This window comes from Homalodisca vitripennis, chromosome 1, assembly GCF_021130785.1.
Source record: "Homalodisca vitripennis isolate AUS2020 chromosome 1, UT_GWSS_2.1, whole genome shotgun sequence".
NCBI lineage: Eukaryota > Metazoa > Arthropoda > Insecta > Hemiptera > Cicadellidae > Homalodisca > Homalodisca vitripennis.
Window position 1 is genome coordinate 39,557,887 of NC_060207.1, and position 288,358 is coordinate 39,846,244.

General features: G+C 32.5%; 5 protein-coding genes across 5 annotated transcripts; 3 read left to right on the plus strand and 2 right to left on the minus strand.

The window, feature by feature from the left end:
• Window positions 1–14,545: 14,545 nt before the first annotated feature.
• Window positions 14,546–22,585, plus strand: LOC124359050 (apolipophorins-like). The gene is made up of 5 exons (XM_046811487.1): window positions 14,546–14,693; window positions 18,518–18,547; window positions 19,458–19,648; window positions 20,199–20,279; window positions 22,469–22,585. Exons 1-5 carry the CDS (start codon window positions 14,627–14,629, stop codon window positions 22,583–22,585), a joined length of 486 nt encoding a protein of 161 aa, XP_046667443.1. The 5' UTR covers window positions 14,546–14,626.
• LOC124360148 (apolipophorins-like) lies at window positions 22,385–29,529 on the plus strand. Its single transcript, XM_046813508.1, has 5 exons — window positions 22,385–22,567; window positions 23,523–24,114; window positions 27,261–27,489; window positions 27,670–27,835; window positions 29,135–29,529. The coding sequence occupies exons 2-5, from the start codon at window positions 24,036–24,038 to the stop codon at window positions 29,333–29,335; spliced, it is 675 nt and encodes a 224-aa protein (XP_046669464.1). The 5' UTR covers window positions 22,385–22,567; window positions 23,523–24,035; the 3' UTR covers window positions 29,336–29,529.
• Window positions 29,530–30,239: 710 nt separating this feature from the next.
• On the minus strand, window positions 30,240–62,581 carry LOC124359115 (mitotic checkpoint serine/threonine-protein kinase BUB1-like). The gene is made up of 14 exons (XM_046811614.1): window positions 62,433–62,581; window positions 57,632–57,981; window positions 55,378–55,574; window positions 52,916–53,126; window positions 52,437–52,605; window positions 51,131–51,288; window positions 48,568–48,640; window positions 46,536–46,675; window positions 39,623–39,718; window positions 39,203–39,289; window positions 38,352–38,481; window positions 35,918–36,552; window positions 33,483–33,607; window positions 30,240–30,447 (listed from the first exon to the last, which is right to left on the minus strand). Coding segments are annotated over exons 1-14 (2,580 nt in total). The 5' UTR covers window positions 62,434–62,581.
• Window positions 62,582–65,705: 3,124 nt separating this feature from the next.
• Window positions 65,706–69,037, plus strand: LOC124359176. The gene is made up of 4 exons (XM_046811743.1): window positions 65,706–66,009; window positions 66,600–66,752; window positions 67,628–68,216; window positions 68,910–69,037. The coding sequence occupies exons 1-4, from the start codon at window positions 65,758–65,760 to the stop codon at window positions 69,035–69,037; spliced, it is 1,122 nt and encodes a 373-aa protein (XP_046667699.1). The 5' UTR covers window positions 65,706–65,757.
• A 23,100-nt stretch (window positions 69,038–92,137) lies between these two features.
• On the minus strand, window positions 92,138–231,291 carry LOC124360155 (apolipophorins-like). Its single transcript, XM_046813521.1, has 52 exons — window positions 231,198–231,291; window positions 223,927–224,117; window positions 210,611–210,793; window positions 210,106–210,261; window positions 209,674–209,869; window positions 208,071–208,299; window positions 207,717–207,882; window positions 204,058–204,243; window positions 196,085–196,237; window positions 194,030–194,177; window positions 193,316–193,599; window positions 191,503–191,691; window positions 187,947–188,120; window positions 184,731–184,918; window positions 183,964–184,221; window positions 182,741–182,934; window positions 182,460–182,612; window positions 181,953–182,189; window positions 163,710–164,002; window positions 163,414–163,543; window positions 160,416–160,579; window positions 156,417–156,622; window positions 152,622–152,853; window positions 152,209–152,351; window positions 151,433–151,820; window positions 148,923–149,204; window positions 147,545–147,850; window positions 146,670–147,067; window positions 145,531–145,654; window positions 144,880–145,039; window positions 143,635–143,820; window positions 139,898–140,121; window positions 138,663–138,839; window positions 135,702–135,854; window positions 132,931–133,108; window positions 127,612–127,781; window positions 126,928–127,148; window positions 124,724–125,022; window positions 118,532–118,659; window positions 114,454–114,582; window positions 113,815–113,967; window positions 112,034–112,193; window positions 109,448–109,650; window positions 105,416–105,652; window positions 103,384–103,687; window positions 100,590–100,773; window positions 99,162–99,355; window positions 97,639–97,754; window positions 97,117–97,246; window positions 95,818–95,939; window positions 94,134–94,340; window positions 92,138–93,670 (listed from the first exon to the last, which is right to left on the minus strand). The coding sequence occupies exons 2-52, from the start codon at window positions 224,056–224,058 to the stop codon at window positions 93,644–93,646; spliced, it is 9,954 nt and encodes a 3,317-aa protein (XP_046669477.1). The 5' UTR covers window positions 224,059–224,117; window positions 231,198–231,291; the 3' UTR covers window positions 92,138–93,643.
• Window positions 231,292–288,358: the final 57,067 nt, after the last annotated feature.

The following is a 288,358-nucleotide window of genomic DNA, read 5'->3' on the forward strand; positions in this document are numbered from 1 at the left end:
ATTTACAGCAAAAATTGATAAATAAATTTGAGAAAATCAATGTTTTAAATTGCGTTAGAGTGTGAAAAATAATATACATCCTCCATTGCAGAATTTTAAGTCATGTCTATTAATTAACAATCTGTTATTTTGCTTTAAATTTTTGTTAATCACTATTGAATTATCAGATGTGTCATTATACAGCAAGGTTAAGTGCCCTTTGGTCACTGTCAGATACTGAGGCAAAGTTACAAGTAATAACATTTTCATCAATAGTGAAACAGAATAAAAGTTTTTTTGTTATTTTTTTAATATATTTCATTCTTGTGTTCGTTTATGAATATTAGTTTTGGAATTATAACTAAAAATATTGGTAAATGAATTGACAAAGTGTTTTACATTATTGTATTATTTGTTTTTCTATAAAATTGTTCTATTGTACATGTATCCATGTTCTATTAGCCTTAATATGTGAGAAATTCCAGGATTCAGATGAAATCATAAATTTTGCTTTACTAAGTTATAAATTTTAGTCATATCAAAACAATTATACAATAACACAAATATTTAAAAAAAAAAAAAAAAAAAAAAACTGAAAAAGCCAACAGGTTTGTATGTGTTTAATGATTGTATTAAATTTTTTTACTGCTGTGGTCAATCCTTTTTTCCTGTTCTAATTGTAACAATTGATATTTATAAAACTAAAACAAAAAATAAACATATCATACACAAAACATTACATATTTCAATTTACAGATATCAATAAAATAACTAATACAAGTTTATTATATATTAATAATTAACTAACAACAATACATTCTACATACAAATAATAGGGTTACAAATAATATCAACTAAAACAAAAAAATTCATTACATTTAGAAAAACTAATAAATATTTGTAAAATCATAACAAAGTGTACATTCAATAAACACATCAAGCAAGCAAGAACTATATAAATATAGTCATTTTCAATACAGTACAGCCCAATAATACATTACATAACAAAAAACAAATGCTCTCCAGTTCACACATTTACATTATTTAACATTAAAAAATCATTTATTTTAGTTTTAATATTTTAATTAGTGTTATAGTTCTAATACAAACTATATTATTTATTTTTTTAAATATTTTCAGACAAATGGAGCAGTCTTCAGTTCATCTAACTTCATTAAAGGCAAACCCAATCTACGGAAGAACTTCCTTCATGTTCTGTCCAACAAGATTACAGACAGTTTAATGAGAGAAGAACAGGTCGCTGACTGTAGGTGTGATGTGGAGAGGGGAATGAATGTTATAACAAGGTGCAAAATTTCTGCCAGGCGAGAGAAGGAACCTCTTGCTGTAAGTATTTACCAAGATTTCTCCACTTGATTATTTCAGTGTGAGTCATGATTTTAAATTCTCAGTATTTTTCAAAACACAGTAGAACCCCTAATATCGACCTCGAGTCTGATGGTTTTTTTTCTGGTATCAGGTGGTAACATCAAGACTTGACTTCTTAAAATTAAGATGTAGTCTGGCACCCTACTATTCCAAATATATTTATAAAAAAATTAAAATGATTTGTTTTACTTTTTAATAATTTGGTTTACAACATTTTGACTTTTTTATTGGATATAATTGCTGAAAGTTTAACAAAAATCACTAGATTACAAAATGCTATTCTCTGGATTGAATACATTAAGTTTTTGGTAAAAGTATGATTTACTGGATTAAAATTAAATTTTTAAAATGTTAATTTCCATGAGCAAACATTTTTATGTATTTTTTTATTTTTATGGTAAAAATGTACAGATATTAAAATTTGAAATGGTGTTTATGAATCACACTCACACACTAAATTAATTTATGCATTTGCTTGATTGCATGCAACACTAATTAAAAACACATTATTGACCTATTAAAAAGTACTGCTTGTGTTGAAATTAGATCTTTCCACAATATTGTACCATTTGTGAGGGAGAAAGTATAAGTTAATGTTCATTCTGTTAACTAATCATATATACATTAAAAAATCAAGTCACTATATTTTAAGATAAATTATAATCATATAATCTCATCTTATGGAGTGGTTGTTGAAACACACCTTCTACACCTTGGAAGAATTTGTCAACTGGAAGAATAACCATACTAACCTCACTTGGTTTTGACTTTATATAACAATACAACTTTAATCAAGACAAATTATATTTGAGCATTTAATTTTAACCAATTATGTAAAACTATTGACACAATTACTGTTTTCAAAAATATGTAAATAAAGAAGTCTTTCTATTGTCTATACTGCTTATACAGTGCTTCATAAAAGTTTTTTCTTCATTTTTAAGAGCATTAATCTCTTGGTTCATATCTCATTACTTCTTTATCCTTTACTAAGTTAAATCGTATGTTGAACAGGAGACTGTGGGTTTATAAATTAATAGTTGTAGAGTGATAAGTAAATATATATCTGAATATAATCCTCAGTTGTATAGGCTATTTCTTTTACCAATTTATATAAATTATGTAATACTAGCGGGCCCGGCGCGCTTTGCTGCGCATTTCAATAATTTTTTGCAAAAGTTGCCCGCGGCTTCGCACGCAATTTCCCGTTGAAAACAGTACACTATATTCACTTATTCTTTTTCTATCACATTCTAAACATTGCCGAGATAATTGATAGTCGTTCCATCGTGAGCCTCTTGGGCGTATTATGAAGGTATGTACCATATTCCTGCCTCTATCTAGCTGTTACCCACGGCTTCGCACGCAAATCTTAAGAACCGAAGTCCTTATATTACTTAGTAAATTTTTTTTTTTTACTATAATAAATTTTAGATTAAATTAGTTATATCTCCGATGCCACGATTGAGCTTGCTTTGTTGTCTCGATCGGGAGAATATGTACACACGGAGTTTTGAGAACCATACTTCTGTCAAAAAAAACAACTAAGGTTGATTTTATAACATTCTTTATATTTGTAGCCAACGTAAGATAGTAATTATGATATCTGCATTACTCTTCTGATCAAGCATGAGCATGGTTTATATTAAATAAATATTGCAGTTAAAGGTGAATTTTTACGTCAAATTTGAATTGTATTATCTGGATAGTAAAGTCTATGTTTAACAGTGATTGCAAAAACAGTTTAAACAAAATTTGTCGTTTCTCTTAAGCTTACTCTATGCTTTAAAACTATAAGTGTAATATATGTTTACAAAGAACAGCTGATTAAAAATTTGAAAAGACGTTAACATATGTTTGCTGCAATGCATTTCTTATGGGTATTTCTGTAACCAGTGGGGCGGAATCCTGAATCGGGAAAGGGATGGGCATAGCTTATAAACCTTCTCCGTGGAAAAAATACATATACGTACAAATTTTCATCATGATTGGTCCAATAGTTCACGATTCCATAAAGGACAAACATACAAACATTCATTTTTATATATATAGATTCAGAAAGTGTTGTCATAGGATATGAAAATTGTTTAAATGGACCATTATAGGGGAAATTTCCAAGCATTATTTATTTACTTCTAGTCTCTACAAGTTTTGTTGTATTTTAAGGCATTATTAATCACACGTCAATATGTTTTGTTACAGAGAAACGTCAAGGGAGTGAAAGGGTAAATCCATTTCTCAGTCAAAGTATTGAATCTCTTAATCTTCACAAGTCATTAACAATTTTAAACTGGAATAGATTCACCTGAAAATGTGTGAACATCTGTATACAATTGGTATGGCACTTATGTAGTTTAAAGATTTGTTATTTAATATTTAAAAAGTCTGATATTTAAGTGTAGTTTCTGAATGACCCTTACTGTACAATTTATGTATATGTACAATTAGGATGAACTGTGATAAATAACTTTATAATGAAACATACAGACTGGACGAACTTAAATGTAGTCTGGGCTAATTGTATTTTCTAATTTCTCATTTTCTAAATATTTGAAACAACAAGAATCTAATAAAATATTGCTATCATAATGTGTAATATAAATTAATGAGTTTGTTTATTAACCCCTAGAGTTGTAAATGATATTGTTATGTGAATGTAGAAGTGATTGAGCTAACAATTTGTTCAAGGGATAGACGATGTTAGTGTCAATATTCTTTTAGCGTATATTACTTACATTATTAATTCTTACAGTTGCCATGTTGCGTGATTGTAAATCTGAATATGTAATTTAACTGTGCTGTGAACTTTGTTAATGGAACTCAGAGATAAACATATACTTTTTGCAGTTTTAAAATTTATTTCAATGTTACTAATTAAAAAATATTTCATAAATTTGATTCAAAACACAAGTAACGAACAGAAAACAAGCAATTGATTTGATTAGACCTATAAAACCAGTGTAACTTTTAAAAATATGGCACTGATTCTAAGCGTTTATAGGTCTGGTTAAATTAATTAGTATGTATGGACAGGTAGAAGTAATAACTCATAAACATTAATTCTTGCAATTTCTTAGTTATAAGCATTTATTCAAGTTTTTGTTGTTCATTTAATTTTTTAAATAATTTTGTTGAGATAACAGATATTTTAATGAAAATATATTGAAAAAGATCAAATCTGTATTTTGCTTCTTGACAAAAGAATGTTAACAGCTAACACAAAGACAGTTTTAGACAAAGTAATTTGACAATAAATAAATATTACAACACAAGTAACAAACAGAAAACAAGCTATTGATTTGATTAGACCTATAAAACCAGTGTAACTTCTAAAAATATGGCACTGATTCTAAGTGTTTATAGGTCTGGTTAAATTAATTAGTATGTGTGGACCAAGGACAGGTAGAAGTAATAACTCATAAACATTAATTCTTGTAATTACTTAGTTATTAACATTTATTCATGTTTTTGTTGTTCATTTAATTTTTTAAATAATTTTGTTGAGATAACAGATATTTTACTGAAAATATATTGAAAAAGATCAAATCTCCATGAATATTGGCCACTATTATCATCTATCCCATATATAAACAGTGTATAAAAATTTATGAGTATACGTAGTATCTTTATTTTTTAAGTTGTTATTTTAAAGGGTCCTTCAGAACTCAAAGATACATGACAATTAATTATATCCATTAGTATATACACATAACATTGTAAAATAACGACATTGTATAGTATGATGCTTTTCATGTTGTAAGTCTAGTTTATAGATTTATATAATTTAAAAGAACTGAGTATTTGTAAAATAAACCAATTTTATTCATATTAAATAGAGTTTATTTTCTCTTCCTTGTAATTACCCAATGATTAATCATTGAGTTTTTCTAGCACACTTCATTGTTAAAATAATATATTCCTCTCTTGTAATTTCTACTTGATTATAAGAATAGCAACATTTAATTTCCATGGGGAAGTCCCCAACATAAAAAAACTGTTCAAAATATCCTTGTGAGAGTAAGAGGCTATTAATTTTGATACTATGACTCTAATATTGATGTTGTATATTTATCATCATAAGATAAGCAGTAGTTTTGGTTCTTTTGCAGCTTCTTCCTAAACACTATTGTTATATTACTGATTATGGAGTTACAGCCATCAGAGTGTGGAAGAATAAGTGATTTAGTAAATATCAGCTTAATATGCTCTGATGAAAACTCTTCTAAGCATCAAGCATTATTTCTGTTTCATCAAGTCATCATCTATAATATAAAAATGAAACTGTTCGTGTGTAACAGCATCACTCACAAACGGCTGGACGGATTCGCCTAATTTTTTTTTTAATTTGTTCGTCTTGATCTGTAGAAGGTTATAGGCACAAAAAGTTTCAAGTAATTTGGTCCAATTTAAATAGTTTATTTAATTAATTTGTTAATTATAAATCGTTGTTGATGTTAGAGTGTTTTATATTGGATCCGACAGACTGCGCTACGACACATAATACAAAGCGAACTGATACTTAACAGCTGTTAATACTTTCAGCTGAAGTTCATCAAAGAGGCAGAAACATTTGTTTACATTTAAAATTTAGAAAATTTGTATTGTAAAGTGCTTGATCAGTAGTTTAATGCAGGTTGCATAGAAGACGTCATTGCCTAATTATTCAGATTGCACCAATGATCAATAATAATATATAAAAATGAATGTTTGTGTGTTTGTCCTTTATAGACTCAGAAACTATTGGACCGATCACTATGAAAATTTGTATTTATTTGTATTTTTCCATGTAGAAGGTTTATATGCAATGCCCATTGATGCAACTCACCACCAGGCTGTACTGCAAGATATAAAAGTTATCAAAGCGCCTGCACATTATAAACTGCACGACACAGTTACGTATATTATATAGCCAAACACTATTTGAAGCCAAAGAAATATACGGGCAAAGCTTAAGAGACGCGTGCGAAGCCGCGGGAAACAGCTAGTATTTAATAAAAGTAAGCTGGAAAAACGTTATCAAAAAACTAAATTGCAGCTTTCCTGTTTTCTCCATAAACTGTTAAACTGTTGATGGCATGACAGATTCAAATATTCATGTATGCATCTGTTGATATATGTAGATTTTTTTCAAAAATCCTTTAGCCTCTGCTCCGGGATAACCTTGTATTTTGCTCTAGTGTTGTCAGGGTGACTAGGTGTCTTAAAATTTAAGTTAATTTTTTATTTTTTTCACTGTAAGGATGGATTTAAAAATGTATTGACTATGAACAGTAAAATGTTTTAAACATTTAAAGTGTTCTTTAGCTGAATCATCATGATCAGTATTGCCTTTTTTTGTGGTTGTTATAAGATATTACCATGTTTATTTGTTGGGTTGAACCTTACACGGGACAACGTAAAAAGAAGCATGAGAATGAACATAAGTGAAATATAAATCTTTCAAACTTTTTAGGTCACAGTACTAACTCATTCTCCTTAGTGCATAGACATAAGAATTTATTATAATTAAGACCTTATGAACATGTTCGTCCCAATTTAGATATTGATATATTAACCTTAATAAATTTGTGCTGCTTTTCTGTCCAATATGGGAATCACAAACTATTGTTGGGTCCTTTAACAGTTATTCTGTTTTGGGGTGTTTTAAATGTTACAAAATCTGTCTTCTTTGTGTAAATTGTAAATAGTAAATTGAGGTTTTTCAAATAATTTCCAATTTTTTACAATTCGATAATTATATGAATTTCTAATTCTTCTAGAGATTTTGATAACATCACTAGTTTGGCATCATCTGCATAAAGGCGAAGCTCACTATTTGGCTTGTAGTGCCAGAGCCTTGTCCATGCTGCCCAGGTAACACAGGAACAACAATTGACCTAAGATAGACCCTTCTGGCACTCCAAACCTTAGAGCATTATAATTAGAAGAAAATTTAAGAATTGAATTATGTTTTGATAAATGGGTTATTTCTATATATTGAGATCTGTCAGAGAGGTAAGATTGAAACCAAATAAGGGTAATTTTTATTACTCCTAGGGCTTTTATTTTCTAATTATAATTATAATTAATTAATAAATATAATTTTCTATGGGCTTCAAGTGTTTTACACTATCAAAAGCTTCTGAGATATCCATAAATATTCCAATTGTGTATTTTCCTTATTTATCAACTGATTCAATAATTGTTTCGATAAATGACATGGCAGCACTCACAACTGACCTTCCGGGTCTAAATCCATGTTGGCCATTATATAATCAATTAAATGTTTCTAAAACTTTCTGTGAACTGAAAATATATTGCTTTTCTATAAATGTTAGATATTGTTGGTAGGACAGATATTGGTCGATGATTAAGAATATTCTTTTTATAATTTTCTTTTATGTATTAGTATTATTTTTCTAGCTTTAATTTCATTGGAAAAATACCAGAAACAAGAGGTTTTAATTAGATGTTTTATTCTTGAATGAGTCTATTATTTGTTCCACCTCTATTGGCCTGAATCTAAATGTTGGTTTTATAAATTAAACATCACTATAATTACGTTCCAAATCAATATTTATACACTGATCTTTATTTGTTTAATCTAAATCTTTTACTATATTAACATAACAGTCTTTGAAAACACTTGCCATTAATTTAGGATCAGAGACAATTTGAGATCCCTCTATCAATGAAATGTTGCTAAGAGTTTCCCTTTTTTTACCCCTACTTCCGAGTTTATCAATTTCCATACAGTGTTTTGGATGTTTTGGATATTAGCTATTATTGATTGGTTTTTGAAAATAGTTTGACTTGGATTGGATTAATTTAAACTTATAGTCTTTTTTTGTTCTGTTCAATATAGTTTTTAGTTCCAAATTTTTATTTTTTGATACTTTTAGTTTATTAAATGAGATTTACATGGTTAAATTTTCACTCTTCAGTAATCAAATTATTTTTTGGGTTTTTTTTTGTTATTAGTACTTTTAAAAAAGCCTGCTCAAAATAAAAAACTGAATGAATTGTCAAAATTATTATATTTTCTTCCAACTGAGGCAAATTATACATCATTCTATGTTTCTTCAGACAACAGCTGTGAAAAATATTTTAAATTTTCGAATGTGAACTTTCTTATTTCACAGACAGTCTCTGTTTATTCAAAGAAGTTTTTTTTATTTCCTGCAGTTAACCATCATGATCCGAAAAACTGGTTATCAAACCTTCAAGTCTAACAATACATAAATCTATATATTTTACTAAGAAATTACTTGAATTGCCTCTCTTCAATTAACCTTACAGTTAAAGTTTGGCACAGTTACCTGGCTCAACTCAAATCCTTCATCTGCCAATTTTGATTTGTTTTTTCTTGAAAAATGAGCCTTTACTGTATAGCTATTAATATTAATTTGTTCTATTTCTTTTTAATTTGTATAATGTTCTGTTAATATAATAACATTTATAATTTTATCTCATCTAAAATTATTTTTAATGCATTTATTCTGGAAGAGAGATGCTGTATATTTTGATGGAAAACTTTAACTATATTATCGGAGGGGATGTTTGAACCAGCAAACTTAAAGATGAATCGAGTGATTGGGCCGCACTTAGGTATTAACAGATGAATTAACTACTCCAATCACAGCTGCACTGCTCTGCTTTAGTGCCTCAAAATAACTGAGCTGAAGAAGAGTCTTTAGTTAAGTAAATTGTGGTGTTTTCTCCCTCCATGGTAGGTGTGGATTTCCCAGTAACTATGGCTTCTAGGCGTCCCCCACCATACCCTAGCACCAATCCCAAGATATTTTTATGAGTAATAAGATTTTTAAAATTGTTTAACAAAGTCTCCATAAGGTATTCCTTTTCTTAATACTTGAGATGACATTTGAGAGTATGTAACTATAGTGACTCTTGCTTTTGTACAATTTTGGAGTTGAATTATGCTATTGATAAAATGAGCCAAATCCACATTATCACGTACACAACCAATTGGTGAACATATTAAATGTCTAAGCCCCTTTTTCATGAAGTTCAGATTCTGGAAAGCTGTATCATAGTCAGAGTAAGTAGACTTCCATAATATCTAGGTTTGGTAATCAAGCTAAATACTGATGTACCGCTTTGATTATCTGGTATGTCTAGGTGGCTGGTCAGGCATTGAGAGAATCGGGGTTTCCCAAATTATTTTTTGAAGTCTACAGCCACTCTTGTTGTCATGTGGTAACTATCTTGGAAATCCCCAGAGATGCTATGTGCAAATCTTACTGATTTATTATTTTGGATAAGCCCAATAACATCTGCCACGTTTTGATCAATTACATGTATCTCTTTGTTAATATTTGTTTTTTTGTTGTGTTGCATATAGTAGTCATTACTGCATTCCTTTTTGGTAACTATTTCTTCATATATTTTGTCTACAAAATCATTGATGATAGAGGTAAGTTTCTTAAAAAAGAAAACTTAGATGCATCTCTTGCCATGTAAAATTATGTCTTTTGAAATGGTAAAAATCAATGAGGTGGATACCACCAATGCGAAAAACAAGTTCCCTAATGTAGTTGTTTGCTAGAGCTATGTTGTAGTGTATTTCATTATCGTGCTCCACATCATATCAGGGGGTTATCGTTGTTACATATATTGGTCTGGTTTTTCTTAAACTCTTTAGATCACCCTCCATCATATTGTAAATATCTTGAGGATATCCTTCTGACATGTTGTTAGTACCAGCCAGTAAGACAATGAATCTCTGTTTTGATTTTGCAGCTTGATTGTAGACGTATTGCAGACCAGCACCGGCTGTTACAAGTCCATTCACATGAACTTTTCCATTGCTGCACAAAGCGATCAACTCTGGAACACTTCTACCTTGGCTGTCAGCGTAAAGCTTTATAAGAAGTGTTTTCTGTTGGTAGTGTTTTCATTTTTTCACTTGTAGTATTTGTTTTATTTATACAAATTTGCAAGTCTTGTGCTGTCTGTTGTTCTTGTGTATTTTGAGATTCCTTGATGTTTGATAAAAGGGTAAATCTAAATGACGTCTGGATGTTAGTCTTTTTTATTTGTCCAGCTATAATTACCTCCATTCAACCTTTTGACCTCTTGCCATTGCTCTTTAACCAAGTTACTACTATGTTCATTTAGTTTTGTTACAGTCTGTAATCTGTATCATTGGAAGTTTCTTTGGCTGCTGCATCATTGATAATAATGTTATTTTAAAGGTGTAGTTGAGTATTACGGTTCATCGTTAGCAAGAACAATGTACTCATTAATGTCTGGGATTGAGTCTTCCCAAAATAGTTCTTTTTTACCATACAAAGGACTTGTACAATGGTCTCGACAAAAATTAGCAAATAAATTCCACAATCTGTACCATTATTTGCTGTGGAACTCTTACCACAGTACAATCAAAGGTTTTGTTTACTTCAAGTTTTTTATGAAAGGAGAGATGTTTAGCACTTGAGTAATTCTACCCAGGACTATGTCTAGTGGATATTATTTGGCCAAGTGCTCTTTTAATTTATACACTTATATGCGTATAATCCATAAAAAGCATAAATATGAGCCTTAAACCTTTAGTCAAATTCATATATCAAATTATATCTCAAACTAATAGAAAGATATTACTGCAATTGCAGTATGAACAGTAAATGCAATACATATTGTCCTCAAGATATTCACTTTTTTTTAAGGAGAGACCGATCCCCTTTTAAGCCTTATTCTGTCTGTCCTCATGGACCACTGGCCTGTGCGAGGATCTTATCAAACAGAATAAGGGGGAGAGTCGATACAGTACGAGGTTGATGGTACTGATAAAAAGTGCAACAGTCACAGACAAGATTTGAACCTGCGCTATCTCTAACTCAGACCCAAAATCCAACGATTTAGACCACTCGGCCATCGGCACCTTGTGCTTAGATAGCTAAAGTACCAGTATATATATACTGGATTTTTCAACTGATATTATTTTCATACGCATATATTTAAAATAATATTAATCAATTATAATATTATAATTATATATAATTGAATATTTTGTTACTCACACGTGTCTCTTTGTTCATTTTAATGATCTAAATAGATCTCAAATGGTGAGCCTTACAATAATATTGTATTTTGTAATTTTTTGTTGCAGACCATAAAATATTTTTTTTAACTAGACTGTATTCTTTGTTATTTCCTTACTGATAGTTATTTGTAACGCATTCCCATCTTTAAGCTTATGTTATGAAATCTGTTTCATTCAATTCTGATCTACAGATATTTGAAATTTCTCTAGACATGAATAAGCCCACCAATAAAGAGATAACAACTGACAATTCTGGGAGAGTAATCTTTCTTTTCTCAAAATAGATATGGTAGATAGAAAATGTATGAAATGATGTCTTTAGGCTCTGAGAATTTTACACCAATTTGGCTAAGCAGGCGAGCAACATGTAGGTCAATGACCGAATGGGTGTCTTGACTAAAAACCATAGTGCTGATGATAATTTGTCAGTTCTCAAGCACTGCTCCCCCAGTAATGTTCTGAGTTCTATTGGTGAAGCGGGTAAGAGAAGCTTCTACATGTAAAACACTTTAGTTGTTTTATTAATCATACAATAATTAATATGGAAAAAAGCGGAAAAAAAAAATGTTGTATGTGTTGTGTGTGAAGTGTATAATGTAAAATTGTATGTAAAATGCATTGCAAACAATTAAAAAAACTTTTCTCTACCAAAAATAGTAATATTGTTCATGAATTGAATGTACTGTAGTTAAGTTTTTCATCCAAAACTTAGTATTACAATAATGATATTGCATCAACTTATGTTAAACTAGCACATCTGCGGCTTCACTCGCAATTGTTATTAAATTCTGGGTATTTGATTAAATAGCTACCACGATATCAGTTACACTTGAACTATTTAATTCCAATCTAGAGGAAATCCAAAGTTGAAGTTCATAGCTTTTTTACTGGAAGCACTTGTGGTGTAAACTATAGCATCCCATAATAATTTTAAAACCGAATTATCAAATATCATGCATCCATTTTTCAGTGTTCATGACAAAATGAATGAGAGGTTAAGTAAAAATGTGAGTAATTCTTATTCCAGGTTTTGCACTTCTAGTTCAAATTAATTGTATTTCCATTGCAAAATTGGAGGTTGCTATATATTAGCTCCAAGAAAAAATATATATCTATAGACATATATGTATAATTTTGTAATGAGGTTGGATTGAAACAGTACAGTTTTCCTCATTGAATGGGTATAGATATTGTGTGGTATTGTAGTACATAGGTGATACAAAATGCAGTAAAGTACATTTTCTTGCTTCCCAATACATTTTCGCAATGTCATATAATTTCCTCAGTTCAGTCGAGGAATTATATCAACATGTACAGTTTCACTTGCTAAAATCACAGAGTAACTGCGCTTACTTATTTCCTGTAAAATTGTAGTAATGGAGCGAATGGTTTGTTGAATGAAACTAATAGCCAGTCCCTCCAGCTTTGTTTCTTCAGCTACTGTAAATATACCAACCCACAACGTCTAAGGAAACTAATTTAATTACCTTACATTTACACATTTCTAATTTAGTTTATTAGGTAAAGTCCAGAATATATTAATTGGTTTGACGTTGCACTATGTCAAATAAGAAGTATTAATAACGTTTGTTATGATTTACTCTATAACAATGTAAACAAATTGAAAATAGTGATTTAATTATTTGAAAATATAGTCAGGCTGTCATTATACAATGTTTACACAGAATTATTATATTCAACAGGCTCAATTAATAATACTCAACTTTAGAGACCAAGATGGGATGTTTTGCTGCTTTAGAGACCAGTAAGGTATAGCCCAGAGAGAGATTTTCGAATCAAGAATAAGCTTACAATTATCCCAGGAACCTTAAGAATGTCCATGTAAAATTTCAGTTTAGTCGGTTGAATAAGTAATGCATGAAAACAAAACACAAACAAAGGCACTCTTGCATTAAAAATATTATTAAAATCTTAAACATTGTTATTAACGTTCATATACTTCAAATAATAAATTAATACTAACTTATATTTTTGTATAATAAGAGTGTCTCATTGTTTACTATTATGTTGATTCAAACATTTAAATAAAATGTTTACTGGCTAAGTGTGGTGTGACTTTGTTTATATTTTTGTAATAATATTTTTCTGATATCAAATTTTTCTTAGGTTGAAAAATTTTAAACCAACCGTGAGTCATATAAAGAAATGTTTTAACAGTGTAAGCTATATACATATTTTAGTTGAAAAAGGCAACTTAGTCTCTTTATCTATGAGTCTGGTGGATTTAATTGTGTTAGGCCAAGATAATTGTGATCTGAGAAAAAAAAATTACCATTCAATATTTCAAACCCTGTTAGTACCTCCACTTCGACTTATACCACAAAAACTAATACAGTCAATAAGTGATTTATTTCTTAGCAGAAATTTATTTACCAACTTCAAGAATAGCCAGGTTATGTGTAAATACAATGCAAATAATTTTTCAGCTCCTAGACTATTATGTAAAAACATTGAATCTATTGTTAGTAATAGGCTAATAGAGAATAAAAAGTTGATGAGTCGTATTCTGTAAAAAAGTAAATAGATATATTTATAAAACTTTAGCAACAGCACTTTACTCATAGAAGCAAGTTTTATTTAAGAGTAAGAAACAAAATAATTGTATTATTACAATAAAGGTTTATTTAATGTGCAGAAATAGACTGTCATAAACAGACAATTCATCAAATACAATGAACCAACTCTGTGCATAATAAATTAAATGTACAACTGTAATCAACTTGATTTACCAATTTATCATTGAAATGTATCTGCAATTAATAACTAATAGTATCAAAGATCTAAAAATTTACTCAACAGCACAAAAATATTTAATTAAGCAGTAGGTATTTTCTGTCATGAATTTGAGTATTTCTTCTTTTGTCTTATTTTAAATTTTAAAAATTGTTCATAGTAAAACATGTTTGGAAGACTTTCTGTAATATCAAATTACTCTAAAAATGTTGAAAAAACTTGATAACTTAAAAAAAAATAATATTACGATAAATACTATGTTGTCTGATTCTAAATGGACAACTATGTAATCATTAGATCGTGCAGGGCCACTAAGGGTATGTACAGGAACCACTGGAGAGTAGAGTTTGCCATACTGTTCCTTCCTCTGCCAACAGATTCTGCTCAGTGATAGGCTGTGAGTGAGAGGTTATAAAGCTGCTAAGAGCTCAATTCTCAGTGTCAGTGTCCTGTGTCATCACGATGGAGGTGTCACAAGCGGCACTCTACTTGCTCTTGCTCTACTGCTTCTCTGTCTCTTCTTTTGCAGGTACATCTATTTATCTCATAATTATTTATCTTAAATTTTTATCTAACAACTCATGACAAATAATTTCAATTTATTACTTTTATAGTTTGGGACATAATTTTCTGATTATTTTATAGCAATTAATATTTTGTATAATTTAATTAAATAGTGCCATAGTGATGAAAACATAGAGAACAGAAGAAAGTCAAAATCCTGTAAACTAAAACTTATAATCTTTTTGCATGAACAAGAAAAATATATTAAATATATATATATATATATATATATATATATATATATATATATATATATATATATATATATATTTGTACTAAAATGAATAATACTTTACTGTACTACCAAATTATATTGATTCCAGTTTTGGATTTTATTTGCCTTAGAATGTATTGCTTTGTAGACCAGCACAAATATCACCTGAGTCTCATTTATAATTCATTGGTTTCAAAACTCATTGTGAAGAAGTTTAAAATTTGTTGTTCAACAATTAAAGAATATAGTTTTTTTTTTAATTTTCTACCACTTATACTTACCACTTATAAATAATAAATTACATTTAATATAACCTATTACTGTTGAAAAAAACCTACTTCTAATAGTTGTGTGCTACATGTACATAAGAATCATAGGTACTTTGGTATTATCCGGGGACGACTATTTTTAGTAAAGGTTTTTTTTTGCCAGAAACCTAAAAATCTACATTATTACAAAGAACAGATTTTATTGCACTTTCTGTGAAAATTACGTCATTATGACGATCAATTCTTGTTTTCTGCCTCCCAAAATGAAACGATGTTGACCGAGAAGGCCACTCTGTTAATAGTTTTTTAGGTCCTTAGTAATATTAAATTTTCCAAAAATAGTGGCTTCTGGATAGTACCAAAGTACCTAATAAATTCATTGGTGTACCGCATTGTTGCTAGGAGAAACTAATTTTATTTTAAAAGAGCAAACCAATGTTTGTTTTAATGTAAAAACATTGATTATTAAAAAAATCACTACTAGCAGTTACCCACGGATTGAAGCTATCAAAGATTCAAACATAAGTAGACATGTCTGGTACATTATTTTTCACTATCCATGGCTGAGAGATTCAAAACATAGATAAAAAATGCACTGGTTCTATTTTCGGTTTAGTTGTATGAATAAACATATAGGTACATATATAAGTCTCGAACACCTAATTTGGTCAAAAAGTGTCAACTTCCTTCTATTTAGATTAATTTTTTTATCTAAGATTTTTTGAGTGCCTAAGTGATAGTTTGTTTTGTTCTGATAAAGAAAATATAGGTATATAACTTACGCATGACAGAACTGCGGTCCAAAAGAGTCAGATTCAACCGATTAAATTAATTTTTGCTCTGATTTATTTACACTTCCACAGGTGAGTTTATGTTGTTGACCAAGAATAACCAAATGACCAATAATGGCCAATGACCAATGACCAAGAAAATAAACACATGTATGGGTTTTGGAATGCGCAAATCACAGGGTGGTGTTTCCTGGTAGTCTTATAGGATTAATACTCCAGGCTCGTAGTGACAACAAACTAACACAGTACATAACTCAGAGCTCAGAAACTCACTCACTAGTTACACTATTACGACAACTGATCATGTAAGGACTACAGTAACAGATACTTTGTTCCGTCCCCAAACCGAAAATTACTATATCAAACTCAGACAAGACTAACAAATAAAAGTGTTTAATTTACATATATTTATGGTGCCACTTCACTTACACATAACTTAGGTACATGGATAAATTCAAAACATGAGAATATCTTCTCTCCATTTATTGAAGGATCATAATCCTGTTCAAGTTTATATTTGAGTTTCATCTTCATGCAGCAAGTTCGTATCTTCATCTCATACAGTGGAAAGAAGACAGACAGTAAATGCAGTACCTGGGTCCTCGATTGCTTTGACCCATTTGAGTGTATATACGTTAGTGTTTAATAAAGTACACATATAAAATGAGGAGTTAATAATAGTGAGCTATCGTCACTTAACCCAAGGAATTTAGTTTGGTCAGTCATGTTGACTCCTGGCATAGAGTAACATCTTATAATGTAATAATGATATAATGCATTACTCTATGCTCCTGTTAAGTAAATAGTGTTATGTTCTTCCAATCAAAATCTTAATTAATTGGCTAGATATAGAGGAGTCATATCCAATTCCATTTTGAGAGAACTTCCTTGAGCTAAAATGGTACTTTTGAGTATCCGTAACAGGTGGTACTTGTACTCTTCAGTAACTGTTACCAATAACAGTTACAAAATACTTCCATTGCAGTAATCAGTTATGCAATACAGCTGATAAGCTATGTTAACAGCAATGAAAGAATCAGGCTTTGTAAAATCAAAGGTTCTAGATTGGCAGATGAGTGATTAACAAGAACTAGTTGTGTTAGCATAATTATGTCACAGACGTGTTAGTCGCGAAAGGCAGGACAACAGTTGTATGTTAGGCTTTGTAACGAAATGTTTAGGCTAAATATTTGACTAAGATAACATAAAAATACTATCCTTCTCTATATGAATCTAGTCCAATGTAATTTAATATGCTTAAAATTATATACATTTTTAGTATGGGTTTGTTCGTCTGTTATAACTTAGCAGCTAAAAAAAGGTGTTTATTTTTTAGCATTTAGTCAAACTGTAATGAAATCAAATTAATTTATTGTCTTTTTCGGAGAGATGTAGGCTAATACAATTCAATAATATGTGGCAACAAATTCATTGAGTAATGAAATAAACTCTATTGATATAATAGACTTTCGTGATTGCTTATCTCACTTCTCTGCTGTTCTGAGTTTAATAAATTGCCAATAATTGTATAGGATGTAATATATGAGATATCTTAGCAGAATAATGCTTATTTGTTCTATTGTAAAAAGTATTGATCATTCTTTTGTGTTGTCGGTTTTATTGTAACTTTTAAAATTCAAATGAGGTGGTGATTAATCATTTTATCATTCATAACTTTTTATAAACTTAATATTCTTTATTCCTAGCTGATTGCTACTGTTGACCTAATTATATTCTTAGTTTTTTATAATGTTTAGATAATGTGAAGTTATCGTTATAATGTGACATGAATCAACATAATTATGATCACATACCGGTACTACTAAAATCAATAATTTTAAATTATTTGCTGGATGTTTTTTATAATTTTGATATATCACTCATTCCTTCATCCTTTCTTTTTGAAAAATATGTCTACACCAGTGAACTAACTACTTAGAAGTACGACAAAAAATTTTAAACTTTTAGTTTGCAATTTAATGTTTTGTAATTTACTGGTGAAAGTAGATGTAAAAGTTCATTGTCATATCGGAAAATGTATCATAAACTTAGCTTTGATGGTCTACAGTAGCACAGCTTGTTCTCACCTACTTAATTATACTCATAACGTACTATATTTTAGGAAGCTTGCACAAAGTAAAATACTATAATAAAAAATAAAATTTCTCTTCCATTTCTATAGGTCTATTAGATATTGTTCTTTATGTTTTAAGACACTTTAATTTTTAAATTCTTTTATTTCTTTGCAATAAGAAGTTAAAAAATTATTTTAAGAAGAAATAAGTCATATGCAGAAGTCATGCAAGTTGACTTCTGCATAGCTAAAATCCTGAAACAAGTATTTCTCAACATAACAGATTTATTTAATTGAAACAGGTATAAAATAAAATTGTTGTCATATAAATTAGCACTACAATATTATGTAGCACTGGAAAACATGATAATTCTGTCAGTAGATTTTTAGTTTTGCGTGTCCTCAAAAATTTTTTTAAATTTTCTTCATTTCTATTTTCAGATACAACTTGTAAGCGTGAATGCAGAGGTGGTAAGTACTTCTTAAATTTTATTTTTAATTTAAGGGTTTTAAAAATTTGAAAAAAAGTTTAAAAAATAACCATATATAGTTGTGAAACCAGAACTATTCACACCAGAAGAATTTGAGTTCCACACATAATTTTGAGTTACTGAAAGTAAATAAAATATACATGTTTGAAAATTTTACAGAAAGAAATAGGATTGAAAAATGATTGTACCCATGTAAATATATGAAATAAGCAACCAGATTAATATATTATGTGGAATTACCAGAAACATCAGGATCAAGGTTTTAGCTCCTACATAAAGGTCTTGAGCATCAAGCTTAAGATGACAGAGACCTTAAATGAAAGTCTAAAATGGAGAGACGCTCTGTGTTGCGCATCCTTCATTATCCATTGTCTTTTTCATTTTAGAGGTCCTGATTCTCAAACGTGTTTAATTTTGTACTCTTTCATCCATACAGTAAAATCATGCATTTCATTTTCAGTTGTCAGTACATATCACTGTAATCATAATTTATTTTAAAACTGCTTATTTTTTTTTTTGATTATGAAGTGTTAATTTAATCACATATGTTAGTCTAAAATTTTCCAATTTGGAAAAATATATGCAAGACACGTGTAAACCAATCTATTTTAGTTCCTATATGACAATATACTGTTAGCTTAAGGCTTAATTTTGAAGGTGCAACACAATATTTTGCCATTTCTTTAACAGAGATGATTGATATGTAAACACATTTGGAATTAAATGCTAATCTAATAACTAATCTATGGCAATTGTTACCACCAATATCTTCCAAAAGTCAATTTCTCAATTTAACCATACTCTGACGATTCAGTAGTCATTATACGAATATAATCATGCACTGTAGCTAGTCTAACCATTTAAAATATTCATCTTTACTTGTACTTCAGCTGGAGGTCCATTCCTGCCTGGACAGGTTTACAAATACTACCTGGAAGGATCAACAGTAACCCAGCTCCCCGGCTCATATAATGAAATCACTTCACTTGGAATCTCTGCCACTGCTGAAGTCTTTGCCGAATCCAAGTGTCAGCATGTCCTCAAATTGTCTGATGTACAAGTGAAAGGATCTGATGGGACAGTAAGTAAAAATTGACATAGTTTTGCAATAACTTTTTCACTTTTTCAAATGCATTTAAGGCATTTCAGTTGACTATACTAAACATTTTTATGGGAAAACGGTCTAAACCCACTTCCAAATATTTATTGACTTACATGGAAATCAAATCTGTGACCTCTTGGTTAGAGAGCAGCAGCCTTACCCCTGTGCTACAGTGAAGGACTTTTGAATTTCTAATAATTTTTGAAAGTACTAGTATACATTTTTAAGCATTACAGTACATATTAAAAAAATGGATTATGACCTTTTGTATGATCTGTGATGGGCTAAAATACGTAGAAAATTGCAAATGGTCTGATTAATCTTATTATTGTTAAAACATCATTTTTAAAAGATCAGTTAACAGAAAACCTAATAAATTAACTGGTGAGCCTCTGACCCTTTTAGGTATGTATTCATTTCATAGTATTGACAATACCAGCTGTCAACTGTCATGCTGGTTGACCACAGCATTCTGAAGTACTGTAATTAAAGTATTCCTTATAATAATATTGTATCTTTTGTGTTTTAGCAATACAATGGGCTAAGTGCAGACTGTGCCAAGCCAATCAGGTTCTCGTACAGTGATGGAAAGCACGAGCTCCTCCCGTTTGTGTTTAATGGGGTGATCGTGACAGGCGGAGAGAAAAGTGGGGATTGAGGGGCCCCTCCTGCCAAACTAGAGATAGCCCGCGTATTAGAATAGTGGAATAAGCAGTCCGCGCGTTCTCGCTCTGTACTCCTCTGAATTTAATAGAGCCTGGTGGTGTAATATGTATATGTATGTATATGTATAAATGTAATATATATATTACATTTTCAAAGCTGGATGCTGCAGGATGCAGCGCAATTAAATTTATTTCATTGAACCGTGATTTTTACAACGTAATTAATGGCAGGCATTACTCTTGTCTACATACAAATAAAACCAATACAACGGAGAGTGAAGTATCGAAATACCAAAAAAGACGTAAGGAAGTTAATGTAACAAAGTAACTTCGTTACATTCAGTGGCGTAGCTATAAAACATTCGAGGGTGGATTAAACATCCAGGAGGATTAAAAAGAGCCCTACTTAGCATAGTAGTTAAAGAATTTATCTTCAGTGTCTCCAAACACAAAATCAACAATTATGTTGAGTTTTTTAATTGCATCTTTCGTATTAAAATGTAAAACCAATAAAATTGTTTCGTAACATTTATATTTGGTTCATTGCATTTTCCAACTGCCTTAATCAAATAAATATAATTTGTAGGTTACATTACTATTAGTTAGAAATTATTCGATAATTTCCATGTACTATAGATCAGATCAGCATTATAATCGCGTACGCCAGACGACACAAAATGACACTTATCAGGCTTGGTCGAAGTTGCATGCACAAATTTCAAGTCTATAGCTTATTTTTCATTCTCTATATATCCAACAAACAGACAGAGAAATATATTGCTATTGCTATAAGTTAAAACTTGATCGTAATAATTTGAGGTTATTAAAATATGAATACTTAACAAAGTGTTTCAAATACTAAAGTTCTCAAAAGAAAAATACGATAAGATATCAAAGGACATGCCATAGAAAGGAGATATGAGTCAACCAATACTGCAACCCTGCACCTGGCGTAGAAACGCTGGCTTGACTTATCACTAGTTTATCATATATATATATATATATATATATATTTAAACTAAATAATTTGAAGTGTTTCTCATTTAAATGTAATGTTAATCTACGGCCAATAACTTCCAAAGGTAAGTTGGAGAAATTGATTTTGTAATGGGTACTGTAAAGATGAAATTGCTTTCAGATTAAAACGTATAAAATACCAGAGTTTTAAATAACCACAGAGTAACCACTAGAGTTACAATAACAGGAACCACATTTTCATTTAGCTGGTTTATTTTGTAGTTTAGGCATATAGCTGGATGGACATATAGGCTTAAATGGCTATAGCCAATTTCAGCAAATTTCAGGGAGCGAAAACATTTTACAGAGAAATGTATATCATGTTTGTGGAATAGTTGATTTTAGTAAATTATGGAATGATATTAATAATCTATAGATAAATTTTGAATCTACAAAAATTACTAACAAAATTATCTTAAATTTAGTCCAAATAGAGGGGTGTTGGGGCTTGTAACACCCACAGTGGTAAAAAACATTCGGGGCAAATTTCAACTTGAATGTGTTAAGCTGAAATCATATTCGTTGTCGACGCAAGCTCTTAGTTTCAATTTCGTGTTTATTTGATTTTATATTTTATCTACAGCAGCTGACAGACAGACAACATAAAGCTTGCGCCTGGTATGAAGAGTCAATGCACAAACAAGTAAGGCTTGAGAATACAATAAAAGCCCTTTCGCACACTCCCCTTGCTTCGAGCCTCGTTTATAGATACTTCTTAATCAAGGCTTCGAGCGACAGAGGAACGGGCGAATAATGCCAAATTTAGTTTGCCGATTATACTATTAAAAAATATTTTGTTTCATTCGCTTTTATTGTACGTTCGGATATAAAAACGACTCATTAATTCGGATATAAAACGACTCATTAATTCGGATATAAAAACGACTCATTAATTCGGATATAAAACGACTCATTAATTCGTAAGATAATAGAAATCAGAAACCGTTCGAACTGAGGTCGCTATCAGCCGCATGTACAGGGTTTTGTCAGGGAATGTTCGGGATTTATCGGTACTGCTCGGCTCTGCCCCCACTCTTTCTCTCCGCCTGTCACGATCACCCCATTGAACACAAACGGGAGGAGCTCGTATGGAAAGCTGGATGAGTTGTGCGGTCAGGCTGATGATGAGGGAGTCAGTTTGAACATCAAGCGAGCTGTCATCTCTCTCTTGAGTTCAGTCAAGAACCAGGATGGAGGTAGTGGGTCTGCTAGTGAGGTCAGTGTTTATAATTAATGATTAATCATTTAAATGAAGTTCTCTTTAGATGAGATATTAAATTATTATCATTTATTATATATGTAGGAGGTAATCATTTAAGCATTATAGCCTACCTGTGTGATGAGAAAAAGAGATTTCTTGATGGTGTTGCCTTCCAAATTGAGTTGAATAATCACAGAAGGTGTTGTGAATACTCGTTTCGAGACTAGAATGTCATCATCAAGTAGTCAAATGAAAAAAATCATGTTTTTGATCTAAAATATAAAATAACAAAGAAAATGCAAAAACCTATAAAAATAAGTTTAATAAATAAATATATTTTTAAATACCAAAAACGTAAGACGAGATGTGACAGTGGCAGACATGTGGACACAGCAAGTGACATGTAACCTTTGATTAAATTAACACACATTATTTTTACTCAAGTGTTTAGTTTTAAAATGTAAATTTGTATGTTGTATCGTAATTAATTTAACATGCCCGTTACAATATTGTAATAGGAATGTTTTTATTTTATTTTCTTTATTTGTGTTTAGAGGTTAAGTAGAAAAGAGGACTTTTTAATCCTAACTTCGCCTCTCTAAATAAAGACAATTTTCATTTTGAATCTTATTTTGATGTTACAAATTCTCTGAATGAATTCTGTAAAAAAATTTTAAGAACATAGACTGTTACAAGCTGAAATAATGTTCAGCTCGTCACACCTAAATGTTTTTTTAAGATTTTCGTAAATTTTCATGTTCATAGAAAAATAAATGGAAAGATAATCATCTGAGAATATGTTTGAACCTTGTTAAAAAAATATAAAATTATTCTTTTTCAATTTTAGTTAAGGTATCATAAATAAACATATTTGTGTAAATATATATATATATATATATATATATATATATATATATATATGCATACAATCATAATATTATATATCCATTTCTTTTATCTTTCTGGACAGTATGACATATTTGGAATTTGCCCAACTGACTTCAGTATTTATCATCAAGGCTCAAAATTGATAATCAACAAATCCAAGAACTTGAAAAGATGTGCTCTACGAGAGAATTTAAACTTCCCATTTCCTACAACTCCATACCAGGCAGTCGAGAGTAGTGTAAGTATACCCAGATAAGGTAGGTATATTTGTAGAATTATTTCAAATCACGTAAATCTCATGCACTGTATACCAAAGAAATATTTAGTAAATATTAAATAGATCATCCTAGATCATACAATTTTCAGAAATTAAAAGTACCCAAGAACCAAAAGAAAAATATGCTTAAAATGATAAGATAAATAATTAATAAATAAATACTGTGGGTAAACTTTTGTTTAGATTATTATTTTTGTTTCGTTTGGAGGCTTTGAATCTTCACCTTTACTCGATTCTCGACTAGGGGTCTCCCAGATAATAGAGAATGGAGTTCTAGTGAGAGCTGATGGGACAGAAATATACAATTATAGACCTCTGATGAATCCTCAGGCGGGAGCAATAGTAAAGGTCTTCTACTCCCTCAACCTGGAAAGCTCAAGGCCCGGTACAATCCCAGGTATTTAAAAATTTAGTCTATTAAAATTAGGGTCAAACTGCCAAAAAGTTCTAATTTGTGTCAATTTGTTCTCCTCCTTAGTAATAATTGGTTTAAAATTACAAGACCTAGTTTCGGGTTTTTGTAGGAGTCTGTAAAAAAGGGGGTAAATTGGTACAGTAAACGGGATCAGCGAAAAACAAACACCGTGCAGCAAGTTAGATGCATAACGCACTCAGTTCTTTTCTAGACGTGGTAGCTAGTTCTCGGGAGTAGCAATATTAATATACCACAGAAATCAAATAATGGATCTTGCCCAAAGAAACAAAAATATTCAAGTAAATATTTAAAATTGAGTTTTCATTTACTGGACAAGAGTAAAATCCAAATCCCTTGTGTTGTATGTGGAGAAGTTTTATGCATTTGTAGCATGAAACCCTTCCTTACTTTTGCATAATCTTGAAACTAAACACTCCCATTAAAAAAAAGAAAAATTAACTATTTTGAAAGACTTTTAAAAAATTACAGAATAAATGCTAGTGTTTCATCTTACTTAGTGTCAAGTAACAAAGACTATGAAAATACAATGGAAGCCTCTTATAGAATTAGCTACCACATTGCAAAGAATGGTAAAAACCAACCCCACCATTGCTGAGGATTTGATACCTCCTTGTATAAAAGATGCGTGCAGTGTATGTTTGATCAAGACTATGTTAGTAAAATAAGTAAATCCCTCTATCAAGCTATACAGTTTTACGGCGAATTGAAGAACATTTTGAGGAAAGGGTAATTCAACAATTAAAAGACAGCCCATACTTCTCAATTCAAGTTGATGAAAGCACAAAAATTACTCATTAGTGATTTTACTTATTACCACACTAGTTATATTAATACCAATAATAAATTTGAAGAACATTTATTGCTTTCTTATGTAATTACTGAATGAACTGCAGGAGAAGACATATTCAATGTAATTTATGGTTACTTTTGTGAAAAAATATAGTTTTAGGAAAACTGTGTGGCATATGTACAGATAGAGGAAAATCCGTAAGTCGACCTACATGGACGTATGCAAGAAATTACTCCCCATGCACCATTGCACTGACAGAACCTAGCACCCAGAAAGTTGCCAAACTCATTAGAAGAAGTACTGTCAAAGTTGTAAACTTTGTAAAAACAAACTCAAGATTATTTATAGATTTATGAATTACAAGTATTTTTTGAAGAACACCCTTTTTATCTGACTTCAAAAAGTGTTATGGCATTGACTGCTTGAAAAGCTTGCTTACTTAAAAGACATTTTTTCTCAAATAAATAAACTCAACTTGAGACTACAGAACAGCTCAATTACAGTATTTTTGCAACTAAAATTGAGTCCATGTTGAAAAAAATTGATTTCTGGGAATTATGTATTGAAAACAATCAGGCTGAGGTTTTTTAAATAATACATTGCTTTTGAATAGAAAATGATACGATCCTATCTGCTGAGGTTAAACATGAAATTAAAAAAATGTCACATTTAACAAACCTTAAGGACTCTTTCAGGAAGTATTTTTTGAAATGAGGGGAGGGAGAAAACTAGATTTCAGATCTTTTTAGTGAAGAAGAAAACTTTCAGACTGTTGCACTGTCCATTCCAGAAAAAGAAAAACTCATTGAACTTTCAACAGATTCTATGTTGAAGTCAAATTTGAAGTTAAAATTTCTTTGAAATTTCGGGACAAGTATTAGTGATAAATATGGACCTTTGACTAAAAAAACACGTTAAGTTTTAGTACCTTTTACTAATACTGAACTAGTAGAGAAATCTTTATTTTCTTATGCTTTTATAAAGAACAAATCGTAAAAGAGTAAATGCTAGTGCTGACTACGTATATCTATCAACGATTGAACTTGATTTCAAAATACTAAGTGCGACAAAACAGGCTCAAGGATTACATTTAAAACAGCTTTTTCTTTAGTTCCCAGAATATAATATGTGCCTATCAATTTTATGTTTTTTTTTCTTTGAAATTTATAGTAACTATTATGACTGGGAAATACTATAATTTTATTCTTTAATTTATCATTATTACTACTAATAATATTATGATTTTACTTTAACATTTATACATACTACTATTGATTAGTTTCAATAAAGTACAAGTCAAAATGTTTGTCTTCAAATTATTTTCCTCAGTAAAATGATTTCATCGTTATTTGCACAAGTAAATACAAAGTAAAATTCAAGTTATTTAATTAATTGTTTTTTTGCATCTTGTTAAAAATGAATATATATATTTAAATATAAAAAATAATTTCAAAATAAAATATTATTCTCTGTGTGTGTGTTTGTAGCAATGACTATCCAAATCATCAGTGTCATGTTTTAATAAAAAAATTATATTCTTCAATTACATATACTGACAGGAAAACATCTGATCTCTCCTAAATACCATGCTGCTAGACCATTTGTTACTATATCAATATACACTGTAGCATATTATGTTTCTATGAGGGTATAGAACAAATTTCTACAAGATACGACTTTTATTAATATTGAGGTTTAGTCAAGTTTTGTTATAATTTTACTGTATTAATTGGGTTGTGTTTTATTATATTTCCACATTATATCATTATTTTAACATTATAGTAGTGATTCTTTGTATGACAATATGATATGGCTTTGCGTTGTGAATATTTTACGTTTTAAATTTATTTTTAACTAATACAATTTTGTTATTGTTATCTTTAGTTTAATATGTCATAGAATATTATCAAATAAATAAGTTTTGTATGTTGGAAAAAAATGCAAAATATTAGTTTTTGTTGTGCCATTGAATATTATGTTACAATATTATAGCTTTTTCCATTTACAACTTCTCAAACACTATTAATTATAAAGTGGGATTTTCCTCTAGTTGGACTAGTCTGGTGAAAAAAATGCAAAATGTGCTTCCAGTGAACTAGAAGAAGTGCACTAGAGCCAGTAACATGGATATCCTAGCTGGTATTATAAATATAGAATGTCCATCAGATTGTGCAGACACTGCTGGTCATTGTTGCTTGCATTAGATGATATATTATGAGATATTGTTCTTGGCCAATGCATTGAACATTTACACACGCAAATTGATCATTAGTTTGGGAAAAAGATTATAAATTTAACAATATTTTGATTTTTTCAGCGAATGTCAATAGCCCAAAAGGAATATTTTACAATGCTGCTCATGATCCTAATGGCACAAAAAATCAAGGTACTATTGCTGCTGCACTACAAAAGGCAGTAGATGCAATAGATCCTGTTGCCACTCCCGAAGCAGCCAAGGAGTTCGGCAAGCTTGTCCATGTTATTGAACAAGGCAAAAAAGGTGATATCTTGGCAGCTTATACTGCAGCTCAAGGCAAAACAGCTAAGTAAGTTTTACGTTCAAGAGCTTTAACTTTTAAGCTATTATAGATAGAAATTATTGGAACATATAATAGACATTATATTAAGTTATAGTTAAATTTTGCCTCTTTTGTTCATCAAAGTGCAATAAAGAATTAGTGTTGATCATTATATTACCTATTTATTTTGGGATATTATTATTTTAGAAACCTCTTCTTGGATGGTCTTTTATATGCTGGGAGTGCTGAATCTGTTGAGGCTGCAGCAGAGTTGTTTAGCACCAAAAGAATTCCTGAGGAATCAGCCCTTCTCTGGTATCTGGACCTCAACTTTGTCAAACATGTCTCAAGAGGATCCCTCACTTCCTTACTGGTAAGTTGATGAATTGAAGTATTACTTTGGTGGACTATGACAGTTTAGTGTAGAGAATCTTATAATTAATATTAATTTAGTATGTAAATGTAATTAAATATTAATGGGAAATTTTTTATGTGCTAGATATACTGTTACAAGAAAGTTAGCTGTGCTTAACTGTTGTAGTAACAAAGTCCGATTGATCAGATGTCAGTTGTACTGTTGAGAAATGCTGACATCTGTATGATCGAACATTCTGTGTTTCATAAGCATAAAATATTTTATATTTTTGAGTTCAAAGTATCTTTTAAATTTCATAAATTAAAATTTTTTACACAGTTATAAAATTTATGCAAAAATGGTTTCCTGATGTTCTTTTGTATGTAGTAGTACAAAAAAAAAAAAACAAACAAAAAGTTGAAGTTTTGCACTTGTATAAACTGAAAATGTACTTATGAAACTTAAACAAAACACTATAAAAGTTCAGTTTATTTTAATAGTTATAAAACATTTTACAACCATGCCTTTATATGTCATAAATTTTGTTATAGAATTTACATAATTAAAAATAATAATTTTAAAAATTCAGTCTTAAACATTTGTAAACAAAAATGCACTTTTTACACTTACAGAAACAAAGTACAGCTTATTTAAAATAATTAACATTTTTACAAGTCAAATATCCTAAAATTTAGCAGGAGTGAAAAGTTTCAGTAACCTATACATTACTAGCACAATTATTGTAATTGTCATCTGAAATTATATGACATCACCATTTCTAAATGTCACTTTTATTAAAAGGAATTCATTGGGTAATATTTGTCACATTAATTGAGTTATATATTAGGTATATTTCTCGTCAAATACTGTTATACCAGTATATTCAGAGGTAAATGTTTACACCAAAAACCATGGAATGAACAAAAGCACTCTCTTACAAAGAATAAAATCCCTCACCATTAAAGAAAATAGAATGTGTGAAAAATAGTTTCTTAACTGGAAGCTTAATATTTCAGAATTAGTTGTCTGGAATCTGATATTAGTTTATTAAACTGTAGTTATCATTCTAAAATACGATATTGTGTATCATACAATATTTTAATTCTCATATTTTAAAACTTGTGTCTGTGAAGCCCCTGCTCTCTAGTAACAAAGTACCATATCAAGCATACTTGGGAATTGGATCTGTTGCTGGAAAGTTCTGCATGCAGATTTAGTTGCCTCAGGTCCCATATAGGTTATAAAACTTCACTGATCATTTTACTTTTATAACTATTATTTAATGTTTAACTAACGCTGGTTGGTGTGTTTGTTAAGCCTCTGCTCTCTGGTAACACAGTACCATACCAAGCTTATTTGGGAATTGGATCTGTTGCTGGAAAGTTCTGCCTGCAGCACTCGCAGCTCTGTGAGACCTCACCAGAGTACAGGCAACTTCTGGACAGACTGGCTGCCCCCTTGACTAGAGGTTGCAAGGTCGACTCCCATGAAAAAGAAAACAATGTAAGTGGTTTTTGAACATTCATATTTTTATTTAATTATTTATATTAATAATGAGTATTGAGCAGTTATGGCTTCCCATTCGGCTCCGGGTTAGAATAGACCACAGTATACCTGCGGGTCAGCTTAGCCAGCAATGACCTGGTTGCCCTATCAGCCGGCAAAACTCCCTTTGGCTGTAGCAGTGCCAGTTAGCAATTGAAAAAGGGCAATGTTGTCCTTTGTTTAAAGGTTATTTATTGGTTGATTTATGTTTCACTGAACGATGGCAAATGTCCTGGAAAAATCCTGTTTCCTTCGGCAATGTTGTGACTTTTGGGGGAGCTCTGCCGAGGCCACTACTCATCAGAACTGCTTGTGTTTTGGGGGAAGTTAGGTGCAGATTAAGTTGTGTCTGCGGCTGACCGGTCTGGCTTTCACATTTGGGTACAGTAGAGGGGAAGAAACGCCTAGTTTTGGGGGCTAAGCCAGACATCATGGACGCTTTATTAATTAAAAAGGTTCATAAGGCGCAAGACCATCCTGGGGTTCCCTAACCCCAAACACTTCCTTATGGAAGGAGCTCTCAACTCCTCCTCCTCCCAGTCAAGATGGGAATGCTGAAGAGATTGTAAATCTTTTCGAATGCAGGTCCTGGTCGTTGAGATTGCCGGTCAACACCAACCGGAAGGCCAGTCTTGGCGAAACACTGCCCTCCTTGGTAACCGCACAATCTGCACCTTTAGCCCCCCAGGTATACTTGAAACCAGCCTTCACGTCCTCCAACTTAGGAAGTCGTAGCAGTCCTTTGAGGTGGTAGGCTATGCCGACTATGTTGCTGCTTTGATCGCAGCGATAAACGTTGAGCAAGCGACACTCAATCTCAGCTTGCTTTTGGCCAGAGTCAACGAGTGGATGCAGGCTCATGATGTGTCGCTAGCGATCAGCAAGTGCATAGATAATGCTCATTACTAAGACGAGAATTCCCACCGTATTCCTCCTGCAAATAGGCAACGTCCAACTGGAGACCAATCCTATGACCAAGTACTTTGGTGATGCTTGACAGCAAACTTTCCTTTGGCAAGCCGATATAGCTGCCAAGGCTGTTGCATCCCTGGGCATGCTCATGCACAATGTCGGAGGCCCGCTTCCTAGCAAACGCCACTTGTTGATGTCATCAGTTTAAACTGTCCTACTGTTCGGAGGTGAGGTCTGGACCCGTGTCATGGTGAAACATGTTGGCTCTCCGAAATTGGCTCTCCCAAGTTCAGCACTTATTCAATGAGCCTGCGGGAGTCCGAAAGTGTAGAGCAGGTGTTCTTGAGCTCTCTTCGGAGGTCCTATCATGTAAGTTTTTCAAGGTCCTGAGGCGATGAGTTATATTGCTTACAGTACATGTAAGAAGTTTTTTGACTTTCAGAATTGTGCGGTTCATGGAGGGTAACATTTGACCAATGTCTAGTGTTACAACTGTGAAGATAATTACTCTAGACTCGAAGATAAATATCAACAACTAAATCTCAGCGTCTTGAAAAATTCATTGCAACTATTCATAGGGGTCAGATTTTCAAGAGCTCTGATCTTAGAGCTTTATTCTGTAAGATTAACAGAATAGGTTAACTTCTGTGGTCCCAGACTGACATATATATCTGATATGTTTCTTCCTGTGCATAATAATAATAATAATTTGTTTATTGCATATTGATAATAAAACATTGCATGGCAAAAGTCAATTTGAGATTAGTTATAATCCCTAACTATCTACACACATTTATACTTACATTTAAACATAAATTTCTATGTCCCATTCATGGCAAACATGAGACTCGGAGCTCAAATTAATTAATTTTTATTCTTCTAGAAGCCAGCCATGAACTCTTCGTCAGAATAAAACGTATTTGACACCAGTTGGCGCTTCAGAGGGGCTTTAAACTGGTTTAAAATATCCAACTCTATAAAACCCTCAGGGAGCCAATTGAGAAATTTGACTCTAGCCTGTGATGGCAAGCGTTCAAAAGCCTCCATACTATACTGTTGAGCATGGTAACTCTCCCTCTCTCTAGTTTCATTGGAGTGAATGTCATTACCCTGAAAAAGAACGCATTTTGATTGCTAACTTCCAACAGGGCAACTTCCAATGTGTAGAGGCAGGGCAGAGTCAGCAATTCAAGCTTCTTGAAAGTATCACTACACGGCTCTGTGATGTTTAATTAGGAAATTATTCTGACAGCTTTTTTTGTTGTATAAATACTCTTACTATTTGTTGTTATAAAAATTGAATAATAGAATTTAAGATTTTCCTGGAAGTTAGAATGTTGCGAGTAATCCATGTATTCTGTTTGGTCTTCTGTTTTATCTACTGTTTTTCAAAGGAAATGATAAACTCAGATAAAAAATGAATCTATTGTTAAATGCATTAAACATGTCATTCAAGCAATATAATCATCTAGGAAATCCCAGGAATCCAGTGTTAGATGCGTGTTCAATTCATCAATATTATTCGGTCACATCCATCCTGCGGACAATCCCTGACAAGAACCTCCTGCACGAAATGGTCTGAGATGGCCACATTCAAAACAGAGGCAGAGACATTCGAGATATTGGTAATTACGTTGTTGATGGCTGTTCTTGTCAAAGCACCCCCAAGTCGGCGAGTTCACTGACCAATTAAGTCCAAAAGAATTTAGAATGTCCTGTAGGCGCTGGGTTAAAGGGTTGGTGTGGTCCAGTTTATATTTAAGTTTACATTTATATTAAAGTCGCCAATTAAAATGAATTTATAATTGTTTTAAAAATAAAAAATGTAAATAAATTCTAAACGCTGAAAAAGGAGTTAATGCAACCACTTAGTGAGCGATACAGCGATACAATATAATTTATATTGTTCCAATAGATTTGGTATTTATTTTTACTACATCCGCTTCTAAGTCTAGTTCAGACTTAAAATCAATATTATAACATGACTTTAAGTCAAGCAGTGTATAATTTATAGAGAATTTTCACAAAAATTGCTTCACCGCCCTCTTTATTACATGTCATACTGAAAATGTTTGCCAATTCATAATTTTCTAGTTTTAAAAATGTTTCTAGCTTATACTGTACTTATACTATACTGTACACCTTGATGTACTGGTTCTGAGATGACCAGTACATCAAATTCCAGCTCATTTAACCTATTTGAGGCAGTCTGTGAGTTCTGATGTACAATTTTGAATTTTGAACACTTCAAATTTGCATTATTTAAAATTTTGAATTTGTCTTCAATACCAGTGATATCAGCAGTGATATCTCCTATTGATTAATTTTTTTTTTTTTTGTATGTATGCTCATGAGATAACTTTTATATGGGACACCTATGAGGTTCGATCATGACAAATTATGTTATGTAATGCTAAGGAACTGTGATGTTTCACTTTTTGAGATGTTCATTATTTCAGGATTTTGTTGCTTTTTATTGAATTCTATTTGTACTGTTTTTGTACTTCACCACTATATTTTGTGAATTGTATTGGTATGTATAAGCTGTTGCTATTTTTCATCTTCATGTCTTTTGTCTGTATTGGTGCATTTCAGTAAAATAGTGCCATCAACCCCCCCCCCCCCCCACCCCCCCCCCCCCCCACCCCCCCCCCCCCCCACCCCCCCCCCCCCCCACCCCCCCCCCCCCCCACCCCCCCCCCCCCCCACCCAGTAATCATTCACCAACTTGTATGGTTCTGTATATAAACAGTGTGTATATAAAGATAACTTATGATGGATGAAACCCATTTGAGCAGAGATGTGATAATTTGTAAATATGGTGGGGTATTTTTAAAGTAGAATATCTTAAATATCCGACATAATTAGCAAAGCGTATTGGAACGTACATTGCACACTGTTGGGGACTAAACACCTGGAATTGAAACCATCTTGCAGCACTAGTTTTAAGCCCAGAATGTTCTGTTTACAACGATTTCAATTCTGGAACAATTGGCATCTTTTAAAGCGGAGAAAAGATTGAATTAGAACAAAACCTCGCTTCATTCCATCAATTACGCAAGCTAAATGTACTATGCATAACTCAGATATACTAGTAGAATCCACTAAATCAAAGACAGAAATTCTCAATAAGATGATAGTAATAAATGTCTGATTTGATGTCATAACATTATAACACATAAATATTACTAAACTAATGATTACAAACCCATTGATGTTTTGTTTTGAAGCCTGATGATTGTTTGCTGATTTCAAATGGCCAACCAGAGGTGTTGAAGATGGAAGTACAAAATCAAATGCCTTTGTGTTGCATGTCATGTCATCATATTTATCCTGGAACATTTCCAAAATGAAAAAAATCTGAGTGATCCAGGCTACGTGATTAAAGATCTACTACTAGTTTTAAAACAGCCACGACATATTATCATGATGACACAATTTTTCTCAATAGCATTCTGATTTTCTAACTCTTTAACATTAGACACACACCACTCTGTTAGAGGCTTGATTTAGAGCAAACAGCTTCTTAATAAATGAAAGTAAAACCCAAAAGTTTGTGTCTAGTTTTTGGGTTTCTACATATATTAAACACTTGGATACCTCAAATAACGTACATTTCTGTTAAACTGTTTTAAAGTAATATTTTTATTCATAAATAAAAAAGTGTTTATTTAGCATTCTTTCAAATCATAATTCTTGCATTATCTTGAGTCTGGGACCAATAATTTTCACATATGATGGGATCTAAGCCTTAAATTGATACATATATGATTTATATATATTATTACATGTTGTAACATTTATTTTCACCTGGTCAAAACATTAAAGTAAAACACCACATTGTAAAAGTACAAATATTCTGTAATTACAAAAACACCTACAACATAAAAAACACACAATATTTACATTATTGGCTATAAAATACACTCTTCTATTATTAAAATAGGTTAGTTTCATCCTAAAAAAACACATCGAAACAGTTTTTATTTGATAAAACAAAAACAACTACATACGAGTCACTGATCATTATCAAGTGGGTGCAGCCACAAGAGAACACAATTTGTTTTTATATGCGTAAGGTTTTACAAAAATACCACCGGTTTAGAAATAACTGCTCTTTTCAGTGTTGTACGTGTAAGTTTCATTAATGCAAGACAAAAATATTCTTCAATGTAATAATTGGAAGTTCGTATAATTTTTTTACCCTTTCACAACTTCAAAGGAAATGTTAATTTCACAACTTCATATTGAATGTTAACTACACAACTACTTTATAAGTAGCTAAAGTCAAGTTTTGATGTTTGTCAGAAATCTCAATACCTATTTTGGACAGTTTAGTTCACTGGGAATATGTAAATTTCATATTTGTTCTGGTTAAATATGTCACAGAAGCGAAGATGACGCAATTAGAAATGAGGCACGGTAGAGTAAACCTATAGGGACTCAAAATGAATTGCTGGGCAGTCCTAAGGTTAATGTTTGTATTAACCCTTTCGAAGCGAAGATGACGCAATTAGAAATGAGGCACGGTAGAGTAAACCTATAGGGACTCAAAATGAATAGCTGGGCAGTCCTGAGGTTAATGTTTGTATTAACCCTTTCGAAGCGAAGATGACGCAATTAGAAATGAGGCACGGTAAAGTAAACCTATAGGGACTCAAAATTAATAACTGGGCAGTCCTAAGGTTAATGTTTGTAATTATCCTTTCAATCATAGAAGTGTTTGTTAGGGTAGTCATACATATATATTTAATATAAAAAATAATTCCAAAAACAAGTTTTCCAAATTTATGGATTTTTATTTATTTGGGTTACAGTAGACCAAAACATTGTAGGTTTTAAACATAAACTGTTGTTATAAGTACATGTGTTTAAAAAAATAATCTAGATAAGAATAAACAGTAAAAAAAGTAAAGCAGAAAAATAGCCACGGTTTTCTTCTAAATCAGATGTAATTATAATGAATATAAAGTAACAAGTTATGATTATAAAACACTTCTGTATATAGGAGTAATTATTTTTTATATAATAGGAGTATTTGATTGTAATACAGTAGTACTAAAATAGATATATTTTAAACTTCATATCATAGAAATGTTGTAGTTTTAAGTAGATACCAAATATTTATGTAAACGGATGTTGGAAACAACATAATTAATTTTACGTGAAATCATTTTTAATTGGTTGTGTGATGATTCTGCCAGAACTCTTCCAACTTTCTGTGTTGAGTTGGAATATTAAAACTGCCACAAATGTGAATTGCACATGTTCTTTTGTCAAGGTAAGTAACCATTAATTCCCACTATAATATTCTGTTAAGAAATTAAATTAACTTCAATTGTATCATTTGTAGATTATTGGAACCTGATATTTATAGTTATTTAATCTCCTTGAAAATACATTTATTTTTAAACACACACGTATGAGGTATTCTACCTCATGCTGAGGGAATTGTTCAAACAAAAATTTCACAAATATTAAACATTTTGAACTTATTCAAATGTGGATGTAATTTCTCATAAATAAAAAATGCAGTGTCACAATGAAAATTTACTTTCAAGTGAAACTGTAAATGTTCAAATATGTTTAAAAATAAGAGACAGTACAATAATCATGCATTAATCTGATCTCGCAAGCAATTACCTCATCTTGAAATATTGGATGTGAAATCATGCCTTCCTCAAATGTTTTCTGATGTTTCTCAATAACCGGTGTTGGGGCTGTGACAGACACTGTGGGAATGTTGTTCGATCCCAACAATGGGTGCTGTGGTTTGAAATTTTCTGCTGTTTTTCTATTTGGCATCGGCATCTCATCACAAGAATCATCTGAATCGAAAGCCAACATCTTCAGAGTGGCAGCATCAGTGCCTGGTGGATGCACTCTTCCAAACTGTGACATAGGCTGTTTAGTCATGGGATGAAAAGGTGGGAGTGGCAAAGGAACGTTTTCAGCTTGGTTGAGGTTTTGAATATTTTCAGAATCCACAACATTCTCTTTTGTAGGTTGTGGTTCAGGTTCCATGTCATCAGAATATATCTGGAAAGGTTGTGATGAAGCAGGTGTCAAGGATGGGGCAGAGGCAGGGGCAGGAGCTGGTTCATCATCACAATAGATCGGGAAACATGGAGTCGGTAGCTTCGAGGCTCCAGCTGGATCTCCCTCATCAGCCCGACAAGGAGCAGGTGGAACAGGTGGCACTTTGAAAACTCCTGACTCGTCCAGTGCTACTGGAGACACTGGAAAAACTCTAGAAGATCTTGAATTTTTTCCAAATCCTAAAACAATTTACAAGTATAAATAAAAAAGTCTTTATTTAGTATGTATAAATATACAATAAATAGTGTCAAGTACATTATAACTACTACAGTCGACTCTCGATAACTCGAACCTCAATAAGTCGAATTCTTTGATAACTCGAATTTTTTTCCGTTCCCTTGAGAAAACCTGCCTAAGTCGAAAAAAACCATGCGTAACTTGAATTAATTTTGCACCCGAATTTTACCTCAATAACTCGAAGTGATAGAAAAATTACCTCTATAACTCGAAGTTCAGTAGATAAGTCGAAGTCTTTAAATACATTACCTCAACAAATCGAAATTTTCAGATCAACCCTCGCTAACTCGAAGCTGAACTAGAACTAACCCATGAACTAGAACCAAGACTTCCTAATGCTGAAGCTGAGTGGACCGTGATAAATAACGAGCTCCCGAATTTAGACTTTGATGATTTTGCAAATGTCGACGAGGGTGTTTCAGTATACGGATCATTATCGGACCAAGACATCATCGCAACTGTAACAAGTGAAGACGTCCTCTCTGATGATGACAATGACGACGGCATGGAGCAGCCATCGGACATCACAACCAAGGAAGCCAAGGCCGCAGTGAACACTTTACGTAGCTACTTAGAACAATCAAGTGACGTACCAGACAACGTGTTCTCTGCTGTTGTTGTTATTGAGACCATTATAGACTTAAATTTTGAAAAAAGCCTTAGGCAGACGAAGATTACGGATTATTTTCAAATTTGAATTGTAAGTACGTATGAATTGTAGACATACATTGCAGTGTGACAGTAAGTACAAATGCTGTATGTAGTTACAGTACATACATTAGTTTTGTAAAGGATGTAGGGAATAAAAAACATAGTTTATTTGTACCTCTATAACTCGAATTTTATTTTGTTTACCTCTGTAAGTCGAATTACCTCTTTAAGTCGAATTTAGTGAAATATTACCTCTATAACTCGAACTATTCTTAAGTCGAACTAGACGTAACTCGAAGAAAACAGCCGTTCCCTTGAAATTCGAGTTATCGAGAGTCGACTGTATTAACAATGTTTCTTCATACTGTAAAACCTTATATGATACAATAAAATAATTTAAAAAAAACCTTAAAACACTATTTTATGTTTTGTATTGTATGTGTGAGTTATACTGACTATCCTAATGAATATAATTCATCTAGTGAATAAAACGCATGCTGCAAAAGAGTCTTTTAGAAATAGTTTAAATTCATTTATTTCCTTTATTGCTTTGGGAATATAGTTTTAAAATTTTATTCCAGCATAGGTGGTGCCTATCTTAAATTTTTCTAGGTTATGATGAGGTAATACAATGGTGTTGTTGTTTCTGGTATTGTAAAAGTCATACCATTCGTTGTAGTGCACCATTTTTTAATTAAAAGTCTAAATGAAACATAAATTAGGAAGAGAGAGAGTTCACAATATTATCTTATGAGAGTTAAGTTAAAAAAAATTTAATAATAATTTTGTAACAGAAAATTAAATAGAATTGATTATCTCTTTTAAACTAGGTTCCTGTATGGATAGTATTGTATAATCAAATTATTGTAATATTAGTATTTTAAAAATTCTATATAAAAAAGTATAAATCCTAGAACAATAAAACTTTACAGGTCTACAGGGCAAAAGTATAAGCAAATGTGCAATGTTTCATGTGAATATAAAATAGTGGTTGACATGACCTGGGTGATTTGATATGGAATGACACTCAAGCTAATTCTTAATGTACAATTTTTTCAGGTGATATCACAAAATGTTTTATTAATGATACCTGGGGCAGGAGATGGACTGTTCCACATCTCCTGGACAACGTTCATCGCCTCTTTTGTGTTGACAGTGAATGATTGGCAATGGAACAAAGACGTGTTCGCCTCCAATGGTCCAGTCTTACACTCAAAACCCTATTTAATCAAACAAACAAATTAAGTCATATCATCACAAAAAAAGTCAATAACATACCATCATAAACATATGTAGTTAAATGTTTCACTGTTATCAGATGAGACTCAGCTCTAAGTTACAAATAAAAGCAAAATTTGACTTATGAGTACAGTACAGTCTAATTTGTTACAAGTAAACAAGCATCTATAATATCAAGTAATATCTATAGAAAAAATAATGAAATAAGTGAAGGAAATGATCACATTCACATGAACAGAACTGTATGAAATAAACATATAATACTTACAGGCTACAGTTACAAAATATGTAATAAGTGTGTCCATTAACAAATACACACTCTAAAAATGTACTATTTTAAACTCTAGGTCTGCAACATATTACTTTACCTGATTTAATATTTAAGTTGGTTATAATTTAGAAATATAAAACTGTGAAAAAACGTAAACTTTACGTGACTAAAAGGTTGACCTGTAATCAATAAATTGATTTTGGATCTTTAATGCGGCTTTTTACTATAAATTCAGATGAGCTCCGATTATATAAATGTGATTGATTATACTGTAATTAAACATAAAAACACAGTTAAGTGAATAAAACAAGGTATTGATGATGAATCAGTTTTTAAAGTTACTAATTGTAGGATTATAAGAGTAATATTTTAAATTATTTTATGTATTTTGTATAATAGCTGATTAAAAATAAAAGCATATTTTAACTCACCAGTTTATTAATATTTTGAACTTGAAAAGGAGATTTTAATTTGTCTTCAATACATATTTCAGAGTTAATACCAGTCTGTACAAGTACCTAAAGATACAAAATTTATAATTATAATCTTGATTAAATTCAATTCAATTTCAAGACGTAAACTTCACAATTTAATCTTTAATAAATAAGATAGATTGGGTTTGAATTTTACCTACATGTTATTAAGGTAGGGTAAGGTTGGAAAAGATCTTACTAAAGTTAAAATTGAGAATTTTTTATAGAATTAAATATATAAATGAAGTTAAAATCACTACATTTTTTCTTGTAAATATAATTTTTATACTTTTATGTGTTACTTGGCAAAAGCATGTCACACAGAAAATCTCTAACATTCTTTCAATAAATTTTTATTTCATTTCCAATTAAACTTACCTTGGATAAGGGAACTGGACTTTGCAAATGCTGTTCATATGTTGGCTCAGGTGTAACGGACTTCTGCATCTGTGTTTTCACTGGAGTTACGTTAGTCTATAACATTAGGAATTAATTCCACCATGGCCCGGAATTAAGTTTACACAATATTACGTTTAAATTAAAGTAAAAAACAGGGAAATAAAAAATTAAATCCAAAAGAACGGATTATTAATATTAAAGTGTAATTCCAGAATTAAGAACAATTATTTTTAAGTAGGTAATTTAACCTTTAGATATCGGTATTCATCTTATGTGATTATTCTCTCAGCTCGGGGAGCCACACTGAATAAGCCGTGGCAGTTATTTTTACATTAGATGAAGTATTTTAATGATATCCACTCCCTTAGCTCAGTGGGACACACTGAGTGGCTCTTCACTTTGGCAGTGCTGTGATCTTTTAGCCATAAAAGAAACTAAATTAATGTTATATTAATTGCAGCACATACCAAAGAAAACATTGTTTTGAGATTTTTAAAAATCCCAGTATCAGTGCTTCTGTAGTAGTATCCTATCAATTTATTGAAATACTAGTGCACATTATGGACCTAACATTATATATATATATATATATATATATATATATATATATATACTGTATGCAGAAAATAAATGCGCAGAGGCTTCTTTAAACAATAGAAGAAAAAGACTTAACATAAATCCTTTAATATTTCGACTATATTTTCGTTTTCAAAAAGTGTATATAATTCTTAGATTATATAATATATATATAATCTAAGAATATATACACATTAATATAAATAATGTTATATATAAACAAAATATATCTGTACCTGGGAGGTAAAGGGCACTATGTCCATTTTTTTCAAAATCGGGATATCAGCACCAAGTTTTTTCTACTTGTATGTTTCTTTTTTGGGGTAGAAAGCACTAAGTCCAATGTTTATTAATAAGGGAGATAAGCCAGTGGAAAAAGGGCATTATGTCACTGAGTAGTTGAGAGGTAAAAAGCACCAACTAGTAATAGTGCTTTATACCTCTTATTAAAATGTAAATCCGTAGAGGAAAAAGGCACCATTTGGACATAGTGCTGTTTACTTTTAAACTTTTATAAAAGACCTGGTATTAGGTACCATGTGTTTTTGACATGGTGCCACTGAGATGTTTACTGAAACATAACCTCAAATTCCATGATTTGCATTATGTTAATTAAAAAATGTATGAGATATACCTTGAGTTCTGTAAATCGAGTAACATCCCTGAAAGAAAATATTGGTAAAAAACTGGGTTGTATCGTGACGTGTTTAACAAAAGGTTCAATCTTTCTTCAAACCACCTGAAGTTGACCCATGCGATTCCTACCAAGCTAAAACTTAAAGGTAATTTGAGTCAGTTAGAAAGAGAGGCAATACAAGCCGAGTACAAGAATCACATATATGATCAAAGCGTTACGGTTTGAAAGCCGCAGACTCAAAAATTGCCAAGGAGGATCCTTCTTATAAAGTTTTGACTGTTGATTTACAGAAGTGTTTACCGACACCTTTAATTACAAGTGGGCTGAGCCTCTACAAAAGAAAACTGTGGACTCTTGACTTTACTATACATGATGCCTGTGACTCAACAGTTCACTGCTTGATGTGGGACGAAACAAAAGGAGCAAGAGGAGGGAATGAAATTACCCAGCTATCATGAAGTGGGCTGACAATGTGATTTCAGGTTCAGCTGTTCAAGATATCACTTTATGGACTGACAACTGTTATGGTCAACACAAAAACAAAATCTAATGATAAAAACCATTAATCAAAAGTTTTTTGCTCAGAGGTCATACGCATATGGAGGCTGATACTGTTCACGCTCTCATAGAGAGAAAAATAAAAGAAAGCTAACAGTATGAGCATATTGACACCTTGGGACTGGCAACAATTGGTTGCGGCAAACTTCTTCAAAATACTCCAGTATTTAACATGGAATTAGAGGATTTTAAAAACTTTGAGTCCTTGCTAAAAGGCAAAGATTCTCCGTTTGTGTCCAGGAAGTATGATATTGACAAAAACACTGTTCTCATGTCACATTTTGTACACATACAAGCCAGACAAGAAAACATGGGTCATCTCTTCTTCAAAACTTCATTTGACGGAGATTTTTCAGAAATGAGTTATGTTCGATCCCGTAGAGGACAAGAACTACCGTTCCCGGAAACTCATTCTATTAGTATCACACCAGAGACTACCAATAAATGTAGCAAAATACAATGATCTGATAGCACTACTGCCAATACTCCCAACTCTCCCAACTGTGTGCCATGACTACTTCAAAAATCTACCGAGAAGCAACAACACCTCCATGTACCCAGAAGAAGACTCTGATTAGTTGGCACTATTTTGGAAATACAGTGTTTATTTAATTTTTGAGTTGCTATGGTAACCAGTTAAGTACTATGAAGTATTAAAACTGTAAAAAATTCACAGAATTAAAACTCTATGTCCTTTTTATTTCTAACAACCCGCTACTTTCTCAGAGGTAAAAAGCACCAAGTCCAACAAGTTTTTTTAATAAAATATTTTAAAATAGGTAAATGACTGTTTTTTTTTGTTTTAAAACAGTTAGTTTTAAATAGACAATAAGTTAAAATATCAAATATAAAAAAATCAATTTAGTATTGAATATAAATGATAAGATATAACATTTTATATTGAAACATTTTTTTTCAAACTGTTCTCCTGAAAAGTAACAGTTTTGTGACATAGTGCCCTTTGCCTCCCAGGTACAGATATATACTGTTGATGTTAGAGAGCTACTTGAGACTAATTCTATTTTTATGATACAAATGAAAATTCAAATTACTTTTAAATCAAGAGGAATTATAGCCTAAGTTACATACTACATTAACAAGGAAAGAATAAATTATATATAAAAAAATGTTTAAAATTAAAGCTAATAAAATTATTGCATTTGAAAATTGCTTTTAAATCCCAGTTATTTTAAGGGTTAAAGCTCAAATACTGTCCTTTACAAAGAATATTATTTGTGTGTTGATTACACACTGAAAATCATTTAATTCACAAATACAAATACAGAAATACACAAATATTTTTTTTTTATTTATTCAGTCTTGATTATTTATAAGCTAAAAACTTAAGCAAAACACTAAAAATATACAATTTTATTAAAAATAAATATTAACTTTATGGTTCATAAGTAAAAATACAGAATTTAAGTTAAGCAGTTTCTTCACATTCCAAGTCCAAAATGGAATAACCTTACAAATCAATATCAATCAAAGCACTTTTAAACAGATTTCTTTTCTATGTTTAAAAAATATATAATCAATGCAAAAATGCGACACTGTCATCTATAGGTCAACCGCTATTAAAGAAACCTGTGCAGAAGCAAATTTCTGAGCAGTACACGCAGGAGGGGCCCCCCTCCGGCGGGGAGTTGGGGTGGGGAGTGGGACCAGCACCTTCTTGTATCTGTTTATCAGCTGTGTGGATTGTATCTCGCTCTCACAGTTTTGTTTACACTGCGGCTACTTTACCTGTTCTATAACTATATATTTTTTGTGTAGGCATATACAAGTATCGCAGTATAAGTGTAAAATATTAATTGAACAGATTAATGTAGCCATAGATGTATCCAGGAAGCTTGCATTTTGTTTTGAGGTTAGCCGTGCAGTGGCAGTGGCCATTAGAGATGTGTTGTTCAATTCGAACGAGTCAGTCAGGTGAACAAGTGATCTGGATCAGAGTGTTTCAAAAGACCTGTTCATTTTGAAAGTTTTGTTCAATTTTGCCCGGCAACTGAATAAATTTGATACTTTTTTCCAAATCAGGTATATGAAATGAAATGAAAATAGTTTATTTCCCCAAAAATAGTACAATAAAGTCATATACACATACACGTATTGCAACGAACGTATGCAAATATACAATGTCTGAAACCATGTATCAGAGTGTAACAATACAGTATTTAAATGTAGTTAATTATTTATTATGTAAACCTTGTAGTAATCATATTTAATTCAATTAAAATTTGAAAAAAAGAAGAGTAGTATAACTGGGAAGAGCCTACATGGGCCTAGGGCCTGTGCATAGGCTCTGGTCGTTAATATTGGATCTCAAAACTAATAATAGAACAAATGATATTATAAGTAAAAAATAGTACTTTTGTAACTTTTGAGATTATTAAATGGTTATGGTTTATTTTTAATCCGGCTGGATGGCAATGATAACAGTGACCACGCAGGCAATTAATGAGTCACATTGATAATGATACGTAACCGAGTATAAATCTACCCTATGGGAAGGCAACTGTAGAACCATAATTTTGCTGCATTGTCGTGTGAAGTATTAGTTATGGTAATTATAGTAAAGGACAGATCGAATAACAATAAAAAGTGAGGAAGGGTTAGAAGTTCAGCGATAACAAGGGATTCTATATACTTCTTCGCCATCTAACGATAGTAACCAATCCTTCACCCGTTTTTTAAACCAGTAAAGATTAGGTAATTGAAACACATAAGTTAAGTTGTAACTCAAACACACGTTACGGTACAAAACATGAGAGATATAATACAAATTTGTTACACTGATTTTTAAAAAATATAGAAACTGTAATGACGACATGTTGCAAGTATCGTATGTTATGAGTATAAGTTGGCAACGTAAAAAGAATATGAAAAATTAGTGTAAAAGTAAATAAGAATTGTTTTGATAAACAAATGTCTTATAGTCATTAGTTTTGCCTCGAAGAAAAGTAATTCTGAAGAATATGTTGTACTCTTTTAAAGAAAATTTTTTTTAGTATTGTTTTCTGTTCAATAATTAATGGCTCAAGAATAGTTTTGAAAGCAGCACTATAGACTATAATACCAAATGAAAGTTGGGATTGAACGATTGGCCACTTTAATTTCCTTATCTGTGAGTACTTCTCGTAATTGTCTGAAGGCAAAAATATACTTGCGAATTTTTTTTTTTAATTAATGTATTTTGACACATTTGCATAGTGATGTGAATTTTTAAAAATATAATTGCAGGTATTGAATTGTATCCAGGAGCGGAATTTCCTCTCAATCTTGATATGTAACGTATAACCTCTTGTAACAGTGCTTAAGTTAAAGGTCAAATTAAACCTATAAGATCAGTCTTCGAAAAAAATTGTTATATTTGAGCCATTAGAGTTCGCCAAGTTCTGACCCACATTAGTAAAGAATTCATTAAATTCGTTGGCTACTTCAAGCTTAATTTTGTCACTGAATAATTAAGTATTTGGCAAATATTTATTTAGCTGGAAAGAAACTTTGTTAACCTCTCTACCACTCAATTTATTTACAACCCCCAAAACATTTTTAAATCCCCATTAGCTCGGTCGAATTTATCACAAAAATAATATTTTTTAGTTGCTTTAAATTTATGCTTAAAATGTTCCTGTAATTTATATAGTGGGTTTTAAGCTCCAAATTAAATGGTTACTTTTTCACCAATTTACTTAATTTATCTCTTTCTCTTATAGCTTGGACTAAATCTGAAGTAATTCATGGTTTTAGCTTTTTGACCTAGTTTTAAATTTATTCGACTGGCTATTGAAATTGTAATAATATTCTGAAGTCGTAGTGCAAAAACATTATACATTAGTGCTGTTAAAAATTGATTGCCAATTAGTATTTAAAAGGTTATCATGTGGTAACACATGATCAATATAGGTGCGATGTGCAGGGTCGATCTGAGAGGAGGCATTCTGTGTAGTAGTGTGTGTAATATTATTTTAATGAATCGTTAAAACTTATAGTCAGCCTGTGTATTATGAAAAGTGATGGGAACTTAATTGGTTAAATGTATAAAACGTGTTATTTATAAAAATAAATTATTTTCAAACGAGTAATGTGTCTCTTTGATGTTTAGTAATTTATTGAAACATTTGTAGTGAAATAAACTTATAATAAATCAAAGGCATATCAATCAACCAAGTCCATTGTTCATAAGCATTATCATTTAAAATATTTAATAATGTATATAGTAACATACAATAATGTTTTTTAATCAGTTGTAAATATAATATAGTAATAATAACATTTACTGTAAGATATGTTGTTTCTTCCTCTATTAAAATACTTTTTTGCAAGCGGATCCTTTCGTTCACTTGGTCATTCCGTTCAGTCGTTCATATTGTTCGGTCAACACAATAACCGGTAAAACACGCTCTAGTGGGAAGCTTTTGTAACTCTGTACTGACCGATTCAACTAAACGGGTCGCAGCAGTGAACGATACGACTGAGCCAGATTAGTCAGCTAATCAAATAGAGTGAGCGCCGAGCAGTGGTGGGGATACTTGGAGGAGCGGTGGAGGGGTATTTACTCCACCCTGCATGAACTCAAATCAAACAAGTTTTTTTTGTAAGCGGTTTACGTACAGTAAGTGTTATTTCTTAGCTTGAGCAGTATATTTGACACTATATACACAATTCATAATAAATTTCCACCACCTGCACATTTCTTTCTAAAATAAATCTAATGATGCTAGGTACTTCACAGTTGGTGGTGATCTTGAACACTAATGTAGAGTGCTTGGAATTGTGAAGTGACCTTCACTATGACACTGTCACAAGCACAATGAACACAGCTATACAGTACCAACTGGAATGTGCCACTACGTTCCTCATGACTCTCATTATATTTATACTACTACTACCAGTCTGGGCATGCTAGAAGCCAGGCAAAAGTTTCATTAGAGTTTCAGACCATGACTCATGTCTTATTATGGGGAATACATGATCTTTGTTCCATGAGGTTATATGGATCTTTGGTTTCTTACTGTCTTACAAAATAAAGTATTGTACCGGACTATTACAATAGCTGGACTAAGACCAATGGAAGAATAATAACGATTGATGCCACAATTATTTTGCGAAACTTACATCTTTCTCGCCACTGGTAGGAACATCTCTGTCTTTTTCTGGACTGGAAATATCGTCTTCATCAGTTATCTGGTCTTCCTGGTGTTGTTGCCTGACATTCACATCATTCTGAATTTCCTGTTGTATTCTCAATGCTTCAACTGAAAAATTATTGCCTTGTTAAACAAAGTATTCAAATCAAAATTAATTAAGTTATGACATTGCTATAATTAGAAACAAGGTTAACCTTAAACTTGGTGTTACAGTTAAAGCTCAAAATGGTTACCTTGTATTTAACACTTATGCAAGCTCTTTTTTAAAAAATCATGCAAAAAATATATGCCTTACTCAAATAATGTATTATTTATTATATAAAGTTTTTATTGTATTTTTATTGTTTCCAGTATTGCTGCCACGTACATAAAAGTTTGACAATCTACTGACAAGTTTATTGGTGAAGTTATGTTATTTTGTGCTTTATCTGATATATTTTATTTATAACAATGAGTGAACCAAAAAATAAAATTTTACATATACAAAAATACAATATTATACATAAAATTTATTTATAATTTAATGGCCTTTTAAATGGTATAGCTAAAAGGATCTAATAATAAACAGTGGGACCGTAGTATATCGAAACTCAATATATCAATTTCTTGATAAATCGAAATTTTAACGTAAATAACATCAATATACTGAATTTCTGCCTTTAAGTTTTTCTAGTGTTAACTTCTACATATCTAAGTTTCATCAGAGCAACAAATTGAAGTACAGTACCATATTTTACATGTAGAGACTTGAAACCCTCACCACTGAAACTCTTGTTTTCTGTTATCTCCAGTCATGAATCAACATTCCACACTCAGTTTGATTTGGACATTACCATTATCAGTGCATTTTAATACTGTAAGTTTTACTAAAGTTAATAAATTTAAATTTATGCACAATACTTGTTATCATTTTTTACTACACCTATTTTCTGAGAAAATATTCATAATCAAGTATACATTATTACGGTAGTTATTTTGGACCTATATATATCAAAGTTTATAAAACTTTTTTTATTTAACCTTGATATAATGAATAAAAGAACAATAATTAAGTGTAAACCTTTTATATTGAAGTCTGTCCCAAAAATCCTTGATATATCAAAGCTCATTATATCGATAATCTTGATATATCCAAGTTTTGTATTTGCCCTTGAGGTTCCACTGTAATACATATGGATCATTTTGAATAAAACTCAAAAGTTTATAAAAAAGTTTAAAACATTTTTGTACTAACACATATTAAAAATATATTCTATTTTATTTTTACTAGAAAAATATATATTGTATTCTTAATTTTATTGCCAAGAAACCAAATCAAAAATTATGAAAATATGTCAAATGGTTATTGAACAATATTTTTCCAAAAAGCTTGCAAATATACAAAAATCCAGCTGGCAATTTAAGAAGGTAACATAGCAAATTAGCTACGGCACTTAAAGGGCTAGCATGGCTCGAGAGAATATGGCTGATAAAGAATAAAGTAAGAAGATAAATGTTTATTAAATATTATCTACCTATGAATTTATTTGAACTTATTTTCTGAGTTTCCAGTGCTCACTGTATCAAAACATCACAACGCAATATAAACCTTGAGACATTTCAACCTCAATGTAGAGAGCAATGTTCAGTTAATAGATGTTAAAACTGAAACAGCTCAAATATATGTTGGTGTGGTGTACACTAGAAAACTTATATAACACAGCAATTACATTGCCGCTTAGACTATTTTAACTTATTAGACACACAATGTGTATCAGTGATGATAATAAGTTTGGGTCACATGTCTCAGTAGCTTAGTGTAATTGTAATGTAGAGTTGTGAAAGATCCCAACTCCCAGTAGTCACATCAGTTGTAAGAGGAGTTCCAAGTAGTGCAGATACCAGCACAATATTTCCGACTTACATCTCATCTCAGTTTACAAATACATATAACAGATTTATATAATTCTAAAGTCTCTTTTGTGTAAATCTATTAAGACAGTAAACAACTTTACACTTACGTTGTTCATATCGACGGTTGTATAGAGCAGCTCTCAACTCTTCAAACTGAAACTCACGTCCCCCAGCATATACCTGCAGAGCATTATAGAATTCAGTGTTAAGAAAGAAGAGACAAATTCAAATAAATCTGTTTACAGCAAGCAATTGAAAGTAATTATTTAATGTTATAATTGTTTTTAAAGATGTATAAAAAAACCAACTATATGTTTTGGAATCAAACTTTTAATCCGTAAAAGTATAACATAAATATAATGTTTGAAAAGAGTATCATAGTACAAGTTTATTACCTAAAAAGTATGAAAAGTTTGTTTAATATAATGTATTGGAGAATTCCATAAGATTTCTATTAATAAACAACCTAATTTAAAAGATTTTTTGGGTAGAAAAAAGTGAGTAAACTGTTCATGCTGGTGATGAAACAATATTCTAACAACTTTATATATATTATTAAATATTAATAAAAACACTACTTTTCCAAATTGTTTTATTATTTCGGGCGAGGCCTTTCAAAACCGAAGGTTTCATCTTCAGGCACTCCATAAAAAAATGGATGAAACCTTCGGTTTTGAAAGGCCTCGCCCGAAATAATAAAACAATTTGGAAAAGTAGTGTTTTTATTAATATTTAATAATATTTAAAGAATTTCCAATTGCTCCAAGAGTCTACAACTTTATATATATTTAAGTTACTTATTATAAGGATTAATTAATAAATTATATTTGTATAAATGGCAATAGCTGAATTCAATTTTAATAAACATTGAATACTTTTTGTGATTCAACGTTTATTGAAATTATATATATATATATATATATACACATACATATATTAGTTTTATACACAAGGACTCCTTCTCATGCTGGAGTAAGAGGGTGTTATACAACTGTATATTGATAGTTTTACATTGAAATAAAAATTAACAATATAATATGTTGTTCTAAAAAAATTAATATTTGACTTTAATTTTATAATATTTAAGTAAATGTAGTAAAAAATGTAAATGTTTGTCTTCTGTATATGAAATAATTATCATTTTTGAGATGTTTTATAATAATTGTTTATATTACTACTAATTTTTTTCTTGGTGTATAGATTTTGAATAGCAAGTTGTATGCACTATACATTGTGTTCAAAACTTTTTGCACCCAGAAGGGATCTTGGAAACTATAAAAGATGCAGTAAAGTTTAAAATGCAAAGTTGTGCATAATAAAAAGACCAACAAATCAATGTGGTTAGGTTAATTATTGGTTGTGTTAATCACTCGCTGTGCTTAAAAACTGTTTTTGGTCAAAATTTTCAATTACGGCCCAAGGAATTTTATCTCACAAAAAATCAATTTTTTCTGGTAAGATCAATACAAATATGAAATGAAAGCAAAATATTATTGTTAAAAATTAGATAATCTATTTCTGATTTTTCATTTTTTTACACAAAGTACTTAGACATATTATAGCACACATTAATAAAATTAATTTGTATACTGCTAATCAGCTGCCGTCCATGAATATACGCAGCAGACTCACGGTGATGTAAGTCAAATATACAGAACTGTAAGCTAAATATTTACAAAACTAGGAGAATTTGTTAATTAGGATATCTACAGGTTTAAATACACAAAAATATACGCAAGCATAAACATAAATTTATAGATTACTAAATGCAAGCTAAATAGTATTTACAAAACTCATATAATTCGTTAATAAGACTTTCTATTTGCAATTTTCAATCACAAAATACAACAATCACGTTTTAGCAATCGGCAAATTGCATACTGGCGATCAGTTGCCGTCTTCAAATATACACTGTGGACTTGCTATGATGCGTCCACATAAATTCAGAACTGCAAACAAAATATTAATCCCAAACTCAGATAATTTGTTATAATATTACCTATTTCTGATTTTTCAAACACCAATTATGACCAAAAATGTTTTAACGATCTGTCGTTTTTACTACCTATCAGCTGATAATTAATGATACGGTGAGTCAAATCACGATCAATTCTCGAATCTGAATCTTTATTGAAGATTCAATGGATTCAAGACTTGGCTACGACATGTTATAAATCATTATACCATAAAATCTTGATTTTAAACTAAATGTCTGTGACAAAACCATAATCCGTGACCCCTTATTACAGGACTTCAGTTACCACCAGGATTAAACGTATAAGTTGTATTTTTTAATTTTCAAAATCAAACCAAGAAAATAATATACTTGATATTAATTGACTTGTTTTACAGCATTCATTCTAAATTTATACACCCTTTCTTATTTCAAAAAAATTAGACCGATCTCCTTTTTAGTCTAATTATGCCTGTCCTCATGGGCCACTGGCCTGTGCAGAGGATCTTATCTAACAGAAAAAGGAGAGTTGGTGCAGTACAGGGTTGACAGTACTGATAAAAAAGTGCAACAGTCACAGTGCTATCCCTAACACAGATTCCAAACACAAGTCCAACTTCCTAAACCACTTGGCCTCTGGGTCTCTCAATGTATAAACGCTTTCTCACATTGTTGCTTAATTTCAACTTTCTCAGGTAAGGAAAGTAAAACCGTACCTTGCTTTTACAGTACATAGGCTTTTTTGTAGGATCTGGTGGTTCAAAGACAGCAAGTGGACAGGTAAAGTTGTCTATCTTGCGAGGCTTCAATGCTCGGGGCACAGATGGTGTTTTGTGAGTTCCACTGCCCACATCCGCTCCTTCATCTTCATGGACTATACAGTAAACAAACATAATATTAGGTAGCATGTTAGTTTTACTCTAATATATGTATTTTACCTAGATTTATTTATATTTGAAATGTTTTAGTATTTTCTCTTACGCAAATTAACTTTAGATTATCTAAATTAGGAAATAAAACAAAATATGAAATATAAAATAGTTTATGGTTTTACTATAAAGAATCACTCAACTTAGTTTTACTTGTATTAAATAATAGCTTATGATAGTTTAAAAAAGTTTACTTCTAAAGCAGTAAGAAATATTTTATTTCTAAATTTTGCAAGAAGTAGCTGATTCTTAGATCAACATCATCTGTATAAAGACATATTTAATGAAAAATATGTTAGAAATGATCGGCTATACCCCTTATATAACAGAGAAATAAGAGAGAACCTAAAATTTTTTCTTGTTGTACCCAATTTTGAATCTCAACCAGAGAACAACTGGTAACTAATAATTATTTGAAGTATTTATTTTCAAAATATTGTGACTATTTAATAAAAATGAAACCATTTTAAGATAATGCCATTTATTCTTAAATGTATTAATTTTATTCGAAAGAAGATGATGTGAAACAATGTCAAAAGCCTTACAAATCCAAAAATATTCCTAATATAATTTAACTTTATTATTATTTTAACTTTGTCAACAACGTTAACTTTAAAAAGCATGGCATATGGACAAATCCGCTATTTTCTTATTTTAGTTAGTTGTGTAAATTACAGTTCACTAATTTACAGTGAATGTGCCTGAATGTAAAGGTATTGATTTACAACCCGTCAACACCCAAACTGGAATTCATGCTGTACCAGCAATAAATTAATAATCAGTGTTATTATAATATAAATAAAGTGGACAGTTAGGCAACTGTGCTTAGGGTGTGTATTAAAACTGAACTATTATTAAGCAATTAAAACTACCAACTGGTAGTAAAATTCAAAGATTCACTTTAACAAACAATAAATTTAGAAAAGAAGCAATAACCAAGCAACAATACAAGTTTTATATAGTAATCATTATTCTGAGGATTGAAAAACATGTTTCAAAACACACTCTAAATGACAGAACTACTATTATAAATAACATCTATTTAATTAATTAATACATGGTTCAGTAATTCAAACTAGACTGGCCATGATACCTTGGAATGTGGGAGTGGGAGTGATTGGTCCTGTCACTCCTCGACTACGATGTTTACCTCCATGTTGAGTCCAAGGTCCAGCTTTCAATGTATTCTCTTTGTTCACCAACTTCTGCTTTGGAAACATTTTACCTTGACTTTCACCTGCATTGTAGTCATTGTCATCACCCTAGGGACAAAATCTTTATTTATACTTAATCTTGAATAAAACATAAACTAAAAAAATCTTAAAACATTTAAGGATGTTGTAAATGTCTAAAAACGCAATGTTACATTTTAAATCCTTCATTGTCAATCACAAATTTATAAGTTGTAAGTGATAGAGACATAGCAAAAGGTTACATTAATCAGCGAATGAATTCGAACATTTCAATGATTCTCTCAGACTAAACAAATTAATGCGACAGTCTTATATGTCTATTAGGTACAATTATATACAATACTTCATAGATTAATACATATTAAATAAAATGATGTACCTGATATACTTTAAACGGTGCACTACTTTGAGTATTACGACTGCCCAAAGTTTGCTGTTTGACTTGTCCAGGCGCTCCTTTTGGATCTCTAACGCTATAGACATTCTGTTTCTGCAGTTTATGAAGAGCCTGTCTGTTGTACTCTATTTCTTCTTCATTACATTCATCCTGATGGCCTAACATGCGACGGCCTACACTGAGCTGGAATCGCCTGATTGTAAAAACAAACAAGAATTAATCAAACTAAATTTTAAAGAGAAAGATGTAGAAAAAGTAGATTTAATTTACTCAAATGTAAGGTTACATTCTCAAAGGTATGGAAATCAAATTATTCAATACATATATTCAGAATTTTTATTTTTATGAGGCTTTATACATTCAAAGACCTTACAAGCACATTAACTGAAATCCAGATAATGTAGGGTGGTTGAGTCTAATGGTGTTTTCATTAAATTACTAAGCAAAATAAAAATGTCCATGACAGACATTAAGTAGTTTAATTTTCTATTTTCTGATCAAAGTGCCCAATAAAAACATGGGTATCTTCAATGTAAAATAAGGTTAGTTAAACTTAAATATAAATATAATTTAACAAAAAATAACATTATTAACGTACCAGATAGAGTAAAACATTTTACATACAAGCTGGAGGTTTTTTAAAGAGAAATTACCTCCCCCCTCCATGGTAGCAATGCTGGTGGTAGCACAACCGAGTTTTACATTATTTCTATTCTGCTGTAAAAACTTGCTGGTAGTTTCAATGAAGGCACTGTGTTTCTGTGACTGATTATGAAATGCCATCTATAATTAGGAATTCTATAAGGGATTGTTCACTTCATTATTCATGAGGATTAGAACATGCATTGTGTTTGTTTATACATGGTTTCAAAAATGTTATCAGAGATAAGGTTTACATCTTGAAGAGGACAATGAGTTCAACAAATATTGTTAAATAATAGTTTTCATTATTTTATGTGTAAAAAATGGTTTATGTAAAAACTAAGTATTCCGTGCAGAGTTTAAAAATACATGGCTTCACTAACTGTGTTCTTACTATTATTTTTGTGGACTATGATATATATTAAAGGTCTAAAACCGTCATCCGCTGAGACATCTTGTTCTTCGTACCCCCAGATATTTATTGCTGACACTAAGCAACACGTGTTACTATGTTCTGTGGCAAAGGAACTTGGTTCAGAGCTGTAACTTGTCTACAACATGGAACTTGAAGCAAAAAAAAACTGCTACCCTGAAGGAATAATAATTAAGAAGCCATGGGTGAAATAACCCTATAAAATCATACAACTAAAAGTACACATATGTGTTCAAATCAATGTTAATCAACTTAAACCTGTTAATCTAGCAAATCTCAAATAACTGAATGGTGGTTTGATTCTAGTGCTGAATGATTTGAATAAAAACAGATGTTTGTGGATCCCAATGCCAGTAGTTCCAGTGTGATGCAATTATCACTGTGTTTTTTTTTCCTCTTCAGTTATTTTGTTAAGGAGAGAAAAGAATAATAGTTTAACAAAACTATCATCCATCAACCACAAGATTCTATAAGACTAATACGGGTTCAGTTCAAAGAGGAAACAACTGATGTAATAAACAGGGAGCACGACAACATACTAAATCAAATTTTTTGTCATTAAAACAAACATATCAGACAATAACGTTTTAGTGAAACATCACAACGTGCTCACCAAGATAGATGGTAAAGTGTGCATTGCCTTAACTGTTAATGTGCAACTCCAGTAGTTAATTTTGTTACAGTTGCCAAGGATCACCAAAGGTCATGTTAGTCATGACCTAGTTCACATTTGTCAGTTTGTCACTGCTAAGCTCTATGTGAAACGGTGTATCTGGTATCCAATGCCTGTTTCTGTACAAAATATATTGATACATAGCTCAGATGTTAATTACGCAACACTCTGCAGATTGGAAGGCTCTCTGAGGAGGATGTCCATGCATGATGAAATAAGGGTGTCAAAAAGTACCGTGAAGAATTTGTAATAAAAGTATCAAGGTAAATGACAATGGTCGGTAATTTTACAAAAAAATAATGGTAAATAAACACTTTTTTATCAGTATTTTTAGTTGCAACTCACAGGAGAAGGTGACCTGAACATGGCACAACAGGTGCCAATTACTAATTAGAAAATGAGTATGCAGTGAAGTCATTGTTTATAACTTTTTGAATGCAGTTGGGTTAAATTCTTCAAACTAGCCAAAATAGGTTTTAATAACACACAAATTAAAAAAGCAGATATAGGCACAGAAAGAGATTGGCAAGAGTTCAAACAATCAATAATATCAAATTAAACACAAATTATTGTTAATGTCACAGTCTAGTTAACAATAAATTTGTAAATAAATAAATTCATTCTCTTCTAATAATTAGTAAAATCAGAATTTCCATACTATTTATTACTAACAAACTAATAATACTATTAACATACAAGTGAGCTTCCTTCAGTAGTTCTAGAGGCTGTGCATTAACTCTTATTCCGAGTTCATAAACTTGATCAGCATTTTTCACATCATTGAGTTTGTCGAGTTCATCGGCCCAAGCCTTATAGAAAGGTGCACACATTGTACATAATCCCTGGTTATACACCAGCTGATAGATCTCAACTGGGTTTGGTTGTGTGTCAATCTGAAACAATAGAGCATAAAAAATATTGATTATGACAATATTTCCTTGGTTCTAACTTTTTTGTTTATGACAGGGATGAAGTTGTTATTATTAAGTATTCACCATACTTCACTTTGTGTAAGCTAAACCATTTAGAATAACATACTGTGAATTAATATATGGACTATGTTCAATGTTTACATCTACAGTAACATCATGTTGTTGATAAAAATTATACTACTACTATTATTTTTACAGTAAAATCATCTTTCCACAACATACAAAATGTTGCACTAATAGTTCTTGAATTTGTAATTCTTGATAAGGGTAATGTTGATATTTTTCAAAAACGGCTATAGATTATCATCACTCAAACTATAAATAAACACCATATTGGTATTCTTCACTTGAAAATTAATATAATACACCACTTCAATAACTCCATCCACCTGAAATAATATGGCTTTGTAGCATTCAATGATTTTTTTTCTTTACAACAGTTTGAAATTAATATGCCATAGGCAGAAACTTAGTAAATGAATGTACTAATAATTTTTAATCTATGGCTTTCATTATGACTAAATAATTGTGCGTGAACTTGTTTACATTTTTGAAATAGATCTTATATTCATTAAACACGTTCACAACTATTGAGATTTTATTGAATATTTTAATATGTAGTATGTATTTTGCACTATACAGGGTGTTTAAAAAAGGTGTCACAAACTTCTGTGGCTGATATTACTTATCATTTCAAACAAAAAATGTAATATAGGTTGAGAAATATTTCATTAGCCGCTAGCTGCCATATTGTATTAAAAAAAATTATTATCTCTAAAACTAGTTAAGGCAAAGAAACCAAATTTAACACATAGATTCAAACAGATAAGGGGAAAATTAAAAAAAAATGTTGTGATATTTTCTGTAATATTAACAAAATGGCATCTATTGAAAGTTTTAAAGTCAAACAACTAAAAAATCTGTATGGTTATAACAATGCACGAGACACCAAACTATTTAAAAATACACTAGCATAAGGAGTAACAAACAACTCTGTCTCTTAACTGTGACATGTATAGTGCTTTCTGTTTGTAAAAGTGTATTTTTAAAGTGGTTGTGCTCGCTTATGAGTTGACGGATTTCGTTGAAAAAAGTACATTGGAATTGTTATATAACTGAATAATAGTGTAGAATCATAGTACTGAATCATTAGTATCTTGTAAAACTGTTATGGACTATGTAAAACAATAGGGGTTGAATGGTAGAGAGGGCTTGATAGCTTTACCTCCACCTCTTTAATAAATTCATTTTTCATTTCATATATTTTTTTTAACAGCTAATACCTATAAAAAGACAAAATGTTTGCTGCTCACGGCTTGTGCAAGCTTTCCTTGAAAGTGGTCATGCTCGCTTATGCATCAACGGATTACGTTGAGACTAGTGCCATTGGAATTGTAATGAAACTTTTCAAATAGTTGGTGTCTACTACATTTTTTATAACTATACTGATAATTTTGTTTTGTTATTCGACTTTAAAAATTTTCAACAGATATCATATTGTTTATATTACATAAAATAACACAATTATTTTTTAGATTTTTCTCATATATTTTAAATTTACATACCAAATTTGGTTCCTTTAACTTAACTAGCTTTAGAATTTTTTTTATAAAACAAAAAATGGCGGCTAGCGACTAAATGAGACATTTCTCAACTTATATTTAAATGACATTTTTTTATTTCATGGGGCTCTAGAGCCCCACAATGGATTTTAAGAACTGGGTTCACAACAGTGTGAACGGGTTAATACTTTTAATTATTATTTCATCTAAATTGGATATATTTGGCAGGTTGGTCAGCGCTTACCCCATACTGAAAAAATTGTTTTTAATTTGTTTTTGTATTTATTTCAAATTCATTTGTCTCACAATACCAAAATTAAAAACTGTATTTTAGCCTACTGTGGTAAATTATTTAGTATACATTTAGTCTTAAAATACATCTCTATGAATAGATGAGTTCTTTTCTTCTTTGCAAACACATAAAACCCCTTGTTGTATTAAACTATTTGTACCTACATATTTGATAAGTAGTTCTGCATATCTGACATCTTGTTTATAGCGTTCATCATCTTTAAAAGCAGTAAGAGTGTTTTCAAGAATTTGAACTAAATTACTTTCTGGTCCATGTTTGGGAAAACTTTGTTCTATCCAACGAACATAATCATAATGAGGTTTAAGAGGATCATCACCCTCATACATTCTAATTAACAGTTCAAACTGTTCTCTCTCAGCCAATAGCTTCTGATGAAGTTCTGCATTCGTCTGAGCTTGTAATGCCGTTCCAAGTTTAGCTGCATTTCGGCCCTGTTTGAGAGGTTGAATATTTTCCTTTGATAAATCCAGCGCTTCTGAAGTATTCATGTTCACTGTAAATCAAGAATGACAATCAATATACAAATCAACAAGTTTTTCTTACATATAAATTAATATATTTAATAAATATAATTTATAAAGGTTTTCATATATGACACTAAAATATTTTTAACTTACTAAAGGCAGACAAGTATTGCAATTTATGAAATATGATACTCTCTAACTGGATATAAATACCTGAATAATATTGTTAAAGTAACAAAAAGCGTTAACAAACATATAGAAAAATAAAATGTTTTTTTTCTATAAACAAATTTTTTTCAGTTAAAATCTATGATGCCAAAATGTAATTAACTTAATGAAAAATTGTTGGATATACTTTTAATTAAGCACTGAACAAGAATAACAGTAATACTCGTACTACACAACTAACAAAAACTACAAAATACAAGTAAATAGGTTGTATCTATAAGGAATATTATGAAGCTTGCTTTGCTTTTTTGTATACTAAGCTTGTCATGACAATAATGCTCGTATGGATAAACTTTTGTGAAAATATTTTTTTATGAGGGCTTAAATTTAATTTTTATTTGCGATTTCAATTAATGGTGGATAAATTGCAAGGTGAATTTTATAACTGTACAATTATACATAAGTAATAAATCATATAATTTTACTTTAATGTCTTTAACAATTTGAATACTCTTCAAAACAATTAGTAAGCATGACTTGCTACTTATTTTGTTTTATGTAGCCTACATGTTACAAGATCAGCACATATGCCTGTTTTATGAGTGTAATTTGTCAACTCTTATTAAATTTTACCAGTCTTAAACAATGTAAGTTAAATATGTTGTGTCAAGATCTTACTTGTAAAAATTGTAATGTTTTTTGTATACATTATAGGCATAATTGTTGATAATTTGACTATTAGATACAAAATGTGATAGATTATTAAATAAAAACACCTGTATCCATGCGTCTTTTAAAAAATTTGCTGCCGTACGTAGTGACACCAATGCCAACTCTAGGCTTAAACAAGATATTAAAGTACACAGTTTTTCGGAGAATAATTTAAGCAATATACCTTAAAGCTCTATGAAATACAAACAGTTTTTTTACAAGTAATCAGGACAAGAGTTATTATCCCAGTTTATGTTTCCTCTAAAAGTGACACATTCAACTCAGCTTAAAATGTCAAGTGGTTCAAGCCAGAAACAATGTTTTTTAAAATAACTTTCATAAAAATGGGTCTTGTTACCAAAGATTGTAAGTAAAATACAATAATTCGCCACAGTAGTGTTATTATTTAGAGCAGTTCACACAAACATTGTCTGGTGGTGTGTCTATACATACCATGCCCAACACTGTTGCTAGTTTTACATGTACAGAAAATTACTGAATTCATTTCAAAATATTTTTCAATAAATAAACATCATCAATTATTACCATAAACAAGTATAGTCTACATAAGCTATATTCGATGTCATAAATGTTTTGCAGGTACATCATATAAATCAAGGAAACAGAACATGACCATAGCCACATTATAGTGGGAAAAGCTGGTGGTCAGCAGCAGTAGAGAAAAAAACGCCTCAAATTTCACAGGTTATTTTCGTGTTGATTACAATGTGTAGTGTTTAATAAAAAAATGTTCTAACTTAAAAATTCTTTTTATAAGGTAGGCTAATTATAGGCCTACATAAATAAAAAAGTAACAATTCTGAGTAATTACTGGGTCCACTTCAATTTCAATCAGATTTTAATGTGGATCAATCAAAAACATTTTAATCCTTAGAAAGCAACTAACATGAAAATTAGGTTTATCATCTACATTTTACACTACTTCACCATCACGTACATGACTGATTTGAGTTTTTCGCATCATTAATAACGCGTTGACTCTGACCTTCTTATGGGTAGACTTTAATAAGCAGACTACACTCATTATTTAATTATTTTTATCGAATATTTTGATAGTTTTTTTTATCTAATGAAGAACTTGATATAACTATTCATTTAATGTAACATTGTGTAAAAACTGTAACAAAAAAGGTACTTTGGTATTAACTAGAGGCCACTATTTCTTTATAGTCTATCTCTCAGGACCTTCAAAAACTATGGTCGTCATAATGATATGTAATCGGTTACTGTTTTTTGCCTCCCAAACGGAAATTAGTGATGTTGTCGAGAAGTAGGCTACTCTGTCCCTATCTACCATTGTTATTAGGCTACATATCCGTACATATTATAAATATAAGAAGTTAGTTACGTTTTTTATGGACGCTCATGTGATCTGAGCTTGAATTTAGGTACTATCTTGAGAGATATTTTCATTTTTGGGCAATGGAGACCATCTTTGTGAATTTTTGTACTCTACTACAGGGAAGTGAGCCTGTCTGGGGAGAATCCATGCCTCGATTTCACAAAAGTGGTTATCATTGCTATCCGGGAATTTATCTTTCCCTATTCGGGTAGACTTTAATAAGCGGCCTAGACTCGTTAATCGATTGCTATTATCAAATGGTTCAACTGATTTTATCCTAAGGAATAATTTGAAATTACAATTTATTTGACTTAATATATATTTAAATTTAAACTTATGAATTACAGAAATTTTATTGTAAACCATAAACAACAAGAAGTAAATAATATTTTGAGACTTTGAAAATGGTAATGAATAAGAGAAAAATATGTGAGATATTTCTCACAAGTGAAAAGATTTGTTTAAAAGTGGCTTCAACATGTGGTTTTGGCTCCTGGTAACACGTGGGAAAAGGGAAAAATTCTTTTCCCCATTTTAATAAAGCGGTTACTCATTGATATCAAGCTGGCCAAGTTATAAATATTGTAAGGTTTCTTTGATATCTAAAACGAAGCCCAGGTTTCCTGGTATGCCCAGCGATAAATCCCAGGCCTTTACAAAATCACAAGATCTTCTGAACAATGCTTACCTGTTCCAATGCCTAATAAAACCTAGGGACCTTGAGGGTTTGCTCTGTAATGCAGGACATTCAAATATGACGTACTCGACTGTTCGTCAGCCTCACCAAATTTTCAGCACAGTGTTTCCTGAATCGGAATACCTATTTTGTTCAGGTGGCTTCGGAATACCCAATGACCTGTAATAAAACAAGTCATGTTACAGATCTCCGTTCTGCTCATTCTAGGGGCATCTGTTGCAATGTTCCTTGATGGCCCATTAAGCATCCGCTTTCCTTGTACATTCCCCTCAGTTTTTCTCCAATGTTATTGGTGTTTGTTAAACACCCACTTGGCAACTGATCTACGTGCTAAGTTATACGAAACCCCACACGTTGATTTAGGACCAGTTTAAAGGACAGTTGGCTTCTAAGTTAGCACAACTGTCTGTCCCTTCATTAGGCCTACCTGTGATTCCTATATGTCCAGGCACCCATGTTAGAATAACTTTATTGGTTTTCAACGGGAATTTCATGACTTTATGGCATTCCCATACTGTCTTTGAAATACTGTCATGGTTGGCCAAGGCCTGCAGAGCAGCCATGCTGTCCAAGTTAATGTAGATGGTTTTGCCTTTGTAGCCTTTTCCACATTAATTCTCACACATTCTGCAAGGGCTGAAACTTCAGGCTGAAAAACAGTTTGTCTAGACAAGCTCTAAGTCTGACTCCCCAGATATCTGCCACAGTACGCTTCAGCTTTCGACCCATCCGTATACCAAGTTAGAGCCTTCTTCATGTAGACAGGCTCACAGTTTGACCATCCTCTCTTTACACAATGTTGACTTGAAATTTTTCCCAGTACCGTACATAACCTTTGACATGCTGTCAGACATCATCTCTAGAATGTCCAGTTTGAGAATGTCAGATTTTAGAGTGCTTGATAGCATGGTGTTGATGCCAGTTGTACATAGGTCATAGCCTAGTTGGTTTTATTGATTTGTAATGTTATTAATAAATTGATGTTTTTAAAATTGTAATATATACCAGATTCTTTTTCTAATACTAGTTTAATATAACTCTTATTGTGTACATTTTTACATATCGAAATTGGATAATATAGGTATCAAATTGTTTGGTAATAACAATCGAATGAGTGTAGGCCGCTTATTAGTCCTCTCCCCCCCCACCACTAAGCAAGAAAGTAAATTTTAGAGTTTGAAGGCAAAATTTACCCTAAAATTAACCTGTCAACATGTTTTACAATATCCATTTGCCACCTACATACTGCATTTAGCTTCCCTCTCTAGAAAATAAAAGTAAATCTGGTAAGGTTCATCCTTACAAGATAAATAGACCTATATACATAAATAAGTTTGTTATGTATTAATTTAAAATAAAGTTACTTAATACAAAATACAATTGCTAAACAAAACCAGTATTATTTCCTTTATTTAGGCATAACGTGTGATGGGGTTGTCATGATTTGTGTTAAAATATTTGTTTTAATAACTTAGCTAATAACCAATAATATTGTTTAACTCTAAGAAGTTTGTGACATTCCAACATTTCTAAGGACTTACTGAATCTAGTACATCCACAAATTTTTGAAGTTGAAACACATTAAAAGGCAATAACATTAACCAAAACACTTATATCTCCCCGACTTTCAAACCCCAAACTTTCGTTTGTCCGTTGTATACAGAATTCTACTCAAAGCTCCTATTGGTTGATCAATTTCTATTGGCGCCTAAGTGTTTCATCTGCAGAAAGGTGTAGGAGACCTCAGTATTTACTATATGAAATTGGTGTTACATCAAATTACAAAAATTACCTGAAGTTCCTGAAATATGTATGTTCATGTCAAAAAGTTTAGTCTTCCATAGTCCATAGTCTTCCAAACCTGATACACTTAATTAATGAATTACCTTGATTTAACGCTGTCACTAACCACTTGCGAGAATGATGAGGCCGGGGAACGGTTTCTACTCTTGAATAAACATTTATATTATATTATCAAATTATGTAACATGTAGTTGGTTGTAGATTGTTGATCCCCACTTTGTTTTCTTTGTATGCCTTCTTTTAATAAATCATGTTAATAGTTTTTACTTTGCACACATTGTAAACAATACTACTCATGTGTGTGTGTGTGTGTGTGTGTGTGTGTGTGTGTGTGTGTGTGTGTGTGTGTGTGTGTGTGTGTGTGTGTGTGTGTGTGTGTGTAAAATTCGTTACATGTTACTGAATATTCTTATCGGATTGTTATATATTTAATTTGTTGTTTATCGCATGTTAGCGTTTAGCTTTATTGTTAATTTGTATAACTGATAATTATCTAGCTACCACTTGGTTTTAATACGAAAGAAACTTTTTATTCTTCCACGTTTAATTGATTTCAAAAGCCCTTTTGCAGGTTAAGGCATCATCAGTTCCTGATTGTTTGTTTGTACAAGTAATGGTTATGCCGTTGGAATGTAATAAAATAATCCTCTCTCAAGTGTTTATGATGAGGGGACCATGCGAACTCCAGTTCACACGTAAAGTCTCACAAAACAGCAATACAAGTTGTTCAAAACGTGAATATTGGTGAAGACATTTGGATTTGAAGAGAAAGCTAGGTTTTCTGAAGATATTCTAACGTACTATATATTTTGTACATCAACGTCCCAGTTGAATGAAAATGTAAACGCTACAGTAAGATCTTCCACTTCCGAAAAGAATTTTTGACCGAAGATGTTTTATCGACTGAATATCCGAACAAGATAGAATTGAAGGTTTGAAGTACTAACGAAAGTAATGCAAGACCATTTTCTACATTGAAAGACATTATATTTGTCTTTTAGTAATCTTGAAGTAGGATTATATCTTTAATAGACCATATTGATTTGTAAAGCTTCATATTGTCTGTGAAGAGCAAGTTTTCGGCAAGTGAGGATACAATATCATTGATTTAAAGAGTGAACTGTAAGTAAAGGTCTGTAGTAAAACTCGTTCAGTGTGACATACTTGTATATTTTACTTCAATTTACACAACAAGACAGCTAGAAAACCATTGCGGCATTGGGCTAGTAAAGCCAAATAATTGCAGCTTATGTAGGAAAAAAGCTCGCTCACTCGGTAGAAGCCCAGTGGAACATAATAACTTGCTGTCTCTCCGCAAAGGCATCCATGAAGGTGGTTTGAAAGACTACAATGGGTGTTGGTAGTACAATTTAATTTTAAAAACTATTACTTCATTGTAATTGCCTTATTGTACATAATTTTATTCAGTACTAGCGGACCCGGCGCGCTTCGCTGCGCATTTCAATAAGTTACCCACGGCTTCGCACGCAAATCTTAAGAACCGAAGTCCTTATATTACTTAGTAAATTTTTTTTTTTACTATAATAAATTTTAGATTAAATTAGTTATATCTCCGATGCCACGATTGAGCTTGCTTTGTTGTCTCGATCGAGAGAATATGTACACACGGAGTTTTGAGAACCATACTTCTGTCAAAAAAAACAACTAAGGTTGATTTTATAACATTCTTTATATTTGTAGCCAACGTAAGATAGTAATTATGATATCTGCATTGCTCTTCTGATCAAGCATGAGCATGGTTTATATTAAATAAATATTGCAGTTAAAGGTGAATTTTTACGTCAAATTTGAATTGTATTATCTGGATAGTAAAGTCTATGTTTAACAGTGATTGCAGAAACAGTTTAAACAAAATTTGTCGTTTCTCTTAAGCTTACTCTATGCTTTAAAACTATAAGTGTAATATATGTTTACAAAGAACAGCTGATTAAAAATTTGAAAAGACTCTTTCACTTAATAACATATGTTTGCTGCAATGCATTTCTTACGGGTATTTCTGTAACCAGTGGGGCGGAATCCTGAATCGGGAAAGGGATAAAAAGTATCCTATAACCTTCTACAGATCAAGACGAACAAATTTAAAAAAAAATTAGGCGAATCCGTCCAGCCGTTTGTGAGTGATGCTGTCACACACGAACAGTTTCATTTTTATATAATAGATTACGTTTTCTAAAAGTTTCTCTGTAGAAATGTATGTTTTAATTACCTATTACAAATTAATTGTACGTTAAACATAAAACATCGTTTTTCGAATGCTCTTTTTTGTCTTTTTAAATAATATTATGTCTTAAACAATAAGAGAGATAGGTACAGTTATGGAACAAACTTTATTCAATTTATCATCTAAAATCCATTAGAAAAAGTGCATTTGTCTCTAAATCCTTCTTCCCAAACTCCAGCAAATCGTCATTTAACCTCGAGTACTAAATTGTGGGTGAAATCTTTTGTTTGTGTGGACTTTTTTTATAGTACAATAAACTCAGAAAGTGGCGGTAACACTACCCGAATTGCCCTGTAGTAGCAATACAACATTTAGAATAGTCTACTTGTATCAAATTTTGCCATGAACACAGAAATATGCATTGCTTTGTTTTTTTAGCAATTCATTTTTACGTATAGAGGAAAGTTAAAATAGTGATTATCTTTTATAGAAAAAATAACAATATTTACATGCAATAATATAATTTATAACAATTAGTAACTAGCTTACAAAACAACGAAAATGAGGACAAAATAATATCTACACTGCAAAATTCACACTTTCATATCTAAAAAGCCCCACACACTACCGGACCAGACCTTCAGACCAGACCGTCTGGTCTGGTGTCAGGCACTTGTCGTATCGTGTGTGGGGCTGTCTGCGGACCGATTTTCTCGGACCAGACTGTCTGCGTGTCTGATGGTTGAACCCTCCGACCACCGACGGTCTGAGGTTCCCCCACCACTATTTTTTGTCCGGTCTGTGAGTGTGTAGCGCTGTCTGTCGCGACAGTCTTCATCCATCTGTTGCAGTGAGTGTTGCTGTTCTAGCGCAACATCGTGATGTCTTCACAGCAATCCCAACCGAACAATGAAGCTGAAAAAGAGGTTTTAGTGGAGCTTATTGAGTCACTAAAAGAGAACCGATGTTTGTGGGACACTAAGTGCGATGCCTATGCGAATAGGGATCTACGGAGGGCAGCACATGGTTCGCTGTTGGAGATATACAAAAAATTCCAACCGAATGCAACAATTGACCTGCTCAAGAAGAAGATAGAAAATCTCAAGTGCAGTTTCAGACGGGAATTGAGGAAGGTAAGCTTCACAACATTGATGTTTGTATAAATTATCCAATAATTTATTAACTTCTTGATTTTATATAATTTTTATTTATTTATTTAATACTAGCTGAGTACCCGTCCTTCGTACGGGGATCTTATTGTTAGTAATGAGATGAGTACAGACATAATAGAAGCATGTTCTAAGTTACTATAATGTAGATAGTCAGTAAAAATATACTCGAAAACAGTCCTAACGGTATTTTATTCGAGTATTTCTCAGTATTTATAAACTTTTTTTCATTTCTGGAACTAAAACTAATAAGTCTAAAACTAACCTCGTGGCTGTTATCGTCTGGAAAAGAAAAATTAATTTTAAAATACCTGCCATTTTGAAACGGTTTGGCCGATCTTTCTCATATACGAAATTCGCCTCAGTTTTATTACTTCCAAGTAGTATTTTAAAATCAGTTTATTATGTACAATACCTGATGGGGATTGCAAATAAATTATTTTGCACACGATTAGTATTTTAATAAGGATATAATGATTACAAAGGGGAACATACATTTCCCCTAATAGTAAGCTAATAATAACAAAATAATTGAAATTAAACATTCATTGCAGGTAAGAGCCAGTGAAACAACTGGAGCTGGCAGCAGCCAGATATATACACCACGTCTCTGGTTCTATGAACTCATGTCATTCTTGGAAGAGAAGGAGATGATCAGAGAAGGATTGGATACTCTGGAAGAAGACGAGTCACAAATGGATGCTGTGGTAAGCAATTAGCAAAATCACGTTATTGCGCTCTTAACATATCCTCTTGAAACGTAAGGGCTCCTTTGTCGTTGTAGTAGTCAAGAAAACATTTTCGAATGTTCTTTCCTTGTTTAGAAACAGTTCTTACACTCGATTGCTGCATTGGTGCCAAGGACCGCACCTCACGCCAATTCCCAGGTCGTAACTGCATTGTATTTACATCTTCAGTGTCAGCAGATGAAGGGGTTATGTACATTGCATTTCTCTGAGACAAGTAGTTGTGTAAGGCGCAACATGCAAGAACAACTACTTCTACATTTTCCACATTGATTGCAATGGCTTGTAGGAAAACGCGAAACCGTGATGCTAATATGCCAAACGCGTTTTCAACAACCCTTCTTGCTCGTGATAGTCTGTAGTTGAAAATTCTTTGCCCATGAGTAATATTTTTTAACGGGTAAGGCTTCATTATGTAAGGGTTAAGACTAAACCCAGAGTCTCCAAGGAAAACATATGGGACGCACTTATTCGTACCTGGTAAAGCTGTTGGCGCTGGTAATCTCAATTCATCATTTATAAGTCTCTGGTAAAAACTCGAGTTTTGGAGAACTGTAGAATCACACACACTCCCATTGGCCCCAACATTTACGTACATAAACTGATAGTTTGCATCAACGATAGCAAATAACACTATGCTAAAAAACTTTTTATAATTGTAGTACTGCGATCCGCTTCCTGTTGGTTTTTGTATAGCTATGTGTTTTCCGTCCATTGCTCCAACAGCGTTATTGAAGTTCCACTTGGTCTCAAATTGATGTGCAACAGTTCTCCATTCATCCTCAGTTTTTGGAATCTGAAAATAAAGCATACTAAATTGGTATCGTTAATTTCAGGAAACAGTTGGTGACCCAGGAAGTGGTGCAGCAGTGGTGCAAGAACAGAGCAACCAACGGCAGAACGCAGGTCCTTCTACTATTGTAAATCCGGCTGGGACTAGGGCTCCGATTCCACGAAAAAGGAAAATGAGCGCATTGGACAAAAAAAAGGAAGCCATGTTTGACTCTGTGCAAAATTTACTGTCTGCAACCGAGGCCGAGTGGGAGGTGATAGGTAAATCGCTTGGCTTACAACTCAGCCAACTCAATAACGATCAGCAAACCATTGCCCAAAAATTGATTTCAGATATAATTTTTTATGGAAAGCGTGAGAAGCTGACTGACATGTCATGTATTAATCTAGCCCCAAATTCTTCGCCTCATTTCTTTCAAACACCACACCCATCTTTTCAAAGCATGCACGATAATCACAGATTCAAACGTTCAACACCTCCTTTCCCTTCTCAAAAATCGCATACCCTTGTTGCAAGCCCATCTCCACCCTTCATTCCACTCTCACCATCTTCAATAACTACAAATGAGTCCAATAGTAGTGCACAAGATGACTACAACATAACAGAGTTAAATTCAATCCAAAATCCTCGTGGTTACTATAATCCCGATCACGAATATTATTAATATTTTTGTAAAAGTTAATTTTTCTGTTAATTTCCCCACTATAGTCGTACATTTGGGTTCCATTCAACTAATAAGTATGATTTTTTTGTAATTTTTTTAATGTCCTGTTTGGACTTTTTAAAATGACTTAAACGACTGTTTCAATGTGTATGGACAGTATATGAGATTCATATGAGTTGTTTAAAACTACCAATAAACTAATTGTTATTGAATATTGTGTGGTTTATTTACCTTTATGTATTTCTTCAGACAGTGGTAAATTGCAGCACAGGTTTCAGGTATGATTGATGACAGGAGCTGAGGCGAAATAGCAGCACTGAATTTTAAGTCTTCGTAACTCCTCCCAGTTGCCAGATATCGGAGAGTTACAATCAGCCTCTCCTCAGCACTCACAAAATAAAGTGTTCTTTTTCTCAATGAAAGGCTTAACCATATAGAGTAAATCGGTAAAACATTGCTCGTCCATTCGCAAAAAATTTCTAAAATCACTCTCGTCCAGTTCTTTTAACAGATTTAAGTGTGTAAACCTTTTTCGATCATGAAGCCACTGCTTAGCCCATATTTTCCGTTTCTTCCGGCGTTTTTCCTCAGTTATCAACATACAACTAAGAGCTAAACCTATTTTCTGGTTCCTAGACGACACTGGTGCCATGACGTACAGGTGTTCTCATCACGGTGTCTCAACTACGAATGTTTGGTCTGGGAGTGTGTAGAGCCGTCCAAGACGGCATGCTTGCAGCCAGACGGTCTGGTCTGAAGGTCTGGTCCGGTAGTGTGTGGGGCTTTTAAGCAACGACAAACAATGCAAACACACTTCACTGGGCACAACAGCTGATGAAAATGGCTAACGTTTGGTACAAAGTACGAGAAATCTAAAAACCACTTAACATAAAGAAAAACTCATTGGTTTACTAATGGTATAGATTATAATGCGATTTGATCAGTATTCGTGTCGGAAAAATGAGTTTTAAAACATGAATGTTTATTACGAACATTTTTTATGATGACGTTTAGTGAAAGTCCGAGTCGTCAAAAATATTGATGATGAACGCTTGGAGGGTTAAGATTACAATTTTGTCGATGGGCGTTCGAAAATCTAAATAATGTAAGTAGTGGTTTATTCACGGACGAATCGATGTTTACAAGATACAGAATTCTAAATTTGAAAAATAGTCACCGGAGTCAACTGCAAATCCAAAAGCTTTTGTAGAGTCAAACTTTCAAATTCTATTTTCGATAAATTTATAGTGTGGTATAATTAGGGACTAGTTAATTAATTGGCCACTATCTGTTTTTGATAACCATTTTACTGGTCTTTTGTACGAAGACTTTTCGACGAATCAACTGCCAGTTCTACTTGAAGATGTACCACATGAACGAAGACATCAAATGATATACCAACATGATGGTCCACCGGCACATTATTTACAAAATGTTAGAGACCGCAGATAAGTTTTTGATAGGCAGATGGATCGGTCAATGTGGATCAGTTAATTGGCTTTCTAGGTCCTCTGATTTAAATCCCTTGGATTATTACCTTTGGAGTAATTTAAAGCAATTATTTGTGTACGCAGTACCAGGTAATTCCAAAGAAGATTTATTGAGCCGAATTTTAAACGCTTGTGAACTACTCAAGAATGACCAAGATGCTATCAGAAAAGCTACACATATTTTCCTTAAATGCACTAGATTGTGCATAAATTATCAAGGAAATCATATATATATAAGGTATCACCATTTACAAGGTACAGAAATTGGAATAAAAGATGAGCAAAGATCAGCAATTAAAATGTTTTGTTCTTCCAAAGAACATTCATTAATAAACAGATATTGCTTTTTCTGTCTTATTTTTCGTATGTGTTGGTTTAATTAAGCATTAATTTTGAACCTTTGTTTTTGTTTATTATTTGCCAATTTTATATTATTCTTTTCAAAAAGTTTTGGTTAAAGATTTGCATATTTTTTTACCCATTTAATGAAGTCAATCTTCAAATATAAACTAAGCATGTTTTCAAGACCGAATTTTGTGTATTTTGTCTGATATCTCAATAATGTGAGGTCTTACAGGTCTGGGATGCATTTTATTCAATCTTTCAGTTCATTTTACATACAATCCTATAAATTTAACAACTATATTTACACCATAAAACCATCAGTTTAGTTTTATTTCCGTCCTTACCTAGAAAATTGGTCAAAATCTTTCACTAGCCATAGCTTGCTAACAAAGCGTTTCCGGACATATGTTTATGTGAACATTTTTCATTATTTTGATGAGAGGAAACCACCTGAGAAGTTTATCGAGTTACTCGTGGGACACTCTGTATATTATTGAGATGTATTTTTTTTTACAAGAGGCTGCAACGATATACACTGTAGTTATGTATTCTTTAACACCACAGACTGCAATGATATATCATTACAAAATTAAAAAATACAGCACAGTTTTAATAACTACCCCTGGTGATCTCACCTCATCCCTAATAATGTAAAAACAGAATAGATATTGTAGTCTATATCAAAATTAAATTAACCAAGAGAGTTTTTTACAATGACTGACTGATGATTAACATCAAGATAGTACTAATGTGCATCCACCGCAGTCAGTGTGTACTATGATACATCTCTAGCTACAGAATACATTGTTAAAAACACCTTCACTGCGACACCAGCCATGTTCTGAGTTCAGGAGAGTCGGGATTGTCTAGATTTAGTGATTTAAGTCACAAACACTTTGCTGTCTAAATGGACCTACAGGAAACATTGAACATTAACATATCGAGCAATCATGCTGGCCATTCAAGGGGATCATGAAGGCCAATCAATCTTCCTGGAAACTCACATTCTAAGAGAGCTCATATTGGCAGCAATTTTGGAATATAGGAATCCAAAATATACTTTTTTGGGTGGGGGAAATCTGCTCTGCTGGAATATAGGGGTTGAAGTTTTCTTGACAACCGATAATTTCGTAAAACCTCGGATTGATATGTCCTCTAACAGTGCTCAATACATTGGGCCCATTAAATTTTTGTGAATGAAAAAGGTCCCGATGCTGCGATCACAATAGTGTGGGACTTTTTGAGATACTGTGTATTACAATTTTATGAGACGTACATTATAAGATGTGTTCTTACACTCTACTGCAGTGATGTTGTTGCATCGAATTGAACTTCTAACTGTTTGTCTTCGTCTGGTTAAAGTCTTCCCATTCTTGGAGTCTTTGACAGAAATGGTAGTCATAAATTTCATAACAACTTGCCTTAAATACTTTCTATCAGCTAACATTTCAGGATGAATATTGTTAAAATATCACACTGCATCACGATAATCTCTTACTGGTTCCCAAAAAAATAAATATCTAGACTTTATGTTCATCTGAGGGGGAGGTAGGCCATGATGAACAATCAAAACGGCGATAAAGAAAAGGGAACTACAGCTGTACAATCAGGAAAAAATATTCAAAGAACCTTTTTTTGATATTCGCTAAGTTTATGTACAGATGTTTAAATAAAAAATAGAAAAATAAACGAAAAAGTGCAGTTCATGCATCAAGCTAATCTTCCTATTATTTAATTACTTAAAAAGTGGCAAGTACAAAAAAGATCAAACAAAATAACTGTTTTTTTTTACTTTTTACATTTTAGTTGAATGTTTGCAGGCACTACAATAATCTTCACTGACATACTCGTACAACTAAAAATGAAGAACTAGATGTTACTTACCCTCAGATGGCCTCTCGAATCTTTGTATAATTTCAATTTCAATCTGAATTTCAATCTTTTCATTGTCTTAGACATGTATGACAAAAGTCAGTAGTACATTATTGTTACTTAAAATATAAAAATACAATATTTGTATGAAAGTAAGAAGAATAAGAAACTATATTTAACATTAAATAATAAAGAGTACAAATGATTAATACAATACAGTTTAGGCTAAAAATTGCCCAACTGAATAAAAATAACCCTCTAACAGGTATTTTTTAGTTGTTTTTTAAGTTGTATTATCTGTAATATTTTTTAAATGACTGGTAGCTTCCAAAAAGTCAAGTCATCGTCCACCTGAAGTCCCAAATATTTTACTGATAATTGGTGTTCTATTTTTCTTCTTTTACTTCAATACATCGAGGCTGAAGATGATTGATTATTTTTTGAAAATTTTGTAAACTGTGGTTTTTTAAAATTAAGATGTAAATTCAGATTGTTTATAAATCGATAGGCCTGGGATAAAGCTACGTTACTGTTAATGTTGAGTTCTTTTGTACTGTAATTAGTAAATATGAAGGCAATATCATCAGCGTACATAACAGTATTTTCGTGATTTATAGTGAGCACTAAATTATTTATGAAATGGTTAAACAAAATTGGTTCAAGTACTGACCCTTGAGGGACTCTAAATTTATTCTCAATCAGTTCTGAGTAGTGGTTCTGAGTTTAACAAATTATTTTCGATTCCTAAGATACAACTCTAACCACCTCAATATTTCATTCGCAAAAGCTAGGCGTTGCAAACCCTACATCAGTCTGTCATGACCGTCCTGGGTATGACGTTAAACTGCCTCTTCCCACCTAACCATTCCCTAATTCCTACCAAATCCCCCTCCAGGGTCTTATAAGTACCCGTCTCCTGACCGTTCCAGTGCATGGCTCGCTGGGAGTGCTTAAGCCGGCACTAGATGCCCTATCTTGTGTCGGTGAGAGCTGATGTGAGCTTGTCTCTGCCGAGGCGTAAGTCATGTACTGGTTCAGAAGCCAGCCACTTCGATCCTTGGTCAGGAAGTGTTCAGTAGGCAGGGGTGTCGGATCCCCTGTTGCCACGCGCGAGTCCAAGTTGTGCGCGTATTCCAGACTTGGTAATCGATGGAAACCGGGCCTCGGGGAACTGAGGTAGGGTTGTCCCCCAAGCTACGGTTTGTGGAACACCCGAGGGCATGCCCACTCCCGGTGAATCGGCCCGCACTACTAAACACGATGCGCTGGTGAACTTATCTATGGATACTCAAACCACCCCACCCTTAGGGCAAGAATTCGGAGAAAGAGATCCTAATGATCTAGAGAAAAAGCGACAGCTGTCAGATTCTGAAAATGAATCGTATATCAAGCAAAGGAAAGTGGAAGAAAAGTAAGAGCTGCAAATATGAACGTTCCAACTCCATTATATCTAATCGTTAGTCATAAGGATGAGGGCAAAACTCTAACGAACGTTAGTCCTTTCCTTATTAACAAAGCTTTTGTTTCCTCAGGCGGTCAACCTAAAGCTGTGAGCAAATTAAGGAATGGAACTATCTTGGTGGAGGCTGCGAACTACATCCAAGCCAAAAAATTCCTTCAGATGACGAGTTTTTTTCGATCAGGTGGAAGTCGTCGTTCAACCGCACTCCTCACTGAACACCTCCAAGGGGATCGTCTTCTGCCGTGACCTGATGGAGTGTAGTGAGGAAGAAATCAAGGACGAGCTGCAGTGTGAAATGGTAACTGATGTGGTCAGGATGCTTCGGACGGAGAATGGGAGAAAGGTCCCTACTCCTGGTCTCATTCTGACCTTTGCATTTCCCCAACCCCCAAAACCTATTAAGGCTAGATACTTATCCTTGACGGTACGGCCTTACTTCAAAAATCCTCAGCGGTGTTTCCGTTGTCAGAGATTCGGGCACTCTACCAAGACGTGCTCGGGACCTGAGACATGTTCCCGTTGCGGCAATGAAGGCCACCAAGAAGACGGATGCAAGAACGACGTCAGATGCGTGAACTGCAAGGGTAAACACGCGGCGATCTCTAAGGAATGCAGAGTTTACTTAGAGGAAAAGGAAGTTTTGAAGATAATTACTCTAGACAAAATTTCCTTTAATGAAGCCCGAAAAGAGTATAGGAGAAGAATCGCTCCAACCCCTAAAAAGGGAGTCTCGTACTCTGAAGCTGCTTCAGCCCCAGTCCAATCCGCACAGTGCCCGTCATGTACCGCCTTGGAGGTTATGGTACTCAATTTAACAGAGCAGGTTGCTGCTTTGGTTAAGTAGCTTGCAACCGGTACCGGACAACATCCGTTGGCATCCACCAATAATCCTTCCCAAGCAGTCCACACGCCCCATACTAAGTCCAACACACAGATTCAAGCTCGCCCAACAGTTACTCCTACTTTCAGAGATAAGGTGCAACAAAATACGAAACCTGCCTTATCTTTGGAAGAGAGAAAAAAACTCGCCGACAAACTAAAAAAGAACATTCAAACTAAATCAGATAATAGATCCAAATTCCTAGTGAAAAAGACTAATCCATCCTCGTCCAGATCCTCCCAATTATCACTTGATGACGATATGGTTGAGGACCCTTTGGAGATGCAGACAGAGTTCCAAACTGTTCATGGTAACTTCCGTCCTGTATCTAAACAAAGAAAAAAAATTACGATGAACTAACACAAAATAAAATATATAATATAATATAAAATGCTGTTACAATGGAATATTAATGGTTTGAGAAGCCACTTTGAAGACTTCAAATTACTTATAAAGACAAGAAAACCTAAATTTATTTGCCTACAAGAGACTAAATTGTCTCCTCATACTCATTTCAAACAAAATGGTTATGACATCTTTCGCCTAGATCATCACCAACAAATTGCCTGTGGAGGTGTGGCTATTCTAGCAGATTCTTCTGGTAATGCTAGAGCCTTGAACATCGTCACAAACCTCCAGGCAGTGGCAGTTTCAGTCGACGTTCCTTTTAAAATAACCATCTGCTCCATATATATTCCACCTTCCCCTTTTGATTTAGCTCTTGATGATCTACGTAATCTCTACAGCCAACTCCCGTCTCCTTTTCTGATGGTTGGTGATTTCAATGCACACCATCGCTCTTGGGGTTCCAGCCATTCTGATCGAAGGGGTAACATGGTTGCGGGATTGTGGGATGAAGTGGCAGCGGTCGTTCTCAATGACGAGTCGGCCACTTACATGTGCCCTAGGACTGGCATATGGTCGGCAATTGACCTATCAATCTGCAGTCCGGTCGTGGCAACTCGAGTGCATTGGTCCGTACTTCCCAACCTGTCAGGGAGTGACCATGCGCCCATTGCCGTGGCTTTTCAATCCTTTCCGTCTTCGACAGGCAGGTGTCCCAGGTGGAAAATTAAGAGGGCTGACTGGAACGAGTACAAAAAGAACATAATTTCTCAAACTAATAATATCCAATCAAACGACATAAATACAGCCACTATATTATTTACATCCAATATTATAACATCCGCAGAGCGGAGCATTCCAAAATCCTCGGGTTCACCAAACAAACGCCATGTTTCTTGGTGGTCTGAAGAATGTTCTGCGGCTCTAAAGGAACGTCGAAAATGTTTAAGACAGTTTACCAGATCACCGACTGAAGAAAATTTAAGTAGGTACAGAAGAGCACGGGCAAAAGCAAGACAGGTATTTAGACAGAGACGGCGGCAGTCCTGGCTGGACTACACAGATCGAATAAAACGAACAACTCCTGCATCTGATGTTTGGAGGAAGCTTCGATCTATTTGCTGTAAAACCTCTCCACCTTCTCTTATTGCTCTGAAAAATGGTACCGATGTGGTAACTGATCCCTTGACAGTTTCCAATCTACTCGGCTCACATTTTGCGGAAATTTCAAAAACGTCATCTTACAAGAGGGAGTTTCAAAATTACAAAACAAATACAGAAAGACATCCTCTAAATTTAAATATTAATAACAACTCTCCTTTAAACCTTCCCTTTACCATTGATGAACTTGATTCATCACTAAAGGCGACATCAAATTCTGCTCCAGGTCCCGATAACATACATTATGCCATGTTGCGGAACCTGACGGAGGATGGAAAACAAGATCTTCTAAAATTATATAATAGAATATATTTAGAAAACACATTCCCTAATTCTTGGCGTCGCTCACACATTATCGCTTTCCAAAAACCGGGCCAAGATAGAACTTCTCCAGGAAGCTATAGACCAATTTCGCTTACTAGCAGTCTCTGCAAAGTACTCGAAAGGATGGTCAACAGACGTCTTGTTTGGTTTCTGGAGAAAAATAATCTTCTTTCACCTTCCCAGTGCGGATTCCGACAAGGCCGGTCTACAAGTGACCATCTACTTGCCTTGGAATCAGCAATCCTGAATTCTTTTATTGAAAGAAAACAGTTGATCGCGGTATTCTTCGACATTTCCAAGGCTTATGACAAAGCTTGGAGAAGGGGGATATTAAACACTTTAATATCGTGGGGTGCAGGGGGCCACATGGTTTCTTTCATACAGGGCTTCTTGTCGGAAAGAACCATACAGGTCAAACTCGGGACAACCATTTCAGATTCATTCACGCTGAAAAATGGTATTCCACAAGGTAGCGTTCTAAGCTGTACTCGGTTTGCCATTGCAATAAATAACATATCGTCCTGCGTTACCCCTCCTGTGCGCTGTTATTTGTTTGTAGATGATTTCTCTATTTACATCTCTACAAAGAAGCTAGCGGTGGGGGAGAGAGCTTTACAGCTTACTATCAACAGGCTTGAACAGTGGTGCGGAGTTACGGGTTTTTCTTTCTCGCCTCCTAAAATAAAAGCCATAGTTTTCTCTAGAATGCGTACTGTTGAGCAGCCAACGCTCTCTTTGCTGGGTCAGAGAATCACTACTTGTGACAATATCAGATTCCTGGGTCTCACATTTGATACCCGGCTAACTTGGGTGCCTCACCTGAAAGACCTGAAAGATCGATGCGTGAAGCTCTTGACCATACTGAGAGCTTTAAGCGGAACAAAATGGGGGGCTGACAGGACATGCATGCTCAGATTCTACAAAGCCACCATCCGTTCCTGTCTAGATTATGGATGTCAAGCATATGGGTCCGCAAGACCCAGTGCTCTCAAAATGCTTGACCCAGTCCATAATTCTGCTTTAAGACTGGCCACTGGAGCTTTTCGATCTTCTCCTATTAACAGTCTTCTCGCAGAAACGGGAGAACCCCCTCTTTCGCATAGACGGCAGCAGCTGTCCCTAAACTATGTTCACGCTCTTTCAGGGAAGCCAGAAAACCCTGCGTTTGAACCGGTCCTGCGAAATCCACTCTATAATTCTTTCCCAGCGAGACCAAATCTTCCTTCACCTCTAGGCGTTAGGGCCAAATCCTACGCTTATGAAATAGGCCTAAACGATTACCAGTTTAAAGTCGTCCATCAATGTGATATCCCACCCTGGAGCGTCTCAATGCCAAAAATTATTTTAAATCTCTCTAGGTTTAAAAAAGTCTCCACTCCAGAAACAGTCTACCAAGAATTCCGTCAAATACTAGGCAGCCTCGCACCTTGCGATGTTGTCTATACGGGTCAAAGGAACGTTGTAGAACTGGATGTGCTTTCGTCACTGGGGTAAGACGATACGGATTTCGTCTCCCTAACGACTCTTCCATTTTCACGGCCGAGTTAACAGCCATCAAAAAGGCCCTAAATATAACGTTTTCTATAACTAAAAAATTGGTTATCTGCAGCGACTCCCTTAGTGGTATACAAGCCATCAGCGACATGTTTTCAAAACACATAATCATCCGCGAAATATGGCACTCTTTGTCTTCCCTTCAGTCCGAAGGTGTTGCTGTCTTCCTTGTCTGGGTACCTGGACATATTGGAATATCCGGAAACGAGCTGGCAGATAGAGGAGCTAAGGAAGCATTACAACTCCAGCCTTATACCGCACGGATGATTTCTTCCGACATTATCCCGGTAGTGAAGGGCAAACTGAAAGCCAAATGGAATAGCGATTGGCGGGCAGTCGTCAACAACAAGTTACGGCTTATTAAAGACTGCGTTGGACTCTGGGAAACAGCGAACCGCCCGAGTCGTCGTGAGGAGGTTGTGTTGTGTCGCCTGCGGCTAGGCCACACGCTTTTTCTTTTTTTTTTCTCTCTCTTAGGCTTTGGAAAATTCCACGAAGCCGCGACGTACACTTGATTTCTCAAATATTCACTGAACTATTGCATATATTTAAGTGTTGTGGTTGCCGATTCTTTCTTTCCAGATCCTTTGAGGGTTATAAATGCTATATTTTGTTATTGGTTAAAGGATTACATTTATGTTTATTTGTTCACAAAGTGTTATTGTTAGTCTAAAGATAGAGTTGGAAAAAGTTTTTAAAGAAGGGATTTTTAATGCATAGGAAGATTAGGGGTTTGGTTTTAGGCATCTTCTCGCCTGGGGCCAATCAGGCATTTCTAATCCGAAGAGGTGGACCACGGATTTTAGCACCCAGGGAATTGCAACATTTATGGCTGAACAGTGTATGTTTTTGTATTAGTAGTCATGGATTTATTTTAGCAGTTTTAATGTATGAAATTATCTCATTATAAACATCTAAATCATTTGTGCGTAGAATGTCTGTTAAACTATGGAGATACTTCCCGCATTTATTTTTAATATGAAAAAAGGTTTGTTCTCGAATATATTCGTGCTTTGGGCAAACTAGAATTAGATGATCCAGTGTATCTTCAACACCTAAGGTGCAATTTAGGCACAATGATGTAAAATATAGTTTCATCCAATATAATCTACTGTTATTTCTGGCATGACCGAACCTTAGCCTACATATACTTATTATACCAAATCTACTTATCTTAATGTTTCTAAACCAAGGTTGTTTAGGAGGTACAGTAACTATTTTCTTATACCATCTACCTGTTGCACTAGCGGTGAAGAGTTGCTTGAATTGTTCTAATGCTATGTTGCTCGTCAACGATTTATGGTCTAGTAATGGTACCTTGATATCTACGTCAAGCCCATCAGTTATAGCTTCTTTCGCTAATCTGTCCACATATTCATTATGTAGGATACCACAATGTCCTGGAACCCAATGTATTACAAAATGTTTGTCCTTGTTCACTACTTCATATAAAACACTGAGGGCTAAGCAATCAGTAGCATTGAAACCGCGTCTTGTTTTCTCTAGTGCTCTTATAGCTGCTTGAGAGTCGCTGTAAATGATAACATGGTCAAAATCGTTGTCATTTGAATATTCAATAGATTTTAATATTGCTATTAATTCTGCCGTATAGTTTGACACATACTTATTTAGCTTATATTTACATTTAACATTCATCTCAGGTATGTAAAAGGCTGCGCCTGCGCCTTCAATGGTCTTTGATCCATCAGTAAATATTTTGACACAATGATTGTTTGGAAAGTTTTGGTTAGAGGGTATGTTGTTAGCTAGGAAGCATTGTTTTAAAACCATTTCGCTATTTTGTCTTTTACTTATATTTCTGCCAATCGTGTGAATGCAAGTGAGTTTTACATTGCTTCTGACCAGGGGTTTTTCAAAATCCTGTTCACTTTTGAACTCCCTGTACCTTTCAGGACTTCCAAAATAGTTGTCTATGTTCTCCAAGGATTGTATATATGAGGGAAGTTTTTTCTTCCGCCAATAATCCAGGTTTGAGGTTAACATCCTTAAGTACATTAGTTTATACTAGTGATGGGCTTACCTGTTACTTTTCCATAACAGGTCCACCTGTTACTTCCACTTAAGAGACCTGTTCTTTCTTAACAGGTCTTATCTGTTATTTTGGATAATAGGTCTAATCTGTTATTTTTACTAACCGGTCCGGGCCTGACCCTGAACTGAACTGTTCCTTACCTGTTATTTCAGTTCTGTCATTATTACATAAATTGAGTATTCCAAGACAGAGAGATACAAATACAATACTGTTCAATCCTATAAATTAACAAACTAATCACTCTTGGACTTTTAGCTAATTGGTTAATATTTATGAATTTCAGCTATGTTAATAAATAAAACACATGATTCAATGATTCAATAAATCCTTTCATTTAACCATGTCACACACACAAATGAGATGATTAACTGACATTGTTAATTTTAAATATAATTACAAAAGTATTTATTAGTTTTTACAAAAAATGGTACCTAATTTCTCAATACTTACATTAATAAATGATAAAAATATATTTTAAATTTGCAAAATAGTTAAACATAAATAATTAATAATAATAACTAATTGCTACTCATCAATACTGTAAAGACACAATAGAAGAAATGGTGAAGAATACATAAATAATAATAAATCAATAAAAATGAATAATAATAACTAATTGGTATGGTACATATACTAACGAAAAATATTTTAAAGTTATAAAATATGAAACGGTGGACAATAAATATATAATAATAAATCAATAAAAATGAATAATAATAACTAATTGGTACATATACTAACAACAAATATTTTAAAGGTATAAAAATGGGTGGACAATAAATTAATAAAAATGAATAATAATAACAAAAAAACTTTAAATGTTGGGGACCAATTTTTAACGATTTTGGAAATGAGTTCTTCCTCATCATAATCATAAGAAGATTTATTTCTCATTTCCATCAAGTCATCTGGTTTATTATGGAGGAATGAGGAATGAATGAAACTCAACTCAAACCGGTCCTAGTCCTGAACAATGAAAATGGAATGGATCAATACTAGAGAAATAGAATGAAACAGAAGAAACTAGAAAGAAAGAAGAACAGCCTACCCAACTAGTGCTGCAGTCTGGTGGCCAGATAGAAAACTGGGACCTGTTATTGAGACCTGCTTTGCTGGCTGGCATATGCGTGGGTAACAGATAACGGCCCGGACTCCCGGTCGGTAGGTCTGTTCTATTCTGTTCCGTTCCGAGTACCACCAGTCACAGTTCTCGGGACCTATTAAGACCTGTTAAGAGAAAACTGATCGATAACAGGTCTACCTGTTACTTTATTTATCTGTTAAAAAAATAACAGATCCGTTATTTTGGACCCATCACTAGTTTTATACCAGGCTGGATGGTCCTTGTTACTTCTTATCTTATAAACTAACCTATCAGTCAACATTTGTCTTCTTATATCTAGTGGCCCTATTCTACATTCAGCTTGTAAAGCAATAATAGGTGTGCTCTTCATAGCCCCAATTGCAATTCTTAAGGCTAGATTTTGAATAAAGTCTAATTTTCTTAAATCCTTCTTTGAAGCCGTACTTAATATAAAACTGCAATAGTCAAGTCTGGGTCTTATAAGACCTTTATATACTTTTAAGGCCAGTTCTGGGTGAACACCTTTTTTCCCACATGTGATAGATTTTATTATGTCAATATCTTTTAAACAAATCCTACTTATATTCTCAATGTGAGATCTTAAAGTAAGTTTACTATCTAATATGATTCCAAGTATTTTGCATTGTTCGACAACAGGAATAAAACTACCATCTACTAAGAGTTTTATGCAACCAACATTTTTCTTTCTTGAGAAAATTATAACTTTACTCTTTTCTCCATTAAATTGTAAGTGTAATTGTTTAAAAGATGCCTCGAGTGATTCAAGTGCATGTTGAGTATTACATTGCGTTTGAGCACAATCTTTACCAGATGTATAAATAAGAACATCATCCGCATATTGTAATGATTTGGTTGGTTTTGGAATATAATGATTAATCTGTGCCATATAAATTGAGAACAATATAGGGCTTAGGACACTCCCTTGAGGGAGGCCTTTATAAACATGTCTTTTTATTAATGAATTTGAGCAATTTAAAATTAATGTCCTATCAGATAACCATTGGTGGCAGTACTTAACTAGTTTATTGGTAAAACCAAACTCAAGCATCTTATTACATAAAGTCGGAATGTCAACATTGTCATATGCACCCGAAATATCCAATGATGTGGCTATTAGTGTCTCATTCAAAGATAGTGCAGTCTGGATTTCAGTTAAAAATGTTAAGATATAATCATTACAACCTTTTTTCCTCCGGAAGCCATATTGGGTGTCAGGTATAATATTCATTTTTTCTGTGAACCACTCCAACCTATTTTTAATCATAGTGTTGAGAATTTTAACTATACAAGGAATAAGCGATATAGGCCTATATGAGGATTCATCATATTTATCTTTTGATGGTTTCAAGAGTCCGAAAATTCGAAATTGTTTCCACTTTGGTGGGATGTCTAAATGGCCATTCCAAATATCATTGAATATGTTCAACAGAATTTGTAGTGCGTTTGGTGGTAAGTGTTTAATCATTTTATAGGTTATACCGTCCAAACCTGGGGAGGTACTCTTCTTCTTAGAATATATTGCTAGTTCTAATTCCATTATAGTAAAATTATCATCTAAAATGCTATTACTATTATTGGTTGAATACTGGTCTAATACCAATTCTCTTTTATTTGGGACATAATCTGATGCAATATTTTTCATAAATTTATGACATAAACTTTCATTATTGGCTAGTTCATTCTGATTGAATTGTGGTACTTTATTGGACTTTAATTTATTCACTAAATTCCAAGCAAGAGATGAGGACTTTTGTTCACTTATAACATTACATACTTGGATCCAACCTAATCGTTTTGCGTTTTTTATTGTTTCTCTAGCTTCCATTTGTGCCACTTGGAAATTGTGGTAGTTGAGGGCTGACATATTATGTTTAAAGGTGGTGAATGCTAATCTCCTGCGTGCTACTGCATGAGAGCAATCATCAGTCCACCAAGCCTTAGGCCTAAAGTTGTATTTTTGGTTATTACAGGTTTTGAACTTGGGTATAGCCACCTCAGCGGCATAAAATATAATATCATACAGGCATTCAACTTCTATATTTAACCGTGATCTTAGAATATTATTAATCTTATCTTCTATTACCTTATTGAATTTTCCCCAGTCTGCTTTCTTAAAGTTATACTTGTTTGAATTATTTACATAAGAATCGAAGTTGCTATCATTGCTTATGCTAGACACGTCAAATTGAATTAAAATTGGAAGATGATTACTTCCTAGTGAATCTTTATTAATTTCCCAACTCACCAACATTGAGTGCAATTTAGGCGAGACAAAAGTCAGGTCAATAGCAGTAGCTTGGTGAAATAATGTTGGTAGAGTTGTAGGCCTACCATCGTTAATACAAATAAAGGACGAATTACTGCATTCATCAAAAATAACATTACCTCTAGAATTAGCCCTTTGAAAACTCCAAAGGGGGTGGTGACCATTCATGTCCCCACATATAATAGTATAACCATGATCATTATTAAAAATCCTTTCCCTCCAGAAGGATCGGGGTATATATTTGTTCGTACAATATACATTATATATATTTATGGGTACTTTAAAATTAAGTATTTGAATTGTTAATAATTGTAAAGAATTGTCACTGTACTCATAAGTTGTTTTATACCACATAGTTTTATGTAGAATTACGGCTACTCCACCGTAATTGTCATCTCGATTTACTCTAAGTATGGTGTAATTACTATCAACTAAATTATCATTATCAGTTAGCCATGATTCTTGTATTAGTCCTATATGTATTTGTTGTTTATTAAATAATTGAATGGCCTCTGGCCATTTAGGTTTTAGCGACCTAGCATTCCACTGTAGTAGGTTAAGATAGTTCTGCATACTTTTTATCTCTTATAGCTAATATTAGTACCTTTACTAGTGGCTGGTTTGGTTACTTTATCTGGGGGTTTAGCATTTTTCCCGGAGTTAAGGCTATCGCTTGAGAGCCACGTAAGGAAAAGTTCATCAACTTGTTTTTTTGCTAAGTTAGCATTAGAATAGTTAATTTTTAAACATTTTCCTCTCATTTCCTTAATTTTCTCGTGTAAACGAGTTACCAGCAGTTCCTTGTTTTCCGTATTTGTCAAATTTACAGAAGTTGTTGTTGAAAGTGAGGTATGACTACTTATATTTTCTGATGGGGAAGTATTTTTGGAAGTACTGTATCTATTGTTAGTATGTTGCCTGTAGTTCTTATTGCTAGTGTAACTAGTAGAATTTTCCCTAGATATAGGTTTTGTATTATAAACGTGCGTGTTTATGCCAGAGTTGTAATCATTTACTTCCAAATCGTTCAAAGGTGAAAACCTATTGTTAAAATTAGTGTGTATTTGTCTATTACTTGTTAAGTTGGGTAATTCTGGATAATCAGTTACATAATTTGTTTTAGCTGTATCTGCATAGGATTGTATTTTAAATTGATTGGTTCGGGTTGCTTTGTAAGTAATGGGGTAGTGTAGACTAGCCTTAAAATAATCTTCCTTGTTCGAACTCATCCGATTTTTAATGAGTTTTTGTCTTTTGAATTCTGGGCAGATCTTAGATGAGCTGCTATGTGGGCCATAACAATGTAAACATTTTAGGGGTTTTGTGCATGGTTCTGAGTGGAATTTATCTCCACAATCCCTACATAACCTCTCTCTATTGCAAGGTGAACTAGCCACGTGACCATAGGAAAAGCATCTAAAACATTGTTTTACTGGAATAGCAAAGGTCTCAACCTTCATGCGTACATAGTTGAGTTTTATATATTCAGGTAAGCTGTCTGACTCAAAAATAATTTTTTCAAAATGGGTATTCTTTAAGTCATTATTGACTCTTCTTTTAATCCTATGAACTTGTACTATTGGATATTCACTAATTACCTCGTCCAAAATTTCTTGTTCAGTTATGTCTGGTTCGACATAAACGACTCCAATCGAGTGTATTCTTATAGAGGGAACAAATACATTTAAGTTAGTCAGATACTGAGAGTCAATTAAATTGTTTGCAGCAATGTAATTTTTGCACATCACTGACAAGTTGTTGCCTGCACGAACAATAAAATCAATATCGTGGTGATGTTGCTTAATAATTTTGCCTATTTGAAAGGGGTTTAACTTTGACTTTTCCTTGTGCTGAATGATGATTTCAAAAGGTCCTTTGTTATTTTCTTTGTAATATCTTTTTGTATACATTTTCTTAATGTTACTCTCATTAGTAGTTTTACCGTTTTCATCTAGATCTCTTTCATGCCTTTTTCGTTTTAAGTCATTTACATTATTTTCGTTAGTGTTAGTATTTACTAGACCGTAATTATGATCTGTTTCCATGTTAGGTGTAAGGATACTTTCAATCGCTCTTTCGAGCTCAGAGGCATTCATAACCTCTTGCTCTGGGTTGGCTAGACCTGATTCAGACATGTCAGGTCCAGCCGAGACAAGCAAAAAACTCAACTGTCTATCTATTAAGGTGTTTAAATATAAAAGCAAATGTTAGTAAAATAAATGCCTTGTATTGTTAGTTATTAAAGTAAAATTAATGAAAGTGAGATTACATTATTTTACTACCCAACAATACCATAAGAAGACAGAAGTTCAATAAGAAGGCTCTAAGTATAAGGTAATTAGTCACGGGAAATCGGCAACCATACACTATACTCGAAATCCAACACGAATTTGAACTCTCGCACCACAAAAATTTTTAGGTTATCTACACATCCGACACTGAACAGCGACGACAGAGTTAGTTGAGGCCACACGCTTCTCACACATGGCTTCCTCATGAGTAGAGATGATCCTCCGGTCTGCGACACATGTGACACTGTCATTACTGTCAAACATGTGCTTGTTGACTGCCCTCGCTATTCGGTACATAGGCGCAACTCGAATCTGCCGGCTTCGTTCATTTTTTGTGATGACGAGACGGCAACTCAAAGATTGCTGTGTTTTCTGAATGAAACGTCGCTGATTAATAAAATATAATTTAAAGTTAAACTTATTTATTCAGATTATATATTGTTGTTAATAATTATAAATTTTGTTATTTAATTTTATTTTTAATTGTCTTGACAGCTGCCAAATTAGCCCCTTTACAGCTACCTTGGTGGCAGTAAATTGTGTTAAGTTTTTACAGTTTATTTAATTAATGTTATGTACCTTGTCCTTATTTATGTTCTATTTATCTTTTTATTCTTTATATAGGTTAAGACCTCTCTACAGTCTTTCCCTCGTTACATTTATTGTTATCTAGTTTTAAGTTTAAATTATTTACTCACCTACTTGTGGTGATTCCTATTTTTTTTTTCGTTATGTACAATGTAATCTTTATGTACCTAATTGACACCACCAAATACGAGCAGGTGTCAATTCTTTCTTGAGGGCGATGATAACCGCAGCGTTTTTTGCCCCTTATATATATATATAAAAAAAGTCTGTCATGATTGACTTTTGTATCCCATGACAACATGGGATACAAAAGTCGACAATGCCTCACCAGTAGAGCGGCCCTTGACAAAACCGAACTGCTTATTATTTGTGAGCAAGTACGGTGAAATCTATTTAAAAAAACAGTACTTAGACTTGAAATTTGTGTAATTGGTCGGTAACAGTCAAGAGACGTACTGTCCCCTCCCTTGAATACAGGTATCATTAAACTAGTTTTTAGTAATGATGGAAAAGTAGCTTGCTGGATAGAAGAACTTATTATTACAGACAGGGGTTTACATATTGCATATACACAAGCCTTCAATAATCTATTAGATATGTCATCAGCTCCACTTGAATGCTTTTTTTAACATTTTAATGGCATTTACAACCTCAGCAGGGCTCACAGGATGTAACAAGAAGGGATATTCCAATCTGGCCAAAAAATTATCATTATTAAGTGGTGTTTCGGTTGTTTTTTTATTTAAATTGCTCCAATTGATACAAAATGATTATTCAAATATTACATACATCCTGTTTATCTGATACTATTCTGTCGTTGATACGAACAGAAATGTTATTAGCATTTCTACTATTGTATTTTTCCTTTATTAACTTTCATGCATCCTTGCTTTTATTAGTGGATTGAGATAGTACGTTTTTAAAGCAAGTTTTTACCTAAGCGAAATGGTCCGATAACCCAGTACCCAAGACATCAACACTTACATCTTCGTCGACTATGTCAGTTACGACCCAGTCCAGCAATGATTGGCGACCAGCAATAGGATCAACTCGAGTTGGGGAGTTAACTAGATGTCTTAAGTTAGAGGAGGCAGGCAGGTCCTGCATCCCATCTCACGCAGTTGAACCAGCCAACCAATCAATATTTATTTCGCCAGTGATAACAGTGTTAGTTTTATTGAAGAGTACAAATCTCTGAAAGAAATCAGCAGTTAGGCGTGTAAAATCTCTACAATTGCCACTTGGGGAGCGGTACACACCAAAAATGTCAATTTCAAGCGATTGTTCAAAGGAGAATTTAGCACCTGCAATTTCAAAATTCATTTCTTCGGCTAAGGAATGTAGATCAAAGACTATGTTTAATTTGATTTTTACAGTATATAAGCACTCCGCCTAGTATATGGTGTACTCGACTATAACTGGTAACCAACCTATAGCCATACAAATTCATATAATTTATTTCATGATTTTTGAACCCATGGTCAGTTATTATGAGAACCTGGGATTTCTAATTTAAAAGCAAAGTATCAAGAGCATTAGATTTTTTCCCTTATGTACTGCTGTATGTTGAGATGCAAGACCTTGCAGTGATTGCCAATTACATTTTTATCACAAATATTGCTAACATATGAGTTGTCAGTGTTTATATATTTTAAGGAGGACACATTTCTTTGATTCCTTTTTCTAAAAAACGTGGTTGTACGATTACAAGAATGGCAGAATCACTTAACACACCATTAACATCACTAGGCACAATCTTCTTACAAGGTAATGTCGGTTACTCAACTCTCCATGTCGAGAGCCGGACAGGATGCACATCCCCACTGTTGGTCCACTGCGTTGTTTCTTCTATTGTCTCCAGAAGTAGTTACCATCTCCGCAGCTACATCGATAGCGTCCCAAGACAACAGTACAGACATCCCGAGGGTCACCGGCACAGCAATGGGGAGACAAGTGGGGCAGGCCGACCACAGAATTAGAAGATGGCGATGGAGATTGAGGATCCGCCAGGTTCAATTTTTGTTTTTTCGGTTTGGTGTTGTTTGCTACCCAGAGCAGTTCTTAGGATTTGCTTTTGATGTGTCATCTTTCGATCCAAGTACATTGAACATACATATTAGTAACTGGTAAATCAGGGTGAATTTCCAAAGGCCTATTTACCAAACTGTCGTCATTTCTGGTTTCATTACCTTGCAGATAGAGAAGTTGCTCATGTGATTCTCATAAATCATTATATTTTATATGCAATTCCGTAAAACTTAAATGCAGTTTCTCAGTCATATCCTCGGCCTGACAGATCTTTTGTTTTAATACAGGGCATTGCTCACACATTGGAATAAACAAGTCCGTCTGCATAGTGAAATCCAACTTTTTTCTGGCTTGTACCCTACTGCCACGTTTACCACCTCAGGACTCGAGCAAGATCTTGCATCGATCTTCTCTGCTTCTAGCTCGAGGTGGAGACTCTGAATTTTATTAGTTAGAGCAAATTGTTGCTCAGTAAGCTGAGCGATTCTGTCTAAAAGGTCATCTCTTGACTTTAGGCATTCTTTTACAGTCTGTACAGATCTCTCTATAGACCTAATCTTGTTTATCTGTTGTGAGATTAAGGGTGAGAAAGGTAGGTTATGTGAATCTACAGGTGACAATGGTTCCGTAGATGTTTTCCTTGTCTGAGGATGAGCAGGGAACACTTTGTGATATGTTTGAGAATGCGGCCCTGTGTGGACGTCCTTGTGTACCAGTATGGAAGTACGATCAGCGTTTGGAGACACCTCCATGCGACTTCACCACTAGCCAGTACGTGTGATTCTCTATAATTATAGCTTCCAATAACCACATATGGTTTACCGGAGCTAGATCGTTTGATTGTGAATGTCATTACAATTTAATTTTAATATCTCTTTTAGAATCAAACAAGAGCACTTACTGCAATGCTCCAATGCTGAAATGTCTGTGATGTATTACCAATTATTGAATATAATTGTAAATAGCAATAAATTATATAATTAAGTAATGAAGTCTGTTGAATGTTAAACAAATTAATAAATCACTTTGTCAAGGTACTAAAATGTTTCTCAATTCGGAAGCATCAATCAGCAAGAGACAAATTAACTGTTTCACTGATAAGCGGCCAGGTTTATAAACAGGATGGACTGGGTGTGGGGGTGGAGCGCTTATCAATGAGATAAGTTGGCCCAGTAGCTGGCGCTCTCAGTGTTCATTGATAAAACTTGATGAAGGTGGTACTAATAACCGAACATTGAGATTTTTTATTCTGAGTTTGTGTGGAATCTCAATACATATGTCGTAACCTAAAAATAACCAGCTAAAATTATGTATGTTACGGTTTGTTAAATTATTGGATTAGCATGAAACTAATGTATTTTCCTAAAATAGAACGATTTACAGTCAAATAAGAGACTATGTGTGGCAAAAAAATTTCTCATCCTATCCGTTTTTCCACTATATGATTGTTCATATAGCTACATGAAATCATAAATAACTATTTATTATCAGGGTTGCAGATAAAGGTTTCTAGTCAGGACTATTAGCACATGCTCGGACCAAGTATCCAAAATCCTTGTCCTTGTATGCAAGAGCCTAAATAAACATGTGAGTGGTACTTTACATTCAGCTGATTAATGTTTATGTTTGATACTCCTCTTTATCAGGTTAGTCATAAGAATTTGGAACTTTTTGGAGCAAGTTTGAGATCTAATTTGACATCTAAAAACCTTTGTGGTGTGTTCAAAATCTTTCTTTTGTACAAGGTTTACATGTTGTTGTACATAAAAATTAAACCTTGGGGTTAATAAAACTGTCCTGTATTTTTCTCTTTTAACAGTGCTTACAACACAATATTTGCACATATAGTTTACTTTTAACAAATTATATCAATGCAGTTTATGAATTAATAAAATATTATTAAATTAGCTTTGTTCCTGAATTTTAATAACCAATAAACATAAAGACTTCTGGTTAAAGCCAATTTTTCATATCTTTTCTGATAAGGTATCACAAAATTGTTTCAATTCAAAAAAGTTTGAGTTGGGTCATACACCTTCTGGAGGACGATTTTTGAGGATTTGAAATAAACAAAAAAGTAGATTCTATTCATCCAGAAACACTTAAACATTTTCATTTTTATAACTTAAACCATTCTAAAGTTAGCAGGAAGGATGAGGACTTTATGACCATTCTGTATACTGTGTTGGAATGAAACCACCTAGCTCTAGCATCGCCTTATATACTGCATAGGAAAAGTCTTTAGTCACTCATCACTAATTCTCCAAATTTCCGATATCTCAGAAAGTAGATACTTGACTTAGTACTTGTAAGTCTCATGAATTACATAGAGAAACTAGTTTCATAAAGCTCAAACATCCATAGGGGTTGAAATGGGGTTACAGTACTTGGAAGGACTACATTTTGTTTTTAACTTCCTGATTCCTGTAAAGATGAAATGTGACACACATGTTTATGCTCTGAACAGAGAAATCCAATATTTGTCATACAGATCAACCATGCATTGATAATGATTTAAATACGGTTTCTACCCCTAGAGGACTTATATTTTGGAATAACTGAGATTGGAAGATTACAAGCGTGGAAGTAGACACTTTTTGATTAACAAAGACTTTCATCAAACAGTCATACGAAATTTTTAAATAATTTTTTGTTTAGAATTATAAACTAAATTTTTGGAAACCTTGTATAAAACTTAGTTGCTGTTATCCAGTATTTATGACCCCATGGGGGCCTTGAACCCCTTAAACTTCCTCCAATGTGATAAAAATCCCTTAACTAATGAAATATAAACTGCTTTGATTGTCACTTTTCAACTCAAAATTCAAACTTCTGTTATGCTGCAACCATTTGTTGTTCAGACAGACCACAGTTTATTATCTCTCTATTCAGTAATAATTAATGGAAGAGTTAGCTATGATTACATAAGTAACAAAATTGCTTGGTCTCACTTGGCAAATATAATTCTCTAATAAAAAAAGTAAATTTAAGAATGTTGCTGCTAAAATTAAAATAAAAAAATGTGATTTAAAAAAAGGTTTAGCCACACAAGTGTTTAAAATTGTATTAAGTGAGATTTCGAACAATATCTCAATGTTAGTAACTTTCCTAATAGACTGAACAAGAATGATGAAATCTGCTGGAAAGATTTAATAAGTACTAGCGGGCCCGGCGCGCTTTGCTGCGCATTTCAATAATTTTTTGCAAAAGTTGCCCGCGGCTTCGCACGCAATTTCCCGTTGAAAACAGTACACTATATTCACTTATTCTTTTTCTATCACATTCTAAACATTGCTGAGATAATTGATAGTCGTTCCATCGTGAGCCTCTTGGGCGTATTATGAAGGTATGTACCATATTCCTGCCTCTATCTAGCTGTTACCCACGGCTTCGCACGCAAATCTTAAGAACCGAAGTCCTTATATTACTTAGTAAATTTTTTTTTTTACTATAATAAATTTTAGATTAAATTAGTTATATCTCCGATGCCACGATTGAGCTTGCTTTGTTGTCTCGATCGAGAGAATATGTACACACGGAGTTTTGAGAACCATACTTCTGTCAAAAAAAACAACTAAGGTTGATTTTATAACATTCTTTATATTTGTAGCCAACGTAAGATAGTAATTATGATATCTGCATTGCTCTTCTGATCAAGCATGAGCATGGTTTATATTAAATAAATATTGCAGTTAAAGGTGAATTTTTACGTCAAATTTGAATTGTATTATCTGGATAGTAAAGTCTATGTTTAACAGTGATTGCAGAAACAGTTTAAACAAAATTTGTCGTTTCTCTTAAGCTTACTCTATGCTTTAAAACTATAAGTGTAATATATGTTTACAAAGAACAGCTGATTAAAAATTTGAAAAGACGTTAACATATGTTTGCTGCAATGCATTTCTTATGGGTATTTCTGTAACCAGTGGGGCGGAATCCTGAATCGGGAAAGGGATGGGCATAGCTTATAAACCTTCTCCGTGGAAAAATACATATACGTACAAATTTTCATCATGATCGGTCCAATAGTTCACGATTCCATAAAGGACAAACATACAAACATTCATTTTTATATATATAGATAGATTAGCTATAGTAATTCAGAAAAGAAAATTAACTCATGGATATGAATAAAATTGTTTTATTTTACAAATACTTAATTATTTGAATTGTATTAAACTATAAACTAGACTTAACAATGTGAAACTATACAGTACAAAACTGTTATTTTAAAACAATGTGTTTTGCAAAATAATAATGAATATAATTAATGAATTCTTCTGTGCCACTGAGTTGTACAGGACCCCTTAAAGTTAAAAAACTGGAAACACATAATTTTAAATAATGTTTGTCATGTTTAGGTTAAAATTATAGTAGACAGTATCCAAAAGACCTCAGAGTACTTAACTACAATATTTCAGTTACCTCATAAGGATTCAAAGAACTATTATAGGTGACATTTTAAGTACTAAAGGATTAAATAAATAAGTTTATGAACAATATTGTTACTCCTATTTCAGAAAGATCCATAGATACTAAATCAAGTACTCATTAAACCATTAGGTATTCATTAAATAATGAAAAGGTTTTGTTTACATAAACATCTTAAGGTTTTATAGGTCTAATTAAATTAATATAATAGAATAACATTTTTCGCTATTTATGTTAAGTATTTTTTTACTTAAAAGTCCAATTTGTCACAAGAATATTTATATGTAAGCTGCACAGATATGGTTTTTTTTAAATTCGTATAGTTTCCAAAACATCTAAATAACTAGTAAAATATTGAAAAAATACATTAAATTATTATTGGGATAGTTTTAACTTTCCCAAATGCAAAATTATTTTATTATTTATTATTGTAATGTTCACAGCACAGCTAAATTATATATTCACATTTAAACTCACACAACATATCATTAAAACTGTAACAGTTGAGAATTTAAAGCAGTATAAGCTCAAGGAATGTTGACATAATTATTTTCTGTGTCTTCTGATGTTAGTTCAACATCATAATCACATTTATATTCATCTAACACCATCTCTGAGATGTTGATTTATAAGAGTTAAATAATAAACTCTTAATAATAACAATAAAAGAGTTAAAAACCAACTTGTTAATTTATATTAAACATCATGATAGTAAGTTTTGTTGCGAATTTGAAAGTTCTAGAAACTAGAGGAAATGCAACAAGATCAGCATACTGATGATAGATATTTTAAAATAAAAGGCATATAAGGTAAAAATAATTAGGCCTAAACAATCTTTTAAAAATCTTCTGATTTAGACTATAAAAACACAATCTTGATTACATTTATAATCAACAACAAATTATGTTATTTTAAATACTTTGAGTATTTTAACAATTCACTCTAGAAGCTTACACAAACTGAAAAAGAATATACTGTGAATACTCAATACTGTGACACTTGGGAGCTAAATTGTTAAACATACCAAAGCATAACTATATTGTGTACATACATTATTTTTCATCCAAAATGTACAAATTCTTAGAGTTATTTAGATAGTATACTTAAAACTTAAGACTTTTTAACATCATTAATGCTAAATTCCTCATGAAGATGAAAAGATTTCTCTAAGAAATTGAATGATTTCTTAGAGAAATGGATTTAACCTTTCACTCCCTTGATGTTCCTCTGGAAAAGAATAAGAGTTTTGGTTAATCATACTTTCTAAATAAAACAAAACTTATGCAAACTAGAATAAAATTTAAAATGTTGTAGACTTCCTCTAAAATGGTCCAGTTAAACAAAGTTCATGCCTTATGGCTGAACAGTTCTTGAAACTATGTCAATAATGTCATGTATAGGTAAAATGAGTAGCCTATGAAACAATCAGGATTTTTACTAATTATTTATTTGGTAAATATTGATGTATATGTATATAATATTATACCTTTTACTTGAAACAAGGTTTGATTTTAATTTTTTAAGTAGCTTAATAAGTGTGTTTGTTATTGGATTTTTGTAATAATTATACTTTTGCACCTATTTAAATGTTTATTGAAACATTGTTTAATTGCATAGTAGTATAATTTCAACATGTAAATAATACTGATGAAGACTAATAAATTTGACAATTATCTTGTGAAATACTTACAGCAAGAGGTTCTTTCTCTCGTCGAGAAGTGACTGTACATTTTGTTTTCGTTATCATTCCCCTCTCAAGTTCACATTTACAATCGTTGACTAGCTCCTCTCTCGTCAAACTATCTGTGATCTTGTTGGATAGAACTTGAAGGAAGTTCTTTCGTAGATTGGGTTTGCCTTTAACGAAGTTAGATGAACTGAATACGGCTCCATTTGTCTGAAAATAGTTAAAAATAAAGTATAAAGCAATTAGTTATTTAAAACTTAACTAAGTGCACTTTCCTCAATTGAGCTAGAAACTTTGACTCTCATTCACATTTTCTAAATTTGAGACCAATAGTTTAGATAGGGAGTAGTAATATAGAAATTACATAAAATGTTTGTTTTTATTTTCAGAAACAAAATGACTGACAAACGTGTGTTTCTAATAAATGTTGAAAATGAACAAAAACTTATTAATTTGTTTATATAGCTGAACAAGTTGTTTGCTTTTATAGTTCCATCATGACTAGACTTCCCCTTAACCCAGATAGATAACGAGACCACACAGTGACTTTTTGTTTAGTCTTCCCTTCCACTGGGATAGATGATGAAAACACACAGTTGTACTATATTCAACCCTCTTTTCCATACAGATAGAAGACTAGAACACACAGCTGTCCTGTGTACAAACCTATTTTACATTCAGGTAGTCGGTGAGAACACACAGTTGTACTGGGTGTAATTGAAAATACTATTCGTCCTGTTATGTGTATTACAGACGAACATTCTAACAACATAATTATATAATTAAAGATTCTTGTATAGATTGAAAATAATTTTGAACTAGTTCTTGTTATCAATACCAACACATTTTCAGTATTTTAAACTCTAAAAATAAAAATTATACTGTAGATGTATTGTTATTAATAACTACAACTATTTTAATGTTCTCTAAAATTGTCTATTAACTGAAAGACTGTTGGGTAAGAACCCATAGGGATCACCAATTCCCTACATCGTCTCACCCCTGCAATTCTAGCACTTGTGCCAGTTTCATTCTTAGAGCCATCAGCATAAACGGTTCAAGGTTTGTTCATTGTAGCGGTTTCCACATCAGCCCTTAGCCTCTCTAGGAGGTAATCTTAAAGGATTTTTCAAAGGGAAGTATTTGTGATAGTGTATAAGGTATTTACTACCTGAATCACCATGCCGATTCATTTCAAGTTTTTCCAACTGGTGGTGCCTGGCACGAGACGAAAAACAATTATTGTTGGGATCATCTGTCATTCACTTACATTGATGCTGAGGTGGGTCTTGTAGCTGGACCACTAATACCAAAATTACTACTGTTGGCCTGTTATACGAGTATATTGGTATTTATTTTGTACTGATGTTTAACTTTAAAATAGAGCTGATATTTTGCTTTGCATGTTAAAGTTTCTAATAACTTGTCACCATAACAAGACATAAGGCCTTAAAATATTCTCAGTTATACCATTCTGGTTTGACAATATAACTTTAACTCCTTTAACTATTTAATTAAAATAATTAAATAATGGTGCAAAAGTCAAAATTGTACAGGATGCTATTAACAAAGGTCCTTATAAAAAACATTACAAAAAATTATCACACAAGTTCACATATAGCTACAAAACAATACTTAGTTTTATCACTCAGCAGTAGCATTCAAAAAAAGGATTTTATGTAATCACCCCAAGAGTCAGTTCGATGCACAGGTCACTTGTGTACTTGAGTTTGTGTAAAGCTTCTTCGTCGCCTCTCAGAACCTTCCTCTTGGCCTCACCTTGGGTGTAGACTGCATCAGAGTCAAACCCTGCAAACAGAGCACTGATGTCAACACTAACTACCTACAATCATTGGTTGTAGACTGCACCGAAATAAAACCCTGCATACAGAACAATTGAAATCAACTCTGTCTATCTACAATCCTTGGGTGTAGACTACACTGGAGTCAAACCTTGCAAAATAGAGCAACTGAGGTCAACACTGCCTATCTACAATCCTATAGGATTTTAATTTGTATAATTCTTTTTTGTGTTATACTTTGCATGGGCTAATCAAATGTATTTCTTCTCTATTTTCTTGTATCATTGAACTGTGTATTTGTGCGACAGTTATGTTTTAGTGTGAATGGTTATAATACTTTATTTCATCTCAACCTAACATCATTTGATTGAGTGAGTTAAAAATGTTAATATTAACTTAATTTAACAATGATATGTCATTGAATATTCTCATATACATTATAATATACTGAAATTTTTAGGCTGAATATAAAATCAATATGCAATAATGCATAAGTATTGTTTGAACCTCAATTAATAGATATCTAAAGCAAAGATTTTTATTTATTTCACACTCTTGATTTTAAAAAGTCAGCTATTTTTAGATCACTGATTGGGATTGATTTAGAGAAACTTGGCTAAACTATCAATAATGTAGCAAAACTCAACTAAAAAATACTTGTTTTAATAAATTGTAGTAATTAAAAGATTTTGTAATACGTTCTAGAACTTTTTCAGGTTTTTGACAGTTTCTAGATTCAAGCTTATTCACATTCTTCAAGGGCTATGGAAAACTATCATATATAATTAGTACCAACTTTCAGTTTTTGAAACCAATTTAACATTTCACTGTTTACAAAAAATCACATATGCTGATATAATGTAATTTAAAAAAATCTTAACTCATAATGGCTTGAGACAGGTTTATAAAACAAAACATACTCCCAATTTAATGTTAAAGAATGTGTAAACTATTTTACCTCAATAATAGTCTTTTTAAGTTAAAGGACTAATGGGTTACACTTCGTCTAACATTTTCTAATTATTATACAGTATAGCATGATTTAAAACAATTTAAAAATGAACTTCAATAATCTCAAGAACTTGATGGGAAGGTAATATAACTGCACAATGGGTAACAGTGGCGAAAATTAGGGATACAGCTTCTGTACTTTTATCTTTATGGATACTTCATTATGAACTCACCAACAATGTTTGCAGCAACCTTCTCATCCTTTCCATCCACACTGAGATCCTTTAATGGTGTGACCATATTCAGCACCACTCCAGAGTTGAGAAGGTTGATCCTGTGGACTAGAAGCCTCATAGTCTGGAACTGAAAGGACAATGGTTGTTGGTAAGTTTAACCTTTCATGAAAATATTCTTGTTGTTCTAAAATTTGTACAAAATAAAAGCATGTATTTTGTTAATTCTTATGATGTAATAACTAAAAAGTTATATATTTCTTGTAAGGTTTCAAATAGAAGCTAAAGTTGTTTAAATACATAACTCAGTTCTGAAACATCAAATGAAAGTAAACAATGTTTTTGTATAAATACATCTTGTGTACATTGAGTTAAAATTTAAAAATCATTAAACTACTGTTTAATAATTTTCTAAAATCATGAACAGCATGCACAATTTTACAAGTTAGTGTTACTTTTATTACCTTTAAAATTCTACATTGAATAAAAGATATATTAATTTTTAAACAAGTAACAACTTACTGGCAAAATAGCACTGTCACAGCCTGATGACATAACTCCAACAATAGTCTTCAGAGCTTCTGGGCGGAATGGGTAGTTAAAGGCTGTTTGGAAAGCCTGAGCTGGCTTTGAGAATCCTAAAATGAATATGAAGAAAAAAGTATATAATTACTTTTTATAAGGCATTTTATGGTACGTAAATATTGTGTTTTATATTTTCATATACCTTAAGTTTAAAAGATATATTTGCAATATAAATATATTTGGGTTCCATCAATAAATTCAAAGAGTTTGTTAAAATTATTGAACAGTTTGTATCCTCTACAAAACTACAAAATATAGGAACAAGGTGTTGTTGTTGAAATGATACACTATTTACAATAAAAATATTATTCACAAGTATTTTGAAATTTAAGAAAATGTGAATTTACTATACAAAATATCAATGATTTTTATACAAAATAAGGTATTTTTAGTAATTGAAAACATTAGTAGATTAATTGAGGTTAGATAATTAAAGTTCTACTTCAATTTATGACAGTGTTATAAAGACAACCAAATGATGTTCTAATGCTATATAGCAAATGGTACAACATTTTTTATAATCAGCTGATGATAAAGGAGCTTAAGCTAAAGAGCACACATTCATGCGGCTCACAGTGTGATGAGCAGCTGCGATCACCTCCTTTACTACTGCAACTAAATCTATTGGTGAGAGCTCAATGTTTGGCAAGGAAAGGTAATTCATTGTCAGCATGTAGTGCATGTACTGCAATCTTGCAAAGTAGAGATTTTTAGTAGTAAAATTGAAAGCTGCATATTTAGACTTCTATATGTTAATGGAGAAAGTTATTGAACCATAATAGTTTTTCAGCAAAACTAAGTCTCACAGTTATTTTCAACAGTGGATATGTTAAGTGCTACTACCCGAAAGAAAATTTAAAACTTACAATAACGTGTTTCAGATTTATCCTTAAGATCTCTGAATTAAATAGTTTTCAATGTTAATTGTTTAGCTCTCAGTGAATAACTGGAAAAACTGTTTGCTTTCTTCTTACAGCAGTGTAATCTGTAATGAAAGAAAACCAGCTGTGGCCTTATGCACATCCACGCACTTCAGTACATTACTTAATTGTTGGATTATTACATATTAACATAGCCAAAGGCACAATTTATTTAATTCTTAACTTTATAATACTTGAGCATTGAATGTGATTTGATATGGTTAGTAATAAAATAATTAAATGAGACCTCTTACAGTTTGAATTCATAATTAGTTTCAAACTAGAATGTTACAGCTGAGCAATATTACATTTTCACTGCGGTTCTATACAGAGTGAGACCAAGCACGCACTATAACTGCCGCAGTCCACATGTCATTAAATATGTTACAAATAAAATATATACAAATTTATTAATGAATAATAATCGAATAATTAGAATAGAACGTAAATATTGAAATATTGCAATAGTGTTCACTGTTTTTATTTTTCAAATTAAACACAGTAGAACAATATTTAATTAATAAAAATAGTACAATTTACCAATTTCATTTAGCAGTATTTTCTTTATTTCTTGAAGTTTGTCACTCAATTTTGGTTTTGAAATTTCTTGCTCTTTACCAAAGTATATATTTTCAGCAGATCCAGAGAATTTATTGAACTCTCCATTGAACGTATACACAGAAAGCCATTGTTGGTCTGGAGCTCCATATCCGATGAGGGCAAAGTTGACATCCCTTTTGAAAGAAATACAAGCATTATTAATTATTCTTTTAGAAAATAAATTGTAATAATTACATAATCTTTATGAATATTCTTAGATTTACCAAGAATTCCTTTTTATCATATAAGTTTTTTCAATAATATGATACAATTAACTATATATCTATGTATTTCCTATTGTTTTTAAATACTTATTGTCCTCACAGAAGAATTTAAAATGTTTAAAATAATGTTTTGTTTGAGATTACATTTTATTTCTAGACACATATTAAATGTGTATTTATAGTGATTGAAAACATGTAATTGCAGTTGAATTACAAAATTCTACATGTCACTTAAACATCCACTAAAATAATATCTCGGGTATAAATTAAGACAGGATAAACATTTATCCTCTTTTATGAAATAAAATTACTAAAATTATATAATTGTTTTATGACAATCAATATTAAAATGAGTATGTATGTTCCAGACCTCTATCACCCAGACATTTATCAGGTAAAAGGGTACTGTTTTTGTGTGTCACTGAAATTCTGATATACCAAGTCTGTCCCTGCAATTTAGCAACTCTGGACTCTTCAACTTGAATCTTTTTGTGGTAAGGACATAGACATTAAAAATGTTAAACCTAAATGTTAAGTAATTAGTTAATATAATATTTAATTACCAAATAGAATATAATTTTATTAACGTTGTAAAATTTCTGATGTAACAATAATATTTTGTATCATGTTAAATATAATTTTAATATTCTTTAGTAGTAATTTATTATAAAGTTTAACACTCAACTATGTCTTAAAATAGATAAATGAATAGATTGTATAAAATATATAGACTATCTATAACAGTAAATACTTTATAACATATCTTCTATCAACCTTTAAAAATAATTACTGAGCCCTTTACAAAGTTATTATTTACATTTATTTTTTTTAACAAAATCTTGGGTGATAAGGACTGGACATTTATCATTTTATGTAATTTTTCTCCTCTGTCTATAAACAATTTGAACTGTTAAAAAGGTTAATAATAATGTAAGTTTAAACAAATATCCAATTTTGCTAAATAAAATAGTTTATTAGAAAGAAGTAAAGTACTATAATTTTCAAGAAACTTTTTTTACCTTTTTTCCTTAATATTATAAACTTGCTTTAGAGCCATTTTATAATCCTTACATTTAAATATTCATCCAGTTTAGTTCAAACTCATGGTACCTACTGTAAAATACTAAAATTCCATATTACTTACACAATTCCTTTTTCCTTGAAATCATTTCTCAAAGTGGACACAAGAGGTGAGATAAGGTTATTAAATATATCTTCGTTGTCTTCCAACTGTTCAACAACTATCACAACATCAGCTGCTGTCTGAGGTGTTTTGACTGAGGCAGACTCACCAATGTGGAGGGTTTCAGATCCCACTTGGCACTTGCCTGAAATAACGTTAAACATTAACCAAAGAATATGTAACTCACAATAAAATTATCAGAATTGTAATTCACACACCTATGTGTTTTTTTTTTAAATTTGCTAAAGTATAAGATACAAAATTAATTTGTAAATAGAACCATAACAGTTCCAAAACATTTAAAGCATTGATTAGATTTAAAAATTTAATATTGACTTTTAATAAATTTCTGAGTACAGCTATTATAAACCTAATCTCACTTAGTACTAAGAAATTTTCATTAGAGTACCAAGAGTTATAACTTAAGACCTCATGAGTTTAGTACACAACCTGATACTTAAATAACTAGACCTTTCAGTGGAAATAAACAACTTCTTAACAACAAAAGAAGTCTGACATGATTAATTCTTACCATTATTCACAGGTGAAATATTTTGTTTCAAATTACAGAAAGATTTACTTTGGACTGTTGACATCCTAATGTACATTTCTATTATGCCTCTACTGCACCTATCATAACTGATGTAGTGGTGCAGAGACATGGAGTCTTCATTATGAGTTAGTTAATATAAACTGGCATATTAATGGTTAGAGATCACATTTAATCTGTTCTACACAAACAAGATAGGAGTGTTCCACACCACATGTAACATAATAGGCTTCACTAAGGTTGCACACAAGTCTGTAGCTCATTTTATTTTTAAGATGTCCTTTGTCAAATAGATAAGAAAAAATTATACAGAAAAAAATGTTTAAATTTTCTCTGCAGAAAAAAAGAAATTGTGTCAGCCTTCTAAGTGATAGGCTTCAATTAAATTCAGCCAAATACCTTGGTTGTACATACACTATAATAGAACTCATTCTTGTCTATGTAGAAATAAAGTTACATGCCAAATTTAAAGAGTACAGATGATCTTGATTGAGATATCCTACCACATGATACACTGAAATCTTAGTTGATTAAGTTAGATTTCATATCAGTGTTTAAAAATAAAGGTTCCAGTGAGGTACGGAGGGTACTAAAACGCAATAGTACGCTGAAATCAGATCTTGACTTTCACTCTATTACTTTTTCTTTTTACTGTAATGTTTCTTTATACTGAATAATCTACATGTGTTAATATGTTACTGAATCTCTTATGAATATACTAAGTTTGTATACAAATTGATTTATTCTGCTGTTTTCTAGTTGCCATAATGATTACCCATAATGTAAAAATATTCACTAACACACAGCCAAATCTCATGACATACGCCATCCTCGAACTCTGTGTTCCTCATATATAAATTAAGCTTCATATAAAATTACAAGTCTATTATAGGTTAGTTATTTCTCAAGATATCATGTGGACAGACAGACAAACAGAAATAAAATTTTTCTAGCCCGACTGATAGGCTTCCCTAAAGCTCAGACAATTCAACAAGGATGGCCCATTGTTGGTAGTAGACATTTATTTTCCTATTTATCTGGTTCAAAAAGAAATACAAGAATACAATATATAACATCTAAAATTGCTTGCATAACTTAACTAGTTTTCTACACATAACGCAGCTATGGTGGGAAGAGTTGATTCAATGTGAATGTTGATTTTAGCTATAGTTCTCCTTCCTCTTAGTGCAACTTCAGTTTTCAGATGCTGCACTAAGAGGAAGGTGCACTGGAGCTAAACTCAACATTCACATAGCCAGTTTGTCGAACAAAACCACTTGGAGCATAAACAACAAAACAACTTCATGGTAAACCATTTCCATAAGTAACAAAATGAGCTTTCCTTTTGGTCCAACCATTCAATACATTAGAGGAAATGAAATACATAAATTTGATTGGTGTAATTAGAAGAAATACTGAATCAGTGACATTCAGCATTAAGCCGTGTTGAGCAAGGATTTTGTATTAAAAGTCGAGATTTAGTAAATCCCTCTTTGTCTTGCAGTTAAGGATAGGCAGATGCCATCCCCTTCTTGTAAGCATACTCAGTTAATTGAGAGGATATCCTGATGGAGATTGTTTAAATGTTGTGGAGGGAAGTATATAAATAAATCCAGATCCTCTTCAGAAACCATCTGTGCCAGTGTTGAAGAAGTGATGCGGTACTCTTCTTTGCTGACATATACTGTATAATGCTTGAACAGATAACTCCCACAGCCACTTGAGGAAAATTGTAGGAGTTATTTCCTTGTCCAGGGATGAAGCAACCCTCACATGTTATTGGGTGAAAGGAAATTCACTGACAAATGCTGCGAAGCCATTTGTGAGAATATAAGCCTGCTCATATTCAGTTTTGAAGGATGCACAACAGAGAGGTTTCAATAAAAGAATTAAAATACTTAATGGTTAATAAATATTAACATGTTATGATGCCGTATTTTGAAAGTACATCCCAAAATATTCAATTAATTAAATGAATGAGCAATGTTTCTTTAACACAATAATGTGATAGGGTTTACAGGTTTGTACATGTCTTGAGGTCTTTCCCAACCAACTAAAGAAATTCACCACCTCATCAAGGCCAAATGCTATTATGAATAATTCCCCAAAAAATATCAACACTTATGTATATTTATACTATTATCACAGGCAATGAGCAAAAATAACCTCATAAGAAAATTAAATATAAACTATTGAGCAACGTACCACAGTGATCAGGCAGAGGTATAAGGACAAAGTGGACGTAATAGCAGTATCCTACATATGAAAGTGCGATATTACAGGCTGCCTCTTCTTTGGCCTCACCAGATGCCTCGGCTACCTGTTTGTTACAAGCCTCCCTGAAGCTTTCAGGATTGGCGTAGGCAAAACATCCTCTTAAGCTTGAGCCTCCAGAGAACAGTTTGGTGCATTGGGGGGCTGCAGGTGCTGGCTGTTCGTGTACAACCCCATCGGCACATTGTGGGTTCACCTTCCATGAGTTGGCAAACATGGCTGTTGATGAGCCCACCTGCAATAGTACATTCATAACATTCTCTGGTGAAGGTATAGGACTTTCAAGACACTTATATTGCCAAAAGCGGAAAAATAATGATTAAGTGACTTTGTCATTAAAATGGGAAGGAAGCTCTTGCATAAACTAACTGTGTTTCACATATACATGTAAAACGTATATATCATTTTGGGGGAAAATTCTCTATTAAAAGTAGTAACTATCACTGAGGTATTTTTTTTCTACATTTATTTCTTATGTAAAAAATGGAAAGTAACATACAGTTTTTTATAAAAATCCTAATTTTAAACACTCATAAGGAGTAAAATAAGGAATTTGGAGTTTTCTTAGAAATAATATAATCATCATCATCGTCGTCAGACGTTTCCGTTCTCACGGGTCGTCGTACACAGCCTCCTCCACTTTAGTCTATCCTTCCAAATAATATAATATGTAGTATATTTCAATAGAAGTATATTTTAATAGAAGTAAAATTATATTTATGGATATGTTTCTTTAATAAATTCATAACTGAGAGCTAATTTGTATACTTACAACTATACATTATATTTGATTTGTATCAGTGGTTATAAAATTCAGATCAAAATTGTTTTGCACATGTAAAAGAGTACACTATTAGGAAATAATATTATTTTAGCTCATAATTAATCTTTTAGAAACAAATAAAAATATTGTTGCAATGAAAGTACAATTTTTGTTTCTTTAAATAACTAAATCAAGCTCAAATTTGATCTTAGACTTTATTTTATAATATTTTTGGACACTGATTACCTATCAATACAATCTGGAAAAAGAAATATAACAAAAATTTTAATATTTCACAAAACAACCCAGTGATTACAAAATATTTAAATGCCAGTACATTGATAAATTTAAAAAAGTTATACCTTGTAAAATAAAAATAAATTATGAAAACATTTTTAGGATTCTTACAGATATACTATTATGTTAGACAACAATGTTATGATGAAGTATATATTACACTTATTGGTATTGGGTGAAAAATAAACACACACACAAAGAGTTTATGTGAAATGTAACACAAAAATAAGTATTTTATTTACTATAAAAACTTGTTTAGGATTTTTTTAGATTCAATATTATGTTAGATTATAATGTCATGAAGAATTAAAAATAATATTTAAATAATATGTAACATTTATTATAATGAGTATTTGTGGGTTCCACCGCCTTGTTTGGTGCATGGATTTCGAAATAAGTTTGAACACTTTTTACTATGCTTACATTTCATATACAGACATAAATTATAACGAAATATAAAGATTAGAATCTCCTGAATCAGTTGGTAGCAATATAATTGTGATAACGTGTAAACTAATGCATTTAAATAATTAGTATAAAGGTAGCTCAGCTAACGTTGCCGCAGTACAGCAATAAAACAAGTAACTATTAAAACAAATAATTCACATAACAGCTTATAAGTTATGAATTATTTTTAAAAATCAGTAACAAACCTCCCTACCATGGTTTTGGGTTTGTGCTAGAATACTAGGAACAATACATTGTTTGATAATGGGTTTTCCATTAATTTATGATCAGCATGTTCGCATTCATTATTCAGAATTATTCACCATAGCATTAATGTCATCATATTTTATCAAGGCTTAGTTTCTTGATGAATTATTTTTCAAAGAAAACATTATTGTTCTTTGAATTGCTGATTATAACTTATCACAAGCATAAATAGAATTATAGTAGACTTACACTTCCTTCAGGAATAATTGCATCATCGTAGGGTTCATTATTATATGTGCCCAGGAGTCCTCTGGTCTTGCCAAAGTAGAAACCATCAATGGAAAATGCACACGACTGGAGATGTGAAGTGCAGTAGAACATGATGCCAGACCAAGTTGCAAAGCCTGTGCCACTATAAAAGTTCCTCCACATGTGGAGATCTCCAGCCTTGGCTGGCAGGTCAGCTGGTTTCCCGTTTACCAACACCTGTTTGTAACAGACAAAGGTTAAAAGTGTACAAATTCTTAACTACTACATCCATTATAACCCTTTCAGTGCTAACGTTCGGGTTACCAGACATTTAAAAAACATGCATATATTGCAGACATCCGGTTTAACGGACATTTTTAAGAAAATGTAATAGATACTAAGTTTACGCCTATTTTATATCAATTTACATTAAAACAAACATACTTTCAGTTAAGTATGTTATATAGGGAACAAACACAACTGATCTATCAGTAACAATGACGAAAGTTTATGATGAAGTTGGCTGGTCACTAATGACTTTGTAGCCGAGTTGACTATGTTTTGACTAATGACTATGTTTTCATAGTTGTCAGTTTTCATAGAAATCACTTCCATTGAGGGAGATCGGCGGTTTGTGGCAGTACTGAGACGTTTGTACCATGAACGGTTGGTCGGGGCGGGTCCATCCTAGGGGTCTGTGGGTGTGGTGCTGGCATTGTGTGTGAGGAGTGTGAGTGAGATAAAACACCATATATATTATTTATTTCTAAAATATTTTTATTATATATTTATAAATTATTGTTATTAGGTATTAATTATAGTTTTTGGTTCTTATTAAAAATTGAAGTTGTAATATTATTTTGTATTATGATTGTATAACTATATTTTTATTTATTTTTTTTAGAAGTATCATATTTATAATTTTTTAGTGTTTAGATTAATGTTTAATTTAATGTATTTATTAAGGTAGATTAGTGTTAATATTAATTTGGTTAATATTTGTTAATAATTATTGTTCAGACAGGTTAAGTGTAAGAAAGAGCCATGAGGCCCTAACTTTGCCTGTTTAAATAAACGAATTTTGATTTCATTTCAGTCAGCTATTTCAGCGAATGCTCTGTTAGAATGTTGTGGTTATGTTTACGTTTTTTTATAATTCCAATATAACCAAATATTGTGTATGTGTAATTTAGACATGTAGCGAAGTATTATGAATCGTTCAGAGTACTGAATAAAAATACTCTTAGATGAGTGGTGGAGGAAGGGTACCTAATTGGCAACTTTGTAACTTATATTTATTTTATTCTGAATATTCTGAGTACTTATTTCGGTGGCAAAACTAAAAATTAAAAAAGAAAAAAATGTTACTGTTCTTTTTTGTTTTTTTTTAGTATTAGAAGTTTTTAAGTATTTAGTGTTAATATACACATTTTGGAAAAACAAGTATTATACAAAAATTTAAGTTATGACATTTTATAATAACCGCATGCAAGTTGATAAAAATGGTAAGGCACTTTTGGATAACACCTTTAAAAATACTTTTTTTCATTATTGACTAACATTCCAAAAAAAGTCTGGCACTGAAAGGGTTAAAACATTTTAACTCTCTTCCCCCTCTAAAAGTACTAAATTATTTAATCCGTTCTTCAAATTATAGAACATATTTTGCTATATTAAAAATTGATTTTTAACCCTTTCAGGAATATTAATGTACTTAAATGACAGCGAAGTTCAATATACAATATTGTTATGTGTGATTTTCAATTAGGAGTAAAAATATTTTTTAATTGATAACTAAAACAGATTTATTCAATTAAAAAATCAATAATTATTATCATTATATAAACCAATAATTAATGTAAACTTTGTCATGAATGACAAACAAATTCTAAAAATTAAATTGCTCATTGGCAGAGTGGGCAAGCTTATCACCGAAGGGGTTGAACAAATTTTAATTCTGCTGTCTGTCCACGCGATATCTTTAGATCTAACTGACCTATACACTTAAAATTGTTCATGAAGTTTCATTTATATACAGATTGTAACGTAACAGTGAGTTTGATGATGGTGCATATTACTTCATTGGATTTGGATGAATGTTAGCAAAACTTGGTTTTATGGGTGAACATGATGACAACAAGAAAATTGCAGAATAATTAAATCTGTGAACAAATTGAATAAAATCATATGACATTTTAAAATGTGACATAGTAATGTAACCTAACTACTATCAGTAAGATATCTTGAGAAAGATTTCATCTATATACTTTAAATTTTGCATAAAGTTTCATTTCTGCATAGATAAGAATGAGTTCTCTGGTGGTACATGACCACACAGAGCATCATTTGAGCATATCACTCAGTAGGGTGGCACAGTTTGTCTTATGCCTGTCAAGGGATGTAAAAGTTCTTTTTAAAGTTCTGTCTGTCCATAGGAAATCTCAAGAATAAAATGAGCCGTAGAAATGAAATTTTGCTTGCAATTCCAGCAAAGTCTGTTATGTGAAATTGAGGGTGGGGTACTTCTACCTTGTATTATTAAACAGTGCATGAATTTTATAATGTTTTAGAGCTGTATAATTACTTAGCCAATATTGATGTGGGTGTTTGAAATCAGTCAAATATCATATTATGTTTTAGTATATTTGCAAGGCATAAGCAAGGACTATAGCAACTACTACACATACTACCGAATGCAAGAAGCTGATAAAAGCTATAAAAGAGTCTTTTTGCAATCAAATTAAAATGACTCACACATTACCTCCCGTCATTCTCCAGCTAACTATCTTCTTCCCTCACAAACCTACATTACACTCATATTATTATAACTTTAACATGTTGAGTGCCCCATCGTTCTGATTGTTACGGCAGCCATGTTTAATAACATGATTTGTGGTATGTTTAATAATATATGTATTAAATATTTAAATTTGTGATAAAACTAATGGTATCATCAATGTCTCATGCATGAACGTATATGTTTTGGTCCGAGGTTGATGGTGCAGCAATATCAAAGGAAAAGTGGTCTAATTCAATGAATAATCTTGTGAAGGGTGTTCGAGGTCCATAATGAACACATTTTCATTTCCTTCGAATTCATACTGTTGTACATAGGAATGTTCAACAAAGCCATAAGGTGTGTCGGCATTACTATTTTTCTCTTCAGAACAAGGTACATCAGAGTCATTGGCTGCAGGTGTAAAATACAAACCCACAGTCGCATCGTCATTGTAAGTAAACAAGTGCAACTCACAGCCTATTTCTGATGTAAGCAAAGAATAACTCATTTCACAGACTTCAAAAACAAAGAAACAAAACTTTATACAAACACTGGAGAGGTTAAAACAAAGCGACAAGCACCCATAACAAACATTGACAGCAGGGTACAGGATTGCCAACAAATAAGACAGTTATAATACATAAATTATAGTTGACCGATCTGCCTGGCAAGGAATTTTACGATCACGCTTTTACTTCATAAAGTGACATGTTAGCTTAATCAGCCAACAATTTATGTATATATACATATCTGTGTGTGTGTGTGTGTGTGTGTGTGTGTGTGTGTGTGTGTGTGTGTGTGTGTGTATATATATATTATCTATTTGAATAGTCATCATAACCACCCCCTTTGTGTATGAAACATTTTTACAACTTTGTTTTATGTGTACAAGTATACATTGCTCATGATATTATATATATATATATATATATATATATATATATATATATAAAGTATTATATAAAGTATCTTCATTTAATTATAATGAAGTTTGGCACCACAGGATGGAAGTGTCCAAATTGTCTTGGAACATAATCTTTTTGTTTAATACAAATAAATCTACAGCTGATTCAAAAGACATCAATAAGTGTAACAGTACATCTTTATTCTTTTGGGCTATATATGGTAAATCATTACACCTTCCTGATAAAATCTTATGAGCATGGCATGGAAATCATGCTTTATTCTTCAAAGGGTTGAAACATTTAAAATTAGTCACTTCTCTAACAAAGAAGAATTTAGCATTTGCTTACCTTGTTATCATTAAGAAGTTCAATACTATTGTCATGATCAAATGCAGCAATAGATTTAAGTTTTCCGGCTTCCATATTTGCAACTAAAGTGAAATTTCCATCGATTACATCAGTGCTGAGAATGTAGCTGCAGCTCCCCTTGAAACTGTAATGTTTTCTGTCGAAAGTGAAAAATTCTGTTCCACCAATGAGTTGTGCACTTGCTGAAAAATAAAAATAAAATAAAAATCATAGAAACAAATGTACAAATATTTAATCTTTACAAAAAATAAAATAAGAGTTAATTATTGTCTGATAATCCAAATTCAATCCTTTTCATAACATATGAATTTCTGTTGAGTAAAAAAACTAAAGTACACATTCTAAATGCTAAAAATAATTGGGAATGTAATTTAATTACATGAATTGAAAGCTTCAGACAATACTGGAAGAGCATAACATTTACTTAAAAATGTTTTGAAAACCATTATTAAATTTTATTTTTTGACAATGTTGTAAGTAAACTAAATATATAGTGTGGAGTTACAAGATTTAATCTTTTGTGAGTTACCCTAAGTGTACTATAATGTTTAACAAAGTGTTAAACTTTTAGTATATTACGATACTATTTGCATTGTAGTGAGATAACCATTTTCAAATTCTGTTGACATATCAATCTCTAAAATATTTCTGATATTATAGCCTTTCACTTTATTCTTTCATTTAAATTAATTTGAAAACTAAATTTAATAATAATAATAATATACCTTATATTAATAAATATAATAACACTGATAGGTTTAACATAATAAAGAAAATCGTGTCAATATTTTAAGTTAAAATGGTATGAACAGCTTTTAATACAATTATGCAATACCTCCAGTAAGAATCAAACATCAAGCAGCAGTACTGAGTTCAGAGAGAGGGGAAAAGAGTAGATAGAGCGAGGCCGAATTAACTGTTGTACAGTTTTGGAAAACTATCAATACTTGTCTTTCTTCTAAAACCTGGCTTGAAAGAGTAATTAACTTTGCCAGCTGGTTGGCTTATTGGACTAATCAAAAGGCATAGATATGATAAAATGTTGAGGAATTGGAAGGGGAGAAGATTTTTCCCAATACTGATGGCGAGAGAAAAGAAGAGACCTGGATTCTGGCCTATCTGAAATTTGCAGGCGTTACTACTAGTATGTTGCCGCGCCTTGTTTCGTAATTCCATTATTGTTTCACTGCATTGCTAGGATAAACAATTCGCAGGGTTGGCTGTGGGGCGAAGCGCCTGAAATTAGCAACACACTAGTACACAGCTGTGCGCCGGTACGGGCCAGGTCTCTTCTCTGTGACAAGCCTTATTCCTAGTAAATTGTTAATGCATGGTTTCTTGTAGAGAATTTTGTGTAGGTAAAATTTCTTTGAATTTTTGAACACAGTTTTGTTTGAGGATTTTACTCTCATGTTCATTTCATTATTATTATTGATTTAGGGTTTAAAATAAAATTATTTCCTTGTAACAAATATTAAGATTGCAACTCAATAATTTGAATAGAAAAAAATGTTATGCAAGAAATATCATATTTTATCTTGATTTATTCTGGCAGAAGGTTTAATTTATTTCTCAATTTTATACATTTATATTCTTTAAAGACAACGATTACACATTAAATAAACATTATATAATATTTTGAACAAATATTTTGGTGTGGAACAATAAAAAAACTTAAGAATTTTGATATATTTTCTATACATTTCTAAACTGGAAGCTTAGTACCATGTGCTGTTTTAGTATTTGAATATTAGATAAAATACATTTTTATTTACTTTAAGGACTGAGTTTATTTGTGTTTGGTAAAAGTTTGTTTTTAGTTTAAATTTACACATTGGAATTTTAATTTTTGGAGTTTATCCAAAAGTAATATTTTTGTTTGAATCTATGATAATTTCAGTGTGTTGATCAATTTAGACAAGAAGTTTAAAGTTGTAATTTATCTTTAATTTCTCTTTAAGATCACTAGAGACATTTTTAAAACGATTCGTTGAGTTTGTCAAGTGTTAAAGTGATATATAAGAGCATTCAGAACATAGTAATTATTGAAAAGGCACAATTAATATACTCAGTTTGTTAAAATTAACTGTGAACTGTTATTTATTAATAAAATAAATCTTAATTTCTTTTGGAACTTGATTGGAAGCTATTCTCTTTACTTATATTTATTTTTACTGAGTTATAAATATTTACTTGGTACATCACAGCTCAATTTAAATTAATCAAAATAACATTTATAGGAAGACACAAGTGTTACTATATAATGATCAATAAAGCTCTAATTAAATTCACATAATTACTTTTATACTTTTAAGTTGCTTTACTTTTTTACTAAATATACAATCTTTGCTAGTGTGAAATATCTATTACTATATATAAAATATTTATCACTCCTGATCATAATTTTGATATAATCATGTATATCTGACAGTACTGTTGATATTGTTAGAAACTGCATACATAAATGAAAGTATCCCAACATTACTGTACAAGATTCCCATATGGTTGATATAATGTACATAAATCAAATTTAATAATATGAATAATAATAGTAACCTTCCTTACCATCAAAAGGAGGTAGGATATCAATTGGAGAATTCTTTGGTCTGTAAGTGTAATAGAGTTCTGACAGAGTTGGTAGATCCGGAGATTTTATCCAGTTGAGCAGGCTGAACCGGGCTGTGCCAGGAGGTGCAACAAATGATCCAAATGATGGTGGTGTCAACTACAACAGCATATGATTTGTTAGACTTCTTGTGCACATTTATAACTTGGTGGTGAATAATAGAAGAAACGTAATAAGAAAAACACTAATCCAAAAATTAGTGCTGAAACTAGTGCATGAGTGGTTGTTACACTATGCTTTCTTTACTAGATACCACTACTGAAAAGGAACAAAATCTCTAACAAAGGACTTTGTAGGCTTGCATCAACATTCAAGATAGGGGAACTTAATCTTACAATCATGAACTATATGATAGAGAGAGCCTACCTCTGGGTTACTGCTAATAGCCTAAGAGTTAATGAGGATAAGTTAGAAGATATCTGTACGGAAACATGTAACTTGTGCTCTGTGGCTTGGTATGTGCTAGATAATTTTATAAACTGTATTCTTGTAGGTTATTGTTTATATTTATATTTTAATTTATATTCTAATGTATGTCTATGATATATTTGATCAAATTATAACTTTGTTATAATTATACATTTTTTATGTGAAATGACAATAAAAGATTCTTTCCTCGAACCCTAAGGTTCCGTTACCTCTCCTCTGCTGCATCTCAATCACAATTTTCCTGCTTGCTAAAGTGAGCACCAATTTAGTCTTATCTATCTAAGATCCATATAGTTTCTTTGTGGACTTTGTTGTTTTCTATAACTAATTTACATTCTTATAAAACATGTTCATTGAATATAAATTTATAATTAGTGTACTTTATATAAGTGTACTTGGAACAGATCAGTATAATGCATGTGTTATATCAGTAAATTTTGTGAGATCGAGAGTTTGGGGTAAATCAAATCAACTCTATCATCATAGTCTTATTGTTGACTATGACACCTAATCACATGTGAAGGTTAAAATCATTAATACAGGTACAGTAAAGATAAACAAATTTTATATTAGAATAAATTAAAATTATTTAATTATAAAAATTATGAAAGAAATTTACGTTTTTTTTAAAACAGTATTAACAAAATATGAAATTAAAGTATAGTAGTTTGGTTTTGAGACTAAAAGTGAAGGCATCCATTTCTGTCAACCCCGTTCCTCTAGCAATCTCGATCTCTTTCTTCCCTTGACATTGAAGCGAGCAGGAGCAGCTATGATATTGTGATTATACAGCAGCGGTTTAATATGTTTTATAATTCATTTATCAGTGACTTAGAAGTGGAATAATTTACAGTCATTCAAATACATGGGGGCCAAATTGGGCAGTCACACTAAACCAAACTTTTAAATTTCGACGCAAACAACGTGAGGCAAAGTATGACACACATACATGACCTTCAACATACGTCACGAATGTGGGCAGTTTCATATATGAACTACAACAGATGATGCACCCGATGTTGAGCTGTTAAATAACTAAACTTCGATATACTGTCACCAAAAGATTATATTATTCAGTTGTAAAATTTCTTCTAAAAAGAGCATAAAATATTAAAAATGTAAGAATTTTGAATACCAGTGAGTTAATTCATCTTTGAAGCATTGAATAAAGTGTAGTAGAGTGTCAGTTGGAAGTCCAACAATATTCATCATATCTTCCAATATTGGCTTACCAACAAATACTTACTAGCCTTGATAAAATGATAGATCCAGAAGTAAACAAACAACCTACCAATAGCTTAGGAGGACTGCCAGGACTCGTCTTGCCACTGAACTCCTGAGCCAACTCCTTCAGGATCGGAGCGAGAGAGTCGAGGGCAGCAGTTAACTCATTGAGCAGTTGTTTCAGAGCTTCTGCCTTGTCGAATGGTTGTTGTTTTACAAACTAAAATAATACATAATTTACTAAACCACTTTAATCAAAAAAAGCATTTAAACCAATTAACTATTGTAGAATTATTACAGTTTTAACAGGTCGAAAATGTATTATGATGTTTAAGGAAATGGTAAGACAAAAATGTTAAATTATAAAAACCATTGAGTTTGACTTTTTCTTGTAATATCACTGACCTTACATACTTAAAAAAACACATACAACCGCTAAAATACTTAAAATTTTGACGATAATATTATTTTTTATCAATAACCTTTTTACATTGTATATGAGATTCTGACAATAAGATCAATTTGTAAGTGATCTATAAAGCTAAGTGTTTAAACATCCCTTTTAACAGTACTGAAATGAGATAACCAATAAAGAACTTTTAATAAAAACCAATCAAACAAATTCTATTTTCATTCACTAATCTTAAAAGATTATATAAGTAAGCACAAAATTGTTGATAAAGTAGGGCAGCTTCATTCCAAATACCTTTTCAAAGTAATCAGCAGCTGATTTTACAAACTGTTGAAGCTGCGGTGTTGGTGACACTTGCTCCACTGACTTGACTAGATCTTGGAATGTAGCCCAATAGTGTTCAGGTATCTGGTAGTTTTTCAACTGAAATCATAAAACTCATTCTTAATGTTATGAGCTATAATTTTGTATTAAATTTCATTGGTCACATTGTTTCAGCTTTGGTAAAGCTTAAAAAAATAATTTACTTTATTTGACGTTTATAACAATAAACATAAAATATAACAAGTTATGTTTCATCAGCATTAGTTACACTCTCAGAGCTGGTGAGAAAGTTAACAAACAAAGTAGGTTTAACTGATGGCCAGTCACACAAGTTGATGGTGTACATTTTTGCACACTAAACTTAAAACAGAAGAATGTTGTGTATGCAAACGTTTGCTGGCTTAGAAGGTAACAGAAGGTAGGGTTGTCTTTCTGATATTAAAATTGAGAGGGTTATGCGATTTGCAGACAGTTTAACCTATCTTTTTTAACTTTCTATTTTCTCACATTTTCTGAGTACTATTGCAATATAGGTAATTATGTAAAAATTTATCTTTACTTTATTAAGGTGGTTTTGCTGGATAAAAAGGAATTCTGTTAACCTTACTAGCATAGAACTCTTATCAAACCAGTTAAACATTTATATATTAGTTTATAACAAGATACTAGTATGGGAAATACAAATAGGATTGAATAGTTTTCACAGAATGATATATGTGTCAATATTACTAGAAAGCCGGACATTGTCATCCTCACAGAGCATGGTATGAATAAAGATCATTTAGAAAATGTATACGACTATCAGGGTACTCATTAGTGAGTGGTTTCAGCAGAGTCAATCACCAAAAAGGAGGAGTCGCTATATATAAAAACGATGAACTGGGAAATAACATATCAAATCTCAGCATTGAAAACCGCAGTATCGAACTGATATGTGAGATAGCATGTATAACTCTCAAAATAACAAAATCAAAGTACCTTTATATTCTTGGCATTTATAGAACAACTAGCCACCTCGACACATCTATATGCTGACTGACCTGCTGGACGATCTCCCAATGCAGAATAACCCAGTCCTAATCATGGGAGACATCAATATCGACTCTTTGAAAGAACATAATGAAAAAACCAGATTCAATGAATTCCTTGCCTCCTATAATCCTGCGCAGGACCTTATACTCCCTGCAACAAGGGTTACACGTAATACTGCATCCTCAATAGACTGTGTTTTGTACAAACATAGCACAACATAACATCGACGTAGAGGTTGTGCACACAGGCCTCTCATCAGACCACACTGGACAATACTGCGACATAGGAATACCAACACAGGCAAATAAAGACGCTGACCTCCAGTCGCAGACATCTCAATAACAGAAATCTTGAACACCTCAAGCAGTACCTGTCAACCCAGGACTGGGGAAAGTGTGATCTCAGTGAACAGTGTGGAAGAAACCTATAACAACTTCTCCAATATCATAGCTTCTGCACTAAACACAGCATGTCCATATAAAAGAACACGAACAAGGCACAGCACTAAAAGAAGAGTAAATAAATGACACCGAAGCTATGGTCATGAGACAAACCTTCCAAAGTGCATGGCAAAAATACCAATCAGTCTGGCAGAGATGAGGACAAGAGAGATGCTGTAGAAAAAAAAAAGATCTATGACCTGAAGCTCAGAGCCCTTCGACGCCTGGCTAGTGAAGAGCACATACAACTAGCGAACAACAAGAGCAAGGTTTTGTGGGACATTATAAATGGTGAAAGAAGACCAAAGGGTGTACAGGCGTCAAATATGCAACTACGTATCAGAGGGAAATTGGTAAATTACCCCAAAGCAATTGCTGACCACATGAACTCATACTTCGTGAACATCGCTAATGAGACCCTTAAGCAAAACAATGTGGTATATCTCAACTGCCTTCAGACGGGAATGATGTTTCTGAGCCTTCAAACTATGTCGCTACAGCCAACTACTCTCAAAGAGGTCCCAGAAGATTATTGACTCTCTAAAACCCAAAACACATCGGCAGGAAATGATGAAGTATCAGCCAAGCTTCTGAAATACTGCAAAAATGAACTTTCTCCTATTCTTGTCCACATAATAAACAAATCTTTCTCCCAAGGAATCTTCCCATCAGCTCTAAAAAGCGCCAAGGTATATGCTAAACACAAAGAAGGGAGATAAGACAGAGACCTCAAAACTATAGACCAATCTCATTGCTGTCAACCTTCTCTAAAGTAATCGAGAGGGTTTTGCTCTTGCCAGACTGTTTAGGACATCTCAAGTGGAACAGACTACTGACAGACAGACAGCATGGTTTTAACTGACGGAAGGTCTACCATAACAGTACTTATTGACCTTATTGAACATATTATAGACCACCTAGAAGATGGGGACACTGTTGTTGGCGTACTGCTTGATTATAGCAAAGCATTCGACTGCCTGAGCCACGGCCTGAGAAATTAGGAAACTGAATGCCCTTGGAATCCATGGTGTGGAGGCCAAATGATTCAAAGACTACCTGAATGGAAGAAGCCAGGTAGTAGAAGTAAAGCATACCCTGAAGGAATTGACAACCATAATTAAGTCAGACCCACTCCACATCCAAAGAGGAGTCCCACAGGGATCTGTTCTTGGACCGGCCTTATTTTGTACTCTTTACAAATGATATGCCACAACATCTCCAAGACTATGCCTACAGTATTTTGTACGCAGATGACACAGTGCTGCTCACTGGAAAGAAAAGTACAGAAGACCTTGAATTGCTTCATATATTGCATTAAACGTAGCAGCTGAGTACTCTTCTGAAATGACCTCGTCCTTAACGAATCTAAGACAAAGCAGATAGCTCTGGGAATAAATAGAGAGAAAATTTCAGAGCTCCCTAGTATTACAGCAACCAATGAAGTAAATCACTAAGGGATCGTGAAAGACAAAAAGCTGTCCTGGGAGGGGCAAGTAAACAAGCTCTGTAAAAAACTTATAGCTCAGCTATCTTCGTTATAAAGAGAATCAAGACAATTAGCACTCAAGCAGCCAGCAAAACCTCATATCATGCACTGTTTGAGTCGCACCTGCGGTATGGCATTGTGCTATGGGGAGGCTCAACAGCAAGAAATATGCAGCGCGTACTGATCCTGCAAAAGAAAGCTGTAAGAGCAATATCTGGCCTGGGCACAAGAGACAGCTGTAGACAATCTTTTAAAGACCTAGGTATCCTCACTGCAACCCTCACTCTACATCCTGGAGGACAATAATGTATGCCTCTAACACAAGAACCTGCCTAGTCACCAAGACAGACATGCCTATCATACCAGAAATGCTGCAAAACTATACGTTACCTCCACACAAGACAGCACGCTACGAGATGAAGCCAACCTATGCTGGAGCAAAATTCTTTAACCGCCTACCAGAAGCACTCAAGAGTACCAGCCGTAACCTGCTCAAGAAGAAGCTAACTGCCTGGCTGCTAGGGGAGATAATTCTACAGCCTTGAAGAATTCTTGACCTGAGAGAACATGAACATTGACCACTTAGTATCCACTTGCTTAGTGTCCTCTGAAAAATTATTCAAATGCTTCATATCCTATACTGTTTGACACCAATTCAGATCTTGAAGATCTTGTATTAAGCCTACTCAATAAACTCAATTACCTTACCTTATGACACTGTGACTCCTTTCACTTTGAGAGAATACTTACTAGCGTAGTGCTGGTAATAATATAATTTTAATTTATAAACAAATAAACAGTATTAATATTTATGTTACATATTAACATGTTTTTCGCCATTAAAACATTATTATGTATTTGAAAAAATGTAAGGATTAACAAAAGTAATGTAACTTACTAACAAAAGTTTATATTAATTAAACTAACAATACCAAATTTTGTTTTTATAAATTTGGTATTGTTTTTGTCACAATTAGCACTCAAATACAATGATTAATAAGAAATTACTAAATTCAAAGTGAATACTAAATAAAAATATGGTTTTAATTGAAGTGTTCCATTAAAACCACAGTAAAGACCAACAAATTACCTCTTGCAATTTTTCTTTGATTATTGAGTATATAGGAAGATTTTGGATCTGCTCCCATAGAACGTGAAGAAAGTCTTTGAGTTCTTTATGTATTCCGATCACTGCACCAGATATTAACTGACCAATTTCTAAAAGCAAACAAAACATTATTAGAAGAAAATAAAAAATGTACACATCACTTTTACAACAACAGCATATTAAATTAAATACATAGGTAGTATAATGTCATTTATCTGAATCCAGCTAATTCCATTAAACAAATTTAGTGAAAAGATTATCACAAACTTAATGAGAATGCAGAGAAAAATTTAGCTTTTTTAGTTAAGGTACATAAACTTAGACAAATAAAAAGGAGAGAAAATAAATAATGTTAAAATAATATTAAAACTACCTGTTTTAATTATTTTACAAAATTTGGAGGATGTGATTTGATCAAGTCGAAGCTTTTGTTAGTCAAGTATTCAATTTGAGTTCTCTGTTGTGTTTTATTATGAAATATAGTTGCATGCTTTTGAAAGTTCTGGCTCAGCTCAACACAGCAGCAGTCTACAATGTGTGGAAAAATGGCTTTCCGGAAATAGCAAATTTGGAAAGTGGTACTACTTGGGATTTGTTAATATTCATTGCAAAGGCCAATGTGATAGAAAATTGCTTTCTTTGAATTTAAATGAAAATCATGTACTTATATAAAAACTCTGAAGTTCAAAATGTGCATCATTATTATATATCATATATATGTCAATGATTCATATGACATTTGGTACCAAGTTTGAATTTGTTACGACTTTTTTTTCCAGCTCTTGTTGGTAATCGGAAAATTCTTATATAATCTGTATTTCAAAAACTGTTCGAGATACAACAACATTTGTTTGAATAAAAAGTTTAGGAAATATTATTTTTAATCCAAAACACATTTGACTTTATCTCTACATTTATATGTAATGGAGTTATGTAGATTTTTCTAAACGTTAAATAGCCGCTTTATTGCAATGAAATGGTGTATCAAACTGACCAATGAAATTAGCCAAAATATTTATGAGATTCAAGATTCAAGGTTTTTTATTGTCGTTAGGCAATCCATAGAAATGCAATTGACAAAGTCATAGCTAATTATCTACAATGATCATAGCATATAAATCTTAAAAAATACATATTAGGCACATATTTTTCATGTAAGTCAATTGAATAAATATGACAGTCAATAAATAATCTAAACTAAGTACATAAATTATTTACTAAAGTTAATGTAAGGTTTAAAAGTTGAATCTACACACAGTTAAAAATATCATAAAATAAATGAATAAATAATTTAAAATCTTAGGCTACTAATATCACAGTTCAAAAAATCATTCACTGAATAAAAAACATTTTGTTTAAACCACCTTTCTGTTATTTTTTTAAAACTTTGCAGGGGTACAGTCCATGCCTTTTCAGGTAATTTGTTAAAAAATTTAAGTTTCATTTTAATGTGACTTCTATTGGTTTTCTCTAATTTTATTTGAGGCAATTCTAAAAAATAATTTGATCTAGTTGGATATCTATGTACTTCCTGCCGTACTTTAAACAACTCAAGACTCTCTTTAACACTAATTAAACAGCAATATATATATTAAAATTATAAAGGGTCATTACTTCTAGTTTCTTTAAAAATTTTTCTACACACGACGCCCTAGGTTGAACATTTTTTATTATCCTAAGGGCTTTTTTTTGCCATACAAAAACTTTTTCGGAATTACAAGAGTTACCCCATAGGGTTATGCCATAACGCAAATGAGATTGAAAAAATGCATAGTAGGCCATAATTAGCATATTTCTTGATATACAGTTTTTTTAACCTTCTCAAAAGATAGGTTACCCTTGCCAGTTTTTTTACACAGTTCTTCAATGTGATAATCCCAGCTTAACCTACTATCTAGATACATTCCCAAAAGCTTTACAGGCTTAATGTCTTTATTATATTGTGTGATTCAAAGAGAAAATGATTTTTTCAGTTTTGCTGTTGTTTACCATAAGTTTATTAGCCTCAAAACCAATCTAATGCCCTTTTAACTGCCTGGTTTTCTAACTTAACAAGTTCATCAAGACTTTGATCAAAATTTAAGAGAGTGGTATCGTCAGCGTACAATATTGTTGTACACGGTGTGTTAAAAAGCTAAGTCATTGATGGCAATAACGAAGAGTAAAGGTCCTAACACTGAACCTTGCGGGACACCCACTTTTATTTCTCTAAAATTAGATTTGTCTTGCCTTTGTACAACCATCTGCTCTCTATAACTGAGGAATGATTTGAAAAGATTTAGTTCATTATTCTTAATACCATAACAAAACAATTTTTTCACTATTAATTCATGAGAAATACAGTCAAAGGCCTTTGATAAATCTATCAGTGTTGCAGACGTCAGAAACTTACTTTCAAAATTTAAAAGAATTTTTTCCACTACTCTTTCTACAGCTTTTACAGTACTACGTCCAGAGATGAATCCAAATTGTTGATCGCAGAACAAATTATTTTGTACAAAGAAAAGATTTAGTTGCATTTTTATACACCCTTCTAAAATTTTACTAAATATTGGTATCAAGGAAATTGGGCGATAACTTGATGGATTAAGTTTATCTCCTTTTTTATAAATGGGTGTAACTTTACTTATCTTAAAAGCTTTTGGATATTTACCTTGTTCCAGAATCATATTAAAAATAAAGGTGAGAGGTCTTAAAATTATGTCTATGATGTCCTTTACACTTTGTTTAGATATCCCGTAATAGTCCTCGCTCCTTGATGAGCTCAAGTTTGATACCAATTTTAAAAATGTCACTATCTACAATTTTTTTTCCAACTAAAGATCTCTATTGCCCTATTAGAATTCAAGACGTAATTATTTGTAGTTCTATTGCATTGTTTTCCAATACACCAGTGTTTAAAAACCACTACCTATGTCTAGGTTACTTACTTAAAATAACAAAATAGTCATTTAAATGTATCACATTGAATGCCTGCTGCCTGATCATACTTATTGTTATTGCCAGAGTTAGTTTCTGCTTTTATTACATTCCAGGCTGCTTTAACATTTATTTGTGGCATTTTGTATATAGTTTTCATTTGACTTTATTTTTTCTTGCTTAATTTTGGACCTGTACTCTTTTAAAGCTCCTAAATATTCCTTCTTATGGTAATTTTCATTAAGTGTACCCTTGCTACTTTTGAACCTATCATAAAAGGCCAACCACAAACTCTCTAAATTTTCTTAACTCTGATGTAAACCATTTATGGTGTGGGGTTTTCCAAAGCGTTAGTTTTAATCTGCTTCACTTTACAAAACTCATTGAGAGAGTTTGTCACATTAGCAATAAGTAATCACAGGCTTGATCAACCTCTGAAAAATTGCCAATATGTGACCAGTCTACAGCTTTTAAATTTTCCCTAAGATTTAAAGTGGCATTATATGAAAGGTTTCTAACATATTTTACTTCCTTATTACCATTTAATTTTGGGTTAAAACAACCAAACTTTGCCAAAATCCCTGCGTGATTCCGATAAGTGAGGTTCTACAAACTATACAGTCAACATGTTCTCTAGATACATTTGTGGCAATATTGTCTATACATGCTTTACCTCTAGTTGCTTCTTGATTCAGACAGTACAGGTTACGAGATCTTAAAACATTTAAAAATGAATTTGTTTCATATGATTCCTTTACAATATTTATGTTAAAATCTGCTGTTAAAAACAATTTTTGAATTTTTATATTTTTTTGTACAGAAAAGTTAAAAGTGTGTCCAAAGAGTTAAGAAAAATGTCTATATTAGAATCTGGTGGTCTGTAAGCTGTAAACTATGGCAAGGTTTTCCCTAGACAGAATCACTGCTGTCGCTTCAAAGGTTCTTTCGATACAAAAACTATCCACATCAATAATCTTGAAATCAACATCCTGCTTGACAAATATAACACTTCCTCCTCCTAGTAACATTTTCCTACAACTAATATTTCCTATCTTAAAAACCATATGGAACATACATGGAGGCTTCCTCAGTATAAAGCCAGTGCTCACTTAGTGTTACAATATGACAATTCAAACTACTTAAAAATAAATCTAACAAATCTAACTTATTTCTAATGGATCGAATGTTTAATGAAAAATATTTAAGGATTTATTGTCGCTGTAGTCCGATCTGGGTGCTTGCCCAGCTGCAAGGGTTGGCAGTTTTCCGACGCAGTACTTCTTTGAAGAGGAAAAGATCTTCTTCTACTTTGCTGTCCTGACTGCTGAGTTGCTGGAATTGTCTCTGCCTCACTTTTTGTGATTTGTTGAATTTTTTCAGCTATCAGCTTTGCTAACCACTGTTTCCCTCGGGTGTTGAGATGTTGGCCGTGACGAGTATGGAAGTGTCTCTCTGCTTTACTCACATCAACCACTGTAGCGTGTGTGAGTATTTCTGGCCTAACTCCTTCAAGCGCAGATTAGTCCTCGATACAGCTCGATTCACACAAGACCAGTTTACCAAGTCGTATCGCATCGGCAGATCAACCAGAACGACATTAGTGTTTTTTGTGTTGCCCAATGTGTCAGATATGTTTGACAGAGCCTCTTCAGCCTCATTTCCAGCAATGTCATTTGACCCACACATGAGTACCAAAATGTCTTTTTTGTTTAAATTTTCCCCTTCAATATTCTTTTTCTTCAAAAATTTGCTTTGATCTCCCCCCCGGGATTTATAAAAACCCAACCGCTTCATATTCAGTTAGGGAGTGTATGTTGTTCAGATGCCAGGCTAAATTTCGACCATGACTATCAGCGCAGAGGAGAATCTTATTTTTGCCAGGTCTCTCATCATCAGAAGTGTTTTCTTTTAGTTCACCTTCTTTTTCATCCTCTTCTTGAGAAAAGAAGATCAGTATTCTACCAAATTTAAACCTATGTAGTCTTTTTGTGGGACAGTTATTGTTTCCACAGAACACGGTGCACAGCACAGATATATAAATATTGGAACTGGTGATAGTTTTGGGCTCTGGGATCATATTTGGTGAAGTTATGAAACTTTCCATAAGTGCTACCATGAGGAAAATTGGATCTCTACTTTATATTACCACTTCAAATAGGCTGACTATTATATATATATATATATATATACAATATCTAGCTTACACTGTAAAACATAAACAAAAATGTTAAAATAAAAGTTTATTTGAAACTATGGTTATACAGTATTGATTGGAACAGCATATATGAAAATATTCTATAGCAAATTTTTAACCAACAAACATTTATATTTTTCAATTAACATTATGCTGAAACATGCTTACACAGTTTTTTTTTAATATTTTGACCTCACTTTTCAGTCAACAGATATAAAACCAAAACTACTAATAATAAATTTGTTCAGGTGAGTTAAACTGGGTGAGCTTTATCATGATAGGCTGAAGCTCAACCAATGATCAATATGGATTCTTTATCACAGGCTTTTCAACAATTTGACACTATCTTCTTTGGCCTAGGATCTCTTCTTGTTGAAAAAGAAATCTATTGCAGTACAATGAAAATACACAAATGTCCAGTAATTTCAAATGTAATACACTGCAAATTTAGACATCTCCAATTTAGTACGTCAATAATATCTTCTTTCTTGTTTGATATTTAAAAAAAGATTCTCTTATTATTCTTTGGAGAAACCTTTGAAATAATGAAGAAAGAAAATAAATTCAACAAAGAAGTAGCTTAAAATTGTTGAAAATTTTAGCCAATCACGATAAAACTACTCCCTACGTAAAGGTTTACAGAATCATTTCTGGTACTACTATTACTAGATTAACCACTATTTCTTTCAGCATCTCTGGAGACCCTGTTTCTGTTCAGTGGTTTGATAATTGCAGTAAATGGTCAATTGTTGCAAATGACATACTTTGAGATTTTTCAGCTTAATCAATGTGAAATAACATATTTTATAGATGGATAACTTTAAGCTATACCATAAATTAAACCTCTTCAATTAAAAACTATTTGTAGTACTTTTCATCTCATATTAGAAGGGCTTTCATTCTTGCTTTCTGGGGAAAATACTATCACACGGAAACCCCTTCTATCTTCCTTCCATTATATAATTTATATTTCTTTATTGAAATCATGACAAGTATTAATTTCTTTTCTCAATTATTAGTTATAATATAAAAGTTATGTTAACAATGTGTTTTGAACTTACCTTGTAAGAAGTCAGATACAACATCTACAACTTCTTCAATTTCTTTTTTAAATTGTTTGATTTTGTCAAGTACAGTGTCAATAACAGTTTTGGCATACTCCAATATGTCATCCACCATCTGAATGACTATATCAGAAGCCTTTCCATAAGCTTCTTTCAGCTTGGGAATAGTGGCCTTAATCGACTCAGTAATCTTCTTCATTGCATCATTGAGAACATCAATAAACTTTTCAACAATATTGGAAATTTCTTGTAAGATGGCACCAATCTGACCGAAAATAGTTCCAAAAGTATTCTTTCTATAAAAAAACAAAAACATTTTAAATAAACCTTTCACTTCTCCTTCTTTTTCTCTCTTTTTCTGATATAAAAACCTTTATTGATCTCAATTCCTGCATTCAAAATTTCCTCATAAATAGTCTCAAAACTAATTATGAAAATACAAATTACATCAACTTTTGTACACATGGGTTGAATAAGTACGAACGCCCAACAGTACTGGTGGATAACATTGTTCTGGAGGAAACTGATTCTGTTAAATTTCTAGGAATACAACTAGAGAAAGGGTTCACCTGGAAAGTTCATATTAAATGTGTATGTGCTAAACTGGCAACTGAAATTTTTGTCCTTCAAAATTTGTCAAAGCTTTGTACGGCTGGTGTTTTAATGATGGCTTACTATGGATTAATATTTTCATACCTGTCCTACGGAATTTCTCTGTGGGGGAGTTGTGCCATATCAAATTTGGAAAGAGTATTCAGACTGTAAAAAAGCTGTTTGGATTCTCGCAAAATTGAACAACAGAGAGTCATGTTGAAGCTCCTTCAGGGAGCTCAACTTGCTAATTACCCAGCTTGTATATTTTTCAGACTTAATTTTACTGTCGATTTCAGTGTATACACAGACACAGGGCAGTGATATACACAGATAAGAGACAAGAGCTTGAGGAGCGCTTTTGAGTCTGACAGCATAGAACATCAGCATTTGAATGCCTCCCTTCTCAAGCTGGGATCAAATTCATTAAAAGTCTCCCTGAAACACAAAATTTAGAAACCAATCCAAAAAAATTAAAACACTACCAGGAGTCTTGTGCTTTTTATTCAGTTGGCGAGTTCATGGAGTACACTCGGGATTGATATTCGCGGCAGTGTTGCAATTTTGGGAGTTCATCCCATGAATTTTGTTTATATGTGTATGAATGTGTGCCTGCGTGCAACTGTATGGACAGTTGAGTGAATGGATTTAGTTTTTAAGATAAATACCGTGAAAAATTTGTATTATTATTGACTATTGGAATATAATGTAATATATATTATCAACGTGATAAATATATTGTATTTTATTCTATGTGTATTCTGTCTTTTTTTAACTTGTTCGCTACTACTAAACAAAACTGTTTCTCACTGAACAGTGCCATTAGACTTATGCCACCATAGATCAAGCATGGTGAGATAGGCTTCTGCATAGACCAACTTTAAAAACATTTTTTTCATCAATTAGGGTCTGCAACAATTAAATATACTTACATTAGTAAAAATAAACATAATTTTCTCTCATTAATTATACTTTGATTTACGTCAATTGTAGGCAACGTCGGTCTAAAGCATACCATGTAATGCATACAAAAATGTTAATTTTGTCATAGACTGAAATCAGCTAAAGTTGATGTAACATATTCTCCATAGTGGTATTTTGATCAATTAAATATAACAATTTGTTAACTTTTTTTAATGATTTCAATCATTACAACACGGAACAGACACATTGTCTGGATGCCGTGTTGAATTCCGTTAACTGGAAATATAGGTACGGGATAAGGATATCAAAATACCAGTAAAAATTATCCTACCTAGGGACTATGCGGCCAGCATAATTTTTAAACATTCCTGTAGACTGACAAACATAATCTAAGTCGATAACATAGACCAAATAGTTAAAAGATAATACAACAACGTTACATTTCCCCATCAAGAATAGTTAACGATCCGGTGCATTCAGCCCGAATGTCACCTGCAGTTGAAGTTGGTATATAGAGAGAATTTTTTTGTCATTTATATCTGATGCTGAGCTGTGATGGTGACTGTTTATTTTTTACATGTAGGTGGCGAATGTGTTAATGAAAGTTTGTGCAAATTTATTTAGGACTACAATCTTTAATTAGCTCAAATAAATGGAGTATTACTTTAAAAATAGTTAGTACTTACAAGAAATCAATTATGTCTTTTACATTCTCATTGCTAGTAATCTCGTTTTTAAACTGTTGCAACTCTTTCTCGTAATGTTGGGCTGCTGACTTGAAGTTGGGGAGAGCTTGGCGACAGTCTTCTAATCTGTCAGTCACTTCTTCTGCCACCTTGGCTCCAGTATTCTTGGCAATTCTTGATGCTTCCTTCACCATTCCAACTATATTTTCTTTCTCTTGACTCTGTTACAGCAAATACAAAAAAACGATAAGCAATTTCCTTTCCAGAACGTTTGCTGCTAGTTCTTGGTAATCTTTCTAAAGTAGAACAGGATTAGAAGATTTACATTGATTTATTGTACATCCAAACCGAAGATATACTATTCATATAAATCATCCAAATTGTAAATAAAACATTTTATTTCTTCTATACCCTATGCCCTATCCACCTGTTTTGTACTATTATTTACCAAATTTTTAATATATATAATACAACCGAATAACAAACAAGAATAATACTGGACACCAGTCAGAATATACATCATCACCAAAGTCAAGGTAAAATATATCAACAGAAAACTGATAATATAGTGAATTTGTGTTTCACAAAAATGGATAACCATAGTGAGTTAATCCTTGTTTGAAAATATCACATAATTGCTGATATTTAGTTTAAATTTATTTCTCGCCTAACTTTATCACGTACCAGATATTCCTTGGCGACGTCTGTGTTGTACTGGTACTTGGACTTCAGATAGTGTGCCTCGTCCAGAGCAACTTCTAGGCCAAGCAGTAGTTTCTTGTTGTACTTCAAATTTATTTCAGCAAGTTGATCTAAATCAACTCCAACATCAAGTATGAGCTGTGGATTGTTCTCTATAAAAGAAATATGTATATAAATTTCAAAAATAAAATTATATGCTGTTTAAAATTATTTTATAGATGCAAAAGGAATTTCATAATGTATTGATTTTGTGATTTTGGCTTTTATAGACACTTTAAAATGGAATGTTAATAAATATAATTATATAAATATTTTCTGTTATTTTTCAGATTTTGAAAACTCTTATTAAACGCAAGAAAGCAGCAACATAATTTCATGCATAGTATAAAATAAATAGTACAACCATTTTTCACACATCAAATCTATAATATAAAAATGAATCGCAAAATGTGTTGGTAAGCACATAACTCAACAACACTTGGACAATTTGGCCAATTCCTTTTATAAAATGTTCATTGAAATCCATGGAAGGTTTTTATGAAGCAAAATATATGAAAAGTCACCTTGAATATTTTGACATTCACAAAAAATTTAGTTATTACGTTTCATAATCCAAATTAAACTGGCACTAAACAGCTGTTCAAACCTTCAGTTTTATGCCGACAAATTGGCTGAAACATCTGTTTACATTTAAATTTGATGAAATATTAAGTAAACAGTGATTGACCAGTAGTGTAATGCAGATAGTAAATATGAAGTTAATATATATTTTAATCCACATTGCGCCAGTGATGGATTTAAATAATCTAATTTATTTTAAATATTATTTAAACACTGTTATGTAACCAACCTTAATGAACAAAGTTATGAATGTTTTCACATAAGTTACTTTAAACTGGTGGGGTTCCTTGACATTGTGATATTGCATTTTAACAGTGGCTTATGGAAAACAGAGAAATGAATACTAACATGCCTCAACAATTCATTGTTTCCCTGGCTACAGTCCCAAAAGCAAGAGTGGTATATCGCAAAACTTTAATAACCAGCATTTTGGAATGTTGCATAACCTTAATAAAGATTTCCCCCTTATACCGAAAGTACATAAGAAGTAGGTAGGACTTCCCCCTAGGTCGTAATAGGCTTTTCAGTCCTAATTATGTGTGTATTTTTCATCAGGACAAGGCAAACTCAACTATGTCAACACGATTTTGACCAAAATAGATTTCTGAGAACTAGATAATCGAACGTATATAGTATTTTGATCAAGGCAATATGGCAAGCTAAACTGTGACATAGTAGGTAAGTGAATTTAAACGGTCTTAAGTAGGCATCTCGGTCCTACATAAGTGTATATATATATATATATATATATATATATATATATTTTCTTCGTCAGAACAACAAGGCAAACTCTACTATGGTACTGGAAATTTTTTAGACCTGAAATATATGTCAAGGATTGGAAATATAAGCTTTTTGACCAAAGTGAGTTTCCGAGACCTGTGTGATCTGAGATTTGTGTTTCTTGATCAGGATGACAAGGCAGATTCAGCTGTGACGTTATGTATATAATTAATTAGAACCAGAAATGCTCCTACACGTACCAAACATGATATAATAATTAAGTTAAACTCTGATACTATTTACCATGAACTTAAATAATATCTACATGGTGTATGCCTACATACGTTTTAAAATTTTTATAGGACTCCCATCATATTACATCATAATTGCTTTTACTAAGTAATATAAGGACTTCGGTTCTAAAGATCGTGTGGGAAGCCGCGGGTAACAGCTAATAGAATATAAGTGTGTTTTCTAAATAGTATTTTATTCATACATAAAGTGATATTGTGAAAGGAATTGTGATATCCTCTGAAACTTAGAGCAGGAGGTTGAACTGAAAAAGCAGAAGCTGCCCTTTGATAGACAGTGTTGGGTTGATGCATACAGTATTACCAAACCTCCAGTGGATGGTAAGGTGCCATAAGGTCATATCACAGAAAAATTAAAAAACAATTATTAAGAGCAAGAGGTCTACCAGGTTCACAAGTCTAGTATTACCAATGACAGGACCCAGCATAACATTACTGAATTCTGTTGGTTGGTCTTAGTTACTACCTTCAATTAGAATAAGAGTACTGTTCACAGTGAATGAACAATCACGTCTAGTATTACCAATGAAATGATCTAAAGCATAACACTATCGAATTCTGTTAATTGGGCCTAGTTCCTAAGCTCAATAGGACATCTAGGTTTATTGGGTTAGATGTCATAATGTGGAACGTTGGGAGGCCCAACGTAAGGATGTTTACGATGTAGGCATTGCATAAGCTCTGGATATAAAATTTCATTTACAATGGAATTGTGAGAATTATTGCTACTTGAAACAGATGGGAAATAGTATAACGAAAAGAGGTATTGATTGGTAAGCTCTGGAGCTAACAGATTACAATGTGCCATAATCACCAGGCATGCTTATGAAAAGACTTCCGAACAGTAGTCAACATCCAGCTGGGCTGGTCAGAGGTCTGCCTTGCCAGATTAATCTAGAGTCCTCAATAGCACGATGCCTCCCAAATCTCAAGTAAAGCTTTCAAAAATTGCCTTATCAGTTACAGCAAACCATCCTTCCATTGAATCTCCAAAGCCAACTGGTTATCTCTGGACTTAACCAAGTTAATAAAGCAAATCATAAAAGTATGACCAAGATCTATAGATCATAGAACAAACAACCCAAGAAGAACTGGAGAGGAACCAGGGTTTAGAATGGATGATGGATAACTAACAATTTAATATTGTTTAACACAATTTTTTAATTCCCTCCACCTTTTTTACCTGAACATTTAAGATCCAGCCAGGATTCCACTGTGATATTTCATTATTCAAATAGGAGAGATTTTGACAGTCAAATTGACAAGCTGCATGAAGCCTGTACCCTATCTACTATTAGGTGCTTTACTGCATTGTTACATGTATCTTTCAACTCTTCCTGATCATACATCTAACATAAAATATTAAATTAGCTGAGAGATTCTGCAAGAAGGAATTCTAATTTTACCGTTTCCTTCTCTTGTTGATGTTTATTTTTATATAATCGGCAGTCAACAGCTAGTATTCCACTTTTAGATCAGACTATTCCACTACTATATTTCTACACTCATTTCTTTAAAAGTAAATTAATTGAGACTTCAAACATTAAATTTGCACACCAACTGATCAGTCAACCATCAGTCAAAATCAAAGACCTTTGGTTGCCAATTCTGAAAAATTAACTAGCAAGGAAACCTAAAGTATCACGCAGATTAGAGATTTGTAATAAACCAATGTGGAGTTACACTTAGGTTTTTAAGAAGTTCATATAGAATTAACCAATAATAAAAAAGCCTCACTCCCGTTTCCCCCCCCCCCTTTATGCCACCATCTTGTTTCTGCCATGAAGATCGCCATTTACTATTGGCCTGTGTGGATGGTCTGTGAAATGGCAACAGTTCTGTTGGGCTAGTGTATGGGAGTTTACTGGAGTTCTATAGTAGAATGTAGAGTTATGGTGCCATTGATGGGCCATTAGTTTGGAGAGTGTATCGTCATATGATAAATAAGTGAATTTAATTCACCATTTTGTGAAATGATTTAGAGAGACATTCTCTAATGTAAGTACTCCAAAATTAAAATGAACTAATTTTTATTTAAACAATAATTTTTACTAATAGTAGTTTGTTAATTTTGTTCCAAACTGTAAATTTAATGCCCATTTATACCAATAGAATAGGGAAAGTACAAGATTAACTGTACTGACTGGTCACAGACAGGGTTTGAACTTGTGCTATTCCATCTGTAAATTTAATGCCCATTTATACCAACAGAATAGGGAAAGTACAAGATTAACTGTACTGACTGGTCACAGACAGGGTTTGAACTTGTGCTATTCCATCTAAGATCCAAAGTCCAATGTTCTAGACCAAGGGGTTTGCAACCTTTGAAGCTAGAAGGGCCATAAGATTTTAATTAGAGTTTTGGGGCTGTACAATTAGGGGTGAATCTAGAATCCTATTTTGGGGGGTCAGACTTGTTTTGGGATATTGCCTACCTACATACACCTAATGGGGAGACAGGGATCATGCCCCAGGGAATTTTTAAAATTTAACACCTGAAAATCACATTTTACGACATTGCAGGCAGACAAAATGGCAGAAGCAGATCACTAGTTCTCAAGACTGCTGGCTGAAATGTTCCAACCTCAACCGATAAAACCTGAACGTAATAGTAGCATCAAGGTTGCTCCTGTGGCAGTCGCCAAGCAATCTTCCGTGTCTTTACGAAAACAACAATGTAAAAAGATTCTTCTGTGAAACAAACACATTCCTGCTCACACAAAATATAGCTCAACATTTATATAAATAAAGGGATAGATGGATCGTCCTTGTACGTTAAATATAATATTGGGCTGAACAAACAATAATTTTTTAAATATTATTTTTAATTTTTGTGTTGAAATGTGTGCTTGAACGTAAAATATAATTTTGGGCTGAACAAACAATAATTTTTTAAATATTATTTTTAATTTTTGTCTTGAAATGTGTGTTTGAACGTAAAATATAATAATGGGCTGAACAAACAATAATTTTTTAAATATTATTTTTAATTTTTGTGTTGAAATGTGTGCTTGAACGTAAAATATAATATTGGGCTGAACAAACAATAATTTTTGAAATATTATTTTTAATTTTTGTGTTGAAATGTATGCTTGAATGTAAAATATAATATTGGGCTGAACAAACAATAATTTTTTAAATATTATTTTTAATTTTTGTCTTGAAATGTGTGTTTGAACGTAAAATATAATAATGGGCTGAACAAACAATAATTTTTTAAATATTATTTTTAATTTTTGTGTTGAAATGTGTGCTTGAACGTAAAATATAATATTGGGCTGAACAAACAATAATTTTTGAAATATTATTTTTAATTTTTGTGTTGAAATGTATGCTTGAATGTAAAATATAATATTGGGCTGAACAAACAATAATTTTTTTGAAATGAAAATAAAATGAAATGTGTGGCGGGCCTCAAAATATCATCAGTGGATAGCAAGCGACCTCATGTTGCCGACATCTGTTCTAGATGTTGGGGCCACTAGCAATCTCTAAGAACTGATGTTATTGAACATTTAGTACAAGTTATTTGAGGGTATACATTTTTAACCATTTGACTCCTTTGTTTAATGGCTATTAAAAATCCTTGAAAGAGTTTTAAAAGTAAGTATGGTTTTAGATTGAATTTAAATATCTGATCACTCACCTGCCTTCTGAATGATAGTTAGAATGTATTTAAAGTGTGATCCCTTTATTTTAACATCCAAATCCTCCTCAAATTTATAGCCCAACATGTAGCCTTCTGATTTCACGTTGAAGTTCATGTCATCAATTTTTGACACCACTTCTTCTTCTGCATATACTGTACCCTCTGGGAGTTTAAACTAGAAATAAAGATTACTCATTTTCACATTTAACTGTCAGTATATTAGCAATAATGCTTACATTGTAACAAATTTCAAATCAATTTTAAAATTTATAGAAAGTATGTATTTATTATTATTTAAACAGTAAAAACCTACTGCATGTAAGTACAACTTTTAAGACTGAGGAAACAATCAAACTAATGAATGTCATTTAAAGGGTATAAAATTGTCATATTTCCAAAACTATTAGTTTTTGGCCAAATTCAAATGATTTATTTGCATATAACACTCGTATACAGGTGCCACAAAGCAACCACAAGTTAGTGGATACTCATAATTACATTACTAAAAAAAATTATATATATATATATATATATATATGTATTTATACAATGTGTTTGTTAGATATTAAAATATAAACAATTTGTATACAAATTTATACTATACGGACACAAACAAACAGAATAAGATGGCACGAAAAATGTAAATTTAAGTATGTTGACATACATACATTGAGGTTTAATTAGAAGGTAACATTACAGCAGGCTTTTTCCAAAAGCAGTTCTTTGATAGCTTCACATAAACTTTCCTCAGGAACAATTTTTAAAGAATTTAGGGTTTTATCAAACAACTTTATGCTCATGTACTTCAGACTCCTTTCAAACAATGACTTGACTAATATGAATTGGAAAATTCAACAAATTTTTGTGGTGAGTATTGTGTGAATGTTAAGTATTAAAACTTTAGGTTTTATAAACGGATTTAAAAATTTCATATATATATATATATATATATATATATATATATATATGATTTTTATATATGTATTTTTATTATTTTTGTATATATATATATATATGATGGTAAGATGGTAGTGTAAAAATGTTTAACTTGAAACATGTTAAAAGTCTGAAACAGTGGACAACAGCTCACCCTGTAAATAGCTCCCACTATTACTCTAATTAAACACTTTTGAGCTATAAAGACTTTGTTTAAATTAGGCGAGGTTTCCCAAACAGTAATGCCATATTTATGGCCAAAAATGAACAAAATGTAACCACAAAACCCAAAGTGAAGTAAAAAGAATAAATCATCTATAACACTTTTGTTATTTTTTTATTTGTACTATGTAGATTTCAAATTCATGAATTCATCTTCAGTTACTAGATTCATTGTATTGTGTGTCAGTTATAGAATTACCGGTGGCCTCGAGATGCGCAGACGGCAAGAAGTGCAATGTGGTGGGAGAACAGAGTGGTTTAGTCTATTGTCGTACTGTGTCTGGTGAACATCGGTCTGCAGGCTTGTGTACGTACCACACTAACAACATTAGCTTGTGCAAATTCAAGTGTGTATAGTCATTGTTTTGTGCTTATTGCGTTTTTATTGTGAAAAGTTTTTAATGGAAGGTAGTGTGAACAGAAAAATAGGAGGTGGGTAGAAAGGTTATACACAGCCAAACACGTTAAGTAATTGCCAATGTTTACCGCTTTGAGAAAAGAGAAGAGAAAACTAACACATCTATTAATTTGAAAAAAATTGAACAGTGTCATTCAAGCAAATGGAATTTCAGAAAGCACGTTAGGACGTATTCTAAAGGAGGAAAAACAAATAAGTTCAGAGGGCACTTCGTTTAGTATGCCAAACAAGGTAAGAAAACTTAAGCATATTAAAAGTGATCTGGACAATTTTGATTTGGGTGTAGTTCCAAGAACGATAAATAATTTTTATTAATAGCATGGAGAACGGCCTACATTGAAATCCTTATTGAGTGTATTGGAAGAAAAAATTGATTTTGAGGAAAGTAAGTGGACACTTACAATAATATTATGGAAGTTAGGATTTGCCTATAAGAAATCTTCCACCAATAGAAAAATCTTAACTGTAAGTTTCAACATCCGTAAATTATGGATAAACTATTACAAAAAAGTTCATTTGAATACAGAGATGTAAAAAGGCCGATAGTGTACATGGATGAAACATATGTTCACTCTACACAAATGCTTGGACTGATGCTAGTACCTCGGGATTGAAGACATCTTACAATAGTCCATGCAGGTGGGGAAGATGGATTTGTCAATAATGCTTTGCTTACTTTCAAATCAGGAAAGAAGTCAGGAGACTACCACAATGAGATGACTTAAGAAAATGACAAATATTGCACCTGAGTACCAAGTATCAAGTCTGTAGCACATTATTGGAAATATATAGACTTCTTATCAGCATGGCCATGTCTAGCTTTATGAAATTATGCCACATTTCTTTCATTATACCAAGTAACTGAAAATTAATTTAGTTGCAAACATATTCTCATACACAAAATGTACAGAAGTAGGTTAATACTCTAGGCTTTGTGGTAGCAGTGAAATGGGATGAGTTCTGACTATTCTCCTTCTTGGAGCCTCAAATGCTGCATGAATCTAACTACTTTAGTAAAACACATCTCACTCGTATGACCAAGTTTCCATCTATCCATAAATAGATATACGAAAAGTTGTATCATCATCTATGGAGTTCTTTTTCAGACATTTGGTATAATAAAGATAAGAAAACTTATGACAACAAATTATTACAATTATATAAATATTGTAAAAAGTCAAATTAAACTCACAACAACTTCTGTATGTCTGGGGTCAAAGGTTATCTGAGCCAACCCCTCTCTCTTGTTCTGTTTGGAATCGATATAGGATCCAGTTATTATGTAGCTGAAACCATTATTAGAGATAGCTGCTTTCCTTTGGAGTTTTGCATCAATGTTAAGGCCCTTTAAAAAAAGAAAACACTGTATAAATAATGGTTAAAGTTATATCAGCAATGATAATATATATATATATATATATATATATATATATATATATATATATATGAACTTTCATTAGATTAATCACATATACTAATTAAGATTTAAAATTTACTAGGCACATGACATTTAAATTATAAATACATAAAACACAAAAAGTAATGTAATACAGAAACAAAAAATCAATATTGAATCAATAAATAAAATACATTAACAAGGGTATAAATAAAAATTGCGCGCGCGCACACACACACGCGCACACACACACATATATAATCACTGTGTTGAATAGAAGAAAACAAAAGAACCATTTTTCACGTCTACATTTCAGGGGATTTAATACCCCCGTCTTCAGGAAGTTTTAAATAAAAATTAATACAAAAATATAAAATGTATGTTAGAGATGTAGCCTCAAAAAGTGTTTTATAATAATTAACATAATATAAATAAACTTTTAACTCTTTTAAACTTTTTATTTTTATTACACTATGTACATTTCGGAATCATTGATTCCATCTTCAGGTACGAATAAAAATAAAAAGTTTAAAAGTGTTAAAAGTTTATTTATATTATGTTAATTATAAAATGTAAACAAGAATTAAGAAAACATAAATGTAAACACAGTGCATAACATTTGATAAAGTTGAGCTGACATGAAATATTTCTAATTTAATCTTGTTGGAACAGTTGATTTTTATAAAGGATGGAATGCAACTTGTAATTTGTGACAAATTTTGAGGACACACACACACACACACACACACACACACACACACACACACACACACACACACACACACATATATATATATATATATATATACTTTGGTTGTATCAATGCAGAAATGCTCAACATTTCTTTGCTTGCTGTATTATTTTTATTAATCCTTGTTGAAAATGGCAAATGCTGAAATATTGAAGGAAATTTGTACTGAGAAATCTAATTAAGGTTTATACATATATAAGGGTGAAGAAAATTTACAAAAGTTATCGTTTTCTTCTTGCTTACATTTTTGTATTGAAACTCTTGAGATCTCAACACAAGATTGCTGATTTCTACCATCACTTCAAACCAGGTTATTGACTGTGAAATTTACTGTGTTCTAAGTTGCACAAAAAATAAATATATTAAAGTGTCCTTTACTATCTGTTAACCTCTCATCTTGGCAAAATTTTTCAAAATGCTTCTTTATTTTTTTGTTTCTATCTTCAAACTGTGTATTATTAACTCTCTACATTTACAAGATCTGTTTCAGAGTTGTTCGTTTTTAAAAATTGCTTTGCTTCTAACTTCAGTTGACTTTTTACTCTCCCTAGCTGGGTGTTTACCTCATAAAATCATATTATTAATTTTGCACATGTTTCGATGGCACATTCATTGCTTCAAGAATACACATTTGTGAAATACTATAACAATATTTGAAAAAGCCTGAGCTACAATTTGGAAATTAATGAAAATTTTAACAGTTTTTTTTAGATCAATTTATTGCTTTAGTGTCTTTTTTTGAGGTTTGTTCAAGAATAAAATCAAATTAGGAAGGGTATTACATTCATATAAGAATAATAAAGGGCTTCCTTTAAAATAATCTATTCTAGAAAGCCACATTGTTATACAGTTTCTTCAATGTTTGTGTAGATGAAGAAAGCAGTTCCAGACATCTATTGCTTTGGCTGAAAAAGACATACAGGTATTGAACTTTTCTAACAAAATGTATGTTTTTAGAATACCCAATATGGAAGTTTTTGCCACAATTCAAGTAATGGACAGCACAATGACATACAGAATTGAACAGTTGTAACAAAATGTACATTTTCAGAATACCCAACATGGAATTTTTTTACCACATTTTCAAGTTATGGACAGTACAATGAAATTAGATTTTCTTAGATTTCCGTTTTCAACCTGGTATAGACATTTGCTATGGTCGCTACACTTACCTCTGCATTTTTTCAACAGTAAATCATTTGTCACAAAGTCTTTCTAGATTTTTTCTAGATTTTTCTATTCTAGTCCTCTTGCACTCTAATCATCTAACTAATTTGAAGCTCGTATATCTTTATTAGTACGTAAATCTAAATAATTGTCACTCCTATGACTTCTATTAATATTACTATCAAAGTACAAATAGAATTATTATTGTTACTTCTGTTTGTGAAAGAAGGGCCATTAGATGCGAGTAACATGTATATTTTCATGAGTTTAGCGATTGTGGTTTCCTGTTGTTTCTTCTCTTTTCTTACCTGAGTTCTCTGATTTAGCTTCATAATAGAATATTGAAAACTTGGCACAAAGTAAACAATAAGAAGAGTTACACACTCTATTGTCCAACTCCTGTCAATTTAGTTGTGATTACTAAACCCTGTCATAGTCATCCCAATGAGTGATAGTTATCAGTACCAGCAGTGGTCAGGTCAATGTTGCCATAACTTAATGCAGTAAACAACCAAGAGTCTGATGTAAGAACTGTACAGAATTTTATAAATGTTATACAAACTACTAGGGCTACTAAACCATATACAGGGCCTCCCTCATAGCACAGGATCTACAGGCACACACTAAGTTTATCATCAAGATCAAGTCTGTCCATAGGCAGAGCCGTATAATATACTTTCTGGAAATTATAAAAAAATAAAAAGGGCTTAACATTTAAAGTTGTGAGAGTTAGTGTGATAGTTTTCTAAATATGCATTACTACAATTATTTGCTCTCAATGTTCTCATAAGAAACAAAATTATTTTGTTTTAGCTATGACTAAGCATGATGTAGCATACCTTGCTATGAATGTGAAGATGATCATTTCCATTGTAGGTACCCTTGGTTTTGCTACTAGCCAGTTTATATTCAACCATAAGTCTTTGGTTCTTCTTGGAGAATACATCAGCTTCGAATTTCGCATGGATGGTATGGTCTTTTGCATTGATGTTCAGATCACTCTTTAATGACAGTTCCTGAGAACAAGAAACATTGGAAAATAGAAGTTTTTGTAATACTTGAAAATTAGGCAGGCTTTAGCTCAAACTAATACATCAATCCAAATAATGCTCACTTTATAATATAAAAGCATGTTTTAGGTTGTGTCTAAAAACCACTATTGAAAATGTATTAGCAACATTTTAAATTTACTATAAAAAGTAACAAATTTGATTCTGAGTTTTGTTCATCCAACATGGATATTTGTCTGAAAACATAAAAAAATACATGACTTCTTTAATATAAGTTATATTAAAACAATAGTCAATGATGAGTAAAATTATTAAATTTAACCAAGTTAGTTTAGCTTTTACTCTAGCTAGATTAATTCTATTTCCTATTAAATTTTAACTTTGGTTGGTTCTCAAATTGTATTTTCATTTCACTATAAACTAGCCATAGACAACACACGAATCTAAATCACCATTAAATATACAAAATAGACAGTAGAAGTCTAAATAAATGAACTAAACAGAACCAGGACTACCTTGGATATCGAAAAATCTTGGATAATACAGTGGTTTAATAAAATTATCTTAATATATAGAAAAACAATATTTATTGATAAAAGAGATATATTTAACACATTCACAACGAGTATCCCATTGGGTACACACGAACTTTCACAACTGTTGTCGTGTACCAGGCCGGGTACACACTGCACACTGCATAAAGCATGTTGTGCGCCCAATGGGTACACGTTGCTATCAATTTTACTATTGCATTTTTATTGTTTGCCTGCCTTTCTAGTTTGTTAAATGTGATTCCGTTCTTAAATAAATACCTTAGACTATTGTGTACCCCATCAGACGCAGTATTGCTTAATTTTTAAGGTAAAGTAATTTTTTATGTATCAGTTGTGCTATACTGAAAAACATTAAAAAACATATTGAAATAACTTTTTTTGTATGAATGACATTGCGAAGCCTACATACATGTCTTGCTATACTTAGATTTAATGTAAAAAAGATTACAGATTTTGCCATTATTATTGAAAAATTTGATTATTGAACTCCCACTGTAATATTAAACTTACTTTCATTCCTGGTGTGCTGAAACGAGCCTCAGAAGATGATATCAGAGCATTAGAGTTTTCGGTGTTCTCATTGGTCAGTAACAAACACGTCTTATCTGCAGCAGCATTTTTCTTGTCCAACCAGAAACTGCCTTCAAATTTGAATGAAGGATTTCCATTGCGCTCTTGGAAGTCGAAAATTGCCTCCACAGCAATTGTTCTCTTGGGAAGTGTCAACTCAGCACCTTTAAGCGTAAAAAAGCTTTAGTTCCCACACATGAAAAAATGTTTAATCTAATCCAAAACTAAATGATACAGATTGTTTTGTATTTGAATCACTGAAGATTTGTATGAAAGTTCTCTACACAAGAATTTATTTAGAAATACAATATGAGTCAAAGATATGAAAATATAAAATACAAAGGTTGTCTAAACATTTGTCAAAGCATTTTTCCAGCTTTTTAAGCAGTGTAAAAATTAGGATTTTGAAGCTTCTTAAAATAAGTATTTGTTTGGATATTACTTCCTTGTTGTGCATAAAACCATTTTTTCTTGTCTGCACCCATGCATTGTCTTGATGAAACAGAATCTTTTCCTTTTTCAGATGAGGACATTTTTCCTTGATTTATTTGCTCAATTGCTCCAATAATGACACATAATACTCTCCTCTTAATGTTAATCCCCTTTTCAAGTAATCATTTTAGATGATTCAGCGAGCATCCCAAAAGACGTGGCCATAACCTTACCACCAAACTTGATTACCTATGACTTCTTCAGAGCCTGTTCACCTTCAAAAATCCACTATTTTTACTGTTCTTTTGTCTGATAGAAAAGCCCCAAAACAGCCTCAGAGTTGATCACGTGATTGTGTTTATTCTTTATTGTGAGTAAACACAACACCCATCTTTCAAAAACTTTTTCCACCCAATTTTATTTTGCAAAATTTCGGCCACTGTACCTTGCCCATTTTGATTTGTAGATCACTTAAAGTCATTACATGGATTTCGTCAATCATTTCAGGGGTAGCCAGATCTGCATTCATATTTTGAAGATGTACGAATACGTTTAAACTCATTCATCCAATTGTAAACAGTTGCAAACACAAGAGCAGATGTGCCATGAATTTTGTCCAACTCAGCTTTGATTTCTTTTGGCATCAACCCTTTAAATACAAGTGTTTAATCACTGCTCAAAACTCACTTTTATTAATTTTTATAGACATATGAAAGTTGTTTACTTCAATCTACAACAATATTAAACTATGTGATGGATACAGCTGAAACTGTAACAGCTGACAAGTTAGGAGTGGTGCTTAATGGAAAAAGTATTTTTGATACTACTATCGCCATCCTTTGTATTTTCTATGGACTTATTATATATGACCCTCGTATTTCATTCATAAATTAACAATATAATAAAACGACTAGTAACCATCCATTTTTTGCTAAGAATTTGTGTTTTATGTTGTGGTCTCAAAGCAAATTCCAATAAATATAATAATCTGTCAGATTCTTGTCTTCCCCCTGTATGAAAAAGAATCATGATTAGGATTCACCATGATTTTATAATCTTATAAGCTAAAAAGATAAGAGGCATATCCAGGGGGAGTTTTGTGGGGTTGTAACCACCCATTGATAAAAATATTTGAGGTAAATTTTAACTTGTTTTAAATTGAAATAATACTCGCAGTCAAACCATGCTCATAGTTCAATATTGTTTTTATTTGTTTTGATATTTTATCCATAACAGCTGACAGATAGTACAACACAAAACTTGTGCCTAGTATATTTTCGGAATGAAGAGTCCCTGCACAACAAGTAGGGATTGAGAAATACAATAAAAGCCAGCCCCTTTCATACACTTCCCGTGCATCCAGCAAGAAAACCAGTGAGTAATGGTAATGAACGCTTACCAATCATCACTTTGAACGACTAAATTTTTGATAGTCAACATCATTCTTATCTATATTGTTGACGGTAGTTTTGTATTAGTGACTTTTATTAATGATAAGTGCTGACAGTGTTACTAGTGATGAAAAAATAAAAGTACATCTTTAATTTGCTGATGGTACTATTTTAAAATATTTTATATCATTTGCTGTTACCATTACACTTCTCGGTAAGTTTCTACCAAAATGGTAGACAATTTTACCAAAAATCCTAAGAGTAAGACTTAGACTTTTATCAAACATGTGTTTATAATTGACCTGCCTATAGAAATAAAGTACTGCTGATATGGTAAAGTTTGAAATTATGTGATGTTCTTTTATCCCTATGTTCAATGGCTGCCTGGTTAGGCTTGTTTAAAATTTCTAACAATTACGACAGTGTACTCTGAACACTCCAGTTTTATGTATTTATTTTGTTGACGTGACAACGTCTTAAATTAGGTTGCGGCTCGGAGTCACTCATGAAAAAGTGTAACGCCAGGTAACGTTACGATGCCCGTCCAGTGGGTCCGCCGCACGGGATAAAGCAGATAACTGTGGGTCCGCCGCACGGGATAAAGCAGATAACTATGTTTATTCGTGAAAATGTGGAGTGCTTAGATTCGTCATTTACAACAACTACAACAATAAAGGTAAATAATTGTACACTGATATTTCATTATCGTAAACTATGATTGATTGATTAATTGTTAGATTGACACAAAAGTTGAGAAACTGAGTTTATAGGTTATGTCATACTATTGACAAATGTTGATAGTGTTATGTAAATTATTAGTTTAAATCACTCTGCAATCAATCGTAATTCAGTCGATTGAGAAGAAACAGCGCGTATTGCTAGTCAAACATTTATAATAACAAATTATAACCTCTAACCTGTCATAACAGTGCGACCAAACAAACGAACTAAACCGACCAATCACCACGCGCGGAGTTAGAATTTAACTGTGTTTAGCAAGAATTTCAAATTCCAATTTTAGTAAATGTTTTATTCAACTTTACCATTTACAATAACAGATTTTAATTAATTTCAAATTATGTACAATGTTTTAGTAAACAAAATATATTTCTATAGTTAAAATTTGTGCAATTCTTATTTTCATTCAATTCCTTGTTCCTATTGTGCAATTTAATAATATTCATATCAATAAATATTCTACCGAGAAAAAGACGTTGTCACGTAAAATCTTCGCCCGTAAAACCGACTTTACAGGCAATCATATTAAAAAGTTTTTTAGCTTTGAAGCTACTAGGTATTCTAATTTGTTAGATGTCTTTGGAGCTATAATGTAACACTTGAAAATTTCCTTACAAATTGTGTGGTGAAGCCTATGAATACACATTAATGAGTTTATTAATTGTTACATTTTTATGGGTAAGGTTTTATTTACATGTGAATTTATGAAAAATTAATGTTGTCCATATCATTATGGTATAAATGATATACTATGGCAGTGAACTGAGCACACTTTTCTCTTGTCTTACTCTGTTTGTTCCTTTCTTAATGACTTTCTGTGTTGCTGGATATTTATTAAAAGAATTATAAATGGCATTTATTTCTGTGGTAATAACTTCTCTTATACTACTCATACACTGAGCATTACCAAATAATAAAATAGATATTGTTTAAATTATATATTCATTTATCTGGAAAATATATAAAATGCTTAAAATAATTCTGTACTTTTACATGTACCTACACAAACAATAGAGTGATTTTTCACATTGAAGGAATCCAATTGATTGGTAATAGTGACAGTATTATGTGTCTGTCATGTTGACAAAAGTTTGTGTTTGAAATATGGCTCCTTACCTGCACGGTCCGTCTTGACATATCCATGGTAGTGAATTTTGTCTGGTCCATATTGTGCCTCAAGAATACGATCGTATTCTAAGCCTTGTCTCTTCATGTGACTCTTCAGTATCAGTGGATGTTCCAACACAAAGAACAGCGATAGTGACAGCTGCATTTCAAATTTTGTCTCATATTCCATGGGCCCTGGAGTTTAAATTTGGGAATATTAATTAAGCTATATTTTCGAAAAAACAAAGTTTAATTCAGATATACAAAAATAAATATTGGTGTGCTGATAATAGTGATTTTCCATAGCTAATTCTGTATAAATTAATGACTTAGAAATATGATATTAACTAAAGACAATGAAATATAACAAAAACAATGTACCTACATCACCGTTTTCTCACAGAATATAATTTTCAAATAAATAATATATTTACAGACTTTTGATATTACAATTATTTTATAGATATATCCATAACATGTAGAATTTCATAAAAACCAGGCAATTTATATAAACTCCATCACAATTCCTTTTTAAAAATTTAAATTTCATCTTTTATAACATACAAATGGAGATTTTTCAAAAGACAAAGTTTCTGACTTCTTGATTTGGATCTCATGGACTGTAAACATTGAAAATGTTATCATAATCATCAGAGCAATTTCTTATAACAATTATTTTTTTACAAAAAATTAAATATTGAAAAAACACATGAAAATGTGTGTTTGATCATGAACATTGTTCACATACACATTTCATTTTATGGCAGATATAAAAAATTCAACTCAGGTGGAATAAAATAAATATTATCTGAAAACTAAAATCAACTATACTATACTTACTTATACTATAGTACAAACTTATACTATATATTTTCATAATACTTTCTCCTAAACAAAATGTGTACGAGAAAAGTATACCCTTAATAGTATATTCATAAAAAGGTATCTATAAAATTATTCCAGACAGGATTATCTAGAATTGGGAATTGGAATATATCAATTGAATATTTCTGAAAGCATGACAATTCTTCCCCTGATATCCAAAATCTAAACGTAAAGTTCCTTACAGCTTTTAATAAATGAAATATACATTGGAATTTTAAAGATGCACAAGTAAGTTTACTATTAAAACACACTTTAAGCAACAAAGAACCTTCTTAATTTATTTATTATGTACATAGTGTTATTCTATAAATTCAAGTATTTTTTACTCCAATCTAATCCTACTGAAACATATGAAGTATAGTTATCTACCTGTTTTTTGGTTGAAGAGCTTGACTGCCTCATATTGACATTTGTCCCCATTGCAATATTTGTATGTTGCATCATAGTTTTGCAAACCGCTAACTTCATCGACCAAAATAATAGTGTGGGCGTCATATGAGTACTTTCCAACTTTTATGTTCCACAATATCTGTACATGAACAAATATTCTTAGAAAACACTTTATTGATCTTATTGAACATTTGCCATTGTACAATTATACTTTTTCATCAGTACCAGATGTTAAGAGATCTGCAATCTGATCTCTTCCTCAGATGGATAACTAGTTCAATGTAGAACTACAACCTAGAGAACCTGATTACTGTACCATTGAATGGTGGCCTTCCAACATCTTTGTGATCTTACTTCCCAAAAAAGTGTACCAACATTGAACAAAATTGACTGTATTTTTTTTAACAAAACAGTAAACATTTTTTTTTAAATTTGATTTGTTTTCTCTACATCTATGAAAACATGATAAATTGGCTGTATAGTAACTCTATTACTGATGTAACAAATAAATTCCTTATAATCAGTAATCTGTTGTGTTTTTACTACATCCCTGATTTATACATTACTTATAGTACTAATTAATCCGAATAAATTAAGTTTTACTGTATATCATCTCCTTTGTACACTTACCTCCTTTTTATCTTTCGTCTGTAAATCATATTTTAATTTCAACTGAAGTGGATAACTTTCTTCTCCGACATTCAAAACGCCTCTTCCCTCATACAGATTGTCTTCTTTTGGCACCAGAGTAAAGCTGAAAAATATTGAGTAAACATACTTGAAACTCTTTGTTCATACATAGTGTTAATTAACATACTTTAAAAAATTTGTGACATTTGTTTTTAACCCATTGAAAACTGCAAGACCACATTGTTCCATAACTTTTTGTCTGAAAGCCGGATGACAATACAGACTTACTTATGTGACTGACTTTCAGTTAACCCCATAACGGATTTGTTTTTGTACCTAAAATTATGTTGTTTAGTAATAAAAGTAAAACTAAGCTTTAAAAGTAGGTTAAAGTATTAAATAAAGTCAAATACTTATTAACATTTTATTTTTTATATTAAAATGTTTAAACATTTTGCCCTATATAACATAATTACAAAGATTGATAAGTAATTCTGCATGTCTATGTGAAATGACATAATCAATGTTGGGCTATCAAAGCTGAAGTACTAATTAAAAAGTGCAAATATAAAAATTTATATACAAATATATGGTCAGGTTGGTTTGAGAAAATTGTATAATAATATAATATATCACAATATATTATTTGTTTTTAATAAATTTTAATACCAATATAATTTATAATTTTGATTGTATATTTTTTAATTTATTCGATTAAATCTGTCAATAAAATATCTGAGTATTACTGTTTTGTGTTTTCGAGATAGTTACTGATCCAGCAATACATTCGAAGTTAGGTATATACAATTACTTCCAAGCAAGGTAGAAAAGGAAAAGAGACAGCAACATATAAGATACCAAAAAATTATCAAAGCAGGCCTCATATAAAAGAACAAATTTGATAGAAGAATACAATTAGTATCTCTGGTACCAAGTATAACTCAATTCAACCACAAAATAATTAATAATTCTTAATTATTATTTCAACCACATAAAACAGTTAATTCGACAAAAAAGATACAGTTAAATTATGGAGATAGTGTATTCATAATTTATGTATATATATATATATATATATATATATATATATATATATATATATATATATAAAACACAAGCTGAAAGAAATTGAGATTTACCTGCCAGAAATTTGTTTCTCATTGGCTTTTCCACGGAAGTACAAAGTCTTGGCAGCTGATTTTGTAAGTTGTCTGCCAGCCTCAAACTCCACTTTATTCATGTTGAATGTTGGACTTTCAATGAACAGCTTTATAAATAGATCATCCAAGCTCCTAACTTTCACTTCACCATTTACTTCAAAAGTGCCACCACCACGCGTAATCCACTCAAGTTTGCTTTCTACTATATAGTGTGCTGGTCCTTTTGCTTCTAATTTCCCATAAACTCTAGATTTTCCCTCTGGCAATTCTAAGCCAATATCCACAAAATTTTTGTTCTTACTGTAGCGAATGTAGAAAGCCATCTTCTTTCCATTTCCTACCATGGCTATTAGAATATCTCCAGAACCTGGATTGACCTAATGTTAAAAAAAAAAAAAAAACAAAATGTAATAACACCAATCAAAGTTAGTGAATTAATAGTAAAACAGTACATATATGCAATTACATTATAAGCATCATAGTTTTATAATTTTATTGTTGAATGTGTTGTGATTGTTGCTATATGCACTTCATATTACTATTGTCAGTTTTAATATGTTTATCAAATATTATTTGTGATTTTTGACAATAATTGAGTACATTTATTCATAAAGACACAATTAAAAATATTACCAGTATTTATTGATAATTCATAACATAAATGGTAATGAATCTGCAACATGTATAAATATAATCATATACATTTAATTATGTTAAAAGATGTTTATACAACATTGAATAAGTCTATTGCGGGTTGAACTGTTGCCTTTGAAGTATACAAAACAAACAACTATTGTAGATAATTATCTGTCCCTTTCTTACTCTTATTAAATAATATGGTGGAATAAATTTACCTCAGCAGAAATGTCAATTTCAAATTTTCCGTGATTAGGAACATTGCTAGAAATTTTTAAAGTAGCAGGATATGGAGCTGCATGTGCTTTCAAAATGAAATCAGCTTTCTTGCCTTCCCATTCCAGAGCAAGATCCAAGTCTACTTTATTCTCATTAGCATTGATGCCGTAAGTTAGTGTACGTGGACTCTGCTCATGACTTTCCCATGTTATTTTTCCATGATGATTGTCTGGCTTTTCATAGAATTCGGCGTTGTATTTAACAAACTTGTTCCCATTCCAATAAATGGCATTGGTGCTTATGATCTGAAACATTGAGTATTTGGATTAATTAGTAAGAAATTTAAAATACTATCAAACTGTTTTAATGAAACGAAACCATCTATCCAACATAAATTATCCTTCTTGGAACTAATAAATTACATAATTTTGTTTTTCACAGAGCTTTTAGGTTTTTCCTCTGTAAAAGAATGCACAGTCTGAAATTATTTGGATTTATTTACAACTAATAAAACAGATATGGAATAAATAACAATATAATTATGTGAATATTGAGTTGAGCTCCAGTTCACCTTCTTGTTAGTGCAGCGCCTAAGTGTGGAGCAACCGAGTTTTTTTAAAAAGGTGTAGACACTGTGCTTTGTAATCGTGTCTTAAACATCACAGTGCACTCAATTGTGCATCGCATGAGGCAATGAGAAAACCTCTTCACTTAGATTAGACTATTTTTTGTAATCTAGGTGTCTCTGATGTCAAAACGATGCAGAGTTTGTTTTGAGCTTCTTTACTTTTTGGGTCTCTTCAGACGAACATGACTCCATTTCATGACAAGTCTGTGACAGCATCAAATTTCGGACGCTGCACTAAGAGGAATGTGATCTGTTGCTAATTTCAACATTCAATTTCAATCAACCCTCCACACAATTGCTACATTAAGTTTAATATAATTTTATTGTTATCAGATCTAAATAAAGTATTATTTTATATAATTTTAATATATTGATTTTGAGTATGTTGATAATTTGAGGCAGTTAATTCTAAATTTCATATCAAATCAGGCTTGTGAAGTTCACAAATATGAGTAGCCTTGTATGAAAAAATCTTTTGCAAAGAATCTCAGTACAACAAGACAGTATTCAATCACAAAAATATATAAAATGACCAAAGAGTGATTATACCTATAAATTTCAAAAATGTTTTAAGAACCTCTGATTTTCATTTTACAGTATTTAATACAAAAAAAATTTGAATTTCACATTTATTTCATACATCATCCTTTATGTAGCAATTAGTTTTTAAAGGACAACAACAATCAAAAGCACTTTTTAAATGAGATACTAAAAATTTGTAAAGAAACTATAATAGCTACAACTGTTACCTTCTTTCCAGTACTTTCTTTTGCTGATACATGGAGCATGCTCCATTTGACTGACTTGATCTCAAGGTCAGATGGTAGTTTGATCTCGATGTCGTTATTAAGTTGGTCCTGGTTAATTTTACCATATGATACCACTTCAATTTCATTGCCAACCTTCAGTTCAAAGTCATACAGTTCAAACTTTCCATCATCTGTCATCCGTCCCTTGAGCAGCTGTTCTGTTATCTCTGTGTTCAGCTTGGCATGTATCGGGTGTTTCACCATGGATCCAGTTACTGAGCTCTTAAAACAAAATTGTATTGTGTTAGCCTTTTTCATAAGAAATAAAAATATACTAGATTCAAACATAAATTTGTTAGTGTTTTTTAGTGTTTAAAATGTACTGTAACAATATAAATTCTATGAAATGGGATTATTAGTGTATAGTATGTAGCGTTTTTAAAGCTACATGATTTATTTTTTTAATTAAAACTTAAATTAAATAAAAATTTTGGGGTCGAAATATTGGGACTTAATTTTAGATTAGATTGTGAAATGTCAGGGTAAAATCAAACATGTAATCCTTTGGCAAGTTAGCACTGGTAGTTTTAAATTGTTAGGAAGGCAGGTTGACTGCCTTGAATTGATTAGAACTTGTCTTATTGTGAGTATTGTTCTCCTGGTTTGATACAGCTGGACCAATGAGAGAGCTCCACGGATGTCCTGCAAAGGTGATTGGAAAGGGAAGTATTTAAGCGCCCGCTCAAAATTTTCGCCCTTCTTTTGGTTATTTTCGTGAGTAAAGTTAATTGCAGTGTGCCGTTTTTCTTAAATTTTTTCCGCGAGTGATTTTGAGGTAAGCACCACTTTATTGTACGTTTTACAATTGAAATAGTCATCCTGATCTGATTTTAAATTAATTTTGTTGTCTTTTTATAGGAAAAAATTAAATTCATAGAAACTACGGAGCAATCTGAATAACTTATTCTCGAAGAACAATAGAGCATAATAGAATCATACAAGTTACATTTGGTTCATGCTTGCAAGAGAAGTGAATTAAAATTGAACTTTGTTAATAACTTTAATTGGTATTTGAAAAAGTAGTAATTTATTAATATTTAACTGGAACTGTTTTATTGTGAATTATTAATTGAAAATTAATTGAACTTTAATAATTGTTAGAGAGAGAGTTGTAATCTGAATTGCAGAGACTTGAAAGTTAAGGTTCAAATAGTGTAAAGAGAAGTTGAAATTTTTATTTTGAATTTTGAGTGAACTTAGAAGTAAACATTTTTATTTTAGTTATTTCCAAGTGGTATTTCATTCTTATTTTAATACTTTATTATTTTATTTTAGAAGAGAGCTCTGATTTTTAGTTTGATATATTTGATTAATATTTTTATTTCTTGCCAAAGGAATTTTTAAATTTACAAAAAGGTTTGTCAATTCTTTGTGGAAAATAGAGTGATAAAAATTCTGAAACGTTGAACTTATTAATTTGCCAGTTAAAAATAAATCCATTGTTTTTATTTAGAACTGTGATTTTTATTTTAGACAAACCAGATAATATTTAATAGTTAACAAATTTAGTAATACATTGTACTTAATATTCACTAGAATCTTTACTAATAAAAAAATATTTTATATCGTCTTGGATGGATATAAAATATGAAAAAATGAGGCATTTTTTCAACAAGCTCCTCTACATGTAATTAATACTCTGGAATATTAATATCAACAATCCAAGTCGTTATATAGTAGAATATCGACTTTCAGGTAAATATGAAATTTGTTCTTCATATATATTAACAATTAATTGTAATATAACTTATATTAATAATTAATTGATAATGCAATGCAAGTTTACATACAAATTGAATGGTTCTGACTAAAAATGTTTTTTCACTTTTTCAGTTTGTAGGCTGTCAAAATTCAGTTCTAAATTGCCAAATGTAATTGTTTATCTGTACAACAAAACACATGAACACAGTTTAATGACATAGAAAATAATTTTAGTAGAGGAAAACAATGGATTGCAAATTGGTTAACCCTAACCTCAAACCTGACTCCATATGGTTGGATTACTGATAGAATAAAATGATTATGCACACCGTGTTATAAAAGATTAGATCTCAACTTGAGAGGTTTGCAACTGTTCTTTAAATATAATATTGGACATCAATTAAAATAAAATATCTGGAACTTGGTCAAAATTAGTGCATTTATTTGTTACTGATGTTTTTGTATACACAAAAAACACATACATTTGTACATGGAGAAAGACAACTTCGTTAACCATAAGCGATTATTAAGATTGCATTGGAAGATCTAGACTACTCAGCAGACTGAGATTATGAGGACTAATTGTTTCAACAGCCTAGAACCGTTCTCTAAACTACTCGTATGTAATATGCTGAAGACTCAATAACTAAGTACATAAGATAGATAGTAAATGACGTAATATAATTTATGGATCAAATAATGCTATAATTTGTAGTTGTTTATTTTTCTTTTACTTATAAAATAGTTACCTGCCCAGCGATGATCCATTTCTCGCCCTGAGGAACCTTCTTGCCTACAAAGTGTAGGATGAGGTCCTCTCTGTTAGGTGTCATGTAGGTCAGGTCCACTTGTCCGTCAAAATGAACTTTTTCAGGATTGGTGTTCTTACCAGCCAAGTTCAGTGTCAGTTTACGTGGCTGTGCACCCCTGGAAGCATAGTCTGCAAGTTCCCAAGTTCCTTCAATCTTATTTTCCTCTGAGACCAAATGGAAAACTCTGTCAACTTTAGCAGTTACTATTCTGCCAGACGGTAGAACAACTTCAGCTTCTACTTTAAGAGTTCCATCAAGCAAAGGGCCGTCCATAGTTCCCTTCAGGTTTACTTCCGTCTTGTCCTCCAAAATTTGCAGAGTGTTCCTATAAAAATTTGTAATTTGCTAGTTATTAATGAAAACTGATTACTATTTTAAATAATAAATACTTGCCACTGTTAGATTCATGTAATTAGTATAAAAGCTCTAAATTAGTTAATAACCAATCTCCCAAGGTTTTAAATTGTAAACTTCTAGTTTTAAGTTGTTGATATCAATCTTTAATTGTTAAGAATTTGGTGTAATATATTATTCAGAATACACATACTGAATTATTATAAAATCTAAAAAAACATTTCTGTTAAAATGACTTTACTCCAACCGTAAACAACACCAATACAGACAAAATAGAGAAAAGTACAATGCCTGCAATACAACCTTGAAGTTCCTTCAATTGAAGGAATTTCACATTTAAATTCAATAATTATACTTACTTAGTGTCAATAGATTTTCCTGAAACCGTAGTGTCTGTTTTTACTTGGATTTTTTTACTAGGGTCTTTTGAAGCATCCCACAATAGTTCACCAATGCCGTAAACATGCGAAGAGGTCTTGGTCAATTCACCTTTACCCTCAATCTGAAATAATTAAAAGTTAAATTGAAGATAGGGAATAAAGAAGAATAATAAGAACATGGCAATTGGCACAGTTCTCTTTGTTTTGTAGTTAAAAGTTGATACAATTAATGTTAGCAAATTAATGAATGTTTCCAATAATTTACTGCTGACAGAAAAAGAGCAAGCTTTTCAAAATATTATTGATTTTGACAGAGAAATAAAAACCTTTACTTTTTGTTTGTAATATGTTTGTTTTTACTAATAATTATTAATAAAAATAACTGTACTCACCTTCCTTCCTGTCTTCAAAACATTTATATAAAAGGATCCAGTCCCTTTTCCAGCTTTTGTATCATAAACTCCTTGACTGTCAATATACTTTGGTAACAACAATTTGAACTTTCCAGATGGATCAGCTTGTTTGTTAAATTCAAATTCAAAATCAACCAAATGTTTATTTCCAGCAATCAACTCAAACTCTACATCATTCTCTTTGTTGTTTTGTTTAAGTTCAGCCTTAACTCTGAAATAAATAACAAAATTGAGTAATCTACATTTAAATGGTTATATTCCTTCAACAGCTGGGGTATTTTAAAAATCTAGATTAGAGTTCAAAAACAAATGCATCAAATAAATAGCCCTTTTGACGTGACAACATCTTAAATTAGGTTGCGGCTCGGAGTCACTCATGAAAAAGTGTAACGCCCGGTAACGTTACGATGCCCGTCCAGTGGGTCCGCCGCACGGGATCCGCACGGGATAAAGCAGATAACTGTGGGTCCGCCGCACGGGATAAAGCAGATAACTATGTTTATTCGTGAAAATGTGGAGTGCTTAGATTCGTCATTTACAACAACTACAACAATAAAGGTAAATAATTATACACTGATATTTCATTATCGTAAACTATGATTGATTGATTAATTGTTAGATTGACACAAAAGTTGAGAAACTGAGTTTATAGGTTATGTCATACTATTGACAAATGTTGATAGTGTTAAGTAAATTATTAGTTTAAATCACTCTGCAATCAATCGTAATTCAGTCGATTGAGAAGAAACAGCGCGTATTGCTAGTCAAACATTTAAAATAACAAATTATAACCTCTAACCTGTCATAACAGTGCGACCAAACAAACGAACTAAACCGACCAATCACCACGCGCGGAGTTAGAATTTAACTGTGTTTAGCAAGAATTTCAAATTCCAATTTTAGTAAATGTTTTATTCAACTTTACCATTTACAATAACAAATTTTAATTAATTTCAAATTATGTACAATGTTTTAGTAAACAAAATATATTTCTATAGTTAAAATTTGTGCAATTCTTATTTTCATTCAATTCCTCGTTCCTATTGTGCAATTTAATAATATTCATATCAATAAATATTCTACCGAGAATATCAATAAATATTCTACCGAGAAAAAGACGTTGTCACGTAAAATCTTCGCCCGTAAAACCGACTTTACAGGCAACCATAATTTTTAAATAGTTTATACGTTTTTAAGTATGTTGACAAGTATCTCGTGCTTCTGAGGTAATATAGCTTACTAAAATATATTATTTTACGACATGTATTTTACTATATTTTTATATAGTTTTGCTGTTAGTATTGCTACGCTGATCATCAAATTTGTTTTATAATATCTAACTCCAGTAATCATTTTAATGTTTCATAATTATAAAAGTTTAATTTTTTGGTAAGAAAAACTATTGGATATATTAACTTTGTGTTTATAATTTTACAGTATGTCTGTGCACTTTTGTGAGGAATGCTCCATAGTAAATAATTAACTGTAAATCTTACAGAAATTATATATTGTTTCAATAGACATTATTTTGTAAAACTTCTCTTGCCAATGTTTATGTACGAGGGCAAATCAAATATAAACGGTAATTTTCAAAATTATATTTATTGAGTAATATTATACCGAAACTATACCTTCAACATTTTTTAATGTAGTCTCCTGCATTATCTACACACTTCTGTCACCGATTTGGAAGCTTGAATATTCCCTGTTCATAAAAAGATTGAAGGCGAGTTGTTAACCAATCGCGCACGTGCTTTTCAACGTCTTCATTGTTTTCAAATCGTTTTCCTCCAAGTGATTCTTTCAGTGGCGCAAACAAAAAATAGTCACAAGGGGACAGGTCTGGACTGTAAGGAGGGGGTTCGAGAGTTTCCCAGCCCATTTCTTCCAATTTATCCCTTGTCAACAATGCGGTGTGAGGCCTTGCGTTGTCATGGAGAAGGATGACATCTCTAATGGGCACACCTCGTCTTTTGTTCCGGTAACTGGTTTTTGCTGACTGTAGCACCTGGCAGTAGTAAGCCGCATTCACTGTTCGTTGATCGTGAAGAAAATCAATGAGTAGAACTCCCCTTGAGTCAAAAAAAATTGTTGCAAGAACTTTTCCGGCAGAGAGACGAGTTTTGGCTTTCACTGGGCAGCCTTCATCCTTCCTTCGCACTCCTTACTTGCCATTTTCGATTCGGGAGTGTAATGGTGGACCCACGTCTCATCACATGTGACGATGCGCCTCAAAAAATCTTAACCTTCTTCTTGAAATCGTTGCAGGAGTCTCCCAGCAATCTCCGACCTGACCTGTTTTTGATTTCCGGTCAACAACCTCGGAACCCAGCGAGCACTAATTTTTCTGAAGCCAAGGTGGTCTGTGATTTCAGACTGAATACTCCCGTAGCTGATACCAATTTCCGACGAGATTCTTGAACAGTTAACCGGCGATCACCTTCAGTAAGCTGTCGAACCGCACTAATGTTGTCATCTGTAAGACTTGACTTTGGGCGTCAACCGTGAGTTTCGTTTTCAACACGCTCTCGGCCATTCCTAAATTCTCTGGCCCACGTATACACTCGATTTTGAGACAGAGTAGCGTCCCAAAACTGTGCCTGCAAACGAGTAAGAATTTCTGAAGGCTTAACACCTTCATTTGTTAAAAATTTTATGACGATGCGTTGCGCAACAGATGGATGTACCTCTCGCTCGGTCATGGCTGTACTGAAGGCAGAACACAACGCTAGTGTGAAGCAAGCAGTTCCCCCCACTCCTATTAAGCAAAACGACAATCTCCCACAGCCGCATCACGTCCAAACGTGTTTGGTACAGTCAACAGCAAAATTACAGTTTATATTTGATTTGCCCTCGTAAATAATTTTATTTATTTTTTATTTATAAATTAACAGTTGAAAACCATTGCAAGTTAAAGTGGTAGACAAATTTCAATAAAATATGACTTATCAGATCTAATCAAAGGGTTAAAAGAAAAAAAATATTCTAAATTATTTAGAGTTTATTTAAAAATGTTGGAGTGGTATTTAGCTAACATGTTCATGACAACGGCTAATTTCCAGACTTTTCTATGCCTTACAATTTTGTAATAATAATGGCAAAATTCATATTCGTTATTTTTACTTTAAACATCTCAGTATAATAAAAAAGTATATTTGCTTTGCAATTTTGCAAAAAAATATTTTTATACGTTTTTTCAATTTTACCTCTGTCTACCTCAAGGGGTATCTAAAATATTAAGTAATTGTGCACCCGATGGTACCCTGACCATTTGTATGAGCTATTTATTTACAACCACGATAATCTGAGGTATTTATTTAAGCGTGGCATAAAATTGAACAAACCACTAAAACAGCCAAATAATAAAAATGCAATAAGGAAATGCATAGCAACATGTACCCTATCGGGCGCACAATGTTTTATGAAAGCCCGGCATGTACCCGATCGGATAACAATAGCAGTTGTGAAAGATTATGAATACACGTCATAATGAATGTGTTAAAACTGACAAAAGGACAAAAACTGTCAAGGACCACAAAATTAGCTGAAAACCACGTAAATTTTAACCTCATTTTAATAATTCAATGAAAAATAACTGAAGCACTCTATTATTATTTCTTTGTTAAAAATTTATTAATGATGATCTATTTTTATTTATTTTTTAAAATTTATTATTGATGATGGATGATTACTCAATTTATCTTATAATGATAGATTATATAATTCAGATATATAACTACGTAAGTGTGAGTTTGTATGTATAAGCTAACTTACTTGACAGATTTAGGATTCTGTGGCATTTTGAGCTCAGCATCCAAGGACTGATGGATGTCACCAGGCCTGACATTGTTCTCCACCAGAGCATTCAGTTGGTACTTGCCACCAGGTTTCATCTCTAGAGAGTTGGTAAACTTGGACTTTGTTGTTGACACACGCTCGTGCTTAAGGGAAAGGTCTACACTGTTTTCTAGAGCTTTTGCCTGGAAAGAAAAATAACAAAGATATTCATTAAAATAAATCTTAGTTTTAGTTTAAATTTAAAAAGTGTATTGTATTTAAATTTATTATGTGTTTAATTACCAGAACAGACTAACAGTCTATTACTACGGGGTTAGGCACTGACACATCATTACAGTGTCAACATCTGATTCTCTCATTGACATGAGACGGTTATAACAATTTACAACTGAAAAGTTGAAAAGTGAGGCACTGAAAAGGTTATTATACGTCGGCTATTATACACTACTAACCCATACAGTGACAATGTCTGTTCCTCTTATAACAGTCTACTACTGAAATGTACTGAAAATGTTGTTATGACATCAAAATATATATACCAGACGTCTTTAAACAGCCTGAACTGAATCTGGCCTGCACGAGGGTTTCAACCAGCCTGTGGCCAGTCAGCAAAAATTAATTTCTGTTAATATTGAAGCAACAATTGATTTTAGTACTGTGAGTGAGAGATTTGTACCAGCTACACTTCTAGCTAGAGCTGTTCTATTGAAAAATACTTCTTATATTCCTTGTTATATTATTAAACTATTAAAGTATATTTTAATTAAATGTTGATCACAGCCAAATTATAAGCCTTTTTTGGGATATATTTTCTTACTATCTTTAATAACCAATTAGTTCAGAGCTATATAGTGAGAAATTTGGCTCACAGTCATAAAAAAGGAAAGTAAGTAGTCCCAGATTATATACTAAAGCCCATCAGACTGCTGGGTTAGGGAACATTCCTGCTCTCGTACGCGCCAAATATTCTTGTACCGACTGAGCCAGGCAAGGTGAAACCTTGAGCAGGAAGGGTGACGATCTGCAACATACCTCCCACAAATAGCCAACCACTCTTGCTGCTCAACCGAGTATAGACCGCTACACAGTCCTTGTGTCACTGAACAACACAATGCACTTCAATAGAGGCAATATTAAGTTTGACATGAATTGTGCTATGTACTCTCATGACTCGAGAGAAAAGGGTTGCTCATACACATAAGCTAGTTACAATTCGAGCTAGGTTACTACGTTTATAACATGAGTAAGTTGTTGGTGCCAAAAAACGCTATTTACCTGACCTAGCTTTACTTTCTTACTTTTAGTATCGGTTTCTGTCCTGCTGTTACAGTGACTAAACGCTGCTTCCGCAGTTTTCAGCATGTATTTTGTTTGTGTTTGTATAGTTTAGTTATATCTTTGTTAAAATGGAGACATGTTGTAAGTGAGTGACATATGCTTAATGATCACTGGAATGTCCGAATACTTTATGGTTAAAAACAACATAATTTATTTTTGTTTGATCTGTGTTAAAATAGACATTGTAAAAGCAAATATCCTCAAATAGGTCAGTCTCTTTAAAGGTCTTTGAGTGATGGTTTCAAGAAAACAAAACTCTTTCCAAGTGAAATTTTTTAACTCGTTTTATCAACATATATCTGTGAAAAAATTTCTAAAAAATGACTTTTGTCAAATCCAGTTATGATGGAAACCTAAAATCAGTTTTGGTAATAGGTGTGTCAAAGTTTGAGATGATGGCGTGACATGTTTGGACAAAGACAACTGCATAAATCTCAAACATACATAAGAAAGACAATGGATTGTTCAATTGAAAAATGTGAAGAATGTTTTATCAACAATTGTAAGGAATATCAATTTTAGTAAATAAATTAATGTGTTTTTTTATGAAAATTAATACAGAAAACTGAGTATAAAATTAGTATATGTATTATTAAAAAAAAACTTGTTTCCAATCCATAATATGTTATAGGATTTAAGAAAACTTAGCAACATTTACTGAAAAGCAATTCTTAAACTCGGTCTCATTAACCATGCAGTTAATTTACCCATTAGCATATATGGATGGGAGATAACTGAGCTAGAAGACAAGGCAGAGGAAAGTGTTTAAGAAGAGGTATTATCTTCTTTAATGTTAGTTATAACTTTTTCAATACAGCCTCCTAAAGAAAGGACTGGTCTGAATAATTCTCTGTATAAGAATTCTTAGAGAGACGCTATTTATAAGACCTAAAATTTAAGGGAAATTCCCATTTGTCTCTTCCCAAAAGTGGATATTAAAATCACCACAAATAACAATTTCCCAATTACATCTCATAGGTACTCTGACAGCCTCAACAGCCTCATTGAATATATCAATACCTCTATCTGGAAATCTGTAAATTGATAACATTATCAAATTAAGACTTACACTGATTTCAACCATAGTAGACTCAAAATAATGCAGGGACACTATTCCTAGCAACATTTAGTCTTTTGCAATGTAGGATTCTATTTTTGTTGTTAGCTTCAAATTACCTTTTTCTTAAAAAAAAGGCACAAGAGTGTGTGTATAGTTCTAGACCCAGGTCAGTACTCAGAATGTTACAGAAAAAGAACAGTTGAAGGATCTATGTTTTCTTCTGTTGGAGTTTCCATTACTTTTACATCAAGAAATGTACATAGACAAGAATAAAGAGAAAAGAAAGCTTGTTTTATATGAAAAAAAATAAGTGGCAAAATCCCACATATAATTGCTGATTACTCTAGGAAGAATAAGGGTAATAAATATTATTCCAAATCAATTAAGGACTACTTAGTTTAACACGCTGATGGCACTAATGTTGTTATTCAAGCAGAATCACTTTACATCCTCACAACTGAACTATCTTAAAATTTTTAAAGTTTAAAATCATGGATTTCTGTAAGTGGTTTATTTTAAACACTTTAACGTTGATAAAACACAAAATTCATTTTCAGATTCAAAAGGAATAGGAGTAAAGAAACTATCATACTTGATAATATTCCTATTCAGGAATCCATATCAGTGTGTTTTATGGAATTTGCATGGACTCTAACTTAAATTGGTTGAAACATAATAATAATTAATTATATGTATCAAACACTAAGGCTGGTTTATTTAGGATTTATTTTGTATTGATATATGACCTTACTTTCTGAGCAACAGTTAGGTAAACTTAGTTGGAAGATTTCTTTACTGTAAAAACAACGGTTTCACTGATGAGTGGCCTAGTTAGGCGTGCAGTAGTCAGAAAGTACTTATTAATGATGAACCTGCAATGCACTTTCATACATTTATTGTTTATATTTTCCAACTTCATGTTTGCTTTCACCAACCGCAGTCTTTCTCTAGACACTACAATTAGTTCAATGTTTTAATAATATAACTGTGTTAATCACCTGTATTCAATCATAAATAAGAATAAACTCATCTTTTTACAGCATAGTAGATATATTTAACTAGGCATTTTTACAAAAAATTTAAAACAAACATGCGAAAACAGGCATTATATTCCTGACAAAGACAAGCTATTTAATGCAAATTCTAATGCTTATTAATCACACGGTACAGAGGAAAGTTTCCCATGCAAACCAAAAGTACTTGTTTTTTCAGAGAGAGGTTCTGAAGTACGTTCTTCCTCAAATTGAGCTTTGCTTGTAACACTGATGATAATTTGCATTATGAATTGATTGTTAAATTAACAATAATCTGTCTTTGTTTTTTTATTTTCTGTAGTTTAATACTCTAATTGAACAAAACATTGATGTATAACTTTTCATTTAAGTACTGAGTTGACATAGTAAAACCCTTAGTAGTGGGCCAGTGTCTTCTGCCAGGAGAGTATACAGAGAACAGTTCTTCTCTTGCAACCTCAGCTGTAGCAGTCTTTCTTAAGTAAAATGTTTTAGCCTCATGAAAATGTGATAAAGAGAAACAGCTCTGAGAGTGCACACAATTGTAAAAAGGTGGAGGCTTACCTCAAAATCTATGCTGTAGTCAGTTGGAGACTTCATGCCCCTCTTGGCATCCAGTTTGCTCTTCACTTGATGATTGTCGTAGGTTACATCAACATCATACATCACACTCTTGGGAGCCACACTTCCTTTCAGCAAGCCAGAGAAGCCCAGCAGGGGATATGAAACTTTGCAAATAAATATTTTAAAATTAGTATTTGTCTTACTGAATATTTCGATAATCAAATTTTAATTGAGAACTGCCTTAACAAATTTAGAAGTAAATCTTGTATATAGATATCTTATACAATATTATAACAAAATTTTATACAGTATAATTATTATGAGAAATAGAGTTTATTATGCCTGGTGTTTCTAGAATATTCCAGAACAAATATCTGGTATATGAATGATATATTTCTAGGCTTTGTGACTTTTATGCCATTTGACTAATCATAAATTACTTTTGATCCGAACAGTCTGGAGGAATCCTACTGTCTGATTCTATAAAAGACTTATGATGTAATATGATGGAGTCCTATAATAATTTTGAAACTAAAGGTGTATTTCAGGTATATATTATTTCAACGTTCATGATGTGAAATTTAGAGGTTTAAATAATTACAAGTGGCTCTTATAGTTCAAATGAATTATATTTCCGACATTGTACTAACATTTGCATTATTCCTCAGATAAAGAAAATTTATATACATATGTAGAACTGAGAAGACTACTACAGTCATAAACCATACACTTTTGTCTGTGTAATCTGGGAGATGGAAAATCTCTAAGAGATGTTACAGTTGCAATTAGACTCTCCAAAATTAAATGGTTTTTTTTATAATATCATGCCAAAAGTTTAAAGTGCTGTTCTTGTTTTAGAGAAGCAATTGTAATTGGTTTTATTCTGATACAAGACTACTCGGTTTAACATATGTTTACTAAAGATGGCTCTTCACACCAAAGGCAAAATATTTTTTTTAATTGTATAAACAATCTTTCTACATGATGTGAACTGAAAGACTTATGTTAGTATAGTAGAATCTTAGATAACAAAAATAAAATATTCATTTATTTTAATTTTCTTATACAATCTTCAAATACAAGATGAAACTGACAGTAATATAAGCTATTACAGATGCAAAAAGTAGTAATAGCACTGATTCCTTTTGTAAAATCATAAATATTAACTTTATTATCGTGTTAAATGTAAATAAAGGAGTGTGCTCAGGAAAACTTTAATTTCTCTTTTTTAATTAATTGTAGCACAAAAAACGTGGTCATAAAATCTTCACCATTTTTTGTTACTCGTCTATATTTACTATAAAATTTAAGAGTTTAGAGTAATGTTATTAAGCTTAGAAAACTTAGTATGGCCACTATTTTAAAAGTGGAAGTGATAATTATTTTAACCTTTTTTAAATATTGGTCTTTGCTATACTAACAGGTATATAAAGTTTTAAGTTTATACTTTTATGGATTTCAAATATAAAATCAATTTGTGTGTGTGTGTGTGTTATTACTGATAAATAAAAGACAACACTTTAGATTAAATGGCACCAAAAATGCAACTTTGTGGATTTAAAAAAGTTTTAATGGAATTGGTACTATGTTTGAAATATTCAGACAATTTTGAAAATAATCTTAAAAGATAATTATATACACCAGTCAAAGGGTTTTAGACGTTCATTAAACTCACTTGATATATTTCAAAATTTCCCTTTGTTCATAATTTAAAATATGTCTAAGTTATTTGATTTAATTATGTTAATATTCCTTAAATCAATATATTATATATGTGTTATTTACTTAAAAACATTAATATTACATCATAATTCATCCAATTTCAACCATAGCCAAATCTTTATCACAAATTATATTATTAATCTTAACAAATAAATTGTAACCTATCACTATAACAATTTCTCAAATATAGATAGGATATTTATTAAAAAGTTTTTTTACATCAACTGAACAATTCCATGTAATTAATACATATAAAATTCTAAATTGTTCTCAAAATTCCCCTTCACCTTATGCATTATATTTATAGTGCTGTGCTAGTATTGTTTTTCGCTACAAGAGCCAGCTGATGAACATAACCAACAATGATGGATACTACTGCTTCCTGTTTCACCATCTTCATTTCTTACAGTTTAGAAAACACAGTTCAAAACTTTTAATCTCGACCACTCTTAATATTGACCACTTATTTGTGTTCTCTTTTTAACTCTTGAAAAATAAAAAAGTAGTTTGAAGAGTCCATGAATGGTGAGACCTTTCTATTTTATATAGACTACTCCATGTTGAAGTTTGGTCTACAGTTGTAAGACTTTTACATATTTTGATTTAATATTTTAAAGTTTCAAGATTAATTTACTACCAGCCTATTACAATTTACAAATCCAAGATTCAGTTTAAATTCTCATAGAAAATTCATTTTTGTAATATATTTTTTATTTTATTATTAATTATATAATAGTGAACTATCTACAGACTTTGTTGAGATTTTATCTGGAATAACAATTGGTTTAATATTACATTTTAATTTACATGCTAATTAATACTCTAAATTCAAATCCAAATTCAATTATAATGGAATTTAGTTATTATAACTGGACTTTTAGATAATAATAAAAAACTTCCACCAACTCTGTTGAAAATAATCACGTGTGCGTAGCACAATAACTCCTCCCAGTGAAAAATTAATAATTTTCTCTGATACTAGACCTATGTCTGTCATAAATTGTTTTTAACACAAAATGTCATTTAATCCCTAAATTATTGTAATCCCCAATTGTACTAAATTAGTTTTTAGTCTTTACATAAACTTTTATAAATGCTTCATTAATACATTCTTGATAATCAATAACAAGATGGAAGTGACAGTTTACAAAATAAAAATGTATATATATTATATATATATATATATATATATATATATATATATATATATATATATATATATATATACACAAATTTTATAGTGTTGAAAGCAGTATGATTAAAAAATTAAATCAACCTGTATTTTCAGTGTGGAAGTCAAAATCTTCTACAGACTCGTACTTGTAAGACAACAACTGGGCAATTGATAAACGGGACACTTCGCTCCTGAGATCTGAACCATGAACAATAACCAAGTTGTTCTCAATCTGAAATCACATGAGCTAAATTAATTCATTCACCATAAATTTGACTAATAATTTTTAACTTGAAAAACATGCACATTAAATTTATTTTATATTTTGTACTTATAAATGACTACGCCAGAAATAAAGTTTAAAAGTAAATATTCTATGCTCATTAAGATTTATTTACCTTGTTTGGGGTTCTCTCATATTCCCATTTAACACTTCCTCCTAAATCAGGATACTTTGAGGGTAAAATGTCTACTCTGGCTATGTATTTTCTTTCACCCAGTTTCTGGATTTTTGAGTTTAATGTTAAAGTGTCCTTTTCATATGATGCCTTGAGATCAGTTGCGATAAGGTTAGCATCAATAGTGATGGTTCCGTCAACAGTCACCTTTATATTGGGAGTGTTCAGAGTTACAGATTGCAGTTCATATTGTCTGTAAGCTGTTCCAGGATTTTTTTCCACATATATAGCTCCTAAATGCAAACATAAAAAATATTAAATAATAAAATATACACATCTGACAGTAATCCAAAACACGCTGACACCAGTAATAGTTTTTTTAGTATTTAAAATCACTAAAAAGGTAAAAGTATTAATGGTTTAACTAATTTACAAAATAATAAATTTGCAGTACCTATAACATTAGCTGTTAAATAAATAAATAATAATTTATTTAGAGGTTAATGTACACTGATGATAGTTGAATACCCACATATATGGCAATAAAATAACTCGAAAAAGAAGCGTTTTAGTTGACTATTCATTATACTAATATAAATATGACCCTGTATATACAGGGTGTCCAAAAAGTCCCGGGTCGGTTAAATATTTTTCAAAATATTTAAAATAGAGCTACAAAACCTTACACAAAGTTACTGGACATAAAAATCTATTTTATCACATATTCAGTGATCCGCTACTTCCTCAGGGGGGCAGCCCGCTAGGAATCAGAAGAAAATCTTAAATTTAAGCATAGGTTGATATGCATATCAAATAAAAGGTCTGTATTAGTAGATTACAGAGCCACAAACCCGACCTCAAACGGATAACCGAGTCAAAAATGACAGCCGTTCAAAGATGGCTAGAGTTTGCAAGTTAGGTTAATGTAAAAAATACACTGATGAGCTTTTTAATTTTAACTTTACTACCCCAAAACTGTTTACAATTTGTTTTGGGGTAGTAAAGTTTTGTAGCTCTATTTTAAATATTTAGAAAAATATTTAACCGACCCTGGACTTTTTGGACCCAAACTCTAGCCATCTTTGAACGGCTGTCATTTTTGACTCGGTTATACGTTTGAGGTCAGGTTTGCGGCTCTGTACCCTACTAATAAAGACCTTTTATTTGATATGCATATCAACCTATGCTTACATTTAAGATTTTCTTCTGACTCCTAGCGGCCCCCCCCCCCTGAGGAAGTATCGGATCACTGAATATGTGATAAAATAGATTTTTATGTCCAGTAACTTTGTGTAAGGTTTTGTAGCTCTATTTTAAATATTTTGAAAAATATTTAACCGACCCGGGACTTTTTGGACACCCTGTATATATATTAGTATATATAAATTACATGTATGAGTCTATGTGAGTAACACGCTACGAATTGAGCTCGTTAATTAGTGTTTGTTTGCCGGGAAATATTGAAGTACTGTGATCAATTTTAGGTCAATTTGTAGTGTTAGAACTTAAGTTCATTGTGATCTATATAAAAATAGTTATTTTGAATTTATATCCTGGTTTTTTGCAATTTTTAACTTTGTCGGAGCTTGTTCATCATCGGTCTGCAATGCCAGGTGGTTCCAAGATCGTGACGCGTGGAGCGCTCAAGTCCGATAACGACACTTCAGCAGACGACACTGTAACGCAACCGGCTACTCTACAGTCAGTCGACGATAAACTAAACGCAATTATGAAGCTGTTACAGAGTAATACTAATGACATCAGAGAAATGAAGACTGAACAGAGAGAACTCGGTACGTCAATTGAGTTATGTCATAGTAACATAAGTGAGTTAAAGGACTTAATTAAAACTCAAGATACGAAAATTTACGAGTGTAACAATGAAGTTCAGCGTTTATCCAACGAGAATGTCCATTTGCGAAGCAAAGTTAATTCTTTAGCAACGGAAATAAGAGCTTTAGAACAATATTCTCACAGGAATAACTTAGTAATCTATGGAGTTCCGGAAGAAAAAAACGAAAATATCCACAATGTTATGAGAAGATTGTCTACTGCTATTCAGTTTCCTGACTGGTCAACCAACATCGTGGATGCTGTGCACAGAATGGGGAAAGAGAACAACGACGGTCCAAGACCCATTGTAGTAAAATTCGTCAGCAGACTTGACAGGGATGAATTCCTGAGGAAGAGGAAGGTAAGACGTCAACTCAAGGCCACTGACTTAGGCTTCAGCAGCGAGAACTCCGTATATATTAATGAGTCGCTAACTTCATCTACTAGAGATCTTCTCAAGCTCACCAAGATCAAGGCTAAGGAGAAAAATTACACCCAGGTGTGGACCTCCAACTGTTCGATTTTTGTTCGCAAGGAGAAGGGAAAAGGCGAATTTATCAAAATACTTTCAGTGAATGATCTAGGCAAGATGTAAAACTGTAAGTAATTGTATTGAATATTTGCCTGAATGTTACGCTCAGTTATTTTTCACGCATTTGCGTTTCTTATCTATCCCTCCATTGTTTAATTATTCTGTTACTTTGTTGAAAGCTATTGTTGTTAGATATATTAAGGAATTAGATTTAAACTCTTACTATTTAACTTATTTGTTATTTATTCAGAGTCTATTTATTTCTTTGTTTGAAGGTTATTTTTGACGATGGAAGGATTGTGAAGGAAACAGGATTTTTCCGGACATTTGCCATCGTTAAGTGAAACAAGAAAAACAGTAACACTACGTTTCGAGATCTGCAATCTGATCTCTTCTTCAGGTAAAGAACTAACCTAATACATAATTACAAACTAGGTTAAAAATAAACAAATCTTACTAAAGCGTTGTGGCACGCCTGAGTCAGGAATCACAACCTACATGTTGTATGTCAACTTCACTAACACTAAAGACATGCACTTAATAAAAAACTATACAAAACACCAATCATTAAACTAAACTACGGAATACAGGTCACTATATGTCTTCACTCGTCTACTAACCATTTACGACTGACCAGAGGGGGTAGCCAATGGTAATCGTGACGGCCGGCTAAAACAAGATGGCGGAAATACAAGGAAAGGGGAACAGGAATGGGCCCTTTCGTTATTATTGGTTCATGCGAGATGAACTTCTTAAAACCATATTGTGACTCCGCATTGGTTTATTGCAAAATATCCGATCCGTTTGATACTTTTGGTATTCTCTTTAGTTCATTTTTTAGAATTGGCAACCAAAGCGGCCTAATCTCGACTGATGGTTTGACTGATTGGTTGGTCTGCCAATTTAATGTATGTTGCCTCAATTAATTTCCTTTTGAAGAAATGTGGTTCCGATGTATTATGTGGGCTTCATCCCAATTCATATGATGGTCTTCGGACCAACAATGGTGTGCAATTTTTGACTTTTCTGTGAAACCCTTTCCTCGTGTTTTCTTTGTGTTCTTTTATCCTTATGTTTAGTGGTCTTTTTGTCTCGCCTATGTATTCCCTATTGCAGCTACATTTTATACTGTAAACACAGTTTTTGGAATCCTGTGTGCCATTTTTTGGTTTTGTTTTTTACGAGACTTTGTCTAAGAGTGTTGTGTGTTTTTAAACGCGGTTCTAATGTTGTACTTTCTACCTACTCTTCTAATTTTCTCCGATAATCCCGGCACATAAGGGATTGACATAAACGCAAATTTATCACAATTCTGTTTTTCTGACTCAGGAAATGATTCTTCTGGTTCGTTTGCACTTATTAATTACTAATTGAGGGTATCCATTGCTTCTGAGATCCGATTCAATTTTCTTAAATTCTTCTTTTAGTCCATCTTTATCTGAGCACAAGCTCTTTGCTCTATCAAACAACGAGTAGGCTACTCCTTCTTTGACAGATTTTTTGATGGTTGGATTGATAATTTAAATATTTTCCTGTGTGTGTTATCTTTCGAAAAAACAGTTGTCTTAAGGACATCCCTATCTCTTAATACACACACATCCAAAAAGGGAAGCTTGTTTTGGACTTCCATTCCCATTGTGAGGCGGATGGAAGGAGAAATACTATTAATGTGATTCAAAAAAATTATTTAATTCAATGTCTCCATGAGAAAAAATAACAAAGGTATCATCCACATACCTCCACCAAATCTTCGGTTTGAACTGAGCTAAAGCCAAAGCTTTTCGCTCGAATTCCTCCATAAAGATATTGGCGAAAATAGGAGACAGTGGAGAACCCATTGCCATCCCCTCATCTTGACGGTAAATTTTACCCTCTAACTCAAAATAAATTGCATTGAGTGCATAGTTCTAACAGTTTCCATAATTACTGGCACGGGAAGTTTAGTTCTATCCTTTAATGTTTGGTCTTCTTTGAGACGTGATTTAATAATTCCGAGAGTTTCTGGAACTGGTTACATTTGTAAATAGGACTTTCGACATCAAAACTTACCAGTTTGTCAGTTTCAGTCAACTTTAGGGATTTTGACTTCTCTACGAAATCCCTGGAATTTTTTGATGAAAGAGTCAGTTTTTCCTACCAATGGTGTTAAGATGTCCAAGAGGACTTTTAGACAATTCCTGCAAGGTGAATCACGAGAACTAATGATGGGCGGAGAGGGATGGTAGGTTTGTGGATTTTGGGAAGGCCATACATATGGGGGATTTTGGGAGTGGTGAGGAGTTAATTTAGATCTAAATTTATCTGAAAAAAATTCTTTATGTTTTCTTAAGGTGTTTGCTACTTTGCGTTCAAATGAATCAGTCGGGTCTTTATTTAAAACTGTATATTTGCCAGTATTTAAAGTTTCCGCAATCTTTTCTTTATACGCTACTGAGTCAAGTACCACAGTAGCGTTGCCTTTGTCGGCAGGTAAGATTTTGACCGTGTCATCTTTCCCAAGGATCGACCTGGCCTTTTCTCCTCTATTGTTAAATTGGGTTTTGTGGGAGGAATTTTTCTGAGTAAAAAGACTGGCCTCGCAGCGGAAGCGGTCACCCTGTTCCTCAGGTAACTGTGAAACAGCCGACTCAATTCCAGCTACGAAATCCAGTGCCTTTACCGATTTTTGTGCCACAGAAAAGTTTAAACCTTGGATAATACTGATATTTCCGCTTCATTCAGGATTTTCGAAGAGAGATTGATTACGTTTTTTATTATTTGCATCCGTATTCACGTTGCCATCCTTAGGCAAATCACATTTTTTAGGCCTAATTTTTTCCAGTTTGGAGATTTTCTTTTTCTTATCTGTTTCAGAAACTTTTATACATCTATTTTGAATGCTTTCGAGAATGTTGTTGAATTCTGTACCGATCAGTGTTTTTAATTCAGTTTTTTTACACTCAATACTATTTTGGAGGAGGGTATTTTTTCACGATGATGATATGCAATTCTTTCTTTAAGTAAAGATTTAGAAGCAGAAGACAAAAATTTTACTGGCTTTCCTACTATGAAAAGGAGTTTTTAGAGTTAACCCTATAGGCATAAGGTCTTCAACCTTACATTTATGCAAGAAAGTTAAATGATTAATGTGTTTTAGTTAATTCAAGATGCAAAGCTCTCAAGGTCTTTGATTTGTTTACTGGTTCCGGGTCCGTACCGAGAATCAATTCTTTGTTTGAAGGTTATTTTTGACGATGGAAGGATTGTGAAGGAAACAGGATTTTTCCGGACATTTGCCATCGTTAAGTGAAACAAGAAAACAGTAACACTACGTTTCGAGATCTGCAATCTGATCTCTTCTTCAGGTAAAGAACTAACCTAATACATAATTACAAACTAGGTTAAAATAAACAAATCTTACTAAAGCGTGTGTGGCACGCCTGAGTCAGGAATCACAACCTACATGTTGTATGTCAACTTCACTAACACTAAAGACATGCACTTAATAAAAAACTATACAAAACACCAATCATTAAACTAAACTACGGAATACAGGTCACTATATGTCTTCACTCGTCTACTAACCATTTACGACTGACCAGAGGGGGTAGCCAATGGTAATCGTGACGGCCGGCTAAAACAAGATGGCGGAAAATACAAGGAAAGGGGAACAGGAATGGGCCCTTTCGTTATTATTGGTTCATGCGAGATGAACTTCTTAAAACCATATTGTGACTCCGCATTGGTTTATTGCAAATATCCGATCCGTTTGATACTTTTGGTATTCTCTTTAGTTCATTTTTTAGAATTGGCAACCAAAGCGGCCTAATCTCGACTGATGGTTGACTGATTGGTTGGTCTGCCAATTTAATGTATGTTGCCTCAATTAATTTCCTTTTGAAGAATTGTGGTTCCCGATGTATTATGTGGGCTTCATCCCAATTCATATGATGGTCTTCGGACCAACAATGGTGTGCAATTTTTGACTTTTCTGTGAAACCCTTTCTCGTGTTTTTCTTTGTGTTCTTTTATCCTTATGTTTAGTGGTCTTTTTGTCTCGCCTATTTACCGTCAAGATGAGGGGATGGCAATGGGTTCTCCACTGTCTCCTATTTTCGCCAATATCTTTATGGAGGAATTCGAGCGAAAAGCTTTGGCTTTAGCTCAGTTCAAACCGAAGATTTGGTGGAGGTTTATGTGGATGATACCTTTGTTATTTTTTCTCATGGAGACATTGAATTAAATAATTTTTTGAATCACATTAATAGTATTTCTCCTTCCATCCGCCTCACAATGGAAGTGGAAGTCCAAAACAAGCTTCCCTTTTTGGATGTGTGTGTATTAAGAGATAGGGATGTCCTTTAAGACAACTGTTTTTCGAAAGATAACACACACAGGAAAAAAATATTTAAAATTATCAATCCAAACCATCAAAAATCTGTCAAAGAAGGAGTAGCCTACTCGTTGTTTGATAGAGCAAAGAGCTTGTGCTCAGATAAAGATGGACTAAAAGAAGAATTTTAAGAAAATTGAATCGGATCTCAGAAGCAATGGATACCCTCAATTAGTAATTAATAAGTGCAAACGAACCAGAAGAATCATTCCTGAGTCAGAAAAACAGAATTGTGATAAATTTGCGTTTATGTCAATCCCTTATGTGCGGGATTATCGGAGAAAATTAGAAGAGTAGGTAGAAAGTACAACATTAGAACCGCGTTTAAAACACACAACACTCTTAGACAAAGTCTCGTAAAAACAAAACCAAAAAAATGGCACACAGGATTCCAAAAAACTGTGTTTACAGTATAAAATGTAGCTGCAATAGGGAATACATAGGCGAGACAAAAAGACCACTAAACATAAGGATAAAAGAACACAAAGAAAACACGAGAAAGGGTTTCACAGAAAAGTCAAAATTGCACACCATTGTTGGTCCGAAGACCATCATATGAATTGGGATGAAGCCCACATAATACATCGGGAACCAACATTTCTTCAAAAGGAAATTAATTGAGGCAACATACATTAAATTGGCAGACCAACCAATCAGTCAACCATCAGTCGAGATTAGGCCGCTTTGGTTGCCAATTCTAAAAAATGAACTAAAGAGAATACCAAAAGTATCAAACGGATCGGATATTTGCAATAAACCAATGCGGAGTCACAATATGGTTTTAAGAAGTTCATCTCGCATGAACCAAATAATAACGAAAGGGCCATTCCTGTTCCCCTTTCCTTGTATTTCCGCCATCTTGTTTTAGCCGGCCGTCACGATTACCATTGGCTACCCCCTCTGGTCAGTCGTAAATGGTTAGTAGACGAGTGAAGACATATAGTGACCTGTATTCCGTAGTTTAGTTTAATGATTGGTGTTTTGTATAGTTTTTTTTATTAAGTGCATGTCTTTAGTGTTAGTGAAGTTGACATACAACATGTAGGTTGTGATTCCTGACTCAGGCGTGCCACAACGCTTTAGTAAGATTTGTTTATTTTAACCTAGTTTGTAATTATGTATTAGGTTAGTTCTTTACCTGAAGAAGAGATCAGATTGCAGATCTCGAAACGTAGTGTTACTGTTTTCTTGTTTCACTTAACGATGGCAAATGTCCGGAAAAAATCCTGTTTCCTTCACAATCCTTCCATCGTCAAAAATAACCTTCAAACAAAGAATTGATTCTCGGTACGGACCCGGAACCAGTAAACAAATCAAAGACCTTGAGAGCTTGCATCTTGAATTAACTAAACACATTAATCATTTAACTTTCTTGCATAAATGTAAGGTTGAAGACCTTATGCCTATAGGGTTAAACTCTAAAAACTCCTTTCATAGTAGGAAAGCCAGTAAAATTTTTGTCTTCTTGCTTCTAAATCTTTACTTAAAGAAAGAATTGCATATCATCATCGTGAAAAATACCTCCTCCAAAATAGTATTGAGTGTAAAAAAAACTGAATTAAAAACACTGATCGGTACAGAATTCAACAACATTCTCGAAAGCATTCAAAATAGATGTATAAAAGTTTCTGAAACAGATAAGAAAAAGAAAATCTCCAAACTGGAAAAAATTAGGCCTAAAAAATGTGATTTGCCTAAGGATGGCAACGTGGAATAACGGATGCAAATAATAAAAACGTAATCAATCTCTCTTCGAAAATCCTGAATGAAGCGGAAATATCAGTATTATCCAAGGGTTTAAACTTTTCTGTGGCACAAAAAATCGGTAAAAGGCACTGGATTTCGTAGCTGGAATTGAGTCGGCTGTTTCACAGTTACCTGAGGAACAGGGTGACCGCTTCCGCTGCGAGGCCAGTCTTTTACTCAGAAAAATTCCTCCCACAAAACCCAATTTAACAATAGAGGAGAAAAAGGCCAGGTCGATCCTTGGGAAAGATGACACGGTCAAAAATCTTACCTGCCGACAAAGGCAACGCTACTGTGGTACTTGACTCAGTAGCGTATAAAGAAAGATTGCGGAAACTTTAAATACTGGCAAATATACAGTTTTAAATAAAGACCCGACTGATTCATTTGAACGCAAAGTAGCAAACACCTTAAGAAAACATAAAGAATTTTTTTCAGATAAATTTAGATCTAAATTAACTCCTCACCACTCCAAAATCCCCCATATGTATGGCCTTCCCAAAATCCACAAACCTACCATCCCTCTCCGGCCCATCATTAGTTCTCGTGATTCACCTTGCAGGGAATTGTCTAAAGTCCTCTTGGACATCTTAACACCATTGGTAGGAAAAACTGACTCTTTCATCAAAAATTCCAGGGATTTCGTAGAGAAGTCAAAATCCCTAAAGTTGACTGAAACTGACAAACTGGTAAGTTTTGATGTCGAAAGTCTATTTACAAATGTACCAGTTCCAGAAACTCTCGGAATTATTAAATCACGTCTCAAAGAAGACCAAACATTAAAGGATAGAACTAAACTTCCCGTGCCAGTAATTATGGAACTGTTAGAACTATGCACTCAATGCAATTATTTTGAGTTTAGAGGGTAAAATTTACCGTCAAGATGAGGGGATGGCAATGGGTTCTCCACTGTCTCCTATTTTCGCCAATATCTTTATGGAGGAATTCGAGCGAAAAGCTTTGGCTTTAGCTCAGTTCAAACCGCGAAGATTTGGTGGAGGTATGTGGATGATACCTTTGTTATTTTTTCTCATGGAGACATTGAATTAAATAATTTTTTGAATCACATTAATAGTATTTCTCCTTCCATCCGCCTCACAATGGAAGTGGAAGTCCAAAACAAGCTTCCCTTTTTGGATGTGTGTGTATTAAGAGATAGGGATGTCCTTAAGACAACTGTTTTTCGAAAGATAACACACACAGGAAAATATTTAAATTATCAATCCAACCATCAAAAATCTGTCAAAGAAGGAGTAGCCTACTCGTTGTTTGATAGAGCAAAGAGCTTGTGCTCAGATAAAGATGGACTAAAAGAAGAATTTAAGAAAATTGAATCGGATCTCAGAAGCAATGGATACCCTCAATTAGTAATTAATAAGTGCAAACGAACCAGAAGAATCATTTCCTGAGTCAGAAAAAACAGAATTGTGATAAATTTGCGTTTATGTCAATCCCTTATGTGCCGGGATTATCGGAGAAAATTAGAAGAGTAGGTAGAAAGTACAACATTAGAACCGCGTTTAAAAAACACACAACACTCTTAGACAAAGTCTCGTAAAAACAAAACCAAAAAAATGGCACACAGGATTCCAAAAAAACTGTGTTTACAGTATAAAATGTAGCTGCAATAGGGAATACATAGGCGAGACAAAAAGACCACTAAACATAAGGATAAAAGAACACAAAGAAAACACGAGAAAGGGTTTCACAGAAAAGTCAAAAATTGCACACCATTGTTGGTCCGAAGACCAATCATATGAATTGGGATGAAGCCCACATAATACATCGGGAACCACATTTCTTCAAAAGGAAATTAATTGAGGCAACATACATTAAATTGGCAGACCAACCAATCAGTCAAACCATCAGTCGAGATTAGGCCGCTTTGGTTGCCAATTCTAAAAAATGAACTAAAGAGAATACCAAAAGTATCAAACGGATCGGATATTTGCAATAAACCAATGCGGAGTCACAATATGGTTTTAAGAAGTTCATCTCGCATGAACCAATAATAACGAAAGGGCCCATTCCTGTTCCCCTTTCCTTGTATTTCCGCCATCTTGTTTTAGCCGGCCGTCACGATTACCATTGGCTACCCCCTCTGGTCAGTCGTAAATGGTTAGTAGACGAGTGAAGACATATAGTGACCTGTATTCCGTAGTTTAGTTTAATGATTGGTGTTTTGTATAGTTTTTTATTAAGTGCATGTCTTTAGTGTTAGTGAAGTTGACATACAACATGTAGGTTGTGATTCCTGACTCAGGCGTGCCACAACGCTTTAGTAAGATTTGTTTATTTTAACCTAGTTTGTAATTATGTATTAGGTTAGTTCTTTACCTGAAGAAGAGATCAGATTGCAGATCTCGAAACGTAGTGTTACTGTTTTCTTGTTTCACTTAACGATGGCAAATGTCCGGAAAAAATCCTGTTTCCTTCTATTTATTTGTTATTTATTCAGAGTCTATTTGCTATTTAATCATAGTCTGTTTACCTGTTTTAGAATATGCACGTACGTATACGAGTATGTGTGTATGTATGCATGTGTATATGTATGTATGTATGTGTATGTATGTATGTATGTATGGCAGTGGCGTAACTAGACAGAGTCGCGCCCCCCCCGCAGCGTACTGAAATGCGCGCCCTCCTGTCGGCTCCTAACACCCCCCCCCCTTCCTCCTACTGACCTACACGCATCGTTATAATTATAGCCTACTTCCCCTGGTCTACCTTTATTCTCATGATGTTTCACTCTACTTACGGTAAATTGTAATAGAAAACAAACCTTTACTTTTTAAGAGTGGCTTTAAATTTGTGTGTAAATAGTTGATAGTCCCGTGCTGTGGCAATGTTTATTTTTATACATTTTGTAAAAAGATCAAAAAGGAAAAGAAAACTTTTAAAATGAATTATTCATCATAATTATTTATTAATGAAACTATCTCAAACATTAAAATAAAAATAGAAAAAATTGTAGACATGTTTAATTATTTCCATTTATTTAAACCCTCTCCTCTTCTTAAAACTGAAATATTTTTCAGCTAACATCTTCAAGTTGATCCTACGAGCCCGTTCATGTTCTATGCTCAAGACTCCCAAAGCGCTCAGCCTGGTATTGGTCATAGTGTTTCTCAAATAATTCTTTATGAGCTTGAGTTTAGAAAATGACCTGAAAATTTATATAAGATTAAAAAACTATGTTGTTAACATATAATGCCATTTTCAGGTTATAATACAAGTATATAATTAAAGGGTATAATAAACTCTTCTTAACACAAAAATTAATTTTAGTTAGTACGGGTTTTTTATGATATTTTGGTGATTACGAACCTTTCCGCTGACGCTGACGTAACTGGGAGAGTCAAGAACATCATCATCGCTGTGCAGACATCAGGAAGGCTGCTTGACAAAGTCACGTTTTCTATCATTAAATATGAGGCTAAATCCTTAACTCTTTTTTCAATCCTCTTGTTTTTATTTCATCCGAAACAATGTTTCTGAAACACACACTATTTGTGTCTCCAACCCGTGTGAAACATCTTCCTCATACTTCTCACAAAACTTCCTGGCTGAAAAAAATTAGTTCATCATCACTTTTCTCTGTGAGGTACTTTGGAGTTTAAAAAGATGAACTGATCGTTAATCCTGACCATGCTCTCAAAACGTCTGGAGATTTGAGCAATAAACTATATCCAAGCTCCTGTAAAAATACTTTTACTTTGAATTCTTGCAATGGATTAGAAAATTCAACATCGTTGGTCAGTTCGTCAAAAAAGTTTTTTACTTTTTTACATCGTTTAGTCGGCAGAGAAGACTCAATATTCCATCCCTGGCTAGCGTTTCAGCTTCTTTAACAACACCTTCAAACTCATTTCTTGCTCTCTTTAGTTCAGTCATACTCTTTCCAAGAAGGGCTGTAGCTTCGTCAATTGATACATCCTCTTTTTGTAGTGTTTTAGATGTAATATTAATTCTCTCTAAAACCTTACTTTGGAAAGTAAGCATCATACAAATTGAAAACACGTCATTTGTTTTTATTGAGTCCAGTTGCCTCTAAAACCTCTTTATTCTTTTTAGAAGTCAGAATAATATTCGTCAAACAGCTTTAAGACAGAAACAAAGTTACACTTTATGGCCAGTAAACAATCGTACCTAGATGACCAACGGGTCGGACACAATCTTTTGAGTGTCCTTGCTAAGTATAGACCCCCTTTGCTCCATAGATTTCTCTCTCAAAGCTTGCCATCTTGGCAGGCTTTCGCGAAAAACACGTAATTTGATTGACCAAATCGTAAAATAAAATCATTTCTGTTATGTCAGTAACTGAGTCATTGAGTACCAAATTTAAATTATGCGAGGCACAATGCACGTACTCTGCATTTGGCGACTTTTGCTTTATTCTAGATTGGATTCCAGAATAGTTTCCACTCATTAACGGCTGCCCCGTCATATACCCTGGCCTCTACACTTTTCAATTTTAATGTTGTTTTCTTCTTCCAAAAAAAAAATTACAAACACTCGTTAGTAATTTTTTCCGAATTTTGGCCTGTAAGAGCTATGAAACCCTAAGAATGATTCTTTAATTTCAAGTTTTTCGTAGTTTTGGACTGCCACATGTCGTATTACTATCGATAGTTGATCAGTTTTTGAGACGTCTTGAGTGGTGTCTAATACCAGAGAGAAGAAAGGAGCTGCTTGGATTTCACTTACAAACTTCATCCAGAACATGCTGTGACGCAAACATGATCATTTCATTTTGGATTTTGGGAGACAAATACTTAACTTTGCTTTGATCGTTTTTCTAAGTGACTTTTTAGAAGAGGATCGTATCGTGACAACAAATCTATAATATTCAAAAAGTTTCCAGAAGTAGTGTCCACTGTTTCAATATTTTTCATTCCGATGCCCTCTGAACGCTAAGTTACAAGTAGCCATAGTTATTACTACATCTAAAAGTCTTTTGAGAATCTCACAATACTCAGGTTCATACTTTTGAATAAGTGATTTTGCATCTTGGCTATTTTTTACGGTACTATATGCTAAACATGAATTTAAGTGTATACGAGATGTTTCATGTTCTTTAATTTTTTTGCTTAAACCTTGCCAATCATTTATTAGACCTTTACACCAAGCATCTTTAAATTTAGGGTTCAGTTCTGTCAGCGAACAACCAACAAGGTTCACAGTATACGCCATTTTAATAAAGGTGAATAACAAAGCCAAAACCGTTCTAGTTTTTTTGGCCCGTTTTGGCAATTTTGTAATAAAAATCACTGCTAAAAGATCTATTGTTTGTCGAGTCTTTAGGAAAAGGCCCTGTGGGCCTACATGGTTCAGAATTCCAAAATGAAAGTTTTATCTTCTTCTTTTAAGAGGGATACTCCGTCATTAGTGTAGAGCCCCAATGTCAGTTTTAAAAACACCACGTTGTTGACTGATTTCATTAGTATCAATATGCAAAACACAGTTTTTATCAATGTCTACGGTACAGCTACAGCTATCATTATTTATCTTAACGTCTAGACTCACGTCTGGTTTCGTTATTGTGAATTCAGGTGGGGTCTGAGTAGATGTTCCATTTTCTGTCTCGATGGTAGGTAGGTCAGAACTTATTTCACTACACTCACAAATTAAACCGGAAGTTATTTGTTTCCTTACACTGTCTTTGTTTTTACTAAGAGATATGTCAGATTTAAAAAATAGATCAATTTTTTGGTGTTTTTTTGCTTTTTCTTCCTCCTCCTTCTTCCGCTTTTCGGTATTCTGCACCACTAGGTTTTTTAGACAATTTTTGTTTAATTATTGATTTAGTTTTTCTAGTACATCGTCCCATAATATAAGTTTCCTGTAAGAGGTGTAGTTTGCAAACACTTTTCACCGCCACCACAGTTGTAGGCTACTGAATAAATCACAACTTTCGAAAATGCAGTAAACGTAACGAGTAATGATATATGACTGAGTGACAAGGAACCACAGTATACTGTGAAGGAACTACCTAACAATAATTGGTACTTGGTAGTGTGGAGGGAGGGAGGGGAGTATTCAAGTCGCAACATGAAAACAAGGCAGTACACGCACGCACACCCCCACGCTCACACACGGTCCTAAAGCGCCTTAAAATACACTTCCGTGGCGGTTCAGCAAATAGTTTGCCTGCTTTAGTTTTGAAGGCGTTTTAAACTAAAACAAGAAATGATAATAGGCCTACGATATTCCTCGCTAGCTCATTTATACAAAAAAAATTATAAGGAATTACAATGAAAATAGTGATATTCAACCTTAAGAAATTTGGTAAAATCGGTATAAATTTTTTTTATTTTTTTCATTCCTTCGTGTGGCGCCCCTTGACACGCCGCGCCCCCCCGCATTTCGCATTGCGGGGTTGCGGGGGTATGTATTACGCCACTGATGTATGGGTATGTATGTGTGTATATTTATAGTTATTTATGCAAACTATTACTTTGTTAGTTATTCTGAGTTCATTTATCTATTACAATAGAGCATTTATATATTTATCTATTTATAATTTGTTGAAACACTTGTTATTATTAACTTATGTTATGCTATTTAATTATGTTTGAATTATTAGTGCTCCAATGATACGCATTGAGTAATTCTAACAACTTGAATATTTATTATCAAAATGTAAGAGGCCTCAGAACAAAAATTAATTTATTTTTAAATAATTTTATGGCTAGTAACCACGATATCCTAGCTTTAACAGAAACTAATTTACAATCTGATGTTCATACCAGTGAATTGTTCCCAGATACGTATAATGTGTTTAGAAAGGACAGAGATTTGGGTGCAACTGGGTTATCTAGTGGAGGAGGTGTTTTATTAGCTGTAAATTCCAATATTGTGTGCAACAGAATTCATAACCTAGAGTGTAACATACCGAACTGTGAAAATATATGGTTAAAACTGTATAGCATTACAGGTAAATCGTTATATCTATGTGTTGTTTATATTCGGCCTAGAGCTTCATTAACAACGTATCAAGCTTTTTATGAAAGTTTACAAATTAATAAATTCATTAATAATAGTTCTTATGTTTTAATCGTAGGAGATTTCAATTTGCAAATATTTGGAATGAATTATAATTTACAACAAGGAGATATCTTATGCAAAGAATTAAATGTGTTTTTAAATACTCAGAGCTTAAGTTTGAAGAATGGAGTTTTAAATTTTCAAAATAAAACTTTAGATTTGATCATTTCAAATATAAGTAATACCGAAGTGACTCGATGTTTGGATCCGCTTGTGGCTGAAGATCCTTATCATCCAGCGATAGAGGTGAGGTCTGTTATCGCTACTCAACAATTGTGCAAGTCAAGGTCTCCTGACCAAACAGGTTATTGTTATCACAAGACAGACTTCCTTCAGTTATATCGTAGTTTGGCAGAAATTGATTGGTCTCAACTTTATAGTATACATGATGTTAACGATGCGTTAGAATATTTTTATGATAAAGTGTACGGGATTATTAATGAAACTTGTCCTCGTAAAAAGTCTAAATTGTCGAAGTTCCCTTTCTGGTTTACTAAAAATATTATTTCAAATTTAAAACTAAAAGACAAATTTCACAAAAAATATAAAACATTTCATGATCAAGAGTACTATATTAGATTTAAAAATTTAAGGTCAATAATTAAGAAAGACATACAAGTTGCTTATGATAACTTTATTCATGAAGCTGAAAATAATATTGTTGGAGATAGTAAACAGTTTTGGAAATTTATAAAGAATAAAAAGTCAGCCAATAAAACTTTATTTGTGATGGAAAATAATGGTGTTCAATTAAATAATGGTAGTTTGATTGTTGATGGTTTTAAAGACTATTTTAGCTTGGTGTATAATGATTACCAAGTGGAACCAACTATGGAGATGGCAATGAAAGAAACCCCCATGATGGGTGGCGATTGTCTGATTCTGGACCAGGTCACCAACCAGGATGTTAAATTGGCTATTAAAAAGTTGAAATCTAAAACTACTTCAGGACCTGATTTATTACCTCAGTACATATTCAAAGGCTGTGAAGATATTTTAATCAAACCGTTAAAATTTTTATACAATTTAAGTTTAAAATCAAGCACTTTTCCTGAAAAATGGAAATTGACTAAAGTAACGCCTATTTTTAAAAGCGGGAAGGAATACCAAATACAAAATCATAGACCTGTAGCCGTTTTGTCAACACCTGCTAAAATATTTGAAAGCATTATTTACAAATATTTATTTAACTATTTTAGTAAATACGTATCTCCTAATCAACATGGTTTCTTGCCTGGACGCTCAATTAACACAAACCTATTAAATTTTACGGATTACGTCTCCTTGGGGTTGGACTCGTTGACCCAGACTGATGCAATATATCTTGATCTGTCCAAGGCATTCGACACAGTGGACCACTTGATTTTATTGAAAAAACTGCACCATTATGGATTGTCAAGTAACTTAATACATTTTTTTCATTCTTATTTAATAAACCGAAAACAGTTTGTATGTTATAAGGGTTATTTGTCATCTAATTTCTTGGTGCAATCTGGGGTACCTCAAGGGTCAAATTTAGGTCCTTGTTTATTCTTAATTATGATTAACGATTTGTGTGACCACGTTAAAACAGTAAAGTCTTTGTTATTTGCCGACGATTTAAAACTTTTTTATTACATTTCTTTAATAAGGGACGCTGAAATACTACAAGCTGATCTGGATAATGTGTATAAATGGGCTAGCCAAAATAAAATGAATTTTAATATCGCAAAGTGCCATGTAATGTCTTTTACCAAATCAAATAGTTCCATAATACACAACTACAATTTAAATGGACAGTCAATTACAAGAGTCAATTTAGTTAAAGACTTGGGCGTTACAATTGATAACGAATTATCGTTCAGTACTCATATAGAAACTTGCGTGAATGCTGCGAGTAGAATGATGCGCTTTATTATGAGACAAGGTGCGAATTTTAGAAACATTGGGTCTTTTATGGTGTTGTACACATCCTTGGTCAGATCGAGACTTGAAAGCGCCGCCATTGTATGGAATCCTATACATTTAATTTATAATGATATGCTTGAAAGAGTGCAAAAGAAATTTTTTAGATATTTATACTTCAAGTGTTTTAATGTTTACACGTATTTAGTTCCATACAATGAGCTGTTGGAGATGTTTGGGTTGACGAGCCATTAATTAAAATTCCATTAATTTATTAAACTAATTTCCTGATATTGTCATTACCATATACTGTATTTGTTATTTATCAGAATGTGTATTATTTATTGTTTATTTATTTATAGTGCCTATGTAACGTTTAGAATAATATGTATTTATAGTTATTTTGCTTATAAATATTCCAGTGATACAATGGATATGGGACTTGGACTCAAACCACTTATTTAACATTTTGATTTGTTTGTACTGCTATAATGTAATTGGGTGTATTTCCTGTTTTATAGCATGAAAATAAAATAAAATAAATAAATAAATAAAATAAATGTATGTATGTATGTCTAATGTAAAACCAAATGTATTGTCTATTTTCTTGATATGAATGTATAACTCAAAAACAACTAAATTGTTAATATTTTATTTTTATTATATATATATATATATATATATATATATATATATATATATATATATATACATACACACATAGTGGTATTGAATGAGAACAATTAAAGTTATCATCAAAGTCAAATTAAATAACATGTACACTTATGAGCAACATCAGAGCTTATAACTTCAATATATTTTGACTAACCTGAAATTCCTACAGCTGACTGTTGCTGCTGCCTTCCTCCCTTTACTCCTTTTCGTCCAATCCATCCTTTATCAGACAATGCTGCTGTTTCTGGAAATTTGTATTCAAGAATAGGTTCATACTTCCTGCGATTTATGTCACCAGAAATGTGGGCACCAATCTTGATGAAGTATGCTGCCGTATCGGAAGTCAACTTAGCAGCTATAGCTTGCTCCAATTCAGTATCAATGACCACAGCTAAAAAAAGAAAAACACTCATGTATAAAAATTTGCAACTGCTGATCTATTTTGTTCAACACTACCAGTAAGCTGTTACATTCCATCTGGAAAGTTGTTTAAAGTATTGTCTGGTGATGTACATTACATAATGGATTTCAATCACCAATTTAACTTTAAATGCAATCTAATTAGCTATTAGTAAGTAATTTCAATCTTAGAAACTACAAACACAGCTTTGTGTTACATTGACATTTAATGCAATTAATTGTATACTGGAGGATATCTTACCTTCAAAGGTTGTGGGAACAGTTAAAGGAGATTCCATAACAATAAGGAGTTGTTTCTGGGGTTTCATGCTACCTTTGGCGGTCAGAAGAAACTTTCGATCTGTCTTCGAGTTGGGAGTATCCAAAAGCACCTCCAGGGATAATTTATCAGGCTCTGCAAAATATTTGTAACTTTAAAAAAGTTAATGATTTAGATAAATGCTGATATCAGTGTAAAGAATAAACAAAGAGCATTTTAATATTTCAGAACTATGTTTAAAGGTTACTAGACACTATTCCTACGTTTATTGTCATAGAAGGCTCTGAAGTGATAAGCAGTAAGTGATTCATCCTCCTTTTCAATGCGGAGGGAAGCCTTGCTAGGTCCATAGGCAGGACTGAGCACTTTGAATCCATCCAGGGGCACACTGACTTCTCCACAGACTGTCAGTCCAGTCAAGGTGTTTAGCTGGTCAAAACATCCACCGTGATCCTCCCTATAATACCAGTGCAGGGTTAAAGGCAATGTCAAGTAACAATTCCATGAAAAATTTTAAATGACTAACTCTATTAGTAAATGTAGGAAACATCTCTTACAGAATATTTTATATGGCCGGTAAAATATGTGGTAAAGCTGAGCTAAGCACAAAAACATAAAAGCTGCATTATGAGATTCAGTTGGGTGAAGTTATGGGTAGAATAAAATAATTCAATTTGTAACTTAGAAATGCAACATGACTAGAGAAATTCTCAATTATATGAGTACATGTCAGTAATCAGTACTGGGCTTCCTATGATTGGGAAACAGGAGCAGTTGTTGGAGATATAACACAATGAAATATTTATGTCAACAATGGTTATTCTTCCCTGAAACTACTGTGACCACAAGTCACATGTATATAAAGTTCATCTTAACTGCTAATTTTGCTACTATAAAATTTAGATTAAACTTTCTCAAGAACTATTTAAATTACAAGCACTTAATATATTTAAAAAATACAAAACTCTTTCTCAAAAACCATACTCAAATCAAAAGTTCCCAAAACTGACATGTTTAGAAACAAATCCTTTTTAGGATTGGCTGATTAACAAATCTAAAGCAATTCAGTGTGGAAAATTGTTGCCAAAATTGATTAACACATATGCACATGTGTACATAGAGACATACTTTAAGGAAAAGAAAGAATCAACTTTGAAGAGTTTTTTTAAACACTTATTCATCAAGTAAAAGTTACTGTTTTACTTTCCAGAGATAAAACTAGCCCCACTAAGATCTCTGAGTATCATTTTTACTCTATTGAAAAATAAGTTTTGATATAGGTGTTAACAATCCTAAATGAACATCTTAGTTAACTTGTTAAGGTCAGGGTAGGATGAACAAGAGTCTTCATGTTAAAATCTACGTCTCACTCAATATACCTTCAAAGAAGAAATATAGAGAACAATGTATGTTTTATAAATTTAAATACACCACTCTCAACACAGTTTTAACATTTTGGAAAAATCACTCTCAGTATTTCCATTACCTCCTAACATTGAATTTAACAGGTGTTTCTTCTTCAGAACGTGTCTTCTCTCTGAAGATACTGAAAACGTCAGAGTGGAAGTTCAGTATTTCCTGTTTCTTGACGGGCAAGCCAAGCTTGACATCTACTCCGTATCCATCAAGTACCTTCACTGTCAGATCTGTCCCAGTGGAGGAATGGAGATTGGCAGAGACTTTCATACCACATTTAAAAACATCAGCATCGACCAACAAGGTGGAGGCCAGCTCCAGACTCACACTGGAAAATTAAAAATTGTCAAGTAACTGTTGTGATTGAAAGTTTAATTGCAATTAAAACTTTAGAGTTTTTCAGTTATCTATTTGCAGATTTTATACAATATTGCCTCTAAATCAAATTATCTCTATAGAACTTATTTAATTAAAATGACATTTTCAGATCCTAGAGTACAACATATGATGTGCTTGTCTATTGATGCATGTAGCTTTTCTAGACCAATTATATTTGTTTACAATAATATTAGAAATGACACATTTAAATTTAGGTTTGTATGTTTCTTGGCACAAAGTTTTCTGTTCTTTCAGTTTAACATCTATTTACTGAATGTGGTTTTTCAAAGCGAGACCGAAATATCTCAAGATTATAATTGTGTTATCAATATTCTGACGGTACGTGAACTTCAAAATTTAGAAGATATAGATTTTTAATTGAGCTGTTTTGTTTGGCTGGTACTAATAAATATTAAGATTATATTATATTTCATTATCTTATACGTTGTGTTTACTTACCTTGGCACAAACTGGAAGGCAACATGTGTGTTTTTTGGGTTGTTCATGATTGCTTTCAAATCAGCTTTACCATTGACCTTTATGTTCGCTGCATAGTTACCATTTGCTTTGATTTTCAATCCAAATCCAAGTCCAGTTGGATATGTAAGTCCTGCATCCAAGAATGTCCTTGCTTTCTTATAGTCGATCTAAAATATGAAGTTTCATAAGTTATTCATATCAATGTTGACAAAATAATCTAAAACTTTAGTTCTTAAAATATTTCTGAAAAGTAACGATTAGGTTAGAAGGACTGAAGTTAAATGATAAGGTTTAAATGAATATTGGAAGTAATGAATCAAATATAGATAACAATCAGCTAATGATTAATGGCTATAACTTTTATAAGATTTAAAGATGTGAGTGGAATGAGGTATATAAATTGTGTGTACTAACATCATAAATAGAATAGAATAGAATATATTTTATTGTGTTGACAATGTACAATATTACATTGTATTGTAATAGTCAATAATACAAATGTTTTACAGTATTTATCTTAAAAACTAAATCCATTCACCCAACTTTCCATACAGTTGCACGCAGGCACACATTCATACACATAAAAAAACAAAATTCATAATTCGTGGGATCAACCCCCAGGATTGCAACACCGCCGCGAATATCAATCCCAAGTGTGCTCCATGAACTCGCCAACTGAGTAAAAAGCACAAGACACCAGGTAGTTTTTTAATTGGGTTTAAAAATTTTTTTTATTTGTTTCTAAATTTAGTGTTTCAGGGAGATTGTTAATGAATTTGATCCCAGCTTGAGAAGGGAGGCGTTCAAATGCTGCTGTTCTATGCTATCGAGCTCGAAAGCGCCCCCGAGCTCTTATAGAAAAACTATATATGATTTTTTACTAAATGTGTGACAGAAAACCTCTCTACCTAATTTCAGATATTATTTGTTAATCCATTATTGATTAATTAGGATCTACTCTCAACATTGTTCTCTCAAATAAAACATATTAGAGTGTTTAGTACTTCTTTTTTTACCATGGGTTATTTGAGTGAACAATTTTATCAAAATGTATTTTACAAACTATGAAATAAAATAGATCTTAATTAATAAAATGACTTACTTTTAACTTATGTAACAAAACATATTAGATTTTATTTAGAAACAAAATTAACTAATAAATTATATTCTTAAAATTGAAATCATGTCACAGCCTAATTAATGAGTTAAACAAATATACATTGGTGTAGTGGAGATGGAGCGGAGATTGCACTCTAGTGCAAAATTTTACTGCTCCGGTAAGAGTTTTGAAGATGGGACACAATGCTGCCATGTTGAAGCTGTATGAAGCGGTAAGCATACTGAATAGTGAGTGTACTTCATAATGTTAGAAGAGGTGGTTTGGATACTTATATGTTACAGTAAATGTATTAAAACAATGTTTATACTTTTTTTGAGTCAAAACCAATATTAAATTATAGTTTTTTATGTGATGGAGTTACCTAAACCATAACTGTAACCAAATTGATTAATGTCCTTAATAAAGACTAAATCTAATCCAGTTCTGTGAATCTGGATTGTCTGAAAAAAAGATTAAATGTAACTATTGAATCAAAGTCTGTTCCTGGAATATCTGAATCACAAACCTGAAATTTAACCAGTGACCCCGTTGATATAAATGACGAACCCTAATGACAAATTAATACTCAGTGGCCTGGTATTTGGACAGAGAACATGCAGAATATGACGAAGGCGGCATTTCCTTACATTGACCCCAAAGAAGATAAATTAGGATGTAAAATAAGTTTACTCATTTGGGAACCTTTAAAAAAATAGCACATTTCTTTGTCTCATGACTGATGGCATGTTTGTTGTTATAGTTGAAATAGACCAGACTAGATTATCGCTAAGAAAAAAAATGTTGAACACAGTCAAAAGTACACAAGACTGATGAAAGGATTTTAGAAGCTGTAACAGAATTGTATTAATCAAATAAATGAGTTCAGGGAGGAGGCTCATCTTGAGTCGACAGAGGTTATTTTTCAATCAACATACTTTATTGCTCAAACCAACCACCTGTACAGTGACCATTTTGCTTTGCTAGAACTGCAAAATCGAAATGGAGTGGATATTAGTATAGGCCTTTATTCTCAATAGAGTGAAGTTAAAAACACAAATTATATTTCATAGGAGATGAAAATGTGTATTTTAACATGTTTACGACGACGTGTTTGCTATCAGATACAAGTTGACTTTCACAACTACCATCGTGTACAGAATCCAGTACACACCGGACATTTGTAAGTGCGTCATGCGCCCGATGGGGTACACGTTGCTATGCTTTTTATTATTTTGTTTTTATTGTGTGCCTGTCTTGGTGGTTTGTTAAATTCGATCCTGTGCTTAAATAAATACCTTGGACTATTGTGTAGCCGACAGGCGCATGATTGCTTAATTTTTAAGGTAAATTATTTTTGTTATGTACCCTTGAGGTACACGGAGAAATATTGAAAAAAACATAATGAAATAATTGTTTTTGTGCAAAATTGTGAAGCGTGCATACCTTTCTCTTTATACTTAAGACGTTTTACCTAAAAAAAACTATTACGGTTTTTTGTCATTATTTGTTTTACGGCAAATCAAAAGTTTGGAAAAACACTGGCATCATGAACATCTAAACAAAGTTAGGGGCATTTCTGGTTCAACTGATTGCAAGAGGGGCTTCAGCAACATGAACAATATATATAATAATGCCATTAAGAAACTCTTTAACAGTAAGTCATGTTTAAATTTTAGTGTTTTTAGAATTGCACAGACCATTGGTTCACAAATGGCATAAGAAATCATCGCTCTGCAGCAGACACCAAGATAAGAGTTACTGTCACCTAAAGAAGGAATTCACAATTATGACGGAAGAAGAATTTTAAAATCTTCTGTAGATGTGATAACACATGTTCCAACAAAGATCAACAAAATATATTTTCATAATATTCATCATGCTTATAACATAATTATGATTAAGTTTTTAATGCTAGATTAACTAAAACTATAAACTCTAGTTTTTTTTCAAACTTTTTTAGAAAAATATTAGAAACTAGAATTTAAATTCTTTACAACTGGCTTTCTCTTAAATTGTACAATATTTACAAGCATTATATGTAAAGAAAGCTAAGAAATAGAAACATAGTTGGATAATGGATTACCTTTACTACTTACATTAATGTTTTTGGAGTTTTCCAGAGATTCATCCATTTTACTGTTCAGTTTCTTTTTCACGTCTTGAAAGTCAAACTCGTCATGGTAATTTATCCAAGCAATATCGGATCCAAAGAGTTTTAATGAAAAGTCAAGGTTTGTGTGACGATCCTCATAATCTGGGCCAAGATGAATCTGAAATTGAATACTTTTTAAGTCCTGTTGGATACAAAAATTAATTATGTTTACAAGCACTTTTACAAAAAATCAATCCAGCTTAGTTTTGAAAAATGTGCACCCAGCTAATGAACTGAAGATTGGCAAAAATTATCCAATACTTCACCAACTTGAAAGAGTGATTTTGATCCGTACAAAATACTGTATCATAGAAAGAACTAAATTTATCAGATTGAATAATTTGTAGTTATTTCAGTCCCTGCTATTTACTAAGTTTCAGTAGCATAACCAGAAATTAAGTTCAGGGGGGGGTCCGAAACCAGGGGATCTGGGGGACTTTTGTGTGTTATTTGCCAATGAATTCACTGGTAAAAGGTAAATAACAAAAATATGGAGCTTTAGTAACTACGCCATATAGAAAGTGGAAAGATGTAATAGGCAAATTCAACTCTCACACCAAATCTAGTACAGTACCACAAATTTTCTTGTATAGCTACAGAAACTTTACGAAGTTCGATTCTGCCCGAGTAAAAGGCACCAATGTGATGTTGGATTCACTGGATAAGAAAGAAAAAGAACAAAACAGAGCTTCACTCAAGCGTATAATTGACACAACTATATTCTGTGGAGAAAATTAAATACCCCTTCGGGGACATTGGGCCACTGACGGCCGAAAGCCCTTTAGAAAAGGAGGGCAATTTTCGAGCGTTGCTCGGGTACAGATCAAACTAACGGTCGGAAAATGAACCAGAAAAACTCTACTGACTAGAAGTTCGGCTACTTTCGATTTCACTGATTGAGGTATTTATGAATGAGTTATAATGTCGATTTTATGTATCATTACACTTAGACGAGTATATAAGTATCGGAAAAATTCACTTTCGGTCGGAAATAAAATACACCTGAAAAACTTTAATGATTAGAACTTCAACTACTTCGGACTTCGGTTATTGAGGTAAACATGGTATTTTTGATTGCGTTAGGACGACGATTTTTATTATCATTATCTCTAGAGCTGGCATGAAACGAATTTTCGTCGCCAAAGGCCCATCCGATTTGGCAAAACGAATATTCGTCGCCAAAGTAGACATGTACAGTTATTGAAATTGTAGGCAATTAAGGTCATATAAATGATTTTTATTTTATATATTCTGGAAAAGCAATAACTATAGTACCGATTTACTGTTCTTACTTCCATTATTGTCTTCTTTGTTTACCGTAAAACATCGTTTTTTTTTTATAGCTGACGTGAACGTAGTACGGGTCAACCACATTGTTGTGAAACTGTAAACAAGTGCCGGGTTTTGTGTTTGAGTTTACGAATCCAATAGTATTTGGTGTTGTTATTATTGTTTTTTTAGCTTTCTTAAGTTATAGTTTTAGTTGTTCAGTATGGGCGAAAACTTTAGAGACCGATCAAATGATCTTAGAGAGCTCGCAGGGCGGGATCTAGTGACGCTGAGTGAGAAACGAAAGTTTGTATACATTGTACATATGTAAATAAGGTAAGATTAAAATTTATTATTTTATTTTATTTTTGTTAACTGTCATACTTATATATAAGTATAAATGCAGTTAAGAGATTATGTTTACCCACAAACAATAATATGTATTTAGAAATGTACGCATTTTTGAAAATAAGTAAATATGGGTGCTTTTTCATACAAAGCCCTGTAACACATACGTTTTGAGGTAAAAGTTACAATAATTATATATTTTTGGAATCAGGATAAACTTTCGAATAAGTTATAAATTTACGGATTTGATGTAAAGCTTATTGCTAAGCAGTTACACAACGGAATATTTACAAAAAGAATGTCCAAAAAACATTTTTCTTACATTTTGTAAAAAAAATAAAAATGTGTTTCCATGGAAACAAAAAGATATTGTTATTATAATGCTCTCCATATAGTTGTGAATACATTGACATATAATAGTTTATATTTGGACTAACAGTTATGAAATGTAATACATTATAAGAAACGTCTGCGAGGCTGTTAAAATAGAGCCGCCAGTACAGAGTGACACCATTGCCAGCTCTAGGGTTAAACTGTACTCGACTACCTATATAATTATCAAGAAAAAAATCACTTCCGGTCGGTAAATACCGAAGAAAAGCTCTCTACTGATTCAAATTTTGACGATTTTGGATTTCACTGGTTGAGTGGTTGAGGTAAAAGTAGTACTTATAATTATGTTAGGACATTGATTTTAGAGATTAATCCAACGCCGACTAATAAATATATAATTATCGAGAAAAAAAAACAGAAATAATCACTTCCGATCGGAATATGAAATAATACCTCAGTCAGTGAAATCCAAAGTAGTCAAAACTTCTTATCAGTAGAGTTTTTTCTGGTATATCATCCGACCGGAAGTGATTTTTTCAATTTTTCTTCTATAATTATATAGGTATTAGTCGGCGTTCAATTCATACCTAAAATCCAATGTTCTAACATAATTCTAAGTACCACTTTTATCTCAGTGACTCAACCAGTGAAATCCAAAATCGTCAAAATCTGAATCAGGAGAGCTTTTCCTTGGTATTTTCCGACCGGAAGTGATTTAATTGTTGTTTTTTTTCTCGATAATTATATATGTATTACTCGGCGTTGAATCACCTAAAATCACCGTCATAACATAATTCTAAGTACCAATTTTACCTCAACCACTGAAATCCAAAATCTTCAAAACTTGAATCTGTAGAGAGCTTTTCTTCGGTATTTACCGACCGGAAGTGATTTTTTTCTCGATAATTATATAGGTACAATGTACATGATAATGTTTAATGATAACAAAAATCGTCGTCCTAACTTAATCGAAAACACCACGTTTACCTCAATCACTGAAGTCCAAATTAGTTGAAGTTCTAATCAGTAGAGTTTTTCAACTGTATTTTCTGACCGAAAGTGATTTTTTATATTTTTTTCAATAATTATATACATGTTTACAGTTTAATGAGACCTAAAATCAACGTCGTAACTTAATTCTAAGCAGTCATTTTATGTCCCCAAGACGAATTTGAACGAAGTGGTCGCTAATTTAAACTGTTCGCCGTGGTACGGTTCAGGTTACTTTGCGATGTCACGTGACCGCGCCCTATAGAAATACCGTGATTACACTACACTATCCGAAAGGCCGAGCCCAAAAGTATCGTTTGATACTTTATGATTTAAACGAAAGTTCAATTATATTTTTAACAACGGTCACATCAATCAATTTAATCAAGAGACAAGAGTAATGATAACTCTCCTTTTTTCTCCTGCTCCATGCTTTATTTTTTAATACGTCTTGAAATTTGGGGGGGGTCCCCTTTATAAATAAAGTTTATAAATAATTCACTTTATATATGTTATAAACTATTTGTACAATTCCTCAATTCTTTTATTTTATTCCTTACCTTGTCAATTGCATCAAATGTTTGTTGTTTGTTGATGGATCTTTTGTTTCGTTCCAAAGTCTTATTTACAACTGTCTCAGCCTCATCCGCAAAGTCATCAATGATCTCTTTTCCCTTAGATCTCAATATTCCTTTACGACCAAAATATTTTTCAAGGTGCCATTCAAGATTTTCTGTTCTCAGTCCAAACTGAAAAAACAGACAATATTATGTATATCATACAACAGTTAACCAATGATCTATTTATTAAGCAAAAATAGTATTGTTAAAGTAAAGATTTGTCTGCAAGTTGAACTGCATTTATCATAGCATTGCAGTACTGTTTTAAGTTGATTATTTTATAAGTTAGTATATTATGAAATTTTATATAAAGATATAATAGTTATTTGTGCTAAATTCATTATATAAAGTAACTGGTAAGTAATTATTATTGTAAGATAATTTTATCAGAAAGGCTATCTTTAAGCAATGGTAGTTATTGCCAGGGAGGGGGATATTTTAGTTTTACTATGTAAATATAATGAATAATGGATAATGAAGCATCTGTTGAAAAGTCATTGTTTGTCTTTGTTACTAAGAGACGGAACATGGTTGGAGCAAATGAACATATTATGTTACTTCTAGACACTCATAAACACTGTTTCCAAACCAGTGCAGTGAACACTATTACATCAAATAGTAAAGCAGAGAAGTTGCATTAGCATACATGTCAGCTGTATCTAGAATTAATCAACTAAAACTTGAAGATCAGTTTTTGAATAAACAAACAACATTCAAATTTTTCAAAGATGGTTTTTTTTAAACTTTGTCTTAATAAGTATCAAGATAAAGGAGGATACATGGTTCAAATATAGCATTGCATGAAAGGAAGAATATATTTTTTTGTTTCCTTATCAATTATTTCGCATTACAACCTGTTAAGATGAGACGTTTATTTTAAATGATTTTAAAAACTGTAAAAATAAGTCTAATGCTTTAAAAAGTGTCTTTAAACCATTAAATTTCATCTCGTTTACAGCTTTGCAGTATTAGCAAGGGTGTAAAATCCAAGGAAAGCGTGATGAGTGAGATATCCATTTGAAACCAAGAAGTATTCATAAATCAATGTTATTTCAAGATTCTATTTCAGTCCTTGTTCTTCATTTCAAAGCAAGGGCTGGAACTAAGAAGATAAATCAAATGAATGTTCAGACAACAAAAGTACCTAATTATGTATAATTACTAAAACTGAGGGCAACAAACGCGTTGAAAAATGTTTTTAGACAAGAAAAGATTTTTAAACATTAATCATCACGTTGTTTAAAATCAATGCTTGTGTAATAATGGCAAGACTAGCCAGAAAATGGTAGGGCTGCCTTTCTTTCCAGGGAGGTCCATAAAAATTTAGAAGTGGGTTTCGACTGTTTTCCCATAAACAATATGACCAATAAAAATATGCCATTGTTTTTTAGTGAACTCCCTTAAAGAAAAAGAAGGTACTAAGGAGTTTCTCCATTTTGATTGATGAATCTCTGGAAGTTTCACTTCATGTGTACATAATTCTTCCAATAATGTCACTGCAGTATAGAGAACTGAAGGATGCTTGCTTTATTTCACTTATCTATATTTTTGAGAAACTTAGGAACAATCCTCCAAATATAATTGTATGATGTTATGATGAGGCAGAAAATATGAGTCCATTTTTCTTTTCTTAAATGAAAAGAAATTAATATTCAAATTAACTGCTGTTGTAATGGCAAACTAAATCAATGACCAAAACATTCAAGTAAAAGATTTTTATATTTCTGATATTACTGAATAAGATTTAACTAACCTCAGCTAAGTTGACGGAATGGCCGAAGAGTTGTGTTGTCAAGTTCAGTGACACAGATCTGGGAATGAAAGATTTTTGTGAGAAGATTCGGTTCATTTCCCCGACTGCTCCTACATTCAGCGCATCAAGGCTGTAAGACAATTCAAGGTTTTTGGAGAACTTGCGCTGGTCAAAGGGAAACTTCTTCTTGCTTATTATATTACCGAAAAGTTGTTTGGCTGCTTCTTTTTCAGGATTGGTTGAAGCTCGGATGTTACGCAAATGAGAAACAATGAAGCTGCCAACTGAAAAATACATTTAGAAAATTATTAATAGTAATACGTAAATATAAATTTAAAACTGTAAAGAATACATCCAATTCAGAGGCATTCTCAATTATATTCTTTTCAATTTTTAATTTTTGTCTGCCATTAACCCAGTATGCTCAGTACCATTCTTAGATTATCACCACCCTGGGATGTAATAGACTAGCCATTCATCCTGTACCTTCATACAGTACCACGCACATTACGCATTCAACTAAACAATAATGTACATAACTACATTTACTTCCTTCTGAACCAACCCCTCTTAACGTCCAATACCAATTCTTTATTTCACTACTTCCCCACACTATCCAATAGTCCAATGTTGGACTCTCTGTGTACCAGACACAATATTTGAAAAATTACTTATTATTACTTATATTAATTACTTATTAATATATACTCATACCTTGATTGACAGGTTCCTTGTCGATTAGTTCCTTCACTATGTCTGCAACTTTAGGAGTAGGGTTTGCGACTAAGGCCAAGTAGGCTTGAATTCGTAGCTCAGAGTCTTCTTCGACATTATACAAAATTATAGTAGCTGTTTGAGTGAACTGAAATCATAAGAAAAAATATCGATTTTACAAACCAAAATAATTATTCAAAAACAAAATTATATTATCATAAATAACTAAATAATGTTTATATATATATATATAAACTATATATATATATATATATATATATATATATATATATATATATATATATATATATATAGTCCTGTTTAAGTTAATTATAATTAAGTCCTGATACACCGGGATACGTCCCAAACGGATTGAGATATCAATTTAATATCTTCAACATACCCATTAAATTACTTTTTGGACTTTTTGAAGAATACAAATAGTTCCCTCCCTTTCTCAAAGGAGGATAGAGGAGGGTCAATTTAAATTTTAAAATTCCAACTCCTATCTTGTGACATGTCATTTTAAAGGCAGATACTACATAAAGGGAAAAGCTGGGATATTTGAAAAAGGGAGGGGGAAATATTTTTACTTCCAAAAAAGATTTTTGTAATAGCTATGGTATAGATTTTACATCAATATCTCAATCCAAATATATCCAGTCATATCATGACTTAATTTACACTCTGTATATAGATAATTAATTACCTATATGTAAAAAAGAGCTTTTTTATAAGGAGTAAAAACTTTGGTAAATTAAGAGATCCTACTTTTTTAAATAAAGTAAAATTAATATTACATAAATTTAAACTTTGGGGTCAGGGAGGGGGACAGAGTCTATTCTGGCTTACTAGGATTTCCGTTAACATGCGTGACAGTAGTTTCCTTTATTTGCACAGTACACGTACTAAAGAGTCAAATTTTCTAAAAAAAAAATACACTGAAATTATTATTTTTTGCTTACATAAACTCATTTATTTGTTACAATGGTTTTGGGTTTGGTGTGTAAATAACTTCAATCAGTAATAAATTACTAAAATATGATACTGAAAATTTCAGTCATATGTACCAAACAAATTAAATTAATGAAGTTAAGGTAATTAAAAGTTTCCAAAACTATTTACTTGATCTATTTAAGAACTTTTTCTGTGCTTATTATTATTGTAATGATATGTTTTAGTACTTTTAGTTTGATAAACAGTCTTATAAAATTTGATACTTTCAAAATTGATAATTAAGTTTTTGACTAGAAAACGCCTACTAAATAATAAGTTAACTCCATGAATTTAACTGGAACAGTGCATGGAGAGTGTGATTTGAGAAAAATCCTTCTGACCAGCCAGGTTTGTCCTGCGCATCTACTCACAGGCAGCCTGAGTCAAATACCACTGACGCCAAAGGGTTAAAAGTACTAAACTAAAGTTATGAAAATCTATAGATACAATTAAAATGAAAACCTTTATTTCAATTGTTCATACATATAATTTATTATAATTTTAATTAAAACTGCAACAATGGGGGTTGCCTTAAGCATCGTTGTCACAGAATTTGGAAGTGTACACTGGGCCCTATAATAAACTACGAGGTATGTGGACCTTTTTCTGGAGGGCAAGGACTTAAAGAACACTGCGGGAGCTATAGGGAGCGGGGCAGCCAGGTTTAAAGAATGAAACAAATCTCTGTCCACGGAGGTATTTGATGTCTTCACCCAGAGACCGATGATGGAGAATAGAGAGATAAAATCCTCTTGCTAATCAAAAGAGCAACATGTAATCACTAGTAATCAAAACAGATGATATAGCAATGAGGTTAACAACCTAACCATCGCAAAAGACAAGACCAGCCGTGGCCGAGAACAGAAAAAAAGGATCGGCATAGCTGCTTGCCCGATCACTGGCCAACAAAATAAAAGTGGTAAACACCACAAAACCACTGGTTACGTACTTTTTAAAATATCTAACAAACACACTTACCTACTTACTAAAATACAATAACAGAAATAAACTGAGTATTTTGCCATGGTTGTCTTATACAATAAATTAATCTTAACTTACAACTGGTTTGTTAGCGTCAGCATGGAAAGCTTCAAGAGCAGCAACACGCACTCTAGACCTGGCTGATCTGTCAGCTGCACATTGGCTGATTTGTTGAGCGATCTCGGCAGTCAGGTGACGAGTGTTGCGTAATCCCTTCAGGCTGGCAATAATCTGTGGTAACAACAACCAATATTAAAATGAAATCTATTATTATTTTATTTCTTCTGTACAAGAACCAGCCAAAGGAGTTTTAGTTTACTTACTGTGGTGGAAAGAGGCTAAAGGAGACAGGGTTTTCTCTCCTTTTCATCTTTTAATGTCATCAGAGATATTTCTCCTTTTTTTAAATAATTTTTTAAATTTCCTATCTCCCCTCCATCAGATATGTTCCTCAGTTTATAACAATATTCTTCAGAAAAAGGAAAAAAAAAAATATGAAAAGAAATGAATTCCTTATAACAAGAAAGTTTTACGATAGATCAAATCAAATCAAAATTTCTTTATTCATTGGCACAACATTGTACACTGAATGGTGTCATCAATAGCACTTATACATTTATACATCTAAAGTATTATTATTAACTATATAATTTGACATGTTCTGTATTTAAAATTCGTTAAAACTATAAAGAGCCTTGTCAATGAGAAAATATTTTAATTTTGATTTGAAAGTTGATAAAACATTTTCTGACTTTAAATATTGAGGTAATTTATTATAAAATATTGTGCCCATATATTGAGGTTTTTTGCGGAAAAATTCTAAATGATGTGTGGGAATGGCAAGGTCATTTTGATGCCTGGTATTGTATTGGTGAAGTGTACCAAGCTGTGGCAAATTGGAAAATCTGAGCTTTACCGATAATATTGTTTCATAAATATACATACCATACACGGTCATTATACCTAATGAAATAAAATGTTCTTTTGACGATGTGCCTGGTTTAAGTTTAAAAATTGATCTTACTGCTCTCTTTTGGATTTTTAAAATTGAGTCTAAATTTCTAACTGTTGTGGCACCATATATTGAAATCCCAAAGGAAATAACGGAATGAATATAAGAAAAATAGACTATTCTTAGAGTTTTGACATCACAAAAATTTCTTAATCTATTTAAAGCATAAATGCCTGAAGCTGCCCTTGCAAGAACACTTTCAATGTGAGAGCTCCAGTCCAGGTTCTCGTCAATCGATAATCCTAAAAATTTTGAATTTGCTACTTGGAAAATATGGCTATCTTTATTTATTGTTAGGCCTACTGTTGGCTTGATTATTTTTTTCATTTGTTTGTGGTTAAATACTATAAAGTTTGTCTTATCAACATTCAAAAGTAATTTATTTGCTTCAAAAAATTGGGCCAAAAGTGATAAGTTAGTGCTGGATGACTCCTCCACTCCCTTTATTGAAGGTGCAGAAATTTTTAGGTTTGCGTCGTCGGCATAAAAACAAAGTTTTCCAGGTTGCCTGATTTTAGGTACATCATTGATATAACAAATGAAAAGTAAAGGTCCCAGTATGGAACCTTGAGGAACCCCATGCTTCACATCTGAAATCGAGGATTTGTAAAGTTGTTTATGCATTGTCCCTTTGTTGTGGGAGAAATATTCCAATTCGACAAATTGTTTTCTATTATTCAGATATGAATTTAACCATTCAAAAGCTTTACCTTCTACGCCAATTTGTTTTAATTTAGACAACAACAAAACATGAGAAATTGAATCAAAAGCTTTGCTCAGATCCATGAAAACTCCAATTACCTTTTCATGATTATCTATGGAGTCAATAACTGATTCAAGAAATTCTGTGGCTGCGGTTAAAACAGATTTTCCCTTTTGGAAACCATGTTGATTGCTGTTAATTATATTGTTTTTTTCCAAATAAATTTAAAATTGATTGTAAAAAGCACGTTCAAAGATTTTGGAGATTGATGGAAGCAAAGCAATGGGACGATAATTTTCTACGTGGGTTCTGTTCCCTTTTTTAAATAGAGGTTTAATCTTTGCAATTTTCAATTTTTCTGGAAATATTCCTGAAATAAAAGAAGAATTTATTAAGTGAGTGATAGGTTTTATTAGCGATTTCCTGGCTTTCTTAATGAGAACAACAGGAATGTCGTCATATCCAGCACTAAGCTTGTTTTTTAGACTGATCATAATTTTCTCTATATCTTCTTCTGTGACTGGCTCTAGTCTAAATCTAGAAAAATTACAAATAGGTTGTTGTTGAACTGAAGGTCCTGTGGAGCTTGACAAATTAGGCAGTATAGATTTATCTACTAGATCTGAGAAATATCTGTTTATAAATTCGCTTAAGTTACCAGGGTCTGTACAAAGTTGATTTCTAACCTTAAGCTCTATATTTTTATTACTATTGTTGTTTTCACCAACTTCCCTATTAATCATCCTCCAGACAGTGGCATTAACATTCACAGACTTTTCCAACTGACTATTAAGATATTGTTTCTTTTGATGCAGAATATTTGTCTTAAATAATTTGTTTCTTGATTTTACCTCACTATAAACAAGTGGGCTTTGAAGTTCTCTAGCTAGGCTACTTAATTCAATAATTTCTAGCTTTTCTAATCTGAGCTCATCTGTTAACCACATATTTTTATTCAACTGTTTTCGACTTAAGGTTTTAGGAAAATGGAGGTTAAAGTAGAACAATAAAATACTATGAAAAACATCATATTTTGAAGTAACAGGAGCTAAATATAAGTCTGTCCATGATTCTTGTTGCAATGAATACAAAAATGAATGTGTGTTTAAATCTGAGAACTTTCTAGTATACATTTGAATGGATTCATTGGGATGAACAGTAATTTTACTTTTATGTTTAATAGGGGTATGTAATAATGCTAAGAACTGCCCATCATGGTCTGAGAGTTGAGTATTAATTCCGATTAGTTTGATAAAATTCATATTAATGTTGGTGAAAATGTTGTCTATAGTTGTGGCTGATGACTCCGTAATTCTAGTTGGAAATTTTACTAAAAGCACATTCCATTAGAAACTAACAAGTTGTTCAGTTTCAATGCACTGTTGGATTGTCCCATCATATCAATGTTTATATCCCCCGCTATTAAGATGTGCTTATATCTTTTGTCTACATGTTCTAATAAAACTTCCATACTTTTTAAAAATTCTGGTTCATTTTTTGTTATGGGATTTCTGTACAAGCCCACCACTAATAATTTAGACTGTTTATCGAGAAAAATATTTTTTATTTCAACCATGCAAAATTCAAATATTTCATCCTTCAATAAATATCCAATGTCTGGAATTTTGATTTCTTTCCAAATCACACTTGTTTTGGATAAAATTACTACACCTCCTCCTCTGCAGCTTTCTCTTGCATAGCTAGAGTTTAAGACATAACCATTAATATTTAACCTTTGAAGCATCATCTTGGTCATTTTATGCTCAGTTAAAATTACTATATTAGGGTTTATTTCACTCAACGTAATTTCTAAAGATTCTAAGGATGATTGTAATCCTCTAATATTTTGATGGAACAACCCAAATGTGCTATTGCTTACAAAGCTTCCAAAGTCACATGGCTTATCTTTAATGACAGTACATGGATTATTGTAATTACTGTCTGAAACATAATTTAAATTGTAACTACTACCTAGGTGACGCTCCTGTGCACAGGAGGAAGACAGTTTTTTTGAGGTGTAGCATTCAAAGAGCAAACTGAGGCAGGTACTGCCTGATTTAATGATTCACCACAAACACCATTACTCTGCTTTAGCGCCTCAGAAAATGTGAGGTCGCCCGGTGCCACAAACACATCACTAGCCCGATCCTGTGATTCTTGCTGATTCCTGGATAGCGTCACCAAACTCACTGGAGACCTCACTGCTGCTGGTTGATGTGACTCAAGATTGATGATTTCTGATGGGTGGTTAAGAGCTGGTAAGGTGGGAGCAGTCTTTTCTCCTCAATAAGGTTCTTCAGTTTCCTGTTAAAATCTTCATGAGATAAACCATTCCTTAGTGATCGAAATGATTTTTGAAAATATGAGACAATGGTAACAGTGGCTCCTGTGCATTGTTGAAATTTTATTACATTGTCTAGAAAGAGTGTCAAACTGACCCTATCACGTACGCAGCCCATTGGGGAGCATATCAAGTGCTTCAGATCCCTCCTTTTAAAATTTTGAGACAGGTCAGAAAAAGCAGTGTCATAGTCCTGTTTACTTGGTTTGCCATTATATTTATCCTTAGTTATAAGACTATACACTGTTGCACTGTTTGCATTATCTTGTAGAGCCAGATGGCGTGTTAGGCAATGTGATAGTTTAGGCTGGCCAAATTCCTGTTTGAAGACGACAGCCACACCAGCTGACATGTGACGAGGGTCATCCAAGTCCCTGGAAATGCTGGGTGCGAATCCGACAGTTTTGTCATATCGAAAGCGTTTAATAACATCTCTCATAGGTGTTTCAGTAACATTGATGGTATTACAATTCATTTGGGATTCTGTATTTGTTATACCATTGTTTGGTTGTGTATTTAATTTCAGAATATAGTCAACAATCATTGATGCAAGTTTCTTCTTTCCACTATGATTTAAATGAATGCCTTTTCGGGAGAAGTGAAATCTTTGAAAAGAGTCGAGATCGATAAGACTAACGTTGTTCATTCTAAGAACTAGTTCCCTAATATAGTTGTTTGCCAGAGCTATGTTGTGATGTATCATATGGTCTGGCTGGACATCATATCTAGGAGGAACTGTTGTGATACAGATTGGTCTGTTCTTACTCAGGGCATTTAATTCGCATTCCATTTTATCAAAGATAACTTGTGTTGAATTTGCAGTTATATTGTTTGTACCAGCCAGCAAAAACAGGGGTCGAGTACGTGACTTGCCAGCCTGACTACAGACATATTGTATATCTGCACCAGGCTTGACCAACCCATCAACATGAATTTTTCCATTGCTAAACAGACCGATAAGCTCAGGTATGCCCCTTCCCTGGCTGTCAGCGTAAAACTCGACTTTGACTGTTTCCTTCACACTTCTGCAAACCTTAAGATCGATGGTGTTTTTTGTTTTACCTTCATAATTAGTTTTAATACAAAAGGAATCGCCTTTAACAGCTAGATTTGTTTGCCTTGGACGGGTTTCATTTGCAAGTGCAGTGAATCTATTTGAAGTTGGGATAACAACATGTTTTTCCTTGTTACATTTTTTTTCCTTGAACATCATGTCTGATACTATATGAGGATCCAAACGTAGATATTGGTAATTCTGCCACAAATAAGCTAGTTGGGCTCGCTTTGACATAACATCTATGTGTCTCAATGAGCATGGTAGTGTGGTGACAATTGCCCTCAAGGAGTCCTCCATCCCCGATTTTACCAGATGTAAAAGAATGTCTGTAAATAAAATCATATAAATGCCACAATCAACAGTATTGGTTTGTTGTGGAACGTTAATTACTTGAAGAGGAATTTCAGCTTCCAATTTAAAATGTTTTCTAACTTTTTTGGCAATAAGCTGGGCATGAGCAAGGTTGTAAGTGCCACAAGAATCAAAGTATAGAAATCTTTGCAGTTCTTTATCATACATCATCAGGCTCCAATGAGATCCTTCTGTTTTATACAGGTTTTGTGTGTCATCCGGATCACTTTCATTTATTTGGTGTTGTACATCATGAATAGGGAAAAATACATGTGTTTTATTACTTAATTCCAACGGTTCTAAGAGGTGGTCGGAGTCTTCAAGGCATTTAATGGCGTGTGTTATTACTGCGTTCATTAACACAATGTTTGTATCAGATCTCAAAACAGAGAAAGTAAGTGTGTCATAGTATAATTGAATTGTTTCATCTGTTACCCACTTGTTTTCCAACACAGATAAAACAATGGATAATTTCTCGTCGGTATTTGATTGCTTATTGAATTTTTGCATCTTGAAAGGGGTCTCCTCTGTTTGAGTATAAATAGTATTTGAGGAGGAAGAGACTCTTCTAGATAATTTTGGTAAACCCCTGAGCATAGGAGTTCCCTTTTGTATGCCAATGATGTTTTGTTTAATCTGTGTGGTCTTTTTTGTAATTGTTGTAGGTGTTTTTTTATGTTCAAATTCAATTTCATTTAGTGCTACTTTGTAACTATCCTTGCTTTTCTTTGCTACTGATTCAAGTGTGTACTTATTCTTATTAAACTCATTATAAGGACGTATATCAGTTCTGTTGATTTTAGCGGTTTCATTAGTTGAGAAAAACACAACAGTGTACTTAGTGCCATTGTTGCATTTATTATATCTATATGAGTTATTTTTGCAGGCCAGAAGGGAAATCCTCTTACTTTGGCAAACACCAAGTCATTATTTTTAAAATCATTGTTGTCAGTTATAGCAGACTTATGGTTTTCTGCTGGTTACATAAACATTTTAACAAAATAACACTGCAATAAGCATTTGATAAACCTTTATACAAAAAAGCAATAATATATACAAAGTCTAAAATAAAAGTGTGATCAGATACACTGTCTCATATGGACAGTCTATTTTCCATCAATAGTTAGAAGTATAAGCTCCAATAAGACAGCTTTTGCACACAGGATTGACTTGACAGCAGACAATGTAAACAAACAGCTGATATCAATTAGGCAGCTGATAATTGAGCAGCTTCTGCAGATGAGTAGTGGGGAGCAGCAATACTCAACAGGAAATAACTGCACCAGTCAAGCAAGTGTGTCCCAAGCATTTACAATCAACACAATTATCCTTTCGTTCTCTTATAGATTAAAATATTAAAGAATGAAATCACACACATTGAAAACTACTTTTCAAAAATTTAAAAAATGTTTCTGTGGCTTTTAAACATGAATCAAGGCCACACAATGAGTGCTCCAAAAACATGTGCTTTAACAAGAAATCTGTGAGTGTTTATTAAATTGTAACATTTATTAGTTGTCTGAAGAAGTTATGTTATATTTATCTGTATACCAGGTAAAGTACACTTTACTTATCCAATACGATGAATTTCATCACTGTTTATTTTATAGAACTGTTTAAATCTATGAATTATTTAGGCACTAAAAATAAGCACTGTTTACAACTCACTCACTCCATGTAACCAAAAGATCTTTTTGAACTCAAAAGATCTGTTTGCTTTTGAGAGAATCAGGACATTAACATGTCTAGGATGAGTACATATCATGGAATACAGAAAGGAAGGCACTGTTAACCTAAGAAAATGGATTAAGTGGAAAATTATTAAGGAATATTGATATTTAACCCAGTTTTCATTAGCTGTAGATATTTCTGAGTTTACACATTACAAATGAGCAAGTTCTGAAGCTTTTGAAGTGCTCTTTCATAGACTTGGAGTACGATAAGGCCAATCTCACTTTTTCTGCTGCAGATGATAAAAATAGAAACAACAGGGAGAGCTGCTAGAGTATTACCATTTTCTTCACATAAAGATATTTAATAGTATTAGAATTCCAATTTGTTCAACTATACAGTACCATAGTTTATTAACTTAGTTTTCTCATAATCACATTTAATTTTGAATCATACATTCCATATTCATAGCTTACCTGAGTAAAAGTAAATTTTAAACTATCTATTTCTAAAATAAAAAGGCAGCCTTCTAAATAAAGAAAACTCTTGAGAAGAATTGATTTTGAACTGATTACACAGACCTAAGTGATAAGAACAATAGTGCCCGACTGCTGATTTATAAATTTTACTATTTTATGTACTTTTGAAAACAATTTTAACAATATATATATATATATATATATATATATATATATATATATATATATATATATATATATACACACACACACTTTATACATCTTTTCTTTCTTTTTTAAATATTATAGAAAAGTATAGTATATATTTTTTATTTTATCATAACCAACTATTATTATCACAAATAAGTTATATTTCAAAATCTTTTAAATGAATAAATTAAATTTATGAATAAGTCACATTAATTCAAAAATATGTATATTTTTAAACACAAACTTACATTGTTTTCCTTTTCATGGGAATCAACCTTGCAGCCTCCAGCCAAGGGGGCAGCCAGTCTGGCCAGAAGTTGTTTGTATTCCTGAGAGGTCTCACAGAGCTGTGGGTGCTGCAGGCAGAACTTTCCAGCAACAGATCCAATTCCCAAGTATGCTTGGTAAGGTACTTTGTCACCAGAGAGCAGGGGCTTCACAGACACAACAATCAGTGTTGAAGTATGATAATTATAAACGTTTATTTGAAGATAGCTGAAGGTAAATAAAGCTATGTTAGACTTGAAACAACTAAATATTACAGATTTAATACTATACACGATGTTTCACGCTTTAAATTTTGAATAGTCATGGGTATTTTTGTCTTTGTAAAATAGTCATCCGTAGATTTTGGGGAAACCTATGATTTTCTGAATATAATGTCATGTATAACTTGATAACATAAAAAGTGCTAATACCTGATCCAATAAATGTGACGATAATAATTTCATAGTAGGGGAGAATGGAGTAGCACCAATGAGCAGATAGCCCCAATCACAGCTCTTGAGAAAAACTGGTTAGTTTAACGCAATGTCCGACTAGTGCTGCAACCCTAGAAACTATATTATGAGTGTGCAAGCGCCTAGCACCATTGCCTCCTAGACTGTAAAAGATGGAGTGTTTTTTATCATTTCTTTGTAATGTTTTGCAGTTTTTGAAGAGAGGTAAGTGTTTTAAAAAAGATATTTGCATTTAAACTTTAGTACGTAGTTAATATTAATATAGGTTGCCTTCAGGATACCGCATAGTTTATGAATTTGAACTACTCAATTTTTCAGTAGTGTCACTTGATGTTCCTTGGGGTGCACAGAGTACTCAAGTGGGGAATGACTGATCACTTGATTGGTACTACGCCACACAGGTTTTGATGACTAGAGTGTATGTTTTTAAAATTTCTTTTGTTACACGAGATTTTTGCATGGTTGAAGCAATGTAATTTTATTATTTTGTTATAGATGCCAACGAAGTGGAATCGAACCTCAACTAGAGGGAGTTGGAGGGAGGAGCAGCTCCAGGAAGCTCTTGAAGCAATAAATAATAGTGCTCCAATGAGATCTGAGTTCATATATCCAAGAAAATGAATGTCTCTGCATTTGAAGACAAACGGACCTCTTTGTGCTGAATATGTTTGCTCCCGTAATGGATTTTATCAAACAAACTAATGCAAGTATGACTAGTAATATACTTTTAATCCTAGACAACCACACAAGCCACATCTCGCTAGAATCATACAGTCTGTCATGATAACGGGGTAACCATGTTATTCATGCCCCCACATAGCTCTCATCGAACCCAAAGTTCATGACGTCACACTGTTTTCTCCATTTAAAAAAAAAGTAAAACTATTTTTTCAACACAATTTTATTTCTACATGAAAGCCCAAACCTTAAACTACTTTTTGACATAGTTTCCACCGATGTTCAAACACTTGTCATATCGGGTGATCAATTTGGCTATACCCTCTTCGTAGAAGGTTCCCATGAATGTAGCCATGACTCCACGGCAGTTTTCACTTCATCGTCGGTTTCAAAGCATTGGCCACCTAGCTCGTGTGCAGGAACAAGTGGCAGTCAAACGGTGCCAAGTCCGGGCTGTACGGCAGGTGATCGAACTGCTCCCAACAAAATTGTCAAACACATGTTTGAATGTTACCAGCCGTATGGGCCTAGCTAGCATTGTCATGGAGCAACACAATTCCATTACTGAACATTCCTCTCCATTTGTTTGAATTGCCTGCCTTAGTTTTCTTAAGGTTTTGCAACACCTTAATGGTTTCATCTCTTGGGAGAAATTCAATCAGTAAAACACCTTTCCGATCCCAAAAGATAGTGCACATGATTTTTTGTGCAGATATTTTCATCTTGAATTTTTGTTTCTTCAGGGATTGCGTGTGTTGCCACTCCATTGACTGCTGTTTGGATTCCAGTGTGACATGACAGACCCAAGTTTCTTTACCTGTCACAATTTTGTTTAAAAAATCCCCACAATCATCACTGTACCGTGTGAGAAAAGTAAAAGCACTTCCGAGGCTCTTGGTTTTGTGCATGCCAGTGAGTATTTTTGGAACCCATTGGGAACACAGCTTGCGATAACCTAAGCGGTCCATAACAAATTCATAGAAAAGAGTGCGTGAAATGTTTTCAAAATCATCAGATAGCATTGTCATAGTAAAACGTATCTTCTCTTGGATTTTTTCACCAATTGCCCTTACCAGATCATCAGTGACAAAAGAAAGACAATCGCTCCAATTCTCATCATGCATGTTTGTTCGACCGCCATTGAACACTCTAACCCCCTTTCTCACCATTCCTTCACTCATCGCATCTTCCCCGTACACATCTCGAAGTTGCTGATAAATTTCAGCTGGTTTCACATTGCTTGTGTTCAAAAATCTTATGACAAATCTCACAATCAGCTGGATCACTTGTCTTAAACATTTTTAATGTTCAGACAAAACTGAAAACACACCGTAGAACAACTAAAATGGCGTGAGTCAATAGCCAGTGAACAAGGACTAGTGAGCATGCGCTGAACACAGATTGCAGCGCTATGGCGGCAGTAAAATGAAACGGTACTTACTTTCTGAACACGCCTCGTAATTTCTTTGCCTGTGTCTCCAAAAAGAAATAAAAAGAATGGAAAAGATCTTGGAAAAGATCAAAAATGGACCTCTTAAGCAACATTCTCAGCTCTTGACTGCGAATCCACAAAAGAACATTTTAGAAGCCAAAGAAGAGAAAAGGAAAAGGTAAAGGTGATCTTGTCAATAAGAAGAATAAACCTGCAGCAAAAGACAGAAGGCGAACATTCTGAAACATGTTAAAAAATACAAAAGACAGCAAACAAAATAAAACACTGCAGAAAGTCTTCAAAGTTTGATGATTCAGACTCTCATGAATGTTTGGACATACAGGAAGATAAAATTTGTGATGATGACGATAATAGATGACATGCCAGGATGTGAAAACAAAGAAATTTGTTTCATTTTAAAGAATTTGGGAAAACCAATACAGATGCACTAACTGTGGTCTATATCGGTCCATGCCCTGTGTAGCGGTTTCGACTCTCCAGAAGACTACATCTGTGACCGTTGTTGTAAGTTTTCTTAAGCTTTTTATGGTCAAACTTGGAGTTCTAAACATCATTCATACTGTCTTTGAGTTGAGTTTTTCATTATATATTAAAATATTTCCATTACAATTTTGTTGTTGTGAAAAATCTTACTTCTTTTTCTCCATATGAATTACATCTGTAATAAGAGTCATTGCAAGAGTCTAAAACTAATACCTGATGTTTAGCTGAATTTCTAGCTTAGGTGATCGGTATTACCTCATCCTCCCCCATGATTGTGCTACAGTACACCAAAGTGTGTGATTCAAATTCTCATTCATTGTAATTCTCATAATACACACACAATTACTATGAGTGTAGGCATTGCTGACTCTTTTGGTAGGCATTACCTTACTACTAAAACAATTTATAAAAAAAATATAGATACATTTTTCATTAATGATATTAATATTTAATTATATTTAAATATACTTAATTCATTCTGTGTTTAATATTATTTGTTAAAGTACATAACTTGCATAGCACACTAAACTCAAATTTCAATCAACCAATTTACCATTAAGGAAGTGAGGGATCCTCTTGAGACATGTTTAACAAAGTTGAGGTCAAGATACCAGAGAAGGGCTGATTCCTCAGGAATTCTTTTACTACTAAGCAACTCTGCTGCAGCCTCAACTGATTCTGCACTCCCAGCATACAAAAGACCATCCAAGAAGAGGTTTCTAAAAATAATAATATTTCAATATGGATTAGTGAAATAATCATCAACATTAACCTTTTATTGCACTCAGACATACAGAATTATAAACGAATACTATACCATTTATTTAATTCTAAAAAGTTAAATTCCAATAACTACTAACCGTAGTTATTGCTTCAAATGTAAGCACTTCTTGAACATATAACTTACTTGGCTGTTTCGCCTTGAGCTGCAGAGTAAGCTGCCAAAATATTAACTTTGTTGCCTTGCTCAATGACATGAACAAGGTTAGCAAACTCTCTGGCTGCTTCAGGTGTGGCAACAGGATCTATTGCATTCACTGCCTTCCGTAGTGCAGCAGAAATAGTCCCTTGATTCTTAATACCATCTGAGTCATGTACAGCTTCATAGAAAACTCCTTTCGGGCTATAGAATTTTGCTGTAACAACCATAACATTATTAAAAATACATAACACTTGAAAAACCATGCTTATTACTAATAAAACAAGGTAAGAGTACACTACACCAGTAGGTGTGTTGCGTAACAGGCTTTGCTGAAGTTCATGCATAGCTTCAAATGTATAAGACATTTCATCCTCGAGATGTATTGTGGACAGATATCATGCATAAAAAGAATTTAGTACAAAATAATTTAAATTATATAGATGGTCTTTCTTGAGACATCTTGCTACACGATACAAGCACATTTTTGTTTATTGACTTATGTTTCAAAGCGGTGTTGAAATAAAAAAAGTTCTGGTGAGGTAGAGAGGGTACTACAATGCAAGAGTGTGCTGCAATCAAATCTTGCCACTGACTTTTAACATAATAGACTTTCCACTCCATTATTATATAGTGGAATAATCGACTTTTAAAATCATAGACTTTTAGAGTAATTTACTTTAAAATAATATACTTTTAGAATAAAATAATAGACTCCACTCTATTATTGTTTCTCTTTACTGCATGAGTAAGTTATATAATATGTTATTATGTCATATGTTAAAATCTTAAATGCTTTTACTCAGCTTGTTTACAAATTTAATCATTCTTCTATTTTATCGCTGCTATCATGGTTACCCATAAAATTAAAGTAATGAAGTGCCATGTACCATAATCAAACTTAGTGTTTCGTTATGAGAAATGAAAAAAGATGTCATGCAGACAGATAGAAATGAAAATTTTCCAGTCCAACGAAATTAATAGAGTTTGCTAACACTCAACCAATAATGTGGCAAAAAGTTATATCTCATATGTTATTTAATCTAAACAACAATGGCCACCAGTGTGTCTGTCCACCTTGATGGACTTACTACCTTATAAGACAAATATCTAAGTGGTCTGAGCCACTATTACTCATATGTTGGGACTGCTGAGTTAACATTAGTTCAACCCAACTTTGCAAACATTTTGGTTTTTTTTCTGGTGAATTCGTATACTTAAATAATCACTGGTATGGTCAATTTGGTGGTCACATTAAAAGTGACCAATTTAGCCTGGATGATCATGAACAAGTTATAATAATCGATATAATCTTAAAGTAACATATGAAACATAATATGACAATATACTGATTTAAACATGCTTGTCTTCTAAACAAAAAACTCTCTGATTTATTTATTATTTTATATAAGGTAGTGATATACAGCAAAAAATTAAATATAACCATAAAATAGTTATATTGTTAAGAAACAAAGTTAAACCAAACAAATCCGCAACACAAGCTAATCATATTAACATACAAAAAGCATAACTTCAAATAATTGGTATGATCATAAGTAGGTAAAATGTGACAATTTAAAAAGTATATCACCTGTAATTGCACCACGTCTTGAACTTTCCAAGGTGAGAGTGTAGAAGACCTTAACTGTTGCTCCTGCCTCAGGATTCATCAGAGGTCTGTAGTTGTATGTTTCTGTTCCCTCAGCCCTCTGTAGAACTCCATTCTCTATGTCCTGGGAGACTTTTAGTTCGGAACCGAGCAAAGGTGATGTCTCAAAACTGCCAAACTAAAAAATTATAATCTATGAATAATGCACATGCAGAATATTCATGAATTAATCACTTATCTTAGGATTTGAGGCATTTATTCTCTTGCTTACTAAACACTGTTGATATCTGAACACCCTATAGCTTAGGATAAGCTATAACAAATATCTGAACTTTTCCTTGGTATATAGTACTAGAGATTGATGTGATTTAAAATAATTCTAAAAATGGTGCTACTTTAATTAGGTATACTTACACTACTCTGGACTGCCTGGTACGGAGTTGTTGGAAATGGGAAATTAAACTCCTCTCGGAGAGCACATCTGTTCAAGTTCTTGAATTTTTGGATTTTGACCTTTGAGCCTTCACTAGATATAGTGAACTCAGTTGGGCAAATTCCAAATATATCATTCTGTCCAAAAACAAATAAATAAATGTAAATCTGTGTATATCATAACTATTATTCAAAGGGAAAATTCTATTTCTTTATTTTATCAGTTTAAAATATACATATTCTCAGGTTACTTAATTTCAAATACAGTTGTAAAAAGAACTTACAGAATTATTTGAATCTTAGAAATAGGTTTATATCTGATCAATTAATTATTACTTCACCTTGTATTACTACTAATAATTTCAAGATGGTGTTACATTTTACCACCTCCTTAAACAAATCATCTCCAAAAACAGAGAAATATTTTAAATTGAATAACTCATGGAAGATAATTTTATTTTAATTACTGTATATTATTCACACTGACCTCACTAGCAGACCCACTACCACCATCCTGGTTCTTGACTGAACTCAAGAGAGAGATGACAGCTCGCTTGATGTTCAAACTGACTCCCTCGTCATCAGCCTTAGCACACAACTCATCCAGCTTTCCGTCACTATACGAGAACCTGATTGGCTTGGAACAGTCTGCATTCAGCCCATCGTATTCCTGGAACACAGAACTCATGATATTACCATAGTCTTTTGTTACTCCAGAATTATGTTCACAGCCAGGTGACAATAATTGAGAGCTGTTATATTTTCAATACAATCTGATACAAAAGATATAAAACTAAATATTTCAGAGACTGTGTTAAGCAGTAATACAATTTCTGATGTTTTATTTATTTTGAATGAGAATGATGTAATATTAAATTTGTTAGTTTAAAAGTGATACTTAATTTTTTTGGCATATTTAGACATTTTGCCAACATACAAACAGAAATAATTATTACACAGTCAAACCCCACTAATTCGAACCTATTTAATTCAAAAACATCTAAAACACAAATTATTTTCTGTTTCCCTGGAAAAACCTCCTTTATTCGTTAAGAACTTACATTGAAATTTTTTGGGTTGTTCATCTTACCTCTAGAATTAAAATTCTGACCTCTACAAATCGAAGTTGACCTCTATATTTTGAATAGTAGTATTTTCAATCTATACATTTCAAAGTGCTCAATCTAATATTGAAGATCAAATTACATTTGAAGAGTTTGTAAATGTTGACGCAGATGTAGCAGTTTATGGAACTATGACTGATGAAAGAAATTATGAACCAACAGTAACAGCAAAGGAAGCAAAACAAGCATTACATTTGTTGTAAGTTTTTCTTGAACAATAAGTGATATTGATGATGGTGTGTTCTCTTCTATTGTGAGCATTGACAATGCAATTGACTTTCAAATGTTGCAGTCATTAAAATAATAAAAAATAACTGATTTGGAAAAAAATACAGTAACTGACTAAAACATGCATTGTATGTCCTTTAACAGTACAGTATACATTTTTTACCTCTATAATTAGAATTTCATTATATATTATAGATACAGTCATAGATATATTCATTACATATATATATTATATATCATTATATATTATTATGTTGTAAAAGTGTACGACAAGGAGGAATTTATTGTACGGGTATCTGTCAAAAATGGATACATCTTAGATGTTTTGGTCTGCCTTACTCCAGTGTAAGGGATATGACAGATGAGCAACTGGAGGTATGGAAGTGCCCAAATTGTGTACAAAATAGCACTCCTGACTCACCGGATGATAGCATTCCTGAATTTTCAATTTCCATTGCCTCGGAATTAGAAAATACTTTTCATCAGGAAAATGAAAGTCTGAAGCAAGAGTTACATGACTTAAAAAATAGGAAATCTGCATATGTGTTTGAGCTAGAAGATAAAGTAAAGTATTTGGAGGAAGAGGTGAAAAATCGAACTAAAATTTACACTGTAAAGGAAACTGAGGTTCAAGAGAAATTAAAATCAGTTGATAAAATGTTATCTCTTGAAAAGAAACTGACTGCTGAAGTAATCTTACAAGCTGAGAATGACAAAGAGTTCTATGATTTAGAGAAAAACAAACTTAAAAATTATGAATGCACTTCCTGCAGTATCTACAAAGATGAATTATCAAAAATGTTAAACTCAATAAAATCGTTGGAAGCTGCATCTGAAATCTTGCAAAAGGAAAATGAAACTTTAACAAATCATATTAAAAGTAAAGATACCATAAACCCGCCATGCTTTCACTGCTTCCCACCTAATAATAGCAGCTCAACATGTGCAGTTAATACTAAAAATAATGACCTCTCAACTAACCAGGCTCGCTACACTGGGGAACAGATATTTACTATTAAAAAAACAAAGCAAAAGAATTCTAGAAATTGTAGCAATTCTCAAATACAGGTTCCTACACCAAACTTTGTAACTCCCAACCCATTTGGCCCTCTAGCGGCTGAAGATGACAGTGAGTCTACTAGTAAAGCTATGGACAAGGAAGTTGTTAGAAAAAAGAATAAGAAGAAACGTACAATGTTTTTGTGCACTGACAGCCATGGTAGAGACCTAGCATGGTACATTAATAAAAAATCATCAGATCTGGAATCGTACAGTTTTATACAACCTGGTGGCCGTGCTCAACAGATTTTGAATGAAATCAATTTAAATGAAGGAAAGTTAGAGGAAAATAGCACCATGGTTATTGCTTGCGGCTCAAATGATGTATCTAGAAATGAGGCCAACACAGCAATTGACATCATCACAAATACTATAAACAGTATGAGTGGAAAACCAATTATCTTGGTTGACCTGCCTCTTAGGTACGATCTACCTGACTGGTCGTGCGTAAATTTAGAAATTAAAAGAACTAACAATGAGCTGCTAAGTATTAGTAATAATGTCAGCAATGTGACTTTGGTAAGGGCTAGTCAGGCAAGTAGAGGATTACATACGAGGCATGGTATGCACCTAAATCAAATAGGAAAGATTTGGCTGGCGCAGGAAATCTGCAAGGCCGCGGAGAGTATCAAGCAACCACTACCGCCTGGGTGAGATGACTCTACAGAGGAACTGGAATTAATACAACCTTTATTAGCACCTTCGGAAAACTTAACAGTAACCGCCTCAAACCACCATCCATAACATGTACAGGTTATTTAGAAGAACAGCCTAACTTTAATTTGATGTTCTGGAATGTGTGTAGTATACTGAACAAACTCCCTCTCATCGATATTTTAAATAGCCAATATAAGACAGATGTACTGTGTATTGCAGAACACTGGTTGTCCTCAACTGATATAAACAATTTAGTGATACCTGGCTATGTTATCGCTGACTTTTTCGCAAGAGAAAAACATATTCATGGGGGTGTGCTTATCTGTGTTAAGGAAGGAACTGAATTTGTTTCTTATGATAAATTGTCTTGTTTCTCGGAGGAACTTGTTTGTGAATTAGCAGCAATAATGCTGCCAACTTGGAAAACTCTAGTGGTAACTTTCTATAGATCTCCAGCAGGTAACTTATCACTATTCTATGATAAGTTATATGACATTCTGTCCTTCCTGCATTATAATAAATGTAATATAGTCTTTGTGGGTGACTTCAATGTCAATTTTCTTAACAAAAATGACTCAGAGGCCAAAGTACTATTCAACCTCATTGACAGTTTTGGACTAAATATTACTGTTGCTGAAGTTACAAGACCTACCCTTGGAGGAGATGCAACAAAGGGTAGTTGTATTGATAATCTGCTGACGACTATTCATCAAGATAAGGGAAAATCTTCAGTCATTCACACTGGTGCTTCAGACCATATGGCCATCCTCTTCAAAGCTACTTTAGACAATGTAATGTCTAGGATTATACCACAAATGTTTATTGTTAGACCCATTTCTACTTTGGGCTCCTCACTTTTTGCGTCTTACCTAGGTCTCACTAATTGGAATGATATTTATGTTATTAAGTCAAATGTTAACCTTAAGTTTAAGTTATTTTTAGAATAGTTCTTATTGGCTCTGAACTGTGCTATGCCTTTAAAAAATAAGAAATCTAAATCTAAACAAGTAAATGTTGCCTGGTATCGTGAAGGTCTAAATAAGACAAAGCAGGAGCTTGATAGACTTTATTATATTATAAAAAACACAAGCAATGAGAAAAATATTGATATTAGAAATAAATATAGAAATCTTAAAAATGTTTACAGAAATGAAATAAAAAAAGCAAAGCTTGACTTTAATAACACTTTACTTGATAAAGCAACTAACAAAAGTAAAGCTGCTTGGAGCATTATTAATAAATCAGTCAGGGCTAATAGTATGTCATCTAACTCATCTCATGTACTGGAACCTGATAGTTTTAATTCATATTTTGTTGGGTCAGTTTTGGAGACTTGCAAAAGTATTCCACCTAGCAATAATGACTATTCTTTCTACCTTGGTAAGCACTGTGCTCAGTGGAACTCTACAGTAAGCTTTTGCCTGAATGAATTTAAAGTGGAAGATGTTCATGCAGCTATCCTTAGTTTAAGTAATAGCACATGTCTCGATTGTTATGGTATAAGTGCTCCTATTCTGAAAATGGCTGCCAACTCAATCTGTGAAATTCTAACTTATTTATATAATGAAAGTGTTAGGACAGGTATTTTTCCTGATGTACTAAAGATAAATAAAGTGATTCCAGTACATAAGAGGGGTCCAAAGGACCAAACTTGTAATTATAGGCCTATAACTATTGTTACAGCAGTGTCAAAGGTGTTGGAGCGGCTGGTTCATAAGCAGTTGGTTTGCTATCTCGAAACCAATAATTTACTCAGCACTTGTCAATTTGGGTTTCGAGCTGAGCGGTGTACCGTTGGCGCAGTCCAGTCCTTCATAAATGATTGCTTTGATGGTTTGGAACTAAAAAAATCTGTCAAGTTCAGATCTTATGACTTATCCAGAGCCTTTGATACTGTAAATCATCATATTCTATTAAATAAACTTAGGTCTTATGGTTTTAGTCAACTTGCTGTCAGTTTCTTTAACTCATATCTCTCAAATAGGTGTCAATATGTATATTTAAATGGCTCTATGTCAGAAACTAGGCCTGTTAAGCTAGGTGTTCCTCAGGGATCCATTTTAGGACCTACTCTATTTATTTTGTATATAAATGACTTGCCTTTTAATCTCAATGACAATTATGTTAGTACGTATTTGTTTGCTGATGACTTGGGTCTCAAGGTCTGCGCAAAAACGAGGAACGAATGTAATAAGCTACTTAGTGTTAAGACCGTAATTGTAGATGATTGGTGTGCAGCAAATAAGCTCTGTGTAAATGATAAAACAATTCAAGATTTGCATATTACCTTATCTAATAGGCCTAGTGATAATGAGGACTTAAGTCTTAAGTTTCTTGGCATTTTTATACAACCCAATCTTAAATGGCAAACTCATATTGATTATGTAGCTTCTCGAATTTCCCGAGGTATTTTTCTTATAAGATCCCTTAATGGAACTATTTCTGCTAAACACTTGCTTTTTATGTACTATGCCTATATTCATAGTTTCTTAACATATGGAGTAACTTTGTGGGGCCAATCTCAGAGTGCGAATAAACTGTTTGTGTTACAAAAAAGAGCAGTCAGGCTTATAGCCCAGTCAATCTAGGTAAAAAATCATGCAAACCCGGAAATGCGAGGTATAAAGCTGAATTTTGGCACAGATGTTCTTTATGATATCCTTGACCATATACTAAAAGTCCCCTACCGTCCCCTGAGTGCTTCTTCCGGTATAACAAAAATAGGGGGGAGGGGGGGCGAATATTACTTAAACACTTACTGCTTTAGAACGGTAAGATATACAGAAATATAAAAAACTGATTTAGATTCAGTAAAATGTGGCCATTAATAAAGGTCATGTGATAAAATGTGATAACTGTAACCGTTAAGCATTAATAATTTATTTATTTATTGTTTTACTTTCTTTTTAGCTAGAATTGTGTTATAATGCTATATTCTAGTGTTATTTCTTGATGTAACAAAGTTGTAAAAGCTCTATTACATGTTAATAAAGTATACACAACTTATAGACAATCGTGAATGTTTACTTAATAGCGAAGCCGGACGCCCGCCGCGCCGCGCCGGCACGGTGCGATGACAGCGGTCGCGGTGCGGCAGAGGCACAGTCATCGCTGACAGGATTCAACGTGAACGGCGTGTCGCGCATGCGTTCTTGAACATGTTTACAACTGCACTGTAGTTGAGGCGGAGTGCCCGTTCTGTTTACACCCAGTGCGTGCGTTTTGTTAATATTTCACGTTTTGTGCGTACGTGTCTTTTGAAGTGATGTTAGTGTACTTTCAGATTGGTTGTATTTTTTGCATTAAATATGGAAATAGATTGTTTTTTGTGTGCCCATGGCTTTGGTGCTGGTTGTGATTCTAAAAACACACTGAACATTGTTAGCGTAACTGAGAAAGGTGTAGAAGGACTAAAAAGTGCAAGTGAAAAACGCGGAGATGGCTTACATGACAAGTTTAGTACAGTTACAGACCTGAAAGTTCATGATGTTTGCCGAAAGAATTATACCAGACCTACAAGCATTAAGAAGTATATATCTAAAAATGTTGGAAGTGAAGTTTCAAGTGAACCGTCAACCTCGTATAGAACAAGATCTACAGAAGTAGAAGGTTTCGATATTAAAACTCATTGTTTATTCTGTGCTAAGCATATAGATTTCCAAGCAATAAAAAAGCGGGCTTTAAAGTATAGGAATTCAGCTCATTACGTTGAAACATTGACAGTGCAGACTAGAATTCTCAACATTGCTTGCATTCGTGGTGATGATTGGGGCAGAGAAGTAGACACACGTGTCCGTGCAGCCGGTGATCTAGTTGCTGCTGAAGCCATTTACCATGGAAACTGTTTAACTCAGTTTTTTAAGTTAAAAAAAAATACGAAGTCCGATGATAATGATTACAAACATGATGCCTTTTTAAAGTTGTGTAATAGGTTAAATGAAAACGACGAATGCCAGTACAGTTTAGGAGAACTTTCAGATATCATGGACACCTTTTTGGATGGAAAAGATGGATATACTACTAAACATCTAAAGAACAAACTTATTGACCATTATGGCTCCGATATAATTATTACTGACATACCTGGGCGCAGTACAATAATCAGCTTCCGAATGGCAACACATAGAATTTTACATGATATGTGGTATGAAGACAGAAAATCCAATCCCAAAGAAGAGCAACTGAGGATAATTTCTGCTGCTGCTGAAGTAAATTAGATCAGACATTCGCGGCTGCGTTTACAATCTTGGTGAGTATTCTACATTGCACCCTGATTGCGTGGATTCACAAACTCTAATGTCTTTAATACCTAAGTCCCTTCAAGTATTTCTTAATACTGTAGTTAAGCATAAGGGCACCAATGAAGAAAATACTGAACTAAAAAAAGCTGCGATAGGCCATGCTATTATAAGTGCATGCAGGCCACGCTCTTTCTTATCACCACTTTTGATAGGTTTGAGCATGTATGTTCATAACCATTATGGTTCAAGGCTTTTGGTTGATATTTTGAATAGACTTGGTTTCGGAGCAAGCTATACTGAAGTACAGCGTTATGAGTATTCTCTTATGGTACAAAAAACGGTAGAAAGTTCCCAAAAAAGCTACATTCAGTTTGTATATGATAACGCGGATGTAAACATCCGAACACTAGATGGAAAAAATACCTTTCATGCAATGGGAGGTATTAAGTGTTCCACTCCTCAAAATACTACTAAGCCTAGCAACGTCACACGAGTCTTATCAGTTCCAACAGCTGCAGAAATAGCTAAAAAGGGCTCCATTCAGATTTCTTGGTATAAAAAAACCTGCAACATCAGGTCTGAAAAGAAAAGTTATAAAAGAAATATGTTCTCCATCTGACCCCAAAAATGAAAATCTTAGTACATCCATCGATGTTTTATGGATGGTGGGCTCTTGGAAAAGTCTGTCTCCTAGGCCGTCTTGGAATGGTTATATGCAAGGAGTGTTTCTGGGATCTGGATGTGGAGTGAAAAGCAGCATAGAACCAGTTCCTTTTATCAACCTTGATCCAAGCAACTTGAGCACGATCTATACGGCACTACAATTTGCAGCTGAACAATGTAGAAAGAATGGTCAAAAAAGTTGTTTTGTGACATTTGACCAGCCTCTGTATGGAAAAGCTGTCGAAATCATTGCTTCAACTACAGACTCAACTCTTGACAATGTCATAATCAGATTAGGTGGTTTTCACCTTTTAATGTCATTTTTGGGAGCCGTAGGCTACATAATGAGTGGGAGCGGTCTTGAAGAGATTTGGATGGAAATTTATGCGAAATCTTCAATCCCACATATGATAACAGGGCATGCTTATGCTAGAGCTCTACGGGCTCACTTTTTGACACAGTTGGCGCTGGGAGTTATTCTGCTTGAGATGGTGGACAACGTACCAGAGGAGGACTTGCTTGTACTTAAAAAACTCCACACTGACTTCCTCACAAATGAGACTAAAATTGATGATGTTAGTGCTTCAAAATCACTGCAAAGACTAGAAACAGCGTTAAACCAAACATGTGATGCAGAAGAAACTCGTAGTCGCACAGGAAAGTTGTGGGTGCTATATTTTAGATTAGTTGCGCTAATGCGCCTTTACATAAGATCGGAACGTACTGGTGACTTCACGCTTCATATATCTTGCATCAAAGCAATGCTTCCGTACTTCCATTCCTCAGGTCACCTCCAGTATGCAAAATATGCACACCACTATGTCCAGGAAATGGAAGATTTACCACAGGTTCTAAGTAAAGACGAGCTCGAGAGATTCATTTCTTTAGGTTTCTTTACAGTTCGTAGGACAGAAAGGTTCTGGGGTGGAAACTGGACAGATATGGTGATTGAGCAGGAGCTCATGCGTTCTTTGAAAGTGTCAGGTGGACTTATCCATGGAAGAGGCGTCACTGACAGTAACTTAGCGAGATTTGTCCTAGCGCGTCCAGCCTGTTCTGTTGTCACGAATGCGTTTGAAAAATTGTGTCACATAAACTCTGGAACTACAGAACAACATGTTGAGCTACGCGATGCTCGGCAATCAAGAGATGATAAAGATTTGGACAAACTACTTTGTTGGCTAAAGTCACATTCGCCTTTCAGTGTAGACATAAATGGAGGTTTAATTTCTTTGTCGACTGGAACAGTTGCTGACGCTAAAATAAACCCGGAGACCGCCACAGAAACAGGTCTTCTTGCAATGACTCAAATGACTGGCCAAACGTTTGGTGATGTAAAACTTAAAAGAAAAAGTAAAGTTACTCCTCTTGCTGCTATTTATGCCACTATCAAAGTAAGAGGTCACGATGTTATAGAAGTGAATCCGAATCAACTGTTTCTTAGAATATTGTGTATTTTAAAATCTCCATCTGACTATGAAGATTACATGGCCTTTGAATTGGCTCCGAGGCCACCTTCTCTCTTTAACGGAGCAGCGATGAGAAAAACAGCTAAGTCAGCACTTTGTGATGTTATAGAAATGAGCACACCTACCCTTCATAGTTGGCCTCAAGACTGTGTTTATGTATTGGACGGAGGACATTTGCTTTATCATGCTGTTTGGCCTAAGCCTGCCACATATGAACAAATTATTTCAGGATATGTTGAATTTATTCGCATCCATTACGGTTCAAGTGTAACCATAGTTTTTGATGGCTATGAGGGACCAGCGACCACAAAGAACCAAGAGCAAGATAGAAGAGCATGTCGAATTCAATCAAGAACAATACATTTCGACTTAAACGTGACAGCATCAGTGACTCAGGCTGAATTTCTTGGTAACGCTGAACTGAAATCACATTTTGATCGAGCTGGCTTTTCAGTTGTACAAGCTGTAGCAGATGCTGACTTTTTGATTGCTTCAACAGCTCTTCAGCAGTGTTCTAAAGGTATGAAAACAGCTGTGGTTGGTACAGACACTGATCTTCTAGCACTTCTTGTGCATGGAGTTAAAAGTTCTGATACATTATTCTTCATCAAACCAGAAGGCAGTGAAGGTTCCTACAAAGTTTACCCAGTAGCTGACATTAGTAGTAACTTAGGCAATATGAAAGACTGTATACTGTTTGCACACGCATTTTCTGGATGCGATACAACATCCGCCACGTTTAGAAAAGGGAAGAAAGTGCCATGGAAAGTGTTGGAAAAAAGTGCGGAACTTCAAAAAATGTCAAACATTTTCAAAGATCCAACTGCTGAGCCTGACATGTTAACATCATGTGGAGAACAATACTTTCTTGCGATATACGGAGATACAAAGTGCAAAACATTAAATGAACTAAGGTACTTTATGTTCAATAAACTGATAGCTAGACAGAAGATTACTTCAAGCTTTGATTTGTCTGTTTTACCACCCACTTCAGATCCGCACGCTTACACACCTTGCGGGTTTACTATCAAGTGCAGAAATGGCTTGGGAAGGATCTGGATCCATGTTCATGGGGTTGGCTTGAAAAAGACGGTGTTCTTGTACCACAATCTATGACTTTGCCACCGGCACCTGATAAACTCTTGAATTTCATTACATGTGATTGCAAGAAAGAGTGTGCCCGATCGTGTGATTGCATAAGGTCAGGATTAGCTTGTTCGGCAATGTGTGCTCATTGTCAAGGCAGAGACTGCAACAACACACTGCAGACAATTGATTTAGAGGAAGAGGACGTTGATAGTAACTAAAGGTCAGTTTTAAACAAGATAGTGGATACAACACACTGTTCAATACAATTGCTTTTTGACATACGGTTGTACATTTTAAAATCATTAAAAGAAATTAAAATTGGGTATCATATTGAATATAGTTAATATGATTTGTACAAATATTATTTTAAATTAATAATATTTTATGATTGTACTTAAAAATGTAATTGTTAAACCATTAAATTTTACTGTATTCTGTACATTATTTATTTAATACCATGCTAATGTTATACTTTTTAGACCATTGACCACGTTCATTCTACATACTTCAACTGGAGTTTATTCATATACCAGTTTATTTCCCAACTGAAATATACATTTAAGGAAAGAAAATAAAGTGTAGTGTTGACGGAAAACCATTGATAAAATAAAAATATAGGAGAAAAAAACTTCAGTATTAAAACCTTAACAATAAAGAGTAAATCAACATTTTTTTGTTGGTTAACAATTTTTCATGCACTAACTAAAACTGATTAAAAGAAAATCATCATAATATTTTATAGCTTATATTTTTCTGAATTAAACACAGTTGTTATTTTTCCTCCATCTGCTTTTGTTCTCGAGTAATGTGCGTTTAAGTAAGCCGCGCCCCCCTCCCCCCTTTATTTCGTTAAAACGGGGGACGCACACGGGGGACGGGCGGGGACTTTTAGGATGTGATTTGGTATACCATAACGGACATCTGTGCAAAACATTAGCTTTATACCTCGCATTTCCGGGTAAAAACCTAGATTGACTGGGCTATTATATGTAATGTCCAGAGTCGTGAGCACTGTAAACCACTGTTTGTAAAATTAGGTGTATTAACATTGCCGTCTATTTATGTATTAAATGTTTTGTTATATGTCAGAGATAATTTATCATTATTTATTAATCAATGTGATGTTCATAGTTATAGTACTCGTAATAGAAATAATGTAGTTGTACCAAAATGTAACTTTGCTAGCACTCAAGTCAGTTTTAGATATCAGGGAATCAAATATTACAATGCTTTGCCCAATCATATCAAGGTATTAAACAGATCAAATTTTAAAAATGTTGTAAAGAAAATGTTAGTAGATTCATGTTTGTACACTGTTGATGAATTTTTAACTGTGATAAGGAGTAAGGCTATTTAAAGTAAGCTATAGATTATTTATAATATGACGTTGTTATATACATATTTTGTATTCTGACAATAAACCATTTGAATTTGAATTTGAATTTGAATATTACCTCTGTAATTCGAAACCTCTTTAAATCAAAACCTCTACAATTCGAACGAAACAGTGTTTCCCTTGAACTTCGAATTAGTGAGGTTTGACTGTATTTATAAAAATTTATACTAAATTATAATAAGTTCAACCATAATTAATTTACTTATTTCTTGCATTATTAAAATAAAATTTCACATTATTTCAATGTTAGTTCTTGGATATAGATGTTATTGCTTGGATGTTTTTTATCTTGAGCAGCACTATAAAACATCATCCATATAAATAATATGATTTTTTGCCATTTCTATTTCCAAAGAGCAATTACACGACTGCAATACTCTGGGTAAGAGCTTGTTCTAATATGAAATTTGTTACTTTTTTATACCAACACCTTGTGCTTGGTCTCGATCATACAGGCTGTGCTTCAAGTTTCAATTCTTTTCCATTTGTCACTTTAACCTTACGGCTGTTTGATATACATATGCTACATATCTTTGCTCCAGCTATGATACAAGAGAGGTTAAATAAGTTTAGGCAGGTTTTATTGGCACCTTCAATTATAAGTGGCTAGGCCATGATGTTTCAACATTAACTTCAACAAACAAAAAGAAATTTTGTGTCAATATTTTCTATTTTTTCTTTAAAACACAAATTTTAAACGTTATATATTTATTCTGCGCCCATGAGCAGATGTACAAAAATATAAAAATAAATTAAATACATTTTTGAAATTATAGATAATTACAGCTTATGTAAAAACTAAGATAAAATAAAAAGCAAGAAGCTCACATTGCCAAAATATTGCTCTGCATGCTACTAAACTGCCACCGTTTACCAGATACTCATCTTCATAGTTTGTCAATTTAAATTTAAAATCTTAAGAAACTAAATTTTGTTTACCAGGGTTTCAAATGCGTAATAATTGTTTGTAAATAACAAGAATTATGCTTTTACATTCCGAATGTTTTAATAAATAAGCGTATTTGTATAGAAAATTATGTGTCATGAAATATTTATTAATTACTATAATAATTCATTTCATCAACAGCTATCTAAATCTGTTAGTTTATATAACAGAACCTACTTTTATGTGGAATTCCAAAGCATTCTCCAAAAACAGAAGTAAAATTAAGTTTAGAAAAGAATAAACTGATTACTAGGGTGTCTTTAAACTTTTTGACAAATCCTTGTATGAGCCAGGTCTGGCTCTAATTAACTACTGTTTTTTCTGTGTATAAATTGGAATTTGGTTGTAAGTACTTTGATAGTGATGACAATATAAAAATACTGTTAAACAATAGGTGTAATCTCTGGTGGGTTATTTCTGTGTGTAAGGTTTGGATTATAAGGTCAAAACCTTCTACAATAAGTTCTTGAACACACATTGGTGAAAATTATATTAATAAAATATAATTTATTCATTCTTTTATGTAAAAATAATATTAATATGAAACCTGTTAAAATTAAAATGGGATTGGTTTTACCACTGGTACTCATACTTTCTAGATATATCTTGCATACTATAAATATAGTTTTTATAAGCTTCTGTATATTTTAAAACGTGTATTAACTTGTTGCACACTTACAGTAGCCTAATCCTATTTTTTTAAAGTTTTTACACCTCTAACTTACACTTCCTAAAACTCTAATCAAGCAATATGGAAATAAAGAATTACAAAATAGAAAGTTACAACATATTGCACCACACAGTAGCATATAGTGTGTTTTAAATTATTGTGCCATACTACAACTACTTTTTAAATGTGCTTAAAAATTTACACCAGAACAGATAAAGTTATCACTGGTATATGGATTGAATTAAGCAGAATTTTAATTACCTCATAATCTGGTCCTTCCACTAATAAGTTGGATAATCTGAGGACATGCTGACATTTGGATTCCGCAAAGACTTCAGCAGTGGCGGATATTTGAAGTGAAGTAACATCATCTGGTGAGCCAGGGAGATGCATTGTCGTCTGTCCTTGCAGTTGGTATTTATAATAATTTCCGGGCAGGAATGGGCCTCCAGCTAATGTACAGAAATAATAATTCATTTTATAAGTGGTTACTAGCACCATTGAGAAACTAGCTACAACATTATATTAAATGTCTATGTATGACTATTATATATCTTATTATTAAACAAAGTAGGTTTACAAAAGACTCAGGATTAACTTCAAAACATTGTAAAACTAAAAAAATGAAATAAAAAAAATGTTTTTAGAGCTTTATGGTAAATTTATGTGTAAGGAACATTTAATTAACACTAAACTAAAACCATTATGTTCAATAGTTCCTGAGATCTAAAAATCGAAACAATATTAATGCATACAGTATTAACATTAAACATTATTATATCAAGCTGTAGTAAGTTTAATAAACGTTTCAAGATTAAATAAATAATAAAGTCAAGCCAAAAGTATTTAAATCCACATTAACACATTCATTGCAGACAGCTCAATGTGGACTGAGGGGGCTGTGGGAGCATGATAGATCCTTATTGGGCATGTAGTGTAAATTAAAATGCCAAGCCTCAATGTGGTCCTGTTCTTTCATTAGGTGGCTGATACTGTCCTACATATTCTGAGTATTCTAGTACCTACCTCTATTTTAAATTTTATTGTTTATTATACATTCTTGTGTTTATTGTTAATTTGTTACAAAATAAACCTTACTGAGCCTAGCAGTATTTCAGGTTATAGTAACATTGTACAACTAGTATGTAACTTCTTGAATTTTTCAGAATGTACATGTTGCATGTTGGTGGTTCTTAATCCAGGTACTAAGACTTCTGCATGGATTTTCAACATCATTTTTGACAATGTGTTTCGTAAAGGAATTACGGTAATAAATGTTTGGTGAAGATACAGTACTGTTAGTAGAAAAGAAGACTTTGTCCTGCTTGAGATGGTAATTCTTGTGGCATTTAACAAAGCAACACAATACTACCATGGCAATAAATTAGTTGTGTATGAAAAGAAAACCATGCAGTTAATGTTGAAAAGACACCACAAGAAGACTTCCAGATGTAGAAGTTAATTTTGTAAAATACTTTGGCATAATATCAATGACAACTTAGCATGGATCACCCACATACTCTCTGTGTAAGAATCTTAGCACAGAACTGTTTATTATCCGGAGAATGAAGAGCATCAGTAAAACAGCAACAGTTCTGACTGCCTACTATAAACTATACGAATCAGACATGACATTGCAGTGTGGGAAGACACAATAGTGGGAAACCTACAATGTACTGATATACAAAAAATGAGCAACCAGAATGCTTGTAGACTTTCTACCAAGATAATCTTGTATGGAAATGCTCAGAAACTTAAAATCCTCACTGTACTGAACCTTTACATACAAGCTACAGTTATTTACAGAATCTGTGTACAAAATCATCTCCAGTAGCAAGAACTGGCACCAATTACCACACCTAAATACCAGATATGCATCAAACTACTTCTGTCTGTGCATCATGTCACTCAACAGAGAAACATCAGACAAATACCAAGCTGTGTGGGAACTAAACTGTAGGTCTCTCCACCAGAGGAGTTGAAGAAGACAGGAAAGAAGCACTTTAGGAACAAATTGAGAATCTGGGTGTAGCAATAGGAAATAGAACAAATCATTGTTAATTTTAATAACAGTTTATCATATGAGGTACTATTTAAATTTGTGCTAGTTATCAGTAAAGGTGATCAGTCTGATATTGAAAAGCACTCTAAATGAAACCCTCAGCACTGCAGTAAACATTCTAAAACAAACTGAAACTTACTTACTCTAACAATTTGTATAAGTGTAATGAATACACAATTGAATTAAAAGCATAAGTGCTGAGCTTGATGGTAACGACTATACATAAAGACAAAAATGCAAACACTATATATCTTCTATAAAAATGGGAAGATATAAAAACACTACTATTTCACTTTCAATATATTCCACTATCCCAAACAAGCCTGGACTAGTATAGGCTAGTGCCTTATGTCAATCCCACTGTACTTTGGTAGAAATAAAGATCGGCAAGAGATTGGTTGCATGACTACATATAAATGTACACAAAATCTACAGAGTTTGATAAATCAATACACAATTATACCTCAGCTGTATACAGTTAGTCAAAAATGAACTACCATGGCAATGCCAGAAGATGGCATTTTCTCCATTTTTTCTAACAGCAGGCATTTTTTAACAGGTGTTTTGAAAACAAATGGATATGCAGAGGTGAACCTTATGAAAAACACAAACAGGAAGTGTTAACATACATTCCAGCACACATGCTGCAAGTCTCAGTGACAGTGACAGATGTCCGACTGCGGTTAGAGAAATATATATCAAACACAGGAGTTTTTGTTGAAATGTAGTTGAATAATCATAGGGAAGGGACCTTATGGATTAAGCTTTAATTTTATGCCAGTCACAATTTTCACCATAAATGATAAAATGTTTTAATGAAATTATAAGATAGGTATTGATTTATCGACTACCCTGTTACAGTAGTATTAAAATACAAAATAAAGAACATTATTGGGTTATAATCAGTGTTCTATTGACATAGTGTTCTATTGACATGTGACTTGCCTATGTATTTTTGTATGAAATATTTATGTGGCCAATAAATGATTCTGATTCTGATAGGTAAAAAATAGTCAGTGATGGCATCCTGTAGGTCACATATGGACAAACTGATGACATCACTAAGTAGTGAGAGCACTACTTGAAGGTTTCTAGATTTCATGGCTCTATTGATGTTTTCTAAGTTAAGGCCATGTATTACTTCAAATGACTTATAAATTCATAGGACACTCTTAATGAAGCAATAAGTTTATACAAGTAGATATTTTCATAAAAAATTAACACAATCTTATATATATAAAAATCTTGAGTCACGATGTATGTTGCCAATAAACTCCAAAACGACTGAACCAATTTCAATCAAATTTCACATGTATCCGTAATTTAGTCTAACTTAGAAGATAGGATAGTTATTATCTGAATTATTCGCTTATGTCGTGAATATAAACGAATAAAATGAAGAAAAGTTTTCAAAGCGCCTGCACATTATAACCTGCAATTACGAGATAGATACGTATATTAAACAGTGAAACACTATTTGAAGGCGCTAAGTTATGATGTATAATTGTCTAAACTAAATTTTTGGTTGAACTTAAAGGTTGAGTGGTAGACCACTTTGTAATAAAATACATTATGCATGTACAATACATTTTTGACATATTTTCTTGATCGTGACATCAAGGTAAAATCTACATCGGGGTTGGAAATATAATTTACTTCAACCAGAAATGCTCATACGAGGGCAAAACTTACGAAAAGCGTGCGAAGCCGCGGGAAACAGCTAGTATATATATATATATATATATAAAGTTTTAAATAATATTATGTTGTCATTCTTACATGTTTGGACAATTAATGCAATAATGAAATAGATAACTTTTAATGAATGAAAATAAATAAATAGTTAACTAAACAAACGTTAAACTGTCATTGATGTCATAGATAAAACAATTTATTTATTAAATATATATATACTGTATATATATATATATATACAGTGCTCGATTTCTAGAAATTGAGGTACCGGAACTAAAACCTGCCAAGACTTATCCCCCACCCCCTTCTATTATATATCATTCCATCACCACAAAACAGTGTTTGCCTGTGTAAAGAATTAGGTTCTTGAAAGGAAACAAGAAGATTTTATAGAACTCAAACTTCTTTTATTAACATAAATAGCAGTAGAGCAATACAGCGTTACTTTTTGTATTCGGATTATTTTTAAAATATAGTCCAAAACTTTAACTTGTTTTAATCGTATTTCTTTTCTCTTGATCTCTTGTAACTTTTGACAGCTAGCGCTGAGTGGTGTCCAGAAACAAGCCAAGTGTCAACGTACTTTTCTTGTTGAAACAGCTGGAGAGGAGGTCCATTTATTTTTACAAACAACAGGCCAGACACCGTTGTAATTTTGAGTGACAATCTCAGAGGTGTTATTATTAAATTCATTTGAGAAAACCCTCTTTCACATTCACTTGATGAAATGGCAACGGAGTTGATCGACTGCTCGAGCCGACAGAGGCTGTCTGGTAACGTTCTGGAGTAGATATATTCTCTGAAACCCGTTATTAACTGCCTTTCATTAAGCTTAAACCTGGAAGCAAGTTCCCTCATTTAGTTTTCTCCGAACGTTGTTGGGATGTCTTCAGGCCAGTTTCTAGTGTCCATAACTTTGAAAGTTTCTGCTAACTTAGTGTCTTTTTCATTTAACAGTCTCGCTTCAATAGACGTTTTCAGTACTCCGTAAAATATTTCCGGGTTCATCGGTTGGTCGTTTACTCGACCAGCTTTTGTTTGGAGAGGAACACTGAAAAAAGACAAGTTGTCAACTGCTTCTTGGGCCATTTTAGAGTATAGACCAGGAGTTGTTTTCCTTTCTTCGAATAAAGCAACTACGATTTGCAATTTTCTATTTGCATAGCTCAAATCTGCGTTGCAATGCTGTAAAGCTTCACTTAGTTCTGAAAGCTCTTGTAAAGCCATCAAACCCAGGTCTAATATGAAATTTATATCTGTGATTTTGTTGAGGAGGCCAGAAAAAGTACTTCTTTATTTGTTGTCTCTAGTTGTATCATTTGAAGCTTCTTTGAAGTGTTGTACTAACGCCTCGTAGGACTCCCATACAGCTGAGACAGATCTGAAACTAGATGCGACCCAACGGGTGCTCAAAACTCTTCAAATTTTTAAAGTTTCTGCCTCTAATAGACTCGCACAGTTCCGGAGTTCCCTACTGTTCTTTGGTGAGGCGTGATAGATAACATAGAGTTTAGCAATAAAGGATTTCAATCTGCTTACTCCTGAAACAGATTTAATAACGTCTGAAACTGACAGCTCAAGTCTGTGGTTTGCACAGTGCCAGACAAAAATAGAAGGGAATTTCTGACAAAATAATGCCCCAATTCCTTTGTGTTTTCCGAGCATGGTAGCAGCACCATCACCAGTTAAGCTTGTCAAGTTATCGCTTAAAAACTGCTCAGATAACCCATTTGAATGAAGGCAGTTCATTAAAGAGTCAAATACTTTCTTTAGCGGTAACGCCATCAAGTTCTACCAGATCCAGAAATACGTTAGTGGAGCCACACATACCAGTTTTTTTCAAAGAACACCGGACGTATACAATAAAACTTGACTTATTACTTAAGGAAGTGGATTCATCAATTATCAGACCAACTTTTGTCTCATTCTCAATAATTTCACTTACGAATTTTTTCTTCATTTCCTTACTGATGTGCAAAGCAATGTTAGCACAAGCTTTGTCAGAATGTAAAATGCGACCCATGTTAATCCCGTTAAGTTCTTGTAAATCTATTTCTGTTTCAAACTCATTAAAGGATTGATTTTCTTTAACAACCCTGTATGCCGTTCGAAATATTTTTTCAGTCACTTCTTTTTCCTGGGAACGCTGTTTCAAGATATTTTTCTCCAATGCTCCGTCTTTAGCTTCGGATAAAATTTCATCTGCTGCTTTATGGCCAGCACTCTCTTTGTGGCCATGAATTTTTTTCCTTAATGAAGTTTGTTTTTTCTCTTTTGTGTCTCCATAACTGTCTATCTCACCATATGCCCATGCTTTTGAAATTTTCATGCCTGTTTTTTTCTTTACAGATAAGATCCCAACTTCCTTACTAGTCCTACATCCTAACATTCCATTTTTAATAAACAACCAGTCATACCTTTTGCAAAATTCTGTTTTTTGCGAGTTATTCCAACAATCTGGCAAGTCATTGTTGCATTCAATCTGCTGTTCTTTTTCTTTAGGGGGTTTCACATTAATTTCAAATCTGGTTACATTTTCACTGCTAGAAGATGGTTTTGACGTCTATGAAATCTGTTGTTCATGGTTGTCTGGACATACAACAGTTCTTTTAAGTCTTCTACTGTCACCCGAAGACGAAAAGTAATCTGTTAATTTTTTGTTTATTTTACTTCACTAACAAATACAAACACATAAAAATATGTAACCTCAATGAAGTAACATAATAAATGCAAGAAAACCACGTTTTCGATGGAGAGGCGCATACACATTTGAAACCACTACTACTGAGCAACTGAGCGAATGCATAATACGACACGTCGACACAGCCAAACGGGCGGGTCTATACGTCGCTGATGGAGGAGAGGGAACATGTGGGGGGGAGTTAGTAATCGGGCGAGTCTATATGCTACTGACGGAGGGGAAGACGCATGTGGAGGAGGAAAGATTAAGAGGCTTCTGGCGCATTTTAAAAACTGTAGGCACTTCGAGATAGCTTCGTGATACATTTGAATGTTTTATTATTGATTGCGAGGTAAACTATAGTAATCATATATTTTAAGAATTTGGTGTTCATAATAAATTTGGTAATTAACTCATCAACCAAAAATTTAGTTTTGGTTTCAGTGGCTTTTTGCTACAGATTATTATTATTATTTTTTTTTTAAGGATAGAGGTCCCGGAACGCCGTTCCGCCGCGTTCCGTCTCAAATCGAGCCCTGTATATATATATATATATATATATATATAAAACTGTCATTGATGTCAGTTTATTTATTTATTAAATAAATTTATTTATTTATTTATAGTTTATTTATTAAATATATATATAATAAATAAATTGTTTTATCTATGACATCAATGACAGTTTAACGTTTGTTTAGTTAACTATTTATTTATTTTCATTCATTAAAAGTTATCTATTTCATTATTGCATTAATTGTCCAAACATGTAAGAATGACAACATAATATTATTTAAAACTTTGTCTTGTTACAATATTTGTTTTATTTTATTTCATATTTTTATTTGATGCATTTATCTCCCAGTTATTCTGAAATATTTTGTTTTATTTTATAAGTACAATTAATTAATTTTATTAATTCATTTAAATTTCAAAATTTATAGGCAATTTAAAAACTGTTTTTATGGCAATCAAACTTACGTTATTATAAAATTTTACAAAAATTATTGCTATTTTTGATGTTTACAAATTATTCAAAGAGATAAAAATAGATATAAGCTTAAATAGTTCCAGTAATTTTGTTGAAGTACTTACCACCTCTGCAGTTACCCTTACAAGTTGGATCTGAAAATAGAAATATGTAAATTAAAATGAGATTTTTATTAATGAAATGTTTATAAACATAATTTTGGATTGATAGTAACTAATAATCAGGTCAATCTATATACATATGTTGTTTGTATCATCTGTTGCATGAGTCTGTGATAGCATCAGATTTCAGAAGCTACACTAGGTGGAAGGTGAAATGAAGGAGAATTCAAATTTGCACCCTTCAAATTACCCTTCCCACCATAGGTACACAATGTATATACTTATAATAATTTTTATCTTGTAAGATTTCATGACAATATGAGTTTCTAAATATTTGAGTGTTATAAGTATTAACATGCCAACCTTGAAAGTTACCATGCCATCAGTGTTGTACAAAATGTCTTAAGTAATAATGTATCTTCAGTTTGACATTTAAATATGACAACCACAAGTAAAATATAACTTTCATGAGTTTGCACACATCACCAATATCATTGCTCCTAATTTTATAACTCCGCCAGAATGGCCTGGGAGTACCAAGCATCAACGCACACTGGAAATTGTGCATAGCATCTTTATCTGTATTATGGTATTGGGTACTATGATTTCAGGAGCTATGATGCTACACCACCAATACTGCTAAGTATCAAGGTTTAAGTACTGAGTATCGCAAAAGACCCATCTCAAGATATAATACTAAAAAATTACATTCATAAAATTATGCATGATTAACAATTTTTGAAAGATGTAAGAATAATTTTTTATGAATTTATTATTATTATTAAACTTTAATTAATTGTAAACTAATTATGTCAAATTAACCATTGATAAAATAATGAAAATTGGAAATAATTAATTACGAAGCAAAAGGTTTTTCATATCTTATTACAATATCTCTTTTAAAAGTAATAAATTGGCCAGAATTATAAAACCAACACAGTTATCCAATTATACAAAATAAGCTAAATTAGTGCTGTTTGCTCAGGAATAATTGATTGCAAATGACGATATTGTTACAACAGCCCAAAAGGCTATCTTCAGCTAAAGATCCAAGGTTAAAGGCTAAGTCAACTCTATCAATAGAGTTAGGTGCTCAGTTCAGTGGTATTATGACTCCTATAAAAAGGATTATTTGATCCAATCAGAGGATAGCAATAGCTACAATAATTGGTATTATAAATTAAATTGTCAAAAAGATAAACCTTTTTCTGACATACTCTTGCAACTCAATTCAGATACCATATACCATATTTATTTTGAAATAATTATGAAAGTGATCAGAGTACTCTTGGCAAAAAAATTACAACTTATCAAAGAGTATAAAAGTTTACATAACTTAATGCACAGTAATTGTAATCAAAGAAGTTTAATGTGTATTAAATAAATAATTATTTTATTTTTTAACTTATGTGATTATGAACATATGACAATACAACAAAAAATTCATTTGGTTTCAAAAAAACTTTATAAATTCATTTGGAATACGTTTGGAATCTGTGAAAACCTAGTGCATAAAGATATTTCAATTTCTGGTGTCCCTTGTTTTTAAAATGAAAATATTCTAAATCTTCATGAACATTACCACCACTATGAAAGAAATAAAACGGCACTTTGCATAGTAAATTACTAATCAGTGATATTATATAAACATTCTAGCATTAAAAAAATTTTAGTATATGGCTTTATGTCTTAGGATAGTTGACACCTAGGAACCTTGAGGAGTCAGTAATCCAAATTTACAATAAACTGTTTGTAATTTCATTAATTTTTATTTGAACCATACTATGAAAAGATGGCTGTTAACAGTTTTCTAAGTTATGTTAAAACCTCCATAGGCAAATAATTCTACTAAGAGGATAAAATACAACAAATAGATGAATTTAGGTACTTAAATTAGAGCAGCCTACAGGAAGTCTAAAAAATACATCAAATGTGGTATCAATTTGACCTGGCTCATTGAAGTTCATGAACTGAGATAATCGAACTGTTCCAAAGCTAAGAATACAGAATAATGCAAAGCTCTCAGACTAGACTGTGCAGAACTCGTGATTTACAAGGATTAATAATAGAAAGAGATTAGAGTAAGGCAAACCAACTTTTAAAAAAGGAATGAAAACGCAAATTACTACAGTTATAACGTAGAATAGAAGTATAAATACTAGTAACTAAGTTACATGTTCAAGATTTTGGTACATTATAGAATAACTGAGCCACATTTTTAAAACAGTAAAAAGGTTTTAGAGCAAGAGTTGTGGTCATTTTGGAAAAAGTTTTCTAAAAGCAACAATTTGGATTGTTGTAAGAGGGTTAAATATGCCCATAGATTCTGTGAATGAGACTTTTGAGGCAGGAATTCCAGTTAGACAGGTACCTTGTTGTGTGGAAGTCAAGAAGCTACCCAAATAGAGAGGAATCTTGATAACAGAAGAACCCTTGGAGTTGGGGATGTAGAGGCTGGAGAGATCCTCAGTTAGAGGTGACTAACCATTACACGTTTTATTTTTTTATAATTGTGACTAAGCCCATGATCACAGTAGTAATAACCTCAAAATATAATATATACATATATATATATATATATATATATATATATATATATATATTATATATATAGATAGATAGATAGATAGATGTAGAATGTGACAAATATTTGAACACACAAAAAAATATGTGAAACAATTATTATTTATTATTTTTTGCTTAATAGTTTGCAAGTTATTATAATTTTCAGATTTCTGATTTTATATATATACAGTATATGACCAATTGCTACTTGAATATTGATGTTGTGTACATTTTGTATTTAATTTGAAATCTTTTTTAGTTTTGTGGCTCATTTTGAATTTTGATCTACTGAATGTTTTTCATTTATTGATTGTGTGTCTGTATGTTACACAAATGTACTCCTTGGTTTCTTTTACCAAATTATACTTCTGTTTAATTTTAATTTTCATCATTGCATCAGTAATTTTAGGTTGTATCAATTTTTTTACCAAGTATTTTATTATTGATTTTTCTTAATACAAAGGAACATTTAAGTCTGTGTGTTTAATAAATTGAAACACAATCATTCTGTGATGCCGTCTATGGTTTGAGTAAACTTTCTACGAATTTTTAACATATGTAATTTTCTACTTTCTTTTAAGATAGTCAGATCTAAAAGGATTACATGCTTTTTTGAGTTTTGATTGTGAGTTTTATTGTGTACAAAAGAGACTTAAGTAATATAGAAATTGATTGGCTTTGTTATCTTGGTAACAAGCATTGAATGTCATCACCGTATCTTAATCTTGTTGTTAAAAGTATTGGCTTCATTAATAATTTTGCTTTCTTCCACTTTGTGAATATGTCTACTAGGAGTCCTGATAAAGGAGATTCCATAGCTAATCCACTGTCTGGTTTATCAGTCAGGTTATCTTTTACATTTTTGCTAAACAAACTTCTTAGTTTTTAATTAGTATGTTTAATTGATAATAACAATAATAAAATCTAATATACAGTATGTTACGTTTAGTGACGCCAATGTACCAAGAATGCTCAGGAATTAAACGTTTTTGAAGTTAAAGTTAAAAAGAAGAATATGGCAATTTTTGTGATCATCCACATTTAAAAATTAGTTAAAAATTAATTAAAATATTTACATGCATCCTCTTTATATCTATTACATTAGGGACAGTATGCAATAGTTGACATTTTCACAGAAAATCTTTAACAAGATATAGCATTTATTTTTAAAGTATCTCCTTGATTTATTTTGGACAATTTCATATCGTAGCTTTTGGGCAAGCTTCAGTAACATAAATTATCTATAAATAAAACATAAAAATTATCATATAAAATATATAAATTAATATATAAAATAGTTATATAAATTATTATATAAAATAATTATATAAATTATTACATGAAATAATTATATAAAGTGTCAATAAATTATTAAAATTAAAAACCACCCCCCCCCCCCCCCACCCCCCCCCCCCCCCACCCCCCCCCCCCCCCACCCCCCCCCCCCCCCACCCCCCCCCCCCCCCACCCCCCCCCCCCCCCACATTGGGGATTTTAAAACACATATGTGTAAGAATGAAATGGCCCAAATACATAAAATTACACCTGGAATAGTAAAAAGTAAGGGCTCTGTGGTGTAATGGTACCACATTCACCCGGCAAGTGGGAGATCCGGGTTCGAGTCCTGGCGGAGCAAGTACTTGTTGTGATTCAATGCTTATTGAAATTAAATTAGGCTATTGCCACTTCAACAAATTTATTTAAAATAAGTCATTTGACAGGTATTTGGTCTTCCGATCATAATGTTAGTTTGGTTATTTAAACCAAAGAAACTATACTACTGGAACGCGCACTGCCCATAAGCCACATGTTGCGTTTTCCGGTCGCACACAGCTGTGCGTTTCAGGTGTATCCATGGACTTGCAGGCGCTTTAAAGTGGGCAAGAACTCACCGAGTTGTGCGGCGATAAACGGGACGATACGGCATCACGTATAATCATGCCAAAACAAAAATCATTGTTGTTATTTGGACTAAAGATGGACTAAAGACAGCCACATTTCTTTTTACACATATTTACACATTACACATATTCTTACTGTATCAACCATGTCAATATTTATTTGCAGCTTCCTAAATAGTAATTCTCAACCAATATTATTTTCTGTACTACCAACTTATTAACTGGGTTACCCAAATAATTAAAAGTACGGTAAGACTGTCAATGAGTAAATTAGCCTATTAATCTATCGTTTTTTAATCATGAACAATAATTATATAGTTGAGTAAAACATGCTTTATCACTCCATTATTTCATCCGCATTGATCCAAGATACCAATGTCGGTCGTTTATAGCACGTATAAATGCATAATCTTATAAATCATTGCTAAAAACAATATCTACAACTGACCTACTCAACTTTATAATTATTGGATCTTTGTGATTTTCAGCTACCTGTATTTTATTATTTTTTTAATTTGTTTTGTTTTAGCGTTCCATTGAATGACAATTTATTAAAAAAGTGGATTACTGTGACACAGAGGAAAAAAACTTTTAAGCCAACAAAACATACTGTTTTATGCATGGTAAACATTTTACCGAACATGATTACCATTTAATTTTTCCTAAACACACTAAGAAAATGTCTAAAAAGTGCAGCAGTTCCATTTTTTTTTATTTTCCATCTCATATGCAACAGCCATTGAAGTTTGTACATTTTATGTAGTTTTACTTTGAAATAAAATACTGTCAATAAAAAAAGTAGTTTTTTGCTAGAAAACTTTACATTAGCAGTACTGCTATTACAGAATAATTGAAGATTAGGATAGACTATTTTAAGTCCAATAACTGCTTGATAGGACTCGCAACCATACATTTATCATACATGTTCATGATTTGGTACATCAACAAACGCTTACTGTATTTATCAAGGCGATTTTAATAAAAAAAGGTTCGCAGTCACACAAACTGTTTGATCCTAGTTAAATATACCAAAGTCTCTGATTCACCTTAAATGGTTATTTCATAAATATCTTGTTCCTTATTGTGTCTGTATGGTAAGTGGAATAAATCTAGAAGTCTAGAATTTCGACTGTTATTTCATTCAGAGTACTGCCTCTATATAAAATAAGTATTAATGCTACTTTAATTTCATAAAACGTGTTTGGTGTTTTGTGATATATGTTAGTGCTCTAACAAAGATTTAATTTTTAAAAGTTAATATGAATGTATTGAATGTTACCTATAATTAGTGCAATATCATAAGTAAAAGTCTATAAGTTGTAAATGTGTATAGGCTACAGTATAATTTTAATGTACTCGTATTCAAGTACGATCTTGTGTTTACGGAATTATTTGAGTAGGATTACACTTTATTACTACTGAACTGTAACAAATTGCTATCGACTACGATATAATAGGTTTAGGTTTGTGCTTATAACTACTAAGTTTCTCGCTATGGAGAAAATCAAATTATTAAATACGTTTTCAATGGCCAATAAGGTTGACAATTATATACAGTTACCTACCATTCCGCAGACGGATCTAATACAACTAAAGTACCTAGGAAAGGTCAAAGTGTGTTGCCGTAATTGGAAACGGATTATTGGGCTAACGACTTGCACCACAATTGGATTGTGCCGTCTCGAGTCGAAGGGCGACCACTAACTATCCTGTATCTAATCCTTTACAAAGAACAACAATCCGTGATGTACTTAGGGCAGCGCTTATGTAACAAAGTTTTCAAAGGACCTATAATAAAGTGTTCCTTAGCGTTTCTTTAAAAAATGATTTCATTTTGTATTTTGTGTTGGCACTCCATAATAATAACGGCTTGAAAATCTCAGGTACTTTTTAATCCTCAAAAGTGAAAAACTATTTTCTACACAAAATAGGATATTATGATGAGCATTTTTGGCAGTGTATATTGTGTGCCGGATCCACAACAAGAAAGGACTCAGTCCTTTGTGATCAGTCAGTATTACTGGTTGAGTTGTCTAATTTCCAACCGCCTTCCTAGGTTGACAATAAGACTTATCTGATTCAGTGTTAAAAATAAAATCTCCAAAATGCAGTAACACTTGCGCTATAAATGCCTCTATGACCTCCACTGGGACAATTGAAATTTACTCAGACAATCCACCTTTCGCCATTTTTGGTTAATTGAACTCCCAAACAATATTGTCAGTTGGAATTGGTCATTAGGTGGGCAGTGAGTTTACTAACACAACCTTTTAGTTGTGATATTACACTTACGCCAACTTGAAGTGGAAATGTTTTGGTGTAAGAAAACCGTTCGTATGTATCACTGAACTCCTCCTAAACAGCTGGACCGATTTTAATAACATCCTTTGCTGACTTCAGGCAGATTTGAGAATGGGTTTGGATTTACAAACGTAAAACTGTTACAAATTAAATTTAGAATATACAAAATCAAAGATTTCGAAAGCGCCTGCACATGGCGGGCTGAACATGCTCCGGTAGCAGTAGCTCACAAAGACATAAAATTTGTTCCCTCTTTTGTTACAGTGCCGTGCTCATTTTCTTAATGAGCGATATCTCAAACAAACTCTCCGTTTTGTCGTTGGTTTGTAGTCGTGTCATCTTTGGTACCGATGGATGCCCTTTGGTGAACGTGATTGCAGAAGTTTGAACTTTGACTCGTACGCTATTTACAGGATGGATTCCCTCCTAACTTGTGTTCTTCAACGATGCCAGGGACTGTTGTTAGCGACAAGAGGGAGTTGTTGGAAGTGACCCGTTCTTTCATGGACCCCGCTTACAGCCCTGGAGACTCTGAACGAGCTGGAAGTGCCCCTCCCCCCCTTGTATGAAAGCAATGAAGCTAGAACAACAACGGTGTTATAGGTATCAATACATATATCCTTCTCTACTACATCTATCATGTAACGTCTATATTTTTATATTATTCCTAAATCTAGAAATAAATCAGCTTCATTTGGACGATTTTTAAAAAGTGTAAGTTGGATAAACAATTAAAATACCCCCATTGCATGTTGGAATAACGAAGTTTAAAAACTAAAATGTTAACTTTTGTTTTAACAGAACTAAAACTAATTATCACCTTGAAAGCGGCTAAAGAAACCCAACTAGCACACTCTTTGGTAGTAGGCCTATGATAAAATGTCAGGTGTTAACAGTTCATTTTGCTTATGCATTGTCAAAGTTCCTTGTAAAACTTTCAGTGGTCTTAGTATTGTTCGATAGGGCTCGATTTCCAACATTAAATCTATACAACCAACTCTATTTGGATCTTTTCATATTTTTTATATATTTTTATATATTTTAACACCTTATGTTCTATTAAAGTAAAAATAGTTACAAAATCTCTTAAAAGGAGTGCCCATGCATTCTTAGATATGTTCCCATAAATTGCCCATTTGTTTCTTGGACCAAAAATTGCTGATGTCAGAATCACGTTTCGTATACATTTTCGCTTTTTCAACAAATATACTACCAATTCTATGAACAATTGTCCCTTAGTGTAATGGTTCCTAGGATGTTGTATGGACACAATTCAAAGCAGACAAAATAATACAAATATTGTTCTTTTTCCTTCAGTGTTTCCTCTTACGCCACCAACTTGCTATGTTGACAACAACACTCCGTTCCCACATGTTGAACTATAAATTGTTTAACGCTGTGTATGTTACCCTACACACTCTGTAAGATTAATGTATAATATGACCACCGTTAATTACTTATTGCATATTTAGAGTCTATTCAGCTTCAAGTTGGATTAGTTTAAAACAATGTAAAAAAAAATGAGCGTAGACCTCCAAGTAAAAGAGATCTAGTTTATTATTCAAGTTTACTACAACAGTGGTTTATTTGTTTCCCCGCAGTGCCACTATAACATGCAAACATAGTTTAACCTCAGTTGACATTGCTAAACTGATGGCACTTACAACAGACGTCAAGCATTCATCGCTAGCGGTGTACAACAGTAACGGATTAATTTGTTACAGAGCAGCATGGAACACACAACGTTTAGAACATGTTTACCTCTGGTTTCAAATACTTTCCAGGGGTTTTGATTTGGATAAAGTAAAGTAGACTGTTTATACCAAAATTTTCAGGCTTCCAAAAATATTAAATGCTGTGACATGCAATCTCTGTTTACTATTAATATTATTTATATAATATAATGTACAACTCATTTTTTATACTACAATTTTATAAAATACAACTCTTTAAACAGATTCTTTTGTTTCTTAAAGTTACCAAAAATCCAGAATAAAATTTCAAAGTCATTCGATTTGGAAGTGTGTATACTGAAGAATATATTATACTGAAGAATTCTCAACCCCACCGATAATATTGTAATCTTATAAATAATATTGAATGTTTTTTTTTTTTTACTTAAAACACAAATTTCATTATTTGGAAATAGAATGTGAAGATTTTTGTGTACAGCAGGGATAAAAAAGAGTAAACAAAAATGTAATCGTTTAGAATTTTGGGTTATAAAAATATTTTGTTGCTTTTTGAACAAAGGTCAATAATCTTTTTGGATCTATAGCAATAATTTCACATTTGCCCGATTCATAAACATTATCTAACAAAAATTTTTATCAGTTTCAAACTATATCACAGTATTACAACGTAACACTAAAACAATTAATTAAATGACACAAAAAGAAAAAGTAAAAAAATGATACTCCATTTAATTATCCTGAAGTTCAAAAGAAGGTAACTAATTTATTATCTACTGAATATGTTACAGCGTTCATTTTTTTTTTCACAGTCCGTTGACAGTATCGGTGATTCAAAAATACTTGTACATTTATTCTCAAATTTTTGATAATCAAGAAATACTTTTATTTCTCACTTAAAAATTTAAAGTATATTAATTTATTACGTCAAACTTAATGGAAACCATAAATGAATAGAGAGACTACACACATATTTACAATTATTTTTACTGGCAACAAAGTAAAGCAAAATTAAATTGGTGTTGTAAAATGTTTCGTTCTCTATTATTATCTACTGTATGTGATTTTTCGCATACAAATGTGTCGCTTACGGACATGTCGCTCATAGTTGTATTTAAATCTGGCACACAGTTGTTGCTAACGATATTACGTTGACGTAAAAGCTATCAATTGATTACTGTTGTTAGGTGGTGAATGTAGGAACCATTAATATTGTCTTATCAAATTTGTCAAGTAATAATAATTGTCATTTATTAATCTAAGTTAACAACCGTGAGTGTTACTCACAGTCACTGGTGATTTAATGGCTCAATAACTCTCTGTCTAGGCAGGTCTTGGCCACTTGCCCGGACCTGGCCTCACTAATATGGTCGTAATCTGCCATTTGGGGGCTAATATGTTACTTGTGCCTCTTATCTGTAGGCGCTTACACCAGCTTCATAGACGAATCCGTTCCGGGTTATTAAAAAGAGATACAATTAACTATTCGTACAATTAACAAGACGATTTGTTTTACTCTTAAAAGTTTAATAAATAAGTATTATTTTTTAATAATGCTGATTAATATCAATAATATTATGATTTCAAAAATTTATAAAATAATTCAAATCCTTGACTTGACGCGATGTCCTGATGCCGTACCGACCAGTTGTCGGCCAACATCACATCACAGTAATTGAATCTGCGGTTACCATGGCAGTCTAACGTTGTTGTCTTGACAAACTCTGCCTTTACTACAAGATTCCATGACGATGTCGGCTTACACAGATTTAATATTTTGGCGAAGTTGAGAATAAACTATTTGAACACGAAGAGGTTGTATAATATATTCATATTTAAGATGAATTTTTATTGGTTTGTTAATTCTGATTCAGTAAAAATTAATATTATTCAGATAAATAAAAATAAATGTTTATTTTAAGATAAAACATACAAGAACAAAATGAATGTATTTACAAAAAATGTATTATGTTGTATGGAGTAAGAAATAATTATTTTCCCGTTTATATGGCAGTGGGATGTTTATATAAAAATACTATATGTCTTATACAAATTATGGATTAGTTCGATTTTTAGATTTATTAATAATAACACTAGGGAGTATTCCACAGGGAGTGTACAGGTTTAATATTCTGTTGCCTTCTCATTCTCTCACAAATGATTTAAAGATTTTTCACGTTTTTGCGGAATGTATTGCGAAATCAGGAAGGCAAATAATTTGGTTTTTTTTTCTTCTCGGAATGTATACGATAAACGACACGAGAAAAGATTATGTAAATTTTATAATGTGTTTGAAATTCCTACTCACGAGGTACATCATCTTCACTGAGAAAAATAAAATTTGAAATTTTTAATTATATTGCAGAGAGTGAAAAATGTAACAGCATTAATTTTTAAAAAACACCTATTTTATAATGTGCTTGAAGATGAACTAAACAGAAAAGTAAGATTCAGTTCCCACGTACTTGATTTAAATATGTGTAAAATTGTCTCGCTAAGTTAAATTTCAGTAACAGTTATTGTTATTAATAAGCATAATTGTATTTATTAAAACTCCAAGAACACAGTTATTTAATGAAAGCAGTGTACATGAAAATGTATTATATAAGCAACAGTATAGGACTATTGCAATTTTAGAAATAAGTTGGACCAGCTATAACTCTACTGGTATATACTCTACTTGTATATACCATTGTTTAGTTTCGGAAATTAGAAAAGCAACTTACTAAATTATGCTACGCGACAAAAAGCGAATTCAGTCAAACAATAATTAACAACTTTCGTTGGAGTTGGTTTAGTCTTATAAACAATGACTTGGATTGGTCAATTTTATGCTTCTTAGCTTTGAGAAGAAATGTCAATATTCAAGTAAAACTTTATATTATTTTCCAGACATAAGTAAAAACATGTCAAATTTCGTAAATTAGCATATTGCATAAACATTCCATGATTTGTTTTATAACCTATGACCTAAATATACTAAATCTCAAAATTTGTTTAGTAAAAGTGAATCTGAATCTCGTTTTTTAGCAAATTTTGGATGTCTTGATGATGTACAGTTCAATTGATGTACTTTAAACACTTATTAAAAAAACTACTTTGGAGAATCTTGATGAGTGTATATCTTTAACAGATTGCTTTCTTTATTAAATATGCCTTAAACTATCATTTCCCACAAAAATCTCATGCATTGTAAAACTACCAGGAGGATGTTCTCATCATGGGTAAAACGTCCTCTATGTCTAATAAACTACTCGGGAGGGTATATTTTTTGCCCTACGTTGTTGAAAACTTTTGGGAGAACTTGTTCGGCTAACTCACTGTTCCTATTTTACACCGAATTGATTTTATTCAAAATTACAATTTTAAACCAAAATCTCGCCAGTGATTTTAAAAAGGTGAACGTAATATCACCAAGTTGATCGGACCTTTCAGTCACCTCCTCTTGTCACAGAGCTTCAATCCTAATATGAAAACATCACATATTAACAAGTAAATTATGTGTTATATGATTAAAAAATAAATAATTGGAGATGGTCAGTATAACAGATCCACATACACTAACAGACAACAAATCTGCATGAGTTTGTTATTTACCTACACCACGCGAGCAGCCAATACTCGGAAAGTTTCCATCGCTCACAGCAAATACCCAATCAGTGAACCTTCCCCCTTCCTCACTTTGTCCACCCTTCCCCACCCTCAACTCAAATGCCAGTGTTATTTACCGGACTAACGCTTTTTATTCCTCTTTTTATCTAATAAAAGCAATATCCGATTTCAATATCTGTCAAGCCTGTATTCACTTCCGAGTAATATTAGTAGTAGTTTCCGCCGTACATAACTTTTCTGCTCACTGTGAAACAACCAACCAGAACCTTTCCAGTTAATTAATTAAACACTTTTATATAACAAAGGATTTTTATGATTCATTTATTTTCTGGAGTTTAAAATTACATCGTCATTTGTTGTCGGTTTGTCATAGTTTGAATTTATATCGAAAGAATTTCTATCATTTATATTCTAAGATTTTTTTAACTTGTATTTAAAATTTGGTTTTTAGGAGCTCCTAAATTTTACTCTTACCCATTCTGATTATCTTGCTACTCCTAAAACAGAGCAGAGGTTCTTATAGGACTAAATACATTAAGAGGTTTCATCAGCTTCTTAACCTATGTGAAGTGCGGGTGCTTGTAACCCTTAAAAAAATTCTTCAGTTCCATAAAAACACAATATATATTATATAATAATACACAATATATATATATATATATATATATATATATTATAAATGTCACAATCATAATAAATGAAATTCTGAAAACGTTTCAGTATAATGTTTTCATGGTATATCAGTATGTAGATTATTGAGAGTTTGATTATAAATATTTTTACACAAAGGTATACCACGGAATTACCCGAAAAAAATTAAGTGCATAACTTACAAGACTTGGTGGAATAAAAAGACTTAGAATTAAACCTGTAAACCAAATTGAAGGGTGTGGAGAACAGTAAGAGCGAACAAGTTGCACACAACACGAGGGTGGTGAGTTTAAGGGTTGAAAAGGCCCGGAGTCAACTGTGACACCTGTAAGTCTGCTTAATTACTTTCCCTTGCGTAGATGGTTACTAGTTGAAGATTTAGCCGTTTTATACTGTATACTACATGCAGCATAGCTTAGCCTCTCTTATCGGATTTGAAATAAATGTTTAATGTTCTTCTCTGAGATGACATTGTCGCGTTTAACGTGCATTGACACTACTGACGTCACATATTGTATTGATAGTAGAATGTTAAAACTAGGGAAAGCTTTTTTTTACATGAACAATAATACAATCTCATATACCGTCAATCATCAATAAGCTACATAATTTTTTTAAATAGTACTTCTGTTTCTGTAACTATGTGCAATTTAATCTTTATCAGAGGTTTATAGTTGCAATGCTATTGACAAAGGTGAGAAGCTTCATTTAAGGTTTTGAAATGTCAGGGAAAAATTATTATTATTATATGAATAAAATGTTCACATCTTGTATAGTACATACGTTAAAATTACGCAATTCAAGAGTAATACAAGAATAATATAATATACGTTTCAAAGATGTATTAAAATTTTGGGTTTTATCACTTCAATAAAAGTGGATATGCTAATTTGCATTCGATTATGTAAATAAGTAAACTTAAAAATTAATGTTATCCAAATATTTAAAATAATTTTTTCTATGTTATAGTTCTTTAATAACGGAAAATAGACGTATCCGACAATATTTATGGAATAATTGTCATGAAAAGTTTTGAATTAATTTAATTGTTAGATCATAAAAGGTGCACTTTGCTTTATTATCCTGACAGGTTTTTTTGAGGTGCGATACATGTACTAGGCATTTGTTTAATTTTAAATACTTATAAAGTCAGGATTTTGTATATTTTTAGTAACTTTTCTGTTTAGTTTGCAAGATGTGTTTTAGTATAAAAAAACAATTGCCATTTGTTATAAATAACACTGCGAATAAATATATGTGTTTTGAAATATATGTATTGTTTTTTAAACGTAGGTTTCCTTTAAATGCTCTTTATACAGGGTGTTTTAAAACTCTTTTTAAATCGTTTGTATGGTAATAGTAAACCCATTTTTTACAGGTATAATTGGATTTTTAAGTTTTTAGCATTCTGTCTGTGTGTGTGTATGTGATTTTTTATTAAAAACATGTATTCTATAAGTCCCATCTACATACATTTTTTTTAATACACAAATTGGATAAAACTACAATATATGCGTTGAATGCTTCATCAGTTTGTTTTAATTGTCGTGCCTTTTGTTTAATTCTGTGTTGAATTTTGCACGGGTAAATATTTCATGATTCAGGTGTAGGTTTTGGAATCAGGTTGAAGGGCACTTATTGCAAACTAAATATCTACATGGTAGTTGTATAAAATAGTTTTAACAAATTTACTTCACTGTCAATCTTGATTCTTGATATGTTCAAGTGAATTTTTAATACACATGCTATTAATATTACAATACAAAAATACTGCCTATAACCTACAATGGATAGACCATAAATGTTTTCTCACGTACATAATTTTATTTGCTGTACTGAAAAACTGGCTCGATTAAAACTAAAAAGCGTGCACTACCTTCAATAAAAATGCAATATTTCGGTGATATTTTACTTAATTTATTTCAAAGATGTATTGTTGGATTGTTGGACTAATAATAACATATTCAGCAAACAATTATTTCAGTAAAAATTATTTGTTAAATGCTTGTATTTTTAGTATCTTGAAGCCAACAACTTAGTTGCATTCTTATTACATTTAAAAATATACATTACTAATTTCAATAAAAAATTGAATAAAATTATTTGATACAAAAACGTATACCTATTTACAGACAGTATACCAAAACTTTAAAATACGACTATATTAACTATTAGTTATTACGAGTTCACTATTAGCATAGGAACGATACTCTAAAATATCAGATAAGAGTTTTAAACAAACCTGTACACGAGAAAGATTTAATATTATATCTTAAGAAAGATTTTAAGAACACCTACATTCAAAATTATATGTTTAGTAGAAACCTACGTTCTATTAGGGTATCAACTGACATTCTTATAATTTGCAGACCAATTTTTAATTTTAATAATAGAAAATGTTTTGTTGTTAAGCAATTTTTTTTAATAATTATGTTTATACAAATTATCTTCAATAATTTTCAGTATTTTAAATAAGTTTTACTACCAAATGTAAGCAAATGCATTTTTACTCAAATTTTAGTAAAAAATTTGTATCAACAAATTATGTTATGTAAAGAAATGTAAAACTATCTATAAGTTTTTTTAAAGTATTTCATTACATAACTGTGTGAATGAGCTTCGACAAATATATTCCGCATCTCTAAGAAAAAGGTTTTCAATACTTTATAATAGGTAAATAATATCTATGAGTAATATAATGAATTCATTCGTCCGTGATCCACAATTTGTATACTAAAAGAGCCGTCCAACTTTCATGGAAACAAATTTAGACTGTTTTCAACATTAATATGTTTAAGCAATGAACTGAACAATGTAACTACACTGAATTGACGTTGAAATGTCATCATTTCCCTTGTATAATTGGATAGAATTTCTTATCATGCTTTGTGATGCCTTCAAGTAATTTTTAAGATTACAATTCCAAAAACCTATTATTCAAGCCAAAACGAATGTATGGAAAACCGTTAACATTAATTTTAAATGCTTTCTCGCCAAGGGAAGGTGAACAACTAACTTTACAAGTTTCTAGTTGACTACGTATATTTGGAAAGTATATTCAGAGATGTAAATGGAGTTTGCTCGACACACAATGCCTCCTCCATCCTCCCTGAGCGCCAAAGCTCACGGCGCACCTTTTGTTAACAGAATCACAGTTCATCTTCTGTAAATGTCAGCAGGAATGTACGTTGTAGACACAATGTTCTGTTGCGCCCCCCCCAAATTTATGTAGGGTTAGCTCCTCGACATTTCCCAGACAATAGGAGGTTTCCGTACGAGATAAACCCTTCTAATAAAAACAATATGGTTAAGTACAATTGTACATGTATTTACTACTCGTGAATAATAAACTCTACTTTTACAATGTGATGTTAGTTATCAAATATATTTGGAAATGTGTGTGTGTGTGTGTGTGTGTGTGTTTAATTTGTATTTTCAAGTTTTAAAACCATTGATTTAGTGTCTCTGTTTTATATGAAATATGGATAAATTATTGATACATTTTATAAAACCAACCAAAATGTATTCTTTAGATAATAAATGTTATAGGGGATGGGCTATTTGTAATCACACTTTACTGCAATTTCTTCATTATTTCTACAAAACGAGTACTAGTAGTCAAGGAACTCCATTGCCTGGTTTACATCAACAGACCCACGACAACTGGGACTACAGTGTTATAAGTTTAAAATGTACTGCTATGTTTATGAAAGAAAACAGTTATAACACATCAGAACTTTTTTTCTTAGATTCGTTAAGACACCAGTTGGTTCTGCTTAGACTCAAATCAGACCCCGGCTAATGTTTCATATCTCACAGCATGTGTTAGCGTTAGTGCACCAATTTCAATATGAGTAACACAAAAATTTGTTACGGAATACTTTGCGGACCTGGACATTACATTTAATCTGAATCAGCTGTATCAGTCTTTGGTTGTGTATTCCATGAGAATGTAAACACATGTCGCTTCCCAACACTGTATTAAGATAAATATATTTATAACATTTGGAGTCCTTATTTCCTGATGTAATTTCTTTTTGACCAACTTAAATCGTTTGGGTATGATCAATAAATATCGTTGCCTTTTTATTATATTAGCAAATTGCGATATGCGAGGAGCTAAAGCTATCATTATGGTGGTAATACTTGTAAGTTCGACAGGGTGACTTATGCACCGATCCTAACGTGTACAATACATTTTTTATGGCTTCTAAAATGTTGTGTGTTCGCGCGTTAATATGCAGATGTTCTTCAAACTTTACAAGTCCTTCTTGTCTGAGTTATCTTGGATGAGTTCATTAACGAGATTTGAGGATTGGTATTCACATAAAAATCATATTTTGTTTGTAACATTTTTCTCTAATAACAATTAAGAAATCAATTATGAGCCCATAAGAATCATCATAACCTGCACAGTTTAAATTTTGGTTGGTTTAGAAAATTAGAATTACATTTTCTTTATAAAAATTGAATTTTCAATATCCCAAAATTTATTGAAACATGTATGCCATTTACTGAAATGTACGTCAAAAACTAAAATTTTTGTTTTTGTACAAAATTGCTGTTTAGTGGTTTTGAGAAAGTACTTCAGCGACCAACATAGAAGTATAGTATTGATTAATATAATTTTATAATTTAGTACAGTCAACACGGATTTTGTGAGTTTGGATTCACGTGGCTACTTTAACTTTTTCTAATCTGATGGTGATATTAACTATACTGATGTATCTGACAGTTTCAAGGATATCAAGCTAGAAAAATTAAAAAGGGAGAAAAAGTTTTTAGCGTTTCTCATATTAACCCTTTTGATACCCTTTCATTTTGACCTACACAAAAATGTGCGCAGCAGACTGTCAAATTCTTTCTTAAGAGAAATTCCTCTATAGATTTCAATACTAATTAGGTTATGTTCTCGTACAGTGCAAATTGGCTCTAGGCTCAAGGACTGTGAGGCCAATTAAGATTGTTCTTGGAGAAGGATTTTTCTAAGAATCGCTGATAAATATCGTATCAGCTTCTCTAAGAATAACTGACACTTAATATTTCAGTTCCCAGTAGGCAGATCGGTATTTATATACATTTATAACAATAAGTCATAGAGTATCAAAACTTTAAGCATTAAAGTTAACCAAGGAAATTGACTCATATAACAAACATGGATTGGGGCATATACTGTACTGTTTCAGGTTTGGGGTATATACTGTACTGTTTCAGGTTTGGGGTATATACTGTACTGTTTCAGGTTTGGGGCATATACTGTACTGTTTCAGGTTTGGGGCATATACTGTACTCTTTCAGGTTTGGGGTATATACTGTACTGTTTCAGGTTTGGGGTATATACTGTACTGTTTCAGGTTTGGGGTATATACTGTACTGTTTCAGGTTTGGGGTATATACTGTACTGTTTCAGGTTTGGGGCATATACTGTACTGTTTCAGGTTTGGGGTATATACTGTACTGTTTCATGTTTGGGGTATATGCTGTACTGTTTCATGTTTGGGGCATATACTGTACTGTTTCAGGTTTGGGGCATATACTGTACTGTTTCAGGTTTGGGGTATATACTGTACTGTTTCAAGTTTGGGGTATATATTGTACTGTTTCAGGTTTGGGGCATATACTGTACTGTTTCAGGTTTGGGGCATATACTGTACTGTTTCAGGTTTGGAGCATATACTGTACTGTTTCAGGTTTGGGGCATATACTGTACTGTTTCAGGGTTGGGGTATATACTGTACTGTTTCAGGTTTGGGGCATATACTGTACTGTTTCAGGTTTGAGGCATATACTGTACTATTTCAGGTTTGGGGTATATACTGTACTGTTTCAGGTTTACAGATACCGATTCTTTCTAAAAACGAATACAGAGGGTACACTGTTTATTGTAATAAACAAAAGAAGCGAACCTTATGATCTGCAAACTAGACATACATTTCCTTTTATGGAATAAAAATAATTGTAAATTGCATTTTTTTAATTACTAACTAGAAGAATGGTGTCATACGCACTATGATTATCATCAAAACAAAAACCTTTGATTTGAGTCAACCAACTGGAGTGGGATTAGGCTGAACCAAATGGGTGTATTATGGTTGCCATGTAATCTCCTTTCTAGAATTTCCTATCCTACTGCTATGGTTTCGAACTGCCTTTATTCGAACTGGAAGTAGGTAACAAACTACTTTGTTTGTTTTGACGTTTAATCTTTCAGATGTATGATATTTTATATTTTATCTAGTCAGGACAAGAAGAAAAAATCTACCATTGCATTAAAAAAGGACCTTTGTGCTGCTTCCGGTGTGACATGATATTCAGGATGGGTACGTTGAGGAGTATGGACCGTCTTCTTTTGAGATCCCATGAGGAGGGATGACGGGCACTATCTCAATGTCACCTTGAACAAGGGGATCCTAACTCTGTTCCAGCCTGTTCAAGTGAACGTTAACAGAGGTGCCGTACTCTTTTATGTCTAGACTAAAAAGTCTTTAACAGGGAGATAGTCCAACAGTTATCATGCTCTGTAAAGGAAATCTACCAAAACACCATCATCTTTCGAGTACATCATCTGCAATTAATATGCCACTCGTGGAAATGCTGTACAAAGGTATACTACCAGGTAAAAAAATAGCCATCCGTAAGCCAAACCTTCTGAGACCTGATATTATGCGTGCAGTGGAATAATTAGTGTGGGGATGGAAGGAATAAAAAATAGTATTGTAAAGGATGTTTTAAATTTATTTTATGGTCAAAATCCTGTAGTTACCATATTAAAACCATATTGTTATTTTATTTTCAGGTGGAGATGGTTTTCATTTTCTTATAAAGATTTCTTGACACTATACTCATAGAATGATGAAATAATAGAAAACTAAGCGGTAGCATGAATAAGTTGGTCTTGGACCAGACAAGAATATTTGCTGTAGAAAAATCGGACAATCCACACAAAAAGAAATATGTTCCTCTTAGCTTTCAAAACAACACTGCTAACATGTACCTTACTGCGTATTGTACATTGATTGATCCTCATGCTCTCAATCGTATAAAAATAGCCATCATTACGAGTAAACAAAATAACTTAATTACGAGTTTTTTAACAAGGACCATGGTTTATTTCAACCTTTCCAAAAGCGTTAATGGTTGAATTTAATCTAAATTATCAGCTAATCTGGCCAATCAAACTATCTTATGATAAACCTGGATGCCACAGTCAGGACAACATTGATAATGAACAATTAAAATATCCCAAATTTGAGCCATCAAAGTATTCAAAAACCTGAAGTCAAAGGTTAACTTTCCATTATTGTGTTATATCTTGCAGGCTTTTACTGAATTTGTACAATAAGTTTTATCTTTTTAGCTTTATCTTGAAATTTGAAAGCAATGTAATAAATCTATAGCTAGGTACCCTTATCTTTTACGCTTTTCGGAACGATGCAACCTATACGAAATATAAAGACCAGGTGCTTGATTATACTTAGTTTTTATAAAAATAAAGCCTATATTTTTACAGAAATTTGTTACCCTGGAAATACATTCTTTTCATAGAATAAAAACTTAATTAAAAAGTTTTGTATTTCCTCATTTTATTTTAACGAATAATGGCTTTTCTTGTGACAAAATCCATGTTTAAATAATGATCATCAAGCATATTAGCTTTGGAAAAGCAAAGTAAATATTGTATTTTATATTCACAAGATCTCTCAGTTTCTATACTTATGTTACCTAAATTACGGACGATTGTTAACTATTTTGTTTTTCGTTCAATTGTCATTTGAACTTCAACGCTATTTCTCAAAGAACTCGTATATGTTTAGTAACACATCAATAACAATCTTACCCCGTATGTACGAGTGTTTGCTGTATACAGTATTTCTTTTACAGTCATCCAGGACCTTTTTTATTTATAAACATGTCACACCAATATCAGTATATCACATGTAGGCACTGAAATATGTATACGCATGAATAGTTCTTTTAGATAGTAGATCATGCCAAAATGTTAAAATATTAACGAATTCTGTATACATGTTATAACTTTTTTACGTTTTACCAAAGCCTAAATTATATTTAATACCTAATTAATATTCTTTAAATATAAAGTATAAACACATAGTTATCAAAATTAAACAGCAAGTTCCCTAACAACTTGAAACTGAATAGTAAATGAGCGAAACAAGCCATTGTCAAGAGGAACTTGCACAATTGGATCTCTGCAAGTTACAAGAGATTCCTAGTCTCAGCGTCCTTCTACACGAGCTTGCTGGGTGTGTACTATCTATAATTAGTGTGCTCTTTATTAGAGAAATGCAATCGTCGTTACATGATAGGTTTGAATGGCACACCTGAATAATCCAAATAAGAAGGCTTCATCTTTGCTCATTTGTTTATAAACCAAACAAATTAACATAAAAAGTAAACCAGTATTTTAAAGTGTTGTTATTAAAATGTACAATACTCGTAAAGAATAAAAGCATGCAAGGAACGACTCCTTAATATTATTTAAAATTAAGTACGAGTAAATTTACTGTGTTTACGTTGTAAAACACAAGTTATATAATTTACATGACCAATTATCACAAATTCTGCCCTATAATTAGAACTTAGTATTATTTATTTATAACTGATAGAATGCGGACACTTTTAAATTTAAATACACGAATACTAATGATTACAGCAATTCAGCAACAATACTCGAAATAACTAAATGATTCTTTTTCAGTAATGTTTTAGATACCGTTTCAAAAATACTAAGAGGAACCACATTTTTAATCTGTGAGGGATGGCCATTAAATTAATTGGTGCAAACCTTCCTTATCAAATAATGAAACCTCTTTGGTCCTGGCTTTAAACCTCACTTTAAGAAATTAAACATCTCTATAATGAAACCCCACTACTAAATAAGAGCTTCTAGAAACAAGAGTTTATGGATCATACTTCACGTCAAAATTAACAGTGCACATCACTGACTGCCACAATATTAACAGCATCTTGAGACAAAAAGTTCCCAATAGATGGCTTTCGTATTTGGTATTTGTCAATTTCCGAGCCTAACTTATGATGTCTTTTCCGTATGCTGGGCATCAGTATTAGAAAATCGACATGTTTGGCAAATTGTAACAACTGTGATATACTTTTACAGGCCATCAGTTCATAACTAGTGGGCCTATAAAGACGGATTTAATTTACAGGTACACATAAATAAATTGATCATCAAACGCGTATCTATATATATAATATATATAATTTCAATAAACATTGAATCGCAGAAAGTACTTGCTCTGCCGGGACTCGAACACGGATCTCTCACTTGCCAGGTGAATGTGCTACCATTACATTACAAAGCCCTCGCTTTTTACGATTCAATTATTTTGTATTTGGCCGTATCTGTCACATACGCGATAACCAAACTAACATATGATCGGAAAACCAAATACCTGTCAAATTATATTACTTACATTAAATTTGTATAAATGGCAATAGCCTTATTTAATTTCAATAAACATTGAAACGCAAAAAGTACTTGCCGGGACTCGAACCCGGATCTCTCGCTTGCCGAGTGAATGTGCTACCATTACACCACAGAGCCCTCACTTTTTACGATTTAATTATTTTGTCATTGGCCGTATCTGTCACATATGCGTTTACAAACTTTACAACTTACAAATTACAAACTAGGGTAAAATAAACAGGCAGTTTAATTATGTGTAAGGTTAGTTATTTACCTTAAGAAGAGATCAGATTGCAGATCTCGAAACATAGTGTTACTGATTTTTTTGTATCACTGAACGTTGGAAAACCTCCCGTTGACTCGAGTCAACGGGCAACATCACTGGGAGTCCAGCCTTTAAAGGAGTATCCAGAGGTCAAAGCTTTAATTACAAGTAAAATTATACACATTATATTATTTTTTAGAAAAATGTGAGAGCAGTAAAAGAATGTTAAAATACATTACAATTACTTGTTGGAACTCGTAATTATAATAAGACACAGTTAAATACAACATATACATTTCTTTATACAAACACGGTAATATGAAGACTAAAAGTACACATAATAATTTAGATTAGTTTTGAGTACCTGAGGATATCTTGTTTCCATTTTGTTGTTGAAATACGGTACGAAGATTACTAACCATCATATCGTCGGGATAAATGAAATAGACACAATATACAAAGTGAGTAAACGCCGGTTATGTAGCGGAGTATGCTCCAGGCTAATGTGTTTGAAGCGATTTTTCTGTCTGCTTGTGTTTACTCTTACCACTACCGTAACACTATTTGATAATATGTTCGGGATAAATGGAATAGACACAATATACAAAGTGAGTAAACGCCGGTTATGTAGCGGAGTATGCTCCAGGCTAATGTGTTTGAAGCGATTTTTCTGTCTGCTTGTGTTTACTCTTACCACTACTGTAACACTATTTGATAATATGTTCGGGATAAATGGAATAGACACAATATACAAAGTGAGTAAACGCCGGTTATGTAGCGGAGTATGCTTCAGGCTAATGTGTTTGAAGCGATTTTTCTATCTGCTTGTATTTACTCTTACCGCTACTGTAACACTATTGGATAATCCCTTTCCATCATCAGAATTTCATTTTAGTTAGAAACATATTGTTTAGTAGAGGAAGAGCTACGGAGAGAATCCGGAGATAGAAGGACGGGTCAGGCATGAGGTGTAAATGGTGCATATCTAGATCATATCTCCAGAGCGGCTCCTACGGTTCAACTAAATGTTCCGGACGTTAGAGACGGAACTACGCGATGTGTCCACCAATGAGAGACGGCGGATAAATCGGACGATAGATGTAAGGGTCAGCTCACCAGTATTGATTTGGTCCTGAACTATTTCAAAGATAGGAGAGTATCTTATACTGGATATTAAAAACTAAAACTTACTGTACTAGATATATTATACATATATGAAACAGTCCTATGTAATAGATACAGTATTTTCATAGAACATCTAGGAAGTTTAGCTTATTGCTAGGTTGTTTCACTATACAATTAATCCCCTACCGGTACCATAATGGATTTCCTCATTGAGCTCATTCTTGTGTACTCTTTGACGATAAATACGCAGTCTGAACTTAATTTAAGATAGTACGTAGTTGTGCACAGTACGGACACTCATCTCCTTAGACAAGAGAGGAATTGTATCAGCCTACTGAGTTCCACTCATGTGCAAATTCCATGGTTGGATACCATACAACTCCTTCTTGTCCGTTTAAACTCGAAGGTTCATAAAATTTAAAACTCTACAGATGAAATATTTCTCAAAATATCTACCAAATGATACATTCACGTTTTTTTCGTTCAGTTAGGTTTCATAACAGGGTACTACGATGAAAAATTAAACAGAAATCAAATTTTGTCGCCGAATTTTAACATTTATTTTCCTCTAACATGTTCTATTTTTAATGTGTGAATAAGCAACATGTGTTACTATAACACATATTAAAATATCATACAATTGTATTGAACTGGAAAAAAAGTGCAGTTAAACTAATTAAAAAACTGTATGAAGAGATTTTGTGGAACTTGCGGATCTCTCTACAGATAGGATCTGGTACACATAGCTAGATGTTGTGTGGTTCTCAAACAGCCTTTTCGACAAAAATGAACTCTTGATAGAATTTCAATCTCTAAACGTGAATCATTTAAATCTGATACTCATGGCTATTACCATTGATGTATGATCTGGCAGCTATACATGGATAATGAGTTGTACCCAAGTAATCATGTGAAACATGAAAGTAATTCAAATTAATCTTTACCTTCGCACGCACCTATCACAATCCCACAGATCCACATGCTGGATGCCTTAAAGAGGAATGTGATTTTATCTGGATGTATCTAAAAACACCCGTTGGGTCATTAATGGTTTACAAGATAAAATACTCATCAAAATGCCCAATTCCGTTCCTTCTCATAAGGCCCTTAGACACGTATCGTGTAACAGGTATGTAAAATACGTGAATTACTACTTAATATTTCGATGTCTACACGCAAACAATTAGTTTCATGGTGGTAACAACCGAAAACCGTCATATCTATTTGTTATCCTACCCTTTGAGCAAGGTTTGAAAGATTGTAGTCCGCACAAATGACATCCTCATTACTTTAACCTTTATGATAAGATTTTCCCAAATATCCTTATAATTATTATTTATGGTCGTTAAGAATTAATCGGTTGAAATGAAATCAAATAAAGGCAACAATTAGCGGACTAACCTATAAACCAAGTACTAGTCGAAATTAGGCCGCTTTGATTGCTAATTATTTAAATAAATTGAGAGTTAACAGTATAGTTTTGAGAAGTTCTTCTATAATAAACCAATAATGAAAAAGGACCCACTCCCGTTTTCTGACGCCTCTATCTTGTTTCTGCCGTGACAATCGCAACTTACTATTAGCTTCAGTGGTTGGTCAGTCAGTGCAGATCTACTCTGACCTGTATTCTTAGGTTCGGTTTCAATCATTTGTGTTTTCTGTTTATTAAGTGCAAGTTTTGGATTGTATGCATGGAGTTGACACACAACATGTTTGTTCTGATTTCTAAATTATGCGTGTCACAACTCTTTAGCACGAGTTTTTATTGTAAGCTACATTGCTGTCATGTTACCACCTGAAGAAAACGTAAGAATGCAGATCTCAAAAAGTAGTGTTACTGATGTTTTGAATCACTGAACGGTGGAAAATGTCCGGAAAATCCTGTTTCCTTGATTTAATGCCAAATTAGCGTAATTCTAATATAAAAAAGACAATACCCTTTTCGTGAATATCCTTTTAGTGCTTATGCTTTGAGTAACGGTATTGTTGGAGGCAATTTGGAGTATTAGATCAGAAATTGAGTGATCTATTAGTCCATCTACAGATGGACAGTTCTATAAATAACCATGACAAACGTTAGATATGGTAGGGGAGGTTTTTCAGTTTATGTTAGTGTTTTCAACAACGAAATTTGAAATGCACGTGCGTTATGCTCTCAACAGACCAAGTAAACATTTTTCAAGAAGATCAACAACGTATAAGGAACTGAAGTAAGGTTATAGCATCTAGAAAAAATTACACACTTTTAGATTAAAGTAGGCTTCTCGGAACGACAATGTATGTTTTTATCGTGGCAACAAGGTATAGTCTACTACCGTGTGTGAAATATAAATGATTCCAACAAGATGATTCCTTCAAGCGCCAAACCTGAAATAAGAGCAAGTAAAAATTCGATTTCTATTCAAACACTTATCAATGAATATATAAGTGCGTCAGATTGGAATAGTTTCCAGTAACTGTTTATTATGAAATTATAAAATGATATGTTTAGGGCGCAAGTAAAGTTGTGGGTAATTCCGGATATATTTTTTTTGTTATTTAAAATAATAAAATTTACTTAGTACATAGAGTATTAATTCAATTATCAAAACCTTTCAATTTGGATATCTATATAAATTAAATTAAATATATATATATATATATATATATATACATATATATATAAATGAAATTAAGTTTTTGTTCCTAAGATTGTCAGGTACTTCATTCTATAATGATTGGCGTCTCAAACTCAGAGAAAAATAAAAGTTTTTAATACGAAAATTATGTTATTATCAGTTACGAAACTTTTAAAACACTGAACATCAATTAATAATGGAATAACTGCTGTGAGTACTGATCTACTCACAATGTACGCCAGACCACCGAACTGGGGAATTGACTGTCAGGTACAGGAGACGTCCTATCATCCAACTTGGCCATCGCCGTAATATAAACATTGGGCAAATTTAATTCTATTGTAAGGTTAATAATACAAAAATCAAACAATCAATAACAATCAAAATATTCTCAAACTTTAGTTATCAACTCCTTAATGGTTTGATGTACATTTGTTACAAATAAATTATAAAATGTCAATAAATTATTACAGCTATACAAAACTACTAACACAGACATATTTTATAAGACTTTTTGAATATTTTACGGTATATTTGGAATAAATTATAAAAAATACGGTGTAAACATTTCCCCAATTTTTTTAACTACTTTCTGAAATAATGGGTCATTGACTCTAAGCAGCCTGGTGGTGCCAAGTAGACACATTAGTACGTACAGAATTTACTCCTGAGTCTGATACTATTTCTTCATTACCTGGGCTGATAAAGGTTAATAGCCTAATAAACACAACTAGTACAGGGACTTACAACTCATCTTTATTTAGTACATAAATGGTTAATTTATTTAAAGGTCAAGCCTAAGTAAGAAAACCAACAAACATCATAACAGAATAATAGAACAATACATCTAACAATTAATATGTAAATATGTCATCTGTGGTGTGTGTGTTTGAAAAAGAGAGAGAAGCATTGAAAGGAAAGTGGATCTAGGTTAAGTAAATATTGTATTAGCCGCTGTAACTGGCTAAGTTTCTCTCCCTGTGTGCAGTCGTTAACACAATGTTTATGTAACGAATATTTTTTGTTCTCTTTGTGAAGCACTATGGTAGTTGTCCAATATCACAAATAAAGAAGTTAACTAAAAATATATTATGAATATTTCCTTATATTTGAGATAATACACTTGTTGGCTGAGCGTCAGCAAATCCTATCTCTCGGTGAGCCGAAATACTTACATTTTCTATCTGTCTCTAGAACTGACTTGTATTTTGAAAATATTCCATGTAGAGGAGGGAATTTGTCATGTTTGTAGGAGGGACATTGAGTTCGGTGATGGTGCACATCACTCCACGGGATTTAACTACAAGTTAGAGAACATTTTTATACTGGTCTTATGGGTAAACATGTTAATAATGAGAAAATCTCAGACAACAAATTTCTAATCACATATAATTAGAACCATATGACATTTTATTTGACAATGCGTGGATTGGTTTAAAAGAATTTCGTAACATTCTATAGGGTACTACCATGCTATGCTGTATCAGTGTATCAAGTTTGTATCAGTAACTGATACAGAGTTTATTTTCCATAGAGACAAAATAGAGTTCGATGGTGGTGCATTTTTCTCCATGGGATTTAGCTTAACGCCAGTAAATAAAACAAATCAGGGCGACATCTCCAGAATGAATTGAGCTTCAATTAAATGTGAGATGTTGTATATTCATTAAGTTATCACTAAGGATTGAGAAAAAATATTCTTTTGAATATCTTAAGTTTCTGTTTACCCCTGGATATTTTAAGAACGAATAGACCAATGAGGTTTTGTATTTAACGTAATTTATACCTACATAACATCACGAAACTTCATATCTACATAGATAAGAATGAGTTCGATGAAGGTGTATATCTCCATGGTATTTAGCTTAACGCCAGTAAATAAAACAAATCAGGGCGACATCTCCAGAATGAATTGAGCTTCAATTAAATGTGAGATGTTGTATATTCATTATGTTATCACTAAGGATTGAGAAAAAATATTCTTTTGAATATCTTAAGTTTCTGTTTACCCCTGGATATTTTAAGAACGAATAGACCAATGAGGTTTTGTATTTAACGTAATTTATACCTACATAACATCACGAAACTTCATATCTACATAGATAAGAATGAGTTCGATGAAGGTGTATATCTCCATGGTATTTAGCTTAACGCCAGTAAATAAAACAAATCAGGGCGACATCTCCAGAATGAATTGAGCTTCAATTAAATGTGAGATGTTGTATATTCATTAAGTTATCACTAAGGATTGAGAAAAAATATTCTTTTGAATATCTTAAGTTTCTGTTTACCCCTGGATATTTTAAGAACGAATAGACCAATGAGGTTTTGTATTTAACGTAATTTATACCTACATAACATCACGAAACTTCATATCTACATAGATAAGAATGAGTTCGATGAAGGTGTATATCTCCATGGTATTTAGCTTAACGCCAGTAAATAAAACAAATCAGGGCGACATCTCCAGAATGAATTGAGCTTCAATTAAATGTGAGATGTTGTATATTCATTAAGTTATCACTAAGGATTGAGAGAAAAATATTCTTTTTGGAATATCTTAAGTTTCTGTTTACCCCTGGATATTTTAAGAACGAATAGACCAATGAGGTTTTGTATTTAAACGTAATTTATACCTACATAACATCACGAAACTTCATATCTACATAGATAAGAATGAGTTCGATGAAGGTGTTATATCTCCATGGTATTTAGCTTAACGCCAGTAAATAAAAACAAATCAGGGCGACATCTCCAGAATGAATTGAGCTTCAATTAAATGTGAGATGTTGTATATTCATTAAGTTATCACTAAGGATTGAGAAAAAATATTCTTTTGAATATCTTAAGTTTCTGTTTACCCCTGGATATTTTAAGAACGAATAGACCAATGAGGTTTTGTATTTAACGTAATTTATACCTACATAACATCACGAAACTTCATTCTCTACATAGATAAGAATGAGTTCGATGAAGGTGTATATCTCCATGGTATTTAGCTTAACGCCAGTAAATAAAACAAATCAGGGCGACATCTCCAGAATGAATTGAGCTTCAATTAAATGTGAGATGTTTGTATATTCATTATGTTATCACTTAAGGATTGAGAAAAAATATTCTTTTGAATATCTTAAGTTTCTGTTTACCCCTGGATATTTTTAAGAACGAATAGACCAATGAGGTTTTGTATTTAACGTAATTTATACCTACATAACATCACGAAACTTCATATCTACATAGATAAGAATGAGTTCGATGAAGGTGTATATCTCCATGGTATTTAGCTTAACGCCAGTAAATAAAACAAATCAGGGCGACATCTCCAGAATGAATTGAGCTTCAATTAAATGTGAGATGTTGTATATTCATTAAGTTATCACTAAGGATTGAGAAAAAATATTCTTTTGAATATCTTAAGTTTCTGTTTACCCCTGGATATTTTAAGAACGAATAGACCAATGAGGTTTTGTATTTAACGTAATTTATACCTACATATAACATCACGAAACTTCATATCTACATAGATAAGAATGAGTTCGATGAAGGTGTATATCTCCATGGTATTTAACTGAGCTTTATTGCGGTCTATCACTCAGTAGGCTGACAGATATTCTCTTCCGTTTGTCTGAGGGCTGTAAAAAATTGGTTTTCATTTTGATTGGACATCTTGTGAGAATTAAATGAGTTATATATTTGAAATGTTACCTGCAACCTCAGTGAAGTCTTTTACACGACACGCGGTGTGGCGTAACCTTGTTTAATATATCGAATTTCGGGTTCGATGATGGTACATTCCATGGATTAGGATGACTGTTGACGAACATTTTTACATTGGTTTTATAGGTATGCGCAATAGAAATAAGACAATTGCAGAATAAATAATTTTTTCCCACAATCATGTAATTTTTTAAAATGTTATATTTAAACACAATATTTAGAAATAGACTTGAAAATTTCACATACAATGTCGGCGAAGCTTGCGTATCACGTGGCGCGGTTTTTACTCCTAGTCTAATAATTTAATAGTTCATTCAATTAATTTAATAAAGTCAAATAAAAAATATTTTCATGGAAATCAATTATAAAGCATATTAAAGAGTTTTATTTTTTATTATGAGGTTATTAAATATTGTTATTTTTAAACACATAAAAATCTAACTAAGAATGATGACCATATAGGTACAAAGCAAAAAATTTTTCGAGATATAAACGAAAGAAAGCTTTATATGCCAGTAAATAATAGTTGCATCTATTTTTCTCTACCTTATCCCACCTCCCAGTTTTCATTTTACAGTATTCCTGTACTCCCTGTGGTAAACGCTACTTGTAGATCACTCGCACTGGTTCTTTTAAAGCTTTTCAAACGATCCCAACTGATCGTGAATTAATTTCATTGTTAATTTGTAATTCAGGATAGTTGCACTGAAAAAACATCAAAAAACATTGTTAATAACTAACGTAACACGTCTTGTTTTTATTACGCTTTTGATTCGTGTAAAAAGGACCGAATAGGGGTTTATTCCATAAACTTGCATCTTTATTAAATAGAATATTTGTTAAAAAAAAGTCTTGCAGTATAGAGATAAAAATACATCTAAAATAAACGAAACAAATCTGTTGGTTCTTAGATGCTTTCTAGTAGTAGAGCGGCAATGGACTGTAGATTTGGTTGCATGTTTGTTTTTCCTTTAACCATCTTGTTGAGGAAAAAAAGATATAGATATATATATATTATATTTTAAATTAAATTAAATTAGGCTATTGCCACTTCTACAAATTTAATTAAACTAAAAGTCATTTGACAGGTATTTGGTCTTCCGGTCATATGTTAGTTTGGATATTTTAAACACATATGTGTAAGAAATGGCCAAATACAAAATAATTGAATAGTAAAAAGTAAGGGCTCTGTGGTGTAATGGTACCACATTCACCCGGCAAGTGGGAGATCCGGGTTCGAGTCCTGGCGGAGCAAGTACTTGTTGTGATTCAATGCTTATTGAAATTAAATTAGGCTATTGCCACTTCAAACAAATTTAATTAAAATAAGTCATTTGACAGGTATTTGGTCTTTCCGATCATATGTTAGTTTGGTTATTTAAACCAAGAACTATACTACTGGAACGCGCACTGCCCATAAGCCACATGTTGCGTTTTCCGGTCGCACACAGCTGTGCGTTTCAGGTGTATCCATGGACTTGCAGGCGCTTAAAGTGGGCAAGAACTCACCGAGTTGTGCGGCGATAAACGGGACGATACGGCATCACGTATAATCATGCCAAAACAAAAATCATTGTTGTTATTTGGACTAAAGATGGACTAAAGACAGCCACATTTCTTTTTACACATATTTACACATTACACATATTCTTACTGTATCAACCATGTCAATATTTATTTGCAGCTTCCTAAATAGTAATTCTCACCAATATTATTTTCTGTACTACCAACTTATTAACTGGGTTACCCAAATAATTAAAAGTACGGTAAGACTGTCAATGAGTAAATTAGCCTATTAATCTATCGTTTTTTAATCATGAACAATAATTATATAGTTGAGTAAAACATGCTTATCACTCCATTATTTCATCCGCATTGATCCAAGATACCAATGTCGGTCGTTATAGCACGTATAAATGCATAATCTTATAAATCATTGCTAAAAACAATATCTACAACTGACCTACTCAACTTTATAATTATTGGATCTTTGTGATTTTCAGCTACCTGTATTTTATTATTTTTTAATTTGTTTGTTTTAGCGTTCCATTGAATGACAATTTATTAAAAAAGTGGATTACTGTGACACAGAGAAAAAACTTTTAAGCCAACAAAACATACTGTTTTATGCAGTAAACATTTTACCGAACATGATTACCATTTAATTTTTCCTAACACACTAAGAAAATGTCTAAAAAGTGCAGCAGTTCCATTTTTTTTATTTTCCATCTCATATGCAACAGCCATTGAAGTTTGTACATTTTATGTAGTTTACTTTGAAATAAAATACTGTCAATAAAAAAGTAGTTTTTTGCTAGAAAACTTTACATTAGCAGTACTGCTATTACAGAATAATTGAAGATTAGGATAGACTATTTTAAGTCCAATAACTGCTTGATAGGACTCGCAACCATACATTATCATACATGTTCATGATTTGGTACATCAACAAACGCTTACTGTATTTATCAAGGCGATTTTAATAAAAAAAGGTTCGCAGTCACACAACTGTTTGATCCTAGTTAAATATACCAAAGTCTCTGATTCACCTTAAATGGTTATTTCATAAATATTCTTGTTCCTTATTGTGTCTGTATGGTAAGTGAATAAATCTAGAAGTCTAGAATTTCGACTGTATTCATTCAGAGTACTGCCTCTATATAAAATAAGTATTAATGCTACTTTAATTTCATAAAACGTGTTTGGTGTTTTGTGATATATGTTAGTGCTCTAACAAAGATTTAATTTTTAAAAGTTAATATGAATGTATTGAATGTTACCTATAATAATTAGTGCAATATCATAAGTAAAAGTCTATAAGTTGTAAATGTGTATAGGCTACAGTATAATTTTAATGTACTCGTATTCAAGTACGATCTTGTGTTTACGGAATTATTTGAGTAGGATTACACTTTATTACTACTGAACTGTAACAAATTGCTATCGACTACGATATAATAGGTTTAGGTTTGTGCTTATAACTACTAAGTTTCTCGCTATGGAGAAATCAAATTATTAAATACGTTTTCAATGGCAATAAGGTTGACAATATATACAGTTACCTACCATTCCGCAGACGGATCTAATACAACTGAAGTACCTAGGAAAGGTCAAAGTGTGTTGCCGTAATTGGAAACGGATTATTGGGCTAACGACTTGCACCACAATTGGATTGTGCCGTCTCGAGTCGAGGGCGACCACTAACTATCCTGTATCTAATCCTTTACGAAGAACAACAATCGTGATGTACTTAGGCAGCGCTTATGTAACAAAGTTTTCAAAGGACCTATAATAAAGTGTTCCTTAGCGTTTCTTTAAAAAATGATTTCATTTTGTATTTTGTGTTGGCACTCCATAATAATAACGGCTTGAAAATCTCAGGTACTTTTTAATCCTCAAAAGTGAAAACTATTTCTACACAAAATAGGATATTATGAGCATTTTTGGCAGTGTATATGTGTGCCGGATCCACAAGAAAGGACTCAGTCCTTTGTGATCAGTCAGTATTACTGGTTGAGTTGTCTAATTTCCAACCGCCTTCCTAGGTTGACAATAAGACTTATCTGATTCAGTGTTAAAAATAAAATCTCCAAAATGCAGTAACACTTGCGCTAAATGCCTCTATGACCTCCACTGGGACAATTGAATTTACTCAGACATCCACCTTTCGCCATTTGGTTAATTGAACTCCCAACAATATTGTCAGTTGGAATTGGTCATGGCAGTGAGTTTACTAACACAACTTTAGTTGTGATATACACTTACGCCAACTTGAAGTGGAAATGTTTTGGTGTAAGAAAACCGTTCGTATGTATCACTGAACTCCTCCTAAACAGCTGGACCGATTTTAATAACATCCTTTGTGACTTCAGGCAGATTTGAGAATGGGTTTGGATTTACAAACGTAAACTGTTACAAATTAAATTTAGAATATACAAAATCAAAGATTTCGAAGCGCCTGCACATGGCGGGCTGAACATGCTCCGGTAGCAGTAGCTCACAAAGGCATAAAATTTGTTCCCTCTTTTGTACAGTGCCGTCTCATTTCTTAATGAGCGATATCTCAACAAACTCTCCGTTTTGTCGTTGGTTTGTAGTCGTGTCATCTTTGGTACCGATGCCCTTTGTGAACGTGATTGCAGAAGTTTGAACTTTGACTCGTACGCTATTTACAGATGGATTCCCTCCTAACTTGTGTTCTTCAACGATGCCAGGGACTGTTGTTAGCGACAAGAGGGAGTTGTTGGAAGTGACCCGTTCTTTCATGGACCCCGCTACAGCCCTGGAGACTCTGAACGAGCTGGAAGTGCCCCTCCCCCCCTTGTATGAAGCAATGAAGCTAGAACAACAACGGTGTATAGGTATCAATACATATATCCTTCTCTACTACATCTATCATGTAACGTCTATATTTTTATATTATTCTAAATCTAGAAATAAATCAGCTTCATTTGGACGATTTTTAAAAAGTGTAAGTTGATAAACAATTAAAATACCCCCATTGCATGTTGGAATAACGAAGTTTAAAAACTAAAATGTTAACTTTTGTTTTAACAGAACTAAAACTAATTATCACCTTGAAGCGGCTAAAGAAACCCAACTAGCAACTCTTTGGTAGTAGGCCTAATAAATGTGTTAACAGTTCATTTTGCTTATGCATTGTCAAAGTTCCTTGTAAAACTTTCAGTGGTCTTAGTATTGTTCGATAGGGCTCGATTTCCAACATTAAATCTATACAACCAACTCTATTTGGATCTTTTCATATTTTTATATATTTTTATATATTTTAACACCTTATGTTCTATTAAAGTAAAAATAGTTACAAAATCTCTTAAAAGGAGTGCCCATGCATTCTTAGATATGTTCCCATAAATTGCCCATTTGTTTCTTGGACCAAAAATTACTGATGTCAGAATCACGTTTCGTATACATTTTCGCTTTTCAACAAATATACTACAATTCTATGAACAATTGTCCCTTAGTGTAATGGTTCCTAGGATGTTGTATGGACAATTCAAAGCAGACAAAATAATACAAATATTGTTCTTTTTCCTTCAGTGTTTCCTCTTACGCCACCAACTTGCTATGTTGACAACCACACTCCGTTCCCACATGTTGACTATAAATTGTTTAACGCTGTGTATGTTACCCTACACACTCTGTAAGATTAATGTATAATATGACCACTGTTAATTACTTATTGCATATTTAGAGTCTATTCAGCTTCAAGTTGGATTAGTTTAAAACAATGTAAAAAAATGAGCGTAGACCTCCAAGTAAAAGAGATCTAGTTTATTATTCAAGTTTACTACAACAGTGGTTTATTTGTTTCCCCGCAGTGCCACTATAACATGCAAACATAGTTTAACCTCAGTTTACATTGCTAAACTGATGGCACTTACAACAGACGTCAAGCATTCATCGCTAGCGGTGTACAACAGTAACGGATTAATTTGTTACAGAGCAGCATGGAACACACAACGTTTAGAACATGTTTACCTCTGGTTTCAAATACTTTCCAGGGGTTTTGATTTGGATAAAGTAAAGTAGACTGTTTATACCAAAATTTTCAGGCTTCCAAAAATTTTAAATGCTGTGAAATGCAATCTCTGTTTACTATTAATATTATTTATATAATATAATGTACAACTCATTTTTTATACTACAATTTTATAAAATACAACTCTTTAAACAGATTCTTTTGTTTCTTAAAGTTACCAAAAATCCAGAATAAAATTTCAAAGTCATTCGATTTGGAAGTGTGTATACTGAAGAATGCAATAAAAATTATACTGAAGAATTCTCAACCCCACCGATAATATTGTAATCTTATAAATAATATTGAATGTTTTTTTTTTTTACTTAAAACACAAATTTCATTATTTGGAAATAGAATGTGAAGATTTTTGTGTACAGCAGGGATAAAAAAGAGTAAACAAAAATGTAATCGTTTAGAATTTTGGGTAAAATATTTTGTTGCTTTTTGAACAAAGGTCAATAATCTTTTTGGATCTATAGCAATAATTTCACATTTGCCCGATTCATAAACATTATCTAACAAAAATTTTTATCAGTTTCAACTATATCACAGTATTACAACGTAACACTAAAACAATTAATTAAATGACACAAAAAGAAAAAGTAAAAAAATGATACTCCATTTAATTATCCTGAAGTTCAAAAGAAGGTAACTAATTTATTATCTACTGAATATGTTATAGCGTTCATTTTTTTCACAGTCCGTTGACAGTATCAGTGATTCAAAAATACTTGTACATTTATTCTCAAATTTTTGATAATCAAGAAATACTTTTATTTCTCACTTAAAAATTTAAGTATATTAATTTATTACAAGTCAAACTTAATGGAAACCATAAATGAATAGAGAGACTACACACATATTTACAATTATTTTACTGGCAACAAAGTAAAGCAAAATTAAATTGGTGTTGTAAAATGTTTCGTTCTCTATCATTATCTACTGTATGTGATTTTCGCATACAAATGTGTCGCTTACGGACATGTCGCTCATAGTTGTAATTAAATCTGGCACACAGTTGTTGCTAACGATATTACGTTGACGTAAAAGCTATCAATTGATTACTGTTGTTAGGTGGTGAATGTAGGAACCATTAATATTGTCTTATCAAATTTGTCAAGTAATAATAATTGTCATTTATTAATCTAAGTTAACAATCGTGACAGGTAATACAACACAAAGAGCACAAGTGGTCGAGTGTTACTCACAGTCACTGGTGATTTAATGGCTCAATAACTCTCTGTCTAGGCAGGTCTTGGCCACTTGCCCGGACCTGGCCTCACTAATATGGTCGTAATCTGCCATTTGGGGGCTAATATGTTACTTGTGCCTCTTATCTGTAGGCGCTTACACCAGCTTCATAGACGAATCCGTTCCGGGTTATTAAAAAGAGATACAATTAACTATTCGTACAATCAACAAGACGATTTGTTTTACTCTTAAAAGTTTAATAAATAAGTATTATTTTTTAATAATGCTGATTAATATCAATAATATTATGATTTCAAAAATTTATAAAATAATTCAAATCCTTGACTTGACGCGATGTCCTGATGCCGTACCGACCAGTTGTCGGCCAACATCACATCACAGTAATTGAATCTGCGGTTACCATGGCAGTCTAACGTTGTTGTCTTGACAAACTCTGCCTTTACTACAAGATTCCATGACGATGTCGGCTTACACAGATTTAATATTTTGGCGAAGTTGCGAATAAACTATTTGAACACGAAGAGGTTGTATAATATATTCATATTTAAGATGAATTTTTATTGGTTTGTTAATTCTGATTCAGTAAAAATTAATATTATTCAGATAAATAAAAATAAATGTTTATTTCAAGATAAAACATCCAAGAACAAAATGAATGTATTTACAAAAATGTATTATGTTGTATGGAGTAAGAAATAATTATTTTCCCGTTTATATGGCAGTGGGATGTCTATATAAAAATACTATATGTCTTATACAAATTATGGATTAGTTCGATTTTTAGATTTATTAATAATAACACTAGGGAGTATTCCACAGGGAGTGTACAGGTTTAATATTCTGTTGCCTTCTCATTCTCTCACAAATGATTTAAAGATTTTTCACGTTTTTGCGGAAATGTATTGCGAAATCAGGAAGGCAAATAATTTGGTTTGTCTTCTCGGATGTATACGATAAACGACACGAGAAAAGATTATGTAAATTTTATAATGTGTTTGAAATTCCTACTCACGAGGTACATCATCTTCACTGAGAAAAATAAAATTTGAAATTTTTAATTATATTGCAGAGAGTGAAAAATGTAACAGCATTAATTTTTAAAAGACACCTATTTTATAATGTGCTTGAAGATGAACTAAACAGAAAAGTAAGATTCAGTTCCCACGTACTTGATTTAAATATGTGTAAAATTGTCTCGCTAAGTTAAATTTCAGTAACAGTTATTGTTATTAATAAGCATAATTGTATTTATTAAAACTCCAAGAACACAGTTATTTAATGAAAGCAGTGTACATGAAAATGTATTATATAAGCAACAGTATAGGACTATTGCAATTTTAGAAATAAGTTGGACCAGCTATAACTCTACTGGTATATACTCTACTTGTATATACCATTGTTTAGTTTCGGAAATTAGAAAAGCAACTTTCCAACTAAATTATGCTACGCGACAAAAAGCGAATTCAGTCAAACAATAATTAACAACTTTCGTTGGAGTTGGTTTAGTCTTATAAACAATGACTTGGATTGGTCAATTTTATGCTTCTTAGCTTTGAGAAGAAATGTCAATATTCAAGTAAAACTTTATATTATTTTCCAGACATAAGTAAAACATGTCAAATTTCGTAAATTGGCATATTACATAAACATTCCATGATTTGTTTTATAACCTATGACCTAAATATACTAAATCTCAAAATTTGTTTAGTAAAAGTGAATCTGAATCTCATTTTAGCAAATTTTGGATGTCTTGATGATGTACAGTTCAATTGATGTACTTTAAACACTTATTAAAAAGACTACTTTGGAGAATCTTGATGAGTGTATATCTTTAACAGATTGCTTTCTTTATTAAATATGCCTTAAACTATCATTTCCCACAAAAATCTCATGCATTGTAAAACTACCAGGAGGATGTTCTCATCATGGGTAAAACGTCCTCTATGTCTAATAAACTACTCGGGAGGGTATATTTTTTGCCCTACGTTGTTGAAACTTTTGGGAGAACTTGTTCGGCTAACTCACTGTTCCTATTTTACACCGAATTGATTTTATTCAAAATTACAATTTTAAACCAAAATCTCGCCAGTGATTTAAAAAGGTGAACGTAATATCACCAAGTTGATCGGACCTTTCAGTCACCTCCTCTTGTCACAGAGCTTCAATCCTAATATGAAAACATCACATATTAACAAGTAAATTATGTGTTATATGATTAAAAAATAAATAATTGGAGATGGTCAGTATAACAGATCCACATACACTAACAGACAACAAATCTGCATGAGTTTGTTATTTACCTACACCACGCGAGCAGCCAATACTCGGAAAGTTTCCATCGCTCACAGCAAATACCCAATCAGTGAACCTTCCCCCTTCCTCACTTTGTCCACCCTTCCCCACCCTCAACTCAAATGCCAGTGTTATTTACCGGACTAACGCTTTTTATTCCTCTTTTTATCTAATAAAAGCAATATCCGATTTCAATATCTGTCAAGCCTGTATTCACTTCCGAGTAATATTAGTAGTAGTTTCCGCCGTACATCATTTTTCTGCTCACTGTGAAACAACCAACCAGAACCTTTCCAGTTAATTAATTAAACACTTTTATATAACAAAGGATTTTTATGATTCATTTATTTTCTGGAGTTTAAAATTACATCGTCATTTGTTGTCGGTTTGTCATAGTTTGAATTTATATCGAAAGAATTTATATCATTTATATTCTAAGATTTTTTTAACTTGTATTTAAAATTTGGATTTTAGGAGCTCCTAAATTTTACTCTTACCCATTCTGATTATCTTGCTACTCCTAAAACAGAGCAGAGGTTCTTATAGGACTAAATACATTAAGAGGTTTCATCAGCTTCTTAACCTATGTGAAGTGCGGGTGCTTGTACCCCTTAAAAAATTCTTCAGTTCCATAAAAACACAATATATATTATATAATAATACACAATATATATATATATATATATATATATATATATTATAAATGTCACAATCATAATAAATGAAATTCTGAAAACGTTTCAGTATAATGTTTTCATGGTATATCAGTATGTAGATTATTGAGAGTTTGATTATAAATATTTTTACACAAAGGTATACCACGGAATTACCCGAAAAAAATTAAGTGCATAACTTACAAGACTTGGTGGAATAAAAAGACTTAGAATTAAACCTGTAAACCAAATTGAAGGGTGTGGAGAACAGTAAGAGCGAACAAGCTGCACACAACACGAGGGTGAGTTTAAGGGTTGAAAGGCCCGGAGTCAACTGTGACACCTGTAAGTCTGCTTAATTACTTTCCCTGGCGTAGATGGTTACTAGTTGAAGATTTAGCCGTTTTATACTGTATACTACATGCAGCATAGCTTAGCCTCTCTTATCGGATTTGAAATAAATGTTTAATGTTCTTCTCTGAGATGACATTGTCGCGTTTAACGTGCATTGACACTACTGACGTCACATATTGTATTGATAGTACAATGTTAAAACTAGGGAAAGCTTTTTTTTACATGAACAATAATACAATCTCATATACCGTCAATCATCAATAAGCTACATAATTTTTTTAAATAGTACTTCTGTTTCTGTAATTATGTGCAATTTAATCTTTATCAGAGGTTTATAGTTGCAATGCTATTGACAAAGGTGAGAAGCTCCATTTAAGGTTTTGAAATGTCAGGGAAAAATTATTATTATTATATGAATAAAATGTTCACATCTTGTATAGTACATACGTTAAAATTACGCAATTCAAGAGTAATACAAGAATAATATAATATACGTTTCAAAGATGTATTAAAATTTTGGGTTTTATCACTTCAATAAAAGTGGATATGCTAATTTGCATTCGATTATGTAAATAAGTAAACTTAAAAATTAATGTTATCCAAATATTTAAAATAATTTTTTCTATGTTATAGTTCTTTAATAACGGAAAATAGACGTATCCGACAATATTTATGGAATAATTGTCATGAAAAGTTTTGAATTAATTTAATTGTTAGAGCATAAAAGGTGCACTTTGCTTTATTATCCTGACAGGTTTTTTTGAGGTGCGATACATGTACTAGGCATTTGTTTAATTTTAAATACTTATAAAGTCAGGATTTGTATATTGACGTGACAACGTCTTAAATTAGGTTGCGGCTCGGAGTCACTCATGAAAAAGTGTAACGCCCGGTAACGTTACGATGCCCGTCCTGTGGGTCCGCCGCACGGGATAAAGCAGATAACTGTGGGTCCGCCGCACGGGATAAAGCAGATAACTATGTTTATTCGTGAAAATGTGGAGTGCTTAGATTCGTCATTTACAACAACTACAACAATAAAGGTAAATAATTGTACACTGATATTTCATTATCGTAAACTATGATTGATTGATTAATTGTTAGATTGACACAAAAGTTGAGAAACTGAGTTTATAGGTTATGTCATACTATTGACAAATGTTGATAGTGTTAAGTAAATTATTAGTTTAAATCACTCTGCAATCAATCGTAATTCAGTCGATTGAGAAGAAACAGCGCGTATTGCTAGTCAAACATTTAAAATAACAAATTATAACCTCTAACCTGTCATAACAGTGCGACCAAACAAACGAACTAAACCGACCAATCACCACGCGCGGAGTTAGAATTTAACTGTGTTTAACAAGAATTTCAAATTCCAATTTTAGTAAATGTTTTATTCAACTTTACCATTTACAATAACAAATTTTAATTAATTTCAAATTATGTACAATGTTTTAGTAAACAAAATATATTTCTATAGTTAAAATTTGTGCAATTCTTATTTTCATTCAATTCCTTGTTCCTATTGTGCAATTTAATAATATTCATATCAATAAATATTCTACCGAGAAAAAAGACGTTGTCACGTAAAATCTTCGCCCGTAAAACCGACTTTACAGGCAACCATAATTTTTTTAGTAACTTTTCTGTTTAGTTGCAAGATGTGTTTTAGTATAAAAACAATTGCCATTTGTTATAAATAACACTGCGAATAAATATATGTGTTTGAAATATATGTATTGTTTTTAACGTAGGTTTCCTTCAAATGCTCTTTATACAGGGTGTTTTAAAACTCTTTTTAAATCGTTTTTATGGTAATAGTAAACCCATTTTTACAGGTATAATTGGATTTTTAAGTTTTTAGCATTCTTTCTGTGTGTGTATGTGATTTTTTATTAAAACATGTATTCTATAAGTCCCATCTACATACATTTTTTTTAATACACAAATTGGATAAAACTACAATATATGCGTTGAATGCTTCATCAGTTTGTATTAATTGTCGTGCCTTTTGTTTAATTCTGTGTTGAATTTTGCACGGGTAAATATTTCATGATTCAGGTGTAGGTTTTGGAATCAGGTTGAAGGGCACTTATTGCAAACTAAATATCTACATGGTAGTTGTATGAAATAGTTTTAACAAATTTACTTCACTGTCAATCTTGATTCTTGATATGTTCAAGTGAATTTTTAATACACATGCTATTAATATTACAATACAAAATACTGCCTATAACCTACAATGGATAGACCATAAATGTTTTCTCACGTACATAATTTTAATTGCTGTACTGAAAACTGGCTCGATTAACTAAAAAGCGTGCACTACCTTCAATAAAAATGCAATATTTCGGTGATATTTTACTTAATTTATTTCAAAGATGTATTGTTGGATTGTTGGACTAATAATAACATATTCAGCAAACAATTATTTCAGTAAAATATTTGTTAAATGCTTGTATTTTTAGTATCTTGAAGCCAACAACTTAGTTGCATTCTTATTACATTTAAAAATATACATTACTAATTTCAATAAAAAATTGAATAAAATTATTTGATACAAAAACGTATACCTATTTACAGACAGTATACCAAAACTTTAAAATACGACTATATTAACTATTAGTTAATTATTAGTTAACTATTAGTTATTACGAGTTCACTATTAGCATAGGAACGATACTCTAAAATATCAGATAAGAGTTTTTAAACAACCTGTACACGAGAAAGATTTAATATTATATCTTAAGAAGATTTTAAGAACACCTACATTCAAAATTATATGTTCAGTAGAAACCTACGTTCTATTAGGGTATCAACTGACATTCTTATAATTTGCAGACCAATTTTTAATTTTAATAATAGAAAATGTTTCTGTTTTTAAGCAATTTTTTTAATAATTATGTTTATACAAATTATCTTCAATAATTTTCAATATTTTAAATAAGTTTTACAACCAAATGTAAGCAAATGCATTTTTACTCAAATTTTAGTAAAATTTGTATCAACAAATTATGTTATGTAAAGAATGTAAACTATCTATAAGTTTTTTAAAGTATTTCATTACATAACTGTGTGAATGAGCTTCGACAAATATATTCCGCATCTCTAAGAAAAAGGTTTTCAATACTTTATAATAGGTAAATAATATCTATGAGTAATATAATGAATTCATTCGTCCGTGATCCACAATTTGTATACTAAAAGAGCCGTCCAACTTTCATGGAAACAAATTTAGACTGTTTTCAACATTAATATGTTTAAGCAATGAACTGAACAATGCAACTACACTGAATTGACGTTGAAATGTCATCATTCCCCTTGTATGATTGGATAGAATTTCTTATCATGCTTTGTGATGCCTTCAAGTAATTTTTAAGATTACAATTCCAAAAACCTATTATTCAAGCCAAAACGAATGTATGGAAAACCGTTAACATTAATTTTAAATGCTTTCTCGCCAAGGGAAGGTGAACAACTAACTTTACAAGTTCTAGTTGACTACGTATATTTGGAAAGTATATTCAGAGATGTAAATGGAGTTTGCTCGACACACAATGCCTCCTCCAGCCTCCCTGAGCGCCAAAGCTCACGGCGCACCTTTTGTTAACAGAATCACAGTTCATCTTCTGTAAATGTCAGCAAGAATGTACGTTGTAGACACAATGCTCTGTTGCTCCTCGCCAAATTTATGTAGGGTTAGCTCCTCGACATTTCCCAGACAATAGGAGGTTTCCTGTACGAGATAAACCCTTCTAATAAAAACAATATGGTTAAGTACAATTGTACATGTATTTACTACTCGTGAATAATAAACTCTACTTTTACAATGTGATGTCAGTTATCAAATATATTTGGAAATGTGTGTGTGCGTGCGTGCGTGTGTGTGTGTGTGTGTGTGTGTGTGTCTGTGTGTCTGTGTGTGTGTGTGTGTGTGTGTGTGTGTGTGTGTGTGTGTGTGTGTGTGTGTGTGTGTGTGTGTGTGTGTGTGTGTGTGTGTTTAATTTGTATTTTCAAGTTTTAAAACCGTTGATTTAGTGTCTCTTTTTTATATGAAATATGGATAAAGTATTGATACATTTTATAAACCAACCAAAATGTATTCTTTAGATAATAAATGTTATAGGGGATGGGCTATTTGTAATCACCCTTTACTGCAATTTCTTCATTATTTCTACAAAACGAGTACTAGTAGTCAAGGAACTCCATCGCCTGGTTTACATCAACAGATCCACGACAACTGGGACTACAGTGTTATAAGTTTAAAATGTACTGCTATGTTTATGAAAGAAAACAGTTATAACACATCAGAACTTTTTTTCTTAGATTCGTTAAGACACCAGTTGGTTCTGCTTAGACTCAAATCAGACCCCGGCTAATGTTTCATATCTCACAGCATGTGTTAGCGTTAGTGCACCAATTTCAATATGAGTAACACAAAATTTGTTACGGAATACTTTGCGGACCTGGACATTACATTTAATCTGAATCAGCTGTATCTGTCTTTGGTTGTGTATTCCATGAGAATGTAAACACATGTCGCTTCCCAACACTGTATTAAGATAAATATATTTATAACATTTGGAGTCCTTATTTCCTGATGTAATTTCTTTTTGACCAACTTAAATCGTATGATCAATAAATATCGTTGCCTTTTTATTATATTAGCAAATTGCGATATGCGAGGAGCTAAAGCTATCATTATGGTGGTAATACTTGTAAGTTCGACAGGGTGACTTATGCACCGATCCTAACGTGTACAATACATTTTTTATGGCTTCTAAAATGTTGTGTGTTCGCGCGTTAATATGCAGATGTTCTTCAAACTTTACAAGTCCTTCTTGTCTGAGTTATCTTGGATGAGTTCATTAACGAGATTTGAGGATTGGTATTCACATAAAAATCATATTTTGTTTGTAACATTTTTCTCTAATAACAATTAAGAAATCAATTATGAGCCCATAAGAATCATCATAACCTGCACAGTTTAAATTTTGGTTGGTTTAGAAAATTAGAATTACATTTTCTTTATAAAAATTGAATTTTCAATATCCCAAAATTTATTGAAACATGTATGCCATTTACTGAAATGTACGTAAAAAACTAAAATTTTTGTTTTTGTACAAAATTGCTGTTTAGTGGTTTTGAGAAAGTACTTCAGCGACCAACATAGAAGTATAGTATTGATTAATATAATTTTATAATTTAGTACAGTCAACACGGATTTTGTGAGTTTGGATTCACGTGGCTACTTTAACTTTTTCTAATCTGATGGTGATATTAACTATACTGATGTATCTGACAGTTTCAAGGATATCAAGCTAGGAAAAATTAAAAAGGGAGAAAAAGTTTTTAGCATTTCTCATATTAACCCTTTTGATACCCTTTCATTTTGACCTACACAAAAATGTGCGCAGCAGACTGTCAAATTCTTTCTTAAGAGAAATTCCTCTATAGATTTCAATACTAATTAGGTTATGTTCTCGTACAGTGCAAATTGGCTCTAGGCTCAAGGAGTGTGAGGCCAATTAAGATTGTTCTTGGAGAAGGATTTTTCTAAGAATCGCTGATAAATATCGTATCAGCTTCTCTAAGAATAACTGACACTTAATATTTCAGTTCCCTAGTAGGCAGATCGGTATTTGTATACATTTATAAAAATAAGTCATAGAGTATCAAAACTTTAAGCATTAAAGTTAACCAAGAAAATTGACTCATATAACAAACATGGATTGGGGCATATACTGTACTGTTTCAGGTGTGGGGCATATACTGTACTGTTTCAGGTTTGGGGCATATACTGTACTGTTTCAGGTTTGGGGCATATACTGTACTGTTTCAGGTTTGGGGCATATACTGTACTCTTTCAGGTTTGGGTCATATACTGTACTGTTTCAGGTTTGGGGCATATACTGTACTGTTTCAGGTTTGGGGCATATACTGTACTGTTTCAGGTTTGGGGTATATACTGTACTGTTTCAGGTTTGGGGCATATACTGTACTGTTTCAGGTTTGGGGTATATACTGTACTGTTTCATGTTTGGGGTATATGCTGTACTGTTTCATGTTTGGGGCATATACTGTACTGTTTCAGGTTTGGGGCATATACTGTACTGTTTCAGGTTTGGGGTATATACTGTACTGTTTCAAGTTTGGGGTATATATTGTACTGTTTCAGGTTTGGGGCATATACTGTACTGTTTCAGGTTTGGGGCATATACTGTACTGTTTCAGGTTTGGAGCATATACTGTACTGTTTCAGGTTTGGGGCATATACTGTACTGTTTCAGGGTTGGGGTATATACTGTACTGTTTCAGGTTTGGGGCATATACTGTACTGTTTCAGGTTTGGGGCATATACTGTACTGTTTCAGGTTTGGGGCATATACTGTACTGTTTCAGGTTTACAGATACTGATTCTTTCTAAAAACGAATACAGAGGGTACACTGTTTATTGTAATAAATAAAAGAAGCGAACCTTATGACCCGCAAACTAGACATACATTTCCTTTTATGGAATAAAAATAATTGTAAATTGCATTTTTTTAATTACTAACTAGAAGAATGGTGTCATACTCACTATGATTATCATCAAAACAAAAACCTTTTATTTGAGTCAACCAACTGGAGTGGGATTAGGCTGAACCAAATGGGTGTATTATGGTTACCATGTAATCTCCTTTCTCGAATTTCCTATCCTACTGCTATGGTTTCGACCTGCCTTTATTCGAACTGGAAGTAGGTAACAAACTACGTTTTGTTGACCCTTGCATCAGTACTAGCGATGCACCGTGCCTGTCGACTTGACGCGGCGCGTTAAAGCAGCATCGTCTACACAACCAAAAACGCATCGCTTCTATATTAATATTAACTATAATACTACAGGTGATTCATAACTTTTTATATTGTATATATTAAAAGCCTAATTAATTTGTCATGTTTTAAGTATTACAGTGTACTAACAAATAGTTGTTACTAGTTCAATTAAGTAATTTATACACGCTCCCTTTCGGTGCCAGAACATTAGTAATAACGTCATGGTTGAATAGCATAAACCGTATGATTTTTACAAGTTTTTAAACATAAAAAATTTGTTCATTATTTATTTTTTAACAATTGCAGAAAGATAAAACACGGTTTTAGTATTACACGAACCCTTATAATTGAGGTGTCAATTGATATACGTGTTATCGCCGACTTCAGTTATTATGTTAAACACAAAACTTAAATGTTAACATAAATATTCTAGCACTGTTGCTGCAGACTCCCGTTCTGTGTATTGTAGCGCGAGATGAATGGTTGTGCCCAGACATCCGTTAAACTGGCCACAAACCCCCCCCCACGTCATCTACCTGTTTGTTACCATATACCGCAGAACACTGCTAACATAAATATTCTAGCACTGTTGCTGCAGACTCCCGTTCTGTGTATTGTAGCACGAGATGAATGGTTGTGCCCAGACATCCGTTAAACTGGCCACAAATATCCCTCCCAAACGTCATCTACCTGTTTGTTACCATATACCGCAGAACACTGCTAACATAAATATTCTAGCACTGTTGCTGCAGACTCCCGTTCTGTGTATTGTAGCACGAGATGAATGGTTGTGCCCAGACATCCGTTAAACTGGCCACAAATATCCCTCCCCAAACGTCATCTACCTGTTTGTTACCATATACCGCAGAACACTGCTAACATAAATATTCTAGCACTGTTGCTGCAGACTCCCGTTCTGTGTATTGTAGCACGAGATGAATGGTTGTGCCCAGACATCCGTTAAACTGGCCACAAACCCCCCCCCCACGTCATCTACCTGTTTGTTACCATATACCGCAGAACACTGCTAACATAAATATTCTAGCACTGTTGCTGCAGACTCCCGTTCTGTGTATTGTAGCACGAGATGAATGGTTGTGCCCAGACATCCGTTAAACTGGCCACAATTACCCCCCCCCACGTCATCTACCTGTTTGTTACCATATACCGCAGAACACTGCTAACATAAATATTCTAGCACTGTTGCTGCAGACCCCCGTTCTGTGTATTGCAGCACGAGATGAATGGTTGTGCCCAGACATCCGTTAAACTGGCCACAAACCCCCCACGTCATCTACCTGTTTGTTACCATATACCGCAGAACACTGCTAACATAAATATTCTAGCACTGTTGCTGCAGACCCCCGTTCTGTGTATTGTAGCACGAGATGAATGGTTGTGCCCAGACATCCGTTAAACTGGCCACAAATACCCCCCCCCCCACGTCATCTACCTGTTTGTTACCGGCGCGACGTAACAGTAACAGTTCTGGGGACCTATGTTGTACAACTGTTACAACCCGATCTATTACATTTATTCAACTAAACAAACAACGAATGCCATTTAAAATGCATTTTATAAATTGTTCTAAGGTATGCAGTTTCTTTATAAAATTTAGATTTTACAATATCTCACAATTTTGATTCAATTCAATGTTGATTGCAACTAATTGCAATACTGCTGTATTGTCATGAAAAATGTGACTTAAAGAAAAAGAGAAATTTCTTCTTGGTTGAGAAAAAAGCAGTATACACTGCATAATGTCAGGATACAGCTAAACTTTGGTCTACGTCAATGCCAGTGACAGTTAATGTCTTCTTAACTGTCACTTTAGTGATACACTATGTGAGCAGATGTTTACGTAGAACAATTGACGCAACGTTATTGAACTGAATAAATAGAAACTAGAAGAGAATAGATTATCAGGAAATAAAGTCGTAGACAGACTCTTGATTGTAAAATTAACACACTACTCTAGCAAGTACAAAATAACCATACGATGAGTGAAGATCAAGCGAAGGTAAGGTTTTGTTTTGCACATTAGTGTAGAGAATATTCAACATACATAATAAACCTGGACAAAAATAAGTACCAAAATAATATGTGTATAATATATAATATTATAATTTAATATAAGTACCAAAGAATTGTATAGCTTTAAATAAATAATTATTTGTAAACTGAATATGACGGAAAGTAGGTGACCAGTTAATTTGTTATTATATTTCGTTTATTTTAAACAAACGCTTACTAATTAAAGTAATGAATGATAAAGTGTAACGTAGTATGCTTGGTGAATATTCTGTACATGTTCCTCGTCTGTGGGGAGGGGTGGGAGGGAGAGATCTTGTCGTCAGCAGCTCAACACTGAGCCTTCATTAATATAACATGAGATAAGCAGTTGTTGGGCGCCGGTACATTGCATAGTCTACACCTGCGTTTCGTAGTACCGACTAAAACTATTCAATTAAATTACTCAACCCAAATAAAGTGTGTATGTAAGTTTCTTTTTTATTTAATATTAAGTATGTATTAAGTGTTGAATATTCTATACTAAAGGGGTTTTAAACAAACAATGGTAATATCGAATATATGCTCTAGTGTAAGTGACCCCATTCGATCTCACATCTCTGGATTATTAATCTATAAAATTAAAAATTGAAATCAAGAAATTCTTTCTCATTTTATTGTATGCTTATTTATAAAGAATATGTTTCCCAAACAATTAGTGATTTCTAAATCACCCCTAGATTCAAGTAAGTTACACACTGATCTGATAAACGCGATGAAATAGGGCAACCACAACAGCTGTCAAGTTAAATACCAAAATGTATAACGACTTGTCATAAGAAGATGACTTTAGTTTTTTGCAGTGAATACTATTGGCTTTTGCGGATCGTAGCATTTTTATTGCAGCGTTAATTTGTAATGTTTCTGGGTTTATTTTTAGAAAACTTTTAATTGCTAAGAAATCAGTTATAATTTTGTTTTCTCCAGAAAACGTTGGGCATCCTTTCTAGCAACGAGCTTTGGAAGATGTGACAGTTTATGAGTCTTCTTCACTTGACAGCACTTGATATTTTCATTATATAAAGTAATAACATTTTTTTAAGTGCGGAATTAATATACTAAGCATAATCTGGAGTACCCTGTGGTAACTCAACATTTTATGCACATTTTTGTTCAGATTGCACCCGCTTACTTTCAGCCCCCAAATTTGAGCAGAAATACAACGATTTATGACACTGCACCAGTTTTAACATAAGAAGGTTGTGTGAACAATTTTAAAAGTGCCTAGTATTCTTTTGTTTTCTGAATGTTGATTTTTCAATGCAGGAAAATAAGATTGTCAAGTTATAAAATTCATACAAGGGTGATTTTTATTTAGTTCAATTTAATAACCTGCAGGCATGGATTTGTAAAATCTTTCACTAATATAATAACAAAGTTTAAATTGATACGATCTTTTTAATAACAATAATAAACATCATCTCTTTATTACACCTCATTCTCAAAAATACTTTATATCGCAACCGTCAAGAGATTTATTGGGTTATGAAGATACTCCCCCCCCCATTTAATCATCCACACACATTTAAAAATGCGTTTCATTCATTCTCTCAGACAAAATCGTATTGATTTCAGATCGAGCGTTTTCGAATATCCCATCACCTCTTTGAGTTCAGAGATCAATGGGCATTTGGAACGAGTTTTAAATTGATTTTCATTGGCGGACTTTTTAAGTTTCAGGGAGCTTATTCATTCATTAGTTTGACACCAATTGTTGATGCAGGAGCTCAAATACCGTCAGTTTTATATGGGGTCTAAAGTTATCCTTGCCTTTGGTTTCATATTGATGGAAGTCTCTGCCATGGTTTCAGAAACATATATATATATATTATTTTTAGTAAATTACTGTACAAATAAAATAAAGTGTTTTTAAAACATTGGCACTATATTTCGGTGAAAACCATCTTCGGGTGCATAAATTGTATAAAATATAAAAGAAAGAAAACAGTACAAACTAAAGTAAATAAACAGTATATATATATATATATATATATATATATATATATATATATATATATCTGCAGCACACAGTTACCAAATGGATACAAAGACAGGTCAAAGGCAGTAATCCAAAATCCCTGAAAGATTTCCTACACGATTCTATAGAGTTGTAGGTTATGTATTATTACGTAATGTATGTAAATGTATTGTTACTTGTTTTTAAAATTTTAAAAAGTAGTGAATAAAATGTGTTATGTTGGTTACTTTTGAAACAATATAGTTAAAATATCAGTATTTTATTTAGTAGGAGGTATGTGTCCCATGCTTGAGTGCGAACGTGCGTGTGTGAATTAGACAAGAAAGAAGGCGTTCTTAGTATTTAGACAATGGTTTATATTTCTTACCTCCATAATAAGAAGTAATAGTTAGTGGTAAATGTTGGTCATCGGGTTACCTTTACAGAGACAGTATGAGAGTTGCAGTGCGAGATTATAAATAACTTCCGCTTCCGGCACGTTTACTTGACAGATATGTAGTATATGTTTCACCACTTTGTCAGTAAACATCAGTTTATGATGTTAACATTTACTGTGGTTTATTGAGTTTAGAAGATCCATAGTAAATGTGTTCATACATTTTGTGATAGGTCCGCCACACCACGCGTCACGTAACATGCCTATCTAAGGGTTGCATGCCAAATTTCATATCTAGGTCATATCATTTACGAAATTTCCTGCGGATAGATAGCCAGACAGACAATCATAAATAAAGAAATTTTCTCGTTAAATCTTGCCAAGTGATACATTCACGTTTTTGTTTATTGATTTTGTTGGATTTCATAATATTAGGCTACCATGTGCTAATATGTCATATGTAAAAATTTAAAAATCTAATATGATTATACTCTTTTTTTTACAAATTTACTTGTTCTAATATTTTTCGTTGCCGTTTGATTACTCATAAAACAAATGTAACAATGTTTACTAACGTTCAACCAAATCCTATGAAGTAACATCCACTATGATCTCAGTGTTCTTTTTACAGAAATAAAAACTCGTGCAAAATCTCGAGTCTTTATTCAGTTCGTTTTCGAGATATCATGCGGATGGACAGACAGAAATTACACAGAAAGTCACACGAGTAATAAGCTTTGTTAATGCTCAGCCAACACGCTGTCAATTTAAAGCAAACTGTGAATGGAATTAATCATTAAATTATATCATTCAAAATTCTTTCCATACGACCATTTAGACATTTCAGCCATTACGATTATTAGAATTATCAATTAACAGTTTTTGTTGTAATATAAGTATTAAGTATTTATTTGTTCAGACCGCTATTATTTCTACACGCAACACATTGTTTTGTAAAAGATATTGCTTAAACATCGAGTTCTGTTCAATATGAAAGAAAGGGAAAGGTCATTATTTGTCGGAGAGATGCGAGGCGCGGTCGGTCTGGTGCATAAAGCTATAACGGTGCGAAGTAAGAAGAATTCATCCCCTCTACACAATCTTTACCCTGCGCTCGTCTGTCTTTCATTGTAATTTCTTGTGTCTGTCAGAATTGAGAAGATAATAATTATTCCAAATATATTAGAAACATTAAAACACTGTTTTATAGTATTAGTCCATTGTAAGTAGAAAAGTCCTTAGATGTGGTATACATACGGCAATGCCGTAATTCTACCGAATAATGTCAGATCTTCTACAAGAATTACATAAGCACTAGTCAAAATCACAATACGGGCAGGTAAAAGACAAGCGATTGACATTATTTTATTATGTTAAAAAGGGATAATTCTACGGCTTCACACTTTGAAGGACGATTTTGAGTCAAAAGAGAAATTTGTACAGCGATCCGGCTCTCAAACGTACCTAGGTTGAGAATTTATTCGGTTTATTCAAGATTGAATAAATAACATCCAACATGGTAGAAGGAAGGTGATGATTAAAGGCACAATGTCATTAAGACTGGAGTTAAATTTATCTATAGACTTATAATAATGCATGAATTAATATTATCCGATGCTGGATGGACAGTCGATAAGGAATACTAATTAGCCTAAGTGGAGTTAAGTACGTCTTTGTTGGAGACCGGCGAGAAACACTGCGTTGTCACACGAAATACGTCATTTGTTCTGTGAGGCAAAACTTAATGAATGGCAACAATTAAACTTAAACTTATAAATGGCAACATTGTGGTTCAGGTTCTATAAAGTGAACCGATATACAGCGAACTTCAATGGTGCACTTTTGTGGGGGTATAATACCACACATGAACGCGATGTAATATGATACTTAAGGTTACTTATGGTGAACCGATATACAGCGAACTTCAATTGTGCACTTTTTGTGTGGGTATAAGACCACACACGAACGTGATGTAATATGATACTTAAGGTTACTTATGGTGAAACCGATATACAGCGAACTTCAATTGTGCACTTTTGTGTGGGTATAAGACCACACACGAACGTGATGTAATATGATACTTAAGGTTACTTATGGTGAACCGATATACAGCGAACTTCAATGGTGCACTTCTGTGTGGGTATAAGACCACACATGAACGCGATGTAATATGATACTTAAGGTTACTTATGGGAATACAGTGAAGTGTGAAGAGACCTAATCTAGGTAAGAGCACCTGTCAGATCTAACAGTTTTTTTTTTTTTTTTTTTTTTTTTTTTTTTAAATTGTCTACTTCAATTTTTGTCATTTTTCACATTATATCCCCTTACTTCACTCACAATTTAAGACCACTTATATTGTTATGTACATATAATTTTAAACTTAAGCCAATCCATGGATTAAAAATTGTATGCAAAGACAAATAACGCAAATTTATATGATTTACTAAAAAACAAATCATCATAAAAAATGAGTAAAGTATTTGTGTTTTATATTATGAACTAACAATAAGTAATTAAATTTTCATGGTTTTCTTTATGTGAAACCAACTAACATAAATTATATGTTCTTAACCTTATAGCAATCCTGCTCAATTAAGCTTAACTTAATATCCGCATTCCTGCCTGTTATATATCATTTAATTGTAAGTAGTACAATATTCACCTAAATGTAATTATATTAAGTAAATGTTTTTTTAAATAACGTTATATTAGAATAAGTCCCCCAGATTTTAAATAAACACTATTTAAAAAACCTAACACAGATTTCTTTGTAATGACTCAGAAAGTAACCCTTAGATAACAAGTTTATTTGGATTTGTTGGAAAAGTTTCTCCTAACTGTTAACTTACTACTCCTAGAAGGATGTGATTGAGTTTTCTTTCCACTTCCCCAGACTTCGTGTTTGTAAGACAATAAGAATTTTGTCAATGTAACATGGATTAATGTACGTTACATGTGTCAATTCCAATAAAATAATTCCTTATTCACAATACAACATACACAATAATATTTGTATTGGTTACTTTGTCATATGGCGATCGGACGCCTGCAATCTATATGGGATCTATGCATGTGATATATTTCAGTATGCCTTTACTTACACGTGAGTGTGCCTTTTAGATGTGCAAATATTTGATTTTGTAATATAATTTTTACATTAACCTTTATAGTGCAGGGATCGAAATTCCACAGTATCTATTTAAATAAGCAACGTTTAAATTAGTTCAAAAATTTGAATTTCGATGAATATAGGAATAAAAGACATTAGGTAGCAGAAGTGACTATGTTGTACTGATTCTAATTTGGACAATTTCTTGTACATTTTCCTTTTTATAGGTGAATTGTGTAGCTTCGTAACCCTTATTTGAAACTAAATTATGTTATACTCATACTTTAGGCATTACTGTATTTGAAGATTTTGAAACATAAAACACTATTTTAATTACCACTCTTTCACTGTCGGTAGTGGGTTACGCCGGTCATGGACGTGTTATTTTACGGATATGACGTCCAGCGCTCTTGTTCTGTGCAATGACTGGGTTCGTGTTTGCTTCAGTCACCTTGGACACTCAGTTGTATGTTAAAGATTTGGTTACATAAATTATGCCAGTCGTTATCCATGACTTATATGGGTCATGGTCATACGCATAGTTTTTTGTGCATGTTTAACCTAATTTCGTAAGGATTTTTGACACCTGAACTAGAGGATACAGTAGATTCAAATCCTCGAGACGTAATGTTCTATTATTTGGTAACATACAACGATGGCAAATGTCCAAAATCCTTACCAATTTTCTTTACAAATTATAGAATTCCATCCGATTTATTTAATCCTGTGATTTTCATACACAGTTCTATTTTATCCTAGAAATTAACAGAAATTAAATAAATCATTCGAAGCAAAACAAGAACATTAGAATCCTACAATAATTAAAAACTACGAACCTTACTGTTAAGAAAATATATTTTAATCGTAAAATCTACAACATTTATTTACAATATAGTGACAATTTTAACTTGCCTAGTCTAACACTAAAACTTAATAAATACAAAAAATCCACCAACATAAAGCAATACATGTTTCATCTTAAAACAATTTTAATCTCCGAATTAAAGAAACATGTACTTTGCATTGATATAAATAGGTTCGATAACTTGGTTCCTGCATTTTACCCTTTAGTGAATAGTATGAATTGATTAGATAACAAATAATCAAAACACTTTTTTGGAAATTCTTTTATAACAATGAAATAAAAAGTTTACTAAGGAATCATGAGTACGAAATGTTTATACAATACGTATGCTTGTATTCATATTTGTATTACATACGTATTGAAGTTGTGGTTTTAAAAGATAAGGAGGAGAAGAAAATATCTTTGACTTACATTTTTACTTTGGATTTGTGTATAAATAACTCCCGAACTGAGTTTATGTATTATATACCCTAGTAGATTGTAATATGATGGTCCTAGGACACTTCTGAGAGCCAAACTAATATATCGAATGAATTTGGATACATTTCAAGGATATTTCTAACAATAAGTCTCACATTCCAGGTAACACAACCAAAATTCTATGAACCGAACACTCAAGTTTCTAAAAATTATTCTACTAGCTACATGTTGGCAAAACTGGTCAAATTGCTGATCTATTACTTTCAACTTTACAATTGCCTAGAATGGAATAAAGCTTTAGGTTCCAAATAACAAAGCTATAATACCTCATATTTTACATATACAAGGACGTTTTAAATATAATCATGGGTAACAAACCCGTTAAAACAGCTACAAGTTCTGTAAACATTTTCAAACCTAAATAAATTACAATTATTATAGACATGAAGACCTAATAGTAATCATGATAGACGTTTTTCAACATGACAAAAAACTGCGTTTACCAGGTGCTATCAAGTGCGCAAGCTGCTATCACTGCTTAAGAGTTCTGGATATGTACGAACCGCCTTAAAACTTAAAGAGAATGGTATGGATGAATGAGTATTAATAGAATTAGTATGTTAAAATATTTGTTATAAAAAAGGAAAAATAAATGTATTTTAAAATATGTACTAAATGAACATTGTCTACACTTCAACTTTAACTTATGTTACATTACGTGTACTTATAAAATAATATACGTTAATGTAAAACAACTTAATGCCTGTGATGTATAAGTTTTAATAAATAACGTAAAATTATATATTAAAAATATAACATTACATTAGTCGTTTAGTAGGACTAAAAATCTTGTTCTCCTTGTTAAGGAAATGAGTTAGCGTTTGCTCTAAGAGGAATATATTATTTCATTTGTTACCAGGAGCTTTTACGTCTTACTTTTCTTACTTTTCTTTTTATGAAGTAATATTACACCGTGTTATCTTAAATTATCGAGGCTCTTAGTTTCCTGAGCTTTAGTGAGCTATTCGTGGGACTGGAAAAATGTAATTTCTATTTGCCTTTCTGTCTGTCTGTCTGTCCGCACGATATCTCGAAAATGAACTGACCTATAGACTTGAAATTGTGCACGAAGTTTAATTTATATATTAGCAACACTGAGTTTTATGCTGGTCCATGGTACACTATGCGATTTGGCTGAGCGTTAGCGAAAATGTTTACACTACTGTAATGGGTAACCATGATGGAAAAGATGAAATAGCAGAATAAATAAACTGGTAAACAAATACACCGATAAGAGATTCAAACATGTTACATATTAACATAGGTAGCCTAACTATCCCAACACATGCAACATAATTTTATTGTGACTTGGTATGTAGAATTGTATTACTTAAACACTAAAACGACATCATATTTAATGAAATCTATCTCAATGTATTACGTTGCAAGATATGTCAAGAAAGATTTCATATGTGGATTTTAAATCTCGCAGGAAACTTCATTTCAACAAGAATGAGTTCTATAATGTATCGTTTTCGTGTCGATTTCTTTTGTACTATTTTCTGTTTATCAATCTGTTC

What these genes read in the sequence shown, in the direction of transcription:
- LOC124359050 (XM_046811487.1), top strand. Translation starts at nt 14,627, where the DNA reads ATGGAGGTGTCACAAGCGGCACTCTACTTGCTCTTGCTCTACTGCTTC. An exon ending in TAAGCGTGAATGCAGAGGTG is followed by an intron (nt 18,548 to 19,457) that starts GTAAGTACTTCT and finishes CTTGTACTTCAG; the next exon opens with CTGGAGGTCCATTCCTGCCT. An exon ending in AGCACGAGCTCCTCCCGTTT is followed by an intron (nt 20,280 to 22,468) that starts GTGTTTAATGGG and finishes TTGTGCGGTCAG; the next exon opens with GCTGATGATGAGGGAGTCAG.
- LOC124360148 (XM_046813508.1), top strand. Translation starts at nt 24,036, where the DNA reads ATGAATCCTCAGGCGGGAGCAATAGTAAAGGTCTTCTACTCCCTCAAC. An exon ending in AAGGCCCGGTACAATCCCAG is followed by an intron (nt 24,115 to 27,260) that starts GTATTTAAAAAT and finishes TGATTTTTTCAG; the next exon opens with CGAATGTCAATAGCCCAAAA. An exon ending in GATCCCTCACTTCCTTACTG is followed by an intron (nt 27,836 to 29,134) that starts GTAAGTTGATGA and finishes GTGTTTGTTAAG; the next exon opens with CCTCTGCTCTCTGGTAACAC.
- LOC124360155 (XM_046813521.1), bottom strand. Translation starts at nt 224,058, where the DNA reads ATGCATCTCCCTGGCTCACCAGATGATGTTACTTCACTTCAAATATCC. An exon ending in ATCTTCACATTCATAGCAAG is followed by an intron (nt 135,855 to 138,662) that starts GTATGCTACATC and finishes CTTTTTTTAAAG; the next exon opens with GGCCTTAACATTGATGCAAA. An exon ending in CTGCTGATTACTTTGAAAAG is followed by an intron (nt 113,968 to 114,453) that starts GTATTTGGAATG and finishes GTATTATTTTAG; the next exon opens with TTTGTAAAACAACAACCATT.
- LOC124359176 (XM_046811743.1), top strand. Translation starts at nt 65,758, where the DNA reads ATGTCTTCACAGCAATCCCAACCGAACAATGAAGCTGAAAAAGAGGTT. An exon ending in TCAGACGGGAATTGAGGAAG is followed by an intron (nt 66,010 to 66,599) that starts GTAAGCTTCACA and finishes CATTCATTGCAG; the next exon opens with GTAAGAGCCAGTGAAACAAC. An exon ending in TTCAATCCAAAATCCTCGTG is followed by an intron (nt 68,217 to 68,909) that starts GTTACTATAATC and finishes CATGACGTACAG; the next exon opens with GTGTTCTCATCACGGTGTCT.
- LOC124359115 (XM_046811614.1), bottom strand. An exon ending in CACCGTTTAAAGTATATCAG is followed by an intron (nt 52,606 to 52,915) that starts GTACATCATTTT and finishes TTTTGTCCCTAG; the next exon opens with GGTGATGACAATGACTACAA. An exon ending in ATCCAATATTTCAAGATGAG is followed by an intron (nt 33,608 to 35,917) that starts GTAATTGCTTGC and finishes GAAATGTTCCAG; the next exon opens with GATAAATATGATGACATGAC.